The 288,358-nt window shown below is 42.3% G+C and overlaps 6 protein-coding genes and 1 non-coding gene across 8 annotated transcripts; 5 read left to right on the top strand and 2 right to left on the bottom strand.

Annotated features, from left to right (window-relative positions):
• The first annotated feature begins 24,045 nt into the window (after positions 1–24,045).
• Positions 24,046–54,481, top strand: LOC120060850 (nuclear ubiquitous casein and cyclin-dependent kinase substrate 1-like). 2 transcript variants are annotated; one of them, XM_039010266.1, is made up of 8 exons: positions 24,046–24,308; positions 31,527–31,576; positions 31,671–31,767; positions 31,960–32,006; positions 39,572–39,721; positions 39,811–39,957; positions 51,577–51,735; positions 51,894–54,481. In XM_039010266.1, exons 1-8 carry the CDS (start codon positions 24,292–24,294, stop codon positions 52,175–52,177), a joined length of 951 nt encoding a protein of 316 aa, XP_038866194.1. In that variant the 5' UTR covers positions 24,046–24,291; the 3' UTR covers positions 52,178–54,481. The 2 variants fall into 2 exon arrangements, with proteins under 2 accessions (XP_038866194.1, XP_038866199.1); XM_039010271.1 differs by lacking the exon at positions 51,577–51,735.
• A 21,941-nt stretch (positions 54,482–76,422) lies between these two features.
• Positions 76,423–78,984, top strand: slc45a3 (solute carrier family 45 member 3). The gene is made up of 7 exons (XM_038964582.1): positions 76,423–76,564; positions 76,690–76,931; positions 77,055–77,167; positions 77,315–77,799; positions 77,965–78,230; positions 78,463–78,660; positions 78,793–78,984. The coding sequence occupies exons 1-7, from the start codon at positions 76,423–76,425 to the stop codon at positions 78,982–78,984; spliced, it is 1,638 nt and encodes a 545-aa protein (XP_038820510.1).
• A 1,672-nt stretch (positions 78,985–80,656) lies between these two features.
• On the top strand, positions 80,657–90,046 carry LOC120060840 (Krueppel-like factor 15). The gene is made up of 3 exons (XM_039010261.1): positions 80,657–80,807; positions 83,846–84,919; positions 87,161–90,046. The coding sequence occupies exons 2-3, from the start codon at positions 83,901–83,903 to the stop codon at positions 87,327–87,329; spliced, it is 1,188 nt and encodes a 395-aa protein (XP_038866189.1). The 5' UTR covers positions 80,657–80,807; positions 83,846–83,900; the 3' UTR covers positions 87,330–90,046.
• Positions 90,047–103,668: 13,622 nt separating this feature from the next.
• Positions 103,669–123,466, top strand: LOC120025122 (ETS domain-containing protein Elk-4-like). Its single transcript, XM_038969563.1, has 6 exons — positions 103,669–104,124; positions 117,160–117,374; positions 120,487–121,212; positions 121,373–121,621; positions 122,289–122,414; positions 122,640–123,466. Exons 2-6 carry the CDS (start codon positions 117,168–117,170, stop codon positions 122,736–122,738), a joined length of 1,407 nt encoding a protein of 468 aa, XP_038825491.1. The 5' UTR covers positions 103,669–104,124; positions 117,160–117,167; the 3' UTR covers positions 122,739–123,466.
• Positions 123,467–128,776: 5,310 nt separating this feature from the next.
• On the bottom strand, positions 128,777–135,188 carry LOC120020928 (major facilitator superfamily domain-containing protein 4A-like). The gene is given in 10 exon segments (XM_038964572.1): positions 128,777–128,823; positions 128,909–129,029; positions 129,111–129,181; positions 129,258–129,405; positions 129,805–129,978; positions 130,074–130,225; positions 130,460–130,589; positions 130,848–131,102; positions 131,276–131,474; positions 134,799–135,188. Coding segments are annotated over 10 exon segments (1,527 nt in total). The 5' UTR covers positions 135,029–135,188.
• A 3,127-nt stretch (positions 135,189–138,315) lies between these two features.
• Positions 138,316–263,251, bottom strand: LOC120020922 (cyclin-dependent kinase 18-like). Its single transcript, XM_038964562.1, has 18 exons — positions 263,155–263,251; positions 255,011–255,030; positions 252,358–252,465; positions 159,294–159,429; positions 151,326–151,474; positions 149,429–149,587; positions 147,870–147,926; positions 145,094–145,208; positions 144,336–144,430; positions 144,157–144,219; positions 143,936–144,059; positions 143,385–143,505; positions 139,202–139,299; positions 138,983–139,088; positions 138,853–138,895; positions 138,678–138,768; positions 138,473–138,550; positions 138,316–138,350 (listed from the first exon to the last, which is right to left on the bottom strand). Exons 1-18 carry the CDS (start codon positions 263,249–263,251, stop codon positions 138,316–138,318), a joined length of 1,695 nt encoding a protein of 564 aa, XP_038820490.1.
• Positions 193,084–193,160, top strand: trnat-ugu. The gene has a single exon. It is a non-coding gene; the product is annotated as a tRNA-Thr (tRNA).
• Positions 263,252–288,358: the final 25,107 nt, after the last annotated feature.

Below are 288,358 nucleotides of genomic sequence, written 5' to 3'. Positions count from 1 at the left end.
GTAGGCGGGCAACAACCCAGCAGCAGGACCGCTACCTCCGCCTTTGTGCAAGGAGGAGCACTGCCAGAGCCCTGCAAAATGACCTCCAGCACTTCTGAAAACAAAGGAATACTTCGGTTGGAACATTATTGAAGAATTATGTTAAAAACATCCTAAAGATTGATTCAATACTTCGTTTGTCATGTTTTTACGGACTGTAATATAACTTTTTTAACTTTTCGTCCGTACTTTCCGTTGGACCTGCCCACGCGTCGTGAGTTTGGAAAGTGTACTGAACGCTAGAACAACAAGGAGGAATTTGGACATAAATTATGGACATTATCGAACAAAACAAACATTTTTTGTGGAACTGGGATTCGTGGGAGTGCATTCTGATGAAGATCATCAAAGGTAAGTGAATGTTTATAATGTTATTTCTGACTTCTGTTGACTGCATAATATGGCGGATATATTTGTGTCTTGATTGGGCTCTGAGCGCCGACTCAGATTATTGCATGGTTTGCTTTTTCCGTAAAGCTTTTTTGAAATCTGACACAGCGGTTGCATTAAGGAGAAGTGCATCTAAAATTCCATGCATAACAGGTGTATCTTTTAGCAATGTTTATTATGAGTATTCCTGTAAATTGATGTGGCTCTCTGCAAAATCAAAGGATGTTTTGGAACTTCTGAACGTAAGGCTCCAATGTAAACTCAGATTTTTGGATATAAATATGAACTTTACCGAACAAAACATACATGTATTGTGTAACATGAAGTCCTATGAGTGTCATCTGATGAAGATCATAAAAGGTTAGTGATTAATTTTATCTATATTTCTGCTTTTTGTGAATCCTTTCTTTGGCTGGAAAAATGGCTGTGTTATTCTGTGAATAGGCACTCACCTAACATAATTGGTTTGCTTTCATCGTAAAGCCTTTTTGAAATCGGACACTGTGGCTGGATTTACAACAAGTGTATCTTTAAAATGATGTAAAATACATGTATGTTTGAGGAATTTTAATTATGGGATTTCTGTTGTTTTGAATTTGGCGCCCTGCAGTTTCACTGGCTGTTGAAGAGGTAGGGCGCTACCGTCTCACATACCCTAGAGAGGTTAAAACTCTGTCAACTCAGTGGCCCCGCCCATGTGAACAGACATTGGTTGTAAACTATGAAACATGCCCTTCTCTCCCCTACTACATAAGACCCTTTATGAAAATGTAACTTTGTGTTCCCGAGGACGTGAGGACGACGGTCCATACGTTAAAAGGGCTAATATCAAACTACAGAACTAAGCCAACTTCAGCATGAGCTTAAAGTATGGCAACTTGGTATGAACTTTGAACTCTTATTCACTAAAGAAGTGATACCTCCTAGCCGTTGAGTGAGCAGCAGCAGCTGCAAACGTAGGTTATGAAAGGATGGACAAAGTATCTCTTCTATCAAACACATGACGGTACGACAACGTATCCGTTCTACCACAAGACATATTCTTCAAAGGACAAGGGAGATCTCTGTTGGGCAACACGGCCTTCCATCTACGACCAACCTATTGAAGCACCGCTCAGAGTAAATATTTCTTGCATTTTCCTTTTCCAAATGGGCGATTATTTAGAATTCATAAGATTCTGTATTTATGATAGCATAGCTTTACAAGGTCCGATCAGAGACCAAATTCCTTTGTTCCTCATTCTTCCCGCGCTTTCATTCAAAACCCAACCCCCTTTCTTTGTGTAACCAGCCGTCATATCTGTTCCGTCCACTAGGGACGTTTTCTTTTATGACATAACTAGTCATCAATGTATGACCCATCCTGTTTATGTGTAATTCTGTGTGATTGTTTAGGTATTTAGTAAATAAATAATTAAACCAAATGTTGTATTGCTGATTCAACGTGTTAGCCAGAGTTCGTGAAGATAACCAAGAATTCTACGACTTCAGATGAGACTGAATAAGGTGACGATTAAGAATTGACCGCTATTGATGTAAAAGATTACCAGGTCTTTAAGAGTTTATTCGGAAGATAACAGCTCTATAAACATTCTTTCGTGGTGCCATGACTTTCTAGTTAATTACATTTACATGATTAGTTCAATCAGGTAATATTAATTACAGAGAAATTATTTTATAGAATAGCATGTCATATCACTTAATCCGGCATAGCAAAGACATGACACTTAACCATAAAAAGTCGTTGAATACTTATTGACACAAGACATTTCATTTATTAATTTTAAAGAATTATCTAAAAACATAATTCCACTTTGATATTATGCGGTATTTGTGTAGGCCAGTGACACAAAATCTCAATTTAATCCATTTTAAATTCAGGCTGTAACACAACAAAATGTGGGGAAAGTCAAGGGGTGTCGTAAGGGTTGCGGAACTGGTGGCAGTGAAGTCAGATGCAGGAGAGCAGAGATAGGTAATAGCCGGAGCAGTTTAATTACACCGAAGTCGTTTCATCTCCTTGTTCGGGCGGTGTTCGGCGGTCGGCGTCACCGGTCTTCTAGCCATCGTCGATCCACTTTTCATTTTCCATTTGTTTTGTCTTGTTTTCCTACACACCTGGTTTCCATTTCCCTCATTAAGTGTTGTGTATTTAACCCTCTGTTCCCCCCATGTCCATGTGTGGAATTGTTTGTTTGTAAGTGCGTGTACTCTATGTTACTGGTGCGCGTCGGGTTTTGTACCCATGTAGGTTATTTTTCTATTGCCGTGGGTTTTGGAAGTCATGACAGGTGTGAATACTTTCTGAAGGCGATGTACATGGTAGAGTCCTATTTGCCTATAATAGATTGGCAGATAAAATAAGGGTTGCTCCTCCTAGTCCGAGTTGCAGCACACTGAACTAAATGTGATAATTGTATGTCATAGCTAAATTGATGGATGTATTTGGTTATTCAAAGCTTGTTGACAGAACATGGTCTTCATGAAAGTTTCCTGGTTTAGAAGCAGAAGTATCACTTCAACTTTGACACGATGGACTTGTAATTCCTTCTGGTTCCTATGATGTGACTTTTCTGGAGTATAGTGAAGGTATGACAGTTGTTCTGACAGGCCTTATTTTTGTATTGAGCAAATGAGAATTATCTTTTCAATTTCCCCACTACTCATGTTCCTCCCCAATTGAGTAACTGTCAAACCCTCCCCATTCAGTCTATGTGAACTGAGAGAGATCAAAGTCCTGTCTCTGTGCATGCCTGTCTACATACATACACACACACACACATTCTAGGGATGCTGGGACACATAATCACAGTGCAATTGCCTTAGTAAACATGCAGAGCAGCTGCACACGCACGCACGCACGCACGCACGCACGCACGCACGCACGCACGCACGCACGCACGCACGCACGCACGCACACACAGAGAGAGATACTTTACAGACTGATGGTGCCTGTTTGAGTAAAAAAAACAATTAACTGTGGAGACGGCGAGAGCGGAGCCAAGATCTGCTCTGGAATTGTTTCTTTATTTGAAAATTGTGTTAATGCTGGTTTAATATGTGTGTGTGTGGGGGGGGGGGGGGTGAAATAGAAAACGGTATAGAGAATGAAAGAAAGACTAGAGAGGCAGGGAGAGGTAAATGGAAAAACAGAAGGTAAGGAAGACAAATATAAAGAGAGAGAGAGAACAGGGTATAATAGTTCAAAGAGGAGTCCTCGCCCCTTCTGTTTCCCTCGTCGTCTCACCCCCTTTAACCTTGACCTACCTACCTGTCCTGTCTGCTCCTGTGGCAGCTGCTCTCACAGTCATGAAGCACACACACACATACACGCAGACACACACACGTACACACACACATGGACATGAACACACACTGGGATGATGAAATCTGTGGAAGAGGCCATTTGTAATTACACACACTGCAGGACAGTGGAGATGGATTGTGGCTCCACACACACACACACACACACACACACACACACACACACACACACACACACACACACACACACACACACACACACACACACACACACACACACACACACACACACACACATACACACACCTACAGTGTATACAGGACGTGTCTGGGATCCATACTCATCTCCCAGGAGAGAGCAGCTGTGTGGTACATGGTTATCAGTCCGGATGCACTCAACCTATACATATCCATCGATTACTATGGCATACATATCTGTATAGGGATAGAAGACACAGCAGTGTTGTATAGGACACACACTGATTTCTACAGTAATACTGTACTTTATACATTATTTTTGCCCTAGCTCCAGTGTGTTAGTTTGTGTAAGGCTAAATGTGACATCTTTGCTAACTCAGGCTTTGCACAGTGAGAAAGCCACCCTACGATAGCCTGGAGAGAGCTTGGGGCTAACCCTGAACACCAGATTAAGGAACGTTTTTTCTTTCCTCTCTCTGCATCTGTTTTCTTCTATTCCATGTTTTGCTAATACAGGAAAACTAAAACTTCTCCCTCTATCCTCCTTTTTAGTACATATTGAATAATCAGTCCTTGTTCAAGGTACAGCAATCATTCACTACATTGATCCTTTGTTCTAATTTCAAGAGGAATTGGATTGTACTTTCTCTATTGAAACGTGACATTTGGTAGCTACACAATACAACTACACTCCTTCCAATATCCAAAGTGCTCTTACCCTTTCTCTTCATAACAACTTCATCCCTTGCATGATCCTAGAGTATTTAGCATTCTTGCAGCTGTGATTTTATCACTGTTCCAGGTCAGTCAGATATGGGAAATCATCCTTTAGTTCCAGTGGATACATCCAAGGATGACACCCAGTGGCAACAAAGACCACTACACAAACACAACATTTCATTCTCTTTCTCACATTCTACCCAAATACATGCCTGCCTTTGCTCTATTCAATTCAACAGTTGATTCAACAGCATACCACCCTGCATCCCACTGCTAGCTTGCTTCTGAAGCTAAGCAGGGTTGGTCCTGGTCAGTCCCTGGATGGGAGACCAGATGCTGCTGGAAGTGGTGTTGGAGGGCAAGTAGGGGGCACCCGTTGCTCTGGTTAAAAAAATATCCCAGGGCAGTGATTGGGGACATTGCCCCGTGTAGGGGGATGATAAATGGGTGTCCTTACTCTCAGTGGTGTCCTGAATCTCAGTGGTCACTAAAGATCCCATGGCACTTATTGTAAGAGTAGGGGTGTTAACCCTGGTGTCCTGGCTACATTCCCAATCTGGGGAACATCTCAACCATGCCCCCCCCCCCCCCCCCCCCCACTGAGGAACATCTCAACCATGGCCCCCCCCCCCACTGAGGAACATCTCAACCATGGCCCCCCCCCACTGAGGAACATCTCAACCATGGCCCCCCCCACTGAGGAACAACTCAACCATCCCCCCCCCCCCCCCCCCCCCCACTGAGGAACATCTCAACCATGGCCCCCCCCCCCCACTGAGGAACATCTCAACCATGGCCCCCCCCCACTGAGGAACATCTCAACCATGGCCCCCCCACTGAGGAACATCAGACTGCTGTAGCACTGTTTGTTTACTTAACATAATTCATGTTCATCTGAATCCTTCATGTATCAAAGCTATATAGTTGAGGGATCCTCCTCCCTCTCTCCCTATTCTTCCTCAGTGTTCTGTTTTTAACTAAGATCATACGTGTGTGGTTGTTTCATGCCATTCTGTTAAAGTTTCCCAATAAAGAGCAGTTGAAATGGAGTTCAGTGTTTTATCCCAAATCTCTACACTTCCATAAGGACCTGGGTTAGCTTCCCACTGTCATGAATCAGGATCAGTCAGAACGTTCAACAACAGACAGCTTCGTGTGGTTGGTTCTCCTGCTGGGGTTAAAGGAACAGGTTTATAGAAGCTGCAGCTCCTCTTCAGTACACATTTGCTGCTGGGTTTGTATCTGTGTCAGAGAGCCACCATGTCCTCTCTTTCACCCCAAAAACAGACACACTCCCTCTCTTTCCCCCGTCTCTCTCTTTCATTATTTCTCTCCCCTCCACCCCCGCCCCTCTTTGATCCGTGCCTGCAGACACACAGGGAAGATGACAGCTCCTCAACAAGCGTGGAATGAGGGAGAAGAGAGGAGAGGGGGAGAGGTGGAGAGGGGAAAGAGAGATGCTGAGGTGCTCATCATGAGGTGAGACATGGACTCAAACAGCCCTGGAGCTGGGTTAAATGCAACACATCCTGCAAAATACACATACACACCCACGTACACAGACAGACAGACAGACAGGACAAACCATGTCTCTACAAGCTCAGGAACAGATGGAGAGAACTTTTCTCCTAGGCTCCTCGTTCAGATGGTCAGATGTTCCAAACAAACCGTCCAGCAGCCTACAATCCCCCATGTAATCAGGAGAGGGATTAGACCAGCCGTGAGTGTGTCTCTGGGACCATGTTGACTAGCAATTGATCCACGCAGCATATGGGTTAGAGACTGGAGAGGTGTACAAACCAGACACACACTCTACCACACATACCCAAACAAATGCTACCAACACACACTTACTCTAACCATCAGCAACAGAACCATGATCATTTTCTGCTAAATCTCGCCCATCCGTGGATTGGGCATAAGAGGTGTTGGACTATTGCAGACACAGTGGCAGAAAGACAGTGTGACTGGCTGGTGAATGCACTGTACGTGTGTGTGTGTGTGTGTGTGTGTGTGTGTGTGTGTGTGTGTGTGTGTGTGTGTGTGTGTGTGTGTGTGTGTGTGTGTGTGTGTGTGTGTGTGTGTGTGTGTGTGTGTGTGTGTGTGTGTGTGTGTGTGTGTGTGTGTGTGTTTGAGTAAACAGGATAAATGCCTGGGTGTAGCAAGATGTTGGCAGCGACAGGGATTTCTGTGTCAGTCAGCTTTTCAACAACAAGGGTTCATTTACTGGTGAATGTGGCCTATGAACAACCCCCTCCCCCCCCCCCCCCCCCCCCACACACACACACACACACACACACGCAAATGGACATACAAATAAAAGATGCCAGAGCATTATGCATTATGAGTCCAATATGCCGTGTCTCAGCTAACTTAACCTAGCAAAAAAACAGCTCACACTTCCTCATACACCTAGTGAAATACTGATAAAAGCAAGACAAATATGAATTGAAACAATGGCAGTGCACTCAGTTTTATCGACTGTCCCACATCTGAACCCCTGATTCTGCACTTCACACTGTACCATGGGGAGTCTGATCAAATACACTCCAATTCCCTACTGCTCCCTCTCTCTGTACACAAACACGTACACATACACAGTAGCATATGGGGGGTAGGCTTGAATATTAATAGTGGACATATTTGCAATTCATGCCTAAGGACTGTAAGCAAATCTGTTCTCTGAGAGAGTGGGGATTTGTGGGGGAAACACGTGCAGCCCCTAGAGTCAATTCAACCTCTTCACTGAAGGCATTGTGTTAGAATATTCTTATATCAATGAAAACAATAGTACTTAAATTAACAGAATTCATCTTGGCTTAGGTTGCATCCTTGTTTGTAGAAATGCTGTGTTCAGATGTTTGTGTTAGAGTTTAACATCGTAAAAACAGTCAGAATTCACTGGAAACACAGTTTTGCTTGTCAAAATGGACTTCCTTTTCAGCGACGGTGCATGGCAGGCAGGTACAGTCACTTCCAGGTAAACTCACTCTCTTTAAGCCTATAGTTGTTGTTCCTCTGAAACTTTGCAATGAAGCAAAGTGAAGATGGAACATCTATCAAAGCGCAAAACAAAGCAAATAATGGGAACTGAATTTTAATCAACCAATGAGCAAATGAACTCAAAGCAGCAGCGAGTAAACGTTCACCCGGAGTTATCAATCTAGCTTCTAGATAGGCATCCATCAGCCATCAGAGGCAGCTACTTATTGGACAGAAATAAGTTCAGCATCATTACCAAATCTCCCAAAACAGCCAATCAATTACAGGGAGCTCTTATCCAATCAGCTAATGGGATGACAAATGACTCATCAAATCATGGGCAGAGTATTGATCAGTCAGGAGGGAGGATGTGGTCATCAAATGAAGCCCTAAAAGGTGGCCTGTAGAGCTACATGGTGAGCTGGGTTGTGTGTGTGTGTGTGTGTGTGTGTGTGTGTGTGTGTGTGTGTGTGTGTGTGTGTGTGTGTGTGTGTGTGTGTGTGTGTGTGTGTGTGTGTGTGTGTGTGTGTGTGTGTGTGTGTGTGTGTGTGTGTGTGTGTGTGTGTGTGTGTGTGTGCTTGCAGGTGTCAGGCTGGTGTTTCCCATGTCTTAATGAGACATCTGAAGTCATCAGTGGTCTGATTAGGCCACTCCAGTTCCAGCTCACTCACTTATCAAAACCTAGAGAGCCATGACACCTGCCAGATCTGTGTCCACTCGAGACTGTTACGTTTGTGTATGTGCATAATGGACTGTTATGATTAATTCCATCTCAAACGTACCTCAAATTGATTTTGACTAATCAATGACATTTAGTTAGATTCCTTTTAGGATTGCAGTTACGGCACTAACTCATACATCAAGTATTAACGAAGATCACACAGAGATCAAACTACTGCAGTTAAAAAGGGATTTGGCTGGGCAAGGTCAGTAGTTGATTAAATATGCACTGAGCAACAGAGTACTTAAACCACCAAAATGAAACCTTTCATAGATATATTATCATGTTGTTGTTAAGAGGAGGAGGAGGATGAATCTCTGAATAATTGCTTATTTTCAATAGAGAAAAGCATTCAAACTCTTTACTTCATTCTATACAGAATTGGAATAGGCCTCATTCTCGTATGGGGTCTAATTCACACAGTCATTCATTAGAATATAATTTATTTAAATGTTCAACAAAGAAAATCACATGCTATTATTGGTACGAGAATTAGAATGGAAGGGTTAAATGGAGAGCTGGTGACATGACGAGAATAGCAATCCCTGTCATAACACTAGCTAGCGGAGTTCTCTGTGGGACAAATACAAACACACAGAACTCGATCACTCTCTTTCTCTCTCTGGCTCTCCCTCGCTCCCCCTCTCTCTCTCCTAAAGTAGGGTCCACTCCTCCACTGAACCGCCCAGAGCAACTCATTTAGAGGGAGTACAGAGAAAGCAAGGGATAAAAAAAACTTCTCTGCCAGAAGGCATGTGGTAAGTCTTTAAATAGGAAATTCATTCATGGAAATGAATTTAGCCCTGAGTATTTTCTTTCTTTATCTCTCTCTCTTTCTCTCAGTCGTAAGAGCACCAAAAGGACAAACACATAGGTTGTTGACGGACAAGTTGAAGCTCATCAACAGGGAACCCAGAATCCTCTCAGGTCAGCAAACAATTGAATCAGACTTCCCGAATCAAAGTTTGAATTTGGCCATGGGCATTCTCAGATTTGTAGACTTGAGGATAGATCATAGTAGGCTACGGGATGGGAGAACTTGATCAGTCTTGCACTGCCCCTGAGTGGTTTAATAGTGAAGTGAATTCAACTCGAAAAAAATTATATTAACGAACAAGATCAGACAGTTATATGGATGAAGTGTAGTATAATTGTTCAACCACTAAGTGACAGTACAACACAGGGAAAGATGTATTACTGATCCAGCAGCTCTACAGTGACTTTGGCCTGGTTCTATTCCAGTCCTTAGCCACTTTACTTAGCTCTTAGCCCAGGTGTAGGAAATTCCTTGGAAACTGGCTTTCATCCATTCATGTCAGAGATTGCTCTGATTTCCCAGACCTAAATCTGTTACTGATTTTAGGTTCAAGGGAATTGAGAGTATTCTTTTCTTGAAATGGAGTACCTGTTCCTGGCAGCTCAAGAACCCATAGAGGCTGATAAGATATGTAAAATGTCTAGGGGCATCCTGAGTGGCGAAGCGGTCTAAGGCACTGCATCGCAGTGCTTGAGGCGTCACTACAGACCCGGGTTTGATCCCAGGCTGTGTCACAACCGGCTGTGATCGGAAGTCCCGTATGGTGGCACACATTTGGCCCAGCGTCATCCGGGTTAGGGGAGGGTTTGGCCGTGGGGGCTTTACTTGGCTCATCGTGCGCTAGCAACTCCTTGTGGCAGGCCAGGCACCTGCAGGCTGACTCGGTCGTCAGTTGAAAGGTGTTTCCTCTGACACATTGGTGCGGCTGGCTTCCGGTTTAAGCGGGCGGTTGTTACGAAGTGCAGTTTGGAGGGTCATGTTTCAGAGGACGCATGACTCGACTTTCGCCTCCCGAGCCTGTTGGGGAGTTGCAGCGATGAGAGAAGGTCAAAAAAGGGGGTAAAATACAAAACAAACAAAAAATATATCAAATGTCTATGGATGCAAGGCAAGGTATCAGAGAGTATCAATTCCTTTTTTCCATGTACCTGACGTTCACTAAAAAGCTGAAACACTGAAAGATGTCTGCTTTGGCATTTTGCTAAGGTGAGTGTCAAACGGTTTCTTCTAAACCAGGTATTCCCATACTGCAATGCTGTCCGTGGTAAGCCAAATAAAAATGTGTTTTTTTGTTGTTGTTTTTTTACATTCGTTTCTCTTCACATTTTCAAACAGTCCATTTATATTTTCCGACGGGGCTATACATTTGGGTGAGTAGCCTGAGTAGCTGTCACGAATACCACCGAAGGTGGCTCCCCTTCCTGTTCGGGTGGCGCTCGGCGGTCGTTGTCACCGGTCTACTAGCTGCCACCGATCCCTTTTTCCTTTTCGTTTGTTTTTGTCTAATTGTTTTCACCTGTTCCTTGTTGGGGTTTTGGGATGGGTGTTATTTAAGTTCCTTTAGCCCGCTGGTGTTTGTGCGGGCTTGTTGTTATTTTACGTTAGTGGTATTTGTGTTCTTTTGGGTTTTCGCTGTCCGGTATTTTGGTAACTATGGTTTTGGGTTTGTTGCGCTTGTGTTTTGGGCTTCACCCATGTTAGCAACTGGTTACTGTGCGAAAGGACATTAAAGCGTTTTTCCCGTCAACCTTCTGCTCTCTGCGTCTGACTCCACACCCATCACTCTCCAGACGTTACAGTAGCCTTCACTGCCAAAAATAAAATTAAACCATCTAGTGTTCAGCAAAATAACAACACAATGTCAAATACAGGTAGCCTCGTCAAATAATTAACACCCAATCACATTAACCTTTACTCTCTCGCGGGAATTCTACTAACGGTCCGTATGTAGCCAAACATAGCAGCTGCTCATGTTGGTATCTGTACTGATGGCGCAAAAGCCATGACAGGGAGACAGGGAGACATAGTGTAGTGGTAACACACGTGCAAGCTGTTGCTTCCAACGTTACTTGGGCACACTGCAGCATCCACTGAGAGGCTCTTGCTGCCAAGGGAATGCCTGACAGCTTGAAAGATGTTTTGGACACTACAGTGAAACTGGTTAACTTTGTTAAAGCAAGGCCCCTGAACTCTCGTGTATTTTCTGCACTATCCAATGATATCTTTATTAAAAACTTTGTAAGTATCTTCTTATGTAGCATTGACATTAGTGACGTGCTTGAAACCAATAAATAAACCCCTATGTGACAGGGATGATCGGATTTGGTTATTTAGCTATTTTTCATACATTATAGCCATCAGACTAGCTATATCAAAATCAAAAATGGATAACCAAGAAAAGAGATTGAAGTGATGGTGGAGTAAATAGCAGCCAGGAAAAGGTTGCTGTTGGGGAGACCTGATAACTGCAGGGTCACTGCAGAGACCAAAAAGAAAGGATGGGCGAGAGTGGCCTAGTCTGTCTCTGCCGTCGGGGAAGAAGTGGTTCGACATCAAGTCAGCTACTAAGAAGAAGGAGACCATGTGGACCAGCTGGAGGAGAAGGTGTCGTCCATCATAGAGAAGGTGGTAGAGGGACTGTGCGACTGGAAAGTTAGTTAGCTACGTTAGCTAGCTAACGTGTAAAGGCATTATAGCCAACATAGCTAACGATGTTAACGTTAGCTAAGTTAGCCAAGTTCTTCTTTGCAAATTGACAAGATATTGCTAGCTATTTAATACTTCCAGAGTATTGTAATATATTGTTAATTACTAGCTAGCTAGATAATGCGTGTTTAATTTGTATTCTTACTGTATTTAAATATCCGGTAGCCAACTGTCTGTGGCGCAAGAAAACGTTCATGGTTACAAAAGTATCCATTCGTCTCAAGACAAGGGTTTAGCTGTCCAAAAGTTAAGTACATTTCCAAGAAATCCTAAAGCATTATTTTCAATCCCATTTCTTCTTAACTTTTTACTTAGGAAAAACCTTAAGAACATTTCCAATAACTTTATTGAGGAATAGCAACTTTGCTTAATTTTCTTCTTAAATCTATAGCTAAGTAAAAAATGGCAGTTAAGAAGAAATTTCTTCTTAAGAAGGTTTTGTGAATCCGGCCCCTGGTTATCAAGGGGCAAAGTATTGACATGTTTTTTTTAATTGAGAGATGAGCTTAAAGTTTTCTTTACTGACCATGATTTTCACTTGTCTGACCGCTTGCATGATGCCGAGTTTCTCACACGACTGGCCTATCTGGGTGATGTTATTTCTTGCCTGAATGATCTGAATCTAGGATTACAGGGACTCTCCGCAAATATATTCAATGTGCAGGACAAAATTAAGACTATGATTAAGAAGTTGGAGCTTTTCTCTGTCTGCATTGACAAGGACAACACATAGGTCTTTCCATCATTGTATGATATTTAGTGTGCAAATGAACTCAAGCTTACGGACAATGTCAAATGGGATTTAGCGAAGCACCTAACTGAGTTGGGTGCGCAATTAGGCAGGTACTTTTTCGAAATGGATGACACAAACAACTGGATTCGTTATCCCTTTCATGTCCTGGCTCCAATCCACTTATCGATATCTGAACAAGAGAGCCTCACTTCAAAATTGCAATAAGCAGTTCTGTGAAAATGTAATTTAATCAGAAGCCACTGCCAGATTCTTGGATTGGGATGCGCTCAGAGTATCCTGCCTTGGAATATCGCGCTGTTAAGACACTGATGCCCTTTGCAACCACGTACCTACAGTTGAAGTCGGAAGTTTACATAAAAACTTGTTTTTCAACAACTCCACAAATTTCTTGTTAACAAACTATAGTTTCGGCAAGTTGGTTAGGACATCTACTTTGTGCACGACACAAGTAATTTTCCAACAATTGTTTAGAGACAGATTATTTCACTTGTAATTCACTCTATCACAATTCCAGTGGGTCAGAAGTTTACATACACTAAATTGACTGTGCCTTTAAACAGCTTGGAAAATTCCTGGAAATGATGTCATGGCTTTAGAAGCTTCTGATAGGCTAATTGACATCATTTGAGTCAATTGGAGGTGCACCTGTGGATGTATTTCAAGGCCTACCTTCAAACTCAGTGCCTCTTTGCTTGACATCATGGGAAAATCAAACAAAATCAGCCTAGACCTCAGAAAAAAATTGTGGAACTCCACAAGTCTGGTTCATCCTTAGGAGCAATTTCCAAATGCCTGAAGGTACCCCATTAATCTGTACAAACAATAGTACGCAAGTATAAACACCATGGGACCACGCAGCTGTCATACTGCTCAGGAAGGAGACGCGTTCTGTCTCCTAGAGAATCACAAAATTTGGTGTGAAAAGTGCAAATCAATTCCAGAAGAACAGTAAAGGACCTTGTGAAGATGCTGGAGGAAACAGGTACAAAAGTATCTTTATCCACAGTAAAGCGAGTCCTATATCGACATAACCTGAAAGGCCGCTCAGCAGGGAAGAAGCCACTGCTTCAAAACCGCCATAAAAAAAGCCAGACTATGGTTTGAACTGCACATGGGGACAAAGATCATACCTTTTGGAGAAATGTCCTCTGGTCTGATGATACAAAAATAGAACTGTTTGGCCATAATGACCATCGTTATGTTTGGAGGAAAAAGGGGGAGGCTTGCAAGCCGAAGAACACCATCCCAACCGTGAAGCACGGTGGCCGCATCATGTTGTGGGGGTGCTTTGCTGCAGGAGGGACTGGTGCACTTCACAAAATAGATGGCATCATGAGGAAAGAAAATTATGTGGATATATTGAAGCAACATCTCAAGACATCAGTCAGGAAGTTAAAGCTTGGTCGCAAATGGGTCTTCCAAATGGGCAATGACCCCAATCATACTTCCAAAGATGTGGCAAAATGGCTTAAGGACAACAAAGTCAAGGTATTGAATTGGCCATCACAAAGCCCTAACCTCAAACCTATAGAAAATTTGTTAGCAGTTAGGATCATCGCTTTTTCAGTTCTGCCCAGAACTGAAAAAGCGTGTGTGAGCAAGGAGGCCTACAAACCTGACTCAGTTACACCGGCTCTGTCATGAGGACAAAATTTACCCAACTTATTGTGAGAAGCTTGTGGAAGGCTACCCGAAACGTTTGACCCAAGTTAAACAATTTAAAGGCATTGCTACCAAATACTAATTGAGTCTATGTAAACTTCTGACCCACTGGGAATGTGATAAAAGAAATTAAAGCTGAAATAAATAATTCTCTCTCCTATTATTCTGACATTTCACATTCTTAAAATAAAGTGATGATCCTAACTGACCTAAGACAGGACATTTTTATTAGGATTAAATGCCAGGAATTGTGAAAAACTGAGTTTAAATGTATTTGGCTAAGGTGTATGTAAACTTCCGACTTCAACTGTATGTGAGAGTGGATTCTCGGCCCTCACTAGCATGAAAACTAAATACAGGCACAGACTGTGTGTGGAAAATGATTTAAGACTGAGACTCTCCAATACAACCCAACCCAACATTGCAGAGTTATGTGCATCCTTTCAAGCACAGCTTCTCATTAACCTGTGTTGAGTTATTCACCATTTTAGATGAACAAATAAGGTTTCATATGTAAGATGGCTAAATAAAGAGCAAAATTATTGATTAATATTATTTGTGCCCTGGTCCTTTAACAGCTCTTTGTCACTTCCCACAAGCCGGGTTGTGACAAAAACTCACACTCATTCTTATGCTTAATAAATGTATCGTATAGCATGTGTGTGGCAGGCTTACAATGATGGGAAAAAACAACATTTGGGAGTGCGCTGACCCTGGTGCTAGATAGGGTACGCAGCTAGAGGTTGAATGTTTGAAGGGATACAGGAATATAAAAAGTTTGGAAACCCTCTAAACAACCTTGGCTACATTGAACATCGAAACCCATTCCTCCAATCTTTTTTGTCTGTGTTTTTGTGCCGAGAAAACTGCAGGCCTTACAATCGCAAAATATTGAGAAAGAAAGCAGAAGAAGGGGATGTAGAGGGGAGAAACTCTCTCACCTGGTTACCATAGAAACGTGTCTTCTCCTTACTCCAGTATCAGCCCTGAGCACAGACAGCCAGAGCACAGTCTGATCTCACACAGAACACTCGAGAAGACAGACAGCATGCATTTTTAAAGCTGCCTCACCTCATACATTTACAATCCACAGGTCTCATGTACACACCTTCCATACACACCACACAATGCCTCTGACTGTAACACACCTCACAATGTTTGTCATGTATCAGTGAATTCATTTTTTATTCAATACTACACTTAAAATGTCAATGTTGCATTGCTCACCTGTATTGCTCACAATGTTATTTTATACATGTACACAGTATCATGATCATGGATCTCTACGCAGTTATGCTCACTACATAGTTGTAATAACATCTATCAACACTGCAGCAGTTTAGTCCAATTCTCAGCTCTACATGACTTCAAACCAGAACTGAAAACATTTCACATGCACACACGCGCGCACGCCCACACACACATAGCTCTTTGACAACACTTCCCTCTCCAAGCCAGCACTGAACACAGCCTACAATTTGAGCAAAGCCTACTCTTAGTTACCGCACATGTGTGGGGGCAGACTTTAAATTACACCAGCCTAAAAAACAATGTTTTTTGTTAAGATCCTGTATTACTTGTAGTTCTTGTCAAGCTCCAGTGTTATATCTAGCTGTGTGTAATTCATCTCTATTTGACATAATTAATTGTCTATCTCAGATTCATCTGTGACTGGTGCACATAAGTGATTGACACTAGAGGTTAGAGGAATGAAAGGAGAAAGAACAGGGGTCCACTCAGACTGTCTGATAATGGTATGACTTTACAACAGCCTTCTATATTTCCACTGGATCCAGGGGATGTTACTCTATTGGGATGTTTCGTGCTCAACAATTGGGCTTATTCATTTGAGCACACAAACCAAATTCAACAAAATCTGGCAAGGGACAAATCTAACAGAAAAACTGGGTCTGTAGTCAGTGATGTGAAACGTGAATGGTGCAGATAGAAACAGAATGAATAAATCTGACATGATTCCATATTCTATGACAAGTACCCCTATCTGTTCTACATGATACATTTGCAGTACCAGTCAAAAGTTTGGACACACCTACTCATTCAAGGGTTTTTCTTTATTTTCAATATTTTCTACATTGTAGAATGCTATTGAAGACATCAAAACTATGAAATAACACATATGGAATCATGTAGTAACCAATAAAGTGTTAAACAAATCAAAACATATGTTATATTTTATATTCTTCAAAGTAGCCACCCTTTGCCTTGATGACAGCTTTGCACACTCTTGGCATTCTCTCAACCAGCTTCACCTGCAATGCTTTTCCAACAGTCTTGAAGGAGTTCCAACATATGCTTATCCCTTTTAGGCTGATTTTCCTTCCCTCTGCAGTCCAACTCATCCCAAACCATCTCGATTGGGTTGAGGTCGGGTAATTGTGGAGGCCAAGTCATCGTATGTACCACTCCATCACTCTCCTTATTGGTCAAATAGCCCTTACACAGCCTGGAGGTGTGTTGGGTCATTGTCCTGTTGAAAAACAAATGATAGTCCCACAAGATGGGATGGCGTATCACTGCAGAATGCTGTGGTAGCCATGATGGTTAAGTGTGCCTTGAATTCCAAATAAATCACAGACAGTGTCACCAGAAAAGCACCCCCACACCATCCTACGTCCTCCTTCATGCTTCACGCTGGGAACCACACATGCAGAGATAATCCGTTCACCTACTCTGCATCTCACAAAGACACGGCGGTTGGAACCAAAAATCTCAAATTCGGACTCATCAGAACAAAGGACAGATTTCCACTGGTCTAATGTTCATTGCTCGTGTTTCTTGGCCGAAGCAAGTCTCTTCTTAACTCTAGGTCTTCCTTTCCTGTGGCGGTCCTCATGAGAACCAGTTTAATCATAGTGCTTGATTGTTTTTGCGACTGCACTTGAAGAAACTTTCAAAGTTCTTGAAATTTTCCAGATTGACTGACCTTCATGTCTTAAAGTAATGATGGACTGTCATTTATCTTTGCTTATTTGAGTTGTTCTTGCCATAATATGGACTTGGTCTTTTACCAAATTGGGCTATCTTCTGTATACCACCCTTACCTTGTCACAACACAACTGATTGGCTCATTAACGCATTAAGAAGGAAAGAAATTCCACAAATTAACTTTTAACAAGGCACACCTGTTAATTGAAATGCATTCCAGGTGACTACCTCATGAAGCTGGTTGAGAGAAGGCTACTTTGAAGAATCTCAAAGATAAAATATATTTTGATTTGTTTAATACTTTTTTGGTTACTACATGATTCCATATATGTTATTTCATAGTTCTGATGTCTTCACTATCAATATACAATGTAGGAAATAGTAAAAATAAAGAAAAACCCTGGAATGAGTAGGTGTGTCCAAACTTTTGACTGGTACTGTATATCTAAACATAGTGTAACGTTGCATCCTGAACAGGCCACTTGACCCTGAGTTATGGAAAGATCTACTACACAACCCTTTGGATCGTTCGTGATGGACATCAGTTATTTATAATCCCTTTTCCCCTGAAAAAAACTCTGTCCATTCTACTCGTGCAGCCTCCGTGGAGTAGGCCTACTCTTTATTCATATTCTAATCAAATCAAATCAAAGTTTATTTGTCACGTGGGGACGGTGGGGACAAATAGGGCAGGACACAGCAGTTGCCACTGGATGGCCATTGGCAAAGTAGTCCGCTCATCACAGGCCACCCAATCAGCTGTGTACTAGAAACATCTACCGACAACTTTCCCTCTCCTCAGTACGCCAAGTAGATATTCAACTTCCTATGTCACTGAATCAATATGGAGTGAGCTATTTATATTGCAGTCAGTACCTTTTTCCAGAATGATCTTTGCCTTTATCACTTTTCACAAATTTATTTTGTGAAATTGCTTACTTACAGGCTCTAACCAACAGCGCAATTTTTAAGTTAAAAAAAAGGTATTAGGTGAACAATAGATAAGTAAAGAAATAAAAACAACAGTAAAAAAAGACAGTGAAAAATTACAGTAGCGAGGCTCTATACAGTAGCGAGGCTATAACAATAGTGAAGCTATATACAGGCACCGGTTAGTCGGGCTGATTGAGGTAGTATGTACATGTAGGTATGGTTAAAGTGACTATTCATATATGACAAACAGAGAGTAGCAGTAGCGTAAAAGAGGGGTTGGCGGGTGGTGGGTGCCGGGACACAATGCAGATAGTCCGGATAGCCAATCTGCGGGGGCACAGGTTAGTCGGGCTAATTGAGGTAGTATGTAAATTAATGTATAGTTAAAGTGACTATGCATATATGATAAACAGAGAGTAGCAGCAGCGTGAGAGAGGGGTTGGGGGGGGCACACAATGCAAATAGTCCGGGAATCCATTTGATTACTTGTTCAGGAGTCTTCTGGCTTGGGGGTAAAAACTGTTGAGAAGCCTTTTGGTCCTGGACTTGGCGCTCCGGTACAGCTTGCCATGCAGTAGTAAAGAGAACAGTCTACGACTGGGGTGGCTGGGGTCTTTGAAAATGTTTAGGGCCTTCCTCTGACACCGCCTGGTATAGAGGTCCTAGATGGCAGGCGGCTTAGCGCCAGTGATGTCCTGGGCCGCACGCACTACCATCTGTAGTGCCTTGCGGTCGGAGGTCGAGCAGCTTCCGTACCAGGCAGTGATGCAACCAGTCAGGATGCTCTCGATGTTGCAGCTGTAGAACCTTTTGAGGAGCTGAGGACCCATGCCAAATCTTTTTAGTTTCCTGAGGGGGAATAGGCTTTGTCGTGCCCTCTTCACGACTGTCTTGGTGTGTTTGGACCATTCTAGTTTGTTGGTGATGTGGACACCAAGGAACTTGAAGCTCTCAACCTGCTCCACTACAGCCCCGTCGATGAGAATGGGGGCATGCTCGGTTCTCCTTTTCCTGTTGTCCACAATCATCTCCTTAGTCTTGGTTACGTTGAGGGATACATTGTTATTCTGGCACCACTCGGCGAGTTCTCTGACCTCCTCCATGTTGGCTGTCTCGTTGTTGTCGGTGATCAGGCCTACCACTGTTGTGTCCTCTGCAAATTTAATGATGGTGTTGGAGTCGTGCCTGGCTATGCAGTCGTGGGTGAACAGGGAGTACAGGAGGGGACTGAGCACGCACCCCTGAGGGGCTCCAGTGTTGAGGATCAGCATGGCGGATGTGTTGCTACCTACCCTTACTACCTGGGGTGACCCGTCAGGAAGTCCAGGATCCAGTTGCAGAGGGAGGTGTTTCGTCCTAGGATCCTTAGCTGAGTGATGAGCTTTGAGGGTACTATGGTGTTGAACGCTGAGCTGTAGTCAAAGAATAGCATTCTCACATAGGTGTTCCTTTTGTCCAGGTGGGAAACGGCAGTGTGGAGTGCAATAGAGATTGCATCATCTGTGGATCTGTTTGGGTGGTATGCAAATTGGAGTGGGTCTAGGGTTTCTGTGATAATGGTGTTGATGTGAGCCATTACCAGCCTTTAAAAGCACTTCATGGCTACCGACGTGAATGCTACGGGTCTGTAGTCATTTGGGCAGGTTGCCTTAGTGTTCTTGGGCACAGGGACTATGGTGGTCTGCTTGAAACATGTTGGTATTACAGACTCAATCAGGGACATGTTGAAAATGTCAGTGAAGACACCTGCAAGTTGGTCAGCACATGCCCGGAGCACACGTCCTGGTAATCCGTCTAGCCTTGTGAATGTTGACCTGTTTAAAGGTCTTACTCACTTCGGCTATGGAGAGCGTGATCACACAGTCGTCCGGAACAGCCGATGCTCTCATGCATTCCTCAGTGTTGCTTGCCTCGAAGCGAGCATAGAAGTGATTTAGCTCCTCGTCTGGTAGGCTCGTGTCACTGGGCAGCTCGCGGCTGTGCTTCCCTTTGTAGTCTGTAACAGTTTGCATGCCCTGCCACATAAGACGAGCATCGGAGCCGGTGTAGTATGATTCAATCTTAGCCCTGTATTGACGCTTTGCATGTTTGATGGTTCGTTGGAGGGCATAACAGGATTTCTTATAAGCTTCCGGGTTAGAGTCACGCACCTTGAAAGTGGCAGCTCTACCATTTAGCTCAGTGCGAATGTTGCCTGTAATCCGTGGCTTCTGGATGGGGTATGTACCGCTTGTAAGCAGGAATCCGGAGGATAGAATTGTGGTCAGATTTACCAAATGGAGGGCGAGGGAGAGCTTTGCATGCATCTCTGTGTGTGGAGTACAGGTGATCTAGAATTTTTCCCCTCTGGTTGCACATTTAACATGTTGATAGAAATTAGGTAGAACTGATTTAAGTTTCCCTGCATTAAAGTCTTCGGCCACTAGGAGCGCCGCCTCTGGGAGAGCGGTTTCTAATGTTCTCTATTGAAATTAATTACATTATCATTACCATTGCTCTCTTGGGGCGTTGTAGCATAGACTAAATGCAGGTAATAGAGGCCTTGAATAGATGAATGGATTCATGTCCTTGGAGGTCCACAATGGTTCCAGCTTCTCACTTGACTGTGGAGGAAGAAAAGCAACTGTGAAAGAAGTACAACATACATATTCTAATAGGTTAATCAAACAGTCTCAGCACAATCCTCTCATTCATCATAAGACCATCTCTTCAAATTTCAAGGATTTTTGTAAACAAAGAAAAGCATATGACTAAACAGCAGGACATTTTTTAAATAAAGATTGTTCCAGAATAGCACACCCTTCATAGCAGTATTGTCTTGTCATCAATATAGCATGAAGGTATTTAGTGTAAAAATAGCCCATGTTCATCAGCTCAGTATATAGGCCAAGAATGTACTGAGGACCTTATGTGTTATGTTCAGAGGTAAATTGGCTCTGGCAGACCAAACAGACAAATACTTAATTAATCTAAACATAAATCGATTCTCAATTATGATACAGTTCTAGAAACTTAAAGCCCTGTAATTTCATATCACATAAAAATAATTTCATACATATAAAATATAAATTTACTGCACAATTTTTAACCGTTTTAATTGTTTCAGTGTTTTAATTTTAACACAGTTGCAGCCGACAATATTTGTATATATTTTTAAGTTACAACACGTTTCTGGCGTCCTTCTGTTACACACAGGTATTCGGAGAAGCTATAGATACAGTGCCTTCAGAAAGTATTATTACCCCTTGACTTATTTCACATTTTGTTGTGTTACAGCCTGAATTAAAAATGGATTAAATGGATTAATTTTTCTCACCCATCTACACCCAATACCCCATAATGACAAAGTGAAAACATGTTTTTTGACATTTTTGCAAATAAATATCGAAGTAACATAAGTATTCACACTCCTCAGTCAATGCTTTGTAGAAGCACCTTTGGCAACGATTACAGCTGTGAGTCTTTCTGCGTAAGTCTCTAAGAGCTTTGCACACCTGGATTTTACAATAATTGCACATCATTCTTTTTAGAATTCTTCAAGCTCTGGCAAGTTGGTTGTTGATCATTGCTAGACTGTCCTTTTCAAGTCTTGCCATAGCTTTTCAAGCCAATTTAAGTCAAAACTGTAACTAGGCCACTCAGGAACATTCAATGTGGTCTTGGTAAGCATCTCCAGTGTATATTTGGCCTTGTGTTTTAGGTTATTGTTCTGCTGAAGGTGAATTTGTATCCCAGTGTCTGTTGGAAAGCAGACTGAACCAGGTTATCCTCTAGGATTTAGCATGTGCTTAGCTCTATTTCGTTTATTTTTATCCTACAAAATTCCATAGTCCTTGCTGATGACAAGCATATCCATAACAGGATGCAGCCACCACCATGTTTGAAAATATTTAGAGTGGCACTCAGTGATGTGTTGGATTTGCCCCAAACATAATGCTTTGTATTCAGGACATAAAGTTCATTTCGTTGACACATTTTTTGCAGTTTTACTTTAGTGCCTTATTGCAAACAGGATACATGTTTTGGAATATTTTTATTCTGTACAGTCTTCCTTCTTTTCACCACATGAGTGTTGTAAAGTAACTACAATGTTGTTGATCCATCCTCTGTTTTCTCCTATCACAGCCATTAAACTCTGTAACTGTTTTAAAGTCACCATTGGCCTCAAGGTGACATCCCTGAGCGGTTTTCTTCCTCTCTGGCAACTGAGTTAGGAAGGACGCCTGTATCTTTGTAGTGACTGGGCATATTGATACACCATCCAAAGTGTAATTAATAACTTCACCATGCTTAAAGGGATATTCAATGTCTGCATTTTTTTTTTTGTACCCATCTACAACTAGGTGCCCAATGCGAGGCATTGGAAAACCTCCCCTGTCTTTGTGGTTGAATCTGTGTTTGAAATTCACTGCACGACTGAGGGACCTTACAGATAATTGTATGTGTGGGGTACAGAGATGATGTAGTCATTCAAAAATCATGTTAAACACTATTATTGCACACAGAGTGTCCATTCAATGTATTATGTGACTTTTTAAGCACATTTTTACTCCTGAACTTATTTAGGCTTGCCATAACAAAGGGGTTGAATACTTATTGACTCAAGACATTTCAGCTTTTCATTTTTTATTAATTTGTAAACATTTCTAAAAACATAATTCCACTTTGACATTATTGGGTATTGTGTGTAGGCCAGTGACACAAAATGTCAATTTAATGAATTTCAAATTTACACTGTAACACAACAAAATTTAGAAAAAGTCAAGGGGTGTGAATACATTCTGAAGGCACTGTAGCTAATTAAATCAGATGGTCGCATTCGTCTTCCGTACACAAACCTTTATTTATTTATTTATTTTATTTCCCCTTTATTTAACCAGGTAGGCCAGTTGAGAACAAGTTCTCATTTACAACTGCGACCTGGCCGAGATAAAGCAAAACAGTGTGACAAAAACAACAACAGAGAATTACACATAAACAAACGTACAGTCAATAACACAAAAGAAAAGAAACATAGAAAAATCTAGGTACAGTACATGGCCTTGTGGGAACCCTAGCCCTTTAACGATGTGTAGTAGTTCAACATTATTTTGTATTATTATTTCTCGTCGATATGAAAGTTAAGTTGCAAATGTTTCCAAAACTATTCTGCCTAAATGTATTTATGTTTAGACGGGGCTTGTTGGCAGCGTCTATGCATTTGCAGTATATGGTAGATGCTTAGCATTACCGTCTATGAAAGGGCTAATCAGTATATTGACAGGGAGAAACTATAATGTAAAACCTGACACATTTTTCTGTTTAAATATTCTTTGAATTTCACATTAGATTGTTGTATGGACATTATGATATTGGTGGAGATTATGAATGTTCACTTTTTCAGACTGTAGAACAACATTTATACCTGACTCTGTCTTCTGTGCAATTCAGGTTGCAACTTAGATCTATCTACCAGATAGGCCTATTCTGGTGCCTGGGAATGGCTGCATGGTGGTACCTGAGGATACATACAGTGTCAGGACAACAAGCCTCCTTCAGTGGAAAATATATTACAAATTAATATGCATTGCCTACTACAGCCATTCATGTAACTACTATGCTGGCCGGCCGCGCATCTTTCCCAATAAAAAAAGTTACATTGCGGTCATTTCGGACACAAACTCCGGCAACTTAACATCCACACTGAGGGCCTCTTTTTGTTTTCTTAGTAGTGCTGTCTCAACCTATCGTTGAAAGGGGGGAGGGTAAATTGTTTGAACAACTGAGTTTGATGAGCAACTAGAAGATCCAACCAAAAAGGAAATCATCATTCAAACTACCCAATAGAAGCTTTGGAGTGTTGATGCTCTCCTTTCAGCGGCAACGATGGGCGGTCCTCTGTGCCAAGAGCCCGCCCTAGGGCCAATCAGTTAGGTTGCGCACATGCTGCAGTTTCAGTTTGTTTTATTCACCATTTTGAGAAGCTCAAGGTACAATTTAAACTAAAATCGCGTTTTGAAAAGAAATTCGTTCCCGTATATTTCGTTTTACGCAGTAGCTCGGGCGTTGGAACGTTTCGTTGCGCCCATTGGAGTTGCAGAGCGGGACGATTTCATTTTTATTTTCCTGGATTTATTTTCCCCTTTCTTACATTCTTAACCTCTACAGTATTTCTGCAAAATGTCAAGACCAGTGAGGTACGTTTTTCTAATATGTCCTTCGCGGAGGCAGTGTGGCGTGCACGCTGCCTTTACAGGAGACACGTACGTCTCTACCATGTTGTGTTTTTGGCCACAGTTCCGTTTATTTGATGAAACATTTATGTAAATGTATTTTTTTTATACTTGTGCACGCACTTACTAGCATGAATCCTTGCAATGTGGACTGTTCGTTCGCCATGGCGGGGTGAAAATGCCTATATTGCGCGCGCCTTGGCGAGAGTGCGTGCATCTGGTGTGAATCATGTCTACAAAAACCGATCCTACTCGAATATCATTTGGTGCGATACCCTTATGTTTCAGTTATATTTACCTTGGTTTTATGTGTTCCTGGAATGTGGTATGTCATGGTATTTTGTGTGAGAGGGGAGGTAGACCAGACTGGGGAATATGGCTACCCATTCATCCACGGGAGCCTCTGAAACGTTAATAAAAAAACAGGACAGGAGGTGGACATCGCCTCATGGGATGTGATCTTATTAACACGCAGCCTAGCGACGTCTACACTAGTTCCAAGTAGGCTATCCACCATTGAAACGCAATTGTTTTATTCTATGGTCTTATTAGGGAACAATGAAATGTGAAAGGGGCGACGGCAGCCTGTTGGTTTTGAGTGAAAACGCGGTACGAGAAAGGGAGAGCTGAGGAGCTACATTTTCACTGATAGCAGGGGGCGGAGTGGCTTTAGAAGTCACCCCCCCCCCCCCACGCCTAGTTTTTCGCTGCCTGAAAAGACCGAGAGGGTCGCATTTGAGCGAAGAAAATAACCTATTTCGCAAGATAAACACACATGGACGTTGCTTGTTAATAAAATGTAGCGGAAGCTTATCGAGCAACTGTTGCAACAATGTAACCGATATTGCACACGAATATGCAACAAAGTAGCAATGTAGCCTCGATGGTTGCCCCTCCCCTTGTTCCCGTTTTTTTCCCCAGGTAATGCGTGGGTCCTTCTTTTTTAAATGTCTTTCCCCCCCCGTTTGAGCTCATGGCGATTGCTTTTCTAGTGGTGGTCAGGGCTTTGTCTTTCGGGCCTGTATGTCTGAGGTCTTCACGGTGGCGACAGGGCCTTCGCTTGCAAAAGCGTTCATTGCCCTGACCTCCCTTGCTCCCGCTAGCACATTTAACCATATGAGGTACCTTGGTAACCTATAATTACTATTACAGACAATGTTTCCAATCACTTTGGTGTGTGTTAGGTCAGGGGGATGGGAAAATAGAAGGGTGTGTGTGTATTCGAGATCAAGACCACTGTATGTAGGTTATGCACGCCTCATGCCTGTGTGTGTATATTATGGCACAGCTCTGAAGGTGTGTATTACATTGAGCACCTGCCTGTGGTCAGCTGTGTCACCTACAGCACTGGTCTTCTGTAGTGTGTGTTAACCCATTCCACTCATCCACTTTCCCAAATGAGCCCTTGAAACTGGAGAAGTGAGACACAAGCGTCCAGTTTCCTAGAGAAACTATCGTCATCTGTGTGAGGGAACTTTTCAACATCAAAACGCATACGGCTGATGCATGATTGATGGCTGAGTGTATTTGGGGGTGTGGTGGAATAGAGGGAACTGAGGTGGATGGAATCCTGTTGCGCCTTGATTTGGAATAATTGGAAATACATTGTGCTGGCTGCATTTTGATGCATATGTTTTCTACTTACTGGAGATGAGAAGAACCATACTGAGTTGTGCATCTTATATGAACCAGGTGTGGTTCCTAGAGTTATGTTTCTCTAATCTGCATCCATCTTTGCCCTTCTGACTCTACATTACATTGAAGTCATTGAATCTGCCTTTTGATTCCCTGAGAGGAATTTATCAGTGTGAAATGAACGATCTAAAGATCTCTATTTGTGATAAATTGTGCTCAGTATCCAAAAACGTATAATCTAAAAACAACGTTACTAATATAAAAGTTACAAATCAAATTGTATTTGTCACATGCGCTGACTACAACAGGTGTACCGGTACTGAGTTAATATGCAGGGGTACTGGTTAGTTGAGGTAATTTGTACATGTAGGTAGGGTTAGAGTGACTATGCATAGATAGTAAACAGTGAGTAGCAGCAGTGTCAAAACAAAGGTGGGGGGGGGGGTCAATGTAAATAGTCCGGGTGGCCATTTGATTAATTGTTCAGCAGTCTTATGGCTTGGAGGTAGAATCTGTTAAGGAGCCTTTTTGACCGAGACTTGGCGCTCAGGTACCGCTTGCTGTGCGATAACAGTATGACTTGGTTGACTGGAGACGGTGACAATTTTTTGAGGTTTCCTCTGACACCGCCTGGTATAGAGGTCCTGGGTGGGAGGTAGCTTGGACCCAATGAGGTATTGGACCGTACGCACTAACCTCTGTTGGCGCCTTATGGTCTGATGCCGAGCAGTTGCTATACCAGGCGGTGACGCAACCGGTCAGGATGCTGTCGATGGTGCAGCTGTAGAACTTGTTGAGAAACTGGGGACCTGTGACACATCTTTTCAGTCTCCTGAGAGGGAATAGGCGTTGTCGTGCCCTCTTCACAACTGTCTTGGAGTGTTTGGACTATGATAGTTTGTTGGTGATGTGGACACCAAGGAACTTGAAGAGTTCGACCCGCTCCACTACAGCCCTGTTGATGTGAATGGGGGTGTGTTCGGCCCTCCTTTTCCTGTAGTCTACGATCAGCTCCCTTATCTTGCTCGCGTTGAGGGAGAGGTTGTTGTCCTGGTACCACACTGCCAGGTCTCAGACCTCCTCCTGATAGGCTATGTCGTCGGTGATCAGGCCTACCACTATTGTGTCGTCAGCAAACTTAATGATGGTGTTTGAGTCGTGCTTGGCCACAGTCGTGGGTGAACAGGGAGTACGGGAGGGGACTAAGCACACACCCCTGAAGGGCCCCCATGTTGAGGATCAGCATAGCAGATGTTTTGTTGCTTACCCTTACCACCTGGGGGTGCCCCGTCAGGAACTTTAGGATCCAGTTGCAGAGGGAGGTGTTTTGTCCCAGGGTCCTTAGCTTAGTGATGAGCTTTGTGGGCACTATGGTGATGAATGCTGTGCTGTAGTCAATGAAAAGCATTCTCACATATGTGTTCCTTTTGTTCAGGTGGGAAAGGGGAGTGTGGGGTGCAATTGAGATTGCGTCATCTGTGGATCTTTTGGGGCAGTTTCCGAATTGGAGTGGGTCTAGGGTTTCTGGGATAATGTGAACCACGACCATCCGTTCAAAGTACTTAAAAATAAATAAATATTTGGACGAGCAATGTCAGAGCGGCATAGACTAAGATACAGTAGAATAGAATACAGTATATACATATGAGATGAGTAATGCAATATATGTAAACATTATTAAAGTGGCCTGTGGTTTCAAGTCTATGTACAGTTGTGGCCAAATGTTTTGAGAATACACAAATATAAATTTTCACAAAGTCTGCTACCTCAGTTTGTATGATGGCAATTTGCATATACTCCAGAATGTTATGAAGAGTGATCAGATGAATTGCAATTTATTGCAAAGTCCCTCTTTGCCATGCAAATGAACTGAATCCCCCAAAAACATTTCCACTGCATTTCAACCCTGCCACAAAAGGACCAGCTGACATGTCAGTGATTCTCTCGTTAACACAGGTGTGGGTGTTAACGAGGACAAGGCTGGAGATCACTCTGTCATTCTGATTGAGTTCGAATAACAGACTGGAAGCGTCAAAAGGAGGGTGGTACTTGGAATCATTGTTCTTCCTCTGTCAACCGTGGTTACCTGCAAGGAAACACGTGCCGTCATCATTGCTTTGCACAAAAAGGGCTTCACAGGCAAGGATATTTCTGCCAGTAAGATTGCACCTAAATCAACCATTTATCGGATCATCAAGAACTTCAAGGAGAGCGGTTCAATTGTTGTGAAGAAGGCTTCAGGGCGCCCAAGAAAGTCCAGCAAGCGCCAGGACCATCTCCTAAAGTTGATTCAGCTGCGGGATCGGGGCACCACCAGGACAGAGCTTGCTCAGGAATGGCAGCAGGCAGGTGTGAGTGCATCTGCACGCACAGTGAGGCAAAGACTTTTGGAGGATGGCCTGGTGTCAAGAAGGGCAGCAAAGAAGCCACTTCTCTCCAGGAAAAACATCAGGGACAGACTGATATTCTGCAAAAGGTACAGGGATTGGACTGCTGAGGACTGGGGTAAAGTCATTTTCTCTGAATTCCCTTTCCGATTGTTTGGGTCTTCTCCAGACAAGCTTTTTTCCGGGTGCCAAGGTGAGCTCTACCATCAGTCCTGTGTCATGCCAACAGTAAAGCATCCTGAGACCATTCATGTGTGGGGTTGCTTCTCAGCCAAGGGAGTGGGCTCACTCACAATTTTGCCTAAGAACACAGCCATGAATAAAGAATGGTACCAACAGCAACTTCTCCCAACCATCCAGTTTGGTGATGAACAATGCCTTTTCCAGCATAATGGAGCACCTTGCCATAAGGCAAAAGTGATAACTAAGTGGCTCGGGGAACAAAACATCGATATTTTGGGTCCATGGCCAGGAAACTCCCCAGACCTTAATCCCATTGAGAACTTGTGGTCAATCCTCAAGAGGCGGGTGGACAAACAAAAACCCACAAACTCCAAGCATTGATTATGCAAGAATTGTCTGCCATCAGTCAGGATGTGGCCCAGAAGTTAATTGACAGCATGCCAGGGCAGATTGCAGAGTTCTTGAAAAAGAAGGGTCAACACTGCAAATATTGACTCTTTGCGACAACTTCATGTAATTGTCAATAAAAGCCCTTGACACTTATGAAATGCTTGTAATTATACTTCAGTATTCCATAGTAACATCTGACAAAAATATTTTAAGACACTGAAGCAGTAAACTTTGTGGAAATTAATATTTGTGTCATTCTCAAAACGTTTGGCCACGACTGTATGTAGGGCAACAGCCTTTGTGCTAGTGATGGCTATTTGATATTCTGATGGCCTTGAGATAGAAGCTGTTTTTCAGTCTCACGGTCCCAGCTTGATGCACCTGTACTGACCTTGCCTTCTGGATGATAGCGGGGTGAACAGGCAATGGCTCGGGTGGTTGTTCTTTGTGGGCACTGCAAATAACTTTTTTTGGTCTTCCTGTGACATTGGGTGTTGTAGGTGTCCCATATTGCAGGTAGTCTGTCTCTGGTTATGCGTTGGGCAGACCACAACTACCTCTGGAGAGCCCTGTGTTTGTGGGCAGTGCAGTTGCCATACCAGGTGGTGATGCAGCCTGACAGGATGCTCTCAATTGTGCCTATAAGTGTTTGAGGGTTTTAGGTGCCAAGCCAAATGTCTTCAGCCACCTGAGGTTGAGGCGCTGAGTGTTACGGGGCGGTAGTCATTTAGGCAGGTTACCCTTTCTCGTTCTTGGGCACAGGCACTATGGTGGTCTGCTTGAAACGTAGGTGTTACAGACTCGGTCAGGGAGAGGTTTAAAATGACGTTGAAGACACTTGCCAGTTGGTCCACGCAGGCTCTGAGTAAATGTCCTGGTAATCCGCCTGGCCCCGTGTCCTTGTGAATGTTGACCGGTTTAAAGGTCTTGCTCACATCAGCTATGGAGAGTGTGATCACAGTCGTCTGGAACAGCTGGTGCTCTCATGCACGCATCGGTGTTGCTTTCCTCGACTCGAGCATAAAAGGCATTTAGCCCATCTGGTAGACTCGGGTCACTGGGCAGCACGAGGCTGGGTTTCCCTTTGTAGTCCGTAATAGTTTGCAAGCCCTGCCACATTCATTGAGCGCCAGAGCCGGTGTAATCATGGCTTATGGTTAGGATATGTACGTGCGGTCACTGTTGGGATGACATCGTCGATGCACTTATTGATGAAGCCGGTGACTGAGGTGGTATACTCCTTAATGCCATTGAATCAATTTACATCAGCCGATGTCTCAAAGTGCTGTACAGAAACCCAGCCTAAAACCCCAAACAGCAAGCAATGCAGATGTAGAAGCACGGTGACTAGGTAAAATCCCTGAGCATATTCCAGTCTGTGCTAGATAAACAGTCCTGTAGTGTAGCATTCACATCATCTGACCACTTTTGTATTGAGCGAGTCACTGGTACTACCTGCTTTGGTTTTTGCTTGTAAGCGGAAATCAGGAGGATAGGAAACGGTGCATAATTCTATCGAAATGCATTGAAAATTGTACACTCTCTTTAAGAATGGCACGTTTGTGTTATAACATGACAATCATTCATTCTATGCTATGATCATTGATCTCCTGAAGTAGCTGTCCTTTTAACATTCTTTGTGTGCCCCCAAATGTTTGGATATACTGGTGAAGTTACCAGGTTGTTAACTAACTAATGAGGTAATGTCATGACTGAACAAGGTGTTCACGGCCCGCTACATGGTTACCTGGGTGGCAGGTAGCCTTGCGGTTAAGAGGGTTGGCCAAGTAACTGAAAGGTCGCTGGTTCGAATCCCCGAGACGACTAGGTGAAGAAAGTCTGTGCCCTTGAGCAAGGCACTTAACCGTAATTGGTCTTATAAGTCTCTCTGGATAAGAGCGTCTGGTAAATTACAAAAGTAAGAAAAATGGTTTCTGAGTGTAAAATGCAGCCCCCAGCGGCGATGCATCCAGCAAAATGTAGCGCCGATAATATGGTCACAACTTTTGAATGGTTTAGGCTAGAGAACAGCAGTTTTCTCTGTAGTCATTTTTCATGATTAGGAAAAGCAGTACAGCGACGCCTAATCATTACAACAATTATAATCTGGCTGAGAACTGGTGCCTCCAACTTAAAATGACAGTTTGCACAGCAAAATATTTAGGAGCATATGTGACCAAAATGGCTGCACTTAGAGCCCTGTCCTCCAAATAGCTTTCATCCACCCTGTGTGTGTTGAAATCGGTGCAGATGAAGGAGAAGAAGCCACATTAGACTTTTGACTTGTACCTGGGAGGAGCAACTCCAGTCCTCGAGGGCCTGATTGTTGTCACACTTTTGCCCCAGCTAACACAACTGCCTCCAATGACCAACTAATCATGAACTTCAGTTTAAAATGCAATTAGTTTAATCAGCAATGTTTGCTAGGGATGGGGGGTAAAGTGTTAACTGGGTCCCCCTGACAGCATGTAACTGCTAGTGAAGGCTGTCATGATGATTATTTCTGCATGTTTTGTCTTACGACAACAGTCCTCATCCTATTGACTAGAACCAGGATAGGAAATCTCTGTTTGTGTTTACTTCACAGGAACAAGAAGGTGGTGAATTACTCACAATTCCAGGAATCTGATGACGCAGGTGAGAGAGCAAGAGTTTGTGTACGTGTGTGCAACTGCAACCCCTTTCCCCTGTAGATAAGCTGTGTGTGTAACCCCTTTTAATTCCCTTGTAGATGAGGAGTATGGGAAGAACTCAGACAAGCCTAAGAAGCCTCGTGCGGCTCCTCGCGAGGTGAAGCGCAAGCGGTCAAAGAACTCGCAGGAGGACAGGTGAGCCCAGAGAACCGCAGCCAACGGCTGAGTCCTGACTCAAACTTCAGTGAACATCTTCCATAGGCATCATGCATGATTTAGAAATATGAGTTGAGGGCGTTCAACTCAAGATTTGGTGGTTCTATAAAAAACAGACTTGGTGTGTAGAGAGGTGGTGTCTTGTTGCTCAATTGTTGTTTTTTGTTTCAGTGAGGATTCTGATGAAAAACTCTCCAAATCCAAAAATGATTCAGCAGGTAAGCCATTCTGACATTTTCCATTCATCAACTGGTTGATTGACAATATTATGTTTGTCTTAATTTGTGATGAATTATGATAAATCTATGATCCCTTTCAGTAGTGGAGATGTTGTTCAAGCTTGACGTTAGGGAAAATGTCCTGAAGAGGAGGCTATGGTTCAACTTTGGGGTTAGGATTCAACTAGTGATATGGGGGGGAGAGAAATCGATAGTTAAATATACTGCTCCAAAAAATAAAGGGAACACTTAAACAACACAATGTAACTCCAAGTCAATCACACTTCTGTGAAATCAAACTGTCCACTTAGGAAGCAACACTGATTGACAATAAATTTCACATGCTGTTGTGCAAATGGAATAGACAACAGGTGGAAATTATAGGCAATTAGCAAGACACCCCCAATAAAAGAGGGATTCTGCAGGTGGTGACCACACACCACTTCTCAGTTCCTATGCTTCCTGGCTGATGTTTTGGTCACTTTTGAATGCTGGTGGTGCTTTCACTCTAGTGGTAGCATGAGACGGAGTCTACAACCCACACAAGTGGCTCAGGTAGTGCAGCTCATCCAGGATGGCACATCAATGCGAGCTGTGGCAAGAAGGTTTGCTGTGTCTGTCAGCGTAGTGTCCAGAGCATGGAGGCGCTACCAGGAGACAGGCCAGTACATCAGGAGACGTGGAGGAGGCCGTAGGAGGGCAACAACCCAGCAGCAGGACCGCTGCCTTTGTGCAAGGAGTAGCACTGCCAGAGCCCTGCAAAATGACCTCCAGCAGGCCACAAATGTGCATGTGTCTGCTCAAACGGTCAGAAACAGACTCCATGAGGGTGGTATGAGGGCCCGACGTCCACAGGTGGGGGTTGTGCTTACAGCCCAACACCGTGCAGGACGTTTGGCATTTGCCAGAGAACACCAAGATTGGCAAATTCGCCACTGGCGCCCTGTGCTCTTCACAGATGAAAGCAGGTTCACACTGAGCACATGAGCTCATGTGACAGACGTGACAGAGTCTGGAGACGCCGTGGAGAACGTTCTGCTGCCTGCAACATCCTCCAGCATGACCGGTTTGGTGGTGGGTCAGTCATGGTGTGGGGTGGCATTTCTTTGTGGGGCCGCACAGCCCTCCATGTGCTCGCCAGAGGTAGCCTGACTGCCATTAGGTACCGAGATGAGATCCTCAGAGCCCTTGTGAGACCATATGCTGACACATGCACATTTGTGGCCTGCTGGAGGTCATTTTGCAGGGCTCTGGCAGTGCTCCTCCTTGCACAAAGGCGGAGGTAGCGGTCCTGCTGCTGGGTTGTTGCCCTCCTACGGCCTCCTCCACGTCTCCTGATGTACTGGCCTGTCTCCTGGTAGCGCCTCCATGCTCTGGACACTACGCTGACAGACACAGCAAACCTTCTTGCCACAGCTCGCATTGATGTGCCATCCTGGATGAGCTGCACTACCTGAGCCACTTGTGTGGGTTGTAGACTCCGTCTCATGCTACCACTAGAGTGAGAGCACCGCCAGCATTCAAAAGTGACCAAAACATCAGCCAGGAAGCATAGGAACTGAGAAGTGGTGTGTGGTCACCACCTGCAGAATCACTCTTTTATTGGGGGTGTCTTGCTAATTGCCTATAATTTCCACCTTTTGTCTATTCCATTTGCACAACAGCATGTGAAATTTATTGTCAATCAGTGTTGCTTCCTAAGTGGACAGTTTGATTTCACAGAAGTGTGATTGACTTGGAGTTACATTGTGTTGTTTAAGTGTTCCCTTTATTTTTTTGAGCAGTGTATATATATATATCATAGATCTCAGCTTTGTCACATCAATGTGTCACATCACATCAATGTGTGTTTCCAAAGGCAACTTGTTACCAATCCAGATACCCAAGTTCTCATAGTGAGAAACATGCTCCATTTGGAGTGCAAATACGCAGGTTCCCAGTCAACGTTATGGGACCTAGAGAACAGCATAAAGTTGGTTTTATTAGCATTTAACACCAAGTTAAGATCCGTAAGTTATTTGAGTCAATCATGCTGAAGGTCACGAATGTCCCGAAGAGGCACAGGAATAAATAAATAACTTATCTACGTAGAGATGAATGAATTTTTAAAATTTGCTTTTTATTTAACTAGGCAAGTCAGTTAAGAACAAATTCTTATTTTCAATGACGGCCTAGGAACAGTGGGTTAACTGCCTTGTTTAGGGGCAGAATGGCAGATTTGTACCTTGTCAGCTCGGGGATTTGATCTTGCAACCTAGTCCAACAATCTAACCACTAGGCTACCTGCTGCCCCTATGAATGTTACAGGTGTTAACAGTATTTACAATATCATTTATATACAACGTGAACAACAATGGCCCCAAAATTGAACCCTGGGGTACACCATTAAGCACTTCAAGCAATGTGGATTTAACCCCGTCTATCATAATAGCCTGGGTTCTGTCACTAAGAAAATTCTGAAACCACAAACAGGCGTCAGTGCTAAGGCCTAACACAGACAACTTACTCCGTAAGATGGAATGATCAACTGTATCAAAAACCTTTGACAAATCTATAAATAGGGCAGCACAATTCATCTTAGCATCCAAAGAATTGACAATATAATTTACAACAGATGTGGTTACAGTAATAGTACTGTGCCCTGGTCTAAACCCTGATTTAATGTACATTCAAAATACAGTTCACAGATATAAAAATATCTATTTTTTTTTTTAAAGAACGAAGTTTCACATTCACCAAGGATTCAATAATCTTAGCTAGACAAGAAATGTTGTTAACTTCTACTTCATCACAATCCCGGATCCGGGAGCACCCCCATCAGTAAAAAAGCTGACTAGCATAGCGTCACAAGTAAATACTAGCATCTAAATATCATTAAATCACAAGTCCAAGACACCAGATGAAAGATACACATCTTGTGAATCCAGCCATCATTTCTGATTTTTAAAATGTTTTACAGGGAAGACACTATGTATTTCTATTAGCTAACCACGATAGCAAAAGACACAAAAAAAAAATCCCACCATTTTTTTCCTGCATAGGTAGCTATCACAATTTCGACCAAATAAATATATAAATAGTCACTAACCAAGAAACAACTTCATCAGATGACAGTCTGATAACATATTTATTGTATAGCATATGTTTTGTTAGAAAAATGTGCATATTTCAGGTATAAATCATAGTTTTACATTGCAACCACCATCACAACTCTCACCAAAGCAACTAGAATAACTACAGAGACCAACGTGAATTACCTAAATACTCATCATAAAACATTTCTGAAAAATACACAGCGTACAGTAAATGAAAGACAAAGATCTTGTGAATCCAGCCAATATTTCTGATTTTTTAAGTGTTTTACAGCGAAAACACAATATAGCATTATATTAGCTTACTACAATAGCCAACCACACAACAGCATTGATTCAAGCCAACAATAGCGATAACGAATAAACCAGCAAAATATATTAATTTTTTCACTAACCTTCTCAAACTTCTTCAGATGACAGTCCTATAACATCATATTACACAATACATATAGAGTTTGTTCGAAAATGTGCATATTTAGCGGCACAAATCGTGGTTATACAATGAGAATAGTAGCCAAGCTGCCAACAATATGTCGGGAGAAATCTTGGGAGAGGCACCTAATCTAATCAGTAACTAATCCTAAACTTGACAAAAAAATACAGGTTGGACAGCAAATGAAAGATACATTAGTTCTTAATGCAATCCCTGTGTTAGATTTTTAAAATTAACGTTACTACGACATACAGCGTGCGTTAAAGCGAGACCGCACCGAAATTAATGGCGGAATATGAGTTTTACATTTTTCAACAGAACAACGAATTAACATCATAAATAGTTCTTACTTTTTGATGAGCTTTCATCAGAATCTTGGGCAAGTTGTCCTTCAACTTTGGAATTAGCAGTAAACATTAGCCATGTGGCCCAGACGTGCCCAACTCACTAGAACGCAGCACAAAGAAATATCAGAAAATCGCAATATACTGATATAAACTGATATAACTCGGTTTAAAATAACAACATTATGATGTCTTTAACACCTATATCGAATAAAATCAGAGCCGGATATATCTAAGGCCTATAACGGTAGCTTTCCAGAACGCCATCCTGAGGTCTGTCTTGCGTCATGGCGAATGTTGAAAAGACTGCACCCCACGTTCCAAAACCCTTTATATGGCCTCAGATCTTCCTAGCAACACCATTCCAATTCTCACTATTTGCTGACATCTAGGGGAAGGCGTATGCAGTGCATCTCGACCAATAGAAGACATGCAAATTAATAAACTGACCCCAGAACAGCCTGTCTGATTTCAGATTTCTCACTTACTCACAGGAAAATTGCTCCAACTTGAGTTCTGTTTTACTCACAGATATAATTCAAACGGTTTTAGAAACTAGAGAGTGTTTTCTATCCAATAGTAATAATAATATGCATATTGTACGAGCAAGAATTGAGTACGAGGCAGTTTAATTTGGGAACGAAATTTTTACAAAGTGAAAACAGCACCCCCTGTTGAGAAAAGGTTAACATACATCTTGAATAACGTTCCAACCGGAGAATTAGATTGACTTCAGTTGAGCGATGGAACGGAGATGCCTATCACGTGAACGCGCGTGGTCAAAGCATGGTCAGCTCGTGGCAGTGGTGACTAATTCCTGTCTCCTGGCCCCCCTTCACATTAGTCATCAGACAAAGTTCTATTGACTGTTGACATCTAGTGGAAGCCTTAGGAAGTGAAAACTCATCAATATCTCGCTGTAATTTCAATGAGAGCTTGGTTGAAAATCTAGCACCCTCAGAAGAAATCCAAACAGGAAGTGAAACTTCTCCGGTTTTTGCCTTCCATATGAGTTATGTTATACTCACAGACATAATTCAAACAGTTTGAGAAACTTCAGAGTGTTTTCTATCCAATACTAATAATAATATGAAAATATTAGCAAATATGACTGAGGAGCAGGCCGTTTCCTCTGGGCACCTCTGTGCACCTTTCATCCATGCTACTCAATACTGCCCCTGCAGCCATAATAAGTTAAGAGACACAGGAAGGTGACTTTTTGTATAGGTGGCAACACCATCACCGTTGCCCGTTCTATCAGCACGAGTACTCTAAGACGATCAATAGTAACCTCAGAATCCACTTTTTCAGTTAACCTGTCTAGCCCCGGGGTTCCGCTAGCGGAACTCCTCCCACATTCCACTGAAAAGGCAGAGCGCGAAATTCCAAAAATATTTTTGAGAAATATTTAACTTTCACACATTAACAAGTCCAATACAGCTAATGAAAGATAAACATCTTGTGAATCCAGTCAACATGTCCGATTTTTAAAATGTTTTACAGTGAAAACACCACGTATATTTATGTTAGCTCACCACCAAATACAAAAAAGCACAGACATTTTTCACAGCACAGGTAGCATGCACAAAACCAACCAAACTAACCAAGAACCAACCAAACTAACCAAGAAACAACTTCATCAGATGACAGTCTTATAACATGTTACACAATAAATCTATGTTTTGTTCGAAAAATGTGCATATTTGAGCTATAAATCAGTTTTACATTGCAGCTACCATCACAGCTACCGTCACAAATAGCACCGAAGCAGCCAGAGTAATTACAGACACCAACGTGAAGTACCTAAATACTCATCATAAAACATTTCTGAAAAATACATGGTGTACAGCAAATGAAAGACAAGCATCTTGTGAATCCAGCCAATATTTCCGATTTAAAAAAAAAAGTGTTTTACAGCGAAAACACATTATAGCATTATATTAGCTTACCACAATAGCCAGAAACACAAGCCATTTACCAGCAGCAAAAGTTAGCGATCGTAACAAACCAGCAAAAGAGATAATTTTTGACTAACCTTGATAAGCTTCATCAGATGACAGTCCTATAACATCAGGTTATACATACACTTATGTTTTGTTCGAAAATGTGCATATTTAGAGCTGAAATCAGTGGTTATACATTGTGCTAACGTAGCATCTTTTTCCCAGAACGTCCGGATATTTTTCTGCCACTCACCTATTCTGACCAAATAACTATTCATAAACTTTACTAAAAAAGACATGTTGTATAGGAAATGATAGATACACTAGTTCTTAATGCAATCGCCGTGTTAGAATTCTAAAAAGAACTTCATTACGACATGCAGCTTACTTTATGGCGAGAGAGTGCCCAAAATCTGGGTGCAAACTATTAGTAAACATGTTCCGACAGATATATGAAATAACATCATAAATGGGTCCTACTTTTGTTGAGCTTCCATCAGAATGTTGTACAAGGGGTCCTTTGTCGGGAACAATCGTTGTTTGTTTTTAGAATGGCATTTTTCCCTCTCGAATGAGCAAGCAAAACTAGCCAAGTGGCGCTAAGCTCTCCTTCGTCACCAAACGCAAAACGCCTAAACTCCCGAAAAAATTTCAATAATCTAGTAAAACTATATTGAAAAAACATACTTTACGATGATATCTTCACATTTATCAAATAAAATCAAAGCCGGAGATATAAGACGTCTATAACGATTGCTTTTCAGAAGCCAATACTGGTGACCTTTATGCGCTTCCTGAACAAACGAATTCTGGGGTCATGTCATTCCAGGCTGTCTCTTTTGACCATAGAAAGAGATTGAGACCCCATTTCATCTCTCACAGCCTATTGACATCTAGTGGAAGGCGTATGAAGTGCATGTATACTAATAGATATCAAGCACATTTGTAGGCAGGCCCTGGAACAGAGCCTCGATTTGAGATTTTTCACTTTCTGACAGGAAGTTTGCTGCAAAAGGAGTTCTGTTTTACTCACAGATATAATTCAAACGGTTTTAGAAACTTGAGAGTGTTTTCTATCCAATAGTAATAATAATATGCATATTGTACGAGCAAGAATAGAGTACGAGGCCGTTTAAATTGGGCACGATTTTCCCCCAAAGTGTAAATAGCGCCCTCTATCCTCAACAGGTTAACCATGTTTCTGATAAAATACAAATATATGGGTCTGCCTGGGAATCCCAGATCTTGATGTAGTCCATTTTTGGCAAAATGCTGCAAATATTGGATTAATATTTCAGCTAAGTAAACTGACTCATCATTACCACTTACATTACATAGGATGTGCAAATTTACAAGCATCATGCTCTCCCTCCTTGTAAAGACATTTGACTGCATCCAACCACAGCGCACTCAAATTGTACCGGAGGCGGAACAGACGGCAGACTGAGTTTCCCTCTTATCGCTCGCTTTGTGACTGACAGGCGCCTAATGAATAGATCACTAGAAGATGCATATCGTTCATTCTAGCGGGAGAGTGCTCGACAGACTAGTGACTTGAAACTTTTAAAATGGAAAGTAGCCTAATTAATATGAAGTCAAAGTAGAAATTTGTCTGTGACTGGCGGATTTAGCCGGCGCTAATGGAAAACACTATCAAGGACGGAAGGGGACTAGGGCTATGGGAAGGGGCCCAGGCTAGTGGCCAGGAGTTATGTGACTGGGCTACTGGTAATGTTTTTCTGTTTGGTTGCAGATGACTTTGGCAGTGATGAAGACAATGACTTTGGAGAGGAAGATGACGAGGATGGAGGGAGCGACTACGAAGCTAAACAAGGCAAAAAGGGAAAGACAGCCAAGGTGGCAAAGCCCACTAAGAGGACACCCAAGAGAAAACGACCCGCAGGTAAGACTCATACACTGAGGTGTCTGTGTGTAAGCCAGTTATAATATGACTGTGTGTTTATAACCTGGCTACACATTTCTGTGTGTTAGATGACAGTGATGAGGAGGTGAGTCGTAAGGTGCGTACGGTGCGCCAGGCTGCCACCAAGGCTGTGTCTAAACAGAGAGAGATCTTGCTGGGAGACGGAGGCAGTGAGGACGAGGAACGCGAAGACAAGGAGGAGGCCTTCGCAGACCGTAAGTCAACCACTCAAAACAAAACGGGCCTACCCGGACCTAGCCCTTGATCATGACTTTGTTCCATTACATTACAAATAAGTCTTTGAATTGAAGGCATAGGCCTGGGCAATATGGCCAAAATATAATATCACGGTATTAAAAAAATTTAAATAATTGTCTGTATAAAATTTGCTTAGTGCATGACCCTAGGGTGGCAACACATACATTCTGAGTGATTTAAATGGGTCTTTCTTGATTCTGATTGTTTTATACTGTTCAATTCAACTTCAAGAAAAGACAAACTAGCTGTTTGCAGTTGTAAGAAACACAAACGAATAAGGTAATTGTAGTAAGCTAGTGGATTTATATTAAGAAGCAAAGTGAAAATGTCATTGTCATCAACATTGTTATATGTGCTGTAATGACCATGCAGACTGAACGCAAGTGTCTTGGGGTCGAGGAATAACAAATGCGTTCCTTGAGTGACGGGGCGGGGCTAAGTCTGTGTGGGAAGTGGCATTTGGAGAGATGACTCAATTAGCGAAGTAAACTATAAAAGTGGAGGTACACACAGCGTATTCCATGTAACAAACCAAACATTCAAATCCCGCTGTAGAAGGTAAACTAAAAACCCAAACAGGTTTATGCATCATTACCGTTATAATGTAAAATACAGCATACCGCCCAGCACTACGAAGGTGTCTTCTGTATGGGGGGAGTTTTGTTAAGAGCCCCGATGTTCGGTTTGAACATTAACACGCATCGCTTGACACACGGTTTTGGAAGCATAAGGACCTTTATCTTTCATATAGCGTAAATCATAAAAAAGGTTAATGGAGACACCTTTGATAGGGTTAGTGTTCCCACAGGCCATATCTCCATGTTCCAGCGCTTGTTTAATTAAGACAGAGGGACCACCTGTGCTATTTAGCTATCTAGCATGATCCGAATTATGGAACGCCGTTTGGGTCTTTGCATGTCAAAAAGGATACACGTCAAATAACACTATTTGATGTGTCAAATAACATTTTTGACCAATCAGGACCTGAATATGACTGCACGTCACATAATAATTTAACGTGTTCACATTTTTTACGTGGTTATTACACATTGATAACACTCACTCGTATTTCATATGTCACAACGATTCATCGATACGTATGCTATGATGCTGGTAAAGTTGTCTCGCGCGCCTACAGTGCTGGTCATAAAAAAGCTAGCTAGCTGATGGATGCAAACAATGTTCTTCCCCAAAAACATAGCAAAACGGCAATCTGTTTCAGTAGCTATAGTTAGCTAGCTAACTATATAACTTGGTGTCGTCATCTAAAATGACCTTCATTTATAAGATGGTTTTTGATTTGATTAATGGTGGTCGGGACCCATATATGTGAAGCTAGCCACAATAAGGATTAGCCACAATAGTCGACTTTGCGGTTAGCCTACAAAATGAAATTATGCCATTGACAGTGATGCAAATAAACAGTACAATTATGCCATGAGGTTGGAATGTTATATAAAACCAACAAAAGACAATTTGTTAAGTTGTCAGCGCCGACAGATGGCCACCTCGCTTCACGTTCCTAGGAAATTATGCAGTATTTAGTTTTTTTATGTGTTATTTCTTACATTGTTACACCAGGAAATCTTAGGTTTTATTACATACAGTCGGGAGGAACTATTGGATATAAGAGCAACGTCATCTCACCAACATTACGACCAGGAATACGACTTTCCCGAAGCGGATCCTCTGTTTGGTCCATCACCCAGGACAATGGATTGGATCCCAGCCGGCGACCCAAAACAACGGCGCCGCAGAAGGGGCAGACGGAGCGGTCTTCTGGTCATGCTCCGCAGACGGGCACATCGCGCTCCACTCCCTAGCCTACTACTTGCCAATGTCCAGTCTCTTGACAACAAGGTAGACGAAATCCGAGCAAGGGTTGCCTTCCAGAGAGACATTAGAGACTGTAACGTTCTTTGTTTCACGGAAACATGGCTCACTCGAGACACGCTATCGGAAGCGGTACAGCCACCTTGTTTCTTCACGCATCGCGCCAACAGAAACAAGCATCTCTCTGGTGAGAAGAAGGGTGGGGGTGTATGCCTTATGATTAACGAGACGTGGTGTGATCATAACATACAGGAACTAAAGTACTTTTGTTCACCTGACTTAGAATACCTTACAGTCAAATGCCGACCTCATTATCTACCAAGAGAATTCTCTTCGATCATAATCAGTCATATATATTCTCCCTCAAGCAGAATCATCGACGGCCCTGAAAGAACTTAATTTGACTATGTAAACTGGAAACCACATATCCTGAGGCTGCATTTATTGTAGCTGGGGATTTTAACAAGGCTAATCTGAAAACAAGGCTCCCTAAATTTTACCAGCATATCGATTGCGCGACCCGGGCTGGCAAAACCCTGGATCATTGTTATTCTAAATTCTGCGACGCATATAAAGCCCAGCCCCGCCCTCCTTTCGGAAAAGCTGACCACGACTCCATTTTGTTGCTCCCAGCCTATAGACAGAAACTAAAACAGGAAGCACCCATGCTCAGGTCTGTTCATCGCTGGTCCGACCAATCGGATTCCATGCTTCAAGATTGCTTCAATCACGTGGACTGGGATATGTTCCGCATAGCGTCGAACAACAACATTGATGAACACGCTGATTCGGTGAGCGAGTTTTTTAGCAAGTGCATCAGTGATGTTGTACCCACAGCGTCTATTAAAACATTCCCCAACCAGAAACCGTGGATTGATGGCAGCATTCGCGCAAAACTGAAAGCGCGAACCACTGCTTTTAACCTGTCTAGCCCCGGGGTTCCGCTAGCGGAACTCCTCCCACATTCCACTGAAAAGGCAGAGCGCGAAATTCCAAAAATATTTTTGAGAAATATTTAACTTTCACACATTAACAAGTCCAATACAGCTAATGAAAGATAAACATCTTGTGAATCCAGTCAACATGTCCTATTTTTAAAATGTTTTACAGCGAAAACACCACGTATATTTATGTTAGCTCACCACCAAATACAAAAAAGCACAGACATTTTTCACAGCACAGGTAGCATGCACAAAACCAACCAAACTAACCAAGAACCAACCAAACTAACCAAGAAACAACTTCATCAGATGACAGTCTTATAACATGTTACACAATAAATCTATGTTTTGTTCGAAAAATTTGCATATTTGAGGTATAAATCAGTTTTACATTGCAGCTACCATCACAGCTACCATCAAAAATAGCACCGAAGCAGCCAGAGTAATTATAGAGACCAACGTGAAATACCTAAATACTCATCATAAAACATTTCTGAAAAATACATGGTGTACAGCAAATTATAGACAAACATCTTGTGAATCCAGCCAATATTTCCGATTTAAAAAAATAAAAAGTGTTTTACAGCGAAAACACATTATAGCATTATATTAGCTTACTACAATAGCCTACCACACAACCGCATTCATTCATCAAGGCACGTTAGCGATAGCAATAGGCACGTTAGCGATAGCGGATAAACCAGCAAAAGATATTAATTTTTTCACTAACCTTCATAAACTTCATCAGATGACAGTCGTATAACATCATATTACACAATACATATGGTTTGTTCGAAAATGTGCATATTTAGAGCTGAAATCCGTGGTTATACATTCTGAAAACTTAGCATCTTTTTCCCAGAATGTCCGGATATTTTTCTGACACTCACCTATTCTGACCAAATAACTATTCATAAACTTTACTAAAAAATACATGTTGTATAGGAAATGATAGATACACTAGTTCTTAATGCAATCGCCGTGTTAGAATTCTAAAAAGAACTTCATTACGACATGCAGCTTACGTTATTGCGAGAGAGCGCCCAAAATCTGGGCGCAAACTAAAAGTAAACATGTTCGACAGATATATGAAATAACATCATAAATGGGTCCTACTTTTGATGATCTTCCATCAGAATGTTGTACAAGTGGTCCTTTGTCCAGAACAATCATTGTTTGGTTTTAGAATGGCATTTTTCCCTCTCGAATGAGCAAGCAAAACTAGCCAAGTGGCACTAAGCTCTCCTTCGTCACCAAACGCAAAGAACGCAACACGCCTAAACTCCCGAAAAAAATTCAATAATCTAATAAAACTATATTGAAAAAACATACTTTACGATGATATTTTCACATTTATCAAATAAAATCAAAGCCGGAGATTAAAGACGTCTATAACGAATGCTTTTCAGAAGCCAATACTGGTGACCTTTATGCGCTTCCTGAACAAAGGAATTCTGGGGTCATGTCATTCCAAGCTCTATCTTTTGACCATAGAAATACCTAGAAACCCCATTTCACCTCTCACAGCCTATTGACATCTAGTGGAAGGCGTATGAAGTGCATGTATACTAATAGATATCAAGCACATTTGTAGGCAGGCCCTGGAACAGAGCCTCGATTTGAGATTTTTCACTTTCTGACAGGAAGTTTGCTGCAAAATGAGTTCTGTTTTACTCACAGATATAATTCAAACGGTTTTAGAAACTTGAGAGTGTTTTCTATCCAATAGTAATAATAATATGCATATTGTACGAGGCCGTTTAAATTGGGCACGATTTTTCCCCAAAGTGAAAATAGCGCCCTCTATCCTCAACAGGTTAATCAGGGCAAGGTGATCAGAAACATGACCGAAATCAGTGTAGCTATTCCCTCCAAGGCAATCAAACAAGCTAAGCGTCAGTATAGAGACAAAGTGGAGTCGCATTTCAACGGCTCAGACACGAGGGGTATGTGGCAGGGTCTACAGTCAATCACGGACTACAAAACAAAAACCAGCCCCGTCGCGGACCACGATGTCTTGCTCCCAGACAAACTAAACAACTTCTTTGCACGCTTTGAGGACAATACAGTGCCACTGACACGGCCCGCTACCAAAGCTTGCGGGCTCTCCTTCACTGCAGCCAACGTGATGTAAAACATTTAAACGTGTTAACCCTCGCAAGGCTGCAGGCCCAGACGGCATCCCCGGCCACGTCCTCAGAGCATGCGCTGGCTGGTGTGTTTATGGACATATTATGGACATATTCAATCAATCCTTTTCCCAGTCTGCTGTTCCCACATGCTTCAAGAGGGCAACCATTGTTCCTGTTCCCAAGAAAGCAAAGGTAACGGAGCTAAATGACTACCGCCCCGTAGCACTCACTTCCGTCACCATGAAGTGCTTTGAGAGACTAGTCAAGCACCATATCGCCTCCACCCTACCTGACACCCTAGACCCACTCCAATTTGCCTAGACCCACTCCAACTGCACACTGCCCTAACCCATCTGGACAAGAGGAATACCTATGTAAGAATGCTGTTCATCAGCTACAGCTCAGCATTTAACACCATAGTACCCTCCAAACTCGTCATTAAGCTCGAGACCCTGGGTCTTGACCCCACCCTGTGCAACTGGGTCCTGGACTTCCTGACGGGCCTCCCCCAGGTGGAGGGTAGGTAACATCTCCACCCCGCTGATCCTCAACACTGGGGCCCCACAAGGGTGCATTCTCAGCCCTCTCCTGTACTCCCTGTTCACCCATGACTGCGTGGCCATGCACGCCTCCAACTCAACCATCAAATTTACAGACGACACTACAGTGGTAGGCTTGATTACCAACAATGACAAGATGGCCTACAGGGAGGAGGTGAGGGCCCTCGTAGTGTGGTGTCAGGAAAATAACCTCGGACTCAATGTCAACAAAACAAAGGAGATGATCGTGGACTTCAGGAAACAGCAGAGGGAGCAGCCCCCTAGGAAAGACTTCTATTTTAGCCCTTGGCATCGCAGACGCTCGTTGGCGCGCGCGAGCAGTGTGGGTGCAATAATTGAATAACATGGATTTCTACATTTATTTTGCGACGCTCGCGCATGCGACATGTCCGGTCTCGTCAGCATGTGATTGCGGGACTCTGAAACAACTGTGAATTGAGCCACATTTATTGTCAACCAATGTGTATTGAACACTATTCCCGATGAGAAACAATACTGCATGGATGTTTTGGAGTCTGATAACTCTGAGAACGTTGGGGAAAAATCTCTTTGGTATTGAGTGAGCTCATTTCCCATTTCATTGATCCCCAATCCTTAGGTAAAGCTGTACAGTGCAATATGAATGTCCATGCACACAATAGGCTGACTGGGTAGGTCATTTCACACAGTCAGTCCTGCGATAAGAGCTACAACGCTAATATTTGCGTAAACTCTTAAGTTGTGTTCTGTGGGTGTCACCGAGTAGACTGATATTTCATTGCTTCACATTCCAACCTTGTTTAACATGATCTAGTATAAATATGGCATGATTCCACCAATTGTAACCATCACTTTCAAAGAGGTACTTTTATTTTGAAGGCAATCTGCAAATTCCACTATTGTGCCTAATCTTTATTGTGGCTAGCTTCGCAACACATCCCGGTCCGGTTGAGCCTCACTAGCCAGGTGAAGCTAGCTGGCTGCTTATAACGTCAGCTTTGGGCAACCCGGGTTAAGTAGCTGGCTAGCTATTTTGTTTTCATGAACTGAAGTACAATTTCAATAGGCGAACAACAAGTGGCTACCTAGCTAATACTTACATACAAGGATTCCTAAATCATTGTTAAGAATAATGAAAATGACTGCAGTTTCTACTGGTCATTGCTAGCTAGCTACCCCAGAAGTTGCGGGCGATTTAAATCAGTCCTTATTACAAGCGCGGTATTGTAAACACATCGTTCGTGGCCGGTGTGTGTTTGTTTGTACAGCTTTGACAGTGCTACTGATAGTGTTGGCGCTTGCCTTGCACGTGAAAATTCAGCACACACAACATTCTATAATAGAATTGTGTTATTTGACGTAACTTTTTTGACACGCAAAGACCCAAACGGCGTTCCATACCGAATACCTGTGTCTAACAGAAAAATACCGTTGGCTGCAAATGTGATAAGGCTGGTCTTAAGTGTGTATTTTGCATTTGTGAAATTATTTTGATGTGATATGAAATTAAAGGGATTTATGGTTCTAGAACCGTATTGCAATTGAGAATAGATTCGCGTTTAGATGTATTTGTCTGTTTTGCCTGCCAGTGCCCGTCTACCGCTGAAAATAACAAGGTCCTTGAACCTTAAGAAGTATCGGTAACATTAGGCTCCTTAAGAGTACATCTTGGAATTGCCAGGGACTTGCCAGGGTAATTGCCAGGGTATTATCACGATATTATCACATTTTTTTTTCTTTATACACACACACACACACACTACCGTTGAAAAGTTTGGGGTCACTTAGAAATGTCCTTGTTTTTGAAAGAAAAGCACTTTTTCATTTTAGAATAACATCAAATTGATCAGAAATACATTGTAGACATTTAATGTTGTAAATGACTATTGTAGCTGGAAACGGCAGATTTCTTTCAAAAAATGTTTTATGCAATATCTACATAGGCATACAGAGGCCCATTTTATCAGCAACCATCACTCCTGTGTTCCAATGGCACGTTGCGCTAGCTAATCCAAGTTTATCATTTTAAAAGGCTAATTGATCATTAGAAAACCATTTTACAATTTATGTTAGCATAGCTGAAAACTGTTGTCCTTATTAAAGAAGCAAGAAAACTGGCCTTCTTTAGACTAGTTGAGTATCTGGAGCATCAGCGTTTGTGGGTTCGATTACAGGATCATAATGGCCAGAAACAAAGGACTTTCTTCTGAAACTCGTCAGTCTATTCTTGTTCTGAGTAATGAACGCTATTCCATGCGAGAAATTGCCAAGACACTGACGATCTCGTACCACACTGTGTACTACTCCCTTCACAGAACAGTGCAAACTGTCTCTAACCAGAATAGAAGGAGTGGGAGGCCCCGGTGCACAACTGAGCAAGAGGACAGGTACATTAGAGTGTCTAGTTTGAGATACAGACGCCTCAACTGGCAGAAGTCCTCAACTGGCAGCTTCATTAAATAGTACCCCGCAAAACACCAGTCTCAACGTCAACAGTAAAGAGGCGACTCCGGGATGCTGGCGTTCTAGGCAGAGTTCCTCTGTCCAGTATCTGTGTTTTTTGCCCGTCTTAATCTTTTCTTTTTCAAATCAAATTTTGTTGGTCACATACACATGGTTAGCAGATGTTAATGCGAGTGTAGTGAAATGCTTGTGCTTCTAGTTCTGACCGTGCAGTAATATCTAACAAGGAATCTTAACAATTTCACAACAACTACCGTATACACACAAGTATAAAGGAATGAATAAGAATATGTACATATAAATATATGGATGGGCGATGGCCGATTGGCATAGGCAAGATGCAGTAGATGGTATAGAGTACAGTATATACACATGAGATGAGTAATGTAGGGTATGTAAACATTATATAAAGTGGCATTGTTTAAAGTGACTAGTGATACATTTATTACATCCAGTTTTTAATTATTAAAGTGGCTACAGATTTGAGTCAGTATGTTGGCAGCAGCCACTCAATGTTAGTGATGACTGTTTAACAGTCTGATGGCCTTGAGATAGAAGCTTTTTCAGTCTATCGGTCCCAGCTTTGATGCACCTGTACTGACCTCGCCTTCTGGATGATAGCGGGGTGAACAGGCAGTGGCTCGGGTGGTTGTTGTCCTTGATGATCTTTTTGGCCTTCCTGTAACATTGGGTGGTGTAGGTGTCCTGGAGAGCAGATAGTTTGCCCCCGGTGATGCGTTGTGCAGACCTCACTACCCTCTGGAGAGCCTTACGGTTGTGGGCGGAGCAGTTGCCGTACCAGGCGGTGATACAGCCCGACAGGATGCTCTCGGTTGTGCATCTGTAAAAGTTTTAGGTGACAAGCCAAATTTCTTCAACCTCTTGAGGTTAATTTTCCACCTTCTCCTCTACTGTCCTGTTGATGTGGATAGGGGGGTGCTCCCTCTGCTGTTTCCTGAAGTCCACAATCATCTCCTTAGTTTTGTTGACATTGAGTGTGAGGTTATTTTCCTGACACCACACTCCGAGGGCCCTCACCTCCTCCCCGTAGGCTGTCTCGTTGTTGTTGGTAATCAAGCCTACCACTGTAGTGTCGTCTGCAAACTTGATGATTGAGTTGGAGACGTGCATGGCCACGCAGTCATGGGTGAACAGGGAGTACAGGAGAGGGCTGAGAACGCACCCTTGTGAGTCCCCAGTGTTGAGGATCAGCGGGGTGGTGATGTTGTTTCCTACCCCCACCACCTGGGGGTGGCCCGTCAGAATGTCCAGGACCCAGTTGCACAGGGTCGAAACCCAGGGTCTCGAGCTTAATGACGAGTTTGGAGGGTACTATTGGGTTAAATGCTGAGCTGTAATCGATGAACAGCATTCTTACATAGGTATTCCTCTTGTTCAGATGGGTTAGGGCAGTGTAATTGCAATTGCGTTGCCTGTGGACCTATTGGGGCGGTAAGCAAATTGGAGTGGGTCTAGGGTGTCAGGTATGGTGGAGGTGCTATGGTGCTTGACTAGTCTCTCAAAGCACTTCATGGTGACAGAAGTGAGTGCTACGGGGCGGTAGTCATTTAGCTCAGTTACCTTAGCTTTCTTGGGAACAGGAACAATGGTGGCCCTCTTGAAGCATGTGGGAACAGCACACTGGGATAGGAATTGATTGAATATGCCCGTAAACACACCAGCCAGCTGGTCTGCGCATGCTCTGAGGACGCGGCTAGGGATGCCGTCTGGGCCGGCAGCCTTGCAAGGGTTAACACGTTTAAATGTTTTACTTTATTGGCCAGTCTGTGATATGGCTTTTTCTTTGCAACTCTGCCTAGAAGGCCAGCGTCCTGGAGTCGCCACTTCGCTGTTGACGTTGAGACTTGTTTTGCGGGTACTATTTAATGAAGCTGCCAGATGAGGACTTGTGAGGCATCTGTTTCTCAAACTAGACACTCTAATGTACTTTCCTCTTGCTCAGTTGTGCACCGGGGCCTCCCACTCCTATTCTGGTTAGAGACAGTTTGCGCTGTTCTGTGAAGGGAGTAGTACACAGCCTTGTACGAGATCTTCAGTTTCTTGGCAATTTCATGCATGGAATAGCCTTCATTTCTCAGAATAAGAATAGACTGACGAGTTTCAGAAGAAAGTCCTTTGTTTCTGTCCATTTTGAGCCTGTAATCAAACCCACAAATGCTGATGCTACAGATACTCAACTAGTCTAAAGAAGGTCCGTTTTCTTGCTTCTTTAATCAGGATAAGTTTTCAGCTATGCTAACATAATTGCAAAAGTGTTTTCTAATGATATACTTAGATTAGCTAACACAATGTGCCATTGGAACACAGGAGTGATGGTTGCTGGTAATGGGCCTCTGTACGCCTATGTAGATATTCTATTAAAAAAATCTGCTGTTTCCAGCTACATTAGCAATGTCTACACTGTATTTCTGATAAATTTTATATTTTAATGGACAAAAAATGTGCTTTTCAAAAACAATGAAATATCCAAGTGACCCCTAACTTTTGAACGGTAGTGTGTGTGCATATAAACTGCAAACTCGAGCAAAAATAATGTTGCAATATTGTCAAAATCATGCAATCTCCATAGACAAACATTTGCAGTAGAATGGCCCATTCTGAAGAGCTCAGTGACTTTCAACGTTGCACCGTCATAGGATGCCACCTTTCCAACAAGTCAGTTTGTAAAATTTCTGCTCTGCTAGAGCTGCCCCGGTCAACTGTAAGTGCAGTTATTGGGAAGTGGAAACGTCTGGGAGCATCAACTGCTCAGCCGCAAATTGATAGTCCACACAAGCTCACAGAACGGGATTGCCGAGTGCTGTAGCGTGTAAGAACGGTCTGTCCTCGGTTTCAACACTCACTACTGAGTTCCAAAGAACTGTTCGTCGGGAGCTTCAAGAAATGGGTTTCCATGGCCGAGCAGCCGCACGCACACAAGTCTAAGATCACCATGCGCAATGCCAAGCGCCGGCTGGAGTGGTGTAAAGCTCGCCGCAATGGAAACGCATTCTCTGGAGTGATGAATCACGCTTCACCATCTGGCAGTCCGACGGACAAATCTGGGTTTGGCGGATGCCAGGCGAATGCTACCTGGCTGAATGCATAGTGCCAACGGTAAAGTTTGCTGGAGGAGGAATAATGGTCTGCGGCTGTTTTTCATGGTTCATGCCCCTTGGTACCAGTGAAGGGGAATCTTAACGCTATAGTGTTAAATGACATTCTAGATGATTCAGTGCTTTCAACTTTGTGGCAACAGTTTGGGGAAGGCCCTTTCCTGTTTCAGCATGACACTGCCCCCTGTGCACAAAGGAAGGTCCATACAGAAATGGTTTGTCAAGTTCGGTGTGGAAGAACTTGACTAGCCTGCACAGAGCCCTGACTTCAACAGCGAGCCAGGCCTAATCGCCCAACGTCAGTGCCCGACCTCACTAATGCTCTTTTGACTGAATGGAAGCAAGTCCCCGCAGCAATGTTCAAACATCTAGTGCAAAGCCTCCCAGAAGACTGGTGGCTGTTACAGCAGCAAAGGGGGGACCAACTACATATTAATGCCCATGATTCTGGAATGAGATGTTTGACGAGCAGGTGACCACATACTTTTGGCCATGTAGTGTATTTGTCAGGTGAAATTACCAATAATCACCACCTCGTCCTCCTCTCTCTAGCTGATGAGTCGGGCAGTGATGAAGACTTCATGGTTGAGGATGATGATGATAGTGACTATGGCCGCTCCAAGAACAAGAGGAGCAGCAAGAAGGTGATCAAACGGAGCCGGCCAGAAAGGAAGGAAAAGAAATCCCCCAAACCACGACTAAAGGCCACTGGTAGGACCGCTCACCATGAATCAATCACCCATATTCTTCAGAACTGCAAGCATCGGTTGTTAAATGCTTTTTTCAGATAATGTGTAAGTATCTTCCCAGCCTCAACTTCATTGAATGAATGTGTATCCATAACTTTGTGTGTGCCTCTCCTCCCCCAGTGACCCCCAGCCCAATGAAAGGAAAGGGTAAAGGTCGCCCCAGTGCTGCCAAGGCCCCGGAGAAGAGCTCGCCCAAAGAGGAGGAAGAGGAGGAGCCAGAGAGCCCTCTGGAGGAAGAGGAGGAGGAGGAGGTGGTGGTGAAGAAAGACTCCTCCCCCAGTCCCAAGAAAACGAAGGAGGCACCCGGGAAGGAGAAGGAGAAGAAGGAAAAGGAAGATGAGGAGGAGGAGGAAGAGGAAGAGGAGGACGGATCGGAAGAGGATGTGCCCTCTGGGGAAGACTAGACCCACAGAAGTCCCACCTCTCTCTCTCTCTCTCTCCCCCCCCTCCCCTTCCCTCTCTCTTTACCTTCTCAAGTTTTTGTTTCTCTTGGTTTAGAGTTTATTTTGGTTTCATTGGTGGCCTGGCTCAATGGTTTGAACCTCGTGCGGATTTGTTGTTTAGTGTTTGTTGTTTAGTGTCTGGCTTCCCGTAATGACTGACTGACTGAGGACATCGTATCTGTGTGCATAAGAACATGCATACCATATGGCTGTGAGGGATGGAAGGAAAGTACAAGTGAGATTTTACTCCATCTCTCTGAACATGTCCCATTCCTCCATCACTGTCCCCTCTGCTCAGCCACACCTCTACTGGCACACCTCTCTTCTCTTTTTCATCTCCCTCTCCGCAGTGACTGCATTAGTCTTTCCTACACAAGTCTGTGTGAAGCTCAGAAAACGGTTCTTTAGGTTTTGTTAGTTTGCCTTTCTGAGAGCTCCGTGCTAGTGGACATCTGTCCTCAACAGTCGATTGAAGTGTGGAGTCACTCGTTTTCTTTCTGCAGGCTGATGTGTGTGTAAGTGAGCCTTCTATTAAAAAAATATATATATATATATATTCTACCCATCTTCTTTATCTGCTGAGTTCTCCATTCCCCTCCTCCCCATGTAATCTCTGGTCTGACATGACTGGATAGGTGAAAGCTATGTAGTATAACCCTTGCTTGACCTATCCAGTAGTGTTAGATCAGTGATTGGGTTTGCCCTGGGTTTGTTCAGCCTGTCTGGGTTAGGGTTTCCATCTCTATCCTGGTTTCTCAGTGGACTGCTGTTGTCCAATCAAAGCACTGTTTTTTTTTTTTATTCACTGTGCCACAATACCCATTGGTTTAGTTACAGCCCAATGCTGACTGAATCAGAGAAGGCCACACTGGAGACTCGGAGGGAGGATATGTAAGTGTGTTAGATTGTTCTCCCTTAGGTCCTGTGCCCACTCACCCCATAGCGCTGTGCCGACACTGACAAAGCGCTTTTTAAACACTCAAACACAATACGTTTTAAGGAAGGTTTTACGGTTATTTTAAATGTTAACTTTGAATTAATGCTGTTGTATTTCCACCAACTCCGAAGTTAAGCTCTGGCCCTGTGTCAAAGACCTTCACTATAACACATACACAAAGCTTGTTTTGTTATTGAATATGTAACTGTTCAGTCGTGCTTTGAGATCAATTGTTTTGATTTTATTATAAAGCAAATAGGCAGAATAATTGGCATTGGACAAATAACAGTCAGCGCACATCCAACACATTTTTACATGATATTCAATATAACAGTACATTCATAGTACAAGGAACAGAGTTGAAGATCACTTTGGAGTAGTAGTGTGTTATTGTGCTTTAAACAGAGAGATTGCTCTGAGCTGTAAACGGTTAATTATGTCTTGAGAGGGGGGGTTGTGGAAGCAGGTCCTAGATCAGCCCTAAGAGTCTGTTTGCTGTGTGCTGGTACTACCAGTGTGTGGTTGTGATGGAGCACACGCTCAGGGGGTTTGGTGTTTCCTCACCCTAGACCCTCTACCATTGGTTTGTGGTTCTGAGATTTTGGCTGTCTCTGCTGGGCATGACACAAGCATAAACCATACACCCATGCCAACACACACACTACCCTGGCATGGCCAGAGCATCCTTTCATTGTTCAACCCTTTGTGCCAGGCATCCACAAGCCTTTTTTAATTGAATCGAGAGTTGTTTTTTTGAGAGCCCCTAAAATGATTTTTGTTGTTACTTTGTTTCAATTCTCTATTCAGATTTTTTGTAATGTTTGTTTTTTTAAGAAAATAAATAAAATGTATCTTGATTTTAAAAAGAAAAGTCGACCCTATCCATCTGTTTTTCTGCTGGGAGAGCAGACCCAGCAACTCCTTTCTGTTCCACTCTTCTCCTTTTCTCTCATTCTATCGCTCATCTCACGCGCTCTCCCTCCTGCACTCAGCTCATACTTACTCCTTCCCTCTCTCACACACACACGGCTCATTCACCTCAGACAGAGAAGAAGTCAGGATGTTGATGTAGCCAACAGTGATGCCGGCTTATGTTTTGCTCTATACCTCTGCTCTGCTCTACAACCAATAAACACTAGCTGCATTTCCCCTATTCTGCCCTTCACAGATCTGATAGGACTGGATAAGTGACAGCAATAGAGCCCCACAGGGTGCCATAATACCCAGCGGTCAAACGGAAATGGTTCCAATTGTTTTTCCACCATACATTTTAGAAACACTTAAAATAAGGGCTGTGTTTTGTTTAGGCTTACACTGGCGATGTTTTGATAACCATGTAAATATCTCTCAGACAAGGTGACTTATTCATTATATTTGGCTCTATTTACTCTGATTTGAAAATGCTAATTAGCATCAAAGTAGACATTAGCAAGACTACAAATCCCTGCAAGCTCCTGCATGTCATCTCAAGCTGACATCTTTGCTAACAGGTAAATTGTCAATGTAAAACTTCCACAAGACAGTTCACAGAATTGTCCATTTTAAATAAATTTTGCCAATTTATTAGTTAACCCAGAGATTCTTACCTTTTGCCTCGATTCAGGGGTCTTCCAGATCATCATGGCATTTGTAGTTCTTTATGATATCCACATTAGCAGCTAATTAGCATTTAATTTTAGATGGGTAAATACAGGCCAATATATTAAGTCACATTGTCCTAGAGAGATTCACAGCGTTATCAAAACGTCACGCCAGGGTACGCCTACACAAAACACCGTCCTTATTTTATTTGAAGTGTTTCTAAAATCCACTATGGGAAAAATGAATGGTGGATAAACGATTGGAACCATTTCCTTTTTTGACCGCTAGGTATTATGACTCATACTGTGGTACTCTATATGAAGGAATCTAGGTCAAACCACTGCTTATGCCTTCCCGGTTGTTTCAGATCTGCAAATAGGAGTGTACAAGGGCAGAAGTGAAAGAGAAGGCATGAAATGAGTGCAAGAGAATGTTTGTTACTCCTCCCTGGGTTGAAAAATATTTTTGAGCCAAACCTATGGTATTGTAAAGCATTCTTGGTCTGTGGGTTCATTATTGTTTTCGCTGAGAATTAAAGCTACTAGTAATTAAAACAAGTTTGGGCGCTTAAAGATTGACTCGGTTTCTTATTGCCTTATATTCCCTTGGTACTACTAAACTAGAGCTCTTGGTATGGTGTGATGCATGGGGATTGGAGGGATGTTAGGGTGAATACTAAACCTGTAGATCTGAAATTATTCCACCCGGCCTACAGGAGTGCCTAGGGTGTTGGGGCTAGTGGTCGCTTTGGAATTCAGAAAATGAGTGCTCTGCCTCGGATGTTGACCAACTGAAGCCATAGATCTAACAGTATTAGAGGATGACATGGGGGGGGGGGTCTGTCATCAAAGAAAATAATGAAATAGAAGACCAAGCTGACTGAGATCAAAGCTGTTTTTAAACCAAGGGACCACTGTATGTATATATTTTTGGACCTATCCGTCAGACCCAATGATGTTCTGACCAGTACCAAATCGCTCAAGACTGCAGATATGTGCCCTAGAAGATGTTTCTGCAGACCCAAAGCGAACCTTGGTTCTGGTGCACTTTCCCTGGTACCCTCCTGACGGCAGTGGACAAGTGTTGATATGCCCAACTCCAAACTGGCCCCAATAGGTCTAAGCACTTCTGTAGATCAAAGATGGGTATTAGCACATTTTGATGACAAAAATCAAACGTTATTGATTACCAAATTGCCTATTCAAGCCTTGGCTACACATGGGCCTTCGGGTTAGGAGTTGATTTGGATTGGTCATCTTAGTATAGGGCTTGTATCATGTTCCTGAATGACACTGAATGCTTGTACTGTGTGGGGTTTCTGTGTCCAGGCAGTAGGGGCTCCCACACAGGGCTATAGGGTCCATACTTCTGGCTTCTTTTCTGCTAGTTAATCGAATGATTCATGTCACTGGTTGGCCAGAGAACTCTCTTACATGGTAAGAGGTTTGAATCAGGGGAAGGATTGAAACCAGTAGTGCTCTGTACCTCCAGGCCCAGATTTGAATCCCCCTGTTTAACATGAACACGTGACCATGATAAACAATGGATTTACTATTTCTTTCCCATCCTTTCTTCAGTATCCCTGCATTTATATTGCTTTTCATTTGTTTTTTTCTATGTATCTTAAATTGTACTGGCAATGTAAATGTAAGCAAAATTGTGATTCTTACAGGTGATTGCGCCGAGAAGCTTTTGTCAGTGTTGTGGAATGGGAACGCTGAACTGTTGAATATTTTGCATGTTGTGGAAAAGTGAGTAGCGACGATGATGGTAATGATGATGATGAAGGCAATATTGTGGTCTTAAAGTATTAACGACAACAATGATGTTGATGACATTTTGGTTTCCCGGCTTCTAATAAAGGCAACCTACTTTTTATACGGATTTAACTAGTTGTTTTGTGATGTCGAGCTCTGTGTTTCATGTGTGAGTAGGGTTGCACAGCTACCAGTATTTTAACAAAGTTACCAGAACATTTAGTAATTTTGGTAATTAACATGTTATCTATGGCAATCTTGGGTAACTTTGGTAATTTATACTTCAATAACTTTTAAATGTATTCATATATAGTATAAATGTTCTATATCTGTGTCCATATTGTTCATGAGTTTCTAGTGGATAGACCATATGGTTAAAGAGAAAATAGCCTAATTAGTTAAAAGCATTAATCAACAAAGGCATTTTCAATTAACTCTGTTTTGGTGCCAACACATTAACAAAGACATATTGACATAGTAAAATAAATAAAAGTTAGTAAAAAAAAAAGCTGTCATACATTTTATTTTATATGATCTTATTTGATATACAGTTGAAGTCGGAAGTTTACATACACTTAGGTTGGAGTCATTCAAAATCGTTTTTCAACCACTCCACAAATTCTTGTTAACAAACTATAGTTTTGGCGGTTAGGATATCTACTTTGTGCATGACACAAATATTTTTTACAACAATTGTTTACAGACAGATTATTTCACTTATTATTCACTGTATCACAATTCCAGTAGGTCAGAAGTTTACATACACTAAGTTGACTGTGCCTTTAAACAGCTTGGAAAATTCCAGAAAATGATGTCATGGCTTTAGAAGCTTCTGATAGGCTAATTGACATAATTTGAGTCAATTGGAAGTGTACCTGTATTTCAAGGCCTACCTTCAAACTCAGTGCCTCTTTGCTTGACATCATGGGAAAATCAAAAGAAATCTGCCAAGACCTCAGAAAAAAAATTGTAGGCCTCCACAAGTCTGGTTCATCCTTGGGAGCAATTTCCAAACGCCTCCACGTTCATCTGTACAAACAATAGTACGCAAGTATAAACACCATGGGACCACGCAGCCATCATACCGTTCAGGATGGAGACGCGTTCTGTCTCCTAGAGATGAATGTACTTTGGTGCGAAAAGTGCAAATCAATCCCAGAACAACAGCAAAGGACCTTGTGAAGATGCTGGAGGAAACAGGTACAAACGTATCTAAATCCACAGTAAAACAAGTCCTATATCAACATAACCTGAAAGGCCGCTCAGCAAGGAAGAAGCCACGGCTTCAAAACCGCCATAAAAAAGCCAGACTATGGTTTGCAACTGCACATGGGGACAAAGATCATACTTTTTGGAGAAATATCCTCTGGTCTGATGATACAAAAATAGAACTGTTTGGCCATAATGACCATTGTTATGTTTGGAGGAAAAAGGGGGATGCTTGCAAGCCGAAGAACACCATCCGAACTGTGAAGCACGGGGGTGGCAGAATCATGTTGTGGGGGTGCTTTGCTGCAGGAGGGATTGGTGCACTTCACAAAATAGATGGCAGCATGAGAAAGGAAAATCATGTGGATATATTGAAGCAACATCTCAAAACATCAGTCAGGAGGTTAAAGCTTGGTCGCAAATGGGTCTTCCAAATGGACAATGACCCCAAGCATACTTCCAAAGTTGTGGCAAAAGGGTTTAAGGACAACGAAGTTTAAGGTATTGGAGTGGCCATCACAAAGCCCTGACATCAATTCTATAAAAAAATTGCGGGCTGAAAATGCTGAAAAAGCATGTGTGAGCAAGGAGGCCTACAAAACCGGACTCCGATACAACAGCTCTGTCAGGAGGAATGAGACAAAATTCACCCAACTTATTGTGGGAAGCTTGTGGAAGGCTACCCGAAACGTTTGACCCAAGTATAACAATTTAAAGGCAATGCTACCAAATACTAATTGAGTGTATGTAAACATCTGACCCACTGGGAATGTGATGAAAGAAATTAAAGCTGAAATAAATCATGCTCTACTATTATTCTGACATTTCACATTCTTAAAATAAAGTGGTGATCCTAACTGACCTAAGACAGGGAATTTTTACTAGTATTAAATGTCAGGAATTGTGAAAAACTGAGTTTAAATGTATTTGGCTAAGGTGTATGTAAACTTCCGACTTCAACTGTATTTTACATGTGAGAAGGCCAGCCACACAGAGCGCCAGAGATAATTACAGATAACTGAGATAATCTGAAGTAACCAAAAGGGCCACTTGTGATAAATTACATAAAATCCTTGAAAGTTAACAAAATTCTGGTAGTGTACTGGTAAACTTCGAAAGTGACACTCCCTTTAAAACCTTATGTGAGGCTCATTCCAAGATCCTTTTTCTCCAAGGGCCCAATCAATATGTGCACTACTCACTGTTAGCCACACAGTGGCACTGTTTTCATGCAGTCCAGGGCTGTATCACAATAGTCTAGTCTAGTGGCCTCATCTCCTTCGTTTACCTTAGTTACGGGAAAGAATAGGTGAAAACATGATCTTAATCATTACACATAATGCAAAAATCATTAAACAGTAAACACACTAACATCGGATCATCAATAGCCTAGGCCTAGTCATAAAAAGGTATAGGTACTAAAGTCTCAGTCAGTCCACTATAGGTCTACAGAACATTAGTATAATGTTCCCATAGCTCTGCAGTGAGTCTGCTTAAAAAAACGAAGTTTAGTAGTCTAGATAGGTGGACACTTTGTTGAATTATTTGTATTTTTATAATCAATAATTATCCTATCATGGCCCATGATTAACATCGAACGTTTTCCTCATATTGATATAGAACGGGTTATAGCTACCTAATTTTCTTTGTCCAATCCAACAGCAGTAGAGTCAGGCAGTTACATTTTAATCTGGCTCCGCTACTAAACAGGGAAGCATCTCCAAGCTCGCGCACAGGCTCCGCAGAATGAAGCCACTGGTTCCACAACTGAGGTTCAACAGGTACAGTAACTTTAAACGCACCTCTCATTTTGTACAGAAGTGATCGAGAAGAGTTTGATGTGGTAAATTATATATATATAATTTAATTAATATAATTTAATATAATTATATATATATATACACACGGTACTTTAGTCAGCCTAGAACAGTCTATTGCCATTTTACTTGGTTCTGAATTAGTTTTGATGTATTGTTTGCGAGCTTGGTTTAATTAGGCTATGTGCGTTTAATGCATTAGCCTTTTTAAAGTCTTGACATCACGATTTGGCCTACCATTTCCGGAATGAGCTCTTAACTTGTCTGTGAACGAGGAACTACAAACACGTGTTTTAAAACAACTTTGTAAGCACAAAAAGTAGGCTACTTTTCAAAAATCTATGTGAGAATTGTGCTCATTTTACATGTAATCTACAGAAAGTAGGCTTTGACAACACTAATATCAAACATATTAAAGACAGTGCAGTATGAAGATAGGCTAAAACTGCTTCTCCAATAGAAATACCCGAGCACATTTATAGCGATGTTATGGCGACATTGGCTACCCAAACTCATGCGTAGAAACACGTAATCGGATCTAAAATCCCATTTATGCTTGATCCTAAAATGCTTGATATGGAGGGTGTGACGCAATTTCAGGGGATGCGAAGGCATGCAGAGGCCGCATTGAACTGGGTGCCACATTGAAAGTCACCCTGTAAAATACAACTTGAGCAAAAGTCTAAAAGTATTTGATTTTAAATATACTTAAAGTATCAAAAGTAAATGTAATTTCAAAACTATACTTAAGTATCAAAAGTAAAAGTATAAATAATTTCAAATTCCTTATATAAGGCAAACCAGAAGGCACAATTTTCTTGTTTTTTAAATGTACGGATATTCAAGGGGCACACTCCAACACTCAGACATTATTTAAACATGAAGCATTTGTATTTAGTGACTCTGCCAAATCAGAAGCAGTAGGTATGAGCAGGGTTGTTCTCTTGATAAGTGCATGAATTTGACAATTTTTCTATCCTGTTAAGCATTCAAAATGTAATGACTACTTTTGGGTGTCAGGGAATATGTATGGAGTAAAAAGTACATTATTTTCTTGAGGAATGTAGTGAAGTAAAAGTAGTCAAATATAAATAGTAAAGTAAAGATACCCCAAAAAACTAATTAAGTAGTACTTTAAAGTGCTTTTACTTAAGTGCATTACACCACTGGCCTTCAAATCAGAGGCACTCATTTCATATAAAGTTGTTTTTGACAAAAATGAAAATGTGTCACTTTAACAAGGTTATGGTAATAACATGTTCAACTACTTAAGACATTGGTTCGACTCTAGGTTGTGCCTTTAGATTTTGGAAGAATATTTCACTTCTCTCATTTGGCGTGTTTGAGTGGTAATTCGACTGTAGACAGAAGTGGACAAGTAAAGTCAGGGTCGAAGTACATGCACCAACAGCAAATCGGACAACTTCTGTTGTTTCTAGGAAACCCAACTCTAACCAGTTTTCCATCCAACCTTTGTATGCTAGTAAAGTACATGTTGGATAAAACATGTAATGACAGGCCTGATAGAAAGAGAATATTTTTTGGTAAACTTTCCAAATGTCAACAAAACTAAATATGCTAGACAAGGTGGGATCTTTTGTGTCGAAGTATTTTAGAAATATCGGTAGAAACGCTTTTATGCGCAAATACTGATATAGTAACCATTATATCGAAGTAAACTTGGAGTCACGTGATGACATGTATGGTCCTTCCATTATGTCTGGTAGGGAAAGCATGCAGTTTATTAGCCTACAGATCAAGTTCAATCAATCAAGTTTCTTTTATATAGCCATTCGTACATCAGCTAATATCTCGAAGTGCTGTACAGAAACCCAGCCTAAAACCCCAAACAGCAAGCAATGCAGGTGTAGAAGCACGGTGGCTAGGAAAAACTCCCTAGAAAGGCCAAAACCTAGGAAGAAACCTAGAGAGGAACCAGGCTATGAGGGGTGGCCAGTCCTCTTCTGGCTGTGCCGGGTGGAGATGAAATAAATTATGATGAACTTCACAGGGTGGTGAAAATGCAAGGTGATGAGCTTGATGCTGCTTTCCAATAAATATCGAGGGTCTTATTCTGTTGACGTGATCATCGATGCTTGGCTGCTATTTGACAAATAAAAATAATCTCGCTCTTTTGTCCATAATAATCTCATCATGTAGGCTACATACAGTGGGGAGAACAAGTATTTGATACACTGCCGATTTTGCAGGTTTTCCTACTTACAAAGCATGTAGAGGTCTGTAATTTTTATCATAGGTACACTTCAACTGTGAGAGACAAAAATCCAGAAAATCCCATTGTATGATTTTTAAGTAATTAATTAGCATTTTATTGCATGACATAAGTATTTGATCACCTACCAACCAGTAAGAATTCCGTCTCTCACAGACCTGTTAGTTTTTCTTTAAGAAGCCTTCCTGTTCTCCACTCATTACCTGTATTAACTGCACCTGTTTGAACTCGTTACCTGTATAAAAGACACCTGTCCACACACTCAATCAAACAGACTCCAACCTCTCCACAATGGCCAAGACCAGAGAGCTGTGTAAGGACATCAGGGATAAAATTGTAGACCTGCACAAGGCTGGGATGGGCTACAGGACAATAGGCAAGCAGCTTGGTGAGAAGGCAACAACTGTTGGCGCAATTATTAGAAAATTGAAGAAGTTCAAGATGACGGTCAATCACCCTCGGTCTGGGGCTCCATGCAAGATCTCACCTCGTGGGGCATCAATGATCATCAGGAAGGTGAGGGATCAGCCCAGAACTACACGGCAGGACCTGGTCAATGACCTGAAGAGAGCTGGGACCACAGTCTCAAAGAAAACCATTAGTAACACACTACGCCGTCATGGATTAAAATCCTGCAGCGCACGCAAGGTCCCCCTGCTCAAGCCAGCGCATGTCCAGGCCCGTCTGAAGTTTGCCAATGACCATCTGGATGATCCAGAGGAGGAATGGGAGAAGGTCATGTGGTCTGATGAGACAAAAATAGAGCTTTTTGGTCTAAACTCCACTCGCCGTGTTTGGAGGAAGAAGAAGGATGAGTACAACCCCAAGAACACCATCCCAACCGTGAAGCATGGAGGTGGAAACATCATTCTTTGGGGATGCTTTTCTGCAAAGGGGACAGGACGACTGCACCGTATTGAGGGGAGGATGGATGGGGCCATGTATCGCAAGATCTTGGCCAACAACCTCCTTCCCTCAGTAAGAGCATTGAAGATGGGTCGTGGCTGGGTCTTCCAGCATGACAACGACCCGAAACACACAGCCAGGGCAACTAAGGAGTGGCTCCGTAAGAAGCATCTCAAGGTCCTGGAGTGGCCTAGCCCGTCTCCAGACCTGAACCCAATAGAAAATCTTTGGAGGGAGTTGAAAGTCCGTATTGCCCAGCGACAGCCCCGAAACCTGAAGGATCTGGAGAAGGTCTGTATGGAGGAGTGGGCCAAAATCCCTGCTGCAGTGTGTGCAAACCTGGTCAAGAACTACAGGAAACGTATGATCTCTATAATTGCAAACAAATGTTTCTGTACCAAATATTAAGTTTTGCTTTTCTGATGTATCAAATACTTATGTCATGCAATAACATGCAAATTAATTTCTTAAAAATCATACAATGGGATTTTCTGGATTTTTGTTTTAGATTCCGTCTCTCACAGTTGAAGTGTACCTATGATAAAAATTACAGACCTCTACATGCTTTGTAAGTAGGAAAACCTGCAAAATCGGCAGTGTATCAAATACTTGTTCTCCCCACTGTATATATTATTTTGCAGCATATGGGATATGCTCTGTTGTTTGCCATTACTTCATGCCCTTGTACCTTCCTCATTATTGTTTGTGATTGTGCAACATTGAATTGTAACGAATGTGATTAAATTGAGTCCACAAAGATTCTTACTGTATGGTAATTGTTTGCATGTCAGCATCACTGCAGCCTGCAGTGTATTTCTTAAATTCTCAACCTTTATGTTGCTTTTGTCAGTCAGCATGTAAAGAATAGAATTTGATTCAGTCACATGAAGTACAAAACACTCACTGTACAGAAAAGGATTAGACTATACATGCACATAAATTACTGGGTAAACACTATGAAAAAGATTAGACTACATGTACATCAGTTCACATAAATTACTGGGTAAATAATATGAAAAGGATTAGACTACATGTACATCAGTTCACATAAATTACCGGGTAAACAATATGAAAAGGATTAGACTACATGTACATCAGTTCACATAAATTACCGGGTAAACAATATGAAAAGGATTAGACTACATGTACATCAGTTCACATAAATTACTGGGTAAACCATATGAAAAGGATTAGACTACATGTACATCAGTTCACATACTGGGTAAACCATATGAAAAGGATTAGACTACATGTACATCAGTTCACATACTGGGTAAACACTATGAAAAGGAGTAGACTACATGTACATCAGTTCACATACTGGGTAAACAATATGCCAAGCAGATACACTTGGTATTGACCCCATGACTGGTGTCTGAGGTACTTGCTCATTAAGGGTTTCCCGGACACAGATTAAGCCTCTAAAATTGCCAGTGTAGAAATCCCCTACAATAACCCATATATATCCTACAATATGTATTACATTTTATTCACACTTAGACATTCAACCAATTTGAATTTGTTTGGTGACAACAATAATACAGACAAGACAAATTGTAGGCTATAACATGGAACACAACATTACAACATTACAGTAACATCGAGATAAATACATTAGCTATATTGTCGCAAGTAGGATATTTAATTTATTTATGTTAGAAATGTGGATCACATGTAGGCCTATTGTAAGGATGTAAGCATGAAGATGTATTTAAGCTCTAAATAGTTATCCACCCAAAACAGTAAACATGCATTGTTAATAACCAATGATAGGTGGCCACATCAACCATTTATGAGCATGTAGTGCCTTTTGCTTCCAAAAAAGAAGGTTGTCTCCCACAATGCTTTGGTTTCGACTTCAAATCAAATCAAGTTTATTTTATATAGCCCTTCGTACATCAGCTAATATCTCGAAGTGCTGTACAGAAACCCAGCCTAAAACCCCAAACAGCAAGCAATGCAGGTGTAGAAGCACGGTGGCTAGGAAAAACTCCCTAGAAAGGCCAAAACCTAGGAAGAAACCTAGAGAGGAACCAGGCTATGAGGGGTGGCCAGTCCTCTTCTGGCTGTGCCGGGTGGAGATTATAACAGAACTATGCCAAGATGTTCAAAATGTTCATAAGTGACAAGCATGGTCAAATAAAAATCATGAATAATTTTCAGTTGGCTTTTCATAGCCGATCATTAAGAGTTGAAAACAGCAGGTCTGGGACAGGTGGCGGTTCCATAACCGCAGGCAGAACAGTTGAAACTGGAATAGCAGCAAGGCCAGGTGGACTGGGGACAGCAAGGAGTCATCATGCCCGGTAGTCCTGACGTATGGTCCTAGGGCTCAGGTCCTCCGAGAGAGAGAAAGAAAGAGAGAAGGAGAGAATTAGAGAGAGCCAAGATTTTCAAAATGTTCATAAATGACAAGCATGGTCAAATAATAATCAGGAATAAAAGTCAGTTGGCTTTTCATAGCCGATCATTAAGAGTTGAAAGCAGCAGGTCTGGGACAGGTAGGGGTTCCATAACCGCAGGCAGAACAGTTGAAACTGGAACAGCAGCAAGGCCAGGTGGACTGGGGACAGCAAGGAGTCATCATGCCCGGTTTGCCGTGACGTATGGTCCTAGGGCTCAGGTTCTCAGTGAGAGAGAAAGAAAGAGAGAACGAGAGAATTAGAGAGAGCATACTTAAATTCACACAGGACACTGGATAAGACAGGATAAGTACTCCATGTATAACCAACTGACCCTAGCCCCCCGACACATAAACTACTGCAGCATAAATACTGGAGGCTGAGACAGGAGGGGTCAGGAGACACTGTGGCCCCATCCGATGATACCCCCGGACAGGGCCAAACAGGAAGGATATAACCCCACCCACTTTGCCAAAGCACAGCCCCCGCACCACTAGAGGGATATCTTCAACCACCAACTTACAATCCTGAGACAAGGCCGAGTATAGCCCACAAAGATCTCCACCACAGCACAAACCAAGGGGGGGCGCCAACCCAGACAGGAAGATCACGTCAGTAACTCAACCCACTCAAGTGACGCACCCCTCCTAGGGACGGCATGAAAGAGCACCAGTAAGCCAGTGACTCAGCCCCTGTAATAGGGTTAGAGGCAGAGAATCCCAGTGGAGAGAGGGGAACCGGCCAGGCAGAGACAGCAAGGGCGGTTCGTTGCTCCAGAGCCTTTCCGTTCACCTTCACACTCCTGGGCCAGACTACACTCAATCATATGACCTACTGAAGAGATAAGTCTTCAGTAAAGACTTAAAGGTTGAGACCGAGTCTGCGTCTCTCACATGGGTAGGCAGACCGTTCCATAAAAATGGAGATCTATAGGAGAAAGCCCTGCCTCCCGCTGTTTGCTTAGAAATTCTAGGGACAATTAGGAGGCCTGCGTCTTGTGACCGTAGCGTACGTATAGGTATGTACGGCAGGACCAACTCGGAAAGATAGGTAGGAGCAAGCCCATGTAACGCTTTATAGGTTAACAGTAAAACCTTGAAATCAGCCCTTGCCTTAACAGGAAGCCAGTGTAGGGAAGCTAGCACTGGAGTAATATGATAAAATTTCTTGGTTCTAGTCAGGATTCTAGCAGCCGTATTTAGCACTAACTGAAGTTTATTTAGTGCTTTATCCGGGTAGCCGGAAAGTAGAGCATTGCAGTAGTCTAACCTAGAAGTAACAAATGCATGGATTAATTCTTCTGCATCATTTTTGGACAGAAAATTTCTGATTTTTGCAATGTTACGTAGATGGAAAAAAGCTGTCCTTGAAACAGTCTTGATATGTTTCGTCAAAAGAGAGATCAGGGTCAAGAGTAACGCCGAGGTCCTTCACAGTTTTATTTGAGACGACTTTACAACCATCAAGATTAATTGTCAGATTTAACAGAAGATCTCTTTGTTTCTTGGGACCTAGAACAAGCATCTCTGTTTTGTCCGAGTTTAAAAGTAGAAAGTTTTCAGCCATCCACTTCCTTATGTCTGAAACACAGGCTTCTAGCGAGGGCAATTTTGGGGCTTCACCATGTTTCATTGAAATGTACAGCTGTGTGTCATCCGCATAGCAGTGAAAGTTAACATTATGTTTTCGAATAACATCCCCAAGAGGTAAAATATATAGTGAAAACAATAGTGGTCCTAAAACGGAACCTTGAGGAACACCAAAATGTACAGTTGATTTGTCAGAGGACAAACCATTCACAGAGACAAACTGATATCTTTCCGACAGGTAAGATCTAAACCAGGCCAGAACTTGTCCGTGTAGACCAATTTGGGTTTCCAGTCTCAAGTTACAGTTGGTGAGGAGAAACTACAGAAATGTCCAGTTGGCTGCAGTCGAAAGTTCATGACGTTTGATCACATGGTTGTTGTAAAGGTCATGCAGTCAGCATGTAGTCGCAAGTCTGACAATTTTTATACCCATAATGCAACACACTTTGAAAGGTGGTGACCAACGTTGATCAACGTCTTGACAAAAGTGATCCGCTCGAACGTGGAATAGAATGGCATCAAACACATGGTAACCATGTGTTTAATGTATTTGATACCATTCCACCTATTCTGCTCCAGCCATGACCTCGAGCCCTTCCTCCCCAATTAAGGTGCCACCAACCTCCTGTGGTTCTCAGAAGTCTTGCGATGTTGTGCTTCTTGGTTTAGAAACTCTGTGATAATATACTGCAGTCCAGTCCACTATTGTTGGCTGTTAAAATGTTCCATAGTATTGGCAAATATACTGAGATGGGTTAATTTAAACTTACTTGCTCAGACGGGCTGGGCCATCCAGCATCTCTGCTTTCTTCTTCTTCTTCTTCTTCTTGTTCTTCTTCTTCTATGGTATTATGGCGGTCCGCAAACAAGCGTTAGAGGTGCATGCCGCCACCTACTGTATGGGTGGTAAACTATAGAAAAAATATCCATTGTAGGAAAAAAGGGGGAAAAAACGACTTCATGCAAAAATTGACACATAAGAAAAACATCCCACTGCTACAGTAACATTCCAATTCAAGTCACATTCCTACAAAGGCTCAGGGGCCTGTGAGGGCGCAACATCCTTTGACAGGATTTCTTGCAATGCCTCGGCTGTAAACTCACTGAGTCCAAAAAAGGGTTCTGCTGCACTCACAATAATTCAAATTTTCTCAGATTTCTTCTTTGTTTGTGCTGTACCGTTTATGACCATTGCAATAAATGCTACAACGTCCACCTTTTTCACATGTAATATATCAGTCTCAATTACCATTGCGTCTTCAACGCCACTTGCTCCTTCCACTCTTCTCACCGACTCCAGATAGGATACATGCTGGAAATCCCTTAGTCCCCTTCACCCTAACAGGGCAATCTAGGGATTCGGGCGCATGTTCGCCACCACAGTTGCAACATATAACCTCAGCTGGCATACAATTTTCTTTCCGTCAGCATACACTTGATACATGCCCAAATCTTTTGCCTTCATAACACTGGAGGGACTTGTGCACAAAAGCTCTTACAGGGTATCTCATTAAGCCTAGCTTTACATGAGAAGGGAGAGACTCGTCAAAAAACAATAAAATGGACAAAGTGGGTTTACTTACTCCATCCACCATACAGGTCAGTCGACATGCACCAATCACTTCACCTACTTCCTCAGGTATATCATCTGCATTCACTTAATTCGCAACCCCAGAGATAACCCCCTTGACAGGCTCCCTGCTTTGGAAATCCATACACAACATTATATTTAAAAAAAATATTTTTGAGGCGCAAAGCACGCTTCTTCTGGTCCGCGGATAGAATCGGAATACCAGCTGTTGTGACTCTCACCAATGCCACCTCACCCAATGCAGCCATGATACTCCTCGTGACTTCAAACAGATGCCCCAGGTAACATTGATCCAACACCTTCACTCTGACTATAAACAAATCTAGGAATTTCTTAGTTTCCATCACGACTGTAACCCACTCGTTCTCACTCTCATCTTCGCCCAACCCGTCATCAGTTTCAAACAGAACATCCGTTTCCCGCCATCTTCCCTGAGTAAAACTCATCTCTGCTTTACCAAACTCTCTGCTTTATCAATCTGTCTTAATTTAATCCTCCTGGATTCGGGTAGACGTAACATAGTAAATGTAAATCCGGTACATGCCAATATAATGTTACATTTCGTATGGTATGTATTCATTTGAGGATGTCCATCATCAATTTTTTACGAATTATAATCCGTATGATATGTTAAATTGCAATTCGTACAATGTATTAATATTTAAATGTAAATGTATGATATGTTACAAATTCCAATTTTGATAGGTGGCTAATGTTAGCTAGGTTAGGGGTTAGGTTTAAGGTTAGGGTCAGGAGTTAGGTTTAAGGGTTATGGTTATGGTCAGGGGAAGGGTTAGCTAACATGCTAAGTAGTTGCAAAGTAGCTAAAAAGTAGTAAGTAAATGCTAATTAGCTAAAATTTAAAAAGTTGTCCATGATGAGATTCGTTGCTAGAAGTTTGCGTTATACTGCCACCCATCCACCCCGACCATTCACCCTGCTTTCGTTTTTGCCTTATGTAACCTTGTTTCTTATGTAACCATACCAAACATAATGTCATACTAATTTGAGTGTCCCAGATTTAAATTTACTATGTTACGTCTAGCCTATGAGAGGTGCCAGACCTCTGTCCTTTCTAGTATGGCCAGAAAGTCACAACTCAGAAGATGCACTTTAGACTACAATGGGGGTATCTAAATACTTCACTGCCCACTGGGTACAAACTGATTGAATCAACATTGTTTCAATGTCATTTGTCAACGTATTGTGACATGGAATCTATGTGGAAAAAAACATTGGATTTCAAAAAATCATTAACTGTTGTTGAGGGTAATATTTTAACAACAGGATTAGGTCATCATGGTAACCAAATCTTAACATGGACAAACCTTGTATAAAATATGTTTAATTTGTAACTTTTAACGCAGGGGTGGGGAACTCCTCGAGGGCCTGATTGGTGTCACACTTTTTCTCCATCCCTAGCAAACACAGCTGATTAATCAAACTGAATTCTAAACTGAAGATCATGATTAGGTGATTATTGGAGTCAGGTGTGTTAGCTGGGGCTGGGGCAAACCGGTGACACCATCAGGCCCTCGAGGACTGGAATTGCCCACCCCTGGTGTAACGATTTTCAACGTTATATCCACTATCAGCAATAAAACAATAGGCTGGGCAGATCTCCTCCTGGAGAATTGATCCATCTACAGCTACCCTTTGGTCTCCCATCCAAGGTGTTAACCAAGCCCAGCCCAGGTATGATATTTGTCACTGACTATTACCAATGTGCTATAGTGAGACAGATTCTTGAGAGATCTCCACTTAAACTAAATCGATTTACTGTTGCTATCGAAGTCATTCCAAAGGGTAGGTTTAACAGAGTACATTTAATGTGACCATACTTTTATCATTCATATATCATCAATTAAGCTATTTCAGCCTATAGCATTTGCAATGTCATCAACAGCTATTGTTTCAATCTAACCTAGAATTCACCTTAAAATAGACAAAATAGGCCTGGGGTTTTAAGCTCTGGTTGATTTAAAATGTAATGATATTTGTGATTTTGAATTGTTTGGTTGTCAATGCAACCAAATATCAACATTTGAAGGAGGTGTTTCTTTTGCTTCTGTGCCACTAATTAGTCTGGCTTTAATTTTAGTTTGTCTGCAAATGACTCATTGATATGTTGGAGTCACATCTCCATCTCAACCAAAGTTAAAGAAAAAGACTAAATCGAACTTTATTTCAAGTGCATTTAGAGTTTGATTTGTTCTAAGTTAAGATTTTTGGTTGAGATGGAGACGTGAATCCAACATCAATTATTAATTTGTAGACAAACTTGAATTAAAGCCATATAAGTGCACAGATGGACCTATCCAAGTGAACTTTTTGATATTTGGTTGCTTTGACAACACAATTCAATATCACTTTTGAAATACAATAAATACCCTTTTAACATGTCGAAGTTAACAAATTATATGTTGGATTCATGTCTCCAACTCAACCAAAAATGCAGTTAAAGCATGTGATTAAGCCAGTGGCTCAGATGGAACTATCCAAGCAGTAGATGCATCTCCTTTAAATTTGAAGTTACCGTAACTATACATTTCTTCTTATTGTAATGACCCTGGGTTTATAAGCGCGGATATCGACTCTGCCGCTTGAGCATGCTTTTGGGGAACTGTCGATAGCGCGCCGGACTAGAAGGTTGAGGGTTTGAGACATGCTCCTTGCTGTTTCATTACATTATGTAGTCATATAAAGCATACATGTTCAAAATGGCATGCATAGGCCTTGTAAAGATCTTCACGATTGCTGTAATATTTTACCTTTATTTAACTAGGCAAGTCAGTTAAGAACAAATTGTTATTTACAATGACCGCCTACCCTGGCGACGCTGTGCCAATTGTGACTCCCAAACATGGCCGAATGTGATGCAGCCTGGATTCGAACCAAGGACTGTAGTGACGCTGCTTGCACTGCCTTAGACCGCTGTGCCACTCGGGAGCTAAACAGAATCTCAAACAGCATTGGTCACTTGCACTATATACTTTTAATGTAAACTCAACTGCAATCCAGGTCAAAAAAGAATGGCGCACTGCTAGGATACAATACTAGGTTTTTGTAGATCGAAGGTGCTCTCTGATAAAAGGGATATGGATTGCTCACCATTCCTGTAGGGTCTTAGTGGTCTCTTAGCTGTCATCTAGTGGACACATTGTCCTATTGCCCTCTGCTATGTTTGGACTGCTGTGGTCCATGTCTGCTGTGATCTAGTGTACTATAAAATGTATGGCTCTCCGACTCTCTCCATTTGCCCACTCCTATTCAAGGCTAGAACTACTTTGGCTTTTCTAGTATGTTTTAATACTTTTAACCTAACATGCATTTTGATATCATATATCTAACTTTTGAATGTATATGTTAAAATCTCCAGTCACCCAAGTCAGACTGTTCTCTCTGCTACTGCATTGCAAGCGGTACCTGAGTGCCAAGACTAGGTCCAAAAGGCTCCTTAACAGCTTCTACCCCCAAGCCATAAGACTGCTGAACAATTAATCAAATGGACACCTGGACTATTTACATTTACACTGCTGCTACTCATTGTTTATTATCTATGCATAGTCACTTACACCTACCTACATGAACAAATTACATCAACTAACCTGTACCCCCGCACACTGACTCGGTATTGTGTTACTTTTTATTTCATTTTTTACTTTAGTTTATTTAGTTAATATTTTCTTAACTCTATTTATTGAACTGCATTGTTGGTTAAGGGCTTTTAAGTAAACATTTTACGGTAAGGTCTACTCTACACCTGTTGTATTCGGCACTTTGATTTGATAGTATTGTTTACTAGATGTTGTCCAATTAATATTGACTATTCTGTAACTACTCCCTCTTCAAATCAGGGTTGATTGGAAAATGCTTTGTTCCAAAAAATCTTTGTACTCCATGACGAAGGCCAAGCAGCCAAAATGCATCAGAGTTAAAAAATATTTGTTTCATTGAACATGCCATACAAAACCAGAAATTTTTATTAATGAAGAGTGCCTTGGTGCATTCCAGGCCCACTGGTTCTGCTAACAGTGATAACACAATCTATTGTATAAATAAACTATCTGACTTTGAAATTCACTGTGCTTTTAAATGGTTGAAAGCACAGTGATAGACATTTGGGTGACAACTAAACCAAAAATCAGACATTGTTTCTCCGTTTGGTTGTGCTTTTAGATGGTTGAAGCATAATGATAACACATTGGAAATTCAACTGTCTTTTGAACTGACAAATATTATCCACATTGCAATGACGTAGTGTGCCCAGTGAGTGGGGTCTGATTGTTCAGAGATGAAGATCTCAGGGGGCTCTCGCTTTCCTTTTTCTGGAGGATAAACATGTACACATGAAGGATCCTTTGTTGCTACACTGATAGTTCCCGTTAACTGACTTTGTGACCTCAGGCGCCGTTTTCCCTTAATTCAGCACTTTTAATAACTGCCGCGTGAACACTTTGGTGTTCGCCTTCAAAGTGCTTGTTTCAGCATTGAGCACTGTGCTGATTTGCTCTACTACATGACTAATTCCTCTGCTCATGTTAAGCAACACTTGATTCTACTGACTAGAACATTATTCATGCCCATCTGGAATTTCTGTGCCAGTGAAAAGGTAGCTACGGCTCAGAGCTGGGTTTCTTTGGTAACATGATGACCATTCAATGCCCTCTCATTTGGATTTATTGAAGCAGTGTTCGCTCACTGTCCTGGTGGTTTAGGTTACCTACCTGTTGTCACGGATACGCTCCCCTGGCAGGTGTGGGTCTGTTGGAGCAGGAAGTGATTCTCAGCTTTATTGCGGCCTCAGTAAACATCCCATGCTGGGTAGTGACTGACTGATAGCTTCTTTACCTCTGCTGGGATGTCATTAGATCTTTACACTGAGAGTCAGCGAGAGTGTCTCTATTTTTCAGCAGTGGTCACCAACTCGGGTCCTGGAGAGCTACACGATGTGTAGGCTTTTGTTACAGCACTAGTCAACCAATCATTACAACCTTGATTTGTTGAGTCAATTATATTGGGCTGGAACAGAAGTCGCCACACCCTAAAGATCTCCAGAACTAGGGTTAGAAACCATTGTTCTAAGGGGTTTGTCAGGAGTGTGTCCTGAGGAGATGGTTTTCTATAATCAGTTGTGACCATTGTTCTTAGGCCACACCCTTCTGCTGCTATTGGCTAGCAGGGACACTGTTGTGGTGGTTGCCCCGCTGATGCGACTCCTTTCTCCAGGACGTGATGGGAATGCTGATATTCCAGTTCCCAACCTGAGCCTGGCACTCCCGACAGCTCCCATCTCAGCTGACAATAGGTGTTACCTCACGACAGGTGCAACACACATCACAACAGGTGTGTCACCTAGGAATATGGTTTATTCCTAGGTACGCCTAGCATTGCCTGGCTGATGGGAAATGACACACACACACACACACACACACACACACAAGACTGACTTCCTCCTGAGATATGACGGACATGAGAAGTAGACACACACAGCTCTACGAGAGACACAGAGGATTATTTTATGGTTGGACTGTGAGTTTTGAATTTTATTGACATTACAACCTTTCTTTGATGCAAGGAAGAGTGTAATTATTCAAAGTGATGTAGCAGTATATTAGGCCCTATGTAGTATATACTTTCCTGCAGTCAAATGACAAAATCGCCCTCTAGTGGCCTCATGAGTGGAATGTTATTAATATTTTTCATAATTAAACTTATTTTCTTTTATGCCAAAACTCTGGTGTTTCTCTGTCAAATGGTTTTGTTACATTTCAGTCTTCTGTGATGTATAAAAAGTGTAATATTGGGATGCAAACTCAAAATGTAATACATTTCAACTCTGTTTGACATGGTACAGGTGTCTTACTTGTTCTAATTCCATAACCATATGTGTGTACTTTTGATTTAAAGCAGATTTGTGCAATACTATGACGAAACACTGTCCCTGATTTAGCCCACTGCAGTATAACGTTAATGTTCAACATATTTCAAGAAGTGTAGGCTTTAAAATGTTCTTATTCATTGAGGTGACAGAATTAGAAATGTCAAGATGCTTTGTAATAAATAATTGGTGTATTGTGTATATAATAGTGAAATGATCAACAGAGCTCACTGTGAAATCCTCATTTCAAGCTCAGAGCTGCTTTCTGAGAGCTACTGTTCCTGACTTGTCCTCAATCAAACTGTCACTAACATTAAAAAAGTACAAACTAGTCATGTGCAAATTCCTCCTTGTTTGTCAAGTTGCCTCAACTGTGAAGCCAAGTCTTTAGCAGTCAGTTTCTTCCTGATGCAAGTCAGACTCCTTATCTAGGCACTGTACACATGTTTTGATACTAGGTATTAAAGTATTGTGTCAGGGTTTGGCTGTGTGCGCGACTGAAAGCATAGGACACATCAAGTCAGGCTGGGCTGAACTCAACTTGGCGGGTTGGCTGGTATTTTTCCCTTCCAGAGAATCAACCACTACATACACCACGACAGGGTGTATGTACACAGTGACTCAGTTGATTTCCCTCCTGGGCAGGTACATTCCAGCTTACCAGAAGAGTCTTATTGGAGTTCATCACATCTTAGAATCTTAATCAACTGAGTTCCATCCTGTTTTCCCTGCAAGTTACAGGATGAGGCAGCTAACAATAGAACCTTGCCCCCCCCTTCCCCTGTTAAGCTTTAAAGTTCACCTGTCTATAGCCAATTTGATTTCAGTCTTTGAGGTGTTTCCTGACTGATTCTGCATTTGGTTAATGATGTTTGTCCCCCATGAGACACTGTAGATGCAGAAGCCCATTTCACTTCCTCAATCCCCAGAATGAATCAGATAACTCAATCTGTAATAGATTTTTTTCGTTTTTTGCTGAAGATGTAAAATTCCATAACTAAAACATCCAACAGGTGTTTAGTGAGGTATTTCTCAAGTTTAAAAAAAATGTGAAGGTGTCTTATATAAACAAATTCAGAACTGCTGGGCAGGTCTGTCACACTGTCTATGCTGTTGGATAGAGAGCAATCACTGCAGCTCTTCAGCCCATGTTAGTGGGCAAATGGACATTGTCAAATCAAAATCTAACCTTCATTTACCCGTTATGAAGAACAGAGTTTTAGATGAGACTGACTTTATGACCAAAATGATCATATTCACACTAAACTGTTTGACTCATATCGATGCCATATAGACCTTTTTAAAATGGATTCATTGCTTTTTATAGGGAGTCGCTATTTAAGCGTCGTGACCCATCTCTAAAGCCCACCAATGAGTCCCGAGTCCAGACTCAATATTAGGGCAATTCTATATTGAAAGCTTAAGACTAAGGTTCTACTGTATCTGCAAAAATATGATAGAGATAATTGGCTTAAGTTCTGACCCCTCATTGGTTTGAATGGTGTCAGCAATTTTTACCTAGTGTGTTCTTTTGATCCTAATGACATGAATTGGGATATTTACAGTACTATATAGGTAGAGCTTTGTTCTGTTCAATGTTATGTCAACTCAATTTTGACAAATCCAGATAGAACCTAGCTCTCAAATTACTATGGAAGAATTAGGAAGCTTGTGTCCTGTAATGACTCAAGATATTATATAGTATCCTTTATCACAGTGTGCCTCTATTCATGTCGGCCTGTTCTCCCTCACTTCTCTCAGGGCCCATGTTTCCGTGTGTGGATTTCTCTGGCGATTGGCAGACTTGATTAGGCCTCAACAGGCATGACCACAGGACTGGACTCTTTTACCTCCTTTGACCCTGCTGCTCTACCTGCGTGAAATAGATGGAGCAAGAAAGACAACTCTACCTTTTGTACTTCTGGCAGACAGAGGTAATGTGAGCTCAGACAACTGTATACACGGAAGCCGTCCGGTCAGCTATATTGTCTGTTTTCCAGTATCTTGAGTAAAGAGACACTGGAACCTCCTCACAGAAGCATGGGACACAAACACCAGCCAGAACCCTGCCACCTTTTCCTCTGCACCACCCACCCGTTTACATGTGCAGATACCCCAAGGACTTCCCTCTGGAAGAGTAACCCTTAGAACACATGCATAGAGAAGAGCATTCTGTCCTGTCCACAGTCACTATAAACTCCTGTATCACAGGTGTCTCAAACTGTTTGGGAGAGACCAGAGCTCGAGATATAGAGTGGACGTTATAAGTATAGCGGTATAGGCAGAGGAAGCATCTTTGAGTCATGCAGGGCCGTGTGTGTCAGCTATTGCTGGTGAATGCTTTGACCTGTGGTCTGGAGGTGTGTATGGCTGCAGGGACCTTCTACATCCCCCCTCTACTGCTGCAGGCCGGCATAGAGGAACGCTACATGACCATGGTGCTGGGTGAGTCAACACTATGACTGTAGTTCTGGATGAGTGACCTGGGTGTAAACACTATGACCATGGCTGAAATAAGTGATTTGTTCTTGAGCTTGGAAGTAGATCTTCCCTCTCTACCTCTCTCTCAGGAGTCGGGCCGGTTCTGGGTTTGATCTTCGTACCTGTGATCGGTTCGTATAGTGACTCGTGGCGTGGTCGTTTTGGTCGGCGCCGGCCATTCATCTGGCTCCTATGTGTGGGGGTTCTGCTGGGCCTGCAGGTCTTGCCCCAGGCTTCTCACCTAGCTGCCCTGCTCTACCCACAGAGCCCCCGATGGCTGGAGGGGGTACTGCTGGTGGGGGCAGCCTGTCTGCTGGAGTTCTCAGGACAGGTGGAGCAGAATCTCAATATTGTTAAATCAATAACATTGATGTAGATATTTGAGTTCTTTATTCAAGTGCTCCTTGCTGTGTGTTTATGGAGTTTATAGCACCTAAATGACTGTTCTCGACAGGCCTGTTTCACACCGCTGGAAGCGCTGATCTCAGACCAGTTCCCTGGAGAGGAGGAGAGCAGAAGAGCCTTTTCTGTCTACTCACTGATGATCAGCCTGGGAGGATGCCTTGGGTAAGGGACCTCTCTCTCTCAATATCAGCCTCAGGAGCTGCCTGGGGCAGGTTACATCTCTCGCTGAGATGAAGTGGATAGGACAGAGATCAAGTCATAAAAGAGAACCAGAATATACACCTCTGTGATCCCTCTGTCTCATCCTAGGTACCTGCTCCCAGCCCTGGACTGGAGCCATGCCCCCACAGCAGCCTACCTAGGTGGCCAGGAGGCCTTTATCTACGTGTTGATCACCCTCATCTTCCTCACCTGCCTCGTCAGCACAGTCTTCATCTCAGAGGACAGATGGACTGGAGGAGAGAGAACCAGGAAGGGCGTTAGCGTGAGTTCCACCCTGAGCCCTTCCCATTGGAGGAGCCGATACTGTGGACACCCCTTGCTGTCGTGGGCCCAGTGTGTACGGATGGCTGTGGGGTGGTGTGTGTCGCTGTGCGTGTCGGCACTGCCACGTGTGTATGGTGTGTGTATGAGCTTCCCGGCAGTGATACGGCGGCTGTTTGTAGCTGAGCTGTTCAGCTGGATGGCTCTGATGAGCTTCATGCTGTTCTATACAGACTTTATGGGAGTGGGACTGTACCGTGGAGTACCCAACGCTACACCTGGAACACAGGAGAGACTACGATACGACGAAGGTAGGATGGGCAGACATTTACTTGATCCTTTCGATTTACTGCAAAAAGTTGCTGGGAATTTGACTTCTTTTCCACTCCTCCTTACTCTGTGACATTTTTATAAAAGATTTTCAATTCACCCATTTCAATGCAGCAATAGATCTACTCTCCCCTCGTATCTACCAGGTGTACGCATGGCGAGTGTGGGTCTGTTTCTGCAGTGCCTGATCTCAGTGGTCTGCTCCATCCTGATAGAGCGCTGGATGGTGTTGCTAGGCACCCGGGCTGTTTACGTTAGCAGTGTGATCCTGCTAGCGTTAGCTACAGCTGTGATGAGCTTCTCAAAGAGTGTAGTGATGGTCACTGTCATGGCTGCAGCTACTGGATATACCTTCTGTGTGCTGCAGGTCCTGCCCTACACCCTGCTGTGTCTGTATCACTCTGACAAACGGGTAAGACACACACACACACACACACACACACACACACACACACACACACACACACACTACCACTCCAGCCAGCAGGGGTGCTGTGGGTAGAGCAGGGCAGCTAGGTGAGAGGCCTGGGACAAGACCTGCAGAACCCCCACACAGGAGCCAGATGAATGGCCGGCGCCGACCGAAACTTCTGTCAGAACGCGACGTAGACGTTATCACAGTAGATAAACCCTATCTCTCTCAGGTCTTTTTCTCCAGCGCCAGACCTTCTCACCAAGGGGAAAGTGACGACCATACCCACTCAAAGCCGCTCCTTCCCCCCGACAATGCTTCCCCCAATGTGTCTCTGCCCCTGGAGAGAGAGGGAGAGGCCGTACCCCTGCCTCAGAGAGGGATGTGTCTGGACATGGCTATCCTGGACAGTGCCTACCTGCTCTCCCAGGTAAGGACAGCTGCTAGTCTCTCTACAAGTTAGACCGGTTGACCTGTGCGTGCTTGTATGTGTGTCTTTGTGTTGGTTGGGACAATATTTGTCTCAACAATTATGGCTAATGTTCTGTTCTCTCCCCTGCAGGTGCTGCCTGCTCTGTGTCTGGGCTCCATAGTGCAGCAATCCCACAGCGTCAGTGCCTATATGGCCTCCGCTTGCTTCCTCAGCCTCCTGTCCCTGCTCTGCTCCACCGGTGTCGTCTTCACACGCAGCGACCTCCACAGGCTCACAGGGTCAAAGGGCGATACTCCAACGCTGAGGGGGCTAAAGGATTAATCCATTGTGGATTCTAGTTTGTATCTGTGTTCTATTGTAGATTTTTACAAAATTTTGGCAGTCTGTCCTAGAATCCTGTAGCATGAGAAATATGCCGTATGACTCAAAGGGTTGGGGATTGCAGTTCTGACATCAGCACCTCTGAGACAGATGGGTGCTGTGTTGACACAGGTAGAGATTAACACAATCTAAGAGACAGATCATTCTTTCTGCACATACTTTTTTTTATTTTCTTCCAGCCACAGAATCACATTGTGTGCGGTTACTTCTGGGCACATTTCATATAGTTTTGTAGATATATTTTTCTACTGTTGTCTCATTCCGCTATGGCATTTCTTTATCTGGAATTCTAATGAACTTATGAACCTTATAGTTGCTTATGTTGACATTAAAGAACTAGGTAGTCATATGAACAGTGCCAATTGTGTTTTGGATAATACATCAATAGTCTTTGTCACCTATCCCTTAACCCAACATGTAAATCTTCTGTTTTCGATATGCTATGATATCATAATTACTTGAAGAGTGAAGTGGTATGTATTGGGAATGTGGCATTTTATTCCCCAGGGAACTCAGTGCAGGTAAATCAGTTTCTGTTGTAGGCTGCTAACTAAATGCCTTATTTTTAAACCATGTACTTGAATGTCATAGCTTGTCATCAGGTGGGAAATGTTATTCCATGTGTCCTTGGACATGCTTTCGCCTAATGCAAAAAATGTGTTAAATATTTTTTACATAATATATTGGTTTGTTTCACGGTTTAAACTGTTTGTAATTGTATCACGGGAAAGGATTAGTTATTACACAGGGTAATGGCTCATTTGCTCCAGGTGTGCCGTACTACTATGGCTGACCATGTAAAACAACACATTTCACTGCATGTATCCAGTGTTTTAAAAATAATAATTGAAGGTTAAGTTATTACACAGGGTAATAGAAGATTAAGTTGTTACACACTTTAATAGGTTATATGCAAGCATTCTTTCTCCTTGTTTTATTAATAAAATATTTTAAACAAAGCATTTTTCATATGTAATCTAAATGATATGACCTTAACAGTCCTTCTTATTCAATACAAAAGTTGTATTGCTGCACTCTCCCAAACATCAGAATGGAGGTCTCTAGTTTCATGTTCATACATGTGCTCTCCACGGGGCTGAGTGACACCAACATTTGGTTAAGCATGAAGAAGGCTGTCATTGTTAATACGAATTAAGCAATGCATAGGCTACAGTTGAACAAAAGGTCCATTGTACCATACCTGCAGTTCAAAGCTCTACCAACTTGTTCAGTTCATGACTGACAGTTTCTGAATGAGCCACGTTGTATATGACATCATTTTGAAAACACTGGATACACTTGCCACGTTCGCGTACTATTCGGAACTAGTAAACTTGGAAATGTTTAACTTAACTGTTTGAAGGCGATACGTGTATAACGACAAGCAGACCAGTTAGCAAGTCGGAAATGTCAGTTTCCTAGTTCCGATTAGCACTTGAATGCGGCACTCTTTCAAGTAGGCTACTTGGACAGGTACCTACATCAGTGACAGTTCCCAAAATAATGGCAAACCGCGCCCATCGATCGGAAACCAATAGAATCCCTTGTTTTAGGGCGAGCCTCCGTACGCTTAGCAAATCAGAACGGCGGAATTGGATCCGTGCCTCCTAGCGTACAGCAATGCAGTCATGTGATGGCCACAGAAAGAATGCCAACATGGAACTGTGGCAAGGACGGGATCCCTTTCTGCAAAAATAAGACGGTGAAAAACTTCGAGGACGGTGCATTTCGAAAGGTTTTAATATAGTTAATGATTATCGACGGTAAGTTCACCCTCACTAGTGGTATTTGCTGTTTTCGGTTGACCCTACACCCCGAACTTGTGAATTCCTGTCTGGCTGTTGTAGTCAGGTCCCTTTTGCCATGTGCCTCGCCTGCCCATACGCTGAATTTAAAAGCAGTTGTAAATAGTACTGTTTGCGAATGTCGAGGATAGTTAATCGATTGTAGGTCTATTACAGTTTTCACTTTGGTGTAATACGCACTTATTACGGTCCTGCTCCATGTTGTTTTGCGCCCGATACACATATATGCGCGTCATGTGGCCAATGTTCAGGGTTGCCAGGTCTAGCTTAAATGTTGAGCCAGTGATTGCTCAAAACCCACCCACAAGGCCTGAACTAGGCCAACAAATGTTTTTCGCCGCAAGTGAGGAGTTACCACATTTATTCAATAGGTGTCTCCATAATGACAATCTAAATACAGCTGGTAAAATTGCTTTACCTTCTATCTTTATCCCTTTGTTATTGGTTTATCACACCAAATGATTTAATTTTAACAATAAATCGAAAAGCCCAAACAGTTTGCTTTTTGACTTCTTTTAATTAATTAAAGTAAGTTAATGTGTGGCTGCAGTGTGATGTCCTAGTCATCCACCCCTCTGGAGCTAGATGGAAAGGGAAACGGAGAGAAGCCATCCATCAGTCCAGTACATCAACAGAGTTTATTGTACTATTAATCAATCACTGCTATTATAATTTGATGGTAATGGAGTTAATCGGTTACGCTCTGTGCTGCGCTCTCTCCTCTGACTTCAACTTTCTGACCAATGTTAGCTTGCTACATACAGGGCTCAATACTTTTTTCATCACTGTCCCAAAGTCGTTCCAAAGTGCAATTTTAAACCGTCCCAAACTGAAGATGAATCGTCCCAAATTAAATTGGGTCTACTCATTCATAGATTTAAAAGGCTAAAAAGAGTAGACTACTACCGAAATAGATAAATGGGGCTGTCAAAAGAATCCTCTAAAAAAGACATTTGAATAATATATCAATCTATTTAGCATAAATGTGCAAAAATAATTAGGCTACATGGAAATGTAGACTAGGTAGTATGCATATTGGTTACAGGCTCTTGTCCACACCGATACCAAAGCCACATTTTAAAGATACTTTTAATTACTTAAATGTATGCTAAACGCCAGTCATGTTTGACAATTATAATGTAGTATAATTTGCCTAGTTAATGTATTGTAATTTGCCTAGTTAAATAAAAAGAATTGAGCAATAAGGCACGAGGGGGTGTGGAATATGGCCAATATACCACGGCCAAGCGCTGTTCTTATGCACGACGCATCATGGAGTGCCTGGACACAGCCCTTAGCCGTGATATATTGTCCATATACCACAAACCCCCCAGGTGCCTTAATGCTATTATTATAAACTGGTTACCAATGTAATTAGAGCAGTAAAATAAATGTTTTGTCATACCCGTGGTATACGGTCTGATATACCACGGCTGTCAGCCAATCAGCATTCGGCTGGAATCACACAGTTTATAATTAACATTAACATCTAAAGGTTTGATTCTGTTGACATACTCCAAGCACTGTTCGTTCAGATAAAATGGCCACAACAGCAGAGAGAAAGGCCAGTTCCTGTTGCGCACCGCACACATCACCCACTTTGAAATCTGAGTGGAGGCTGTCAGCATTTTGAAAGTATTTAGCCATAACATTTAACATTTTATTCATGAAGCATGTCTTACCTTGTTTCAAAGTACCTTAGCCAAAATCAGACCATATGTTGAGGGAATCATTTTTTTAACAATTCCTTATGCCATTGAAACCAACATTTTCTATTTTTCTATTGATTTTCAAATCAACTTTTTCATTGTCCAGCAGGCAAAGACTCAAACTTAGTCATATTAGCAACCCATGCTAGTTGTTGCATCTTTAGATCTCCCCTCTTTCAAAATTTCTAAAGGATATTTTCATTTCTGTCACATGAAACCGCTCACATGTGTGGTGCGCTTTTTAGAAAGGTGCGTTCCCGCTAATTGCATTTTGGAACATTTGCGTGTAGGTTACTGCTGTGTGCACATTGCTGCACTAATGTGAAGAAATAGTTCAACATTTTAAGCTAAATGTTCTGATCTGTTGCATTAGCCTCATTGCTTAACTTTTTTTTGTTGATGTACAGTAGTTGTATGATTTAGAATCTATCAGCCTAGAACTGTCCTAGAGTCTGTTTAAACCGTCCCAGACATTTTTATTTATCGTCCCGGGACGACGGGGGCCCTTAATTTCGAGCCCTGGCTACATAGTTTACCCAGAGAGAAAGCACATAGTTCGATCCTCTTGCTGAAACTGTTGGATGATTATTTCTCAGTTTTTCTTTAATGATTGGTAGGACTGGGGGTGGTCAGGATACAGCGAACGAGGCAAACAAGAATTATGAGGGAGAAGTAAGTAGCTAGCTAGTGCTAGTTTATTAGTTTGTTCTCACATCGCGTGTCATGACTGCCTTCTGCAGCGCTCTGTCAAAACCAATGACTGTGCTCAACACACACACACACACACACCCCTCCGGTGCTCCCTCCCCACCACTCATTGGCAGTGTTCGAGAACATCAAAACGACTGCAGGTGACTGCCGACTGACTGATAACCTTGCATCATGAATAACAACTCATTATTATTTGTAGATCGGTCAGTCACAATTTACCCATGATATTGTGGTTATGATCCCCTCGAACACGGCCACTGACTTACTCACTCAGCAACAGCCTGCATCACTCCCTGATAATCAGTAGTAGTAGGTCACAGTGAAATGTAATAAAAATAAAAGAATAATGCCATTTTCACCCACGATATGGTTTTCAAAGGAAAACCGCCGACATGGCAACCCTGCTACTGTTTACACTGGGCACATCATTATGCACAATGTATCCATTTAATTATCCACAGTTTTGCTACATTGGTATGAACGACATTAAAAAGCACTAATGTGTTCAATATTATTCTTATTCATGATTCAGCATTTACGTTTTTAACTGCGGTATCCCCAACGTTTTCTATGCAGGTGTAGTGAGAAGCGTGGTTCTCCTGTGTGTCTGGACTGTATCTGGACTGTATCAATGGTGTCGTTAAGCAGCAGAGCGCTGGTCTCTGATAATGACCTCTTTAGGGACAGTGTTAGCCTGGTCTCCCTGGGGCTTGTAGAGGGAGAGGGCAGTGAGGGGGGGAGCGAGGGGGGTAGCTTTACTTCCTGTTACAGCCCCGAGGCCGGGGACATTGGGGCTCGACTCAGCTTCAGCCCTGGAGAGGAGGAGGATGACGAAGAGGAAGGGGGCCTGCTCCGACTCTATCTGACCCCCACAGAGGGTCTGCCTGACTTCAGCCCCCGCCTGCCCTCACCCTTCTCTCCCACCATGGAGGACATCGAGGAGTTCCTCAGGGAGAAGATGGAGAGAGAGGGGGTTCTCTTCTCTAGTGAACCCATAGAGGAGCCAGCTCCCTCCCCTTCCAGCTCCATGGAACAACCCCTCTCCTCCTCAGGGGGACACAGTGAGCCAGGGACCAGCAATGCCGCATCACCCCCCACCCCACAAACCCCCAACACCCCTCACACCCCAAGCCCATCCCCCCTCACCCCCTCAGTGCTCCTGGGAGCACCCCTGGTTTTCCATGTCCAGTCCTTTCCTCTGGCCCAGCCTCACCCCCAGACAGGCTCTCCTCCTGGTGCATCCAGTGGGCTGAGATTGGCCCACCTGGTTCTGGGACTCCACGGAGGGCAGAACGTTACCCTGCTGGCCTCACAGGTGCCCTCCACCTCAGCCACCCTTCTCAACATAGCCAGCACGGATGCTCCAGACCAGAAGTACGTGAAGATTGCCCCTCTACCGATCACTGTGAGGGTTGCCGGGGGGCTTGTTGGGGCAACAGTCATTGGGGGTCACAGTGGAGGGGTTGTGGTCAAAGCTGTGACCCCCCCTAGGGTCAACAGACCCCCTCCTAAAGAGACACTAAGGGTACACAAATGTTCTCACCCGGGCTGTGAGAAGATGTACACCAAGAGCAGCCATCTGAAGGCCCACTTCCGCAGACACACCGGAGAAAAGCCATACACCTGCAGCTGGCCTGACTGTGTCTGGAGGTGGGTTAAATCATAACAATGCTAGTCAACATGCAGAGAAAACACAGGAACCTTGGGTTTGTTAAATGTAGTTTATTACCATATAGGCTAGCCATTAACATGTGATAGGATACTAAAACGGAGGGAGAAGAAAGAAAAGCCTGTAATGACTGGTTTAAAATGAAGTGGGTATGATGATGACAGTGACAAACGGATGCTCTATCACGGTTGTTCTTTTTGTTGGGATATTGAAATACAGTATTTCACTGTAATTATTTTGTAAAGCTGAGCATAAAGAAAATATTGTTCTGTCTCTGCAGAGGTAGGGAGTAGAGCTGGTATGAAATGGTAACAATATAGAAGCTCAGCAAATATTAGATATTACAACACACTCATTGTGGCTAACAGTTACAGTTTCCCAATATGTAACTGCAGTGAGCTCTGTAAGGAAAGGATTGGGCTTAGGGTTATTAAGGTAGTTAGAAGATGTGAAAGGATATGCTTATAATGTTTGTACAGTGCCTTCAGAAGTATCCCAACCCTTTACTTTTTTTCCACATTGTGTTACAGCACGAATTTAAAATGGATAAAATTGAGATTCCTTTTTTTCTGGCCTACACATAATGCCCCATAATATCAAAGTGGAATGATGTTTTTAGAATTTTTTACAAATTAATTAAAAATGAAAAGCTGAAATGTCTTGAGTCAATAAGTATTCAACCCCTTTGTAATGGCAAGCCTAAATAAGCCTAACATTTGCATAATACGTTGGATGGATTCACTCTGTGTGCAATAATAGTGTTTAATATGATTTCTGAATGACTACCTCATCTCTGTACCCCACACATCTGTAAGGTCCCTCAGTCGCGCAGTGAATTTCAAACACAGATTCAGTCACAAAGACCAGGGAGTTTTACCAATGCCTCGCAAAGAAGGGTACATATTGGTAGTGTTTTTAAAAAACTGGCATTCAATATCCCTTTGAGCATGGTGAAGTTATTAATTACACTTTGGATGGTGTATCAATACATCCAGTCACTACAAAGATACAGTCGTCCTTCCTAATTCAGTTGCTGGAGTGGAAGAAAACAGCTCAGGGATTTCACCATGAGGCCAATGGTGACTAAAACAGTTTGAGTTTAATGGCTGTGATAGAAAACTGAGGATGGATTAGCAACGTAGTTACTCCACAACACTAACCTAAATGACAGAGTGAAATTAAGTCAGCCTGTACATAATACAAATATTCCAAAACATTCATCCTGTTTGCAACAAGGCACTAAAGTAATACGGGGAAAAAAGGGGCAAATCAATTAACTTTGTCCTGAATACAAAGTGTTATGTTTGAGATACATCTAACACAACACATCACTGAGTGCCACTCTTCATATTTTTGAAGCATGGTGGTGGCTGCATCATGTTATGGGTATGCTTCTAATCAACAAGGACTGGGTAGTTTTTCAGGATAAAAAATGTACGTAATGGAGGTAAGCACAGGCAAAATCCTAGAGGAAAACCTGCTTCATTCTACTTTCCACCTGACACTGAGAACCTAATTCACCTTTAAGCAAGACAATCACCTAAAACACAAGGCCAAATCTACACTGGAGTTGCTTACCAAGAAGACAGTGAATGTTCCTGAGTGGCCGAGTTACAGTTTTGACTTAAATGTACTTGAAAATCTAAGGCAAGAACTGAAAATAGTTATCTAGCAATGATCAACAACCAATTTGACAGCTTGAAGAATTTTGAAAAGAATAATGGGCAAATGTTACACAATCCTGGTGTGGAAAGCTCGTAGAGACTTACCCAGAAAGATTCATAGCTGTAATCGCTGCCAACGGTGCTTCAACAAATTAGTGACTCAAGGGTATGAATACTTATGCAAATTAGATTTCTGTATTTCATTTTCAATAAATGTGCACACATTTCTACTTTGTCATTATGGGGTATTATGTGTAGATGGGTGAGAATAAAACATATTTAATCCATTTTGAATTCAGGCTGTAACACAACAAAATGTGGAATAAGTCAAGGGGTATGAATACTCTCTGACAGCACTGTATATTGTAAATACTGTTTTACCCACCATTTAGTGTTCCTATTTCCCTCAGAGCTGGGTCTGAGCACTAATTTGGGGGCAATCAAACAGTGGGAATAACAGGCCTCCTGACACACTTAGCTGGAACCAACTGAGCTAAGTGTTTAGCATAGAAACAATTACAATTCAGAGAAATGATTAAAGCACCTCTATCTCTGTAGGTTCTCTCGTTCTGATGAGCTGTCTCGTCACCGGCGCTCCCACTCCGGGGTCAAGCCCTACGAGTGCTCTCTGTGTGAGAAGAAGTTTGCCCGCAGTGACCACCTCTCCAAACACACCAAGGTGCACCGCAGCCCCCGGCCTGGCAGAATCGTCAGAACTACCGTCTGACCCAGCCAGCATCTCAACACAGCAAACCCAGCTCAGCCCAATCGTGATCCTGATGCCACCCTTAACCCCGTTGCAGCATAATTCTGGACGGCAGAATTATTAATACCTGCCTCTAGAATTCAGAGCAGCCTGGTCCCAGCCCAGTCCAACCTCAACCCGACCACAGGCTGACAGACTAATCAGACTCATCCACTCAGCCCTTCTGCGGGAAGGCCCCGTTAGGGAGTCTGAGTCCTCATTAGGACACTGGTGCTACAGGAGCAGACCTGGACCAGAACTTAAGAGTAGGGTTCTGAATCTGATTCAGACCCTGCTGGCCTCTGCCCTCTTTACCCTCTCCTCCCTCCTGCAGCAGAGCAGATGAGGGCTTGTCCTGGTGCTAGACAGTGAACTAACAGGTAACGGCCATCTCAGGGATGTGATTGTTCAGCTTAAAGCGGATTTCAGGCCTTTAGGTTAAATCACATCCCCCTGCCACACACACACCTCGTTACCCTTAGCAGATGACAAGCGTGACAGGCAGCTGCACAAGGTCTAAGTCTCAGAAGATAATGTTGTATATGTCATTAGATTGTGTTTAAAAGACTATACTGTCACACATTCTATTCTACATATTATATTGCTCTGTGAATCTGCTTTAGGAGTTAGACCCTCAAGACAGTTTTAGAGGTAAATGCACTGGCCCAGCTCATTCTAGCCCATAATCTGTGCTATTAGCCCAGTTGAAATTTGAAAGTACTGTGTTGATATGTGAGCTGCCAGATTCTCTCAGAGAACAGGTTTGAGTCTAAATCTCTTACATATCCCCTCCTGCTCCCCATAGTGCCACACCTCTGGCCCAATCACATCCCTCCTTGACCCTAACGGCCAATCCAGTACTGTTATCACCGCTTCCCTGACCTCATGCCTCTTTCCACTCCCTAAAAGACGTCAGGGCTGCAGACTAGTGTCTGCTGGTTTTCACCATGGTGCTTTACTGGTCCATTATGTAATAACTGGTTAGTTAAGAGTCCACTCACACCCACCTGGTTTCCCAGGTTTGCGTCAGATGCTGATTGAAGGCAAGTAACTGAGTGAAAACCAGCAGACACCGCGGCCCACCTGGTCCATGCTCTTAAACCTATAAGCTCTTTTACATTCTTTATGTCTTTGAAATCAATGTTAAACTGACAAAAGAGACTCGGCGAAAGCTGCTTATGTGTATACTGTATGTTTTATACATTGTCTTTTCAATGCAAAGCAATCCGATATGAAGAAGTGCTTAGTCATTTACAGTAGTAAAGGTTAGTATGTTAGGCCAGCAAGCAAAGCTAGTCATTTATAGTGTACAGTACTGTACCTGAAAAGGGCAGCTGATCGTTGTCCAATCTGTATCTGTGAAATATAACATTTACATGTACAGAACATATAGAAGCTCCTATCCAGAGAAACCCTTAGTCAGTACATTAAGCTATCCAGTGGTGTCTGTGCTTGGTGAAACTGTGGAATGTTATTGGGGGGTCATCAGATCAGCCAGACGGGGGTTAATTCTGAGACCCACTCTTCCATTAATGAGTTATCCCATCACACCCCATCAAGATGAGCCCTCTGTTCTCAAGTGCACTTATGTTAGCAGGTCCAGCAGGAGAGGGTTAAGCATGGAGAAAAGTTATAGGTAGCCCAACGGCTAAGGAATTGGACCTGTTGCTGAAAGGTATCTGGTTCAAATCCTGGGGCGGGCACTGGAAAAATAGGTGTGAATTGATCTGGCAACTGAAGGGCTACTGTTCTTGTACTGTTGGGCCCTTAACCCCACAGCATGCTCTTCATCCAGGGGCCCTGCACTGCAGCTTGATCCTGTGCTAGTCTCAAATCAAATGTTATTTGTCACATACACATGGTTAGCAGATGTTAATGCGAGTGTAGCGAAATGCTTGTGCTTCTAGTTCCGATAATACAGTAATAACCAACGAGTAATCTAACCTAACAATTTCACAACAACTACCTTATACACACAAGTCTCAACTGTGTGTGATGTGTGCTGTAAGACATTGACAATAAAGTTGTTTTCTAAATGCTATGCCAAGGACTGGAGGGCTCTGCTACGAGTATGTAAGCTGTATCTCTGGATTTGAGTGTAAAAGGTGCTTTTTCAACAGGCTACTGCACTTAGGAAACCATATAGAGAAAACAACAGACTTTTCAGGGTAGCAGTTTTGGCCCATATTCCTTGAGAGAAACCAGAGTGGGTACATGCGCTTTAAACCCACTTATATTGTACTCAAATTTGCAATCCATCACTCACATTTGCCATCCATCACAGTGATTCAGAACTTATGATGAGCCAAACTGTTTTTTAAACACATTTTCTTGCGTGTTGAATTTGGATGGGTAAACTCAGAAAGGACCACCACATCAGTATCACTGGCAATCATCATCATTAAATGGTATCTTGCCATTACAGAAACAGTTTGTTGTTTTTTAAGATTGTTTGTGTATTTCTTTCTTTGGACATGACTCGTTTGATTAGATCACGACCACATCAACCCACCGAGACAGACGTCTGACCCAGCTGTGTGTCCATGACTGATCTGGTCCCTCTGATTCAGTCCTATTGTAAATATTCCCCTTTCTGCCTTACTTTCAACCTTAGGTCGCTCTCTCCCAGTAACTTTATCTAACTACTGTAATAATTCAGTTCTGCTGAAATACACGTTAAAAAAAAATTGACTACCAGAAATGCTATTTTCTTATGTATGAGAATAAAGGATAAGAAAATGTAAACACGATCCTCGTCATTATTTGAGTCATGGCTTTTTTTTGTGTGTGTATTTCAAGAAACAAAATTATCCATGCTTTCATTGGGAAGTCATTAAGTCCATCTATTCTTTCATTGGAGTGACATTCAAAGATTGTAAAACTATTGCTTTGTCTCTGCACCAAATAACGGTGTTGATTGTGGCACAGTGGGAGGCTGTTCCTACACGTCTCTGCCTCGGAAGAGAATGGCGTAGGCTTCAGTACTCTGAACCCTGGCATATTTCTAACATTGATTCTGCTGTTACAGAGTGAAGAAATGTGGGTTTACAATGCTAGAGAGAGAGAGAAATTCTCCCAGTGTGCTTCAGAAGCCAGCCTGCCTGTAAGACTGGAATGTCTGGCACTGTGTGGAGCTGAGTCGCTCTGGGACTAAAAAAGTGTCTGGAAGAAGATTGGGCTGCATTTCATCCCAAAAAATAGCATCTCCTCCCCTCTGCCCTTGTTCACTTGACTCTCCCGTTCACAAACCTGAGACGACTGGGTAGGTGTAAGCCTCCATCACTCCCCCTAGTTCCCGGTGTGTTGTTCTCACATATCCAGATCTGTGAAAGGAAGTGAACGAGAGCAGAGGGAAGGAGACATCTTTTTGGAATGAAGTGCAGTCCTGAGATCGCTAGAAGAACTGTGAGGCTGCAAATAAGCTCCATCCATACTGCCCAGGCCCAGGGGTTACTGTCGTTCTAGAATAAACATACATCATTCTTGGCCCTATAGCTGTGGATGCATTCCAATGAGAGCCACAGGTGACATCACACTTCATAGGTTAGTGGTTGAGGTTTAGATTGGGGAGGGAGGGTATCCCAACTGATCCTAGATCTGTACCGAAGGGCTACTTCTACTATGTGCAGGTACAAGGCCCATCTCAGTAAAAAAATACATTACAGTCCATCTCCTTAAACCCTCACAGAATTTGAAAAGGTGAATAATTTGTCCACAATTTTTATATACTCCAACAGTGATTAAATGGTTTGACAAATCTTTAACATTTGTTTACTGTGTTTTCTGTCCAGCGCTTGAACCAGTGTGATGTTAGTAGCATACATTTTCTCTTTAATTGAAAACCTCAGTGTACTTTGCAGAACCACATTAAAAAGTACACTAGTCGGAGCACGTGATGCCGCGGAGCTGAGCAGACGTTGACAAACCGAGCTCTTCAAAGTTATTCTATTATTACCTAAATAACAACGTTGAAACAATATTCTAACATCGGCTGATAAATTGTCAAGTACTTACCTTCCCAAAGAGCCATGGACCGCCGAAAGAGAGGCAAGAAGGACGACCAAAACGTTGTTGATTCCCAAGATAACGATAACGCTAGCAAGATTAGCATTAGCCCTCATAACTCAAACGACAGTTCCAGACTGTTGCTCTCGGCCTCTTGCGAGCCTGCCGACATGCTGGCTACTCTCCTCCGGGAAATTCAGGATGGTAACAAAGGTCTTTCTATGAAAATCGATAAGAGAACGGCTGAACTCCATTCTTCCATTGACGACCTGAAATCCTCCATGAATGATCTCCTTTTGAGAACGACTGAGGCAGAGTTGCGCATTAGCACAGTTGAAGACACCATCGCTCGACATGACCAGGTCTTGATACAACTGCAAAAGGACAATGCCTACCTCAAAAACAAGGTAGATCAGATGGAGAACCAGAGCAGACGTAGTAATATCCGTGTGGTGGGATTGAAAGAGGACAGCGAGGGCCGTGACCCGGTCCGTTTCTTCACTCAATGGATCCCGGATGTCCTAGGCACAATCAACTTCACCAAGTCACTGGAAATCGAACGCGCCCACAGAACATCAGCGCCGAAACCCCGGCCAGATGAGCCCCCACGGGCCGTCCTGATCAGGTTCCTCCGTTTCCAAGACAGAGAGAAGGTACTGCAACTCGCAAGAGCCAAAGGGGACATAGCCATTGATGGCAAGAGGGTCAGCCTTTTCCCGGATATGAGCGCGGATCTCGCAAGACGTCGCAAGCAGTTCAGACCTGCCGCCAAAGCACTGAAGGAGAAGAACATCATCGGCTACCTCATCCACCCTGCGCGGATGAAAGTTCAGTACAAAGGCCGAAGCCATCTCTTCAACACGCCGGGAGAAGTGTACACTTTTCTCAAAGAACTGAGCAACGTCTGAGCCAGGACGGTCTCTTTGGGGGATAAGATGCAGTTTGTTTGTTTTCTCTTATCCGGACTGAACCGCTGATATCCTCCGGTCGCTATAATTGATTTGTACATTTTCAACTAACCGTATCTTTCCGGGGTGAGTTCTATTACATTTACAGGAGAGTATATTTTGGTTTAGTACATATCACTGGGCGAAGCAAATAAGTGGGTTTAGGCCCACTGCTTTCCCCCTCATTTATGTTAATCTTTCGAAAAGAGACTCAAGCAGCCCTTACCGTGGGCAGTAAATATTCAGCCATAAATATCTATTCACAACGTTTGTTTTCAATTTAGAGAGCTCGCAGGTTTTAGTTTACGCCAAGGTTTAGCTAGTAAGAGCAAGATGGAAAGCGAGCAGCAACGTATCTCTACAAGTGTATTCATGTTTGATTGTTGGGATTGTGGTTTTAGTCTAACAATCGGGGTGGGTGGGATTCTTTATTTTTTTCCCCTTTTTTCTATGTTTATTGTTTCCTTCCTAAAGAGACACATAGGTCACTTCTGTGTTCAAACCAAAGTTGAAACATTTCCTAACTATCAACATATGATAGATTTCCATTCAGTTACATATTTGAAACCCTACTATGCTTAATCCACTAAAATATGTCACATTCAACGTAAAAGGTCTTAACAGCCCGATTAAAAGGAAGAGAGTCTATACATACCTTAAGAAATTAAAGGCTGACATTGTGTTTTTACAAGAAACACATCTTACAGCCAGTGAACACAAGAAATTGAAGAGGGAATGGGTAGGACAAGTTTTTGCGTCCTCTTTTAACTCCAAAGCAAGAGGAACTGCAATTTTGATAAGTAGACACATCCCCTTCTGCGTCAGCAACACCATCTCTGATCCCTCTGGCAGGTTTGTTTTGGACCCTATTGAATATCTATGCTCCTAACTTCGATGACCATATGTTTATTCAGAATGTCTTCCTTCAGGTCGCTCAAGCACCACCAGGATGGTTACTGGTTGGAGGAGATTTTAATTTTTGTTTAGATACAGTTCTTGATAGGTCCTCTGATAAACCCTCACTTCTTACCAAAGCCAGCAAGCTCACCATGTCATTCATGAAAGATCTCAATTTACTAGACATCTGGAGACAGTTGCACCCACAGGATAGGGACTACTCTTTTTATTCACACCCACACAAGACACACACGCATAGATAACTTTTTAATATCGACACAACTGTTTCATAGAGTGTTAGATGTCGAGTATCTCCCCAGATTGCTTAGTGACCATTCTCCCCTGGTATTATCAATCTCCATTCCTACCAAGGTAAATGGAGCATATAGATGGAGACTAAATTCTACACTCCTAAAGCAACCTGAATTTTGTGCATTCATCAAAGAGCAGATCAATATTTTCACTTTGACAAACAAACCCTCCGCTCCTGACAGTTTCATTCTTTGGGACACATTGAAGGCCTATCTGAGGGGACAGATCATTTCCTACACTAAAGGGCTGAAGAGAAAACACGGTGCGGAACTGAGTGCCCTTGAATCTGAAATCTCAGAGCTAGAGAAAACCTACCAAAGAGGCCCAACTAAAGATCTATACAGGCTTTTGGTAAATAAAAAACTGAAATATAATATTCTGAACACATATCAAGCTGAGAGGGCCATCACTAAATCAAAACAGCGTTATTACGAGCTTGGAGAGAAAGCACACAAAGTATTGGCATGGCAACTGAAAGCAGAGGAAAGTAAGAGGACAATTAATGCTATAGAAACTCTTACTAATGAGATCTTTCGACCCTACTGAAATTAATCATACTTTTAAGAAATACTATGAAGACCTCTACACTTCCCAATCAAGCGATGATCTATCAGAGATCGACTCCTTTCTCTCCTCTCTCAACCTCCCATGCCTGTCAGGGGAAGACAGCGAGCGCCTGAGTGAACACTTCTCAGTTCCTGAATTGTTGGAGGCCATTAAATCCTTACCTTCTAATAAATCTCCTGGGGAGGATGGCTTCCCTCCAGAGTTCTATAAAGAATTTAGGGAGCTGTTGGTCCCCTACCTTATGGAGGTACTTAAAAAAGCCAGGGAAGACAACTGCTTTCCAGAGTCTTTCTCTCAAGCAGTGATTACTGTAATCCACAAGAAAGGGAAAAATCCACTAAAGTGCGCCTCATATAGACCAATCTCTCTCCTTAACACAGATTGTAAACTGGTCACCAAGATGCTATCTAAGAGACTGGAGTCATGTCTTCCCCTGTTGGTCAACCCAGATCAGACTGGCTTCATAATTAATAGATTGTCCTCCAATAATCTCAGAAGGTTCTTTGATATAATTCACCTTGCTAACAAAAACAAAATACCTAGTGTCGCAGTCTCCCTCGACGCTGAAAAGGCCTTTGATAGGGTTGAATGGCCATACCTCTTTCGCGTCTTGGAAAAGTTTGGTTTAGGTACCGGGTTTGTAAATTTGATAAAATCACTCTACAAATCTCCTAAAGCTAGGATTGCTACCAACGGGATTACTTCCTCCTCTTTCCCTCTCTATAGGGGGAACAGACAAGGTTGCCCAATTAGCCCCCACCTCTTTGCCCTCGCCATCGAACTGTTGGCTGAGGCTATTAGAACGTGCCCTGACATACATGGCTTTGAGGTGGGCCCCCATACCCATAAATTATCACTCTTTGCGGACGACCTTATCTTATTTCTAACAAACCCAGAACACTCCCTCTCTCACTTGCAGATCCTACTACAGTGTTATAGTTCTTTCTCTGGATATAAGGTCAATTTAGATAAAAGCGAAATCTTACCGTTGTCTGTCTTTGACCATCATACCATCAAGCACAAGTTTCCTTTTAGATGGTCGCCTATGGGCTTCACATATTTGGGCATAATGGTGGATGGTAACCTGAACAACCTCTATAAACTCAATCTGGCCAATTTGTTGCAAAAGGTGGAGGGTGACCTTTGTAAATGGATGGACTTACCTCTCACTCTACTGGGTAGAATCAATGTAATTAAAATGAATGTCCTGCCCAGATTTCTATATCTGTTTCAATCTCTCCCTATCCCTGTTCCCGCAGCATTCTTTTCCTCTCTCGACAAGATGACCAGACGGTTTATCTGGCACGGCAAAACCCCTAGGGTTGGCCTGGATAAACTGACCCTGGATTACAGTCAAGGGGGCTTAAACCTCCCCAATTTTAGAATATACTACTGGGCAGCACAGTCTAGGTTTCTGGCTCAGAGGTTTGACAAGGGTCCCTCTCCCTCATGGTTGAACATTGAAAAGCTTGAGGTAAATGATGACACTGGGGCAGAATTGTTTTACAAATGGGACAGAAAATCTATAAAAACCATCACAGACAACCCTTTAATCATACATTCTGTCCTGGCATGGTGCAAACTGCATGAGCTGTTCGGACGAGGCGGATTCCTTTCCCCTAAACCCCTTTATGGAACAATAGATTGATTCCTATGTTTTTCCAGAATAGTAACTTTAGACCATGGTCTGATAAGGGGATCACTCTTCTGGAACATTGTTACGAGGAGGGAGTTCTTATGTCTTTTGATCAGCTGAAACAGAAATACCACTTGCCAAACAGGGACTTCTTTAGCTACCTACAACTACGAAACTTTATTAGGGTGTCTCTCAAGGGACAATGGAACCTACCTAAGATGTCACCTATTGAACAACTCTGCCACGCAGACCAACCACTGTTCAAGACCATTTCCCGTGTTTACGATGCTCTTATGTCAGGACTAACACTGCCTGGGCTAGATAAACCCCGACTTAGATGGGAAAAAGATCTGGGTATTGATCTTGATGAGGGTCTATGGAGTGACCTATGCAGGGATGGTGTTACATCCACATTGAACTCCAGATACAGACTGATCCAGTTTAATTTCCTCCATCAGCTCTATATCACCCCATCTAGACTGCACAAGTTCAACCCTGATATCTCCTCCCAATGTTTTAGATGTGGCTCAGATGAAGGAACATTCCTCCATTCCACTTGGCAGTGTTCAAAACTACACGGTTTCTGGCAGGGGGTATGCGATACCATATCCTCAATTCATGGGGTTGCATTCCCTTTAGACCCGGAGGTCTGTCTACTGGGCAACTTCACTAACACCAATCTTAGGCAAAGCCATACTATAAAGCTAACAGAAATATTGCTAGCGATGGCCAAGAAATGTATCGCCTTGAAATGGAAATTGGATTCCCCCCTGCCAGTTGCAATGTGGCTATCAGAAGTTAATAGTTGTATCCCACTGGAGAAAATTACTTACCGCTTGAGGAATAAGTTAAATACATTTTACAGAATTTGGCAACCTTTTATTGACTATATGGAGAATCTCCCCCCACATCACATTGAATGAATCTCTATATTATCCTTATATAATGTTTCACACGTAACGTATAATATGTAGCCTACGGCAGGTGACCATATGATCCAATGTCTCATTATAATTTTTTTTTTTTATTGTATGTCTGTATATATAATTATAATTTGTTTTCTTTTTTCTTTGTTTGTTACGCTCATCTGTTATTGTCACTTTGTCCTATTGTTGTCTAATATCTTTTCACGTTTGTCTTGAATGTTGTTAATTGGAAAATGCAAAAATAAAATATTTAAAAAAAAAAAGTACACTAGTCTACTATGGTCTAAATACTGTAGTATTACTATATTTATACTGTATACTATATACTATATGTAACGGATGTGAAATGGCTAGCTAGTTAGCGGGTACGCGCTAATAGCGTTTCAATCGGTTACGTCACTTGCTCTGAGATTTGAAGTAGGGTTTCCCCTTGCTCTGCAAGGACCGCGGCCTTTGTGGAGCGATGGGTAACGATGCTTCGTGGGCGACCGTTGTTGATGTGTGCAGAGGGTCCCTGGTTCGCGTCGGGGCGAGGGGACGTACTAAAGTTAAAACTGTTACATATAGTATTCACTGTAATGTTTTTGCGGACATGACTGTAGATTACTATATTATCCATCAGGGGTTGTAATTATTTTCCTATCGTTTCATTATGAACAGAATATATATATGTTTTGTTCCGTTCCACTGTTCCACCAGCAAAAGAAAATTCTGAACTGGTGGAAACCAAAATAAATTACAGGTTTATATAGATTGTTTCTGTTCCTATTTAAACCTCTGAAATAGATAGCTTTTTAAACATTTAGTTCAACGTTAAATTAATTCACCAATCAGTGTGGATAGAGCAGCTTGCTATGCAGCGAGTAAGCGATTTAATCTGTATAGTAAAGTCGTTAAGAGTAAATTGCATTTTGCGGTAACAGCATGGTATAATCATAATGAAAGACAAACACACACTGTGCTGCCAGTCACAGTGTAGGGTGTGCAATGCAACTGACATTTTGTGGGTGAGGAGAGAGCAAGAGAGGATGGAGGAAGCTTGCCTTGAAGCGCTGGGCATCTTGTTATGACATGAATTATCTGACTTAGGCTCACAGAATTATACCTACGGAGGAGCGGCTTCTATGGAGGAACTTTGAATATCTTTGAACATTGGACCAGAGCAAACGTTAGTTAGTTAGCTGGCTAGCTAGCTAACAAGCTTGTGTGTGCAAAACAGCAGTAGAATTAAAAACATGTCTTACCTTTTTGTAGTTAATAAATCCAATGTGAAACGTGATAACTATAGTATCTTTAACTAGCATTGAAAAAGTGAATCCATTATTTTAAACATTTCTCCCTAATTTCTGAATCATGCTTGTAAAGTTGTCAGTAGATTATAGCAACCTATGCTTCAGAGGAGTGGGGCAGGTAGCCTACACACAAGCACACCCATTGGCAAAGATTTCCAGCTAGCAGGCAGATGCTGGTTTCTGAGTGACAGAGTCAGGGCTTTGCATAGGAGCTTTGTTAGGATTTTTGTGGCAATGAAAAAAAATGCCCGGAAAGTAAAATAACGTTATTAACCAGTTCCCATGCTTTTATAATAACGGTTCTGTTCCGGAACAGTATAGATAACTTTTGCTTCCGGTTCAGGTTCTATTCCTCAAATAATTTAGTTATTGTATCGTTTTCGGTTCTGTTCCCTGAACCGGTTCCAACCCTTGGTATTCACTGTAGTGTTTTTGCAGACATGACCATAGTATACTGCAGTATTTACTGTTGAGTTTTTGCAAACATGACTAGTATACTACACTGAGTATACAAAACATTACCAGTGTAGTCTGGTAGTTGTGCCATTTTAGCTAACCCTAGTTGGCAGGTGTTACTACAGTTATATCTGCAAAAACACTACAGTAAATACTACAGTATACTACAGTCATGTCTGCAAAAACACTACAGTGAATACTATACACTGAGTGTACAAAACATTAAAAACACCTACTAATATTGCCCCCAGAACAGCCTCAATTCGTCGGGGCATGGACTCTAGAAGGTGTCAAGCGTTTCACAGGGATGCTGGCCCATGTTGACTCCAATGCTTCCCACAGTTGTCAAGTTGGCTGGAAGTCCTTTGGGTGCTGGACCATTCTTGATACACACAGGAAACTGTTGAGCATGAAAAACCCAGCAGTGTTGCAGTTCTTGATACAAACCGGTGCGCCTGGCACCTACTACCATACCCCGTTCAAAGGCACTTACATTTTTTGTCTTGCTCATTCACCCTCTTAATGGCACACATACATACACAGTACATGTCTCAATTGTCTCAACGCTCAAAAATCCTTCTTTAACCTGTCTCCTCCCCTTCATCTACACTTATTTGAAGTGGATTTAACAAGTGACATCAATAAGGGATCATAGCTTTAAACTATGTCATGGAAAGAGCAGGTGTTCTTAATGTTTTGTTCACTCAGTGTACATTTTTTTCTGGGAAAAAAATGTGATAACTAAAATATAGTCATTGCATAAGTATTTAGCCTCTGTTTAGGCAAGCTTAAATTAGTTCAGGAGTAAAATTTGGCTTAACAATTCACAGAATGTGTTGCATGGACTCTGTGTGAAATAATAGGGGTTGACAGGATTTTTTTTATGACTAACTATTTTTTTTATGCTCTACGGGGTCCCTCTACGGGGTCCCTTTATGCTCTGTGCCAGGTCCCTCAGTCAAGTATTGAATTTCAAGCACATATTAAATTACAAAGACCAGGTAGCCTTTTGAAAGCTTCATAAAAGGCCAGTGATTAGTAGATCTGTAACAATATCAAATCAGACATTGAATATCTCTTTAAGCATGGTCAAGTTAATAATTATGCTGTGGGGCCTCCCGAGTGGCGCAGCCGTCTAATGCACTGCAGTGCTAGAGGCGTCACTACAGACCTGGGTTTGATCCCAGGCTGTATCACAACCGTCCGTGATCGGGAGTCCCGTAGAGCGGTGCACAATTGGCCCAGCGTCGTCCGGGTTAGTGGAGGGTTTGGCCGGGGAGTCTTTACTTGTCTCATCGGGCTCTAGTGACTTCTTGTGATTAGCTTACAATTGTCTCTTTCATCTCCTCTCCCCTGTAACTATTCCCCAGGTTGTTGCTGTAAATGAGAATGTGTTTTCAGTCAACTTACCTGGTAAAATAACGGTTAAATAAAAAAAGTAATTGTAGCAGGACAAGGTCAGCCTGTCGTCAGTTGAATGGTGTTTCCTCTGACACATTGGTGCAGGTGTTAAGAAGTGGTGTTAAGAAGTGCGGTTTGGCGGGTCATGTTTTGGTGAAGTGGAAACATCTAGGAGCAACAACAGTCCAGCAGCAAAGTGGTAGGCCACACAAGCTCACAGAAAAGGGACCGCAGAGTGCGGAAGTGCGTAGCGTGTAAAAATTGTCTGTCCTTGGTTGCAACACTCACTACCGAGTTCCAAGTTGTCTCTGGAAGCAATGCCAGCACAAGAACTGTTTGTTGGGAGCTTCATGAAATGGGGTTCCATGACCTAGCAGCCGCACACAAGCCTAAGATCACCACGCGCAATGCCAAGCGTTTGGCTGGAGTGGTGTAAAGCTCGCTGCCATTGGACGCTGCCATTGGACGAATCTGGGTTTGGCGGATGCCAGGAGAATGCTACCTGTCCAAATGCATAGTGCCAACTGTAATGTTTGGTGGAGGAGGAATAATGGTCTGGGGCTGTTTTTCATGATTCAGGCCCCTTAGTTCCAGTGAAGAGAAATCTTAACACTACAGCATACAATGACATTCTAGATGATTCTGTCCTTCCAATTTTGTGGCAACAGTTTGAGGAAGGCCCTTTGCTCAAATGGAAGGCCCTTTGCTCTAGACCACAGGTGTCAAACTCATTCCACGGGGGGCCGAGTGTCTGCGGGTTTTCGCTCCTCCCTTGTACTTGATTGATGAATTAACATCACTAATTAGTTAGGAACTCCCCACACCTGGTTGTCTAGGGCTTTATTGAAAGGAAAAACCAAAAACCTGCAGACACTAGGCCCTCCGTGGAATGAGTTTGACACCCCTGCTCTAGACAATGACCCTGTGCTCAAAGCGAGGTCCATACAGCGATGGTTTGTCGAGATCGGTGTGGAAGAACTTGACTGGAGGCAGTTATAGCAGCAATGGGCAGACCAACTCCAAATTTGTGTCCATGATTTTGGAATGAGACAAGCAGGTGTCCACATACTTTTGGTTATGTAGTGTATGTTATTTTCAGAGGTAGACTGGCTATAGCAGCGAAAACAGCCAAATTCTTAATCTAAATGTGAATTGATTCTCAATGGCGATATGGTTCTACAAACATAAAGCCCTTTACTTTCATATTACTTCAAAATAATTTCAAAAATGCAAAATACACTTACTGTTTTAACAAGCTTTATCACAGTTGCAGCTGACAGTTTCTTTCAGTGACAACACGTTTCTGGTAGCCTTCTTCCGTTACACACAGGTGTTCAGAGTGAAACAGTGTTACTTCCTTTCATCTCCTCGCCCCTACCTGTGCTCGAACCAGGGAACCTCCGCACACATCAACAACTGCCTCCCACGAAGCATCGTTACCTGTCGCTCCACAAAAGCAACTAGTAAGTACTGTAGTATTCTATAGTAAACTAGTATTTTTTTGTTGATCTGGTAAATATCCATGTGTACAGTCATGCAGCAATTCCAATCTGGCATGACTATTCTATTAATAATTCTTCATCTAGTGCCCTTAATACTGTGAACTGCACAGGTAACACACGCTCGCAGACTTAGCTAAACTAACATAACATTACTAAAGTATTACATTACTTACACCGTTTTGGTATAATAACCTACTAGCCTATATTACTGTGTCTCATACAAGTTCCCTTTACATAAATTATGCTTGTTATGAGCTGACCATATACTTTGTTTGGGGCTAGTTCGTGATAATGAAACATATCCACGACATGGAAGTAGCTGAATTTAAGTTCACCACTGCCACTGAAGCATCTGATCAATAGAGGTATGAGTTAGACACTCCAATAGCACACCCCAGATGTCTCCACGGTACAGAAAAAAACGTTTATTTTCCCGGGGCAGCATACAATCTCTGGACAGTAGACACGGAGTACATTGGGTACATTCTTTCCCCATTTGAAAACCTGATGCTCAATAAAATCAATATTTGGTGCCAGGCTGCCACACTATGGTCAGATGGGGTATTTGTTGAGCAGGTTGTCTTGAGTTTAGTTTGACCTCTGACCTTTTAGTACTGCGCTGAACATTGTACTGTCAAAAGCATATGTAAGCATAAATACATTTTACATGTCGGATTCACGTATAATGCAGTGAAAGGAAGGATATCAAACAGAAAAGAGCCTATTATAACCTATTATTTTATAACAGAATATGTGGCGCCTACCTGGATTCGTGTTTCAGGATAACGGGACACCTGAAAGGCAGAAATAAAAAAGCTTATGCTTTGTTCATAACCAAGTGAGAAAGTGGTAATTACCAGTTAAGTTGTAAATACGAGTTGGGTGCATTCACGTTTTGAACTGGGAAATACCATCAAACGGAGGTATTGATGTGTGATTGTTTGGCAATTTTTTTGTCCATAAAAGAATATCCAGAGCTGCTTTCACTTTCTAAATCAAAAGGAATATATTTTGTATCAACAATTTGTATTTTACCCAGTCGTATGCTGGTATTTACGAAATTACACATTTTGTTGTGAATGCATAATTATTAAATAAATGACATAACACAAATTTACAACTAGAAAAAAACATAAAAAACGAATAGCCTTCAGCGCTTATTTGGGCACACCCGGTTGCCACAAGGGAAGTGAGTTTGGATCTGTAGTCTCGTTCGTAGCTTTCTCTGAAGACAACCAGATAGTTAGCTAGATATGGAGATAATCTGAAGAAATCAAATGCATGGAATCATAACTAGCTAGCTAGAAAATGTAACGTTTTTTCTGGAAGAGGTGCGATGACACAAAAGCGTAAGAATGGAGCTAAGTTCAGACCTTGGTTTGCTGAGTACACACTTTTGACTCTTGAGTATGTACTTTTGTCTCCTGAATACAAACCATTTAAACTTACCTTTAGTTCTTCATGCTCTCTTGAGAACCTTGAGGATCTCAAATTGGAGTTGGTCGGCAGTGGTGAGCGCTCTGAGGTTGAGCCAGACCAGGATGAAGTGGGCCTACCTGTGGCGACAGGTGTGGTAGAGACTTCCAATATTTGCCCTGTGAATCCTACCGGAGAAGATTTTGGACCAGTGGAAGTTATTTTTTTTGGAAAGAGTGGATTCCTGCTTTTTGGCCAACGCATGTGTTGCGTCAAGCTGGGTAAAGGACAAACTGGGAATGGTTAAATCTGTGAAAGTTTTAAAAAGTGGAATTGTTTAGATTATTTTGTGCATCCTCGCCCAGAGGAAGCGAGCACTTCACGTCACTTGGCTCGGGGCTCAACTTGTGGCATGCTTTTCTCACTGGAACAGGGTGCCGTTCAACGGGGTGATCAGTAGTGTAGAGGTAGATCAAATGAAGAAGACTATTTCTGGTGTTTGTGACACCTGCAGTTTGGTGAGATGTAAGACCCAGTGGCAATTGCGAGACTGAGAATACCCTGTCTGTCTTGTTGAGCTCGGGGATCAAACTGTGGCATGCTTGCTCACTGGAACAGGGCGCTGTTCAACGGGGTGATCAGTGGGGTAGTGTAGAGGTAGATCAAATGAAAAATAATATTCCTGTTTGTGACATCTGCAGTTTGGTGAGAACCTTGAGGATCTAGGAAATGCTTGTAAGGGTTAGATGGTGCAGGGTTAGATGGAGGTGCAATTCAAAGATTTTCCCATTCCCTTTTTTGAGGGGGACCAAAACGTGCAATCCGCACTCCGACCTGCGAATGCAACAATAAGCAACACAGCATTTGGTCTCCCGGAAATTCACACGAAGAAGAAGAAGAAGCTGTTGCCGCAATATTTCTCACCATGCCTCCCACGCGCGAATGCTTCTCGCGACGAGCATAGCAGAGGCATGACAACAACAGTCAAGTCTTTGCAAACTTGCCTGTTACAATGTAACTTGTGAAATTAGATTATAATGTAACATGTAACGTGTTTTTCGGTCAACAGCGAAAGTGAAGGAAGCATCGTTGAAAACATTTTTGTCGAGACAAATGTAGCTGAAAGTAAAAGTGGTTGGCGCGACGACACTTCAAAACCACGGCGGGGACAGATAACAACCCGCATATGGAACGCAAACAAGGGGAAGTGATCTCAGCATGCGTTTAATTCCCTGTTCTTAAAGATTAGCACACATTTTTCCCTTCCAAAAATGTATATGGCAATTTTATAGTTTTCACTTAAAGGGCGTAACTAGATAGCCATTTGCTACTCAGCTAGCAAGCTCATTTTCTGTCATGTTTTGGGAGTTGTATCGACACTTCTGGGTGGCTCAAATTTTCAACGAGCTCGACTAGCAAGGTAAGCTACTGTAGTTAACCTAGATATCTTGCAGTTTAGAGAAACTAGCTATGTGACAACGTAGGGAAATTAATGATATAAGTAATTGCACTAGCTGCAATCTAGGTAAATGCATAGCTAGCCAAAATATCAGCATTTGGCAAGCTAACAAGTGGTTGATTTCGTGCAACTAGCGTTAACTGTTAGCTACAACATGGCCATTTCACAGAGTCTGTGATTTCAAGCTAGCTAACTGTTAGTTGTTGACATTACTTTTTTCTAACTGCTAACTATGCATCACATTTTTACACCATATCTTAGGGATTTTTGTTATATAATATTATGATATTGTTTGGGTGGCCAAACGACAACTTAACTGCAACATATATTACAAGTGACATCACTGTCTGCTCTGTGGGTCCTAGCTGAGTGCTGTTTCGTCCTCGTTACATAATCAGAAACGCTCTAATCATATCTATAATCTTGTGTCCCTTGGTGGCCTCACTGAGCCAGTCTGTACCGTTTTACACTGTGAGAATGAGACGGATTGTGAGTGGGGGTGTGTCAGGGATAGATGAGTCAGGGCAGATTTACTTTTCATCTAAGCCTCTTACACACACACACACACACACTGTAGGTAGTGTTCATTACACAACCTGATCTGGCCTGCTTGCTTGTATAAAAAAATATATATGCAGAGTGCATCAAATGTATACCTCTTATCAGTTCAGTTCTGATGTAAGAGGCTTTTTTTGGTATTTATGACACATTTTTTACAATTTTATTTAACCAGGTAGGCTAGTTAAGAACAAGTTCTCATTTGCAACTGCGACCTGACCAAGATAAAGCATAGCAATTCGACACATACAACAACACAGAGTTACACATGGAATAATCAAAACATAGTCAATAATACAGTAGGGGAAAAAAGTGTATATATACAGTGTGTGCAAATGAGGTAAGATAAGGGAGTTAAGGCAATAAATAGGCCATGGTGGCGAAGTAATTACAATATAGCAATTTAACACTGGAATGGTAGATGTGCAGAAGATGAATGTGCAAGTAGAGATACTGGGGTGCAAAGGAGCAAGATAAATAAATAAATACAGTATGGGGATGAGGTAGATAGCCCATCTATATGCTTAAAGCTAGTGAGGGAGATATGAGTCTCCAGCTTCAGTGATTTTTGCAGTTTGTTCCACATGCTGACCGAACTGGACGTGCGTGAACGTTGATTTTGTTCACCCACACCAGAAGCAATCATGACACAGGTAGAAATATCAAAACAAACTCAGAACCAATTATATTAATTTGGGGACAGGTCAAAAAGCATTACACATGTATGGCAATTTAGCTAGCTTTCTGTTGCTAGCTAATTTGTCCTGGTATATATTTTTTTTATTTAACCTTTATTTAACTAGCCAAGTCAGTTAAGAACAAATTCTTATTTACAATGACGGCCAAACCCGGACGATGCTGGGCCAATTGTGTGCTGCCATATGGGACTCCCAATCACGGCCAGATGTGATTCAGCCTCGATTCGAACCAGGGACTGAGATGCAGTGCATTAGACCGCTGCGCCACTCTGGAGCCCAATTAAACATTGTGTTGTTATTTTACCTGAAATGCACAATGTCCTTAACTCCGACAATTAATCCACAGATAAAACAGTTAACCGAATTTGTTTCTCGTCATCTCTCCTCCTTCCTTAAGGCGTCTTTTTCTTCTTTGAACTTTATAAGGCGGTTGGCAACCAACTTTACAGCATTACTACAACCTACCGGAGTGTAGACCTAAGTTCATATTTCAATCACCCACGTGGGTATATGCTCCTAAAAACCAATGAGGAGATGGGAGAGGCCGGATATGCAGCGCGTTGAGCGTCACAAATATAACCAATTTCTGTTTTAGGGCCTGGCCACGCAGACGCTCGCGAGGAGTGTGTGGTCAATGATTGAATAACATGTATGTGTACATTTTTATTTTGCAACGTGAGCGGTGTGGTCAGCATGTTAGGCCAATAAACAGTCAAACTATGACTATGCCCATAATGTCCACTCTTATGCCGCCAAGTAGACATGGTTATTGTGATAGTGCTGTTTAGCGTAGTTTGAGCTTTAATGGCATAGCATTTTGCAGGGATACAAACTAGTCATCTTTTGATGAAAGTCACAATTTTTAATCCAAAATAAGTGACCTTCATGATTCGTGTAGATCCGATGAGAAAAGTTTGGGCGCGGGGGGGTATGCGAACGAGTGATGCGCATTTGGAGCAATACTGGCTGTATCCAAGGTTCAGCCAATCGTTCACACAACAGAATGCAGCATGTGACTGAAGAGAGAGACAACCGATTTGCTGGTTACTGCATCAGCGCACGCTCTGGAAAGACAGCAGGAGAGTGGAAAGGAAGTTTGCCAGTTAACTTACAGCAGCGCATCCCTTGAACGATAACAAAGAGGTATGTGAGAAGCCTGACCACAGAGACGGGGTGAGAAGGTGATGAAGCGTACTTCATGAGCTGTAACTGAAAAATAACTGGCAATTTTGGAAAGTTTGAGGTGAGGGAGAAACTGGTGGAACAAGTATTGTTAAGCATCTTGCTAGCTGGATCAAATTATCCGTTAGCTAGCCAGAGAAATGTTGAGCAACATTAGCCAACTTAACTGATCAAATAATTGAGATTATGGTGTGAAAATTAGCTGGCTAATAGTCAGACAACTAACATTAGCTAGCTAACGTTACAACATCAGATGAGCTAATGTTAGTAACCTAACCAATTCACTATTGTATTAACTGGTAACGTTATACGACCCCTTGCCGTTCCTCAAGTTATAACGCATTAGTTGCTTACTGGACCCTGGCAATCTGTGAAATGTTAACTAGCTAACTACTATCTGTGAAAAAATGTTTTCCCACTACAGTATGTGGCTAATATTCAGAATGAGAAAATTTGGTGAAAATTAGGTGTTGCTTCTTAACTTCTCTAGGATAGGGGGCAGCATTTTCACTTTTGGATAAATAGCGTGCCCAATTTCAACTTCCTTCTACTCATCCCCAGAATATAAGATATGCATATTATTAGTAGATTTGGATAGAAAACACTCTGAAGTTTCTAAAACTGTTTGAATCATGTCTGTGAGTATCACAGAACTTATGTAGCAGGCAAAACCCCGAGGACTAACCATTCAGATTTTTTTTTTTTTTGAGGTCACTGTCTGTTCAATGAGTTTTCATTGGGATACTAGATTTCTAATCAACCTGTTTGCAGTTCCTACCGCTTCCACTGGATGTCACCAGTCTTTGGAAATAGGTTGAGGTTATTCCTTTGTGCAATGAAGAAGAACGGCCATCTGGAATCAGTGTAACGTAATGTGTACTGTTTGAGAGTTGCGCAAGACTAGAAAAGTATCGTTAGTTTGTTGTCATCCTGTATTGAAAACAGATAGACCCGTCTGCAATTTGATCGATTATTAACGTTTACAAATACCTTAAGTTGTATTACAAAAGTAGTTTGAAATGTTTTGGCAAAGTTTAGAGGTAATTTTTGAGATATTTTGTAGTGACGTTGCGCAAATTGGAAGCAGTTTTTTTCTGGATCAAACGCGCCAAATAAATGGACATTTTGGACATATATGGACGGAATTAATCGAACAAAAGGACCATTTGTGATGTTTATGGGACATATTGGCGTGCCAACAAAAGAAATTCGTCAAAGGTAAGGCATGATTTATATTTTATTTCTGTGTTTTGTGTTGCGCCTACAGGGTTGAAATATGCTACACTCTCTTTGTTTACTGTTGTGCTATCATCAGATAATAGCATCTTATGCTTTCGTCGAGAAGCCTTTTTGAAATCTGACATGTTGGCTGGATTCACAACGAGTGTAGCTTTAATTTGGTATCTTATATGTGTGATGTAATGAAAGTTTGATTTTATATCATTTTTTTTGAATTTGGCGCTCTACATTTTCCCTGGCTATTTGGCCAAGGTCCCACATATCCCAGAGAGTTTAATAAACAAGTGGAGCTGGGCCTTGCTTAAGCTGGATGCCACTATAGAGGTGAAAGGAACTAATGCTAAACTCAACAAAAAAAGAAACGTCCTCCCACTGCGTTTATTTTCCACAAACTTAACGTGTAAATATTTGTATGAACATAAGATTCAACAACTGAGACATAAACTGAACAAGTTCCACAGACATGTGACTAACAGAAATTGAATAATGTGTCCCTGAACAAAAGGGGGGTCAAAATCAAAAGTAACAGTCAGTATCTGGTGTGGCCACCAACTGCAATAAGTACTGCAATAAGTACTGCAGTGCATCTCCTCCTCATGGACTGCACCAGATTTGCCAGTTCTTGCTGTGAGATGTTACCCCACTCTTCCACCAAGGCACCTGCTAGTTACCAGATATTTCTGGGGGGAATGGCCCTAGCCCTCACCCTCCGATCCAACAGGTCCCAGACGTGCTCAATGGGATTGAGATCCAGGCTCTTCGCTGGCCTTGGCAGAACACTGACATTCCTGTCTTGCAGGAAATCACGCACAGAACGAGCAGTATGGCTGGTGGCATTGTCATGCTGGAGGGTCATGTCAGGATGAGCCTGCAGGAAGGGTACCACATGAGGGAGGAGGATGTCTTTCCTGTAACGCACAGCGTTGAGATTGCCTGCAATGACAAAAAGCTCAGTCTGATGATGCTGTGACACACCGCCCTAGACCATGACGGACCCTCCACCTCCAAATCAATCCCGCTCCAGAGTACAGGCCTCGGTGTAACGCTCATTCCTTCGACGATAAACGCGAATCCGACCATCACCCCTGGTGAGACAAAACCGCGACAAAACCGGGTACGAAGATCGTACTTTTTGGAGAAATGTCCTCTGGTCTGATGAAACAAAAATAGAACTGTTTGGCCATAATGACCATCATTATGTTTGGAGAAAAAAATGGGACGCTTGCAAGCCGAAGAACACCATCCCAACTGTGAAGCACGGGGGTGGCAGCATCATGATGTGGGGGTGCTTTGCTGCAGGAGGGACTGGTGCACATCACAAAATAGATGGCATCATGAGGGAGGAAAATTGTGGATTTATTGAAGCAACATCTCAAAACATTAGTCAGGAAGTTAAAGCTTGGTCGCAAATTGGTCTTACAAATGGACATTGACCCCAAGCATACTTCCAAAGTTGTGGCAAAATGGCTTAAGGACAACAAAGTCAAGGTATTGGAGTGGCCATCACAAAGCCCTGACCTCAATCCTGTAGAACATTTGTGGGCAGAACTGAAAAAGCGCGTGTGAGCAAGGAGGCCTACAAACCTGACTCAGTTACACCAGCGCTGTCAGGAGGAATGGGCCAACATTCACCCAACTTATTGTGGGAAGCTTGTGGAAGGCTACCCAAAATGTTTGACCCAAGTTAACCTTTCTAGCGCAGGCGTTCCGCTAGCGGAACCCCTCGACAACATTCCGCTGAAAAGGCAGCGCGGAAAATTCAAAAATATTTTTTTGAAATATGTAACTTTCACACATTAACAAGTCCAATACAGCAAATGAAAGATACACATCTTGTTAATCTACCCATCATGTCCGCTTTCAAAAAGGCTTTACAGCGAAAGCACAACATATGATTATGTTAGTTCAGAGCCAAGTCAAAAAAACACAGCCATTTTTCCAGCCAAAGATAGGAGTCACAAAAAGCAGAAATATAGATCCAATTAATCACTAACCTTTGATCTTCATCAGATGACACTCATAGGACATCATGTTACACAATACATGCATGTTTTGTTCGATAATGTGCATATTTATATCCAAAAATCTCAGTTTACATTGGCGCGTTACGTGCAGTAATGTTTTGATTCCAAAACATCCAGTGATTTTGCAGATAGCCACAGAAATCCCAGAAATACTCATAATAAACATTGATAAAAGATACAAGTGTTATTCACAGAATTAAAGATAGACTTCTCCTTAATGCAACCGCTGTGTCAGATTTCAAAAAAACTTTACGGAAAAAGCATAATCTGAGTACGGCGCTCAGAGCCCAATCCAGCCAAAGAAATATCCGCCAAGTTGGAGTCAACAGAAGTTAGAAATAACATGATAAATATTCACTTATCTTTGATCTTCATCAGAATGCACTCCCAGGAATCCCAGTTTGACAATAAATGACTGATTTGTTCCATAAAGTCCATCATTTATGTCCAAATAGCCACGAGTTGTTATTGTGTTCAGCCCAGTAATCCATCTTCATGAGCACTAAAACTCAAAGTTCCGTTACAGGTCGTAGAAACATATCAAACGATTGATTCCATACATCTTTAGGATGTTTTTAACATAAATCATCAATAATGTTCCAACCGGAGAATTCCATTGTCTGTAGCAAAGCACTGGAACGAGAGCTAACTCTGTCGGGAGCGCGGGTCACGAGCCTGAGACACTCTGCCAGACCCATCAGCTCCCATTCCCCCCTCCTTTATAGCAGAAGCCTGAAACAAGTTTCTAAAGACGGTTGACATCTAGTGGAAGCCTTAGGAAGTGCAACTTAACCCCATAGACACTGTGTATTCGGTAGGCCAAGCTTTGAAAAACTACAAACTTCAGATTTCCCACTACCTGGTTGGATTTTTCTCAGGTTTTTGCCTGCCATATGAGTTCTGTTATACTCAGACATCATTCAAACAGTTTTAGAAACTTCAGAGTTTTTTTTATCCAATACTACTAATAATATGCATATATTAGCATCTGGGACAGAGTAGCAGGCAGTTTACTCTGGGCACGCATTTCATGCAAAAGTGAAAATGCTGCCCCCTATCCCAAACAGGTAAAACAATTTAAAGGCAATACATTCAATTAGTATTTGGTAGCATGTAAACTTCTGACCCACTGTGAATGTGAAATAAATAATTCTCTCTATTCTGACATTTCACATTCTTAAAATAAAGTGGTGATCCTAACTGACCTAATACAGGGAATTTTTACTGGGATTAAATGTCAGGAATTGTGAAAAACTGAGTTTTTATATGTATTTGGCTAAGGTGTACGTCAACTTCTGACTTCAACTGTACGTACGTACATAATCTCAAATTTAAAATATCTTTTGATTTAACACTTTTTTTGTTACTACAGTATTCCATTTGTGTTATTTCATAGTTTTGAGGTCTTCACTATTTTTCTACAATGTAAAAAAAATAAAGAAAAACCCTTGAATGAGTAGGTGTGCCCAAACTTTTGACTGGTACTGTAAATGTACTAATTTGGGGATTTGATATTATTTCTGATTACTCAGTAATTTGTTGAAGCCCCATTGGCAACAGCCTCTAGTGTTCTTGGGTATGGCGCTACAAGCTTGCAACACCTATATTTGTGGAGTGTCTCCCATTCTTCTCTGCAGATCCTCTAAAGCTCTGTCAGGTTGGATGAGGAGCATTGCTGCACAGCTATTTTCAGGTCTCTCCAGAGATGTTAGATCAGATTCAAGTCCGGGCTCTGGCTGGGCAACTCAAGGACATTCAGAGACTTGTCCCGAAGCCACTTCTGCATTGTCTTGCCTGTGTGCTTAGGGTTGTTGGCCTGTTGGAAGGTGAATCTTCGCCCCAGTCTGAGGTCCTGAGTGTTCTGGAGCAGGTTTTCATCAAGGATCTCTTTGTACTTTGCTTCGTTCATCTTTCCATCGATCCTGACTAGTCTCCTAGTCCCTGCCGCTGAAAAACATTGCCACAGCATGATGCTGCCACCTCCAGACGTGACACTTGGCATTCAGGCCAAATAGTTCAGTCTTGGTTTCATCAGACCTGAGAATCCTGTTCCTCATGGTCTGAGAGTCCTTTGGGTGCCTTTTGGCAAACTTCAAGTGGGCTGTCGTGCATTTTACTGAGGAGTGGCATCTGTCTGGCCACTCTACAATAAAAGCCTGATTGGAGGAGTGGTGTTCTCCCACAGAGGAACTCTGGAGCTGTGTCAGAGTGACCATCAGGTTCTCGGTCATCTCCCTGACCAAGGCCCTTTTCCCCCGAATTGCTCAGTTTGGACGGGCGGCCAGCTTTAGGAAGAGTCTCGGTGGTTCCAAACTGCTTCCATTTAAGAATGATGGAGGCCACTGTGTTCTTGGGGACCTTCAATGCTGCAGACATTTTCTAGTACCCTTCCCCAGATCTGTGCCTCGACACAATCCTGTCTACGGACACTTCCTTCAACCTCAGAGCAAAAACCAAGCCATGACATGTACTATCAACTAGAGGTCGACCTATTCATCGGAATGGCCGATTTCAAGTTTTCATAACAATCGGTAATCTGCATTTTTGGACACCGATCATGGCCGATTACATTGCACTCCACGAGGAGACTGCATGGCAGGCTGACTACCTGTTATGCGAGTGCAGCAGGAGCCAAGGTACGGTGCTAGCTAACATTAAACGTATCTTATAGAAAACAATCAATCTTAACATAATTACTAGTTAACTACACATGGTTGATGATATTACTAGTTTATCTAGCTTGTCCTGCGTTGCATATAATCGATGCGGTGCCTGTTATTTATCATTGAGTCACAGCCTACTTCGCCAAACAAGTGATTTAACAAGCGCATTCGCGAAAAAAAGCACTGTCGTTGCTCCAATGTGTACCTAACCATAAACGCCTTTCTTAAAATCAATACACAAGTATATATTTTTAAACCTGCATATTTAGTTAATATTGCCTGCTAACATGAATTTATTTTAACCTCACTAGGGTAGGGGGCACTATTTTCACCTCCGGATGAAAAGCGTGCCCAAAGTAAACTGCCTGCTACTCAGGCCCAGAAGCTAGGATATGCATATAATTAGTAGATTTGGAAAGGAAACACTCAAGTTTCTAAAACTGTTAAAATAATGTCTGAGTATAACAGAACTGAAATGGCAGGCGAAGACCTGAGAAAAATCCATCCAGGAAGTGGGATTTGTTTATGTTAGTAGTTTTCCATGGACTGCCTATACAGATTCCATTGACTTAGGACTCAAATTGCACTTCCTATGGCATCCACTAGATGTCAACAGTCTTTAGAAATTGTTTCAGGCTTGTATTCTGAAAACTGAGGGAGTAAGACCACTCTGAATGAGTGGACACTGCAGTGTCCCAGAGGTTTTTCATGCGCACGACCGAGAGCGCGCCTTGTTTTCCTTTTTATATTGACGAAGCTTTTGTCCGGTTGAAATATTATTAATTATTATGACTAAAAACAACCTGAGTATTGATTATAAACATCGTTTGACATGTTTCTACGAACTTTACTGATACTTTTCGGATTTTTCGGTTTTTGGATATAGAGGGACTTTATCGAACAAAACAAACATTTATTGAGTAAATGGGAGTCTTGTGAGTGCAACCATATGAAGATCATCAAAGGTAAGTGATTAATTTTATCGCTATTTCTGACTTGTGTAACTCCTCTACTTGGCTGGTAACTGTTTAATGATTTGTCTGCTGGGCTCTGTTCTTAGATAATCGCATGGTATGCTTTTGCCGTAAAGCCTTTTTGAAATCTGACACCGTGGTTGGATTAACAAGAAGTTCATCTTTTAAACCGATGTATAACACTTGTATGTTTTATGAACTTTTATAATGAGTATTTCTGTTTTTGAATTCGGAGCTCTGCAATTTCACTGGATGTTGGCCAGCTGGGATGCTACCGTCCCACACCCCCTAAAGAAGTTAACTAGGGAAATTGTCACTTCTCTTGCAACAGAGTCAGGGTATATGCAGCAGTTTGGGCCGCCTGGCTCGTTGTGAACTGTGTGAAGACCATTTCTTCCTAACAATGACAGCCAACTTCGCCAAACGGGGGATGATTTAACAAAAGCGCAATCGTTGTACGGATGTACTCAACCATAAACATCAATGCCTTTCTTAAAATCAATACACAGAAGTATATATTTTTAAACCTGCATATTTAGCTAAAATAAATCCAGGTTAGCAGGCAATATTAACCAGGTGAAATTGTGTCACTTCTGTTGCGTTCATTGCACGCAGTCAGGGTATATGGAACAGTTTGGGCCGCCTGGCTCGTTGCGAACTAATTTGCCAGAATTTTACGTAATTATGACATAACATTGAAGGTTGTGCAATGTAACAGGAATATTTAGACTTATGGATGCCACCCTTTAGATAAAATACGGAACGGTTTCGTATTTCACTGAAAGATTAAATGTTTTGTTTTCGAAATGATAGTTTCTGGATTTGACCATATTAATGACCTAAGGCTTGTATTTCTGTGTGTTTATTATAATTAAGTCTGATTTGATAGAGCAGTCTGGCTGAGCGGTGGTAGGCAGCAGCAGGCTCGTAAGCATTCATTCAAACAGCACTTTCGTGCGTTTTGCCAGCAGCTCTTCGCAATGCTTCAAGCATTGCGCTGTTTATGACTTCAAGCCTATCAACTCCCGAGATTAGGCTGGCAATACTAAAGTACCTATTAGAACATCCAATAGTCAAAGGTATATGAAATACAAATGATATAGAGAGAAATAGTCCTATAATAACTACAACATAAAACTTAATTCCTGGGAATATTGAAGACTCATGTTAAAAGGAACCACCAGCATTCATATGTTCTCATGTTCTGAGCAAGGAACTTAAACGTTAGCTTTTTTACACGGCAAATATTGTACTTTTACTTTATTCTCCAACACTTTGTTTTTGCATTATTTAAACCAAATTGAACATGTTTCATTATTTGAGACTAAATAGATTTTATTGATGTATTATATTAAGTTAAAATAAGTGTTCATTGTTCATTCAGTATTGTTGTAATTGTCATTATTAAAAATATATATATATAATTGGCCGATTTTATTATTATTTTTTTTAATATATTTTTTTATATATATATATATATATATATATTTTTTAAATCGGTATCGGCTTTTTTTGGTCCTCCAATAATCGGCATCGGCGTTGAAAAATCATAATCCACTATCAACTGTGGGACCTTATATAGACATGTGCCTTTTCAAATCATGTCCAATCAATTCGATTTAACACAGGTGGACTCCAATCAAGTTTTAGAAACATCAAGGGTGAACAATGGAGACAGAATGCACCTAAGTTCAATTTCGAGTCTCATAGGGTCTGAATACTTAATTAAATAAGGTATCAGTTTTTTATTTGATAAATTTGCAAAAATTCTTAACCTTCACTTTCATTAGTGTGTAGATTGAGTTTAAAAAAATTATTTAATCAATTTTAGAATAAGGCTGTAACGTAACAAAATGTGGGAAAAGTTAAGGGGTCTGAATACTTTCCGAATGCACTGTAGCTTACTTTGATGTTAAAAAACCAATCAACCCACTGATTGGCATGTGCATTTCTGTTGCTCATTAGAAAAACCAGATTTCAGTCTTGGAGGTGTTTCCTGACCGATTCTGCAGAAGCACATTTCACTTCCTCAAAATTCCCAGAATGATAACTCAAGAAGTCTAATTTTAACGTTTTTGCAGAATGTTTTGGTTGCGCAATTTTACATCTAAGGTGTTTTGTGCAGTATTTCTGAAGTAAAACCATGTAATGTGTGTTGTCTTATGTAAACAAAGTCATTCTGCTGGGTAGACCTGTCTATGCTATTGGATCGAGCACCATCACCACAACTGCTCACCCCATGTTAGTGAGCAAGTGTACATCGTCACATCAAAACCCAACCTTCATTTACCTGTTGTGACGCACGGATGTTCCAAGCTCCGTTTTAGGCAAGACTGACTTTTTGTAGTCAATTATGACACAAGAATAACTGTTTCTGACTCATATCGATGCCAGATAGGCCGGTTACAAATGTATTCGTTGTTTTTTAAATGTAGTTACTCTTTAAGGCTATTTATGATGTTGTATCATTTCTGTTTAGCATTTATAGGCCCAATCAATCAATTGAAATCAGTTTTGAGCTTTCCTTGTCAATTACCTTTTTATTTGAAAAACGAATGCTGCTCCTGAGTTTGAAAACAACCCTAGTCCCGTCCCTATCCCAGGTGTGGGCTCCACCTTGCCATTTAATGGGCCTCGACTGGAGTAGCATCCCCCTTACTTCCTATATATGACATATTTATACAGCAGAGCTCTCCTCTCAAATTCTGTGTTCGCTCACTGCCAAGTTCACAGCTGAGGACTACAGCACAAAGCTCCCTGCTCCTTTGTTGTCCTCCAAGTGTCTTCTGCACCTCTACAAGTCAGAAATGTTTGGGGGGGAGAGGGGGGTGGGGGCGCGTCAAGTGTTCAAGGTCTTGTAGTGGATGCGAGCTTCGACTGGATGCCAGTGGAGGAGCGGGTTGACATGGGAGAAGGTGGAACACCAGGCGGGCTGCAGTGTTCTGGATAAGTTGCAGGGGTTTAATGGCACAAGCAGGGAGCCCAGCCAACAGCGAGTTGCAGTAGTCTAGTAGGGAGATGAAAAGAGCCTGGAAATGGACCTGCTCTGCTCCTTGTGTGAGGTAGGGTCGAACTCTACGTTGTAGAGCATGAACCTGCAGGAGTGAGTCACTGCATTGATGTTTGCAGACAACGACAGGGTGTTGTCCAGCGTCACGCCAAGGTTCTTTGCACTCTGGGAGGGGGATATCGTGGAGTTGTCAACCGTGATGGAGAGGTCTTGGAGCAAATGAATGAATGTGTACAGCATTTCTCCAAACGTTTTTTAGAAAACAGCTTGTCGTCACAACTGATTGAATAAAAAAAACGCTGTTTTAAGGACGTTTGAGATGAGCCTGACCAAGGCAGTAGGCTGTGCAGAATCACTGATCTTCAAATCACCTTGAATTCCAAACAGTAACTTATTATTAGGTGATTAAAAAATGCTGGAACTTATATTGATGTCTGATGGCATTGGTGCCAATTATAATTTTTTGCTTTCGCGTTGTTGAGTGCAGAAAAAGGCAGGTATGTTAGGCTTGTTGACTGAGGCTGTAGATTCTGAATGGGGGGTCTCTATCAGGCTATGAGCAGTCGCAGTTCAACAGTTTGATAACTGCCTGTTGGTGACTCTGCATGTCTGATCTGTCTTCTACATCCCCTCTCTCTTTCTCTGTAGCGGGGAGCATGGACAGCTCTGTGACCCTGTGGCAGTTCTTGCTCCAGCTCCTATTGGACCCCACCAATGATCAGCTGATCTGCTGGACTAATGAGGAGGGCGAGTTCAAGCTGCTGCAGGCGGAGGAGGTGGCCAAGCTGTGGGGCGCCAGGAAGAACAAACCCAACATGAACTACGACAAGCTTAGCAGAGCCCTGAGATACTACTATGACAAGGTACACACAAACACACACCTCACATTAGCATAGACAAGGGGCCTATCGATGAGGCTAGTTGAGAAAATGAGGCCAGGGTTCATAAAGCCCTATAAATCTGTTTTATTTTTTAGCCTAATTCCGTTTAGTTTCAGATTTGTCCAGGTTTCTGACTTTTCAATCACACTTTTTAAATAGAAAAACAACAAAGTTGGGTGTTCTAAGTCTACAACAATGTTTAAACCACATCAGGAGACCACTAAGACATTTTCATTTTTGGGTGTAGATACTAGAGGTCGACCGATTTAATCAGGGCCGATTTTCAAGTTTTCATAACAATCGGTATTTTTGGACACCGGTTTGGCCGTTTTTTAATTTTTTATATTTATTTATTTTTTATATATTTCTTTACACCTTTATTTAACTAGGCAAGTCAGTTAACACATTCTTATTTTCAATGACAGCCTAGGAACAGTGGGTTAACTGCCTTGTTCAGGGGCAGAATGACAGATTTTTACCTTGTCAGCTCGGGGATTCAATCTTGCAACCTCACGGTTAACTAGTCCAACGCTCTAACCACCTGCCTTTGCACTCCACGAGGAGCCTGCCTGTTACGCGAATGCAGTAAGAAGCCAAGGTAAGTTGCTAGCTAGCATTAAACTTATCTTATAAAAAAACAATCAATCAATCATAATCACTAGTTAACTACACATGGTTGATATTACTAGTTTATCTAGCGTGTCCTGCGTTGCATATAATCGATGCGGTGCGCATTCGCGAAAATGGACTGTCGTTGCTCCAACGTGTACCTAACCATAAACATCAATGCCTTTCTTAAAATCAATACACAAGTATATATTTTTTAAAACTGCATATTTAGTTAATATTGCCTGCTAACATGAATTTCTTTTAACTTGGGAAAATGTGTCACTTCTCTTGCAACAGAGTCAGGGTATATGCAGCAGTTTGGGCCGTCTGGATCGTTGCGAACTGTGTGAATACTATTTCTTCCTAACAAAGACAGCCAACTTCGCCAAACGGGGGATGATATAACAAAAGCGCATTTGCGAGAAAAAAAAGCACAATCGTTGCACGACTGTACCTAACCATAAACATCAATGCCTTTCTTAAAATCAATACACATAAGTATATATTTTTAAACCTGCATATTTAGCTAAAATAAATCCAGGTTAGCAGGCAATATTAACCAGGTGAAATTGTGTCACTTCTCTTGCGTTCATTGCACGCAGAGTCAGGGTATATGCAACAGTTTGGGCCGCCTGGCTCGTTGCGAACTAATTTGCCAGAATTTTACGTAATTATGACATAACATTGAAGGTTGTGCAATGTAACAGTGTAACGTATTTCACTGAAAGAATAAATGTTTTGTTTTCGAAATGATAGTTTCCGGATTCGACCATATTAATGACCTAAGGCTCGTATTTCTGTGTGTTATTATGTTATAATTAAGTCTATGATTTGATAGAGCAGTCTGACTAAGAGATGGTAGGCACCAACAGACTCGTAAGCATTTATTCAAACAGCACTTTTGTGCGTTTTGCCAGCAGCTCTTCGCAATGCTTCAAGCATTGCTCTGTTTATGACTTCAAGCCCATCAACTCCCGAGATTAGGCTGGTGTAATAGATGTGAAATGGCTAGCTAGTTAGCGGGGTGCGTGCTAATAGCTTTTCAAACGTCATTCGCTCTGAGACTTGGAGTAGTTGTTCCCCTTGCTCTGCAAGGGCCGCGGCTTTTGTGGAGCGATGGGTAACGCTGCTTCGAGGGTGGCTGTTGTCGATGTGTTCCTGGTTCGAGCCCAGGTAGGAGCGAGGAGAGGAACGGAAGCTATACTGTTACACTGGAAATACTAAAGTGCCTATAAGAACATCCAATAGTCAAAGGTATATGAAATACAAATTGTATAGAGAGAAATATTCCTATAATAACTACAACCTAAGACTTCTTACCTGGGAATATTGAAGACTCATGTTAAAAGGAACCACCAGCGTTCATATGTTCTCATGTTCTGAGCAAGGAACTTAAACGTTAGCTTTCTTACATGGCACATATTGCACTTTTACTTTCTTCTCCAACACTTTGTTTTTGCATTATTTAAACCAAATTGAACAGGTTGAATTTTTTATGAGGCTAAATTGATTTTATTCATGTATTAAGTTAAAATAAGTAATTCAGTATTGTTGTAATTGTCATTATTACAAATACATTTAAAAAATCGTCCGATTTAATTGGTATCGGCTTTTTTTGGTCCTCCAATAATCGGTATCGGTGTTGAAAAATCATAATCGATCGACCTCTAGTAGACACCCTTTAATTCAAGTACACACCAGCAAGAGACTTGTTTGGTTGGCAGTGTTTCTGTAGCGCATGCATGTTTGCTAAATAAATCACAACTGGATTGATTCAAATAATAATTCTGCTATGTAGGCATAGGTTACTTTGTAGTAACATTTGTAACATTTAATAGAGAAGGTTTTTGGGAAAGCCTTTCCATCTACCAGAAGACAGTTATTATTAGCATCATCGCTAACAGCTACACAGTGGTAGACAAACACAGACGGGCATTCCCGCGTTGCCTCTTCAGGAAGTTATAAGTTCAATACATTTAGTTGATTTCCTTGTAAGTTCAATACATTTTTTGAATATTGTTCAATTTTAGTTTCTGGATTCCGTGATTCCGTCCGCGTTCTCAGCATTGCAGATTTTATAGGGCCCTAGGTTTAGTTTAGTGCTAGGCTGGGTAGAGCTGTGGGCAAGGAATTCTTTGTGGTTAAGCACTCCTGTGACATGTCACCACCCAGTCCTTCAGAGTACTGCTCGGTTGCTGTGTATCTTGCCCACTCTCTCTGTGGTTTGGCCTAAAGACAGCCTGCATCTGTCAGTGGGTGGGGTGGTGAGTTGTGTTTAGCTGAAGACCGAGAACGACAGGTCTGATTGGATGTTTGTTTGGCACAGACAGGAAGGATGGAACATTCCCACGCAGAAGTTACTCTGTGGGTTGTTTTTGTAAGAGAGGGAGAAAAGACAGGCAAAGGGAGGAGAGTGTCTGTCTTTCGTTCAGCTGTCTACTTTTTCTCCACAATGTAACATCCCTCTCCTTGTTTTCTCCTGTAGAACATCATTAAGAAGGTGAACGGGCAGAAGTTTGTGTACCGCTTTGTCTCGTACCCAGACATTCTGAAAGGGGATGCCTCTGTTCGGCCCGATGGGGAGGGGGGTGGCCTGCCCCTCTCAGAGAGGGGGGACAACACATCCAGAGATGATGAGGGTGGGGACAGGAGTGAAGGTGTGACAGCGACACGAGGGTCCAGTACTAAGCCGTCCAACCGTAATGACTACATCCACTCTGGCCTGTACACCTCATTCACCCTCACCTCGCTGCAAAATGGACGGCAGCTCTTCAAGTCTATCAAGATGGAGAACCCCGGAGACAAGATGGCCGACAGGAAGTCCAATAACCGGGCCCAAGACCCACCCTCTCAGCCAATGCCATCGCCGTCAGTCATCAAGTTTGGGACCACCCCTCCCAAGAGAAGCCCTCCACCACCTCAGGTTACTATAGAAACATCCAATCCGCCATTGTACCCTCTCCAAGTCCCACCTCCCATAGATGATGTAGTGAGGACACACTCCACCCTCCTGCCTCAGGCTGTGTACGCGTTTGAGCAAGCCAAGACCTTGGAATCCTCGAATCTTCGAATTCTGCATAGTTTCAGTTTATCAGAGTTGCCCTCTCGGAGTCCCTCCCCCAGCATGGTGCCGGACTCCACCCAGGAGCTGGTGATTGACAGTGATATCGAGTCCATCTCCTCCCAACCGACAGAGACGCAGATACAGGCGGTAAGGATAATGTGCACACACACACACCTTCTGCGACATGGAGTCCATCTTCGTCCAATCCACTGAGATGCAGATTACTCAACACGAAGAGGGATTTAGCATTCATGTTTTTGCTTTCTGTGATTCAACTGACTGTGTGCTTCCTCCTTCTCTCTGTCAGGTGCAGAGTTTTGGCCATGTGTCAAGTGGTGAGGTATGTGGAGGAAACGGGGACAAGGGAGGGAATAGGGAGATGAGTTTGTCTCCGGTGTGTGTGAGTGGCCATATCACTGGGGGCAAGGCCCGCAAGCCTCCTAAAGTCCTGGAGCTTTCCACTCCTACACTGGTGGTCACTGCCTCTGACCTCTCACCTATGAACCTCTACAGCCCCTCACTACCCACCGCCTCTCTCACACCAGCACTGCTACAGGTGAGACACACACACACATGCATTTTTACACCATTTTTACACTCCACACTCACAGTATTGTTGAAGATGTATTCTTGATTAGGAGAAGATACATTTACGATTAGGGATGAGGTGACATGTAAACAAACTTCATTGATAGCTTTTCCCCAGCAGATGGCAGCAGTGTTGTAGTTTTATTGAACACCCCTCTGTCTGAACTGAGTTCCCACGACAACAACTGTTGTCATTCCTTTGGCCTGTCAATGGGATGTTGACCGTTTGACCACATGTTCCTGTTGTGATCATAATATTAGATTATATCAGCAGGACCTGACAATGGTCTCATTATTCTCTCAGATTTTCCCTCTGTGGGTTAACATCTATGCTACTGCGGTCATGAGACGGCTCCGTTGGAGCCAGACCCTGGCCAGCTTCATCTGGGTTGGCTTTGCCTTGGGCTGCTGGTAAACAATCAAAACCTCCATTATGGATACAAAAGAGAATGTTGTTTTCAATTCAAATACTAGCACTTACAGCTCTAAATCCAGCATTGAGAATATTTTTGTGCCAATTGGTGATCATTTTGAGATATTCCCAAATGGTCATGTGAGTATGTTTCAATTTATTTTTATTTTTTTCCTTACATGGTTTCTGTCTTTCTCCTAACTACTAGTGTGTGTGTTTACAGACGCCCACTCTGTTGCTGACCCCCAGTCCCCTGCTGTCTAACATCCACTTCTGGAGCACGCTCAGTCCGGTGGCTCCCCTCAGCCCTGCCACCCGCCGCCAGCAGGGAGCACACACCCTGTTCCAGGTCAGAACACCCCCCCCCCCCCTCTCTCTCTCATCGTAATCCTCTCTCATCCCTCTCTGCACTTCAGTGTCTTTCTCTCATCCCACTTTCTGTCCTCGTTGGTTCCTGCTCGAGCCTGTTCTGTCTCTGTGTATCTGCTCTATACTGTATCTTCTGTTTTTGACCCAAATTCTGCTCTATTTGACCCATTGAAGTTGTTTTGTGTTCTCTTGTGTTTTCTTCCAGTTCCCCTCGGTGCTCACCCCTCATTTCCATATCCCCACACACAGCCTGGATGGGACCAACACCCCCGGACCCCTCACTCCAGACTCCCATAAGACATAAGGGACCTTACCCTTGGAACCTGTGGAGCCCCCAGACACTGAGGCCCTACTTCTGCTCTACCCGCACACTCCCAAACAGACACAGGAGACATGGGGGTTGATGATTTGGATAAATGAGGACCATCCACTGCCAGGGGGGACTGAGACGGTTAGAGGTGTCCAACACACACACACATCTATGATTCCTTGAACACTTCCTGTTCTTTTAACTTGCCATCTTCAGGTCTCCATTGACACCTCTCCTAAAGAAGACTTTTTAGGAATTGCCATGGTAACGGGTGCTGCAAAGACTAGTGATTTGATGCTGACCAGTCAGAAATGTGCATCACTTGACCTGAACAGCCACTTATGTCTCCACTCTGAGACCAAAGGGATTACAGACCTTTTTCTTTCTATCTGAACCTTCATAGTTTCCTTCTAGTCTTTTTGCGGAACTTCACACTTTCACAACAAACTGTTTGATGGTGTGTTGTCAATTCCCAACTCAGTTTTTAGATGTTTTTTAATGGATCATTTTCCTGTTTGTTATGTTTTTAACGTGTTTTAACCAGCTAACCTTAATGTTTCTCCTCACCGGCTCTCTTAGATGGAAAACACTTGCCAACACCAACTCTACTTTTACCTTAACTGTCAATCCCCTCATCTACATGCCAGTATATACAGTTGAAGTCAGAAGTTTACATACATTTGAACTAAGTTTCACCATTTCTGACATTTAATCCTAGTAAAAGTAAAACACTCAATTAGTAATTTTGGCCCATTCCTCCTGACAGAGCTGATGTAACTGAGTCAGGTTTGTAGGCCTCGTTGCTCGTACACGCTTTTTCAGTTCTGCCCACAATTTTTCTATAGGATTGAGGTCAGGGCTTTGATGGCCACTCCAATACCTTGAATACCTTGACATGTTGCTTCAATTTATCCACATAATTTTCCTACCTCATGATGCCATCTATTTTGTGATGTGTACCAGTCCCTCCTGCAGTAAAGCACCCCCACAACATGATGCTGCCACCCCCGTGCTTCACGGTTGGGATGGTGTTCTTCGGCTTGCAAGCTTCCCCCTTTTTCCTCTAAATATAACGATGGTCATTATGGCCAAACAGTTCTATTTTTGTTTCATCAGACCAGAGTACATTTCTCCAAAAAGTACGATCTTTGTTCCCATGTGCAGTTGCAAACCGTTGTCTGGCTTTTTTATGGTGGTTTTGGAGCAGTGGCTTCTTCCTTGCTGAGCGGCCTTTCAGGTTATGTCGATATAGGACTCGTTTTACTGTGGATATAGATACTTTTGTACCTGTTTCCTCCAGCATTTTCACAAAGTCCTTTGCTGCTGTTCTTGGATTGATTTGCACTTTTCGCACCAAATTACGTTCATCTCTAGCAGACAGAACGCATCTCCTTCCTGAGCGGTATGACTGCTGCGTGGTCCCATGGTGTTTATACTTGTTCATCTGTACAAACAATAGTACATGTGGTACCTACAGGCGTTTGGAAATTGCTCCCAAGGATGAACCAGACTTGTGGAGGTCTACAACTTCTTTTCTGAGGTCTTGGCTGATTTCTTTTGATTTTCCCAAGATGTCAAGCAAATAGTCACTGAGTTTGAAGGTAGGCCTTGAAATACATCCACAGGTACACCTCCAATTGACTCAAATGATGTCAATTAGCCTATCAGAAGCTTCTAAAGCCATGACATCATTTTCTGGAATTTTCCAAGCTGTGTCAAGGCACAGTCAACGCACAGTCAACTTAGTGTATGTAAACTTCTGACCCACTGGAATTGTGATACAGTGAAATAATCTGTAACAATTGCTGGAAAAATTACTTGTCATGCACAAAGTAGATGTCCTAACCGACTTGCCAAAACTATAGTTTGTTAATAGGAAGTTTGTGGAGTGGTTGAAAAACGAGTTAATGACTCCAACCTATATGTAAACTTCCGACTTCAACTGTGTGAGGTCTGCCAGTATATTTGAAGCAGTGTGAGGCCTGCCAGTATATGTGAAGCAGTGTGAGGTCGTGACTCTGCTCTCTGCGGTGTGTAATGGTCTTTTGCCATAACAAAATGTGTTATTTAATGAAGTCCTTACTGTAATTCTCTCACTTAGACCAGTATACAGGCAGCCATATCAGAACAGAACCAAACCAACTCAGTCTCTACCAGAGAAAAACATGCATATTTATGGGACTTATGCATGTGTGATGCTTGGAAGATATTGAATTTATGTATGCAAAAAGGCCCTATGCCTGTAGGTCAATTTATGAGAAGCCATAACCCTTACTGTAACCCCAACCTAAAACCTTGCCTTAACCACATTCCTAACCTATAAACAACCCTGCCGCCTCAGATAGTAGGACAGATTAATATCACCTCCTTTGCCAAATAACTACTAACCTTGTGGAGATTGAGCAAATAAGGATCCTCGCCATAAACTAACCCTAAGGCTGTGCATTTCTGTTGTGAAGCTATAAGGAAAACATGAAATGTGTGAAGGGAAATCACATCTGGACTCTGATAGAATTGAATTGTTGGATGGCAGAGGAGTTTGTCACTAACCTGTAATGTTGCTCCATAAGAATCAGCCATGTTAACGTGGTGCCTTAAACCCCTAAAGCCAAACCTGAGGAGTGTGGGAACAGCCCTCCCCTGTCCACTCTCTACCCTCCTCCCCACTGCCCTGGTCTCCCTGGGCGCAAACCTCAACTTCAACAGAGCACTACAACAGTATTTGGTTTATAAAGAAATTTGATGAAGTACTAGAATACATAGTGTAAGTATTCTAGATTTCTACCAGTCCATTACTTGTCTAATGTCTGCTCTCCTATGTACAGTATGTTTCTTCTCCCAGTGAACTAACAGGTCGGGGTAAAACAGCCATTCCCATGACATGGCCAGTGAATAGCCTGGTTGGTGTCGGTCTGTTTCTGCTTTGCCAACACTTTGGGAAGGGCAATGATGTGGCATGGTTGAAGGCATAACCAGTCTGGTACCCAGGCTACAGTGAGACAACCCACACAGGGCGTTCACAAAGATGACGAAGCCTGTCAAAATATGGTTTGTTACTTATTCTTATGATGTAATGTGACTTAACACATTTTCTTTGTATGATTCATGTTTTAGAACAGGTTTGTATAGTTATTTTGATTTTAATGACAGTTGCCTTAAAGATGGATTCCGCAGTTGGGGGAATCCGCACCCCTGGCCACACCACCACTGTTATTATTGTTCTGGCCGAGCTGAGAGAAAAAACGCAGTACATAGTAGTCTTCTATCGTGCGTACAATGATGTCCGAGGGGGGGGGGGAACTGTTTGCAGTAACTTCTTTATTCTAATATCGCAAACGGACGTGGCTGTTTCACAATTAAGGATTCCAGCTTTAAGTATGGAATATAGTCACCCACATTTGCAAGTCCTGTGAATCAGGAAAATGAATGAGGTTTTAATGTACCAGAATCCTGTTTAGAGTGATTCTGCTAAGCTCGATTTTGCACAACTAAGACATTTTCAGTACACAATCAAAGCTCCCTTTCCCTCTTTGTATCTGACAAGTAAATAAGACAATCAAATAACAAAAGTGTGTATGTACTTCAGCTGAATTCCATTTACCCCCCCGACTGAATTGTAATATGGCCAGATGCTAGGCTCAATGCTGTTCTGTAGTCTGTTTTTAACGCTGATGTTTTGTTTGATTTCTTTACTTGTTTTCTTTACTCAGTGTTGGGAAGTGATGATGACATTGACTATTTGCAAATCAAAGCCTTAGAGGGAAACTTAAATCCGTCTTAAGTATTTTGATATTGTTAAAGGCCCAGTGCAGTCAGACTTGATTTTCATGTGTTTTTATTTATCCATCCAACCATACAGAGGTTGGAATAATAATGAAATTATGAAAATGATAATGCCCTTTCAGTTTAAGAGCTGTTTGAAAAGACTGCCTGAAATTTCAGCCTGTTTTGGTATTTCAGCCTGTTCGGTAAATTAGTTAATAGACCAATAAGAAACAATTCCAAACTTCTGCCAATAACTCCTTTTCAGTTTCCCCCTCCCCACTCAGTCCACTCCCTGACAGTCCTAGCAAAATGATTGCTTGAGATATTGCTCTTTGATAAGAAGCTATTTTTGTTGCTTTTTGACAAATTTTATTCCACAAATCAGTAAGGTAATTGTTGCCCATAAAATATTTGATGTTGAGAAACTGATGCATTGGACTTTAATATTGTTTTTAATATTGTGTGTGTGTCAACATTGGCACTTAGAACAAAGGGTACCTGTAGTATTGGATTTGTCCTTTGTTTTAAATGACTTTTTTTCCTGTGTTTGAAAAATCTATTAACCCTAATTTATAGCTGTAAATGAATTCTGTACATTTCTTTTTCCAAATCAACAGTACAACTATGCACAAAATACTTTAATATTGCAAATCTAAAGATTACATTTAAAATGTTTATATTCTAAGGAAGTGCGTCTTTAAAGGGGCAATCAGCAGTTGCTACATCCATTTGACTTATGAATATGTACCTATTGATTCTTGAAGAATATAACTTAATGGTTCATGAGCTTAGTTCAACTATCCTGGCCAACAGAACCCAGAATAAGCTTGTTTTACTCGTGTTTGGAAAAAAAGTAAATGTAAACCAACTCTATATAGCCTCAAAACATGGTTAAAACTATAGTTTTGATATAGTCCTCGCATCCATCTGAATTTGAGTGCTTACATTTCTCCAGCCCCATCCTTCAGCTTTTTACTGAAACAAGGGCGAGTCACCGCTTTATCATTGCTTCATGCTGATTGCTTCATTAAAAATCCTAATGCCTCTTAAAGTGGCAGAGTCCCTTCAGTTAAGCCCTATTACAAATGTGTATTTTCTAAAGAGTTAGATTTGTTAACTTGATACAGTAGTCGGAGTTCTATAATATGACCATAGTTTTGATAAAGACAACCTCTGAATAGGCAGCCATATTGTAGATGAAGGTAGGTGTGAACATTCTGATTCAGGTTTCATTCATTAGACCCTATTCAACCCAGCATTACACCTAGTGCATATTTCTGTAAAAAAAAAAAAGTATTTTACATTAACAATAGTTTTTATTTTAATCACAATTCAATTATAAAACCAGTACTTTTGCAGTTGAAATGACAAACTGTTTGCTTCTACCGTTCTGTTCTTGTTTTGTTCACTTCTGTAAATTATTTGTTCAATGCTTTTCAAATGTTTACAAGCTACTTGTCTTGGAGTGGCACGTTTGTGTTTGAGGTGAAATAGGAAACGTTTAACAGAAGACTATTAAAAAAAAAACCTTGCTCTAGTCACCCTGTTTGTCTGTTCCTTAGCCTCTGAAGACTAGATCTGGAAGTATGTCCCCACAAGACTTGTTTTCCTAATCCAGTGAGTTTTACTAGGTAACTAACCACCACACCTTGCTCACATAGCAACACCATCTGTCCTCATGTGACCACTCCACTGTAGTCACACGGGTCACTGTCTACATGAAAGCTCTATGAGACATTGAGCAGTTAAGGATCCAGCAGGATACCAGCTGCCGTTGAGTTTAAATAAACAGCATGCCAATGGAGGAAGCTTTGGTCTCCACCTGTTCATGGCTTTACACTGTGTCATGGGTCAGAGTGCATTTAAAAAGACACATGAACAAGCCAAGTTAACATCTACTCCCCCAACTCCTGGTTTATGAATGCTACAGTCATGGTCAGACAGGTAGTACATAAAACATTTCCCAGTTCAAAAAAAAAACATACAATACTGTCTCCATTCAAATACTGTTTAGAATGATAAATTGGAAGATGTATTTTGGTATATAAGGCCAGCTGAATCAATCAGTTTGATCTGGGGGGGGGGGGTACTGGGTAGGATGGGATAGTCTTTGGGTTTAACTTGATTGTCTGGGTGTTGAGAGCTGGACGAAAGGAGCAGGGGACTGATTGACTCCTCCAGCCATTTTAAACATTTGGGTCATTTCTGTTTTCCTTCACTTTTAAACAGTCCTCTCTTTCCATTGATTCATCCTCACGGCCTCTCCATTACTCACTTGAAGGCTTCTCTGTCATGGCGATTTCCTTACTAGTGGCTGTGGAGGGAAATAAATACGATTTGAGATTTAGTTGACTAAAATGGTTTCCTCACAACCTGTTGGTGTATGTGTGAGTGTGTACCTGCTTGGGAGCTCCTGTGTAGATGCTGGATGTAGAGTAGGCCCAGGAATACTGTGAATCCGATGCAGGATGATATCATACCAACCAACATGAAACTATAACTGCCTTTACTGTGGATCAACTGAAGAGAGAAAGACGCATTACACCTAGACAACACAGGCTAGCCTATTCACAGAGCAGTAACCCCCCCTGAATTCCTTACCTGTCCCGTGAGAAGCTGCAGCACCATCTCTCCTGTACCAGCACTGGTCACCAGGACAGTAGTGGCACACCCTAAGATAGGGAGAGGACACTTTACCCTTTAACATTTAAATACAAGCATTCTTACTGTGTGTGTGTGTGCACATACCTTTATAGTTGACCATGTCTTCTGTGAGGGCCACCATGCAGGGGAACACACTGCTGATGAAGAGGCCTAACACACATGTCCCCATGAAGAGGAACACAGGGCTGGAGTACAGGATCAACAGCAGACACTGCACTGCCATCATCCCTGCCTGAAACACAGCGAGAGGGAGAGAGCCAGAGAGTCATATCATGTCCATGCCTTTTTCACTAAATGATGTTGTAAGGACATCAGCATATCTACCACCTGTAATCTATACGCTTGTTAAGCATCTATATGCTTGTTATGCAGTTTGCATGACACAAAATAACATTGATGCAGATATGTATGACTTTGAATTCAAATTGCGTTTCGTGCTCTTCACGTGTGCATGGATGCATTGTGTGTGTGTATATACTGTGTGTGTGCAATAAAGCCATCCACCGGACGGTTTTAAAAACACATCAAATATTTAATCATCTCTCAAATAACATCTGTTTTAAAAGCAGTTTCACTTCAATACGCACACACTACTAATACAGTATGCAAAAACACGAGTGTGTGTCCGTACCAGGCTGACCGAGATTAGTCGTTGTTGTGTGTATCTGTATGACAGATATATAGACGCCAGTCTGCCCGCGGTGACGGACGCCCAGAACACACTGGTCAGACAGCCTGCTGTCTTGTGAGGCAGAGAGAGGGGAGGAGACACTGCGTAGGTGTAAATGAATCCTGTGTAAGAACCCTGTGTAAGAGAACAAATCTATATGTTAGAAGGCTGATGGTGATAGTTAGCACTAACAGTCGTGTGTGTTGGGGGGGGGCAAGGTTCAGTCTCACTATTATGCCGTCAGTGATGAAGAGCACGGCTCCGCCCAGAATGTAGAGGAGGAAATAGGAGGCAGGGCGATCCTTCACATCAGCATAGTTACAGCAGCCAAACAAACCCCCGTGACCTGGATGGACAGCACAGGATGGTTTAGTTTAGGGGTCTTCAACCCTAGACCTGTAGAGCTACAGGTTGTGCAGGCTTTTATTCCAGCGCAGCACTAGCCATGTTTTAGTTGGGGCTGTATGGGATTCTACCCTGGCAGCCATTGTATATATTTGAGGGGGGGGTCTTTCCTTGGGTTGTGTGAATGTGTGGGGGGGTTTAACACTGGATCTGTGGAGGTGTGAGGGAGTATTGTGGGACTTACCCTGAGTTGGGTAAGGGGTGGTCTTACCCTGGATATTGTGGTCCTGTTGGTTCTTCTGTGAGTTTTTCTCCTTGTCCAGTAGACGTGGGCTGTGGTCCGAGCAGGGGAACAGCCTCTCACGGTACATCAAGACATACACTGCTACTGGTACAGGCAGCTAGAGAGAGAACACGCACGCAGTTGTAAAAAATAAAACATGTCTCTCTCTGACTCCCTCGTACGGTCTATGCAAAAGAGCCATTTCCCTCAGTGGTTGAGGAAGCCTGCCCTGCAGAACAATCTCCCTTTTGTTTTGCTATTCAAATGTACCAGTCGCTACTGCTAACCTGCAGCTACAGTATCAACCTACAGCTACAACACCAACCTACAGCTACATCACCACAATCCAACTGCTAAAAAGTGTTCATACACTTACATTGATAAGAGCCATGATCCAGAATGCGTAGGACACATTGGTGGTGATGATGCCCTCTGTGTGGAGGTGGTAGTGGTGGGATACGTTGTGCAGAGGGGTTGTCCCCTTACCTGCCAGGGAACTGCGGAGGTGATGGAGGTCAGTGGAGGAGTTGGCTGTCATGTTCCCCCCCAGAACACAACTCCCCTCTGACAGGAATGGGTCTGCTACCAGGGGACTGACCAACGCTCCCAGCCCTATGAAGAAATGCAGGACCTGGGTAGAAGACAGGGAGGAATGGGAGAGAAAGAAAGGAAAATGGAGGGGGGTATGGTGGGAGAAGGAGAGAAAATGACCACCTGTTCTTTGAATCATCTTTGCATAATTTGTGATCAAAATACCCCTGACCCCCATTAATTTCTCCTCCTTTACTCCTGCCTCTCCCTGACCTGTAGGAAAATGGCTGAGTCTTTCTGGTAGAGCTTCACCAGCTGCAGGTTGGCGATGGTGTCAATCACCCCCATTGCCGTGCCAGATATCGCCATGGCAACAGCCAGCATCAGCACATGGTGGCAAAGTGGGATGATGGCAAACACCACGGAGATGACAAGACTGGAGACGAAGAGAGCTGAGAGGGAGCAGCGGAGCCTGGAAAGCGGTGGGAGGGAGAGAGAGGATATTAGAGCACTCTTTTGGGTAATAGTGGCTTTTGGGAAAGAGAACTGTTTTCATTTAACTACAATTTATAGCTCCCTCTGTTTGATTTAATTGAGCACCCTTACTGACCCTCTCTCTCCACTTCCAGTCTCATCTGGTCTGCCATCCAGGAAGCGACGGGACCCAGCCCTCTTTTGCTCCCTCTCTGGCCTTAGCCCGGGGCTAGAGGCAACTCCATGGAGGGGTAGATGAGGGGCTGTTTTTCCAGCTCTGCTTACATGGGCAGTATTGTAGCTGGAATGTCACCTTGACCCAATACCTAGGTAAGAGCTATTTATTTACCTGGTTTATCACAGTTTATCAGACCCCCTGAGGCACCTAGTGTACAGCGGAGACGCCTTATCTACACTGCCGCCTTGCCAACTTTCCACTAACTCTCTGTGTAGTGGCCTCAGTAGTAATGTTCTGTTCAACAAGCTGCAATTAAAAACAGAATGTAAAAATCATTTTTTCCCCTAGGTCTCTCCCTCCCCCACGTCTCTCGCGCTCTTCTCACCCTCTCTGTTATCTCTTCAGCTCTGATGCAGGTGTATGTGTATTTAAACACCAGTCATGTGGCAGTAGCTCAGGAAACGTATCGGAGCAGAACTATTGGACTGGAGATCTGTGAAGGTCACAAGGACAGACACATTTGGTTCAAACAAACGTAATTAGTATAGCAACAATATTTCCAGTTGTCAGAGGGAAATCATTTGTTATATTCTGGGGTGGTGAGAGCAAAATACGAAACTTTCCAATTCATGAGCATCACTGAGATTCACACTCAGCCAGGCTCAAGGCATGGGCATCTCGGCCCTCACAGCGAACGTCCATTTGGAGAGCGTAAACTGGGGAGTTTGAGTCGTTCAGAGTTTCCTCTTGATTGCTAGCAATAGCATAAATGCTTTGTTTAACAGTTATCTGACAAAGGTATTGATGTGAGTTTGTGTCTCCCCACACATTTTTTTCACCATTTCAATTTTGGCCTCCGGCCGGTAATTATATAAGTGCAATAGTGTGTGGTTTCATAGCGTAGCGAGCCTAGCCATTCACTGTGCGAATTATTCAAGTGTAATGGTCAAGTGCTGCATTTACCCATGATCTAAGGGTGCTCTCTGGTTGACTTTAACGTTAAGGTTAACCACAGTACAATGATTGAGATACAACAAAATATATAATATCGTCTTTGTATTTTTTTCTGGATTTATATCAGGCAACGCCACATGGGGTCGCGACCCCTAGTTTGGGAACCGCTGCTTTAACCTTTTTTAAACGGACTATCATATTTGTGGATTAAATCAGACTATTAATACACTACATGTCGATCCAGAGCATCCTAAACATGCTCAATGTCTGGTGAGTGACTTCTTGGTAGCAAGTAAGGATCCTATGGTAGTAGAGAAGATCATGAGTGATCTGGATGAAAACAAAGACGGCGAAGTGGACTTTCAGGAGTTTGTCATCTTGGTTGCTGCGCTGACCGTGGCCTGTAACAAGTTCTTTGTAGAGAGCCTGAATGAATGAGTTCGGAAACAGTCTGTGACCTTGGCTTTCTACTCATTATTCCTGGTTAAAAAAACAAACATGTATGCTTTCATTTGATTGAAATAACTAACATCGAAGAACTGGGACATTTTCAGCTTCCAGGAATTGTGTACAGATCCTTTCGACATGGGGCCGTGCATTATCATGTTGAAACATGAGGTGATGGCGGATTAATGGAATGACAATGGGCCTCAGGATCTCATCACGGTATCTCTGTGCATTCAAATTGCCATCAGTAAAATGCTATTGTGTTCCTTGTCCATAGCTTATGCCTTCCTGCCCATACCATAATCCCACCGCCAGCATGGGGCACTCTGTTCACAAGGTTGACATCAGCAAACCACTCGTCCACACAATGCCATACATGCTGTCTGCCATCTGGCCGGTACAGTTGAAACCGGGATTCATCCGTGAAGAGCACACTTTTCCAGCAAGCCAGTGGCCATCGAAAGTGAGCATTTGCCCACTGAAGTAGATTGCGACGTCGAACTGCAATCAGGTTAAGACCCTGGTGAGGATGGCGAGCATGCAGATGAGCTTCCGCGACGGCTTCTGACCATTTGTGCAGACATTCTTCAGTTGTGCAAAGACACAGTTTCATCAGCTGTTTGGGTGGCTGGTATCAGACGATCTAGCAAGGTGCTCACTAACAGGAATGTAAATAAATCTGTCCACAAAATGAGAGAAATCAGCTTTTTGTGCATATGGACATTTTTGGGGTCCTTTATTTCTGTTCATGAAAACAACACTTTACATGTTGTTTAAATTTTGTATCATTGTATAATGAGCATTCTAGTAATATCACAAGTTAATTGACACGTGAAAACTCAAGAAAATAGCAACTCTACAGAGCGCAATGACTACAATAAATGGCTAAATTACTTCGACACAAAGGGTCTGTTATAGCGCTGCCCATGCTGTCACAGAAGCTATAATGGCACAGATACAAAGATCAGCCCTCTATCTATCTCTATGGCCTGTTACAAGCATATCTGCCCTCATTGGCTAGAATGGCCCCACCTGATCTCGCCTCCTCCCATCTTTGAGGACTCATTTCCATTGTTAGAGTGGTCACTGTCTTATCAATATTATAGGACCAGGGGTATTCAACTCTTACCCTACGAGGTCCAGAGCCTGCTGGTTTTCTGTTCTACCTGATAATTAATTGCACCCACCTGGTGTCCCAAGTCTAAATCAGTTAATGATTAGAGAGGAACAATGGGGGGGAAAGCAGTGGAACTGGCTTCGAGGTCCAGAGCTGAGTTTGAGGCTAGTAGACCATCTTTGTCATAGAGCAGTTCTGGCGGTAAATGTCAGATCCAATGGGCCATCTTTAGCCTGCATAAATTATTATTTGGCTAATAATGGGGGCCTCAACATAAAAGGGCCGGTGTGTAATAGATGCTGGGCAGTTTCTGGTCCCAGTCTGTACCTGCATAAACCTAGCTGACAACTCAACTCCATAGTGAACAAGGTTTCTGATGAACTCCAAAGAAGTTGAGCAGAGACCAGGCTTTGTGGAATTCAGCTCCGACTACATCGATTTGCCCAAGGTCAATACTTCCAAAAATGTTCATTATGAAACGAAGGACCGAGTTTGGGAAACCCTGGGCTAGCCTAACCTTAACCTAATTCCCCCGAACCTATGTAAATTATCCATACCTGCTACGAGAAGTAAATTCTGACATTAACTGTATACCATCTAGTCAAAACCAGACAGCTTTCACTCACGTCTTCTTGAAGAGTCCTCCAAGGGCGCTCCCCAGCATGAGGAAGAGCTGTTGGGCGAAGAAGACCCAGGTGATCTCCTGCAGAGTGGACTGAGTCTGACACCTCAGGTCCAGGATGGTCGGCCCCAGGAACGCGATACACAGCCCGAAACTGAAGAAAACGCTCCAGTAAGTCAGTGTGTGCTGCCAGTGACCCTTGAACAGAGCCCAGACACGATTATCTACTAACATCTCGTTGTTGCTAGTGGGTTGCGTGATGAACGCTGGAGCAGGTTATGGCTTCATTGGGAGGAAGGTTTTAAGGGGTCTTTACGCGCGCCGACAACACAACCCTTGACGTTTTTTGAAGTGGACTGGCAAAGTTGGGATGCCTGCATATGGCTAGCATATATGGTTGAGAGAGTTGATAAACTTTTATTTGCCTTCCAGTCACGTCACGCTGATAGACTTGTCGAACTAGCAGTGCCCTCCCCTGGAAACGGATGTCCATCAGTTAACTGTGCCGCAGTGTAGGAGACTAGGGCATCTTCCACGGCGATGTGAAGTGTCATGATTACACGTTATTTTCCGTGTAATGCATTTGTATGGATGACTACATTTTCTGGATCTCTATTAAATATATCTGTAGACCTGTCTATTTGGTCTCTGTTGTGAATCTAGCGCCACCTGTTGGTCCTCATGATCTCAATAGGTAGATTAGTCAATATCATACAAAGGATCATGAGTGACAAAATAAGGATGATTAGATAGCCAAAGTGGTATTAAAGACAGATTGGGAATTGTGGCAAGGCCTATTGAACACTTAAAATGTTCTCTTTCTGTTTCTTTTCAATCATAATGGAAGACACTCAGACTGTATTGTATACTGTATTAGTATTGAATGAGAGCTAGTCAATGTTCTACAGAGTGATATAATGTATTCATTTATTTGTTATTTGATCACTTTTGGCTTCTTGGCAGTCACAATACATTCAGTTTCTGGTTTCAATGATAGCGCAGTAAACAAATCACACAAAATATTGAATATCACATTTCATACAAAATCTAAATATACTTGTGTCTTTTATAAAACATTTAGACATCATCTACAGTCATTTAATAGAGTCCTCTTGTTTCATCTGGCATAAAATTCACTGAGAAAGAACATGAAAACATCTGTTAAAATACATATTTATTTTCATTACAGTACTTAAAATATATTAATTTACCACAGCAAAACACATACAATAATACTTCTGCCTCATGGGTTGCTAAAATAGAGAGGGGAAGTTTTAAAGTGTAACACACATATCGCCATCTCTCCCAGTGGATCCCAATGATTTTACATGGATTCACTCTCGCCTTCTTTCCTTCATGACCACTGACGGTGTCCACCATATTGCTTTTACCTCTTCAATTCTTTCAGTTTGGGGGTGAGAAAGCAAAGGACACATGGAAAGGTAGCTCCAGAAGAGTATTGGCTTCTTCTCCAGTGTGGGGTAAAGAGAACTGCATCTCGTTAGTCTAAAGTGGCTTCTTTTCCTTGTCTCCTTTACTTCATCAGATGTGAAAGTGCTGGGCAGAGCTTTTAGCAGATTCACGATAGGCATGAACAGAAGGAAAGGAGGAATGGAAAGGGAGAAGTGGAAATGACGAAAAGAGAAGAGGTCAGTGAAACATGCAGAGTGATTGGTTGGCTTGGATGTCTGCATGGGGCTGAGGGGAGGGTACTGAGTAGGAGAATGGGAGAGAGTTCCTGGTCAGTCCCCAGAATTAGCAGTGGGAATCCAGTGTATTACTAACATGACCGTAGAATGCTAATATTCATGGGTTGCACGTTTCGTCACTATTATTTTGAACATTCATTTTATGGCTGATGCCCGACTGCGCATCAGAGAATGGACATTAACCTTCTTATGACGGTATAAAAGATCAGCCATTTTGACAAGGGAGTTGATAAGCCAGTTCTGTGATAAGATAGTGTAAAACAATGAATTTGAAGATTATCTGCACAGTATGTTTATCAAACTAGCCAACCATTTTAAGTGGAATGATTCCAATATTTTGTCAAATTAACTGCCAACATTCCATACAAACAATGCTGTCAATCAACAGCCATACCCTGACAAGTTGCAAATTTAACAAGTACTGATTTTGTATCATATAACACTCATAGCTTTTGAAGGAATCAATCATTTAGACATTTATGGTTTGTTTATATAATATATATTCATTCTATAGGCTATTTATAGAGAATTGGTCAAGACAAATCCCTATAAAAGGTATAATTATATGACAATGTTTTACACAATTTCTGATATACTATGTCTTACTTTTCTTGCATAAGTAAAATCAAGGTTATGCCTCTACTGCCATTCATTCCAATTAGACTGTTTTGGATTTCTCTCTGACCAAAATAGCTGCCATTATCATCCCATTCTGCAACTTTGGAGGTTTGTGACATAGCTCCTTTAGTAATTTAATAGGATCTGTATGGAGTGAGGGACCTAAGCTCCAAACCTTTTGAGGTGCAGTACAAGCTCATTCTCAGAAACCCTGTCTGTATCCATTCTATGTTGTGCGTGAGGGGATCAGATATGTGTTTGTTCATTTAACTTTAACCTTTATTTAACCAGGAAAGACCTTTGAGGTTGACCAGAGGGGTATCCTACGACGCAAGCTAGATCTATCTACTCAGTGTTTTCTGAAGCTAGACAGCTTCAGTTAGCTTCCAATTCCAGCTCGGGCTTCAACTGTACTACAGCGGTGGATATTGCTCGTCCGCCTGCCGCTAACCCTAGCAGGGTTGTAACTGTGCATGCATGTGACTAGTCGAACCCCGAACTCTTCATTGAGACAATGTTGAAACATCAATTCATGGGCAAGTCAGTACCACATTTTCATTTGTGCCAAAATCTAAATTCAGCAGGATATTATTTGAAATCGACGTTCAGAAGTGACGTTTTGATTTCTTTGGTGTGGTTATCAATGCATGAGCACATTTTCTCCCCACTCCAATAAAATACTTTTATAAAGTCATACAAAAATTTGACTGTGTGATGTTTCAAATGCATTTGTCATTAATAAAATGTGATAGGTATTTTAACATTAGGATTTTTTACACGCAAAAACATTTGACTAATATAATATTTCATCAGTTGTCTTCCTCAAATGAAGTAATCTTTATGAGAGAGAGGGAATCTGATTTCATTGGTCCTTAACTCGTGGCTCAGACACTTAAATGTATTTTAGTTAGACTGGCCCAGAGCAGGTTAGATCTGAAGGGTTAGTTGACATAAAAATGTACCTGGCTAAAAGGTGAGCCACTTTCATGGTACCAGTTATCCCAAGTTGAACTCAGAGGTGACATCGCTAACTCCTCAAACTACATTCGTAGTATAGGGCTCTGGATATGACCTCGATGTTTATGTTTGTGTTTGTATGGGGGATTGGGGTGTGTTTGTCTTCAAATCCAATTCCTCCTTGAGGCTTTCTTAGAATAGACTCTCCCTGTCTGCACCCCTCTGACTGGTCATCCTTTAGAATATGCTCTGTCTTCTGTTCTTTCCCCGACCTGGGTTTGGTAAAGAGAACACGGGTATGACATGACTGAACATGGTTTATTTCCAGTAGTCGTTTCGTATTGTTGTGATGGTTTATGGAAGTAATATGTGTTGCACTGTGTTGAGAATGTACCTGGAGGCTGGAACACTGAGCTCCGGTGGCCTGGGTCTTTCTGCAGTTGAATCTCTCTGAGGGAAAACACTGAGGAGGCTAAGGTGGGGGGTGAGGAATATTGGTCAATGGTGTTTTCTGCACATAATGCACAAAACAAATTGCCACTTAATACATCATCCTCAGCACATGACTGAAGTCAAATACATCTGTGTGTGTGTCTTACTGTCTGCGAGGCTGTGGATGTTCTCTCCCAAGCTGAGGAAGTAGGGGTGTCTTAGAGATGCTTCAGCCGAGACTCTGGTCCTAGTGTCATACTGAAATAAAACAGAGATAAACCAGAAGAGCGGTTTGGTATACAAGACTAGTGGTTACAGGTTGGTGTAGGGGTGGTTTCTTACCAGGAGTAGAGCAGTAAGCATGTCAATCCCCTCACTATCCAGCCTGGAGAAGAAACACAGTACTTGTTTAGTTGTGATTTGTGTTACATGAGCAAGTGGTTGGTAAGTGGTCTTATTGTGGTTGTGTAACCTGGGCACGTGGTTGATGAGTGGTTGAGGTCTGTACTGGGAGAACATGTAGGATCTGAACTCATCATTATTGGAGATACCTGGCCAGCTGTCCTCGGTTGGTGTACCTGAGGGAGATGGGAGAGGGTCATTCTTCATATTCTATGTCTGTATGTATTTGAATCCTCACTACTTACCCCAGCAAGATGGCTCCCTGTGGTGTAAATTAAAGAATAATTACCAATGAGTCTGAAGACCAAGTGCAGCTCCTCCTTCACTGTGGAGCCGGGGAACATGGGACGACCCGTCGCCATCTCAAATAGAATACATCCCACGCCCCTTTAACACACAGAAAGCACAGACACACTTGATTTAAATGGAAAGTGAAGGGGCACGTTCGACATTGCAGCCGACTTTAAAGTTGAGTCAAGACTGACTGATCTACAAATCACCTTGCGTCATAAATAAATACTCAGTATTATTTGTAGATCAGTCAGTCACCATTTACCCATGATGCATCAGGGATTTCCTGCTCTCAAACACAGCCAAATTGATCTTTGGAGACTAATGCCTGAAGGGAGGTGGTAATGGTGGTAGTGTCTTGAAAAATTAAAGGAGAGCCGCACACTCTAGGACAGGGGTGTCAAACTCATTCCACGGAGGGCCTAGTGTCTGCAGGTTTTTGTTTTTTCCTTTCAATAAAGCCCTAGACAACCAGGTGTGGGGAGTTCCTAACTAATTAGTGATGTTAATTCATCAGTCAAGTATAAGGGAGGAGCGAAAACCCGCAGACACTCGGCCCCCCGTGGAATGAGTTTGACACCTGTGCTCTAGGAGCTCAGATGCAATAATGTAATAACCTAATAACCAAAGTTTCAACAGACGAGCTGTCTTCATCAGGGTATAATGACAAACACTGCAGGGTGACTAGTTTATATATAGTGTCAAAGGACACACGGGTGTCTGTAATCATGGCTGGGTGTGGCCTGATATCATTGGTTAATCTTCAGATATAAAAATAACATACCAAAAACATGAATGAATAGCAAACGATCAAAGATACAATTCGGCCACATGGGACTACAAACATTTACAATAGCAAATCACAACAATGTCTTCAGATCAATGTCTACGTTGAGTCCGACGGGAGCGAGGGTCTTTAAATTAAAGATCCAGGCAGCCTCTCGTTTAAACAAATTGTCGAACACTTTGAATAGCGGGTAGTTAGAATGCTTCTTTTTGCGAGACTGTCCTTGAAAAAGATCATGTCTCAGTTTGTTTTGAATTTTCTCAATGTCAGTATTAATCTGACCATTTTTGTACCCCTCTCCTTGAATTTTCTTTGTCTCAGCCATATTTGTTTTTTGCAAATTTATTTTGATTCGACAGAATTGGCTGTAGAGCAAACTGTTTTTCAAGGGAAGCGGGTGACAACTATCAGCCCTCAACAAACTGTTACGATCAAGATTTCCTGTAAAGATCAGTGTATAGAACATTATCCTCACACAAGATCAGAAGATCAAGGAAACTGTTTTGACGTGTGTCAGATTGCATAGTAAATCTCAGGTGCTCAGAACAAGAGTTAAGAAAAGCATGGAATGCCTTGAGCTGTTTTGCATCACCCCTCCATAGAACAAAAATATCATCAATATACCGTTGCCAAATAATGATGTTAGGAAAGAAAAATATTTTTGAGAGGATTAAAAATTCTGTTTCTCCATGTAACCCACATACAAATTAGCATAGTTAGGAGCCATGGGGGATCCCATAGCAGTACCCTTCGTCTGAATAAAGAAATAATTTAGAAACATGAAATAGTTATGTGTGAGTACTATTTCAGCCAATTTTATAAAGCATGCACTGGAAGGTGTCACGTTGCAGAAGAAAATGTTCCATAGCTTCAATACCGCCCTCGTGTGGAATATTAATGTATAATGACTCAACATCAAAAGTAACTAACAAGGTATTCTCAGGGAGAGGATCAAGAGATTCATTAATAGAGATCATACTGCTGGTGTCCTTTACAAAGGAGGGGAGCTGTTCTGCGAGTGGTCTAATAAAAAAGTCAACAAAAGTAGATAGAGGGGCCGTTACTGCATCAATGCCCGCTACAATAGGGCGCCCTGGAGGTTTTGTAACATTCTTGTGTAATTTCGGCAAAGTATAAAAAGTAGCAATTTGAAGTGTTGAATAGCCAAAAAGTTGTGTTCTTTTTTGGTTATCTGACCAGAACTTAAATACCCATCTAGGACAGTAAAGATCGTGTTCTGAAATTGGGCAGTAGGGTCACTTCTGAGTTTCTTGTAAAAGGTGTTGTCAAGCAGTTGTCTGACACTCATATACATAAACAGTCCTATCCATGAGTACAACCAGCCCACCCTTATCAGCAGGGGGGTAAGGACTGACGTATTGGATTGTATATCAAGCAAATCTTGTTTTTCATCCTTAGGTAAATTATGGAAAGATATGTACTCCTGTTTGTTCTTAAGGAGATGAACAACATCTTTTTCAACGAGTCTGCAATATGTCTCAATAGAGTGATTGCGATTGGATGGAGGTACAAAATAACTTCTTCTAAAAGGAGTCGGAGTACTTGCAGGTGAGCAACCTACTTGTTCAGTAGAAACATCACGTTTAGGGGAGCTAAAGTATTCCCTTAACGGATGTTTCTTAAAAAAACTTGAACATGTCTACCTTAACATCAAAATCGTTGCACTGAGTTGTAGGCACAAAGGATAACCCTTCATAAAGCAAGGAGACATGTGCAGAGCTCAATATCTTGCTTGATAAATTGAAGACACTCAGTCCCGTGGGTTCTGGGACCGTGTGAACGGTCCCCTCTGCCTCTGGTAGTGTCTCCATGGAAATGCAGCATGCACACACACAGTCTTGTTTTGCTAACCTTGTGGGGACACACAATTGACTCCCGTTCAAAACCCTATTTTCCCTAACCTTAACCCTCAACCTAACTCCTAAATATAACCTTTAACCCCTAACACTAATTCTAAACCTAAACCCCTTTAGAAATAGCCTTTTTCCTTGTAGGGACTTGCAAAATGTCCCATTGGTCAATTTTTTTGGTTTGTTTACTATTCTTGTGGGGACTTCTGGTCCCCATAAGTATTGTTAAAAATGTCCACACACACTAATCTGCCCCACCCCTGCATGCCCACACATACACACACACACACACACACACACACACACACACACACACACACACACACACACACACAGCAAGAGGTTCGTCGGTAGAACAGAGACACAGACACACATCAAAGACTGTGTGTAGGGATCACGAGCAGGCCTGTGTAAGAGGCAGGGTGTCATAGAGTACACTGCTTTCCTTTGTTTATCACTGAGGGTGTCTGCGCCGATGGAGACCCATCCACTGATGAAAGGAATGTTTTGCAAATGAGTTTATGAAAGGTTCTGTATTGTTGTGTTGCTGGATAATAGCCTTTGGAGATTCAAGGTTAATGAATGTGATGCAGAAATTATCACCATGGTGATTGCTCACATCAGGAGTGGTGGCTTACATGTGAGTTAAGTAAAGGAACAGCTTAGCTATGTTGCTGTGATGATTCATAGTGTGGTAAACATATCTAATCAAAACATGTTCTCCCTCATTTAGGTTTTCACTCTGGTAGTGTTAATGAAGGTTAAAACTTCTTTAGGATCGGTGGGTCCCCTGCTGGAGGGTTGCGCTAACGTAGGCTAATGCAATTAGCATGAGGTTGTAAGTAACAAGAACATTTCCCAGGATATAGTCATATCTGATATGGGCAGTAAACTTAAATTCTTGTTAATCTAACTGCACTGTCCAATTTACAGTAGCTATTACAGTGAAAGAATACCATGCTATTGTTTGAGACTGCACAGTTTTGAACATGAAAAGTTATTAATAAACAAATGAGGCACATTTGGGCAGTCTTGATACAACATTTTGAACAGAAATACAATGGTTCATTGGATCAGTCTAAAACTTTGCACATACACTGCTGCCATATAGTGGCCAAAATCTAAATTGCACCTGGGCTGGAATAATACATTATGGCCTTTCTCTTGCATTTCAAAGATGATGGTAGAAAAAAAATGTTTTTTTTCTCTTTGTATTATCTTTTACCAGATCTAATGTGTTATATTCTCCTACATTCCTTTCACATTTCCACAAACTGCAAAGTGTTTCCTTTTAAATGGTACCAATAAAATGTATATCCTTGCTTCAGGGCCTGAGTTACAGGCAGTTAGATTTGGGTATGTCATTTTAGTCAAATTGGGGAAAAAGAAGCCGATCCTTAAGAGGTTTTAATCAATGTGACACTGAGTAGGTTTGTTGAAATGCCTCTGTCTCTGTGAGTCACAATGGAGGTGGGTGCGCGCGTGCTTGCATATGCGTGTGTATACATGTGGAATGTACTCACCACATGTCGATGGGTGTAGAGTACTCTGTGGTACCCAGCAGTACTTCAGGGGGGCGGTACCATAGAGTCACCACCTCGTTGGAGTAGGTTTTAGTTGGCACAGACTTGGCCCTGGCCAGACCTGACCAATCAAACAAACAGTCATGAGCTGGATCTCAGATAGAAGACCAGATCAATAGATAAAATGCTCCCTATCTACATGCAGGATGCGTGTTGAAAAGGTTAGGGATAATATTATGGCTGGGACAATACCAATTTCGCAATATTTTGTTTGTATGCCGTGAATGAAAACGGGAAGCAGACCAAACTCTTTGGTTCTTTTAAAAACCGTCTGTAGGTAAATTAATGTGTGCTATAGCTTGGAAAATAAATAAATTACTCTGGATGACAACATACTGATATTTGTTTCTAACATTAGGGCAGTTTTCCTAAAGAAGTTTCATTTACACGATACTAAAGAGTAACGTGATGGTATCGTCCCAGCCCTAGATAATATAGAGGGAGATTGTTACTAGGTTACCAATGTCAGTGTATCTGTGTGTGTGTCATACCGAAGTCTGCTAGTTTGAGCTCTCCCTTGTCGTTGATGAGCAGGTTCTGAGGTTTGAGGTCTCTGTGAAGGATCTTCCTCTTATGGCAGTAGGACAGACCACGTAACAACTGGAACATAAAGATCTACAGAGAGAGAGAGAGAAGGAGAGGGGGCAGAGAGAGAGAAGCCATAATGTCTCTGTCTGATGATGATTAACAGTGTTCAGTAGGCTGGACTAACCTTGACATTGTTCATGCACATGAGGTTTCCACAGTTGTCCAGGTACTGTTTCAGATCACTGTCCTGAGAGACACACAGGCACACATTTTCAGAACTTTAACTTGTAAGTAAAACAAGCCGATATAACACTGGTTATTATACTGATCATGAAGTATTTGAAAGATGTGTGTACTACTCACCAGGTACTCAAAGACTAGAGTGAGGGAGCGTTCTGTGTGTATGATGTCATGCAGCGTGACAATGTTGGCATGTTTTAGGTTCTTCAGTAGAGACACTGCAGAGACGCACAGAGAAAATGGTTGGATGCTGCTCTGGCTGCATGGAGGTGTGAGGACATGCTAATGACATTTTAGCGCCACTGGGTGGTAGTGTTTCTTCTCCTGAGTTCTTCTGAAAAGCTACTGTAGTAAATCTGAGGCAAAAACCCTGTTGGTACAGTATGTGTTTTGTGAGAAGAGGTTAGGAGAGGTTTGATGGTTGTATTAGTCTCTCTAGACGGACGGGATGCCTCCCACAATGTACCAATGTTCCAGCATACACGTCTGTACTTAGACCGCCGTCAGTTTGGAAGAGAGGAAAGGGTGGAGTTGGAAGCCAGAAAATCAGCCTAGATGGAGCTCGCCGAGGATATTTTCAATGAGTGTATTCTGCAAGCGAGTCGTTTGCTTGCGCTATGACGTTAGTGTTACAAGCTTACAACCACTGACTGGCTGTGGCTAAAACTAACCTAGCTATCTTCGTCCGTATTGTGTGTCCGCCTCTGTCATGTTTCCGAGGGGTTTATTTTTAAGCACCGCATACCCACTCGTGATTTGTTGGGAGAGTTGTCTGTGTGAAGAGCGTCCTCCAAATCCAACGTAATTCCCAGACCTAGCGCTGTAGCTCTAGGCCTGGCATTTCCAAAACTATGGTTGTATAGGGTGCTGTGTGTTTTTACCTTCCCTGATAGCTGTACAGGGCGCTCCCTCCTCGTGCTCTAACCTAATCTCTTTCAGCGCCACCAGGTTTTCCGTCAGTTTGCTCCGCCCCTTAAAAACCGTGGCGTATGTGCCCTACACAGGAACAGGAAGTAATTGAAACGGGAAATAGGAAACGGGAATAATTAGTTAATCACAGTCATTTTTTTACATATATAATGGTTGTCACTTTATGGCCATGCCAAATGTCTAACCCTGACTACTGAGCCTAACCCTAACCTATAACCTTATCCCTAACCCTACCCCATAACCTTAACCCTAACCCTACCTTATAACCTTATCCCTACCCCTTAGCCTTATATCTAACTCTAACCTTATCAAATCAAATTGTATTAGTCACATGCGCCGAATACAACAGGTGTAGACCTTACAGTGAAATGCTTACTTACGAGCCCCTAACCGACAGTGAAGTAAAAAAAAATACGGATAAGAATAAGAGATAAAAGTAACAAGTAATTAAAGAGGAGCAGTAAAAAATAACAATATATACAGGGGGGGTACCGGTACAGAGTCAATGTGCGGCGGCACTGGTTAGTTGAGGTAGTATGTACATGTAGGTAGAGTTAATTAAAGTGACTATGCATAGATGACAACAGAGAGTGGCAGTGGTGTGGGGGGCAGGCAATGTGTCTGGGTAGCCATTTGACTAGCTGTTCAGCAGTCTTATGGCTTGGGGGTAGAAGCTATCCCTATCCCTAACACTAACCTTATCCCTAACACGAACCCTACCCAATAACCTTACCCCTAACACGAACCCTACCCAATAACCTTATCCCTAACACGAACCCTACCCAATAACCTTATCCCTAACACGAACCCTACCCAATAACCTTATCCCTAACACGAACCCTACCCAATAACCTTATCCCTAACACGAACCCTACCCAATAACCTTATCCCTAACACGAACCCTACCCAATAACCTTATCCCTAACACGAACCCTACCCCATAACCTTACCCCTAACACGAACCCTACCCCATAACCTTACCCCAATACTAACCATACCCCATAACCTTATCCCTAACTTATAAAGAAGTTTTGTTTGGCTACCAGGTAGCTTTGTCATTGCTGCCTCTTTTTTGTCCCATGGCAGGATGTAATGTATTTTAAACATGACCACCTTGTTATGTAGATGAGCAGTCATGGTTGACCAGACACTAGTTCTGTTAGGACATGTGTTTACAGTAAACTACCCCCCCCCCCCCCACTCTGGTTTGAGGTGACATAGACTGCATGCCATTCCAGAACACTGCTCCCACCCTGCTGTCTTCCATGTTCACCCCTTCACAGATCTGGCAGGACTGCATAGGTGTAAGCAATATGAAGGAAACTAAATACAGGGATTGCTTACACCTATCCAGCTATTGTGAAAGGGAGTGAATGAGGACAGATGGAAGGGGACAACTTTCTGTAATGAGATGCAGCCCAGTTGTTGACCCTAATGACTGAGCATGACTAGGACAGATGTAGCCTATTTAGTCTGACTGCTCCTCTGCACTAACAGTAACTCAGCGTTCATGAGTACAGTCTGAGACAACAGATAAGTAGCCACTGTGTGAGAGTACATACACCAGTTCTATAAATCAATCTAATATTGCGATGTAGAACTAGGTATGCAGTAGGGGAGACCGGGGTTGGTTGTTACACGTTTTACTCCCGTGTAGTTCTCAGCACCAGTATATCTTACAAGACGCTTTTCAACATTATAGAAAGAAAGTCCTTGGGTTGAAATGGGGACCATTTTTGTCCTCATCTTATTCCAACATGGAGTTATAAGCAATCAAACACACTCTGTCCACATGTGACAACCAGTATGTAGTTGGTTGTCACAGTGTTTGCTAGTAGCTTATTCCTTTTGGAACAGGAAATGAAGCACTATAGCCAAGCCTTTCTTTGATCAAACAATATTTCAAACAAAATTCTACATTTTATACCTTGAGAACAACATATGACATTTTGAGTAAGTTTGTGTGGGTGTGTCAGAGAAAAATGTGTGAGGCAATTAACCGATGGCACAGATTCCTCTGCCCAACGGATGTATACATGATGAATCGGGAAGATGCAGTTTAGACATCGTTTGCTAATTGGCAAGACGTCTCAGATGTATTTAGAATATCTACATTCTAAATTCTACATTGTTTATATGTCGGCCAGGCATCAACATTCTTTTCTGATGTCTCGGCGACGTCTTTCCAATGTGTAAACGCTCTCCACACTACATATTCCCAAGACATTTTGATATGTCGGCCAAAGGTGTTCGTGTTTACTGGTAAGGGAGGTCTTTATAGCAACAGCACAAAAGAACTTGGGATTTATTGTATACTGGCAGTGGCAATGTCCCCAATTAATATATGGTTCTATTGGAGTTGATAGGGACAACCAACCCCATGTTCCATGTGACAATCCCACCCCAATGCTAATTACCACATGTTTTGACCTAGCAACTTAGAAATAGGTTTGGAATGTAGTCTTTCTGCTTTTCAACACATAATTTCATAATTCTAACATTTATAGAAAGCTTTATTTTACTTTCATTTATGAAATACACAAATTCCCCTCATCTCAGGGGTTAAATAGAAGGTGAAAATCCACACACTGAACAACCACACTGGGAATACCCACACACCTTTTAGTTTCAACGATTCTAATTTCTCTGTATCCTGCACCTATTAAATCAGCTGGATGTGTGCCTTAAACTGCAGCTGAAAGCGCGTAACCATAGCGACTTTCTTACCTCTCCCAGTTTTCCCAGTTTCACGTACGTCTCCAGCTTTCCAAAGCCAATGTCAGACTGTATGGAAAAATACACAAGTTAGCATAAAGTTATGCAACATCCAATTCCCCCTTTGTGAGAAAATAATTGCCCCCTTACGCTCAATAGCTCTGACTGCAACCAAATGCTTCCTGTAGTTGTTGATCAGTCTCTCACATCGCTGTGGAGGAATGTTTGCCCACTCTTGCATGCAGAACTGCTGTAGATCAGCAACATTTGAGTTTAAGCATGAACTGCTCATTTCAAGTCCTGCCACAACATCTCAATTGGGATTAGGTCTGGACTTTGACCGATGGCCTGACATTCTCCTGTAGAATTCGCTGATACAGAGCAGAATTCATGGTTCCTTCTATTAAGGAAAGTCGTCCAGGTCCTGAGGCAGCAAAGCATCCCCAAACTATCACACTACCACCACCATGCTTGAATGTTGGTATGAGGGTCTTACTGTAGAATTCAGTGTTTGGTTCTCGCCAGGCATAATGGGACCCATGTAGTCCAAAAAGTTGACTCAAGTTTGCCAAAAAGCACCTGGATGATCATCAAGACTCTGACAATGTTTTCAAGACGATGTTTTATGGACAGATGATTCAAAAGTATAACTTTTTGGTTGACATGGGTCCCATTATGCCTGGTGAAAACCAAACACTGCATTCCACAGTAAGAACCTCATACCAACAGTCAAGCATGGTGGTCGTATGATGGTTTGGGGATGCTTTGCTGCCTCAGGACTAAGACGATCCAAAAGACACAATCAAGTCTACATGAAAATGGCTAAAAAGCAACACATTTTAAGTTTTGGAATGGCCTAGTCAAAATCCAGGCCTAATCCCAATTGATATGTTGTGGGAGGACTTGAAATGAGCAGTTCATGATTTGAAAACCCACAAATGTCACTAGTTAAAGCAGTCCTGCATGGAAGAGTGGGCCAAAATCCCTCCACAGCGTCGTGAGACACTGATCAACAACTACAGGAAGTATCTGGTTGGAGTCATTGCAGCTAAAGGTGGCACAACCAGTTATTGAGTGTAAGGGGGCAATTACTTTTTCACACTGGGGAATTGGGTGTTGCATAACTTTGTTTATCAATTAAATGAAATAAGTATGTCATTGTTGTGTTATTTGTTCACTCAGGTTCATTTAATCTAATATTAGGTTTGGGTTGAAGATCTGATAACATTCAGTATAAAAAAAAAGAAGCAAAATCTGAGAAATTTAGAAAGGGGCAAATACTTTTTCATGGCACTGTATGTAAGGTTATGACCATATGGTTTAGGGATCATGGTATTGGGTACATGGGGTAGTCTACTGACCAGTAAAGCCTGCAGGGACATGCGGCTGAGGGGTTTGATTTAGGGTATTAGGGTATGTGTGTATTAGGGTACTGTAGTATGGGTGTAAGGGGGTACAGGGTACTGAACAGTGATGACTGTCACGACATGTGTCTGAGAGCAAAATTCACTTGGTGGTACAGTAACCGAAAAAGGTTGGGAACAACTGTATTAGGGTATAGCGGTACTAACCAGTGAAGCCCGTCGGGACATACGGCTGAGGGGTTTGCAGGGAGGAGAGTTCTCATTCTCCATTTCTCTCTGCATCTGCAGCTTTTTGAGGATCTCTGGAGGCAGGCGGATGTCCATGGGCAGAGACATACGCTTACTCACATCCTGCAGAGAATCAATCAGTCATCGATATGCAACACTCACACAATCAATCATTATTTGTGCAAATACACACATCATAAATGGGCAATATTCTCTCATGATCAATGACACATTGCACCAGAACAGGTTTATTATTATTGTTATTATTATTATTTATTGCTCCATCCACCACCCCACCCTCTTCGGAGGACTTTGTTTTACAAAAAAAAACTGCCATTTTGTTGCATACAAATTACTCACAACTTTCACATACATGGTACTTCTATACACAGTATTACATGACACAAAATATATTTTGATTTACACATTAAATGGTATATGGTATTTTCGGTCCTAACTACTACAGAGCATGTGCTGTTAATCTCACCCCGCTGTTAATCCATAATCTGCCTATCTCCGTAGCCCACCCCGCCTATCTCCGTAGCCCACCCCGCCTATCTCCGTAGCCCACCCCGCCTATCTCCGTAGCCCCCCCCGCCTTTCTCCGTAGCCCACCCCGCCTATCTCCGTAGCCCACCCCGCCTATCTCCGTAGCCCACCCCGCCTATCTCCGTAGCCCACCCCGCCTATCTCCGTAGCCCACCCCGCCTATCTCCGTAGCCCAACCCGCCTATCTCCGTAGCCCACCCCGCCTATCTCCGTAGCCCACCCCGCCTATCTCCGTAGCCCAACCCGCCTATCTCCGTAGCCCACCCCGCCTATCTCCGTAGCCCAACCCGCCTATCTCCGTAGCCCACCCCGCCTATCTCCGTAGCCCACCCTTTCTCAATTTCCATGTGCAATATATTTTTCAACTTTGCTTCTGAACTCTGAACCTTTCTGATCTCATAGTATCCGAAGAGTATTGCAAACAGTATTATTATGTAATGCTAATTGATTGACTGACTTTCCAAATGGCCAACAGTGCTATTTGTAGGGTTAGTTTTAGGTTAATGTTGTGATGGGTTTTTACAGTGTAGAGGTAAGGAGTGATTGTGTCTACTTAAAGCTAGGGATGATTAGACGATCATTATTTTGAGAAAGTAATCTTCTGTTTGTGTTTCTATTCTGTCTGTGGTTCTGAATGCAGACCTGTCTTAATGTAGGACCAGACGAATCAATCCTCTGTTCTGTTAATCTGTTCTTCCACTATGACACAGTTTCTCCTGTGAGTGACTATCTATCTCACACTTCCCCCCTGCACCACACTTCTGGAACTGTCTGAAATAAGGTGTTTGTGTGTATGTGAATTTCCCCAGGGTGTGTGTGTGTGCATGCACAAACACGTGTTTGTGACTGTCGCTCTTTGCAGTTATTTTTGTTGAAAAGTAAGATGGCTGAATATCTGAACTAAAGATGTCTGGCCCGGTGGGTTATGTGGAAAAGAAAGAACATTCAGACGATGGCTTGTAATTCCCTGTGGGCTGTGTAGCAGCTGCTGCTGCTCTGAGGCTGAGAGGAAGTTATGGCCACTCAGTTTTGAGAGGGAGGAGAGGAACCCAGTCAGTAGCTCTTATGATATCATAAAGGTGTAATAACTGGTTTTGTAAAGGTGTTATGATTGTCTTATGTATACCCCCTTCAAGTAAAGTTTTATCTACATTTGTACAGGAGGCTATATTTGCTTTAGTGTCCCTCTCAGTATAGCAGTTCCTCTTGGATTGAAACCACTTTGCTGTTGTGAGTTAGACTATACTAATTGGCATGTCAATGTGAACTTTATCATTTCTAAACTTTCCTATTTCTCCTTCTCCCTAACTCTCCCTCCCTGTCTCACCACCATAGAGAAGTGTCGGTGTGGTGCTTTGCTGCGGTACTGGAGATAGGAGGGGGACTGTGCTCCGGGCGTGGCAGGCTCAGGGCTCACTGGACTGGGACTGGCCTCAGGGTTCAGCGACGGCAGGGTCAGGCTGTCTGGAGTCAGTGCTGCAGGTCAGACAGAGAGAACGCACACTTTAGAGTTATGGAAAACATTTAACACACAGATGATGAGAAATACTCCATATTGTAGCCTTAAACACACACGTACAGGCTTGCTTGAACAACCTCTCTTCTTCAGTGTTGTACACAGCAGATTGAGTGGACAATTACAGTTTACGAAGAAAAAAAATACAGCACTCATTCAGACACTACACAAGGCTGCATCAGCTACAGTGTGGAAATATGTGTGAGTGTTTACAGTCCTCTGAACAGCTTGTGTTTCAGCCTTGGTTTGATCCTGTGTGTGAATGGGTTGTTGGTCTAACTGCTGTTGGATGTGTTTGGAGTGGATATGTCTGTTCCATCGCATCGACTGACACCTCTGTGTATGTGGATACGTGTGTGCCTATGTGTGGATACTTATTGGATGTGTGTGCGTGTGTGCACATGCGTATGTGTGTTCAGCCCGCTGCCTCTCGGGGTGTTTGATGTAGACTGTGGTGAGCTCTTTAACTCCGTGTTTCCATGGGGACACTGATTGTTAACAAAAGCGTGTGAGCATGTGGCTAAACGGAGGGAGATATCCTCTCTCTCTCAGAAGGCAAAGACATCAACTCAATGACTATTCAATGTTGATTCAACGTAATGTGATAACAGCAAATCAAATCAATTTGTCACATGCACTGAATACAACAGGTGTAGACCTTACAGTGAAATGCTTACTTACAAGCCCTTAACCAACAATGCAGTTAAGAAAATAAGTTAAAAATTACATAATCAAAGAGCAGCAGTAAAATAACAGTAGCCAGGCTATATACAGGGGGTACCGGTACAGAGTCCGTGTGCAGGGGCACAGGTTAGTTGAGGATTGTTTCAACCAGTGTGAGCCCAGTGAGCTCTCGCTCTCTGTCTGTATCCCTCTCTGTCTACTTATTCTCTCTGACAGATACAGTATCACAGCCTTTTATTAGTGGAAATGAAAAAGCCCTGGCTACTCCTACACACAGAGACCATTTTTGGGTGTACATCCATACAGGTGATGATGGAGATTTAGATGTTAGATTTGAGTTGAGCTAAAAGTTAGGAGGCAAGTAGCTCTCAGTGTTTAGAAAAATAAGGTGACAAAAACAGATGGGACAAAAGAGCGATAGAGAGATCAACGAAGGAGAGAGAGGGGGAATTGGATGGAAGGAAGTGGCAATAGATGAATGGTTCTAAGTTTGATTAATATTCCTGCTGTGAGTGGGCACAGAGAGAGAGAGAATGAAAGGGAGCCTGTTTGGCTCATCATTTAAATATCACAGTTACAGCAACCCTTTGATCTGTCTGCTCTTAATTGGGGCCAGGTCAGGTGAGACATGCACACACACAATGTTCTAGTCCTATCCTGTCTGAGATGGGAGATATTTATCTGATGAAGTGAATTATGTAGTAAAGGACAGACTGCAGGCTCTCACATGGCAAGTTAGGAAACACAATCATTGGAGAAGTGGACAAAGACATGAAGGGCTCTATTTCTTGCTGGCGTTAAGGCGGCTCTAGTGTCAAACGTATGTTAGTTTGCAATTTCGTCATGTAAAAACGGGTGCACTGGCATTTTCCAGCCATAATGCCATGTTTGGCAATTTACCTGTCTTATATCAGCTCGCTGGCGCTCAGATGGGAGGGGTGGAAATATTTGAGATGTGTCCTGTAAAAACATGATCCAAAGTGCTAATTTCAGGGTGTGCTGATGGGGATATTTAAGCCCAACCAAAAGCTGGTGTTAGCGGTAACACAGTTTGTTATGGCATGCATTTTGACAGCGGAAACGCAGCCTATCCGACACACTGCCCATATGCACATGGAACAAGCGTAGCCCAATGTGCTTTTGATGCCTGTATGTTTACATTAATCTAATTTTTTCCCCATTTCGTTTGATTAAAAACCAAGGATAGCCTGCCCTCTTCTCCATTAAGGCTTTTTTGGCCTGCCCAATGCAATCGCGAAGTAGGCAAGACTGCCGATAAAGGGTTTGCCTCCTGAAACCTTTTGGAAAAAAATCTTAATCATTAATTAAAATATTATTAATTTAAAATATCAAGTTTGAGAGGAGTAAAACTGTGAGCTGAAATTCACTTTTTATCTATGCATTGTATGGAGGCCCACATTATTTTAGTCATGTAGGTCCCGTTTTGGACATGATTAAAAACCCCTCCATGATGTAGGCTATGTGTCCATGCCCATCATGAAACGAGAGATGAGTACCTCTGAATACCGGTGAACCTCGTATTTAGAAGTTATCTGTAACCTGTAAAACTGTAACCTGTAAAAAAATTGCTTGTTTTCCGTTTCAAACAGCAATGCATGTCTTTTTATCCTGTCGATTTTATGAAATCATTACATTTTACATTTATTTTCTTGTTTTTCAGTTTAATTTTATTACAACCAATCTTATTAATCTTATTGGGGCGGGAGGTAGCCTAGTGGTTAGAGCGTTGGACTAGGAACTGAAAGGGTGCTAGATTGAATCCCTGAGCTGACAAGGTAAAAGTCTGTTGTTCTTCCCCTGAACAAGACAGTTAGCCCACTGTTCCTAGGCCGTCATTGTAAATAAGAATTTGTTCTTAACTGACTTACCTAGTTAAATATATATATATATTTTAAATAGTATGATTCACCTTCATGGTTTATGGTTACAACGTCGGATGCGTTGTACACATTCACACATTCTGGAGTGTGAATGTGTAGGAGTATCTTCATAAAACTGGAAGCTGGTTGAGAGAATGCCAAGAGTGTGCAAAGCTGTCATCAAGGCAAAGGGTGGCTACTTTGAAGAATCTCAAATATATTTTGATTTAACACTTTTTTGGTTTGGTTACTACATGATTCCATATGTGTTATTTCATAGTTTTGATGTATTCACTATTATTCTACAATGTAGAAAATAGTAAAAACAAAGAAAAACCCTGGAATGACTAGGTGTGTCCAAACTTTTGACTGGTACTGTATTTTTCCAGCTACTGTGAAAAGTTTGGATGTGTGTAAAAACCTCCATAGTCTGCCTTGTTTTATTATTAATATTATATAATTATGGTCCCTGTAAATGTGCAATAGCTTTTTTTAAACAAGTTGTTTTTCTGTTCAGAATTTGATTAGAATTATTAGTTATCTTTTTATGCCTTATCAATAATGAATGTATCTTGCTTATTGACAATGTTTGGCATGTCCATGCTCAGCCATAATGCAATTTATAATAGGCCTAGCCCCTATATCCGTGTGAATGCCATCAAAGCCATGGAATTACTTGGAACAATGTGGACTGCAAATGGGTTCAAGTTAACATATTTAGCAAAGATATGTCTACATTTTGTTATTTAGTTTCTGTAAACCATTTGACAAACAATAACAGACTAACATTGGAGTTGGAATTGATTCCAAGGCAATACATAAAAGACAGTAAATACACAACTTGAACCAACCACATATTTCGCCATGGAGCACGTTCTGATTGGCCAGTGAGGGGCCAAGCCTAGACACACCCACAACTTGTTTATTCATCAAAACCCAGCCCTTTTGCGCCAACGCCAGCAAGTGCGCTAATAAATGTAATAGTGAAAATAGCTACAAATATTTCTGACTGAGCTTAGATTTACCACTGCATTAGGTTTGTTAAAATGGAGCCCTAAGATTTTGCGTTAGGTTTGTTAAATTGGAGCCCTTAGATTTACCACTGCGTTAGGTTTGTTAAATTGGAGCCCATAGATTTACCACTGCGTTAGGTTTGTTAAATTGGAGCCCATAGATTTACCACTGCGTTAGGTTTGTTAAATTGGAGCCCTAAGATTTACCACTGCGTTAGGTTTGTTAAAATGGAGCCCATAGATTTACCACTGCGTTAGGTTTGTTAAATTGGAGCCCTAAGATTTACCACTGCGTTAGGTTTGTTAAAATGGAGCCCTAAGATTTACCACTGCGTTAGGTTTGTTAAATTGGAGCCCATAGATTTACCACTGCGTTAGGTTTGTTAAAATGGAGCCCATAGATTTACCACTGCGTTAGGTTTGTTAAAATGGAGCCCATAGATTTACCACTGCGTTAGGTTTGTTAAATTGGAGCCCATAGATTTACCACTGCGTTAGGTTTGTTAAAATGGAGCCCATAGATTTACCACTGCGTTAGGTTTGTTCAAATGGAGCCCTTAGATTTACCACTGCGTTAGGTTTGTTAAATTGGAGCCCATAGATTTACCACTGCGTTAGGTTTGTTAAAATGGAGCCCTTAGATTTACCACTGCGTTAGGTTTGTTAAATTGGAGCCCATAGATTTACCACTGCGTTAGGTTTGTTCAAATGGAGCCCTTAGATTTACCACTGCGTTAGGTTTGTTAAAATGGAGCCCATAGATTTACCACTGCGTTAGGTTTGTTAAAATGGAGCCCATAGATTTACCACTGCGTTAGGTTTGTTAAATTGGAGCCCATAGATTTACCACTGCATTAGGTTTGTTAAAATGGAGCCCATAGATTTACCACTGCATTAGGTTTGTTCAAAATGGAGCCCATAGATTTACCACTGCATTAGGTATGTTAAAATGTAGCCCATAGATTTACCACTGCGTTAGGTTTGTTAAAATGGAGCCCATAGATTTACCACTGCATTAGGTTTGTTAAAATGGAGCCCATAGATTTACCACCGCGTTAGGTTTGTTAAAATGGAGCCCTTAGATTTACCACTGCGTTAGGTTTGTTAAATTGGAGCCCATAGATTTACCACTGCGTTAGGTTTGTTAAATTGGAGCCCATAGATTTACCACTGCGTTAGGTTTGTTAAAATGGAGCACATAGATTTACCACTGCGTTAGGTTTGTTAAAATGGAGCCCATAGATTTACCACTGCGTTAGGTTTGTTCAAAATGGAGCACATAGATTTACCACTGCGTTAGGTTTGTTAAAATGGAGCACATAGATTTACCACTGCGTTAGGTTTGTTCAAAATGGAGCACATAGATTTACCACTGCGTTAGGTTTGTTAAAATGGAGCACATAGATTTACCACTGCGTTAGGTTTGTTAAAATGGAGCACATAGATTTACCACTGCGTTAGGTTTGTTCAAATAGAGCACATAGATTTACCACTGCGTTAGGTTTGTTAAAATGGAGCCCGAACTGTCTGCTGACTTTAGGTTCCTCACTACATGTGATTTCTAATTAAACTTATGGTTGTAGGCTACTAATATGTTTCTACAGAGTTGTAGGCTACTAATATGTTTCTACAGAGTTGTAGGCTACTAATATGTTTCTACAGAGTTGTAGGCTACTAATATGTTTCTACAGAGTTGTAGGCTACTAATATGTTTCTACAGAGTTGTAGGCTACTAATATGTTTCTACAGAGTTGTAGGCTACTAATATGTTTCTACAGAGTTGTAGGCTACTAATATGTTTCTACAGAGTTGTAGGCTACTAATATGTTTCTACAGAGTTGTAGGCTACTAATATGTTTCTACAGAGTTGTAGGCTACTAATATGTTTCTACAGAGTTGTAGGCTACTAATATGTTTCTACAGAGTTGTAGGCTACTAATATGTTTCTACAGAGTTGTAGGCTACTAATATGTTTCTACAGAGTTGTAGGCTACTAATATGTTTCTACATCCATTCTTCTCTGGCTGGCTCTGTTAAAAGTTAGTATGACAGTGATTGATGTAATGATCTGAACTGATTTGATTAGATTTATCTTTCTATCAGTACACTTGTTAGAATATCAAAAAATGATGATTTAATTGACAAGCTGCACTGGATATTAACTAGGTATTAGATTGACTTAAAGATTAGAGTGGCAGTGGCAGGCAGGTGGCCTCCCTGGTACACACACACACACACACACACACACACACACACACACACACACACACACACACACACACACACACACACACACACACACACACAGACACACAGACACACAGACACACAGAGAGCTAGGAGCTAGCCCTGCAGTAGTGGAGTGGTAATTGTGTTAGGCTTGTGTGTGAATCCTAACTGATTTGGAATGTCTCATTAGGTTAGCTGTAACACTGTAGATGTGCGGTGTGTGTGCGTGTCTGCGATTGTTAGCCTGTGGGATGAGATACGGAATTAATCAGCCTAATTCAGGTGTGACTGACTTTTTTTTGTCATTTTAAGTTTGATGTAGCTGCTTACCAGCTGAGATGGGCGAATGAAGGCGATATTATGTTGATAAAACTTCCCTAACGAACCAAGATGGTAATTCTGATCTGCGAGCTGATTGTGTTATTCTCTTTTTTTGCAATAAATGTGACCACTGTAAATGGTATATGGTATTTCAGTGTCAGGGAATTTAATTGAACTATATTTTAATGTGAAAAAAACATTATTTAAAGGTCTGTTTCTGATGTATCCCAACCTCATTAGGAGTTGAAAGGAATATCCAGAGAATGTGGTTAATTCTTGTAAAAATGTGAGCCAAGTCTGTCTCCAAACATGGACAGACATTTGGACAGCATTGCCCTGATTCAAATCAAGGATTACTTTATGACATTTTTGTTCAGTTATTGTCTGAAATAGGCTGTGATGGAAGAAGGGGTTGTGAAGGGCAGAATGTTTGGATTGACAGAGAGCCTATTAACACTTCTATCACTCTCACTCACTCACTCACTCACTCACTCACTCACTCACTCACTCACTCACTCACTCACTCACTCACTCACTCACTCACTCACTCACTCACTCACTCACTCACTCACTCACTCACTCACTCAGACCTTGAGTTCTCTCTGCATCAGGGGGTACAGGACTCTCTGGGGTTAGATCACAGACACAGCTGCTTCCCCCAGACAGCTGACAACGGCTGGCATCACACAACGCTACATTCCCATCCATCCAGACCTCTATTCTGAATCCCAGTGTGCTCCATGTTGTTCTTGTTTAAAACTGTTCTGTAATCTTTCATGTACATGTATTTTATGTGGAAGCCAGGAATAGTAGCTGCTGCATATGCACCAGCTAATGGGGATCCTAATAAACTAAACTTCTGTACAAGGTTAGCTGCCTCAATCGTGAGAGAAGTAACTGAGGTCAAGCGTGCATGAGAAATGGTGAACAGCATGAGAAATGGTGAACACCAAGAACACACTGTTTAAAAGGTTTTGAATTTCTTCTCAATTTGCTTTATTGGCATGACGTAAACATTTACATATTGCCAAAGCTGACTTTGGAGATGTACAATATTGATATAATTAAAATAATAATCAATATTGTGAATATTGTTTTCTATCACTGCTGCAGGGCAGACTGGTGCTAGATTAGAGGATGGGTGTTACTCTGACCCAGTAGACCACAGTGAGGGAGATTTGCTTGTATAAATGTGTCTTGAACCCTGCTAATCAGCCTCAGCTCCTGGCACCCCCTATTACTCTCACACCTCTCTTTCTCCTTCACCTCTCCACTCAGAGCTTGTATAAATGTGTGTCTTAATAACCTCTTCTAACCCCCAGCCTTCCCTCAGCCCAGCCGGAAATCAGTGCTGTTAATCAGGCTGTGGAGACTAAGCGGGGCTGGTACAGAGATGACTGGGCTGGTGGTTTGATTACAAATGGATCCAAGAATAGCCTGATCCATGAATAAAGGAATGCATGGAGGGAGTAATGTAAGATCTGGGATCAGGACGTTGAGCTTCCTGTGTCTAAATATAGTCCCAATACGCTGTGAAAGGGACTGGTCATTCCTTAGCAACGCTCATAGCAGCAAGACCCACTGGAGACGAGGACAGAGGAGAGGATTGCTGTGTGTCATTGGGCATTGTTGGGTAGAGTTAAAGGTCTTACCCTGAGTGTGTTGGATGTTGAGCTGGTTGATTTGCTCGGTGAACTCGTTCTCCTCTATGGTTTCGGTGCGAGGGACGGACAGTGAGAAACGTCGCTTAAAGTTCTTCATCTTGTTAATGTCGCAGAGGAGCAGTACCTGATGAAGAGAGCGCGAGACAGTCAGACAAGGCATACGTGTATGTAAATGACTGGGTATTGAACCCTATTTTTCTGTATTTAGCCCACTGAGGTAAAGCCAAAGCATTAGCCCAGGGAGCTACCACAAGTTTTCAGAGTAACTCAAACAACACCCTGTCCTTTACTCTCTTACAGTAGAAGCGTCCAACTCTACAGGCTACAACCACATTTATATAATTTCAACCACCACTAACCATAACCCCTTGGGTGAAAGAGAATATGTAACTTGTTGTTATTACTCCTGATATCTCCAGGAGTGGTTAGTATAATTTTTGTCTTAATCTGTTGTCTAGTACTGTCTTTTTGTTAGCTAGGGCCATCTACTTTAAAGGGAAACTTCACCACTAGACACTAGTTGGGGTGTTTTTTTTCAGTCTACTTACATGAGGGTGTTTGACATAATTATGCACTATAGCTGTATTTTTGTGCCGTGAGAGTTCAATGAATGGTGTCATGTTTTGTAGCAATCATTGTGGCCTTTGTGTTTCAACAATTGCACGATCACGCAAGCAGCGAGTAGGTAAGGTTGTCCTTGTTCAATACAGCCATTGGTTCCTATCTGCCAGGACGTTGCAGGATGTCTAGGTTGACTCATTTCCCCTGGCTTTGTAATTACTAAAGCCTGATGGGTGCCATACTTTCTTGTTCCCGCTCTCGAAGGCAGGCTTTTCAAAACAGGAGCAGTACTAGTTTACAGTTTCACCGGGGCTATGTTACCGCGCACTGTCTATCCAAGATGGCTAAATAATTAGCTACAATGGCTGCTTCTGATGATTCCTCTTTCCAAGAAGAGCTGGGTGACCAAACATTTATGTTATTTTACATAGGAGCATACAGCCTTATTTAGTTGAGCCGGAATACACTGAAGAGGAGTTGAGACAGTGAGAATAATTGCTGGACCAGGACTCAGAATGGTAAATGACAAACGAGTAAGTTGTTTTGCTGTCGGTAGTTAGCTAGCAATATAAGCTTTTTTTACACAAGGCAGTGTTGTTCAATACAATTTGGTGATCAATTCGGCCATAACAGGGCTTGCTAGTACCACAGCTGGCCAAATTTAGCTAGCTAGCTGTGTTTACTATACCTAAAATGTACTGTAGTCTAATATTATCGCTAGCTAGCTAGCTAGCTAACTAGCCTCAGTGCCTCACATTAGGAGCAAAACTGTATAAATGTTTTGATGATGATGGCAGAGGGTAAAATAATGACTTTGGCTTGAGGACTCAAATTATTCTTGGAGTAACCACACCTGTGTGTAGTAGCTAGCTAGCTAACGTGTCTGTGAGATGTCTCATGCTACACCATGTTGCTACAGTAGGAATACAGACAGTAACGTTACACAACGATTGCTCATGAATGTGTAATAGCGTTTGTCTTTCTCACAGACGATACCGCTTGGATACAAAGAGGTTGATGACTCGAGATGTGAAAGGTCCCATAACAACGATCTCCCCTTGTATCAAAGTGACTCAGAACACCTCACTGCACCACCCAAATACACCATTTGCAAGTATTCCCTTTATTGAACTAGTATTTATTAAAGCGTTAGTATAGTTTTCTTCTTCTGTATATGTCATACATTGCCATAACTGTTCCTGCATACTGCTGTGTGAACTCACCTCGGTCTGCAGAGCTAATAAATGCTTTCTTGAATACAAGCCATGTCTACGTATGCTATAGTAACTAGGTTTCCATCTAATTTGCGACAGACCTTCATGCGATTAATCTAAAATATACATAAATAAAATATGCAAATTTTCCCACCAGATGTTTCCATCAAATTGACTTGTTGCTGATAAAAGTCTGTGCATGATGACGTAGTGCACAAAAAAAGTTTGCGATTTTAAATTCCCATTAAGTTAAGTGCTTTTCCATCGGTATTGGCACGTGCACTCTAAAAAAAAAAAAGCTTGCGGATACAGTGCAGGTATAGCCTACATGATGAGATTATTATTGACAAAAGAGCGATATTGTTTTCATTTTTCAAATGGCAGCCAAGCATCGATCATGTCACCAGAATAAGACCCTCAATATTTATTGGAAAGGAGCATCAAGCTAATCACCTTGCACTTTCACCACCCTGTGAAGTTCATAATAACTTACTTCATATGGAAAGTCCAATAAACTGCATGCTTTCCCGAGTCGTAGTGGAAGGACCACACCATATCTTCACGTGATTAAGTTTACTTCGATATGATGGTTATTTACGCTGATAAAAAATATAAACGCAACATGCAACAATTTCAGTTGTTATAGTTCATATAATGAAATCAGTCACTTGAAATAGTCATTAGGCACTAATCTATGGATTTCACATGATTGAGAATACAGATATGCATCTGTTAGTCACAGATATCTTTAAAAAAAGGTAGGTGTGGATCAGAAAACAGTCAGTATCTGGTGTGACCACCATTTACCTCATGCAATCTCCTTCGCATAGAGTTTGATCAGGCTGTTGATTGTGGCCTGTGAAATGTTGTCCCACTCCTTTTCAATGGCTGTGTGAAGTTGCTGGATATTGGGGGATACTGGAACAGGCTGTTGTACACGTCGATCCAGAGCATCCCAAACATACACTAAGGGTGACATGTCTGGTGAGTATGCAGGCCATTGCAGAACTGGGACATTTTCAGATTCCAGGAATTGTGTAGAGATCCTTGCGACATGGGGCCGGGGTGAAACATGAGGTGATGGCGGCGGAAGAAAGGCACGACAATGGGCCTCAGGATCTCGTCATGATATCTCTGTGCATTTTTAAATTGGCATCAATAAAATGCAATTATGTTCATTGTCCTAGCGTATGCCTGCCCATACCATAACCCCACCGCCAATATGGGGCAGGTGAAGATGGATGTGGAGGTCCTGGGCTGGCGTGGTTACACGTGGTCTGCGGTTGTGAGGCCTGTTGGGCATACTGCCAAATTTGATAAAGCAGAGGTGGCTTTTGGTAGAGAAATTAACATTCAATGCTCTGGCAACAGCTCTGGTGGACATTCCTGCAGTCAGCATGACAATTGCACACTCCATCAAAACTTGAGACGTGGCATTGTTGTGTTAGAAAACTGCACATTTTAGAGTGGCCTTTTATCACCAGCACAAGGTGCATCTGTGCAATGATCATGCAGTTTAATCAGCTTCTTGATATGCCACACCTGTCAGGTGGATGGATTATCTTGGCAAAGGAGAAATGCTCACTAACAGGGATGTAAACACATTTGTGCACAAACTTTGAGAGAAGCTTTATATGGAACATTTCTGTGATCTTTTATTTCAGCTCATGAAACATGGGACCAACACTTGACATGTGTTTTATATACTGAATGAAAAACTATAAATGCAACATGAAAACATTTTTTTATTTTATTTTTTTTTTTACATGTCAATAAATCATGCATACTAACCTTCACACACAATACCCACCCCCAACAGACATCAGTCAGTCACCCACCCACCCACACCATCCCCTCCTTACCAATACCTCCCTTTCTCCAATTTAGACTTCAAGCCTTCCATGAACAAGCAACTAAGCCTCCATAATACAGAAAACTACTGTAGAAGTTGTAGCCTACTTGTAAACACACCAACTATGACAAGCCACGGACCATGTTTATGCCTAGCTCCAGCAGATGTATTTGCTCATCATGGAGGAGTCAGGGAAAGATTTAGTCGATTTTAGAATGTGACTTACACTAGTTCCTGGTGCTGAGCTTGATGTTGATGCAGATGGGATCGGACACTAAATATAAAACAGTTGCGTTAACCTCTGTGGTTGTTGGTTAGCTAGCTAGCTAAAGGTTAGCTAGCGTAACCTAATGAAGCTAATGTCAGCCTGCAAAGTTACAAATCACATTGGCAGATATAAGCTGGCTCATTACATTGATATGCTTTGGAATGTCTTGCCAGTATATTCTGAAAACTAGCTAGCTCTTTTCTGCTGCGCTGATGTTGGCTGATCGGATGCCTTCCTCTTTGAACCTCCACGGGGCAGTCCTCCACATCCTGAAATCACTGAATTGTGTGTGTTGTGATTTGCTTACAACAAGGAAATGTAGGTGGCCTGTTTCTTCTGGCGAGATGCAGAAACGCTCATATTTGCATGTAGTGAGGAAATTCCACATTTTTATAACACATATGTTAACATTAAAACCTTCTTAGGGCTAGGGTCCTTTTTTCATAATTTCCGCCTGACTGATGTGCCCAAAGTAAACTGCCTGTTACTCAGGCCCAGAAGACAGGATATATAATTGGTACCATTGGAGAGAAAACATGTTGAAGTTTGTAGAAATGTTAAAATAATGTATGAGACTATAACACAATTGATATGGTAGGAGAAAAACCAACCCACATTTTTATTTTGAGATCCTATGCTCTTACAATGGAAAGCTATGGGTCCTATGCAATTCCAGCTCCAAGATTGCAATTCGTATAGCTTCCACTAGATGTCAACAGTCTTTGTTCAAGGTTTCAGGCTTGTTTCTTCCCAAACGAGGAAGAATTTTGAGTTTTGGTACTGGGAGTCAGTTGGAAATCAGTCTTTGACTTGTTTTAACAAAGTTTAGCTGTAGCTTTTTGGATTCCTTTGTCTGCATGTTGAAAGAGTGGATTACTCAAATCGATGGCGCCAACTAAACAGACTTTTTGAGATATTAAGAAGGATTTTATTTAACAAAACGACCATGCATGTTGTAGCTGGGAACCTTTGGATTGCAAATAAGAGGAAGATTTTCAAAAAGTAAGTGATTATTTAATCGCTATTTGTGATTTTATGAAGCCTGTGCAGGTTGAAAAATATGTTGATGTGGGGCGCTGTCCTCAATCGAATGGTATGCTTTCGCTGTAAAGCCTATTGTAAATTGGACAATGCAGTTAAATTAACAAGAATTTAAGCTTTTAACCGATATAAGATACTGGTATGTTCATAAATGTTTAATATCCATCATTTTTAGGATTATTTATTTGAATTGCGCGCCCTCCAATTTCATCGGATATCGACAGGTGTCCCGCTAGCGGGACGCCTAGCCTTGAGTGGACATACAGTTTAAGTCGGAAGTTTACATACACCTTAGCCAAATACATTTAAACTCAGTTTTTCACAATTCCTGACATTTAATCCTAGTAAGAATTCCCAGTCTTCCCTCTCAGCCCAGTCCAAGCTCTTCTCTGTCCTGGCACCCAAATGGTGTAACCATCTGTAACCCTACCTCTTCCAAGAGCATCTTAATTAATCCCCCCCAAATGCCTTTTGTGAACTAACACTTGCACTTAACTTTTTCCCCCCCCATACTAGCTCTTACTTTGCTGAAAGCTCCTTTATTAAGGGAAAATGCGGTTGGCCCATCTAGCTATCTTAAGATGAATGCACTAACTGTAAATCTCTCTGGATAAGAGCATCTGCTAAATGACTAAATTGTATAACTGAGGGATGGTATCATCCTGCCAGCCCATTGCACAGGCGGACCTCTGCTGAGCCAATGTTCCCTTACCTAATGTGCACTGAATGCCCTTCCACGCCAAACAGAACAGCCAGTGATTGGGTTGTGGTCTTTGGTTGAGGTCAGGAACAGAGAGACAAAGAGGCAGTCTCTGTGTGTGGTGTTCCCTAGCTGTTGTTGATGCTAATCTCAGATCACTGATGGATTGAATAATGAGGCAGAAAAACAGCAGGATAGCATTTAATCAATACAGTCACCTCTCGTTCACAACCCAGACACTGCTGTGTCAATACCTTATATAACCAACCCCCCCCCCCCCCCCCCCCCCACACACACACACTCATTACATCTCTCTCTCTCTCTCTCTCGTCATCTCTCTAATCGTTCTCTCTCTCTCATCATTCTCATCTTTCTCTGAGCAGCAGTGAAGGCTAGTTTCTATGGTCTCCTACTCTCTATTAGTCTCCTGTGTGTGTGTGTGTCACACTATCAAAGAGCATCTGGTCGTATTGGGGTGCTCAGTCCAGCCGTTCATTCCCTCTGATCATTCCTGGACACAGACGGACTTAATGGTGCTACCCTGGTATCTCTGACTCATCTCTCACCGCTTTCTCTCATCTCTGTCCCTTTCTCTGTTCCTTTCTCTGTCTTTCCTTCTCTGGCTCATCCACACCTGAACTAGCCTGCAATAGGCTGAAATGTGTTTCTGAGTGGTAGGAAAAGCCATTACCACCCAGTGTGTCAGCAGTCTAATCTGATGAGTGTGATTTTACAATGACTTCCTATGAACCTGGCAGACCTTCTGTCTACTCCAACATAATAACATTAGCTCTGGTCACCAGAGAGGAGACAACAGTCACACACAGACAGATATTTCCTTGGAAAAAGAGAGGATGAGAAAATTGAAATAGATGTCCAATGTCCCATGTCAAGTATACATCACAATCCTGAATACCACCTCAGCCATATTGGGTTTCCATTGACATGGTTCGTCCATTCTAGGAATTCTGCAACGTGAGAGAGGAGTTTAGAAAGAGATGGAAAGCACATGTAGCAGGAATGTGATGAGGGGGGTGTGAGAAGAATGGAAAAGATGGATCGCTGGTGTTAATTTTTATAAATGAAATTCAGGAAGAATAATGAATGCGTGTGTGTCTTTGTACTGTACTACGGACAGACTGTTTTTCTGCAGTGTGTGTCTTTGTACTGTACTACGGACAGACTGTTTTTCTGCAGTGTGTGTCTTTGTACTGTACTACGGACAGACTGTTTTTCTGCAGTGTGTGTCTTTGTACTGTACTACGGACAGACTGTTTTTCTGCAGTGTGTGTCTTTGTACTGTACTACGGACAGACTGTTTTTCTGCAGTGTGTGTCTTTGTACTGTACTACGGACAGACTGTTTTTCTGCAGTGTGTGTCTTTGTACTGTACTACGGACAGACTGTTTTTCTGCAGTGTGTGTCTTTGTACTGTACTACGGACAGACTGTTTTTCTGCAGTGTGTGTCTTTGTACTGTACTACGGACAGACTGTTTTTCTGCAGTGTGTGTCTTTGTACTGTACTACGGACAGACTGTTTTTCTGCAGTGTGTGTCTTTGTACTGTACTACGGACAGACTGTTTTTCTGCAGTGTGTGTCTTTGTACTGTACTACGGACAGACTGTTTTTCTGCAGTGTGTGTCTTTGTACTGTACTACGGACAGACTGTTTTTCTGCAGTGTGTGTCTTTGTACTGTACTACGGACAGACTGTTTTTCTGCAGTGTGTGTCTTTGTACTGTACTACGGACAGACTGTTTTTCTGCAGTGTGTGTCTTTGTACTGTACTACGGACAGACTGTTTTTCTGCAGTGTGTGTCTTTGTACTGTACTACGGACAGACTGTTTTTCTGCAGTGTGTGTCTTTGTACTGTACTACGGACAGACTGTTTTTCTGCAGTGTGTGTCTTTGTACTGTACTACGGACAGACTGTTTTTCTGCAGTGTGTGTCTTTGTACTGTACTACGGACAGACTGTTTTTCTGCAGTGTGTGTGTGCCTAGCTGCACAGTAGTGAGGATCACGCTGGGCCTTTGGTCATATTACCTCTCGCCCCAACAGTTCACACGCACTGAAAGACTGGTCATTCAAGTGCTGCCTATGTAACTGCCGATAGCCACACACACACACACACACACACACACACACACACACACACACACACACACACACACACACACACACACACACAGAGCCTAGTGGTTAGAGCGTTTTGCCAGTAACCGAAAGGTTGCTGGATCGAATCCCCGAGCTGACAAGTTAAAAATCTGTCGTTCAATGCCTGAGCAAGGCAGTTAACCCAGTGTTCCCCGGGCGACGTGGATGTTGATTTAAGGCAGCCCCCTGCACCTCTCTGATTCAGAGGGGTTGGGTTAAATGCGGAAGACACATTTCCCTTTATTTTCATGAAATCTCAGGACTTTTTGGAGAGTAAAAATGTTTGACCATTAAAAATCATATTTTCCTTAACCTAACTCTAACCTTAACCCCCCCAAAAAACTGAACTTAACCTTAACCCCAAAACCAAACGTTAAGCTTAAAATAGCATTTGAACAAATTCAGGACATGAAAAAAGTTGACTTTTCAGAAATGTTCTTGTTTTACTACCTTGTCAGGACATTATGGTGAATTGTTAGGACACTGGGGTCCTGAAAAGGTAGGAAAACAAGTACACACACACACTCTGTCTCTACACACATGTGCAACATGCACAACTCACTCCTACAGAGAATGTCCCCAGAGGACGGCAGACAGAAGGCACACACAGGAACATTGAACATCTGTCCCCTATGTACCAGAGTACAGATCACATACGCACCAATGTGCAAGCTCACACAGACACATGCCGCCTCTGAGCAGTCCTGTGCAAAGTTGGTTATGTCCAGGTGCAAGAGAAAAAAAGACGGGCTACTCTCAGAACATAAAGCAATGATTATGCACAAAGAAAACCGAGAGAATTGGAAGCACTGATTTGCTTTAATGAAATGTTCTAATTCTAAAGGGCTGTTGTAATTGTGTGTGACTGTAGATAATAAGTACAATGGTGAAGAGCTGTGTTGTTTCTCCTCTGGTCATGTTCCATGGGGACTGTTGTCATGTGTCCAACATCACAGTCTCACGTGTCTCATGCACTCTAGAGACGCACCATGCATGGTGGGAGTTTTCCCCTGCTCTCTCCCTCCACATCCATCCCTCTCTCCTAAACCGTGGTGAGACAATAATAAAGATGACCTTTTGTATTTTTCTCGCCAGCGGCAGTGATGCTTCGTAATAAAACAAATGCTCCTTTCTTTGGTCTCTCTCTTGTCCTCCCTCGCTGTCTCTCCCCCTCTGGTATGTTGTGTGTGTCTAGTGTATGTGCATCTGTCTCTCTTGCTCTCGCTTTCTGAATAGAAGGCCTACTGTAAACCATGTGCCTGAGTGAAAAACAAATATCTCACTGCTGGGTCAACATCAGCGTGCAACTTTGTGTTCCAGGCCTGAACATACAGCTTTATGTAATAGGTCATTTATGTTATACTTCTTATCATGTTTGGTCAATTGCTTTTTGGTTATAGTCATATTGTGCTTGTAATTACAAGGGCTTTGTGTGCACTCAATGTTTGCAAGTTTAAATATTGTAAAAGTGTATATTGTAAATGTGTGTGAACATGTCTGTTTGTGAGCCTGCAAAAATATGTATGCATGCGTGTGTGTATGCAGGTGCATGTGATGTGATTGCATCTGGAACATCCGATGTCGACCTTGGCTGTGTTGACCGCAGAGGGTATTACTGCAGAGTGTCATTCACTATGCTCAGGAGGCTGGGAAAACTCCTGCTCCTAGTGAAGACGAAACAAACCCTTTACATGGACAAAGAGACAACCACTGCGATTGGACAATAAAACTAACAGGGCTGAGCTCGCTGTATGCAGGGTTTCAGGCCTTTGCATCTGTAATTAAAAATATACTCATACAGTCAATCAATCATTTTGGATTTAAAAGGCCTATGTAACCTAGCCAGCCGAAGTTTGAATATAAACCAAATTTGATCACGTTCACATTTTCCAGAACACAAATAAATGGGCCTATTTGAAGCTATAAATACATAGCTTAGGCTATACAAATATGTTACGTTTGCCCTGGTCAGGTCCAGATGGTTTCTCTAGACTACCTGCAGCTGTGGTTAACATTAGGCTACAGTTGATCAGACTAATTGTGCACAATGACAAATCATGAGTCATTGTATAAATGTTTGTGGCAGGTATGAGCTTCCATATAAAATGTTTGTGGCAGGTATGAGCATCCATATAAAATGTTTCTGGCAGGTATGAGCTTCCATATAAAATGTTTGTGGCAGGTATGAGCTTCCATATAAAACAGCTTGTGGCAGTGAATTCACTTATACTCACAATTTGCTTTTACCACGTAATGATTTGCATGATGTTGATAAAAATGAAGCTTGGTTTGTTGTAATGTTGTATGGTAGGCTTACTGTACTTTGATATTTGTATGAGTGGATTAATAGTCTAGTCTATTGTTACTTGATGAAGACTGCTGTTAGCAACTCTAATTTTGTCTTGAAGCTGAAAGGTAATGAGAAACCTACATATGAGGAAATAAACCCTTTAATTGTCTGCACATGCTAGTAAATTCTTGCATTATTCAAGAGTGTAGTATGGTTTGGTTGCATTATTCAATAGTGGGAATAGGGCCTTAGATTCAACATCTGTCAATCAGTCTGTCCCACCACACACAGGAGAGAGCAGATAAGAACATGTTAGGGATGTCATCATGAGTAGTATGGCTCTGAAGGCTCTCTAGAAATGTCTCTGCTGATGATTTGTCTTTTAAAATACTTAATCACTCCCTGAAGAAGACGTTATGTGCACGTGTGTCCGTGTTATGTTCAGCAGTGTGCTTGAATTCCAACTAGGGGAGAGTGGGATAAGTTGAGCCAAACGGTCATTTGAGCCACCCTTTGTTTCTAGGAAATCATACACACAATTATTAATGTGACCAACGATTTAGGAAGAGGTCATCATTTCATGGAGTCTGAAAGAAGAAACCACATAGAAAAAGTGGTAATCAAGTTATTTCCAAAAATTACTTTCACAAGTCAAAGGAATTTATTGCGTTATAGGTTTCATGATGCTTGTGTCTCAATCAAAGTAGATCAGTTGGTCTCTATAAGCTACAATATGAGGTCCTAAACCTAGCATGAAAGTGCATCATTGTAGCTGTGTCGGCTAATATATTCAATGTTTGCCTTGGGGTAAGTTGAGCCATGAACTCAAGTTAGACTTTGTTTGTAAAGTGCATTTGTATTGTTACAGAGCAGCCATCATCATGCCCCGTGTTACAAACTGTACATTTAACGTAAAATAAGCAGGGGTCTAGCCCCCCTTGAGGTTCTTGGGAGAGAAGCCATCATCTTGCCCCGTGTTACAAACTGTACATTTAATGTAAAACAAGCAGGGGTCTAGCCCCCCTTGAGGTTCTTCAGAGAGCAGCCATCATCATGCCCCGTGTTACAAACTGTACATTTAATGTAAAACAAGCAGGGGTCTAGCCCCCCTTGAGGTTCTTGGGAGAGCAGCCAAGGAAGTGAGAGAAAGGAAGAAGTCCATTCGAGCAGCAGGAAGGGATGAAAAAATGGACTGAATGACACTGACCAGGTACATTGACAAAAAATAAAATATCTGAACGTAGGCATACATTTAAGATATACCACACCCCCATTCCATGAATTAAACTTTGACCTACCAGCACCATCACCCACTTACCCCAAGGTGGCTCAACTTGTCCTGTCCCTATGCTCAACTTACCCCATATCCGGCGTATGTTGTGCCAAGAGGACAATTTTTTGGACAGCATGAATTCTGATTACTTCCAGGGATAGACAACATTTTGAAATATATGTAGATATCTTTGTTAGAAATAATACTATATTTCCCTTGGTGTAGTGATGCTGAATGTATAAAATGGCTCAACATTCCCCACTCTCCCCTACAGCAATCACTGTAAGTTAGTTTCTTCTGAGGTCTGATTCCGTATCCATCATGTACAGCATAATATCAGTTTTCTTAGTTTTCCTAAACAGCACAAAACGGGGTACTACACATCAGCAAGTCCCCCCTTACAATACAAATCACTATTACACTGAACAAAAATACAATCGCAACATGTAAAGTGTTGGTCCCATGTTTCATGAGCTGAAATAAAAGATCCCAGAAATGTCCCATACACACCAAAAGCTTATTTCTCTAAAGTGCACAAATTTGTTCACATCCCTATTAGTGAGCATTTCTCCTTTGCCAAGTTAATCCATCCACCTCCGGTATGGCATATCAAGAAGCTGATTAAACAACAGGATCATTATACAGGTGCAGCTAGTGCTGGGGACAATAAAAGGCCACTCTAAAATGTGCAGTTTTGTCACACATAACAAGTAACATAACATATTGTGTCCCAAAGTTTTATACACTTTAGCATGTCATACATTTTAGGATTCCATTGATAATTTGGTGTCTCTAAATAAAGTGTCATTGGTGTTACTCAATTTAAATTATATTACGAGCAAAAGGATTAATCATATCACTTTAGTAAATGGTTTTGAAAGGGTAAATGGCCTTAGATTTGAGAATACTGAATGTGGCATCAATTTTAGAAAATCCTCAATTATCTAAAATGTGTCATTAGTGTTACCATCATTGGTGTTATTACTCCTACTGGTGGCATAATGTTATCATAATGTTAAAAAAAATCAAGAATGACCCAAATATAACAATGGCTGGCAGTGGGAATGCCTAAAGTGAGCTGAACAATTCTTTCAAGTATTCATGATGTCACAGACTGGCCATCTAAACACAACTGATTGTCAATGATGATGTCACCGGCCTGACCATTTGAATGTGATCAGTTGCAGTGAAGTAATCATGTCTTGGACAGCTGAGTGGTGATGTATTGGCTCTGCTGATGGTTTTATCTGGCCCCTATGTCAGAGTACTCACAAATTGCCTATTACGATCTGTCCCCCAGCTCTCTCACAATCAATAACCTAACACTGTGTGTGTGTGTGTGTGTGTGTGCGTGCGCGCGCGTGCGTGTGTGTGTGGCCAGAGAAGGTTAGCGCTGACTGCTGGCCTTTCGCCCATACGTCTGTGCCTCAGACCAGAAAATCAACATTACTCATATCATGGTTGAGGAGTGACCGCCACTACAGGTTTCAGCGCTAAAGCTAAAAGACAGTTTATGCTTGATTAGAAAATGTGGTCTGAGGCTCCGTATGGAGGGTGTGATGCAATTGCAGAGCCTCCAGAGGCATGCATAGGCCAAATTGTCAAAGAAATTAACTTTGTCCTGAATACAAAAGTGTTATGTTTGAGGCATGTTTAGGGGCAAACACAACACATGACTGAGTACCACCTCATATTTTTAAGCATGGTGGTGGCTGCATCATGTTATGAGTAAGCTTGTCATTGGCAAGTACTAGGGAGTTTTATAGGATAAAAATACATGGAATAGAGCTAAGCACAGGCAAAATCCTAGAGGAAAACCTGGTTCAATCTGCTTTCCAACAGACATTAGGAGACAAATTCACCTTTCAGCAGGACATTAACCCAAAACACAAGGCCAAATATACACTGAAATTGCTTACCAAGACAACATTGAATGTTCATGAGTGGCCTAGTTACAGTTTTGACTTAAATCAGCTGGAAAATCTATAGGAAGACTTAAAAATGGCTGTCTAGCCATGATCAACAACTAACTTGACAGAGCTTGAAGCATTTTTTAAAATAATAATGTGCAAATGTAGTACAATTCAGGTGTGCAAAGCTCTTAGAGACTTACCCAGAAAGACTAAACAGCTGTAATCGCTGCCAAAGGTGATTCTAACATGTATTGACTCAGGGGTATAAATACTCATATACGACAGCATGTTCCAGTTCCAGCCAATCCCCAGCAACTTCGCACAGCCATTGAAGAGGAGTGACAACATTCCACAGGCTTTCAATCAACAGCCTGATCAACTCTATGCGAAGGAGTGTCATGCTGCATGAGGCAAATGGCAGTCAAACCAAATACTGACTGGTTTTCTGATCCACACCCCTACCTTTTGTTTTTAAAGGTATCTGTGACCAACAGATGCATATCTGTATTCCCAGTCACGTGAAATCCATAGATTAGGGCCTAATGAATTTATTTACTGATTTCCATATATGAACTGTAATTCAGTAAAATCTTTGAAATTGTTGCATATTGCATTTATATTTTTGTTCAGTATATATTAGATATTTCTGTATTTCATTTTCAATAAATATGCAAACATTTCTAAAAACATGTTTTCACTGTCATTATGGGGTACTGTTTATAGATTGGTGAAAAAACAACAATTTAATACATTTTGAATTCAGGCAGTGAAACAGCAGAATGTGGCATAAGTCAAGGGGTATGAATACCTTCTGAAGGCACTGTATGTCGAATGTGATAGTCTGCCTATAACCAACCTGAGTAGGCCTATAGATGCATTCCTATTCTATTCAGGCTTTATTATTTGGCTGGCTCAACAACTAAATGTTTGTTGAATTTGGAAAAATCCACCTGCACTCGGCCTCACCCCACCTACTCAGCCAATCAGGAGCCCATACTTCGTTACCGCCATGGCATACTGTATACTTTTGACTAAACAGTACGTGATAAATAGTGTGCGACGATGAGTAAATAGTATGCCGTATAAGTATGTAGTATCGGTATTCAGACACAATTACATTTACATTTTAGTCATTTAGCAGACACTCTTATCCAGAGCGACTTACAGTAGAGTGCATACATTTTATATACTGAGACAAGGATATCCCTACCGGCCAAACCCTCCCTAACCCGGACGACGCTATGCCAATTGTGCGTCGCCCCACAGACCTCCCGGTTGCGGCCGGCTGCGACAGAGCCTGGGCGCGAACCCAGCCCAGCCTGGGCGCGAACCCAGAGACTCTGGTGGCGCAGCTAGCACTGCGATGCAGTGCCCTAGACCACTGCGCCACCCAGGAGACACAATCAGTGTCTTTAATGAGCTCTTACCCAGCTAGAGTTAGCTTCTGGAGAACCAAGCTGGCAATTATCTAAAATCACCTCATCAGACTGCCTCAGAACAGCCAGCCAGATTAGAATACAGTCTACCAGACCAGCAGGCTGAGGTCTCAACAGTTCACTTCACCACTCAGAGGGGAAAAAAACAGAAAGAGACAATTAGCACAAAGATCCTTATTTTCAAAAAGTGTGATTGTGCAAGAGTGCCAGAGATGAAGAAGTCACTGCAATGATCATTGTGGAAAATTTGTTGCCTCAGATAAGTTTCTGTATGTAGCTTTCTGGAATAAATGACTGATTGTTCTGGAATAAAGTTGACCCCATGTCTGCAGACTGCAAGGATTGTGTGAATTACATGGCTGTTGTTATGAGCAGCACACCTGATCTGCTGTCTCTGTCGGGGCCTCTGAGGAGCACGTGATGTGCTGCAGCTGGGGGTGGGGGGGGGGGGGGGTAAGGTCCTAGAGGTTAGGGGCTATTGTGTGTCTTTCATGAAAGCTCATATGTGCTTACTGTTCCTGTTGAGCTGCGTTAGTGTCTCTGTTGTATTTAAACAGTGTGCAGGTATTTACCTTCCTCCTCTAAGCTCAGTCACACCCCCAGGAGAGTGAGGGAGAGATCACTGGATTTAGCATGGTGTGTGATCACAGTTCCACTGAGTTGGTTGATAATGTCAGACTGACCTTGGCTTAGACACCTGGGCCCGGTTTCCCGATAGCGATGGAACTTAGTGTTTTAACACTGCATCTTTCCTACAACAGGCAAAAATGTAACATTAGTTTCCCAAAACACCACCCAGAGAGAACGTTCGCGAAGTGTGTCTTTGAGGCATGTGTCGATACTGATAGGATCAAAAGAAAGGCTTTCTCCATTGAAAGCTTACCTTAACTTTAGAATCATTCCACAATACTGATGACAGATCATCTCCTGGAAAGATATCATCTATGGCTGCAAATATTGAGGCTGGTTATTCTAATGCTTACCCTATAATGATGCACTAAATCAAGATTTGGCACATCATTATGCACATGTTGTTACACATCATGAAATATATTGAGACAAATTACAGACAGTAGCCTACTAGTAGCAAAATTTAACTCAACTGATTGAACATTAAATGTATTTAAATCAGCGGCAGCCCACCAATTAGGGTGTTAAGGGTGGCGCCCCACCATTATGTTTTAAATGCTCATAAAAGTGTGGTAAATGTGTACATTTTCCCGTTGAAAAAAGATATAGTTCAAAACAAGCTGTTCAGTTACCTACTTCTCTGCCCCTTAGTGTCTGCTAGCAGCAGCAGCTCTGCCTCCGTGGGGGCATAGGCCGTACAATCATTGCTTGGATTGTTTTGCCAGCTATTTGATATGAGGGGGAATTGCCATAATACAATCTCAGGATTTCATAGCATAAATTATAACAGCACAAAGTAAATGGACTGACCAGGGGCTCTCAAATGTGCATCTGTTGAGTCAGAACTTCTGGGTGTGCTCTAGTCTCCCTCCCAATGAGTCGCTCATACCAGACGGCTTACTTCTGCATATGCGAGACTAGATCTGCTTTATCAGGTACAGATGGCGCTAAAGCAAAAAGCAAAAAGCAAATTGTAATTAACTTGTAAATAAATAATCATAACAGTCATGGGAGCCTGAGACCTGATAAACTGGACTACTACATCCAACAAGAGTCGAAGGACAGAGGGATGCACTAGCTAAAACCTTTTCATCGTGGAACTGGTAGGACAAAAATGCTTGGCCAATTGTATTGTTTCCCCCCATGTTGTTCATCGGGTTCTACTGTAGGTGACAGGGCGACATGTTGTGTGGACTAAAACGACATAAAACCGGGTGTATCACAAAGCATGATCAAATGATTTAGCTGGCTACAGTCATTTTTTAAAGCATTTCGAAATAGTTTGGTCGTTTTTTTGGTCCAATTAACCAGTTATCTACCTTTGGTAGCTTGCTAGGTAGTTGGCTCCCATGCCAATTTCAAGTCTTTCTAAACTAATATATGACTAACTTGGAAATATGAAATTATTATTTAATTAAAGTGAACAGGCTAACGCATCATGCTTTGTGACATTATGTTAGCTAGCTATCCCCAGGTACGTAATGTGTTTTCACTTATTGCATCTGCATGCTTGCATTCTCCCTGGTGCACCTGTTCTTTCATGATGTGAGTTGGCTGCTCGTTATCAATAGTATAGTGAAATCTGTTCAAAACAGTGGCAGCATGTGCAGTAGTGGTCATTCGTTTTTTGACATGCAAAAGTGAAATAGGTGTATTTATGCTGTTGTTGAAATGCACAGATCGCTTTATATACATCTTTTCAAAGAAACTACCATTAGTTCAAAAACTTGGCTTCATATTTCTGTCATGCTGCAACCACTCACGCCCCAGGTATTCAGCCAATCAGTGGCCGCCGCTGATTTCAATATGATTGAAATAGGCCTAGCCTATAGCACACTGTATTTACATTACAATGCAGTCATCTCCATTTTAATTTGAAGCATATTTTTATACGTTGCAGTTATTTATTTTATCAATTTCAAAGACATTTGCAACTTTTGTATTTGTAGTCAACTTTGTTCTGAAGTTATCGCTGGTTACAGGGAGGCGGATAAACGATGTTCAGCAGAGATCTTCAGTGTATAAAGTGACGCAGGAGGGCAAAAAACCATCTAACGATGCACTTAGCTGTTCTACGAATGGCCTGAGGCAGGCGTTAGATTACGAGTGTTAATAACGATGGTTTTGGGAAACAGATCAGAGTCTCTCTCTCTCTCTTTCTCTTTCTATTTCTCTCTCTCTTTCTCTCTCCTCTTTCTCTCTCTTTCTCTCTCTCTCTCCCACACACCAAGGGAATGACTTTCCAGCCTGGACATCTTGTAGTGGGAGAGGTGAGAAGTTTGACTGAAACACACACACAATGATACCAGCTTGGTGTGTGGCTTAGCATGTGTGTATAAATCTGGGCTTGATTGTATTCCCAGTGAGTGTATTTATATCCGTGGTATTTTTTTGATGAATCCAGGCCCATTGTTTCTCTATGCCATGGCTCTTGCTTCATATTAACATGATTAAAAACGGGTTTGGTGGTGTTAGATGAGTCAGAGCCAACAATAAGACGTGAGTTATGTAAATAGTGTAATGTGCCCCATACAACCCAACATGACACAAATCAACTGCCTGCTTGTAATCAGGGTCAGTGCAGGTGAGACACACACACACACACACACACACACACACACACACACACACACACACACACACACACACACACACACACACACACACACACACACACACACACACACACACGCAGCCAATGAACACTGGGAAATCTCCATTCCTGGCACAGAGCAGCCAATCATGGCAGCATGCACACGTCACACACACTCTACAGCAGGGGTGTCAAACATACCCATTCAATCCGGCCATTCAATCCGGCCCATTCAATCCGGCCAGCGAGGTGGTTTGAGTGGCGCATCATACACACAGTTAGTATGTACTGTATGTATATATACTGAACAAAAATATAAACGCAACATGTAATGCGTTGGTCCCATGTTTCATGAGATGAAGTTAAAGATCCCAGAAAGTTTTCAAACAAACAAAAAGTTTATTTCTCTCAAATGTTATGCACAAATGTGACTCATTTCAGCAAACTAGGCATATGTTGCAAGTCACGACCTTCACAGGAGAGGCGTTTGAACATGTCTTTTTTATCAAAATGCGTTTTTTGGCAGAAATGCCTTCTTAAACATTTGAACTTTCATGTGCCTTAATAACAAACCTGTATGCCATCTGTAAATATGAATGAAGTTGTTAAATTACACGCCTAGTTGGTTTAGCCACAGAAAAAGACAAGAACCTTTCCGCTAGCCATGACTGGCTGAGATAATGAATGGGCTGGATACGGCGAGAGATGAGTTTCAGATTGGTCTGCCGTATAGCATCTTCTGTCTATGTAATCAGATGCTCGTTATGAGTAGATAATCCTTTCAACTGCAGTTTTTTCTAAATATATAACGTTAGCCATGGAGAAGGGCAAATGTGTTGCTACTGCTCTCAATAACATTGCTGCCCTGAATTTATCAGGCTAGTCAATAGCGCTACATGTCTAGGCGCTACATGTCTACGCGCTTATCAGGCGCTTCCCGCTATCAGTGGGAAAAAGTTGTGATGTACTACTTTCAGGAGGACGACCGAACCATGCAGGCTCTCTCTGAATCTGAAAATGAATCAGACGATGTGAATCCGAGTGACATGACACAACGGGCCAAGCAAGCTGTACAAACAAAACGGAAACGACACAAGACGTCTTATTTAATGAAAGGGGTTGCAGTCTGCCGTGAAGCGTTCATCCATGTATACAGGTAAGAGTCTAGCTACAGTTTCAGATATTATACATTTCTAAATTTGTCAGAAAGTTGTTTTCATTGCAAGTTAAAGCTTACTGTTAGCTAGCTAGCTGCCGTTAGGTTGCTGGCTCGCTAGCTAACATTACGTGTATGATCTGTGGAGTAATATTATCTCAGAAAGCCATTTGCATTGCTAGTTATATCCTAATGTTAGCTAGCTAACTAGCTGCCATTGAACCTATTTTGTTAACTTTAGCTAGCTATGACAATCGGTTTGTATTGCTAGTACTCTATGGATTGGGATTTTGGTTAATTGTTTAGCTAGCTAGCTAGCTACATGTCTAAAACAAAAGACTCCACTTTGCCAGATGATCCCATGGCCCATCAAGTTAGCCAGGTGTGTCTGACGGTGATTACGGCTATCTATTGTATAATAATGCAAAAATATTTGTATCTGGAATTTGTCTTTCAGCATCAGTAGAACACGCCTGACTCTCCTCCACCATCTGCTCTCCTCTCGACTCTTTTTCCTGTAGTCCACAATCATCTCCTTTGTCTTGATCACGTTGAGGGAGAGGTTGTTGTCCTGGCACCACATGGCCAGGTCTCTGACCTCCTCCCTATAGGCTGTTTTGTTGTTGTCGGTGATCAGGCCTACCACTGTTGTGTCATCGGCAAATGTAATGATAGTGTTGGAGTCGTGCCTAGCCGTGCAGTCATGAGTGAACAGGGAGTACAGGAGGGGGCTGAGCACGCACCCCTGAGGGGCCCCTGTGTTCAATCAATCAATCAAGTTTATTTTATATAGCCCTTCGTACATCAGCTAATATCTCGAAGTGCTGTACAGAAACCCAGCCTAAAACCCCAAACAGCAAGCAATGCAGGTGTAGAAGCACGTGTTGAGGATCAGCGTGGCAGATGTGTTGTTACCTACCCTTACCACCTGGGGGCGGCCCTTCAGGAAGTCCAGGATCCAGTTTCAGAGGGAGGTGTTTAGTCCCAGGGTCCTTAGCTTATTGATGAGCTTTGAGGGCACTATGGTGTTGAACACTGAGCTGTAGTCAATGAATAGTATTCTCACATTGGTGTTCCTTCTGTCCAGGTGGGCAATAGTGTGGAGTGCAGTGTGGAGTGCAATAGAGACTGCATCATCTGTGGATCTGTTGGGGCGGTATGCAAATTGCAGTGTGTCTAGGGTTTCTGGGATGATGGTGTTGATGTGAGTCATGACCAGCCTTTCAAAACACTTCATGGCTACAGACGTGAGTGCTTTTAGGCAGGTTACCGGGCAGGTTACCTGGCAGGTTACCTCATTTAGGCAGGGTACCTTAGTGTTCTAGTGCACAGGCACTATGGTGGTCTGCTTAAAACATGTTGGTATTACAGACTCGGACAGGGAGAGGTTGAAAATGTCAGTGAAGACACTTGCTAGTTGGTCAGCGCATGCTCGCAGTACACGTCCTGGTAATCCGTCTGGCCCTGCGGCCTTGTGAATGTTGGCCTGTCTGAAGGTCTTACTCAGATCTGCTGCGGAGAGCGTGATCACGCAGTCTTCTGGTACAGCTGGTGCTCTCATGCATGTTTCAGTGTTATTTGCCTCGAAGCGAGCATAGAAGTAGTTTAGCTCATCTAGTAGGCTCGTGTCGCTGGGCAGCTCTCGGCTGTGCTTCCCTTTGTAGTCTGTAATGGTTTGCAGGCCCTACCACATCCGACGAGCGTCAGAGCCGGTGTAGTATGATTTGATCTTCGTCCTGTATTGATGTTTTGCCTGTTTGATGGTTCGTCGGAGGGCATAGCGGGATTTCTTATAAGCTTCCGGGTTAGAGTCCCACTCTTTGAAAGCGGCAGCTCTAGCCTTTAGCTCAGTGCGGATGCTGCCTGTATCCATGGTTTCTGGTTGGGGTATGTACGTACAGTCACTGTGGGGATGACGTCATCAATGCACTTATTGATGAAGCCAATGACAGATGTGGTGTACTCCTCAATGTCATTGGAGGAATCCCGGAACATATTCCAGTCTGTTCAAAACAGTCCTGTAGCTTAGCATCTGCTTCATCTGACCACTTTTTTATTGATCTAGTCACTGGTGCTTCCTGCCATTCACATGGCCTCATGTGAATCCTTAAAGAGATGAGTGGGGCTCAGGCTTAAGCAGGTGTGAACTTTCAAATCAGAATTACTTTCCCATTGTTCCTCAACTGCAGTGTATGATATACCATTTTCTAGCGCTTAGTCTCTACTTTTATCCAATGTAAAAAACACCATTTCAAATTTTGCTACAAAAGACCTACCGTAATTTCCGGACTATAAGCCGCTACTTTTTTCCCACGCTATGAACCTCGCGGTTTATACAATGACGCGGCTAATTTATGATTATTATTTTTTTTTTTTCACAAGATTCACACCGCCAAAAAACTGAGCACCGTCACATAATGTGACGTAAATCGAGCGCGCTCAAACTTCCCATCATTCTGATTACGGTAGTCATTTTGTCACCCTCATCATGGCAAAGACACGGAGAAATGCATATGATGCAGCTTTCAAGTTGAAGGCGATCGATCTGGCTGTTGGAAAAGGAAATAGAGCTGCTGCACGGGAGCTTGGCCTTAACTTCTTTGGGCTGCAGGGGCAGTATTGAGTAGCTTGGATAAAAGGTGCCCATTTCAAACGGCCTCGTACTCAATTCTTGCTCGTACAATATGCATATTATTATTACTATTGGATAGAAAACACTCTCAAGTTTCTAAAACCGTTTGAATTATATCTGTGAGTAAAACAGAACTCATTTTGCAGCAAACTTCCTGTCAGAAAGTGAAAAATCTTAAATCGAGGCTCTGTTCCAGGGCCTGCCTATAAATGTGCTTGATATCTATTAGTATACATGCACTTCATACGCCTTCCACTAGATGTCAATAGGCTGTGAGAGGTGAAATGGGGTTTCTAGGTATTTCTATGGTCAAAAGATAGAGCTTGGAATGACATGACCCCAGAATTCCTTTGTTCAGGAAGCGCATAAAGGTCACCAGTATTGGCTTCTGAAAAGCATTCGTTATAGACGTCTTATATCTCCGGCTTTGATTTTATTTGATAAATGTGATAATATCATCGTAAAGTATGTTTTTTCAATATAGTTTTATTAGATTATTGAAATTTTTTCGTGAGTTTAGGCGTGTTGCGTTCTTTGCGTTTGGTGACAAAGGAGAGCTTAGCGCCACTTGGCTAGTTTTGCTTGCTCATTCGAGAGGGAAAAATGCCATTCTAAAACCAAACAACGATTGTTCTGGATAAAGGACCCCTTGTACAACATTCTGATGGAAGATCATCAAAAGTAGGACCCATTTATGATGTTATTTCATATATCTGTCGAACATGTTTACTATTAGTTTGCGCCCAGATTTTGGGCGATCTCTCGCTATAACGTAAGCTGCATGTCGTACTGAAGTTATGTTTAGAATTCTAACACGGCGATTGCATTAAGAACTAGTGTATCTATCATTTCCTATACAACATGTATTTTTTAGTAAAGTTTATGAATAGTTATTTGGTCAGAATAGGTGAGTGTCAGAAACATATACGGAGATTCTGGAAAATAATTGCTACATGGTCACATTGTATAACCACGGATTTCAGCTCTAAATATGCACATTTTCGAACAAACCATATATGTATTGTGTAATATGATGTTATAGGACTGTCATCTGATGAAGTTTATGAAGGTTAGTGAAAAAATGTATATCTTTTGCTGGTTTATTCGCCATCGCTAACGTTGAATTGAATGAATGGCGTTGTGTGGTAGGCTATTGTAGTAAGCTAATATAATGCTATATTGTGTTTTCGCTGTAAAACACTTAAAGAATCGGAAATATTGGCTGGATTCACAAGATGTTTGTCTTTCATTTGCTGTACACCATGTATTTTTCATAAATGTTTTATGATGAGTATTTATGTATTTCAATTTGGTCTCTGTAATTGTTCTAGCTGCTTCGGTGCTATTTCCGATTGTAGCTGCAATGTAAAACTATGATTTATACCTCAAATATGCACATTTTTCGAACAAAACATAGATTTATTCTATAACATGTTATACGACTGTCATCTGATGAAGTTGTTTCTTGGTTAGTTTGGTTGGTTCTTGGTTAGTTTGGTTGGTTTTGTGCATGCTACCTGTGCTGTGAAAAATGTCTGTGCTTTTTTGTATTTGGTGGTGAGCTAACATAAATATACGTGGTGTTTTCGCTGTAAAACGTTTAAAAAATCGGACATGTTGGCTGGATTCACAAGATGTTTATCTTTCATTTGCTGTATTGGACTTGTTAATGTGTGAAAGTTAAATATTTCTAAAAAATATATTTTGAATTTCGCGCCCTGCACTTGGACGGGCTGTTGTCATAAGTGTACCGACACCGGCCTGCAGCCATAACAGGTTAATGAGTCGATGATAAGACGTTGGAAACAGCAGCGTGAGGAGCTGACTCAGTGCAAAAAGACAACAAAAGCTTTCAGAGAAGAAAAGCAGATGGCCCGAACTAGAAAATGAGCTTGAAGACTGGGACACAGAGAGCAGACGGACGAGGTGTTCCAACTATCCGACTGAAAGCCAAAACAATCGCCACCGCAATGAAGTTTGACTTTCTTGGTAGGCTACTGTTTACTGCTATTTTTTTTATTTTTGATACAAGCCGTGTTTCGTTAAAGCCTATTTATTTTTGTTACAAGCTGTGTTTCGTTTAAAAGCCTATTTATTTTTGTTACAAGCCGTGTTTCGTTTAAAGGCTGTGTAAAGTTCATTTGTTTCAATGTACCGTTAGGCACTTGCGGCTTATAGACGTGTGCGGTTTATTTATGTACAAAATACATATTTTAAAAAAATTCTGTGGGTACGGCTTATATTCAGGTTTGCTTAATAGTCCAGCAATTACGGTAATCGAGGCGGTCCGTCACAAATGTGTTTACATCCCTGTTAGTGAACATTTCTCCATTGCCAAGATAATCCATCCACCTGACCGGTGTGGCATATCAAGAAGCTGATTAAACAGCATGATCATTACACAGGTGCACCGTGTGCTGGGGACAATAAAAGGCCACTCCAAAATGTGCAGTTTTTTGTCACACAACACAATGCCACAGATGTCTCATGTTTTGAAAGAGTGTACAATTGGAAATGCTGACTGCAGGTATGTCCACCAGTGCTATTGCCATATAATTTAATGTTAATTTCTCTACCAAATGTCGTTTTAGAGAATTTGTCAGTACGTCCATCCATCCTCACAACCGCAGACCACAGGTAACCACGCCAGCCTAGGACCTCCACATCCGGCTTCTTCACCTGTGGGATCATCTGAAACCAGCCACTTGGACACCTGATGAAACTGAGGAGTATTTCTCTCTGTAATAAAGCCCTTTTATGGGGCCCACCCAGTGGGTAGGCCTATGTCCTCCCAGGCCCACCCATGGCTGTGCCTCTGCTCAGTCATGTGAAATTCATATATTAGGGCCTACTGAATTTATTTCAATTGACTGATTTCCTTATATGAACTGTAACTCAGTAAAATCTTTGAAAGTGTCGCGCTTATATTTTTGTACAGTATATATATATATTTATTAGTACCAGTCATAAGTTTGGACACACCTACTCATTCCAGGGTTTTTCTTTATTTTTACTGTTTCCTACAATGTAGAATAATAGTGAAGACATCAAACTATGAAATAACAAATATGAAATGATGTAGTAACCAAAAAAGTTAAACAAATCAAAATATATTTTATATTTGAGATTCTTCAAAGTAGCCACCCTTTGCTTTGATGACAGCTTTGCACACTCTTGGCATTCTCTCAACCAGTTTCATGAGGAATGCTTTTCCAACAGTCTTGAAGGAGTTCCCACAAATGCTGAGCCCTTGTTGGCTGCTTTTCCTTCCCTCTGCGGTCCAACTCATCCCAACCATCTCAATTGGGTTGAGGTCAGGTATTTGTGGAGGCCAGGTCATCTGATGCAGCACTCCATCACTCTCCTTCTTGGTCAAATAGCCCTTAGACAGCCTGGAGGAGTGTTTTGGGTCATTGTCCTGTTGAAAAACAAATGATAGTCCCACAAGCGCAAACCAGATGGGATGGCGTATCGCTGCAGAATGCTGTGGTAGCCATGCTGGTTAAGTGTGTCTTGAATTCTAAATAAATCACCTACAGTGTCAGCAGCAAAGCACCCCCACACCATCACACCTCCTCCTCCATGCTTCACAGTGGGAACTACACATGCAGAGATCATCCGTGCATCTACTCTGCGTCTAACAAAGACACGGCGGTTGGAACCAAAAATCTCAAATGTGGACTCATCAGACCAAAGGACAGATTTCCACCGGTCTATTGTCCGTTGCTCATTTTTCTTGGCCCAAGCAAGTCTCTTCTTCTTATTGGTGTCCTTTAGTAGTGGTTTCATCAGAAATTTCTTCAGCAGTCTCCTCTGAACAGTCAATGTTGAGATGTGTCTGTTACTTGAACTCTGTGAATAATTTATCTGGGCTGCAATCTGAGGTGCAGTTAATTCTAATGAACTTATCCTCTGCAGCAGAGGTAACTCTGAGTCTTCCTTTCCTGTGGTGGTCCTCATGAGAGCCAGTTTCATCATAGCGCTTGATGGTTTTTGCAACTGCAATGAAGAAACCTTGAAAGTTCTTGAAATTGTATATCACCCCTACCTTGTCACAACACAACTGATTGGCACAAACATATTAAGAAGGAAGGAAATTACACAAATTAACTTTTAACAAGGCACACCTGTTGAAATGCATTCCAGGTGACCACCTCATGAAGCTGGTTGAGAGAATGGCAAGAGTGTGCAAAGCTGTCATTAAGGCTAATGGTGGCTACCTTGAAGAATCTAAAATCTAAGATATATTTTGTAGTAACACTTGGTTACTACATGATTCCATATGTGTTATTTCATAGTTTTGATGTCTTCACTATTCTTCTACAATGTAGAAATTAGTAAAAATAATGAAAAACCCTTCAGTAGGTGTGTCCAAACTTCTGACTGGTACTTTACTGTGTAAGTGAACACAATACCTTTGATCCCCTAAAATGAAGGGACTATGTACAAAAAGTGCTATAATTTCGAAACAGTTCTCCCGATATTGCTGAAAATACCCTCAAATTAAAGCTGACAGTCTGCACTTTAACTTCATAGTCAATGTTTCGTTCCAAAGTGCTCAAGTACAGAGCCAAAAAGAAAATGTGTCACTGTCCCAAAACTTTTTGAACTCACTGTATACACACACACACACACACACACACACACACACACACACACACACACACACACACACACACACACACACACACACACACACACACACACACACACACACACACACACACACACACACACATCATTTCTCACAATACCATTTCTGACAATAAAATACTGCGGGAGTCAAACACAGAGTGACTAGGATTAACTGAAACACACAAAGTTCCAAATATGTAAAAACAGAGCATGGTCCATAGCACAGTAGAGAAGATGCCCTTAGAACTGTCCCAGGGTCAGTCTAAACCTGATGTCTCCTTTTTGGTTCTGATCAATCATAGTCAGGATGACAGGTCCCAGACCAGCAAAATCACAGAGAGAGGGGGGGGGATAAATAGAAAGACAAAGTAAGGAGACAGAAATAGATACAAAGAGAGCGAGAGAGAGATATACAGAGAAAGATATAGAGTGAGGGAGGGATAAAGACAGAGAAAGATATAGAGTGAGGGAGGGATAAAGACAGAGAAAGATATAGAGTGAGGGAGGGATAAAGACAGAGAAAGATATAGAGTGAGGGAGGGATAAAGACAGAGAAAGATATAGAGTGAGGGAGGGATAAAGACAGAGAAAGATATAGAGTGAGGGAGGGATAAAGACAGAGAAAGATATAGAGTGAGGGAGGGATAAAGACAGAGAAAGATATAGAGTGAGGGAGGGATAAAGACAGAGAGCAGCAACAGTTGTACTTACAGGAGTGAAGAGGTCGTCCGCGAAAGGAAACAGAAGCCTCTCTCCTTCTGTTCACGGTGTCCAAAGACTTCCCAGGTGTGTCTGTGTGTCTTAATGTTATTCTGACGGAGCAGGCAGAAGACGCAGACCAGAGCGAGAAACAGAGAGAGAATGGTAGAGAGAGACAACAACTCCAGTCTTCCCCTCTGACAGCGCACGACTCAACCCCTCCGTCCTCCTGCATGCAATCACTCCGCTGCCTGAAAAAAGAAAAAAGAAAAAGAAAACCTGAGGAGAAAATCCCCAGAGGAAAAGAGAGAGCTATATGGAGGGTTTTATAATCAGCCTCTCTATCCGTCCCCCTCCCTCTTTCTCCCCCTCCCTCATTGTTATAGCAACAGCCAATCACAGCTCAGCATAGCACAAGCCTTTCTCAGCCAGCCCTGCAGTGTTGACATGATTCTTACTTTAATCAACTAATGCAATATGCCTTGTGTGTGTGTGTGTGTGTGTGTGTGTGTGTGTGTGTGTGTGTGTGTGTGTGTGTGTGTGTGTGTGTGTGTGTGTGTGTGTGTGTGTGTGTGTGTGTGTGTGTGTGTGTGTGTGTGTGACAGGAGAGAGAACTATTTGAACATGGTGACAGTTGACTGGTGATGTTTGAACTGGGGATAGTTTTAATGACATAGCATATAGAAGAGCCATTTCAAATCAAACTTTATTTATCACGTGCTGAATACCCAGAAGTGTTGACCTTACCATGAAATGCTTACTTACAATCCCTTAACCAACAGTGCAGTTCAAGAAGAGTTAAGAAAATATTTACCAAATAAACTAAAGTAAAAAATGTAATAAAAAAATAATAAAAACACATTAACATAACAATAACGAGGTTATATACAGGGGGTACCGGTACCGAGTCAGTGTGCGGGGGTACAGGTTAGTTGAGGTAATTTGTACATGTAGGTAGGGGTGAAGTGACTATGCATAGATAATAAACAGCGAGTAGCAGCAGTGTACAAAACAAATGGGGGGGGGGGGTCAATGTAATAGTCCGGTGGCCATTTTATTAACTGTTCAGCAGTCTTATGGCTTGGGGGTAGAAGCTGTTAAGGAGCCTTTTGGTCCTAGACTTGGCGCTCCAGTACCGCTTGCCGTGCGGTAGCAGAGAAAACAGTCTATGTCTTGGGTGACTGGAGTCTGACAATTTTATGGGCTTTCCTCTGACACCGCCTATTATATAGGTCCTGGATGGCAGGAAGCTTGGCCCCAGTGATGTACTGGGCCGTACGCACTACCCTGTTTAGCGCCTTACGGTCAGATGCCGAGCAGTTGTCATGCCAGGCAGTGATGCAATTGGTAAGGATGCTCTCAATGGTGCAGTTGTAGAACTTTTTGAGGATCTGGGGACCCATACTAAATCTTTTCAGTCTCCTGAGGGCGAAAAGGTTTTGTCTTGCCTTCTTCACAACTGTCTTGCTGTGTTTGGACCATGATAGTTCGCTGGTGATGTGGACACCAAGGAACTTGAAACTCTCGATCTGCTCCACTACAGCCCATTTCAGCAGTGTGTGTGTGACTGTGTGTGAGTCAGCATCTATGAGTGTTGAGTGGTGAACTCAGTGACATGTGAATGTAGCAGGGGTAGTTCCCTGAGCAATCCTCACCTTATGAGTAACCTTCCCTGACACCTGAATACCCAGGTTAACCCTTAAAACCTAACATCTAGGCTTCAGCTCAGCTGGCTAATGTGAATGGTCATACATGAGAGCTGAAGCCAGATGGCTTCTTTCACAGTTAGTTAGGACAGTAAGGCTGTATTGTGGTCATGACTTACAAGGCCACTGAAAGGAGACATACAATCATTCACTATGTCTGTAGAACCGTGAGTGGTCACCAAACCTGACCTTGAACGATGAGCTAGGAAAAATACAATTCTAAATGTTATCTGTAGAGCTCATATTGCTTTAACGTAGAAGTGAACATTCCTCAGACAGACATGAACTACTCTCCCAGCATCTGATTCAGGCTTGTCTGCATTCCATTGGCATGGTGATGCCCATATGGCCACAGATGTTTGATGCCAACACAGAACTACTCTTCTGTGCTTGCCTCTGTCTATATTTGCCTGGTACTGTGTATTGGACAACCAACCAACAACATTTAATAGACATACAGACATGAAAGTATTGAATAACTTGGGGACGTGTTGAACCTCTCAATGGAGGTGTACCGGTGTGAACAGTGGTCTTTGCGGTGCATAAGCTTGTTTTGTAACTGATGGCAATGGTGCTGAGGGTTCAGATGTCAGGATCAGAGTGCCGGGCCGGAATGAGGCCAGGAAACAGGAAGTAGGGTGACAAAGGCCCGCTGATGATTGGATGCTTATAGGATTAATTGTATTATTGGCTTGCAGTGGAATTAACACAAATCCCTCCAAATGTAACTAGCAACAGTCCCCATAGGCAAGACTGTCTGGAAGGAAGGGAGAGAGAGAGAGGGGGAAAGAAGGACAGAAGTGATGTTTTCTTCCTCTCTCCTGTCTACCTACAGTAAGTAAGTATGTCAGTGGCTATTTTTGTTATGTTTTCATGTTGTACATAACTGATCTGCATCGGTGCATTGTTACGTCGCCTCTGCTGGTGAATTATCAACACAACCATCTCTCAACTATCTCCCCTTCCACCTCACCCTCCATAGCTACCTCACCTTCCTCAACAACCTAATCTAATTTTACCCTCCACAGCCACCTTAGCTCCCAACACCTTCTCTGTTCACTCAGGGTCTATCTGACCCTCTCTGGGGGAGGTGTCCTTTTCAACAACTTTCCACCACTGGTAGTGGGTCACAAAGAGAGAATCTGCAATGACAACCTATACCTCATATAGTGCATTATTTCCCCCGAGGAATAAGGTGTCATTTGACTTGAGACACAGACAAATTAAATGCACAGGTATGATCTTGCATTAAATATGATGTGTGCACAGCCTAGGAAACCCAAGTCATGTCATGGTCTCAGTTTCCTGATATTGATGGAACTGACGCAAATAATAATGTACCTTATAGAAAATCACAGCAATCCATCTCCATCTTGTTTGCTAAGGTCGTCGTTAGCAGAAAGGTTATGCTCATGAAATAATTATTAGGGCCGGAAGGGCGGCTCTTAAAGCAGCTCTCTATCCCAGAATAGTCCATTATATTCTCTATTTAGAATCACCATTGTTAGTTCATATAAATAACATAATAGAATTAGGATCAATGATGTGGTCTTATACTGTATTTACAACAGCAAAATCCTTTGAAACACAAATTAACACATTAATGAAATGTAGTCTCTCTCTCTCTCACACACACACACACACACACACACACACACACACACACACACACACACACACACACACACACACACACACACACACACACACACACACACACACACACACACACACACACACACACACACACAGAGTGCTGGATGAGGAGATGAACATAACAGAAAATGTAAATCTATTCCAGCATGGAACAACTGCCAGGAGCTCAGCCTGGAACATTCTTCAGACTGATTCGATTGGCCGTGTCCTTCATTACAGAGTGTACACACACACACAGAAACATACACAAACACACAGAGTGCTGGGTTAGGAAAAGAACTTAACAGTAAATGTAAATCTATTCCAGGGAGCTGCTGGCACCAAAGTGGTGGTTTACTATTTAATAAACAAACAGAGATGGGCCTCCCGGGTGGCGCAGAGGTCTAAGGCACTGCATCGCAGTGCTAGCTGTGCCACCAGAGATTCCTGGTTTTAGCCCAGGCTCTGTCGCAGCCGGCAGCGACCGGGAGATCCATGGTGCGACGCACAATTGGCCCAGCGTAGTCCGGGTTAGGGAGGGTTTTGCCGGCAGGGATATCCTTGTCTCATCGCGCACTAGCGACTCCTGTGGCGGGCCGGGCGCAGTGCATGCTGACCAGGTCGCCAGGTGTATGGTGTTTCCTCCGACACATTGGTGCGGCTGGCTTCCGGGTTGGATGTGCGTTGTGTCAAGAAGCAGTGCGGCTAGGTTGGGTTGTGTTTCGGAGGACGCATGGCTCTCGACCTTCGCCTCTCCCAAGTCCGTACGGGAGTTTCAGCGACGAGACAACACTGTAACTACTACCAATTGGATACCACGAAATTGGGGAGAAAAAGGGGTACATTTTTTAAATAGAAATTTAAAAAATATATATAAATAAACAGAGAGCAGGACATGGAGCTGAGTCTCTCTCTGCTCAGGTATTTTAATGGTCCAATGTATGCAGAGGAGAGGGGACAATCTGTGTGTGTTTGTGTCCTCATATTTTGGCGACAGAAATGAGTATAATCAATATACTGTGTGTGCCCAATGCAGGAGCTGAATCCAACACTTTGAACCAACCAAGTCAACTGGACCAGTTGGATAGCCTGTAAAGAGCCAATGTCCAGTAGGATTTCTGATGGATACAGTTTCAAGACCAGAATGGGTTGTTGCACACACGTTCCTTTGGAGATCACACACACATGTTCTCACACAAATCCATGCACAACCATGCACAACCATGCACAACCATGCACAACCATGCACACATGAATGCAAACTAACCTGTAATATTGTGGTTTGCACATGGATTACTCAGAGGACTTTGAGTTCTGAGTGTGGGAGGAGAGTCTCACCATCAACTGACTATATTTCAACATATACAGTAGAGTTAACTGTCTCCTGCCACACACACACACACACACACACACACACACACACACACACACACACACACACACACACACACACACACACACACACACACACACACACACACACACACACACACACACACACTTTTGGTAAGCAGGGGCAGATGACTAGCATCACATGAATCTCAGAGGCAGAGGAAGGAACCCTCCAGCCTAGACCAATTACAGATGTAGGATCTTCATTTCAGCCAGTTTGCTACAGCAGGAAAATAATCCTGCACCAAAAGGAAATGTGAATTATAATTCATGTACATTTTTATAGGGGTTTCTCACTGTCTGTTTAAAATATTGTCTATTTACACAATAGTGTAACTCTCTGACAGCCACATACTGGAGAACCACACTGTAGACTATTATTTTATTGTCCATTTGGTGATGGTGACACCAAAGACTGGAGGGAAGATCGCAGAGAGGCAATTATTCCTGTGCGTGTGCGTGCGTGTGTGCGTGTGTGGATGCATTTAACTATATTTGTTGGGACCAGAGGTTCTCACAAGAATAGTAAACAAACAAAAACTAGGAACATTTTGTTAGTCCCTACAAGGTCAAATGCTATTTCTAGGGGTTTAGCGTTAAGGTTTGAATTAGGTTTATGGTTATGGAAGGATTAGGAGCTAGGGTTAGTTTTAGGGTTTGGAGCTAGGGTTAGTTTTAGGGTTAGGAGCTAGGGTTTGGTTTAGGGTTCAGTTTAGGGGTTAGGGAAAATAGGATTTTGAATGGGACTGAATTGTGTTAGTTATACAAGTGTGTGTGTGTGTGTGTGTGTGTGTGTGTGTGTGTGTGTGTGTGTGTGTGTGTGTGTGTGTGTGTGTGTGTGTGTGTGTGTGTGTGTGTGTGTGTGTGTGTGTGTGTGTGTGTCATTCAGTCTGCCCCATTCATACAAATTCAATTCTCAGTGATAAAATGGCTCTTTTAATTATGCTATCCAGAGAGAGAGGCTTTAGAAGACAAAGATGAAAGGGGGAAAATGAGAGAGAATGGACCCTTCCTCAGACAGAGAGAGAGCAACAAGCTCTCACAGTCTCACTGCAGAATCCGACGTTTGTCCATAAACGTCAGATTTCAAAGGTTAAGTTCAGGCATTCATTCCGAATGGTTATGTTAAAGGTTAAGGTTTGGGATAGGATAAAAACAAAAATAACTCCACCGTTAAGTTTAGGCATTAATCCAGAATGGTTTGTAATTGTGTTAGCCACCTAGCTAACGTTAGCCACAACAAATTGGAATTCGTAACATATCATACAAATTTTTATTTGGAACATAGCATACTAAATGGATGATGGACATCCACAAATGAATACATACCATACGAAACGTAACATATCATACCAACTGGAGTGTCTCGGATGTATGTTTACTCTGTTACGTCTACCCCTGAGTCCAGGTAGGTTGAATTGGGTAACTGAGTGGAGGCATGGAGGTATTTGGACATGTGGCCAGTAAAGATCTGATCTATAGATACCCCTCAAACTCTGCATCTCTTCTCAACTCCCTCACTTTAACATGGCTTCAGTGTGTACCTACAAGAGCCTCTACAATGGATTAAATGTTAACCTGTTCTATGGTTCCTTATTGACAAGCTCTATTACATAACGTATCATCATACACAAATATTATATAATGCATTGGATAGGTTTAAGTTAAAATCATGTAAATCATTGTTTGGTAGGTTTTCAGGTGTAGGTAAACATCTCTCTCTCTCTGTCTGCTGTGGTGAGGCTCAGGTTGCCAAAACAGGTGACTGTTCTTTCCTCTGCCTGCTAAATGTACTCCCAGAGAGGTGACATTAATTTGGAGAACTGACAATTTGATATGCTGGAGACTCGGGTTATTACCATTAATTATCATAACTGACTATATAAGACGTGTTCTCTCTGGGTTTCTGGTTATGTTTGGACCGGGGCTGTCCCTGCCAGCTGCGACAGAGAGGCAGAGAGCTGGGGGGGGGGGGGGGGGGGGGTAGGTAATGTGGTCCCGTGTGGCTCAGTTGGTAGAGCATGGCGCTTGTAACGCCAGGGTTGTGGGTTCAATTCCCACGGGGGGACCAGGGTTCAATTCCCACGGGGGGACCAGGATGACTTAAATGTAAATGTAAATAATCCGTTGATCAGTATTGCAATAAATTATGTAATCTTCTTACCGCATTCCACAATAATTTTTTGCCAAATTAGCCAAAAATAATTACAAAGGGGGGACTTAGAAGGGGGACCTCATACTGTGTACTTCCCCAACACACCAGAAGGTAGCAATGTTTACCCATTTAACCTTCTTACAGCCTGAGAAAAGTCTATTTCAGTTTGAAGCTCTGCTCAATAATCTACTTCAAATCAAATTTTATTTGTCACATACACATGGTTAGCAGATGTTAATGTGAGTGTAGCGAAATGCTTGTGCTTCTACTTCCGACAATGCAGTAATAACCAACGAGTAATCTAACATAACAATTTCACAACAACTACCTTATACACACAAGTGTAAAGGGATGAAGAATATGTACATAAAGATACATGAATGAGTGATGGTACAGAACGGCATAGGCAAGATGCAGTAGATGGTATAGAGTACAGTATATACATATACATATGAGATGAGTAATGTAGGGTATGTAAACATTATATTAAGTGGCATTGTTTAAAGTGGCTAGTGATACATGTATTACATATAGATGGTAAGATGCAGTAGATGGTATAGAGTACAGTATATACATATGAGATGAGTAATGTAGGGGATGTAAACATATAAAAGTGGAATTGTTTAAAGTGGCTAGTGATACATGTATTACATATAGATGGCAAGATGCAGTAGATGGTATAGAGTACAGTATATACATATGAGATGAGTAATGTAGGGTATGTAAACATTATATTAAGTGGCATTGTTTAAAGTGGCTAGTGATATATTTTTACATCAATTTTCCCAATATTAAAGTGGCTGGAGTTGAGTCCGTATGTTGGCAGCAGCCACTCAATGTTAGTGGTGGCTGTTTAAGTCTCTCGGTCCCTGCTTTGATGCACCTGTACTGACCTCGTCTTCTGGATGATAGCGGGGTAAACAGGCAGTGGCTCTGGTGGTTGTTGTCCTTGATGATCTTTATGGCCTTCCTGTGACATCGGGTGGTGTAGGTGTCCTGGAGGGCAGGTAGTTTGCCCCCGGTGATGCGTTGTGCAGACCTCACTACCCTCTGGAGAGCCTTACGGTTGTGGGCGGAGCATTTGCCGTACCAGGCGGTGATACAGCCCGACAGGATGCTCTCGATTGTGCATCTGTAAAAGTTTGTGAGTGCTTTTGGTGACAAGCCGAATTTCTTCAGCCTCCTGAGGTTGAAGAGGTGCTGCTGCGCCTTCTTCACAACGCTGTCTGTGTGGGTGGACCAATTCGGTTTGTCCGTGATGTGTAAGCTGAGGAACTTAAAACGTACTACCCTCTCCACTACTGTCCCATCGATGTGGATAGGGGGGTGCTCCCTCTGCTGTTTCCTGAAGTCCACGATCATCTCCTTTGTTTTGTTGACGTTGAGGGTGAGGTTATTTTCCTGACACTCCGGGGGCCCTCACCTCCTCCCTGTAGGCCGTACTTTACAAAGCACTACTGACCCGTTAAGGTTAATATCCTAAAATTTCAGAGACATTCTAAAATGGTCAATCTGGTCATTTTATCTTTGTGTTTAGCTATAGATAAAGAGAGCAGAAGACATAATAAAACATTTTTTCTCCAGTTAATGGTTTTGCTGTGTCTGTGCCACTAGATGTCAGACCAGAGGCATGTCTCTCTCGGACCAGTACTGAAGAGACCACTCAGGATAGGAACTATTTTGCCTATTCCTTCCTATTCTGAAACTACAAAATAAATGGGATTTTAGCAAAGTCATTGTTGTTAAAAAATAATCTAGACATGACCAAAATACATTTGTTCCACAGGTTTGTGCATTAACTAGTCTATGTTTAATATTATGGTGATATAATACCATTCCCTTTCAGATGTGTGTGTGTGTGTGTGTGTGTGTGTGTGTGTGTGTGTGTGTGTGTGTGTGTGTGTGTGTGTGTGTGTGTGTGTGTGTGTGTGTGTGTGTGTGTGTCATTCAGTCTGCCCCATTCATACAAATTCAATTCTCAGTGATAAAATAGCTTTTTGAATTATGCAATCCAGATGCGCTATAGAAGACAGAGAGGAAGAGGAGAGAGAATGGACCGTTCCTCAACCAGAGATATGGTTAAAGAGCAATGTAGAGAGAGAGAGGGTGAGGCAGAGAGATTTTGAAGGTTAAGTTTAAGCATTAATTCCGAATGTTAAAGGTAAGGGTCAAGGAGCTCGTGGAGCTTGCTGCTTACTCTCATCCATCATCGGCCCATCCACAATATTCAGAGAGGAGCAGGTAGATACATGACCCATTCTAGCACAAAATGGCTGCCGTGCATCACTCAGGTTAGGTACTTGGAAAACCATGTGAAAAGCACTATTTAAATGTTATGTAATCCATCATTATTATATGGAGAAAGGTACATGAATACCCCAAAAGATGTAAGAAAATACTTTGATTCAAATTATTACCTTTTGTGCTTGTTCTTTCCCCTCCTTTCTGGCTGAAAGCCTAACATCCCCCAGTCATACATATGTTATTTCCCACCTCTGAGGGCTAACAGTGTTAGCCCTAACAAGCGGTGTTATGCGTGCTATAGCGTGTTCTGTTCAGCATGGCTGTATAGAACATGTAACCCTGTTGTTTTAAACAACTCATGAGCGTGGCGTGTTGCATATGTAAGTGACACATTGTCTTTTATCAAGACAACTCTCTCCTTCTAGCCTCAATGGGCTTAGGCCTCCCTCATCTCCGCCATTCCCCTTCCTCCCCCTCTCCGCTCTGCCTCTCCCTTCCTCCCACCTCTCTTCTTCTCTTTTTTCTACTCTACCAACAAGACCGCTTGCCACAAGCCCAGCAGGTAAGACTGACTTTACAGAGAGGGAGTGAAGGAGGGAGGGAGGGAGGGAGGGAGGGAGGGAGGGAGGGAGGGAGGGAGGGAGGGGAGGGAGGGAGGGGAGGGAGGGGCAACAAATAGAACACACATGAAGCCTCAAATGTTCAGTTGACATACTAACAAGAATATAGCTCAAAAGTGTGAAAAAGACTCAAATTCAGAAAATAATCAGTAGATCAGCATTGCAAAGTATGTGATCTTCTTACCGCACCTCACAATTAGATTTTGCCAAATGAGCCAAATGTAATTACAGAAGGGGGACTTAGAAGAGGGACTTCATACTGTGTACTTCCCCAACACACCAGAAGGTGACAATGTTTACCCATTTAACCTTCTTACAGCCGGAGGAAAGTCTATTTCAGTTTGGAGCTCAACTCAAGAATCTTATTTACCAAGCACAAGCTTTTACTGACCAGTAAAGATTTTTTTCTTAAGATTTCAGAGACATCCTAAAATTGTCAATCTGGTCATTTTATCTTTGTGTTTAGCTATAGATAAAAAGAGAGGAAGACAGAATAACACTTTCCCCCCCCAGTTAGTGGTTTTGCCGTGTTTGTATCACTAGACTAAAGGCATGTCTCTCTCAGAGTAGTACAGAAGACACCACTCAGGACAAGAACTCCAGCAAAGTCATTGTGATAAAAATAGATACATTTTGTTTCACAGTTTTTTCTATTGACTAGTCTATGTCTATCAGGTGTGCGTTCTTATTTCAAGTTATATGTCATAGGCATAGGTACAGTATCTTTTCATGAGAGACTCCTCTCATTTGACTGGTTAAACCTATATCTTGTGGCATGTTGTGGGACTATTTATGTCAACTCTGTCAGGCACCAGAAAAGTTATTTAATTTGTACAATTATTGTCCTAAAAGTATTTAAAGGCATTGATTGTTTAATTATAACATTAGATTATTGAAATATGCAATAAAAATCTCCAAACTTATTTTAATTTTATTTTAGCACTATTAAAGGCTCCAGGGCTAAATGTGTTAGCATTTTGTCATGTTTTTTAGATTTAGAACATAAAACAACATTTATAAAGCAAACATTATCCCTTAGGTCAGCACAGCAAATAGTTCCATTGTTTAACCTGTTTGGGCTGCAGGGGCAGTATTGAGTAGCCGGATAAAAGGTGCCCATTTCAAACGGCCTCGTACTCAATTCTTGCTCGTACAATATGCATATTATTATTACTATTGGATAGAAAACACTCTCTAGTTTCTAAAACCGTTTGAATTATATCTGTGAGTAAAACAGAACTCATTTTGCAGCAAACTTCCTGACAGGAAGTGGAAAATCTGAAATCGATGCTCTCTTCTAGGGGCTGCCTAGAAAGGTCCTTGATATTTATTAGAATACATGCACTTCATACGTCTTCCACTAAATGTCGACAGGCAGTGAGAGAAGAAATTGAGTGTATAACTTGATCTGGGCTCGAATAAATGCTCTTTGTATGACGTGTCACCAGTTTTCTGTTTTCTGGAGAGCGCGCGAAGGGACCTGGTTTTGCCTTCTGTACAGCTGTCGTTATAGACGACTAATATCTCCGGCTTTGATTTTATTTGATACATGTGACAATATCATCGTAAAGTATGTTTTTTCAATATAGGTTTATTAGATTATTGAAATTTTTTCGGGACGTTAGGCGTGTTGCGTTGTCTGCGTTTGTTCACGAAGGAGAGCTTAGCGCCACTTTGCTAGCTTTCCGTGCTAATTGACTGGAGAAGAGGACATTCTAAAACCAAACAACGATTGTTCCCGACAAAGGACCCCTTGTACAACATTCTGATGAAAGATCATCAAAAGTAGGACCCATTTTATGATGTTATTTCATATATCTGTCGAACATGTTGTACTAGTAGGTTGCGGCCAGGTTTTGGGCACTCTCTCGCCATAACGTAAACTGCATATATGCTGTATTGGACTTGTTAATGCATTGGTCCAATGCTGTATTGGACTTACATTTAAGTCATTTAGCAGACGCTCTTATCCAGAGCGACTTACAAATTGGACTTGTTAATGTGTGAAAGTTAAATATTTCTAAAAAATATATTTTGAATTTCGCGCCCTGCACTTGAAGTGGCTGTTGTCATATTGTGCCCGGCTTCGGGCTTGCAGCCATAAGAAGTTTTAAGCATATGTTGCTGATTACCATTCTGATGTTGCCTGAGAATTTGTTGCCTGATTACCATTCTATGGAGGTTAGGCATCAGTGAGGGAGTTGACAATCCAATGACAAGAGTTGACAACACATACTCAAAACAGACTTGTTTTTGCCTCTAAAAACAAAAGTTCAATACAAACATGAGTAAAATATGGAAAATTATTATTAAAAACAACCATTCTATCAGATCTTTCAGCACTCTGATGGAGTTGATGTTTTACAGAGTTGGCAAAAACTTTAACGCTTCTTAGTCGTAGTCTATGATCTACACTCCAAGTTAGCTCTAGTTATCCTGAGGTCACCCTCACCGGTTCCGTCACTCTCCTAATCTCCTTCTAGGCTTGCCCTAGACCGTAATCACAGCCAACCACCCACAGTTACTATCGGCCACATTATCATCCTACCCGACTTCTAAAGGAATATGAAGGAATAATAACCTGCATGATTTCTGCCACATTCAACATAAAAAACTCCACCCACAGGTCAATTAGGCGTTGGAAAGATCTAAGGGCAGGTCTGTTTGTGACAGCCCGTTCACAGACTCTCCTTCACAACCAGACAACTACCCATTCCACTACTGAAGTATCCCCAGCATCCTTCAGCCTGAGATAATGTTCCAATTAGTCAATGGGCACACATGTCCTGTCACCTCAATAAACAAGGGTAACTGATATGCAGACGATTTTATTGAAAATGTATTGAAAATGAAATACAGAAATATCTAATTTACATATGTTCACACCCCTGAGTCAAGACTTTGTAGAAGCACCTTAGGCAGCAGTTATAGCTTTGAGTCTTTCTTGGGAAGTCTCTAAGAGCTTTTCACAAATGGATTGTGCAACATTTGCCCATTTATTAATTTCTAAATTCTTCAAGCTCTGTCAAATCGGTTGTTGATTATATAGACAACCATTTTCAAGTCTTGTCATAGATTTTCAAGTCAAAACTGTAACCAGGCCACTCAGGAACATTCAATGTTGTCTTGGTAAGCAACTCCAGTGTTGATTTGGCATTGTGTTTTTGGTTATTGTTCTGCTGAAAGGTGAATTAATCTTCCAGTGTCTGGTGTCAACTGAACCAGGTTTTCCTCAAGGATTTTCTCCAGTGCTTAGTTCCATTCTGTTTCGTTTTTATCCTGAACAACTCCTCAGTCCTTAACGATTACAAGCATACCCATAACATGATGCAGCCACCACTATGCTTGAAAATATGGAGAGTGGTACTCAGAAATGTATTGTATTGGATTTGCCCCAAACATAACATTTTGTATTCATGACAAAAGGTGAATTGCTTTGCCACATTTTTTGCAATATTACTTTAGTGCCTGGTTGCAAACAGAATATTTTTATTCTCTACAGGCTTCCTTCTTTTCACTCTGTCAATTAGGTTAGTATTGTGGAATAACTACAATGTTATTGATCCATCCTCAGTTTTCTCCTCAGCCATTAAACTATGTAACTGTTTTAAAGTCACCATGGGCCTCATGGTGAAATCCCTGAGCCTGTATATTTGTAGTTTTTGGTGTATTGATACACCATCCAAAGTGTAATTAAAAACTTCACCATGCCCAAAGGGGTATTCAATGTCTGCTTTTTTTTTTTACCCATCTACAAATATGTGGCCTTCTTTGCGAAACATTGGAAAACCTCCCTGGTCTTTGTGGTTGACCACGACTCCATTTTGTTGCTTCCAGCCTACAAACAGAAACTAAAACAGCAAGCTCCCGCGCTCAGGTCTGTTCAACGCTGGTCCGACCAATCTGATTCCACGCTTCAAGACTGCTTCGATCACGTGGATTGGGATATGTTCCGCATTGCGTCCAACAACAACATTGACGAATACGCTGATTCGGTGAGCGAGTTCATTAGCAAGTGCATTGACGATGTCGTACCCACAGCTACGATTAAAACATTCCCAAACCAGAAACCGTGGATTGATGGCAGCATTCGCGTGAAACTGAAAGCGCGAACCACTGCTTTTAACCAGGGCAAGGTGTCACGATCGTGTGGAGGAGAGACGGACCAAAACGCAGCATGTGGAAAATAAGCCATCTTCCTTTTATTATAGAAGAAGGCAAAACGAAACAAAACACTTACAAACTAACAAAACAAATAAACGACCGAGAAGCTAATAAACGTAGTGCACACACACAGGCTACAAACGTTCAGACATAGACAATTCCCCACAACAAACTAAAGCCTATGGCTACCCTAAATATGGCTCCCAATCAGAGACAACAGAAACCAGCTGTCTCTAATTGGGAACCCATTCAGGCAACCATAGACTTTCCTAGACAACTATACTAAACATAAACCCAACTACTCTAAATAAACCCCCTAAACCTTACAATCACCCTGGACACTACAAAACCCACATAAATACCCATGTCACACCCTGACCTAACTAAAATAATAAAGAAAACAAAGAATACTAAGGCCAGGGCGTGACACAAGGTGACCGGAAACATGACCGAATACAAACAGTGTAGCTATTCCCTCCGCAAGGCAATCAAACAAGCTAAGTCCCAGTATAGAGACAAAGTAGAGTCGCAATTCAACAGCTCAGACACAAGAGGTATGTGGCAGGGTCTACAGTCAATCACGGATTACAAAAAGAAAACCAGCCCCGTCGCGGACCAGGATGTCTTGCTCCCAGACAGACTAAATAACTTTTTTGCTCGCTTTGAGGACAATACAGTGCCACTGACACGGCCCGCTACCAAAACCTGCGGGCTCTCCTTCACTGCAGCCGAGGTGAGTAAAACATTTAAACGTGTTAACCCTCGCAAGGCTGCAGGCCCAGACGGCATTCCCAGCCGCGTCCTCAGAGCATGCGCAGACCAGCTGGCTGGTGTGTTTAAGGACATATTCAATCAATCCTTATCCCAGTCTGCTGTTCCCACATGCTTCAAGAGGGCCACCATTGTTCCTGTTCCCAAGAAAGCGAAGGTAACTGAGCTAAACGACTACCGCCCCGTAGCACTCACTTCCGTCATCATGAAGTGCTTTGAGAGACTAGTCAAGGACCATATCACCTCCACCCTACCTGACACCCTAGACCCACTCCAATTTGCTTACCTACCCAATAGGTCCACAGACGACGCAATCGCAACCACACTGCACACTGCCCTAACCCATCTGGACAAGAGGAATACCTATGTGAGAATGCTGTTCATCGACTACAGCTCAGCATTTAACACCATAGTACCCTCCAAACTCGTCATCAAGCTCGAGACCCTGGGTCTCGACCCCGCCCTGTGCAACTGGGTCCTGGACTTCCTGACGGGCCGCCCCCAGGTGGTGAGGGTAGGTAACAACATCTCCACCCCGCTGATCCTCAACACTGGGGCCCCACAAGGGTGCGTTCTGAGCCCTCTCCTGTACTCCCTGTTCACCCACGACTGCGTGGCCATGCACGCCTCTAACTCAATCATCAAGTTTGTGGACGACACTACAGTGGTAGGCTTGATTACCAACAACGACGAGACGGCCTACAGGGAGGAGGTGAGGGCCCTCGGAGTGTGGTGTCAGGAAAATAACCTCACACTCAACGTCAACAAAACTAAGGAGATGATTGTGGACTTCAGGAAACAGCAGAGGGAGCACCCCCCTATCCACATCGACGGGACAGTAGTGGAGAAGGTGGAAAGTTTTAAGTTCCTCGGTGTACACATCACGGACAAACTGAATTGGTCCACCCACACAGACAGCGTTGTGAAGAAGGCGCAGAAGCGCCTCTTCAACCTCAGGAGGCTGAAGAAATTCGGCTTGTCACCAAAAGCACTCACAAACTTCTACAGATGCACAATCGAGAGCATCCTGTCGGGCTGTATCACCGCCTGGTACGGCAACTGCTCCGCCCACAACCGTAAGGCTCTCCAGAGGGTAGTGAGGTCTGCACAACGCATCACCGGGGGCAAACTACCTGCCCTCCAGGACACCTACACCACCCGATGTCACAGGAAGGCCAAAAAGATCATCAAGGACAACAACCACCCGAGCCACTGCCTGTTCACCCCGCTATCATCCAGAAGGCGAGGTCAGTACAGGTGCATCAAAGCAGGGACCGAGAGACTGAAAAACAGCTTCTATCTCAAGGCCATCAGACTGTTAAACAGCCACCACTAACATTTAGTGGCCGCTGCCAACATACTGACTCAACTCCAGCCACTTTAATAATGGGAATTGATGGAAATTATGTAAAAATGTATCACTAGCCACTTTAAACAATGCCACTTAATATAATGTTTACATACCCTACATTACTCATCTCATATGTATATGTATATACTGTACTCTATATCATCTACTGCATCTTGCCATCTTTATGTAATACATGTATCACTAGCCACTTTAAACTATGCCACTTTATGTTTACATACCCTACATTACTCATCTCATATGTATAGACTGTACACTATACCATCTACTGCATCTTGCCTATGCCGTTCTGTACCATCACTCATTCATGTATCTTTATGTACATATTCTTCATCCCTTTACACTTGTGTGTATAAGGTAGTAGTTGTGGAATTGTTAGGTTAGATTACTTGTTGGTTATTACTGCATTGTCGGAACTAGAAGCACAAGCATTTCGCTACACTCGCATTAACATCTGCTAACCATGTGTATGTGACAAATAAAATTTGATTTGATTTGATTTGAATCTGTGTTTGAAATTAACTAATTGACTGAGGGACCTTACAGATAATTGTATGTGTGGGGTACAGAGATGAAGTAGTCATTCAAAAATCATGTTAAACACTATTATTGCACACAGAGTGAGTCCATGCAACTTAATATGTGACTTGTTAAGCAACTTTTTACTCCTGAACTTATTTAGGCTTGCCATAACAAAGTCCTTGAATACTTATCAGCAATTTCCTTTTAAATTAATTTGTAAACATTTATTTTTTTGACATTATGTGGTATTGTGTGTAGAACAGTGACAAAAAAATCTAAATTTAATCCAGTTTAAATTCAGACTGTAATAAAATGTGGAAAAGGTCAAGAGGTGTGAATACTTTCTGAAGTCACTGTAGATAGATCATTGGCTGACAGAGGATGGGGGAATTCCCCCAATCTCAGTAATGATCGAGACAAAACTGTTTTTTGTAGAACAGTGACAGAGTATGGAGTTGCTTAAACATCATACTGTTACCATGGTTACTCCATGAATATCAGTCTGAAAGAAGTCTCTGTAAAAAAGACGAAATAGTCTCTACAAGGCAGAATGTTAAATAAAATTATATTTATTGTCACGATCGTCTTCGGGTGAAAGAGAGGACCAAGGCGCAGCGTGATATAAATACATTCTTCTCTTTATTATTAGAAGAAGACAAACGAAACGAACACTATACAAACTAAAACAACAAACCGACGACCGTGAAGCTATACAAAACAAATAAGTGCAGACACTGGCAACTTACACATAGACAATCACCCACAACCTACCTAATGACTATGGCTGCCTAAATATGGCTCCCAATCAGAGACAACAATAGACAGCTGTCTCTAATTGAGAACCAATCTAGGCAACCATAGACTTACATAAACACCTACACTGAACACAACCCCATGAACTCTACAAAAACCCCCTAGACAATACAAACACCCTAAACGAGACAAACACACACAAACATCCCCCATGTCACACCCTGACCTAACTAAAATAAAAAAGAAAACAAAGATAACTAAGGCCAGGGCGTGACATTTATACTTACTTTGCCGGTTGAACATGCTGTTGGTCCTTTTGACGGTAGGAGGTGGAGATAGGGTATCCACAGGAAAGTGTTGTTTACCCGACTGTTTGTGGCGCCGGTAAGTTCTGTCACTTACATTTTCAATCTGTTGACGCATTGCACGTGATGCACAATGTGTAAACAATAATCAAATGTAACCGAATGTAGTCGACTGAAGCACATTTTCTGGCAATCAGCTGGAAGTGTTTGCCGTTCAGTTAGGCTCAGCCATATTATGCAAGTGTTTGTCACGTTTGATTTGCAACAGTATTGAAAAAGAAAACGTAAATACAAACGCTATACAGACCAGCATACTTAAGGTCGAGTTGATTACACTAATCTGTGGATATTTTGTCTCACATTTCTACCTGCAAAAGGACCAACCAAACAGACAATTGGTCAAGTATAATTTTATTCAGCATTCTGGCCTGTAGAGTTCGTGAGAAAATTAGTCCTAAAGTATCTTAACATTTGTAAATGAGATTACTTGATTTATGAAACTATTCTTATAGTTTATTTTGTGAGATTTCTGTATGTAATTTCCGTCTCTCCTTTTGTCATCAGAACTGAAGATTGCGCTGCTGGGGACGAGACAAGTTGGGAAGAGTTAGTCAGGAAACACCATCCTCGGCAGAGAGGCTTTTAACACAGGTGCAACCTTTAACTCAGGGGCAACGCTTATGTGTGTGAAGAGAAAGGGAAGAGTAGCAGGGAGGCAGGTCACTGTGAAAATAGACATTGTGTGCAGTGTGTCTCGGTGTACTCCAGGACTTCATACTTTCCTTCTATTCATTGATGTGAACTTAGAGAACTTCTATGAGAAATTCTGAAGAGTAGCAGAGGAGCACTTGGAGCTTCTCAGTGAGAGAGTCTGGAGTCACACAATAGGGCTGTTCACTAAATGAGACAAGCTGACCTCCATTGAACAGTACGTTGAGAGTAAAGGGGAGGCTCTTCAGTGGCTCTAAAAGAAAAGTGGGAAAAGGTGTCAGGTCTTCAACAATCAGAAAAGCGGTAATGGCACTCAAGTCACAAAGCTGCCCAAGAAGATAAAGAAGATGGTGGAAAGAAACAGTGGCCAACATTATGAAATCGACAGAACGATTTTACAGGAAGTTGAAGAGAAAAAGGAAGAAGAAAACAAAAGATCAAATGAGTGGTGGAAGAGGCTGCAAACCAGATCAGGTGGTGAGACGTTTGTCAAAAATATTTTTTATTTTATTGAATCAGATATTTATCTGACTGATACTGGTTTACAAGTTATAGACTGTTTTCTCTGCTACCGCACGGCAAGCAGTAGCGGAGCGCCAAGTTTAGGACCAAAAGGCTCCTCAACAGCTTCTACCCCTAAGCCATAAGACTGCTGAACAATTAATAAAATCGCCACCGGACAATTTGACTCCGTACCGGTGCCCCCTGTATATAGCCTCGTTATTGTTATTCTTATTGTCTTACTTTTTATTATTACTTTTTATTTTAGTCTACTTGGTAAATATTTTGGTAAGCATTTCACGGTAAAGTCAACACTTGTTGTATTCGGCGCATGTGACAAATAAAGTTTGATTTGATTTGAAGTTCAACAATCTAAAACAAATGTTCTTTTTGGTCTACTCCCTCCCTTGTTCAGGTGATATTGCTCATCTCTCAGAGCTGAGTATTGTGGTTCTAGGCTCCAGGTATGGTAGGAAGAGTGCTGTAGGAAACAGCATCCTGTGAAGCATTCAATTTCACAACTCAATACTGTAGAGAACTGCCCAGTTTGTTAAGGGACAAGGGAATGTGTTAGGGGGCAGGTCACTGTGGTGATACACCAGGCTAGTGGCGATACAGCCCTATAGAAAACACCATCGAGCTGGTTCAAAATGAGATTGTGTCACTGTGTCCTCCGGGACCCCATGCACTCCTCTTTGTCATAGATACAGATACTTCATTTAAAGAGGTAAGTAGAAGACCAGTGTAACGGATGTGAAATGACTAGCTAGTTAGCGGGTACGCGCTAATAGCGTTTCAATCGGTTACGTCACTTGGATGCTCTCGATGGTGTAGCTGTAGAACTTTTGGAGGATCTAGGGACCCATGCAAAATCTGTTAAGGAGCCTTTTGGACCTAGACTTGACGCTCCGGTACCGCTTACTGTGCGGTAGCAGAGAGAACAGTCTATGACTTGGGTTACTAGAGTCTGTGCCAATTTTTTGGCCTTCCTCTGACAAGCCTGGTATAGAGGTCCTGGATTTCAGGAAGCTTGGCCCAGTGATGCACTGGGCCGTACGCACTACCCTCTGTAGTGCTCTCGATGGTGCAGCTGTAGAACTTTTTGAGCATCTGGGGACCCATGCCAAACCTTTTCAGTCTCCTGAGGGGGAAAAGGTGTTGTTGTGCCCTCTTCACAAATGTTTTGGTGTGTTTGACCCATGATAGTTTGTTGGTGATGTGGACACCAAGGAACTTGAAACTCTCAACCTGCTCCACTACAGCCCCGTCGATCTTAATGGGGGCCTGTTCGGCCCGCCTTTTCCTGTCGTCCACGATCAGCTCTTTTGTCTTGCTCACATTGAGGGAGAGGTTGTTGTCCTGGCACGGCACTGACAGTTCTCTGGCCTCCTCCCTATAAGCCGTCTCATCGTTGTCGGTGATCAGGCCTACCACTGTTGTGTCGTCAGCAAACTTAATGATGGTGTTGGAGTCGTGTTTGGCAACGCAGTCGTGGGTGAACAGGGAGTACAGGAGGGGACTAAGCACACACCTCTGAGGGGCCCCAGTGTTGAGGATTCAAATGACCCTTACCACCTGGGGCTGGCCCGTCAGGAAGTCCAGGATCCAGTTGCAGAGGGAGGTGTTTAGTCCCAGGGTCCTTAGATTAGTGATGAGCTTTGTAGGCACTATGGTGTTGAACGCTGACCTGTAGTCAATGAACAGCATTCTCACATAGGTGTTCCTTTTGCCCAGGTGGGAAAGGGCAGTGTGGAGTGCGATTGAGATTGCGTCATCTGTGGATCTGTTGGGGCGGTATGCGAATTGGAGTGAGTCTAGCCCTTGTGTAGTCTTAACACCCTTGTCCTAAGGTTAAAAAATAACCCGCCTTCACTAAAACCCAAAAATAAAGCAGCTTAATTGGATTTTAAATCCCAAATCTATTTTGCATGAAGAAACAACCTGTCATTCATCACAAACTTTGTAAATATTTGAGTTATCCCTCTTCACAATGCAGAAAGACTGCATTTAATCAGTGGACACCACTCTTTTTACTACAATACACCTGTCATAATTGTTTGCTTTACTAAAGTAGTGGTTTATTATTATTATTATTACTAAAGGTACTGCATCGGTGTAAACACATTTTTTTAGTAAGAGATATCACTTGTATAGCCTAAGAAAGTAGCAGAAATGTGCAGAAAGTAGTTTTGAATGCATTTTATTGAAGGGAAACAATAACAGTCTTGAACATTTTTGGCAACATAGTGATATATTCTTAAATACTGTACAATGAGGAATTCAACTACAAAATACTAGTCTTCTCCCATTTTTTAAACCATTGCCCCCACCCCCAAGGTTTATAAACAACAACAATAAATAAGAATAAAATAAGATAATAGATACAAAACAAAAACATGAAGAACATAAATCAATCAACTTTAATTAGCACATGTAGGACAGTATGCAAGTGTGTGTGCATGAACTTTGCAGATGTATTTCTTACATGTGCAGCATATAGTATTTGTTTTACAGTCCTTCTTTGTCGGCAGAATTGGCATCTCCTACTCTTGCCTGCCCCAGCTGCAGCCTCTGGTGAATCAGGACAAGATTCAGCCCCCTGAACAGCTTTCACAAGCGCTGCAGAGGCTGCTGTGCGGGGGAGGCGCTCCCTTCTTTGAATGTGTGGGATTACAAGTGCCTTTCCCAGCTGCTCCAGGAATACCCTCCTCTTGTTCTGCATATCAGGCATCCAGGTAGGGTTGATCTTGTTCCATATCACGAAGGCATTGTATGAGGACACATCAATAATGATGTTATGGAAGATGACCAGGGGCCAGCGGGCAGTCATCCTCCTGCAGCTGTAAGTTCCAATCACCTTGTACAGGTTGTTCATGCCTCCTTTGTTGTGGTTGTAATCCAGGATGATGGCTGGCTTCCTGCCCTCACGATCACTGATCTCAGCCGTTTTGTGCAGTGCTTAGGAGGACCACATTCTTGTTCCTTTTTGGGAGGTAAGAAACTAGAGTGGTGGTGGGGGTGAAGGCAAACTTTGATCAGAAGGCCTCTCTCCCCCTTGTTGCAGGAGGGAGCTCAGGCTTGTTCTTTCTAACTGTGCCAACTATGGTGATCTTCCTCTTCAGGAGCTGCTGGCTGACTTCAATCAGTAGCACACATAATCTAAATTTTTCATTGTGTGTGTGTGTGTGTCTTTGGTTTTTGTGGTGTGTAAATGATTTTATAACTGCCAGGTCAAAAATGACCCTAAGACAATCTTTGTACCCTGGTGGTGTACAGCTTTCATTGAAATATGAACAAAGGTGATGTTTCACTTTTTCTATTGTTGGGGTCACTCTAGGAAAAGTCAACAAATTTCAAGTTGAATAAATATCATTTAGGGGGTTTTCTCTGCTGTTTAACATAGTGGCGGGTCATTTTTTACTCTTAAGACAACACAAGGGCTAGGGTATCCAGAAGGATGCTGTTGATGTGAGCCATGACCAGCCTTTCAAAGAACTTCATGGCTACTGACGTGAGTGCTACGGGGCGGTAATCATTTAGGCAGGTTACCTTCACTTCCTTGGGCACAGGGAATATGGTGGTCTGCTTGAAACATGTAGGTATTACAGACTCGGTCAGGGAGAGGTTGAAAATGTCAGTGAAGACACTTGCCAGTTCGTCCTCGCATGCTTTGAGTACATGCCCTGGTAATCTGTCTGTCCCCGTGGCTTTGTGAATTTTGACCTGTTTAAAGGTCTTGCTCACATCGGCTACCAAGAGGGTTATCACACAGTCATCCAGAACAGCTGGTGCTCTCGTGCATGCTTCAGTGTTGGTTGCCTCGAAGTGAGCATAAAAGGCATTTAGCTCATCTGGTAGGCTCGCGTCACTGGGCAGCTTGCGTCTGAGTTTCCCTTTGTAGTCCGTAATAGTTTTCAAGCCCTACCACATCTGATAAGCGTCGGAGCTGGTGTAGTAGAATTCTATCTTAATCCTGTATTGACACTTTGCTTGTTTGATGGTTCATCTGAGGGCACAGCGGGATTTATAATAAGCGTCCAGATTAGTGTCCCGCTCCTTAAAAGCGTCAGCTCTAGCCTTTAGTTTGATGCGGATGTTGCCTGTAATCCATGGCTTCTGGTTGGGATAAGTACGTATGGTCACTGTGGGGACGACGTCGTCGATGCACTTACTGAAGAAGCCGATGATTGAGGTGGTATACTCCTCAATGCCGTTGGATGAATCCCGGAACATATTCCAGTCTGTGCTAGCAAAACAGTCCTGTAGCGTAGCTTCCGTGTCATCCGACCACTTCTGTATTGAGCGAGACACTGGTACTTCCTGCTTTAGTTTTTGCTTGTAAGCAGGAATCAGGAGGATAGAATGGTCAGATTTGCCAAATGGAGAATTTTTTCTTCTGGTTGCACATGTGACATGCTGGTAAAAATTTGGTTAAACTGATTTAAGTTTGCATGCATTAAAGTCCCCGGCCACTAGGAGTGCTGCTTCTGGATGAGCATTTTCTTGTTTTCTTATGGTCTTATGGAGTTGGTTGAGTGCGGTCTTAGTGCCAGCATCAGTCTGTGGTGGTAAATACACGGCTACGAATAATATAGATGAGAACTCTCTTGGTAGGTAGTGTGGTCTACAGCTTATCATATGGTACTCTACCTCAGGCGAGCAATACCTCGAGACTTCTTTAATATTAGACATTGCGCACCAGCTGTTATTGACAAAAAGACAAACACCCCCACCCCTAATCTTACCAGACGTAGCTTCTTCTCTGTCCTGCTGCATGGAAAATCCCACCAGCTCTATATTATCCGTGTCGTCGTTCAGCCACGACTCGGTGGACCATAAGATATTACAGTTTTTAATGTCCTGTTGGTAGGATAATCGTAGGTCATCAATTTTATTTTCCAATGATTGTATGCTAGCCAGTTGAACGGATGGCAGTGGGAGTTTACTTCTGAGAATTTACTACGGATTCTCAGAAGGCAGCCCGACCTGCACCCCCGTTTGCTTCGTCTTTTCTTCACGCAAATGACGGGGATTTGGGCCTGTTACCGGGAAAGCAATATATCCTTCTCGTCAGACTCCTTAAAAAAAAAAGCTTCTTCCAGTTCGTGGTGAGTAATCGCTGTTCTGATGTCCAGAAGTTATTTTCGGTCATAAGAGACGGTAGCAGGAACATTATGTACAAAATAAGTAAAATAATAAGTTACAAAAAACACAAAAAACTAACAAAATAGCACAGTTGGTTAGGAGCATGTAACCCGTCAGCCATCCTCTTCGGCGCCGAGTCACACCACAGTGCTGTTCACTTTTTGTAAGTGGCTGGGAGACAAAACTATTTAGCAGTACATTGAGAGTGAAGGGAGGCCCTCCAGGGGCTTGTTGAGAAATGTAGGTGCAGGTATCTTGCCTTATATATGTATTAATGGTGTGGTCAGGTCTGGTTTATATGGACCAACGTTAGAGACAAATCCATGCAGGTGTAGGAAAAACAAACGGGAGGAGATCTGTTGTGCACTTATCAGGAGTCGCCTGCATATCTTTCTTCATGAACATAGAGAAATTAGGTAAATGTAGCCAGATAAAGAAGAAGGTATAAGACGTGTTTAGAAAACTAGAAGAGAAGATAGAAAAAGAAAGGGGGAACAGAGTAAGAGTGGAAGGGGAAACAGAGCAGGAACATGGGGTGATACATTCCTCTATGCCCACATTGTGTGTGTGTACTGTATGTGCTGGTGTTTGCAATGGGCTTGCCCACCCAAGCCCCTCACCCAGGCTATGACATGGAGAAACTGGGAAAGAAGTGATGATATTTAGTGAGGAGGAGCAAATGAACCTGTTGATGCACTGTGTTTGTGTTTACTGTGTCTTCGGAAAGTATTCAGACCCCTTGACCTTTTCCACATTTTGTTACATTACAGCCTTGTTCTAAAATGGATTGAAAAATAAATCATGCTCAGAAATCTACACACAATAACCCATAATGACAAAGCAAAAACAGTTTATTTTATTTTAGCAAATGTATAAAAATGTTTAAATAGAAATAACTTATTTACAGTATTCAGACCCTTTACTATTAGACTCAAAATTGAGCTCAGGTGCATCCTGTTTCCATTGATCATCCTTGAGGTGTTTCTACAACATGATTGGAGTCCACCTGTGGTAAATTCCATTGATTGGACATGACTTGGAGAGGCACACACCTGTATATATAATGTACCACAGTTGACAGTGCATGTCAGAGCAAAAACAAAGCCATGAGGTCAAAGGAATTGTCCTTAGAGCTCCGAGTCACGATTGTGTCGAGACACAGATCTGGGGAAGGTTACTAAAAAATGTCTGCAGCATTGAAGGTCCCCAAGAACACATTGGCCTCCATCATTCTTAAATGGAAGAAGATTAGAACCACCAAGGCTCTTCCTAGAGCTGGCTGCCCGGCCAAACTGAGCAATCGGGGGAGAAAGGCCTTGGTCGGGGAGATGACCAAGAACCCGATGGTCACTCTGACAGAGCTCAAGAGTTCCTCTGTAGAGATGGGAGAAACTTCCAGAATGACATCCATCTCTACAGCACTCCACCAATCAGGCCTTTATGGTAGAGTGGCCAGACGGAAGCCACTCCTCAGTAAAAGGCACATGACAGCCCGCTTGGAGTTTGCCAAACGGCACCTAATGATTCTCAGACCATGAGAAACAAGATTCTCTGGTTTGATGAAACCAAGATTGAACTCTTTGGCCTGAATGCCAAGTGTCACGTCTGGAGGAAACCTGGCACCATCCCTACAATGAAGCATGTTGGTGGCAGCATCATGCTGTGGGGATGTTTTTCAGCTGCAGGGACTGGGAGACTAGTCAGGATCGAGGCAAAGATGAACGGAGCAAAGTACAGAGAGATCCTTGATGAAAACCTGCTGAACAACACCGCTGGCCACAAGCCCAGCAGATAAGACTGACTTTACAGAGAGAGAGGGACGGAGATTAAGGGAGGGAAGGAGTGAGAGGCGAGCACAAATAGAACACACAATACGCTTAAAAACAAGTAGATATACTAATAAGAATATAGCTCAAAAGTGTAAAAAATACTCAAATTCTGAAAATAATAAGCTTATCAGCATTGCAATAAATGATGGTTGCTGCTTACTGTACTACATAATTATTTAGGAAATTATCCAAATGTACTAACACAGAGTCTCGGTGTTAGTAGTTCAGCAGGGAGACTTCACATGCTGTACCAGAAGGTGGTAATGTTCATCATTAACACCCTACAGCCAAGGAAAGCCTATTTCAGTTTGGAGCTAAATAATCTTGTTTTACAAAGGAAAAGCTCAATTGACCAGTTAAGATTTCAGAGACATCCTAAAATTGTCAGTCAGGACTTTTTTCTTTGTATTTAGCTATAGACAAAGAAAGAGGTAGATAGAGTAACATTTTCTTTTTTTCCAGTTAGTGGTTTTGCTGTGTTTGTAACCCTAGATGTCAGATCAGAGGCATCTTCTCTGTCAGAGAAGTACTGAAGAGACAACTCAGGATAGGAACTCCTTTGCCACACGACATCATTCGTATTCTGAAACTCCAAAAGAAAGGGGGTTTCAGCAAAGTCAAAAGAAAAGTCAAAACCCATGTTGTTGATTAATTTGTTTAAATTGATTATAGAAGTCAATGGACAGTATTATTAATATATATACACTGAACAAAAATATAAAATGCAAGATGAATAAGGTCAAAGATTTTACTGCGCTACAGTTCATATAAGGGAATCAGTCAATTGAAATAAATTGAAATAAATTCATTAGGCCTTAATCTATGGATTTCACAGATATGCATCTGTTGGTCACATATACTTTAAAAAAAGGTAGGGGCATGGATCCGAAAACCAGTCAGTACCAGTCACCATTTGCCTCATGCAGTGCGACACATCTCCTTCGCATAGAGTTGATCAGGCTGTTGATTGTAGCATGTGGAATGTTGTCCCACTCCTCTTCAATGGCTGTGAAAAGTTTCTGGATATTGGTGGGAACTGGAACAGTTTGATGTCGTACACATCAAACCAGAGCATCCCAAACATGCTCAATGGGTGACATGTCTGGAGAGTATGTGCGCCATGGAAAAACTGGGACATTTTCCGCTTCCAGGAATTGTGTACAGATCCTTGCGACATGGGGCCGTGCGTTATCATGCCGAAACATGAGATGATGGTGGTGGATGAATGGCACGACAAGATCTCGTCACAGTATCTCTGTGCATTCAAATTGCCATCGATAAAATGCAATTTTGTTCGTTATCTGTAGCTTATGCCTGCCCATACCATGACCCCACCACCACCATGGGGCACTCTGTTCACAACGTTGACATCAGCGAACCGCTCGCCCCCACACAACACTATACACGTGCTCTACGGTTTTGAGGCCGGTTGGACGTACTGCAAAGTTATCTAAAACAACGTTGGAGGCGGCTTATGGTAGAGAAATTAACATTACATCCTCTGGCAACAGCTCTGGTGGACATTCCTGCAGTCAGCATGCCAATTGCACACCCCCTCAAAACTTGAGACATCTTTGACAAAATTGCACATTTTAGAGAGGCCTTGTATTGTCTCCAGCATGAGGTGCACCTCTGTAATGATCATGCTGTTTAATCAGCTTCTTGATATGCCACACCTGAATGGTGGATGGATTATTTTAGCAAAGGACAAATGCTCACTAACAGGGATGTAAACACATTTTTGCACAACATTTGAGAGAAATAAGCTTTTTGTGCATATGTGTATTTCAATTGACTGATTTCCTTACATGAACTGTAACTCAGTAAAATCGTTGAAATTGTTGCATGTTGTTCAGTATATTTATATAATTTGAGTTTATGGTTATAGGGACTGTGTACCATAGCTTTTCTGGAACATGCACCTTGAGCTGAGGATGGAAACATAATTGTTCATGGTGTAACTGAATCTGTAAAATAAATGGTTGATGCTTGCTATATTGTTGCTTTATTCCGATGCTCCACTCCCTGATTTTAGAACTTGTCCTGTGTTTTAGTTATCTCTGACGATGTTACCGTAAGGTGCCCACCAGAGAGCAATTTCGACGTAATTCATCGTAATTCCTGTCCTACAGGGGAAATAAAGCTATGGCTGGTTCTGGATTTGTCACAGCTTACCATTTAGGGAAAACTTCACAATTTATTGTTATCTCCAAAGTTCTGGTATTTTCTATAAATTGCAGCCAGTTAACTTATTTCGGCTGAGATCCCGTTAACGGGATCGACTTGACAATTGCCAGTGAAAGTGAAGGGCGCCAAATTCAAACAACAGAAATCTCATAATTAAAATTCCTCAAACATACAAGTATTTTACACCATTTTAAAGATAAACTTGTTGTTAATCCCACCACAGTGTCCGATTTCAAGCAGATGATCTTCAGCAGATGACACTCATTGGACTTCATGTTTCATAATACATGTATGTTTTGTTCGATAAAGTTCATATTTATATCCAAAAATCTTAGTTTACATTGGCGCGTTATGTTCAGTAAATGTTTTGCCTCCAAAACATCCGGTGATTTTGCAGAGAGCCACATCAATTTACAGAAATACTCATAATAAACATTGATAAAAGATACAAGTGTTACACATGGAACTTTAGATAAACCTCTCCTTAATGCAACCGCTGTGTCAGATTTCAAAAAAACTTTACGGAAAAAGCACACAATGCAATAATCTGAGCACAGCGCTCAGAGCCCAAACAAGCCATAAAGATATCCGCCATATTGTGCAGTCAACAGAAGTCAGAAATAGCATTATAAATATTCACTTACCTTTGATGATCTTCATCAGAATGCACTCCCAGGAAACCCAGTTCCACAATAAATGTTTGATTTGGTCGATAAAGTCCATAATTTATGTCCAATTACCTCCTTTTTGTTTGCGCGTTCAGTACACCAAACTCACGAAAGTCCATGCGAAAGTTCAGACGAAAAATCATATTACAGTTCGTAGAAACATGTCAAACGAAGTATAGAATCAATCTTTAGGAAGTTTTTAACATAAATCTTCAATAATGTTCCAACCGGAGAATTCCTGTCTGTAGAAATGCGATGGAACGCAGGTCTAACTCTCACGTGAACGCGCATGGTCAGCTCATGGCACTCTGCCAGACCCATGACTCAAAGAGACTCAAAGAGCCCCTATTACCCCCTACTTCACAGTAGAAGCATCAAACAAGGTTCTAAAGACTGTTGACATCTAGTGGAAGCCGTAGGAAGTGCAATATGACCAATATCCCACTGTGTATTCGATAGGCGATGAGTTGAAAACCTACAAACCTCAGATTTCCCACTTCCTGGTTGGATTTTTTCTCAGGTTTTTGCCTGCCATATGAGTTCTGTTATACACAGACATCATTCAAACAGTTTTAGAAACTTCAGAGTGTTTTCTATCCAAATCTACTAATAATATGCATATATTAGCAACTGGGCCTGAGTAGCAGGCAGTTTACTCTGGGCACCCCTGGGCACCTTTCATCCAAGCTACTCAATACTGCCCCTGCAGCCATAAGAAGTTAAACAAATGTGGTTTCTAATTACAATTGAGATGTACAAACTATGGCATAAGGGGACAACAAGCGGATAAGAGGCAATGCGTAATTTTTAATAATTGACAGCTTCATTGACAGCATGCCCAATAATGTTTATCATTTTAAACTAGGAAACAAGCCTCTTAATCCCAGTTTTGGACCACACAGCCACTGTCACTGATTCCTTCCAAACCACTCATTGTTGAATTTGCGATTTTCAACTTGTTGTGGAATGTTTATGTCCAATGGCCAATGTGCACCGATCCGTTTTATCTATAATTTCTCTTCATTATTTCTGTTCATATGACAAGGATTAAAAAGAATTTGCCAGTAGATTGTCGACTTGATTCATGATGATGACTGATAGCTAAGATTTTGAAAATATGATGTTGTCACGTGGGACTAGGTGGGTGAAGGAATCAGACACAGACAGTTCCACTGGGGAAAAGTGCTCTTTACTTCGGCACACAAAATGATAAGCCCAACAATACAGGGCGCGGACAACAACGTGACAACCCAGAAAACACAGGGTGCCAAGTTTAAGAAAATAAATCCACCTCTACCTAAAACGCACACACGTAACATAAAGACAATCCCGCACAAAACAAGGGCGGGTCCACCTACTAAAAATAGGGAAGCTCATTAAACCAAACAACAGAAACACAGGTGAAACTAATAAGACAAAACAAACAGATAAACGAAAAAGGGATCGGTGGCGGCTAGTAGGACGGTGACGACGACCGCCGAGCACCGCCCGAACAGGCAGGGGAGCCAACTTCGGCGGAAGTCGTGACAGATGTTGACATGATCAGTCCAATCAAAGCTACTGTACATATAACGTGATTTGACGTCATTTTATCTGTGGCCAATGACCTTGAGCCTTCTTGCATGGGCACTTGTGTAACTCAAATTTTTTAGGTCTAACCTTAGACGTGGTGGTGACGTAGTGTCTCCATGAGTGACAGAACACTGAGCCAATCACGGCGCAACGCTCCGTATTTTCTGCTGGCTTGCCCCACCACAGAAAGCACAGAGCTAGGCTGAAACACCTGCAATTTGGACCTGCCTTACTCAAGAAAACAACAAAGAGACCATGTTTGTATACGGCTTTATTAATACATTGATTTCAAACTGATATGTGACACGTATTAATGCCAAAATAACATGCAAAACAGGCAAGCCCTGTGGGGCTCAAAACAGGTTGGGCCCTGAATGGCGGGTCGCCACTGACAATACCTCATAATAACAAAGCGAAAACAGGTTTTTAGAAACGTTTTCAAATGTATTAAAAACAAAAAACTGAAATACCTTATCTACATATGTATTCAGACCCTTTGCTATGATACTCAAAATTGAGCTCAGGTGCATCCTGTTTCCATTGATCATCTCTGGAGGGACCTGAAAATAGCTGGGCAGCGATGCTCCCCATCCAACCTGACAGAGCTTGAATGGATCTGCAGAGAACAATGGGAGAAACTCCCTGAATACAGGTGTGCCAAGCTTGTAGCGTCATACCCAAGAAGCTCGAGGCTGTAATCGCTGCCAAAGGTGCATCAATAAAGTACTGAGCAAAGGGTCTGAATGCTTATGTAAATGTGATATTTCTGTTTTTCTTAAATCTAAAAGCCTGTTTTTGCTTTGTTGTTATGTGGTATTGTGTGTAGATTGATGAGGAAGAAACAAGGTTCATAACTTGCTAGTAACCGGTGACATTCATATTCTGATTATCTCTGAAACTCACTTAGATAATACCTTTGATGCAGTGGTAGCAATACGTGGTTAAATACCAATGGGGGCGGTGTTGCAGTCTATATTCAGAGAAACATTCCTGTAAAGCTTAGAGAGGATCTCATGTTAAATACTGTTGAAGTAATATGGCTACAGGTTCACCTGCCTCTCTTAAAGCCCATTCTTGTAGGAAGTTGCTATAGACCACCAAGTGCTAACAGTCAGTATCTGGATAATACGTGTGAAATACTTGACAATGTACACTACTGTTCAAACGTTTGGGGTCACTGCCAAATGTCCTTGTTTTTGAAAGAAAAGCAAATTTTTTGTCCATTAAAATAACTTAAAATTGATCAGAAATACAGTGTAGACATTGTTAATGACTTGTAGCTGGAAACAGCAGATTTTTTATGGAATATCTACATAGCCCACCACAGGAGTCGCTGGAGCGCGATGAGACAAGGATATCCCTACCGGCCAAACCCTCCCTAACCCGGACGACGCTAGGCCAATTGTGCGTCGCCCCACGGACCTCCTGGTAGCAGCCGGCTGCGACAGAGCCTGGGCGCGAACCCAGAGACTCTGGTGGCACAGCTAGCGCTGCGATGCAGTGCCCTAGACCACTGCGCCACCCAGGAGGCCCTTGGGGTATGTCATTTTAGGCGAAAATTGAAAAAAAAGTTCAGATTTAAGAAAAATCAATAATTATCTCTGATTCTAGAGTATGAGATTATCAGTCCCCTAATGTACACCTTAAAAGCTATGTCTACCTCTGTCTACATTTGTAATGGGAAAGCTTTTTATATTTTTGTTTACATCTTTCATTTCGGGTCTTGAAGATGCGGTCTGTTCATTCCCCATATTCTGTCACTAACTGTATTTTCTGTTGGTGTAATTAAGCATGATACAGGAGAATGATCCTGTATCACTATTTCATGGATTTTAGAACCCAGTATATTGTTGAGTGCATTTCTGGAAATAAAATGTAGTCAATTCTTGAACAGTTTTTCTTTCTTTGAGAGAAGAAGTAGTTGTATTTTGTAGTTGGGAATAATAATCTCCAGGTGTCCTGTAAAATATTTGTAGAGATTAAATCTTTCAGCCTCTATGGAGGTTCCTTGAATTTTTGTTTTTTATTGCTATGTCTGTCTAACTTGCTGAACGCTTGATTTAGGACACCTGCTAAAATAATAGTTCCTGTCTGGGATTGATCTAATATACAGTAGCTTGAATTCTATCTAAGAAGGCCAGGTTTGTCCCTGGGGGTTTATACAATTAAATCAATTTATATTTTTGCCCATGTAAGGTACAATTCTAAATGACAAAACACCCTTCTTGATCTGTATGCTAGAATATAATGGAAAAGGGTGTATTTTTATTTTATCAGGATGCCTACTCCTCAGCTGTTACTACAATAGGTGGCAGCATTGGCCTCTCCAACCCAGCTTCTCCTCCAACCCAGCTTCTCTTTAAATATTCATTTTTTCATTTTTTTAAGTGTTGCTCTTGCAGAATTGTTTTTCTAAATGTTCAAGAACCTTAGGATTTCTTTTGCCATCATGAAGCCCATGCACATTCCATGTAATAAATTGGATTTTTTTTGGCCTTAACTTTGATTCTATACAAGTAAACCTTGTCTGTTCCATCTGTCATTGAAGAACCAGATAGATTTTTTAAACTCCCAATCACGTCCGGATGTGATGTGATACAGCCGCGGGTGCTTTTTCATTATAGAATAGACACTTGTGATTTTTAGCTGCACCAATCAAAACAGCAGAGCATGTAGTGAAGCAAAACTTTAGGTGCCAAAAGCATTCATCTTGGGCTAACAGGGGAGCGGGGTTGCAAAATGCAATCATATCAAGCAAATAAACCATTTATAAAATTCAAAAGGCACTCGCACATCTGAGCAATCTTTTTGCAGGTGCATGGCAACAGTTGAACAAGATGAAGGAAAAAGGAAACCGCACACTGCTCTTGATAGTATCACTGATATAATAAGCTTATGTATCGGCCTCACGGCCTTCTTCAGAGCTTTTGTGAATTTTTTTAAATTAGCACTCTTATGTAGACCTAGCCCCACCCACATCCGTTCCATGCATGGAAAGGGTTTGGAGGCAAAGGAAAAACAAACAAGTGCTGCCAAATATAACAATATGCATTTCACAAACACTACAAAAGTGTATAAATAAGACGCATTAAACACATCCATAAAACCACAATGAGGACATAGCAAGTTTTCATTAATCATTGGGTACATCGTACGAAAAACATCAGAGTAATCTTAAATAGGCACATAATTCATGTTCAAATTCACAACATAACATACATAGGCATTTCATCATTAAGTCCTTTAGGAAATAATGTCTGGAGGGTGAAAATCCAAAAACATTCTCTTTTGCTCAGAGTATTATTTATATCACCTTCCCTGTCTGATATCTTGACTTTCTCTATGCCACAAAATCTGAAGGTAGAAATGTCATGCTTTAGGTGATTAAAATGTACTGCGACTGGATAATCCCTGTCGTTTCGCCTGATTGAACTTTTATGTTCACTAATTCTCTGTTTGAGAGAAGAGGTTTTACCTACATAGCACAGCCCACATGAACATTTAATAATGTAAATAACATGGGTGGTGGAACACGTAATGATGTCATTTATTTGGAACCGTTTTCCTGTGTGTGGGTGGCAGAAATAATGACACTTCATCATATTGTTGCACTGTGCGCATCCTCTGCATTTATAGCTACCATTTGGTAGAGGGCGTAAAAGAGCCTGGCTGATTTTCTTTTGTGGCTGGCAGTTGGCATGAACCAATTTATCGCGTAAATTGCGACCTCTCCTATACACAATAAGTGGTGGATTTTTAAATTCAGCCGGCAAAGCTGGGTCCGATGATAAAATATGCCAGTGTTTCTTGATCACACCTCCCACTTTTCGCGAGTTCAAAGTATATGTGGTTGTGAACATTACGGAGTGTTCTTTAGCTTTAGCGGGTCTGTTTTGTAACAGTTCATCTCGTGTTTTTCCCAATGCCAAATTAAGAGCTTCATGGTAGCTGGTAAAAAGACCTCACTGACGCTCAAGTCTCAGTCTTATCTAAGGGCCTCTCTTTTGTACCTACATGTACAGATAAACCATTCGATACGAAAGTAGATCTGTTTAAATTCTTTCCCAAGATTAAACTTAAGCATGTGTTTTCACAAAACATTGTTTCGGGCCTAGAAACACATCAAAGAACTGGTACCCATTTTAAGCCCAAAAGCAAATTCTGTCCTATGGTTAACAACTCCTCAATTAATACCTATTGTAGGTTAGTCGAACAAGAAGCCATGTCAATATATACGAGACAAACAAACCACATTCAGAAAATTCTCACTAGAACAGAAGAACAGGCACTTAATGAATTAATGAAAGATTCATCTTTGGTTATAAAACCTGCAGACAAGGGGGGTGCTGTGGTTGTTTTAGACTATGAAAAATATAAAGAAGAAATTCAGAGACAACTCAGCAATGAACTTTTCTATAGAAAACTGAGTGTTGATCCCACACAGGTGTTCCAAAGGGATATATACTCTAATCTGGAGCAAGCCCTATTAAACAACCTTATCTCAAAACCTGAATATGAATATCTTTGCTGCAAATGTGCCATACGTCCATGCCTGTACATTTTACCGAAATTACACAAACCTAAAACACAATAAGGCAATTATCCAGGCAGACCAGTGGTTGCAGGAATAGGCTCAATGCTAGAGCCATTGTCGAACTTTGTAGACTCTTTTATTAAAACTCATGTGCAAGCATTGCCGTCATATGTAAAAGACTATAGACTTCATAAACAGGATCTCACCAATAACGGGTTTAAAAGAAGACTGTATTCTGGTCACATTAGATGTCGAGAGTCTATATACCAGCATTCCCCATGTGGGGGGGCTGGCAGCACTAGCACACTATTTGGGAGACAGAGATACTAATGAATATCCACCAACAAACTTCATTCTAGAGCTGGCTGAATATGTTTTGACGTACAACTATTTAAGGTTTGATGATGAATTCTACCTCCAATTGAATGGAACATCGATGGGCTCCACATTCGCTCCGATCTATGCTAACCTTTATGTGGTTCTTTTTGAAGAACATTTTGTTAATAATGAAAACGAAAATCCATGTTTGAAGTCCTGAAGTGGTATCGATATATTGATTTTTTTGCATATGGGAAGGAACTGAACAAGAGCTGTCAGATTTTATGGCACTACTCAATGACATTGACACCAATCTCAAATTCACTATTGAACGTGACACTCAACGTGTTCATTACCTCAATATGTGGATTGAGAAATCAAATGGAACCCTGTTTCAACTCTGTATAGAAAAGAAACGGACAGAAATACTATATTACAGGGGGACAGCTTCCACCCTGAGCCATTAAAAAGAGGACTTCCAAGAAGCCAATTTTTCAGACTGCGCCGTATATGCTAAAGAACACTCCGTAATGTTCATAACCACATATACTTTGAATTCGCGAAAAGTGGGAGGTGTGATCAAGAAACACTGGCATATTTTATCATCGGACCCAGTTTTGCCGGCTGAATTTAAAAATCCACCACTTATTGTGTATAGGAGAGGTCGCAATTTACGCGATAAATTGGTTCATGCCAACTGCCAGCCACAAAAGAAAATCAGCCAGGCTCTTTTACGCCCTCTACCAAATGGTAGCTATAAATGCAAAGGATGCGCACAGTGCAACAATATGATGAAGTGTCATTATTTCTGCCACCCACACACAGGGAAACGGTTCCAAATAAATGACATCATTACGTGTTCCACCACCCATGTTATTTACATTATTAAATGTTCATGTCAATGTCCATGTCCATGTCTCAAACAGAGAATTAGTGAACATAAAAGTTCAATCAGGCGAAAAGACAGGGATTATCCAGTCGCAGTACATTTTAATGACCTAAAGCATGACATTTCTACCTTTAGATGTTGTGGCATAGAGAAAGTTAAGATATCAGACAGGGGAGGTGATATAAATAATACTCTGAGCAAAAGAGAATGTTTTTGGATTTTCACCCTCCAGACATTATTTCCTAAAGGACTTAACTTCTTATGGCTGCAGGGGCAGTATTGAGTAGCTTGGATGAAAGGTGCACAGAGGTGCCCAGAGTAAACTGCCTGCTCCTCAGTCCCAGTTGCTAATATATGCATATTATTATTAGTATTGGAAAGAAAACACTTTGAAGTTTCTAAAACTGTTTGAATGATGTCTGTGAGTATAACAGAACTCATATGGCAGGCAAAAACCTGAGAAAAAATCTAAACAGGAAGTGGGAATTCTGAGGTTGGTCGATTTTCAACCAAGCTCCTATTGAATACACAGTGGGATATGGATGAGTTTGCACTTCCTACGGCTTCCACTAGATGTCAACAGTCTGTAGAACCTTGTCTGATGCCTCTACTGTGAAGTGGGGCCAAAGGAGACAGGAATTAGTCAGGTCTATCATGACCTGACCATGCTCTGACCATGCGCGTTCACATGAGAGGGAGCTCTGTTCCATCGCACATCTGAAGTCAATGTAATTCTCCGGTTGGAACGTTACTGAAGATTTATGTTAAAAACATTCTAAAGATTGATTCAATACATCGTTTGACATGTTTCTACTGACTGTTACGGAACTTTTTGACATTTCGTCTGCTTTTAGTGAATGCGCTTCCTGACTTTGGATTTGTTTACCAAACACGCTAACAAAAATAGCTATTTGGAAATAAATGATGGACATTACCGAACAAAACGAACATTTCTTGTGGGAGTCCTGGGAGTGCATACCGACGAAGATCAGCAAAGGTAAGTGAAGATTTATAATGTTTTTTATGAGTTTTGTTGACTGCACAATTTGGCGGGTAACTGTATGGCTTCCTTTTGTGGCTGAACGCTGTTCTCAGATTATTGAATATTGTGCTTTTGCCGTAAAGCTTTTTGAAATCTGACACAGCGGTTGCATTAAGAACAAGTGTATCTTTAATTCTATGTAAAACATGTATCTTTCATCAAAGTTTATGATGAGTATTTATGTTATTTGACGTGGCTCTCTGCAATTTCTCCGGATATTTTGGAGGCATTTCTGAACATGGCGCCAATGTAAACTGAGGTTTTTGGATATAAATATGAACTTTATCGAACAAAACATATATGTATTGTGTAACATGAAGTCCTATGAGTGTCATCTGATGAAGATCATCAAAGGTTAGCGATTTAATTTTATCTCTATTTCTGCTTTTTGTGACACCTCTTTTGGCTGGAAAAATGGCTGTGTTTTTTGTGATTTTGCGGTGACCTAACATAATCGTTTGTGGTGCTTTCTCTGTAAAGCCTATTTGAAATCGGACACTTTGGTGGGATTAACAACAAGATTACCTTTAAAATGGTATGAGATACATGTATGTTTGAGGAACTTTAACTATGAGATTTCTGTTGTTTGAATTTGGCGCCCTGCACTTTCACTGGCTATTGTCATATCATCCCGTTAACGGGATTGCAGCCATAAGAAGTTTTAATGATGAAATGCCTATGTATGTTATGTTGTGAATTTGAACATGAATTATGTGCCTATTTAAGATACTCTGATGTTTTTCGTACGATGTACCCAATGATTAATGAAAACTTGCTATGTCCTCATTGTGGTTTTATGGATGTGTTTAATGCGTCTTATTTATACACTTTTGTAGTGTTTGTGAAATGCATATTGTTATATTTGGCAGCACTTGTTTGTTTTTCCTTTGCCTCCAACCCCTTTCCATGCATGGAACGGATGTGGGTGGGGCTAGGTCTACATAAGAGTGCTAATTTAAAAAAATTCACTAAAGCTCTGACGAAGGCTTTGAGGCCGATACGTAAGCTTATTAAATATCAGTGATACTATCAAGAGCAGTGTGCGGTTTCCTTTTTAATAAATAAACCATTTATAAAATGGTGAGATATATTTTTTTATACAGACTAGCTAAAATATAAGTGAAATTATAATTTTGGGTTAAAAATGTGGAGGTACAAAGACATAAGTTTGCCCCCTCTATTTTAATTTGTTCCATGGCTCAGGCCAGTGGATGTTGAAAGGCTGTTGGCTCAGCTCAGTCACGAATTGGTCAGTGCTATCCGGGATCCTTGGGACATCCCTACCCCATTGAAGTTGAAATGTAAAATGGGTAGTATTATTATTATTTATTTGATTTAACCTTTATTTAACTAGGCAAGTCAGTTATGAACAAATTCTTATTTATAATGACTCTGCAAGGTGGCAAAAGCGTTCCACAGGGATGCTGGCCGATGTTGACGCCAGTGCTTCCCACAGTTATTTCAAGATGGTTGGATGTCCTTTGAATGGTGGACCATTCTTGATACAAACAAGAAACTGTTGAGTGTGAAAAACTCAGCAGCATTGCAGTTCTTGACACACATTGTTGCGCTTGGCACCTACTACCATACCCCATTCAAAGGCACTTACATTTTTTGTCTTGCCCATTCACCCTCTGAATGGCACACATACACAATCCATGTCTCAATTGTCTTAATGCTTACAAATCCTTCTTTAACCTGTCTCCTCCTCTTTGTCTACACTGATGGAAGTGAATTTGACAAATGACATCAATAAGGGATCATAGCTTTCACCTGGTCAGTCTGTCATGGAAAGAGCAGGTGTTCCTAATGTTTCGTACACTCAGTGTATACTTTCAATGTCTCAAAGTTGGTATCTCGGAGTCCCGGTAGCCTGTGTGTAAATCTATTTTAAGATCTAAAATCTGTTGAATGAATGAGGAGAAATGTTTGTGTGCATTTTTGTTTGTCCTGTTCTGTGTTGGTTTGCTGACTACATTATTAGCCCAAATTCTTGTTGGTTTAGTTTGCGAGCTAATTCAGAAAAACTTGCCATCAATTTAAAGATGAACTAAAAACAGAATTTGTTCACTATGAACATTATCTTAAAGCAAAAACAATTTAATATAGACATTATTGTGGACAATATTTCAAATAATAATTAATCTAAAGAGCTTTTATGAATTGATAAAGTTTCACATGGTTGCTAAGCCATTTGTCACGCACTTCCTTCTAGAGAGTTAGGGTGAGACAAAAAACTGCTCTGTAATAAGCATTCAAAGTCTAACGCTCAGCCTCGCCGCCCTGTTTGATGTACAGTACAACCACGAAACTTGGAATATCAGTGTTTATCATCATAAGGAACACATTTTCCTCCAGGACCCATTAGGTCCGCCACATTAGATTTTCTGCCATGTTGTATTTAAAAATAATCTTCTTCATGAACCACAAGTCTGATTCACTGGAGATATGGCCAGTACAGTGTTTATTACTGTAGTCCCTATGCGGTTTGCAAAATAATAATTGCTACGTAAAACATTCCCATTGTAAAAGCCCCTTCTGTCCTATCTTTGGTTAGTTATCATCATCATCTTTGCACATAAAGTGTTTTGAATTGTTCCATGTACAGGAGGGATTTCTCTTTCAGCCTGATCATAAGCCAACACCTACTGTAGCCAGCACCTAGTTTAATTGCTGTTAAAAGCTCCAGATTTATTATTCTGCTTGTGAAGAGCCAATAACTCAAGCCCTTACTGGTCAGGCGTCTTTTGTATTCGTCTTGTAGTGTTCCGTGTATATATCTTTATATATATATATTTATATCTTTTTTCTTCGCATATATTTTTGTTCAATATTTTTCTTAACCCCAACTTCAACATACTCTCTTGCAACCCGCCTCACCCAATGTGGTATGGATCTGCTATTTTCTTTACTTTAGAACCGGAACCCCCAAGCCAGTAGTCAGCTAGCCACTGTTAGCAGTCATCAGCTAACCTTTAGCCCGGACAACTCCTGCCAGTCTGCACAGCGTGATTCAACCCAGAGCTTATCAGACTCCTTTTTCTCCATACCACCGGATTCCTACCGCAAGCTCTGAACCTCTTCACCTGGATCATCACAGCTAGCTAGCTGCTATCCGATTGGCTACTCCTGGCTAACGTCTCTGTCCCGAAGCAAGCACCAATTAGCCTGGAGCTAGCCTATGCTAAGCCCATCTCACGGCTAGCTGAAGAGGTCCATCAGCCACTCTTTGGGCTACAATACCTATTTTGCCAATTGGCCTGGACGCCTTTTATTGCCGATACGGAGCCCCGCCGATCCATCACGACTGGACTACTGACGTAATCCGCCCGAGGGTTTTTTTCAACAGGCTCCTTCGACGTCCCCTGAATGCCCATCTGCTAGCCTGCTAGCCGCGGCCCTCTAGCTGTCTAGAGCATAGAGGACTGTTAGCTGAAGTGGTCTATCAGTCAATTTCTTGGGCTACTGTACCTATTTTGCCAATTGGCCTGGACCCTTTTACTACACGGACCCCTGCTGATCCAACCACACGAAGGGGGCTACAATAGTCTTTTTCCGTCGCAACGTCCCTCTTAAGGCCCTTCTGCTAGCCTGCTAATTGTCTGCTAATTGCCTGCTAATTGTCTGAATTGCCGTGTCTCCAGCCCGTCCAGCTACTCATTGGACCCTATGATCACTCAGCTATGCATGACTCTCCCTAATGTCAATATTCCTTGTCCATTGCTGTTTTGGTTAGTGATTATTGTCGTATTACACTGTAGAGCCTCCAGCCCTGCTAAATATGCCTCAGCTAACCCTCTTGTCCCACCTCCCACACATGCGGTGACCTCACCTGGTTTAATTGATGTCTCTAGAGACAATACCTCTCTCATCGTCACTCAATGCCTAGGTTTACCACAACTGTATTCACATCCTACCATACCTTTGTCTGAACATTATGCATTGAATCTATTCTACCGCGCCCAGAAACCTGCTCCTTTTACTCTCTGTTCTGAACGTACTAGACGACCAGTTCTTGTAGCCCTTAGCCGTAGCCTTATCCTACTCCTCCTCTGCTCCTCTGGTGATGTAGAGGTTAATCCAGGCCGAGCAGTGCCAAGCTCCACTCCCATTCTCCAGGCGCTTTCATTTGTTGACTTGGTTTCATGCATGTTAACATTAGAAGCCTCCTCCCTAAGTTTGTTTTATTCACTGCTTTACTCTGCCATCCCGGATGTCCTAGCCGTGTCTGAATCCTGGCTTAGGAAGGCCACCAAAAACCTTGAAATTGCCATCCCTAACTATAACAATAATCTAGAAAGATAGAACTGCCAAAGGGGGCGGAGTTGCAATCTACTGCAGAGATAGCCTGCAGAGTTCTGTCTTACTATCCAGGTAGGTGCCCAAACAATTTGAGCTTCTACTTTTAAAAATCCACCTTTCCAGAAACAAGTCTCTCACCATTGCCGCTTGCTATAGACCACCTTCTGCCCCCAGCTGTGCCCTGGACACCATATGTGAATTTATTGCCCCCCATCTATCTTCAGAGCTGGTGCTGTTAGGTGACCTAAACTGGGACATGCTTAAAACCTCTAACGAGTCACAAACCCGGATCCGGGATCCCCCCCATCAAAAAAGCTGACTGGCATAGCCTAGCCTAAAGCCACAGGGATATCATATAATAAAATGTTCATGAAATCACAAGTCCAAGACACCAAATGAAAGATACACATCTTGTGAATCCAGCCATCATTTCTGATTTTTAAAATGTTTTACAGGGAAGACACAATATGTATTTCTATTAGCTAACCACCATAGCAAAAGACACAACTTTTTTTCCCACCATTTTTTTCCTGCATAGGTAGCTATCACAAATTCGACCAAATAAAGATATAAATAGCCACTAACCAAGAAACAACTTCATCAGATGACAGTCTGATAACATATTTATTGTATAGCATATGTTTTGTTCGAAAAATGTGCATATTTCAGGTATAAATCATAGTTTTACATTGCAGCCACCATCACAACTCTCACCAAAGCAACTAGAATAACTACAGAGAGCAACGTGAATTACCTAAATACTCATCATAAAACATTTATGAAAAATACACAGCGTACAGCAAATGAAAGACAAAGATCTTGTGAATCCAGCCAATATTTCAGATTCTTTAAGTGTTTTACAGCGAAAACACAATTTAGCATTATATTAGCTTACTACAATAGCCAACCACACAGCAGCATTGATTCATGCACGTTAGCGATAGCGAATAAACCAGCAAAAGATATTACATTTTTTCACTAACCTTCTCAAAACTTCATCAGATGACAGTCCTATAACATCATATTACACAATACATATATTGTTTGTTCGAAAATGTGCATATTTAGCGGCACAAATCGTGGTTATACAATGAGAATAGTAGCCAAGCTGCAAAGAAAATGTCGGGAGAAATCTTGGGAGAGGCACCTAATCTAATCAATAACTAATCATAAACTTGACTAAAAAATACAGGTTGGACAGCAAATGAAAGATACATTAGTTCTTAATGCAACCGCTGTGTTAGATTTTTAAAATTAACGTTACTACGACATACAGCGTGCGTTAAAGCGAGACCGCACCGAAATTAATGGCGGAATAGTAGTTTTACATTTTTCAACAGAACAACGAATTAACATCATAAATAGTTCTTACTTTTTGATGAGCTTCCATCAGAATCTTGGGCAAGTTGTCCTTTGTCCAGAATAATTGTTGCTCCGGCTGTAGAATGTAGTCTTCAGCTTAGGAATTAGCAGCAAACATTAGCTATGTGGCCCAGACGTGTCCAACTCTTCATTACGCAGCACAAAGAAAATTCCGAAAATCGCAATATACTGATATAAAATGATATAACTCGGTTTAAAATAACTACATTATGACGTTTTTAACACCTATATCGAATAAAATCAGAGCCGGATATATCTAAGGCCTATAACGAGAGCTTTCCAGATGCCATCCTGAGGTCTGTCTCGCGTCATGGCGAACGTTGAAAAGAGTGCACCCCACGTTCCAAGACCCTTTATATGGCCTCAGATCTGCCTAGCAACTCCATTCCAATTCTCACTGCTTGCTGACATCTAGGGGAAGGCGTATGCAGTGCATGTCGAACAATAGAATACATGCAAATTAATAAACTGACCCTGGAACAGAGTGCCTGATTTCAGATTTCTCACTTCCTGACAGGAAGTTTGCTCCAACTTGAGTTCTGTTTTACTCACAGATATAATTCAAACGGTTTTAGAATCTAGAGAGTGTTTTCTATCCAATAGTAATAATAATATGCATATTGTACGAGCAAGAATTGAGTATGAGGCAGTTTAATTTGGGAACGAATTTTTACAAAGTGAAAACAGCGCCCCCATATTGACAAGAAGTTTTAACACCCCGGCCATCCTACAATCTAAGCTTGATGCCCTCAATCTCACACAAATTATCAATGAACCTACCAGGTACAACCCCAAATCCGTAAACACAGGCACCCTCATAGATATCATCCTAACCAACCTGCCCTCCAAATACACCTCTGCTGTCTTCAACCAGGATCTCAGCGATCACTGCCTCATTGCTTGCGTCCGTAATGGGTCTGCGGTCAAACGACCACCCCTCATCACTGTCAAACGCTCCCTAAAACACTTCAGTGAGCAGGCCTTTCTAATCGACCTGTATCCTGGAAGGATTTTGACCTCATTCCGTCAGTATAAGATGCCTGGTTATTCTTTAAAAGTGCTTTCCTCACAATCTTAAATCAGCCCCATTCAAAAAATGTAGAACCAGAAACAGATATAGCCTGTTGTTCACTCCAGACCTGACTGCCCTTGACCAGCACAAAAACATCCTGTGGCGTACGGCATTAGCATCAAATAGCCCCCGCGATATGCAACTTTTCAGGGAAGTTAGGAACCAATATACACAGGCAGTTAGGAAAGCAAAGACTAGCTTTTTCAAACCGAAATTTGCATCCTGCAGCACAAACTCCAAAAAGTTCTGGGACACTGTAAAGTCCATAGAGAATAAGAGCACCTCCTCCCAGCTGCCCACTGCACTGAGGCTAGGAAACACTGTCACCACCGATAAATCCACAATAATTGAGAATTTAAATAAGCATTTTTCTACGGCTGGCAATGCTTTCCACCTGGCCACCCCTACCCTGGTCAACAGCCCTGCACCCCACACAGCAACTTGCCCAAGCCTCCCCCATTTCTCCTTCACCCAAATCCAGATAGCTGATGTTCTGAAAGAGCGGCAAAATCTGGAACCTTACAAATCAGCAGGGCTAGACAATCTGGACCCCCTCTTTCTAAAATTATCAGCCGAAATTGTTGCAACCCCTATTACTAGCCTGTTCAACCTCTCTTTCGTATCGTCTGAGATCCCCAAAGATTGGAAAGCTGCCGCGGTCATCCCCTTCTTCAAAGGGGGAGACACTCTAGACCCAAACTGCTATAGACCTATACCTATCCTACCCTGCCTTTCTAAGGTATTCGAAAGCCAGGTTAACAAACAGATCACCGACCATTTAGAATCCCACCGTACCTTCTCCGCTATGCAATCTTGTTTCCGAGCTGGTCATGGGTGCACCTCAGCCACGCTCAAGGTCCTAAACGATATCATAACCGCCATCAATAGGAGACAACACTCTGCAGCTGTATTCATCGACCTGGCCAAGGCTTTCGACTCTGTCAATCACCACATTTTTATCGGCAGACTCAACAGCCTTGGTTTCTCAAATGACTGCCTCGCCTGGTTTACCAACTACTTCTCAGACAGAGTTCAGTGTGTCAAATCGGGGGGACTGTTGTTGGGACCTCTGGCAGTCTCTATGGGGGTGCCAGAGGGTTTAATTCTCGGGCCGACTCTTATCTCTGTATACATCAATGATGTCGCTCTTGCTGCTGGTGATTCTCTAATCCACCTCTACACAGACGACACCATTCTGTATACTTCTGGCCCTTCTTTGGACACTGTGTTAACCAGCCCCCAGACGAGCTTCAATACCATACAACTCTCCTTCCGTGGCCTCCAACTGCTCTTAAATGCAAGTAAAACTAAATGCATGCTCTTAAACTGATCGCTGCCCGCACCTGCCCGCCCAGCATCACTACTCTGGATGGTTCTGACTTAGAATATGTGGACAACAGCAAATACCTAGGTGTCTGGTTAGACTATAAACTCTCCTTCCAGACTCACATTAAGCATCTCCAATCCAAAATTAAATCCTAAATCCTATTCCTATTTTGCAACAAAGCATCCTTCACTCATGCTGCCAAACATACCCTTGTAAAACTGACTATCCTGCCTGATTTTTGACTTCGGCGATGTCATTTACAAAATAGCCTCCAACACTCTACTCAGCAAATTGGATGCAGTCTATCACAGTGCCATCCGTTTTGTCACCAAAGCCCCATATACTACCCACCACTGCGACCTGTATGCTCTCGTTGGCTGGCCCTCGGTTCATATTCGTCGCCAAACCCACTGGCTCCAGGTCATCTATAAGTCTCTGCTAGGTAAAGCCCCGCCTTATCTCAGCTCACTGGTCACCATAGCAGCACCCACCCATAGCACGCGCTCCAGCAGGTATATTTCACTGGTCACCCCCAAAGCCAATTCCTCCTTTGGCTACCTTTCCTTCCAGTTCTCTGCTGCCGATGACTGGATCGAATTGCAAAAATCACTGAAGCTGGAGACCCATATCTCCCTCACTAACTTTAAGCTCCAGCTGTCAGAGCAGCTCACAGATCACTGCACCTGTACATAGCCCATCTGTAAATAGCCTGTCCAACTACCTCATCCCCATACTGTTATTTATGTTTTTGCTCATTTGCACCCCAGTATCTCTACTTGCACATTCATCTTCTGCACATCTATCACTCCAGTGTTAAATTGCTAAATTGTAATTATTTCACCCTATGGCCTATTTATTGCCTTACCTCCCTTATCTTACCTCATTTGCACACACTGTATATAGACTTTTTTTCTCTTTTGTGTTATTGACTGTATGTTTGTTTATTCCATGTGTAACTCTGTGTTGTTGTTTGTGTCGCACTGCTTTGCTTTATCTCTGCTTTGCTTTATCAGCCAGGTCGCAGTTGGAAATTAGAATTTGTTCTCAACTAGCCTACCTGGTTAATAAATAAAGGTGAAAAAAATTAAAAATAAAATAAAACTACATGGTGAGGCTTTTGCAAATGTCTTTCTCGTTGCTCATCATGCTAAAATTGTCTGTCTGTCGGTCTTTATGCCAATCATGGACCCACCTCACCTTGTTCTATGAATTTGAAACTGGTAATGGAGTTTTGATGGCTTGCTTTGTGTGTGTCTTTGTCTATGTGTCTATCAGCAGCAAGAAAATCATGATTATAAAGGTTTTCCTGTGAAAAGATCTTAACACTAATGACCTTCATCTGACTAGCTACCTGTATGTCTGCCTGTCTATGCCTAGAAACCTGCATTGCGGCATGTGGCTACATTGAGTGTTATTGCTTATGCTCATTAATAACATTTGGAAAATTGCGTTAACAAACACGAAAACAGAGGGTGCATGTCTATCATTATATGTTTTTATGGTAATATCTCAAAATGTACTTTAAAGAGCAACTACCACTAAAAAGCAACTTCTCTTTTTGAAAACGGCCTATATGGCATCGATATGAGTGAGAAATATTTATGCTAGTGTCAAAAATGTACTACAAAGTGCCAAAAAGGATAATTTGGGTAATAAAGTCAGTCTCATCCAAAACGGAGATTGGCGAGATGAAAGGAATGAAGGGAACCATAACTGTTTTCCTTGGGTTGCTGGGTTTATTTCAATCCTGCCCACAGCTGGCAGGACCCAAGTAATCATCAATTCAGAGCGCAGCTGCACTCGGCCTGATCGTAATGCCCAGGGTCAATTTGGTTTGACATTTGATATCCCTATGGGGCTAGTTAGGGATCATCAGTAAATTACACAATGTACATGGGACAATATTTTTAAATGTCAATAGCTCCAAATTACAATGACTTAAAAACCTCAAACCAACTATAAATTGTAGAAATTCATATACAAATATTGAAAGCATTTAATGAGACAACTAAAAGATGTGCAACATGAAAATATTGTCCCATTTACATTGTGTAATTTATTGACTTCAAGACACAATACCTGGTTAGACTGTTTCAGGTCACGTAGAAGGTTGAGTGACTGTAACTGTGTACTGTTTTGTCAGAGTGAATGTACAAACTCTTGCCATGTGCAAACACACACAAGGGACACACACATTAACCCCCCTCCAAGACTGGCTGAAAGATCAGGATGTTCAGCCCCCCCCCCCTCCTTAAATTTGAAACAACAACTTAAATAGCAATGAGTTATAACAAAAACCTACTGAAGCTATTTAAATCATTGCCCATTCCTGATTTTGATTTCAGTTTGTTTTTAAGAAGCTGTTTTTCTAACAACTACTGCATTCAGTCTCACAAAAATTGAAATTTGATGAAACTTTGCCCAGTGCCACAAGAGACGGATAGATGCAGCTGATTTGAACTTGCCTATTTGTCAGGGGTTAGGTGGATTACATGCCCCTTTGAAAATGAAATGCTTAAATGTTAAATAGGAATGTGAAAATGATGAATCCATTTATATTTTCATATCATGCCACAATGAAATTGCAAAGATAAAATTAAAATAGAAAATTCCCACTGGGCACAGATGTCAATTCAACATCTATTACGCGTTGGTTCAACGTCTTGATTCAATCATTGTGTGCCCAGTGGGTGGTTAATTGAAGGTCAACAGAAATTCAGAAAATTCTACATGAAAATGTTTTATTTAAAAAAAATGACATTTAACCTTTATTTAACTAGGCAAGTCAGTTAAGAACAAATTCTTATTTACATTGACGACCTATCCCGGCCAAACCCAAACGATACTGGGCCAATTGTGCGCCGCCCTATGGGACTCCCAGTCACGACCGGATGTGATACAGCCTGGATGGCAAGAGGCAAACAGAAAATGGCAAATGGAATACGCAAATACTAGCCAATTTAGTATTAAAAAAATGTAATTTTAATTTTCAAAGTGTATTTAAATTGCTTATTGGAGGCATGAACCAGAAAAGTAACACAACACTCCCATGCAATAGTACATCCTAGTCATGTTGGGCTCTCTGTGTATTACTTTTAGACTAGTGTAACCAACGGGGTGTGAACCCAGGTCTCCTACACACCAGAAAAGCATTGGCCGGCCTACTACCCCATAACACCACCACAATGTTTGAGTGAGGTTGATATGGTAGAAAATGTGTTTTAATACTGAACAAATCTCATTTAGAATGCCACTTTGCAGAGGTTTAGGGACAGTTGGAAATGTCCCTTGACCATACCTGACACCACTTACTAAAACATTTGTTGTTAGGACTATCAATCCCATTTTTCTGATATTGTTCACATGTTGTGGAAGCCATCTGATGTGTTTCCAGCTCTAGTCATCAATAATTCACTTATAGTTTGTCAATAAAAGATGACTTTCAAAAAAATGGTTATTTTGTGTGTGCTTGATCTTGTGTATTCTGAACTATGTAACTCCTACCTATCTTCTGATCATTTCCTCATAATCTCTCAGATGTCTTCTTTCCAAATATACCAAATATTTGCATGTCAGAATCATGTAATTACACATGAACAGCAGTTACTTTTGTGTATGTCTATTTAGGCGGAAATCTACATTTTGCCATGGTCCCTTAACACGTGTGGGCACTGAACCACCTTTGTTACATTAGCAGTTCAGTGACCACGCAGCAGGCACACTTTAAAAGAGAACAACAATCCGAGCACAACATACAGTCTCCTTGCCTGAAGAGTTGCATTGGCTACAGGCTTTGGCTTAGCGGGCTAATGTGCTCTTCTGACGTGCAAAATACCCTTTTTTCAAATCCTGTCAGTCATTTTGTGCCGTGGCTCAGATGGGTACCTGTGAGGAGGAGGAGGAGGTCAAAGGATGGGGAATTGTAACTGAGGTAGTTTAGTAACCAGTAATGCATAATGAGTAGGCTTAACCTTCCCTGAAACCTGAAGAGTTGCATTGGGTAAATGCCAATGCTTCAGCTTAGTGGGGTATCCAGGGCACATTCAAGTGTCCTTTCAACCTCTCCAAAGTGTCAGAATTTGGTAATTGCACTGTTTTTGCACACTGGATGTGCCTAAAAGTTATTGTCCATGTAAAAACGAAATTTCTACAACACCAACCTCTCTCAAACATTGTGGGACATACAGGGGATATGGATGCCTATAGCAAGTAAGCAGGCAACATCATATTTTTGATGCGCAAAGATATAGTCACTTGTTGGACATTCGATGTTGGCTTTAAGTCATACATCATCAGATAACATTTTCCCTACCAACCTAAGGATTCATTTGATACCTCCCATGTAGCTATAGCTCAAACACAGACCAAAGGTGAGGAGGAGGTGAGGGCCCTCGGAGTGTGGTGTCAGGAAAGTAACCTCACACTCAACGTCAACAAAACAAAGGAGATGCTCGTGGACTTAGGAAACAGCAGAGGGACCACCCCCCTATCCCCATCAACAGGACAGTAGTGGAGAAGGTGGAAAGTTTTAAGTTCCTCGGAGTACACATCACGGACAAACTGAAATTGTCAGTTAGGATCACCACTTTATGTGGAATGTGAAATGTCAGAATAATAGTTGAGAGAATTATTTATTTCAGCTTTTATTTCTTTCATCACATTCCCAGTGGGTATGTCTGAATGACATTAATGAAGCTTATGGTTTGAGTAGAATATAACTTTGTGCCAAGAATGCAAGTCGTATATACATGTAGTTACCATTACCATTCATGAGATCCCCACATTGTAGCCTGTACATTTACAATTATACACTTCAACAGTGTTTACCAATCTCGGTTCTGGGACATCAATGATTACACATTGTAACTAATAGACTAGAAACAGGATTTCACTAGTTAAAGACTGATTTGTAATTAATATATACAGAAATATATATTTTTTAAACAGTACACTCCACTTCCTATGCATCATGTAAATACTCTAAAACCAGTTCATCTCAATATCTAATGCCCTTCATCTGCATTGATCTGATAAACACAGGATAGGTGTAGTATTTCATTAAATGAGGGACTTAATTTCAACCAGTAGAGAATGTGAAACGCTTTATTGAAAGAAGTTCATTATCCAAGTATTATAAATACATGCATTATAAATATGCTTGTAATATTTTAAATACAAGTTCAATCTGTACTTCAATGCACATCTGTTGTGGATGATAAAAACAGGGGAAGAAAGAGGAAGCGAGAGGTGTAAAAGACAAAGGGAAAGAGGTATGAACATAGGAGCAGGGAAGGCAGCACATGATTAATGAATCACAGTGGAACCCAAATATTCTCTCAGTTCATCACAATTACACAAGTGTCTTTAGTTGGCCCGAAGGTTATCTTAAGAGCGGGTGAGGTGGTGATGATGGGACTGGGGGTTGGCATCCTCCCACTCATCAAAACATATCTGCAGACGAGAGACAGATGGAGAGAGCGAGAGCATGTTTAAGCCTTGTATTTTTATTTTTTATTCTAACATTGTTAGTCATCATAATCCTCAGGAGGTGACATGCACAACTGACCTGGGATCATTAACTCTGGGACTACTGCATTTTTATCTGTATTTCAATGCAAAGCATCTCTTTAATAATACTTCCTGTTGACCCGACCAAGTGACCTCTCACCTCTGATCATGCTGTGCCCTCTATGTAGCCAGTTCAGATGCGGGAGGGGTTCACCGACACAGCTGATATAACCTAGAGGATTTAGGGAGAAGAGGAGAGAGGGTAGAAGTGAGAGAGACTGTTATTGAGAAAAGAAGGTAGTTAAAGACACACTGTTCAACAGGAATCTGTGTGTGTGGCCTCATCTGGTGTCCACACCACACTAAGTGGCTGCAGAGTACTTTATGCTGAAAAACATGAACGGACAGACGAGGACAAACAATATAGCGTAGTTATAGAAATAATGAAGTGTCTTACTATTCTCCATGGTTGGCCCTCTTGCCGATTCTTTAAAGGTGGAAGGAGCCAGAGTTATACACCTGAGCCTGCACAACACAATCCATCAATTAGATTGATATATGAGTGTGTAGGTGTGGGTTATAGGGTGTCTAATTGTTCTATATTTTTTCAATATGGGTGATTTAAAATAGCCTGTTTTGTTTATGTGCAGACGTCACACCCTTACCTAAACAGCACCCTCACCTGAGAAGTAGGAATCAAAGGGAGAGAAACTGGGAATTGAATAAATGCAGTTGACATAGCTAAGTAAATGGAAGAATACTCTTTGCAATGTGAATGGCTCTAAAAAGAGACTTTGGTTGTGCATATTGTAGTCTATGGTGTTGCCAGGGAACAGCACCCTCTTCGAAGAAGTAGGAGGTGAAGAGCTCCCGCACACGGATTGCCTATCTTGCTGCGTGGTTGGACCCCATCCTTGAAACATCCTTCCGAATACTGCCCCCTAGCCTGAAGAAGTTAATAGACATTGTTACGTTCCCCAGTTTCTGGTTTGTATTTGAGTGTGTGTGTTTCAGGAGATAGATTCCTGAAAACTCCCCAAGCAGCTGATTGGTCGACCCCAGGCTAATTGATGATTGGAGCTGACCCCGCCCCCTCGTCAAGAAGCAGCTGACTCTAATCACCATTGCCACCAGAAGATATAAAAGCCAGTGTTCTGTTCAGAAAAAGGAAGATGATGAGAAAGATTAGAGAGAGAGAGATTTTTTTTGCTGGAGAATTAGATTGTGATATAGTGTTGGTTGTTGAGAGAGATTTTTTTTTGCTGGAGAATTAGATTGTGATATAGTGTTGGTTGTTTAACAGAAAGTGTGGTATGTAATGTGTTGTTGTTGGTAGCAGCTTTGATATGCTCTGTGTTTGTTGCTTTGTCAAAGCTTCTTTAGTGGCCTGAGTTAGTTTACTCAGTTTTGTTGTAAAGTGTTTGTGAAATTGTTAATAATTATTCTGTTTCATTTGTTCCCAGGGGGGAAGGGGAAGGCACTTAGGGAGTGCTTAGGCAAGAGGCCCGAGGGCATACATATACCCGTAGTATATTCACTGTCTAGGCACACTAGGTAAGACCTGGGCGGACCACCCCCTGTATTTTGGTTAGGGCACCAGGTGGTGCTAAGTTAGGTAAGTTAAGTGGGTAGGCAGGTTAGATAGGAGAGGGGGAGCTTGGATATTTACTTTCTTTCCTTTGGTTCCGTCCAGCCCCTTTTCCCCATATTACCGTGTAGGAAATAAATCCTAGAAACGGTAAATTCTGCCTTTGTCGTCCTTTCTCGCACCTACGGTCCATACCTCTTTCGCTTCATGGAGAGTTGAGTTGCAGCAGGGAGTTGCGTTCCCTCTTTTTAGAGGCGTGCGTAACAGACATGGCTGGGCCCACCTTAATGGGTGGAGGAAGGGTGGCTGAACATTTGGGGGTGAGGTCGGAAAGGATTGTCGGACATTGCTGGGAAAGCAGACTTCTCCTCTGGCACACGGCGGTGAGCTACAGATCCCCTTGTGTCCATCCTCATGAAGTTATGCAGGACACAAGTAGTCTTCACACACATGAATTCCTCCAGGAGGCAGTCCCAGATGGCCCTGGTCACCCAAACTTGCAGTGCCCTACAAGTTAACTGTAGGCAATCGTTTTGAAGGAATCTCCAGTTACAAGGTATCTGTAGGAATATGGAGGACAATGTAATTATTAGACTTTTACATCACCAGGTCATTGTGGATTACTAAAGTATAATATCCCTGATAAGAAATCATGATAACATTGGATTGATAGATGCATGGGCACACATATGTTCATGTGTAGATGTGACAATAACAGGATCATATCAAGGATAGCATCACAAATTAATACATACTGTAAATACCACTTGAAACTTGATATGCTGAATTCTTGACGCACAATCGAACATGTTGCCATATGCTGCCAGCACGCCCACAAGCGAGTCGCAATGGGCGGCCTAAGCGGCACACGGCAATTTACCGCTATCTAGTGTACATTCACCGTTATGTCCCCCCACCTTGAAAACCAAATTTGCACCCCTGGACGGATGCATTTAAAATTCCAATAGCGTTGGATGGAGGACTTATTTTTGCAAATGTATGTTTCAATTCCCGAGCCGACTAGTGTAAAAATCTGTCAGTGTGCCCTTGAGCAAGGCACTTAACTGTAATTTCTCCTGTAAATCGCTCTGGATAAGAGCATCGACTAAAATGTAAAAACGTAAATGCATTTTTAGGTGTCTTTTCAGAAGTTATAAATGTTAACTCATTTGATAATGGTCTGTGAATTTAGAATTGAATTTAAGCAATTTTTTGCCATTAATAAATATTGGTAACGTATTAATAAATGTTAATAGGTCTGCTACTTTAAAATAATGTATCCTTTTGAGCAGTTTTAAATGATGATAATGTATTTATAAGTGTTCATATGTCTGCCACTTTAAAATAAGGTATTCTATCAGCAGTTATACATGTTGGTTAAGCATTTATAGATGATGTGAGCACTTATTGGAGTGTATACAGTATCTTCCATAGGAAACCTAGTACAATCATAAAAGTACAGATAATAGAATAGACATTTCCAATGAAGTTGCACTTTTAAAGTTTTGCACTTAACACACAGAAACAGCACATTGTCCACGTAATTCATCTAATAGGCCTAATAGTACTGTAGAGCTCTTCTTACTTGCACACAATATAGCTGGGTCACCCCGTTCTGTCCTTAGGGGTCCACCACCCTGTAGCGCCCCAACCCAACACACCCCACTCAGCTTTAGGATCTTAGTGAAACATTCATTATTGGTTGCGGGTGTGTTAGGCCAAGGCCAGAGTGACAACCCACAGGACAGCAGACCCCCAGGGCGCTAGCAATTGCCTGAATAGATATCTCCTCTGACGTGGGCATGTTTTCAGTACTCACTAATCGTACTGTATTTCATATAAGTCATCCAGACCTTATGAAAGTTGCCCAGTATACCCTTAATCTTGTAATAGATCAAATATAGTGATACATAACTTGACATTTCTGCCATCCATTGTGACATAACCAACCTTCTAATTAATGGCAATGCATTTCTTAGACGCTATAAAATGCTTGGTTACACATTTTCCAGTATCAACATTTCCAAGCAAACAAAAACAGTGAGAAGGGAGAATCTGTAGACATGCTAATATAAAGCAACATACTTTTTGCCGGAATTCAGCCAACCTTCTTCACAAGGCCATAACATAAAAATATGTCCCCTTTTGTGTTTTACACCTCCAGCAGAGAAATTACATTTCTGAGTGCATGTTATTCAGTTTCACTGGCATATAGAACGTTCTATGGATGGTCTTAAACTACAGTAATTGATGTCTGAGATGATATGAACATGACTGGACATTCAAACATATCTGTATCCATTCATCATCATCAATAGCTTCTATCTGGAAAAGCCTCCATCAACCCTTGATACAGTTTGGAAATCAACTTGAGGTTTATCAGACTGCCTTAAAATAGTTTACATCTGTGAAGCCTCTGGCTTGTCCAGTGTTTGCTGCACAGAGAGAATAAAGTGTTTTATCTGCAAAAATTCGCCTCAGCTCCGTCACAGACTGGCTGCCTGAACCTGCTGAGACCCCTGTCCCATCTGATCCGCCTAAGATGAGGCATGACAAAGAATGACCTTGGTGTACATTTATACACTATATTATCCAAGAATAGAATCAATGGTTCAATAATTGAATTGACCAGTATTCCCAGATCCTAGACTGTAGCTCATTGATATTGTTAATATCACCTGAGCTCCGTAGACTGGTCTTCCCTGGCTTTCTAACCCTGCTGGGACACCTGTCACCATCTGATCCTGCTATGAAATGATGAGCATAGTGTTGTGTACCGCATAGTGTTCACTGAACAATGACAGTGAAGCCTGTCAAGCTGTTTATTACTGTGTCAGTGTGAAAAGTAGGGAATTGGCTAGGATAATGGGCAGATCGATAACATTACATTGCTATACTGACTATAATAAAAACTCACATTGCACTGAAAAAACATCAGAATGTCGGTCTTCAAACATTTGGCTGCTGGTTTCATCAGAAATTGTATTTGCATTCCATAATTTTTCATTTCTATTGGGATCTGGAATTTTGAATGTAGTATTTTTGAATTTGCAATGCACGAATTGAAATAGTTGCAAAGTAGCTAAAAAGTTGTAAATAGTTGAAAAGTTGCTAAAAAGCTTTTGTTTTTGCATGAAGTGACCATGTGTCTTATGTAACCATACCAAATGTAACATGTCATACTAATTTGAGTTTCCCGGATTTATGTTTAATATGTTACCTTTAGTCTATGAGACCAGGCTGGTCAACTAAAGAATAGCCAGTTGCTGCTCTGCTTGCTTTACAACTTGGAGAAAAAGCACGACACTTACACACTGTCAGCAGCTGCTTCTGTTTAACTCTCTCGTGCTAGTCCAGCCAGCCTTTCAGAAGCTAGACAGGTGCAGGGGTGCAACCCCCCCCCCCCCCCCCCACACACACACAGACTTTCTGAAATTGCATTGTTGTCCCCCCCAGTTTTATCATTGCAGTTTTGTCATTGCACTGCACAGTTTTGTCATTGCACTGATAAAATTGGGGGGGGGGGGGGATGCAATTTCATAATGTGTGGGGAGGAGGGGGGGTGTACCACCCTGCCCCAGTGAAAGTTGCACCCCTGCACCCGTCTAGATTTCGTTTCGGTAACTCTTAGCAGGCTGAATAGAGTGAAGAGACGTAATGTAGGTCCATTATCATTACTACACACTTTGGATTTGGTTTTAGTCATTACATTTCAACTCAGTTTTTCACAATTCCTGACATTTAATCCGAGTAAAAAATTCCCTGTCTTAGGTCAGTTAGGATCACCATTTTATTTTAAGAATGTGAAATGTCAGAATAATAGGAGAGAGAATGATTTATTTCAACTTTTATTTCTTTCATCACATTCCCAGTGGGTCAGAAGTTTATATACACTCAATTAGTATTTGGTAGCATTGCCTTTAAATTGTTTAACTTGGGTCAAACGTTTCGGGTAGCCTTCCACTAGCTTCCCACAACAAGTTGGGTGAATTTTGTCCCATTCCTCCTGACAGAGCTGGTGTAACTGAGTCAGGTTTGTAGGCCTCCTTGCTCACACATGCTTTTTCAGTTCTGCCCACAAATCTTCTATGGGATTGAGGTCAGGGCTTTGTACTAGCCACTCCAAGACCTCGACTTTGTTGTCCTTAAGCCATTTTGTGACACAGCCTGGAATCAAACCTGTAGTGACTCCTCTAGCAGTAAGATTCCGTGCCTTAGATGGCTGCGCCACTTGGGAGCATAGACACTCTACACTACTCTACTAGGTAATACTATCATCATCAATACGTGTCACATATCAGTTTGCCAAAAAAAGACTATTGAGTTAATAAAGCAGCATACAAACTTGGTCTCTTTTTTTCTTTCTTCACTAAGGCAGTTCCAAAATGCAGGTGTTTCAGCCTAGCTCAGTGCTTTCTATGGTGGTGGGGCAGCCAGTGGAAAATACGAAACATAGGGGTTGGTAATGTTCTCTAGTTGCGCTGTGATTGGCTCAGTGTTCTGTCACTAATGGGGACACTACATCACCACAAAATCTAAAGGTAGAGCTTGAAATTCAAGCCTGCCATAGAGTTACATTAGAAGTGCCCATCCAAGAAGGCTCAAGGTCATTGGCCACAGATAAAATTACATATCTTAATTTGCTTTGATTGGACTGATCATGCCAACATCATACTTTCAAAATCTTAGCTAGCAAGCTAGCAGTCATCATCATGAATCAAGTTGACAATCTACTGGAAAATCCTTTTCAATCCTTGTCATATGAAGAGAAATAATGAAGAGATATTTTAGATAAAACGTATCGGTGCTAATCGGCCATTACACAACAAGTTGGAAATCGCAAATTCAACAATGAGTGGTTTGTAAGGAATCAGTGGCTAACTGCAAGCATTGCAAAGCAATCATTAGCCTGCTAATCAGTGGAGTGGGTGTGTGTTCCCAAGTCTGGGTTTAAGGGTCTCTTTTCCAAGCTTAACAGGATAAACATTCAACGTTGGCCATGCTGTCAATCCAGCATGACTTCTGCCGCGCTCAAAACAACTGGAAACTCGTAACTGGGAAATCTGACTTCAGTGAGTTCAAGACAATTGGGAACTCTGAAAAAAATTTGCCTCGACTGGGAAAATACATTTCAAACTGTCATCCAACTCGAACTGTCGGCAACTCAGGCCTCTTTCTAGAGCTCTGACCTGAAGATCACTGACGTCATCATGATTCAACCTTGTTTTTTTTCTTCAGAGTTCCCAGTTGTCTTCAAAGCATCATAAATTCAGAGACTTTGATGACAAAGTTTGATGTCAAAATTTGTCTACGAAGGACCACCGCAGCAAATATCTTCTGTCTGGCCTTGGCACACTTCTCTTACTAGTTCTAGGTAGCTAGCTACCGCCATCCTGATACTTCAGGATGCAGTGTCACATGACATCAGTTTCAACACAAATTTGTGGGCACGTTCCAGGTTGTCTTTATTTGAGGCGCATTGAAGCAGATGGTTAGATCAACAGAAAGTCTGTAGAATTCCTCAGAAACCAACAAGCTGCGTACCATACCAAATAATATGGCTTTAGATCAGTATGCTACTGTAGCTGTTCCATTAGACTTCCAGCTAATGCTAGTTAGCAATGATTCACAAAACTATCTTCAACTTCCTTCAAACTGCACTCAGAGACATAAAAATGGTATCCATGAGTTCCTCAGACTTTGGGTAAGTACAAAATGGCCTTAATCGCCCAAATCTCGCACTATCCCTTTAATTACCAGGATAAATAATTGCTCCAATGCATCATCAGGGTTTCAAATGTGGGGCAAGACATATCATGGGAGTTTACAATTGGTCTGAAAACCAAACATTTATGTTCCTGGGACTGATCAACAATGCATGCATCTTCACACCCGAAAGTGAGAATAACTATTGTTCAATTCTGCAACTATTGAAAAAGTTCTGCAACTAAAAAAAAGTTGCATAATGATACATAAGGGTTCATGTTATAAGCATTAGCAAGTTCATTATAAGTGCAATTTTCACCATCTTTGGTTACATTACCCAGGCCTTTGCTTTTGCTCATATTTAAAAAAAGATATATATATATATATATTATTATTATTATTATCCATCAATGCTGACTTTTTTTTGCAGTTGCAAGTTCTGGCACACATTCCAGCAGCATAGCACCCTGCGTCCCACTGCTGTTTGTCTCTGAAGCTAAAGTCTCTGAAGCTGAAGCAGGGTCGGTCTCTGGATGGGAGATCAATTGTTGCTGGAAGTGGTGTTGGAGAGCCAGTACAGAGCACCCTTCCCTCTCAGCAAAATACCACACTAAGGTGTTTTTTTTGTTGCATTGCAATTAAATGCAACATATTTTATTAACCATACATAAACGATTAGTTAAAATTGAATTTCAGGTGCATTTGAACGGTTTTATCAAATAAGTGACATTTTCACATAAATACATTATTCAGCATGCGTACTTCGGTTTTTGACTACGTCTCTGACGGTCACACAGTCTTGAAAACCCGACCCTAGGCAACAGTGACTTTTGGCAACTTCAATAAAGAAGATAACAAATTCTATGTTAGGTGTTCTTCTGAGAAATCGCGAGGTAGACATGCCACAACGTCTTGAATCAAAACCACCGTTTGCAGGCAAAACCTTGGCAGTGGTTTTAGTGAAGGTAGTTGTTGCACACTAGCCACTTGCGAAAATAACCTCCCTGATCTCCATCTTGCTAGCTACTGTTATGTATTTTATTCAAGAGGATAAGGTAGTGATGTAAGCAATGACATAGTTCCTCTATATCAAAAGAGTCTGCCATTGAAACCAGACCCTAGTCAATGTTGCCTAGGGTCGAGTTTTCAAGACTAACTGTAACAAGTATTTTGTATTTATTATGGATCCCCATTAGTTCCTGCCAAGGCAGCAGCTACTCTTCCTGTGGTCCAGCAAAATTAAGGCAGTTATACTATTTTAAAAACATTACAAAACATTCACAACAGATTTCACAACACATTAAGTGTGTGCACTCAGGCCCCTACTCTACTACTACTACTACATATCTACAACACAAAATCCATGTGTACGTGTGTGTATAGTGTCATGTTCCAATCATATCCATTGCATTATGGGATTGAACCCATAATATAAGCAGCATGTGTCAGTATTCCTATCTAGTGCGAGACCAGCTAAAGCATGTCAAGACAGCCTCTCGCACTTTACAAACAACCCCTCTCAATTTTATAGAGTGAGCTCTCGATGCAAGGACTGACATCCAGAGATCCACCTGATAGTTTTAAACATATTTTGAAGCCATACATTGTTCGTTCACATTTTTGTTGTTTTCATGAATCAATAGACGCTTACCTTTTATTGCGCTACATCCGTGCAGGTGAGTGTGTGCCAGAGCCAGACAGACAGAATCACAATGGACTCAAATAGCGATTACTTCTATAAGAACATGCCATTGCCTTCTGTCTGAATCTTCCTCGCACTTGCAGGCGTTATGGTAAGTAATGGAATTGCTTATTGCATCTTTTGACTTTCAAACTTCTCTGACACTAGCATGTGTTGGCGTTATCCAGCGTGACAATGGGTAAGTGCCTAATGGGTAAACATCAAGAATTGAAATGACCCAGATCCCAGAGTCTACTTTAATAAAAGCTAAGTTGATTTTGATTTGGAGTCGATCAATCCATTTACTAGGCCTGACACAAGACAGCTAATCCATGTCCTTTTCTTTTTGACTCTCCTTCCCTCTCCATTTTAGATCGTCCTCTTCTCCGTCACATAAGGATTGTGCTGCTGGGGTGCAGGTTCAGTGGAAAGAATGCAGTAAGGAACACCATCCTGGCCAGATTAAAATGGAAATATTTATTTCCCGTAGAGAGCTACTCTGTCTGTGAAGATACAAGGGAAGGTAAAAGGGTGGAAGGTCACAGTGGATAACACGCCAGGCTGGTGGAATTCCTGTCCTGAAGAAAAAACTCCTGTGCTGGTTAAAAAGCAGATAAAAGCGAGTGCATCTTTGTGTCCTCCAGGACCCCATGCTATCCTCCTGGTCATGAAGGCATTCCACTCATTTACAGAGGAATGTAGAAGAGCAGTGGAGGATCACCTTGAGCTTCTCAGTGATAACGTCTGGAGTCACACTATAGTGCTGTTCATCAATGGAGAATGTCTGGGAAAGGCAGGCATCGAGGAGTACTTATGAGTGAAGGGGAGGCCCTCCAGTGACTGGTTGAGAAATGTGGAAACAGGTATCACGTCTTCAACTTTCAACGGGTCCCAGAGCTTCTGTGGAAAATAGACAACGTGGTGGCAGACAAAGATGGGAAACATTTTCTAGGGTAGAGAAGTTGTAAAGAAGACAGAAAAGATGAGGAAGAGAATGGAAAAGGTGAAGGAAGAGAGAAAAATCCTCAGGTCATTGAAAGGCCTCGATTTAGTCTCAAATTAAAATCAATGCAATGTGGTAGGCATAAAAAATAACAGAAACGTTTATCTAGGGGAGTGTTTGTGTATCGACCAATCTCAATAACGAGAGGGGCCACTCCACATCTAAAATGTGCAAATAAGCGTCAATATTGATTAGATAAAACTGTACGTACATATGATTCTGTCCCAAAAGTGCTTTAACCTGTTGGGGATGAGGGCGCTGTTTAGGCTATTTATGCTAATTGGGTACTTTTTTTAAACGGCTTCCCACAAAATCCTTGATCGTACAATATGCATATTATTATTATTATTGGATAGAAAACAGTCTATAGTTTCTATAGGAGTTGAAATTTTGTCTCTAAGTGGAACAGAGCCCATTCTACAGCAATTTCCCTGACATGGATTCAGATTTCAGAAATGTTGGCCACTGTTCTGAAGTCAGTTAAAAGGGCACTGATTTTGCTATGACTATACGGACACTTCTTACGTCTTCCCCTGGATGCCTTTACGTGATGACGATTCCAATGGGGTCGATTGCGCGTTCACAGGCCCTACAAATGAAAAAACCCTGAAGCTAGTCATTCTTTTGGAGCTGCGTCATGCGCCTAGAGGACACCGGCCCGCACCTTTTCCAAGCATTAGTGAAGGGGGTAATATTACTCGGGTCATGTTTCTACTCGTTATGGGAGTTAAAAACATCATAAGGTAGTTAATTTAAAGCGTTTTATAGCAATTTATATCCGTTTAGTGCGATTTTGGGACATTTATTTTTGCAACGATGTGAATAGTTGGGCACGCTTTTCAGTTCATCCCGAACGCCGTTGGCATTTCCACATGGCAAGAGGACAGCTTTCCACCAAAAGACGATTTCTCCCAAGAAAGGATCCTTTGCCCAAGATACTGATGGAAGAACAGCTCAAGGTAGGACATTTTTATTATGATAAATCGTGTTTCTGTCGAAACATTTTAGTGGCTTAGGACGCCATGTTTTTTGACGTAGCTTCGCTTGGCGCAAACTGTATTGAAAAGTAAGGATAAATTAAAAAATGTAATAACGCAATTGTATTAAGAATTAAATTGTCTATCAATCCCTGTCCACCCTATATTTTTTAGTCACGTTTATGAGTATTTATGTATAAGAGTAGATCACTGTCTAAGTGGCGCAAGGAAATTTTCTGACCAGCTGAGCTAAATTTCACATTGTATAACCATGATTTTGGTGGCTAAATATAAACATTTGCGATCAAACTGTATATGCATGTTGTAATGTGATGTTACAGGAGTGTCATCGGAAGAATTCTGAGAAGGTTAGTGAAAAAATTAATATCTTTTGGCGATGTTGACTTTTATCGCTCACTTTGGCTAGAATCAATGCTGGGCTGCTATGTGGTATGTGCTATGCTAATATAACGATTTATTGTGTTTTCGCTGTAAGACACTTAGAAAATCTGAAATATTGTCTGTATTCACAGGATCTGTGTCTTTCGATTCGTGTATGCTGTGTATTTTTACGAAATGTTTGATGATTAGTAAGTAGGTAAACACGTTGCTCTAAGTAGTTTTTCTATTCCATTTGTGACGGTGGGTGCAATTGTAACCTATGCCATCTACCTGAAATATGCACTTTTTTCTAACAAAACCTATCCCATACCATAAATATGTTATCAGACTGTCATCTAATGAGTTTTTTTGTTGGTTAGGGGCTATAAATATCTTAGTTTAGCCGAATTGGTGATGGCTACTGGTGTTGGTGGACAAATAAAAGATGGTGGATTATGCTAATGTGTTTTTAGGTAATAGATGTACATCTTTACATATTGTGTCTTCCCTGTAAAACATTTTAAAAATCGGACATGTTGACTGGATTCACAAGATCTGTGTCTTTCATTAGCTGTATTGGACTTTAATGTGTGAAAGTTAAATATTTTAAAAAAATATTTTTTTTGAATTTCGCGGCACTGGTTTTTCAGTGGGGGGGGGGGGGGAGTGCCGCTAGCGGCACACTCATCCTAGAAAGGTTAAAAAAGCAGTATGTGTGTAGTTTGTTACTTTCGTGTTTGTTTATCAGTTGCCACTGAAGTTCTTCACTTATTGAAAGTGCTGATTCGAAAACATTTGGGTCATTTCTTGAAAACACTGTCAGTGAGGTGAGTGATATAAATGGAGCAAAAATAAAAGACTGACATGGTATCTTTTTGTTGTTGTTGCAATTGCAACATCACTAGCCCATAAAAATACGAGCTTACATAAATGTTCATTTGGCATGCCGCATAATCTCTGTCAATTATAAAAAATACATAGCCATTGGTTATGCCAAAAGAGTTTTCCAGCCCATATCGTTTTGGCATAAATGTATCAACTCCAAGATAAAATCTGCAGGCACGGTTAAAAACAGAATTAACACAATAATACATTCTGTGCTCCCATACTGCTGCAGCATAAGTAATGATACGTAGCACCAATGAATCAAACAGTTTAGTAAAACATTGAGAATGTAGGCCACCCATGGCTTTACACTTTGCAATTACGGCACCAAGGGCAAAATTTGCAAAGTTAGATAGGTACTTACCCCTCCTGTTGTGTTCGTTTCATGTTAATTAATTCTGTGTTCCCGGTCCAAAATGAGCGCCCCATTATAGCTGATTATAAATCCATAATAATACATATATTATCACCTAATATTGTGTTAGATCTTTTTATCAACTTAAGTTCTTGTGAACATTAAACATTTTCAACTTCTATTTGCTAGTTATGGCCTGTAGGCCTCATTGACCTGAACTCATACAACTTGTTTTTGACTATAACAAATACACAGATGAAACATATTGTGCTATTTATCACAGACTACTTTGTGTCAAAGTTTAACAAGGACATTTGTTTTGAAACCATTTCAAATGTTTAAATAGTGGCAGGATTTTATGTCATTAACCCGGGATATGGTGTATCGCGTTGGCCCTGGGGTCATCCTGATAACATTTTCAGCTGACAGCCGACCTCTCCTCTCAGGTGGGGATGAAGACCAGGGCAAGTTCCCATTCTTTGACCAGAATGTAACAACAACCTCAGCAGGACCCTCTTCCTCATCACTGGATTGTTCCCAGTCAGTTGTCTCTTGGTCTGGATCATATTCTGTGTTGTCTTCAACTTCTGGCACTTCCTCTAATGCATCTCCACTGTCAGTGTCCTTGCCTCTCCTCCTCACCACTGTCATGATCAAAGATATGATCAAGAGCCTCACATACAGTATATCGTTTGGTCATTGTTTTGCCACAGAATGAATTGTGAGCAAGGCCTCAAAAAAGCTTTATACATCAGAGCTGTGAGAAAAGTTCTATATATTATTGAAACAATGTTGCGATTGTTTGTGAGAATGCCAACAGGTGTGATTCTCGTGGTGGAAATATTCTATTGGGGAAAGGTTCTGTGGGGGTTGCCATGGAAGCCAAGAAGAGGTGTGAGGTGTGTGTGTGTGTGTGTGTGTGTGTGTGTGTGTGTGTGTGTGTGTGTGTGTGTGTGTGTGTCTGCTCAAACACACATGCATGTGGGGGTCTGGGAGAGGAAGTGTGTCCATCTGATGAATGGGCATGTGCCTGAACTCAATTTTATACACTAATTGTACTGTAGTCTCACCAAAAGGCTCCTCAACAGCTTCTACCCCCAAGCCATAAGACTGCTGAACAATTCATAAAATCGCCACCGGACAATTTACATTGACCCCCACCCTCAACTAGCCTGAACCCTCGCACACTGACTCGGTACCAGTGCCCCCTGCATATTGTTATTCTTATTGTGTTACTTTTTATTATAACTTTTTATTTTAGTCTACTTGGTAAATTTTGTCTTCTTGAACTGCACTGTTGGTTAAGGGCTTGTAAGGAAGCATTTCACGGTAAAGTCTACACTTGTTGTATTCAGCACATGTGACAAATAACATTTGATTTGATTTGACCTATTCATTTCTAATGACCGGTCATTTTTGACTGGGAACACCAGAGGTATACAAAAGTTAAATTAAACACCCAAAATGTAATGCAAATTATCAAAATGCATTTTGTGTGTTCAGATGCCCTGTGTGGACTAAGTCATGGAACCTTATGACAATCAGATTAAATGAACTACATTTTTCAGAGAGAAAACGTGTAAATCGGTCCAATTTGACCAGAACACAGCAGGAGGGTTGAGACACAATATAAAAATAAAATAATTAAAAAATACATCTAATGTGGCAGGACCACAGGTGAACATACAATGTGTTCTAGGCACTGAGAAATTCCTTGTGTACTACCTTAGTTATGTTGTAACGATCGTCCTGGAAAGAAGGGGACCAAAACGCAGCAGGGTAAGTGTTCATTGTAATTTAATAAAATAACCTGAACACTGAAACAACAAAGAGAGTGAACGAAATGAAACAGTTCTGTCTGGTGCAACAACACAACACAGAAAACAACTACCCACAAAACACAGGTGGGCAAGAGCTACCTAAGTATGGTTCTCAATCAGAGACAACGATAGACAGCTGCCTCTGATTGAGAACCACACCCGGCCAACCAACAAAGAAATACAAAACATAGAACACAGAACATAGAATGCCCACCCCAACTCACGCCCTGACCAAACCAAAATAGAGACATAAAAAGGATCTCTAAGGTCAGGGCGTGAAATATGTCTACATGGATATTCAAAACAATATTTATATATACCAATATAAAACAATATAGAAACTTTGTTGTATTTTTGGTGTATGTAATGTTTAAAAGTATTACAGTGCACTGCGCTATAATGTGCCTTGAAATGAATCCCGAACCTAAATGGTGGAAGCCCTCAATGCCTCTGTCCATGCTAAAGCAGACTTTGTGGCAAATACAGTATCATCTTTATATGATAATATATTAAATATACCATTATGTTGTTCTCTCTTTATGTGATTCCCCTCAACTCTTAGAGTTCAGGATTGTGCTACTGTTGTACAGAGAAGCTGGGAAGACTTCAGCAGGAGACACCATCTTTGGCACAAGGTGTGATCCATTCCCACCATTGACTGTTCAGTGTGTAAAGAGACATAGAAGAGTGGCGGGGAGACAGGTCACTGTGGTCGACACACCAGCCTGGTGGAGGGAATTTCTGAAGAAAGCTCCTGTGCAAGAGTTGGATAAACAGGAAATAGTGTGCACTGTGTCACTGTGTTCCCAGGAACCCATGCTTTCCTCCTGGTCCTGAAGATGGACTATACGTTCACTGAGGAAGAAAGAATGGCAGTAGAGGAGCACATGTAACTTCTCGGCAAGACAGTTTGGAGTGAACAACAGTATAGTGCTGTTCACTAATGGAGAGTGGTTGGGAGATGCAACCATTGAGCAGTACATTGAGTGTGAAGGGGAGGCCCTTCAGTGGCTTGTTGAAAAGTGTGAGAACAGTTATCATGTCTTCAAAAACCTTGGCAGGGATGATGGAACTCATGTTCTGGAGCTGCTGGAGAAGATAGAAGACATGGTGGCAGGAAACAGCGGAAATCCGTTTTACACTTAAAATGGTATACTTGGAAGTATGATCATTGAGTAGAGCATCATTGCCTAGTTTCTGCATGTATTACAAATTAAGATTATATTGGAAAATGATTTATATTGAAAACACCTGTGACGTGATCTATGAACGAACAATGTTAAATTGTACTGATTTATGTTGTAATTTGTGGGAGAACTATGCAGTCAAAGGCAAAGCGCAATAACTACGTAATTGTTTTACGGTGAAATCTAACTTCATAGTATTTTTCTGTCCAGACAGACAGCAATTTCTGATACTGCATGGTATATTCTGATAAACTGGCTTGTTCTTGTGTCAGGAAAATTAATACCACATCAATCAGATATTATACCACAGCATTGTTGAATACTTGTTTCTGATTGGCTAGAAGGGCATTCTAGAATGGACATTAAAACCAGATAATGGGACAGTTGAAAAAGATATCGGGACACCTTGCAATCATGATGCATTATACGCCTACACATGCAGACTGTACTTGCTACAAGTTACAGAAAGCTAAACCAACAACCACACAAACTGACATTGCATACATTGTAAACGCAAGTCCAACAAGGAATTTATGTAACTAGCTAGCTAGCAAGCATTGATTTGTTTTTGCAGAAACATATTTTTTGGAGCATCTGATGACCTAATGTGGAGAGTGGTGAACATGGTTTGCTAGCAATAAACGATATATTTAGCTTCTAGCCTGGTGTTTGATATGCAATAGGATCTCCTCGTAATTAACAGTGAGTGTTGACAAGTGTCCTGACGAGAAGGCAAACTTTTCTAGCTATGCCATGCAAAATCGGGCATTATCAGCTCATTGTTATGGATGTATCCAAATGAATGTCAATAGAAAACAGGGGTTGTGCTGGGTTGCGCCCATATATATAACGTTATAACTAATCGAATGAGCGACTGGGTCGTGTCTATAGCAACCAAAAGATGAGAAAGTATGAATTTGCTTATATAAATGAAAATGTCAACTAAATGATTTTATTTCTACCGGTAAATATGTGCTTAGTATTGTTTTCTTTGGCAATTGTGGTATAAGTGGGATAAACATCTTAAACAAACGTAATGCAATAAACTTTGCTGATATTCTGGCTGCAGTGGTTGTGACTCTGTAGCCATAGCTAGTTGGCTAACTAGCAGCAAGTAAGGGATAAGACGTTGCCATGTACATAAAGAACGACTGGGTCGCATCCGTAATTATCAAACTATTATCGAACTCTAGTAACCAAAAGATGAGGAAGTTTGAATTCGCTTATAAAAATGAAAATATCGACTTAAAAAATAACATTTTGACCGGTAAATGTGTGCTTTCAAATTGTTTACTTTGGCAACTGTGGTATAAGCAGGATAAACACCTCCGTTGGAAAAATGTACTACGCAAATGGACTTGGCTCCGTCTCGTCCCGCTGTGTCATCTACTATTTCAAAGTTAATGTACAAAATGTTGGCGTTTATCCCATACATAAACCTGATCATTACAACAGATCTAAGATTTTAGACCAAATTCGTAGTTATTGTATTTTGGCTTTGTAGGGCAGTATGGACATATCCCTTGACAAAAAGTATCTGTTCCAGACAGTACTCTCACAGGCACAGCCCAAGGCTGGATATACTTCCATGGTACAAGCTAGAGAAAAGGAGAAGAGCTCTGAGACACACCTTCACACCCCTCTCTCCTCCTCCCCAGACTCCCGTCTAAAACAAGGTCATCAAAAACTCATTACCCTCCACAGCCTGCCCATGATACCTACCAGCCAAGTGGAGCTATTCCTCATTTTATATCACTCTTTATGGAACAGTATGATGACACAAGCAGAGGGAATCAGCACTAGTGACTTATCACTCAACACTTTTTATGTGTAATTGATTGGTTGATTGATGTTGATGATAAAATTGCATATACAGGGATCACCTTTCAATTATTTTGTTAAAATATTAACAGAAGTGAATTTATGTTAATGTCATAGCCTGGTTATGTTATTGTAAATAAATACTGAGTTCATGGTTGTGCAACTCCAGTCCTCAGGGCTCTGACTGGTTTCACACTTTCCCCCCAGCCCTATAGCTAACACACCTGATGAAAGTTATTGCATTCTAAACTGAAGACTATGATTAGTTGATTATTGGAGTCAGCTGAGGCTGGCGCAAAAGTGTGACACCAGTCAGGCCCGGAGGACTGTAGTTGGCCTTCCCTGGTTTATATCATGCATTTATTGGGCTTGTGTTCATATCACCACAGTTAACTGTGGGACAGCACAGTGTACCTCCCAGACAGAACTGCATGATACTGTTTATTTCTACAGTACAATGCAATCAGACTTATATTGAACTCCTGTATTCAGTGGAAAACTGAAATGTCATTACCTATTAGATTTTATGGTCATGTATTTATGGAGTAGTCATGTCTGGTTTGTACGGTGGCCTGTAAGGACGAGATGGCAGTGTGTGATAATAGTAATACAACTCTAATCTGAACTGTCTGTGCTGTCTGGATATCTGAAAGAGGAGAAAGAGAGCAACACAATAAGAGATTGTGTGTACTGTTTTGTGAATATGTATACTTTATCTTGTATTTGGTGACTACTCTTTTTCATATGATTGTTATTGCTATTGTTTACTGTAATGATATTGTTTGTTGTTGTTGTTAATGGCATAATTTGTTTGGCGACGTACTATAAGTTCCCTTACTTTTTATACCAATAAAGTTTTTTTAACAGATTTGAATTGAACTGAATGCAGTTGAATTGAATTGATTAGAATGGACAGAGGGAGAGATAAGGACAGACTGTTCCATGCTCATTCCTATTCCGTTATACAGGAACAACGATAAAGAGACAAATCCATACAGGTGCAGGAAGAATGCTAACGGGGAGGAGGTGTGTGCGAGTGAGATAGAGATGGAGACGTGCCGAGCAATCGGTTGCAGGCGTTGGAACCAAAATGATTCATTTTTTTTCTTGTTCCGTTCCACAGTTCCGACGATGCGAAATAAAGTTATGAACCGGTTCGAACCCCAAAAAAGTACTGGTTTATATCGTTCCTTTCTGTTCCTTTTAAAACCTCTGATCGACATTAAATTACTTCACCAATCCATACGGATAGAGCAGCTTGCTATGGAGCAGGCAAGCTATAGTTGTTTTAATCTAGGCATAATATTGAGTTATTTTCCGGTTTTCTGTTTCCAACCCCTGATCTGTTATGCATTTATCAGTGGTGGCCTGCCTTTCTGTCTTCATGAACATAGAGAAATTAGGTAAATGTAGCCAGATAAAGAAGAAGGTATAAGACGTGTTTAGAAAACTAGAAGAGAAGATAGAAAAAGAAAGGGGGAACAGAGTAAGAGTGGAAGGGGAAACAGAGCAGGAACATGGGGTGATACATTCCTCTATGCCCATATTGTGTGTGTGTACTGTATGTGCTGGTGTTTGCAATGGGCTTGCCCACCCAAGCCCCTCACCCAGGCTATGACACAGACAAACTGGGCAGAATGTGATGACATTTTGTGTGGAGCACAAAAACTATATTTGAGTTTAACCATAACATTTGTTGTAATAATTGTTCTATCTTTTCTGGAGGATAAAACTGAAATTGTAACCAGCTTTGAATGGCTTGTTTAAGAAGGCGATACTTTAAACAAAATTTCATTTTCAATTTGTCGGAAATGAGAAGTTGTAATCTGTATAAAGGCAAAAAGGCAATTTTTGAACAAAGGATGAGCCTTTCTTAATAATCTACTGGAGAACCATTTGGGGTTTAAGTATAACTTATGCAGCTTTTAGTGAGAGGTTTAAAGCTTTAATATTTAATAATTTTAGCTTCCCAAACTGATAGTCATTATATAAATAGGCAGGTTTAAATTTTGTCTGGCTTAGCATTCCAAATAAAATTATATATTTTTTGCTCATATGATTTAAAAACTAGTGATCTGGAGTAGGCAGTGCCATTAGTAAGGAAGTAAACTGTGATAGGACCAACGAGTTAATCAATGTGATTTTCCATAAATAGGAAAGTATTTACCTCCTCATGTTTGCAGAATTATATCTATTTTTGCTAACTTTCTATTGAAATGAATTGTGGTAAGATCCTTTATATTTTTTGAGATGTGAATACCAAGTATGTCTTCTTCAACATCCGTCCATTATATTGGTAAACTACAAGGTAGTGTAAACACAGTATTTTTAAACAAGCCAATATGTAATATTGTGCACTTGTCATAATTAGGTTTTAATCCAGAGAGGCTAGAAAAGTGATAAAGATCTTCAATGAGACTGTGCAGGGATCCAGATTGCAGATTTAAGAAAAAACTAGCCATCGGCATACATTGACACTTTAGTTTTTATCCCATGGATTTCTAACCCCTTGATGTTCTTGTTGGATCTAATTTTAATAGCTAGCATTTCAATGGCCATAATAAATAGATATGGAGACAACGGACAGCCTTGTTTTTTCCTCTTTAAAGCTCAATACTTTCTGAGAAATAACCATTATTTACTATTTTACATCTGGGGTTGCTGTACATAACTTTAACCCAGTGTATAAGAGATTCACCAAAATTAAAGTAATCAAGGCATTTATATATAAATTCTAGTTGTACTTTATCAAACGCCTTTTCAAAATCTGCTATGAAGACCAGGCCTGGTATCTTCAATGTTTCATAATGTTCAATTATGAAACATTGTGTGTGTGTTATACTAACTGCGTGGAACCTGGATGGTGTAACTCAAAGTGCTTGCCTACTCTGAAATGTTTCTGTGTGGCGTGGGTACAATTGAGCTCTCTTGTGTGTCATCCCTGAATTAGATGCTTTTCCTGGCTGCAAAACCATTCACTTGTGCCAATTACACCCTAGACAGCACCATTCATGTGTAGCATGAAACAGACTAGTGAGGACAGGAGGGAATGGGCTATACACTCTTAGAAAAAAGTGTTCCAAAAGGGTTCTTGGGCTGTCACCATAGGAGAACCCTGTTTGGTTCCAGGTTGAACCATTTTGGGCTCAATGTAGAACCCTCAGTGGAAACGGTTCTACTTGGAACCCAAAAGGGTTCTACCTGGAACCAAAAAGGTTCTACTTGGAACCAAAAAGGGTTCTTCAAAGGGTTCTCCTATGGGGACAGCCAAAGAACCCTTTTAGTTTCTAGATAGCACCTTTTTTTCCTAAGAGTGTAGGAGGAGAGGAAAGCGGAGAGATGAGACTAAGGAAGACAGTAGAAGAGAGGGGGAAGGATGAGAGTTGATAAGAGGGTGAGAAGAGGAGTAGAGGAGAGGAGCAGAAGAAGAGAGGTGACTCATGCATCTTAATTAGCCACTAACCAGCAGCGTGTCAGTGTTAGCGAGGAGAGGAGAGGCTGTCACAATGTATTAGCACCAGTGTTGGAATAAGTTATTTGAAATCTATTACATATTACTTGTTACATATCGCAAAGTAACACTTTACTTAACACTATTACTTTGCATGGAAAGTAATGTGTTATACTACTTTGAGTTACTTTCATGAAAAAAATCTCAAACCCTCACTGTTTGTTTGAATGTCGGAGGGAACGTACTCTACAAAAGGTTAATTAACAGTAACCTTTTGTAGAGGCTGGAAAGAGAGAAGGAGAGTATGTGCATATGCTTATGTTATCCACATGCTTTGTTTGCCATATGGTTGTGTTTGCCATATGGTTGTGTTTGCCATATGCTTATGTTTTCCACATGCTTTGTTTGCCATATGGTTTTGTTTGCCATATGGTTTTGTTTACCATATGGTTTTGTTTACCATATGGTTGTGTTTGCCATATGGTTGTGTTTGCCATATGGTTCTGTTTGCCATATGGCTGTGTTTGACATATGGTTTTGTTTGCCGTATGGTTTTGTTTACCATATGGTTGTGTTTGCCATATGGTTTTGTTTGCCATATGGTTTTGTTTGCCATATGGTTTTGTTTGCCATGTGGTTTTGTTTGCCATATGGTTGTGTTTGCCATATGGTCGTGTTTGCCATATGGTCGTGTTTGCCATATGGTCGTGTTTGCCATATGGTTTTGTTTGCCATATGGTTGTGTTTGTTATATGGTTGTGTTTGCCATATGGTTGTGTTTGCCATATGTTAGTGTTTGCCATATGGTTTTGTTTGCCATATGGTGTTGTTTGCCATATGGTTGTGTTTGCCATATGGTTGTGTTTGCCATATGGTGTTGTTTGCCGTATGGTTTTGTTTGCCATATGGTTGTGTTTGCCATATGGTTGTGTTTGCCATGTGGTTTTGTTTGCCATATGGTTTTGTTTGCCATATGGTTTTGTTTGCCATATGGTTGCGTTTGCCATATGGTTGTGTTTGACATATGGTTTTGTTTGCCATATGGTTTTGTTTGCCATATGGTTGTGTTTGCCATATGGTTGTGTTTGCCATATGGTTTTGTTTGCCATATGGTTTTGTTAGCCATATGGTTGTGTTTGCCATATGGTTGTGTTTGCCGTATGGTTTTGTTTGCCGTATGGTTGTGTTTGCCATATGGTTGTGTTTGCCATATGGTCGTGTTTAACATATGGTCGTGTTTGCCATATGGTTTTGTTTGCCATATGGTTTTGTTTGTCATATGGTTGTGTTTGCCATATGGTTGTGTTTGCCATATGGTTTTGTTTGCCATATGGTTTTGTTTGCCATATGGTTGTGTTTGCCATATGGTTTTGTCTGCCATGTGGTTTTGTTTGCCATATGGTTGTGTTTGCCATATGGTTGTGTTTGCCATATGGTTGTGTTTGCCATATGGTTGTGTTTGCCATATGGTTGTGTTTGACATATGGTTTTGTTTGCCATATGGTTTTGTTTGCCATATGGTTGTGTTTGCCATATGGTTGTGTTTGCCATATGGTTGTGTTTGCCATATGGTCGTGTTTGCCATATGGTTGTGTTTGCCATATGGTTGTGTTTGCCATATGGTTGTGTTTGCCATATGGTTGTGTTTGCCATATGGTTGTGTTTGCCGTATCGTTTTGTTTGCCGTATGGTTTTGTTTGCCATATGGTTGTGTTTGCCATATGGTTGTGTTTGCCATATGGTTGTGTTTGCCATATGGTTGTGTTTGCCATATGGTTGTGTTTGCCATATGGTTGTGTTTGCCGTATCGTTTTGTTTGCCGTATGGTTTTGTTTGCCATATGGTTGTGTTTGCCATATGGTTGTGTTTGCCATATGGTTTTGTTTGTCATATGGTTGTGTTTGCCATATGGTTGTGTTTGCCATATGGTTTTGTTTGCCATATGGTTTTGTTTGCCATATGGTTGTGTTTGCCATATGGTTGTGTTTGCTATATGGTTTTGTTTGCCATATGGTTGTGTTTGCCATATGGTTTTGTTTGCCATATGGTTTTGTTTGCCATATGGTTGTGTTTGCCATATGGTTGTGTTTGCCATGTGGTTTTGTTTGGCATATGGTTGTGTTTGCCATATGGTTGCAAGAGAAATATCCACTCTAACTACCTGTTAACTGTCCACTGAGAGAGAGAGAGAGAGAGAGAGAGAGAGAGAGAGAGAGAGAGAGAGAGAGAGAGAGAGAGAGAGAGAGAGAGAGAGAGAGAGAGAGAGAGAGAGAGAGAGAGAGAGAGAGAGAGAGAGAGAGAGAGAGAGAGAGAGAGAGAGAGAGAGAGAGAGAAAGTCTTTCTGCTTTGTGTTCCCTGGTCGCCAACAGTGTATGTTTGTGTGTATGAGTGAGTATATGGGGGTACAATCTTATTTTGTATCTGTGTCTGTGTGTGCTCTACCTCAGTTCCCAATTAAGGGAACCTATATTCTCCAGTGCCATTACTGCCCAACACATCTATCCAATGTTTGTCATCCAAATGGATGTTTGTGTCTCTCCGGTGTTAACCAGTCCAGTCACACCTGATGCACTGGATATTAGACATACTGACGTTTGGTTTAGCTTGTCTCCACGGTAACAACCTGGCTGTTTTCCTTGAGTTGGCGGTCAGTGGCATTTGGGGATGATGTTAATGCCACAGGGACAACATGACCTTAACAGCCCTCGGAGGGGAGGGGGGTGGGGGGAATTGGAGGGAAGCTGGGGGAGGGCGGTCCCTGTGTGATATAGACTGACCCATCACCTCACCTTAGCATCAGCCTGACACACACACACCAAGGGAACACACACCCAAAGGCATAGCTGCGGGAAGTAGTTTAGGGGTGGGGCTGCTGCAGAAAAAAATGCACGTTGTCTATATTGGTTTGCTAATACAGGACTAGTAGGCTAGGTGCACTACTTTTGTGAAAAATATTTTAGCAACGTATTTGAGTTTTTACCAGCATTTGAATCTTGACTTTCATAATTACAGTTGAAGTCAGAAGTTTACATACACCTTAGCCAAATACATTTAAACTAAGTTTTTCACAATTCCTGACATTTAATCCTAGTAAAAATTCCCTGTCTTAGGTCAGTTAGGATCACCACTATTTTAAGAATGTGAAATGTCAGAATAATAGTAGAGAGAATGATTTATTTCAGCTTTAATTTCTTTCATCACATTCCCAGTGGGTCAGAAGTTTACATACACTTAATTAGTATTTGTTAGCATTGCCTTTAAATTGTTTAACTTGGGTCAAACGTTTCGGGTAGCCTTCCACAAGCTTCCCACAATAAGTTGGGTGAATTTTGTCCCATTCCTCCTGACAGAGCTGGTGTAACTGAGTCAGGATTGTAGGCCTCCTTGCTCGCACATGCTTTTACAGTTCTGCCCACAAATTATCTATAGGATTTAGGTCAGGGCTTTGTGATGGCCACTCCAATACCTTGACTTTGTTGTCCTTAAGCCATTTTGCCACAACTTTGGAAGTATGCTTGGGGTCATTGTCCATTTGGAAGACCCATGTGTGACCAAGCTTTAACTTCCTGACTGATGTCTTGAGATGTTGCCTCAATATATCCACATACTTTTCCTTTTTCATGATGCCATCTATTTCGTGAAGTGCACCAGTCCCTCCTGCAGCAAAGCACCCCCACAACATGATGCTGCCACCCCTGTGCTTCACGGTTGGGATGGTGTTCTTCGGCTTGCAAGCCTCCGCCTTTTTCCTCCAAACATAACGATGGTCATTATGGCCAAACAGTTCTATTTTTGTTTCATCAGACCAGAGGATATTTCCCCAAAAAGTACGTTCTTTGTCCCCATATGCAGTTGTAAACCGTAGTCGGGCTTTTTTATGGCGGGTTTGGAGCAGTGGCTTCTTCCTTGCTGAGCGGCCTTTCAGGTTATGTCAATATAGGACTCGTTTTACTGTGGATATAGATACTTTTGTACCTGTTTCCTCCAGCATCCTCACAAGGTCCTTTGCTGTTGTTCTGGGATTTATTTGCACTTTTCGCACCAAAGTACGTTCATCTCTAGGAGACATAACGTGTTTCCTTCCTGAGTGGTATGATGGCTGCATGGTCCCATGGTGTTTATACTTGCGTACTATTGTTTGTACAGATGAACGTGGCACCTTCAGGCATTTGGAAATTGCTCCCAAGGATGAACCAGACTTGTGGAGGTCTACAATTTTTTTTCTGAGGTCTTGGTTGACTTCCCCATTACGTCAAGCAAAGAGGCACTGAGTTTGAAGGTAGGCCTTGAAATACATCCACAGGTACACCTCCAACTGACTCAAATTATGTCAATTAGCCTATCAGAAGCTTCTAAAGCCATGACATCATTTTATGGACTTTTCCAAGCTGTTTTAAGGCACAGTCAACTTGGTGTATGTAAACTTCTGACACACTGGAATTGTGATACAGTGATTTATAAGTTAAATAATTTGTCTGTAAACAATTGTTGAAAATATTAGTTGTGTCATGCACAAAGTAGATTTCCTAACCGTCTTGCCAAAACTATAGTTTGTTAACAAGAAATTTGTGGAGTGGTTGAAAAACGAGTTTTAATGACTCCACCCTAATTGTATGTAAACTTCCGACTTCAACTGTAGATGACCAGCCTATGTACAATACAGTAGTGTATATTTACATTACGTGGTTTGTAAGGATGGTAAATTAATACTGCACACAAGTGGTTGTTTTCCATGTTATTTGATCAAGAAAAATAATTAATTTGATGTGGATGTTTTGTGTCTTTGCCCATAACGTTGCACCTTTTGATGTAAATGTTTTAGGACAGGGTTTTCTTCTTTCTGGATTCTATTAGAATGACAATCACAGAGAAAGGGACAGGGCAACAACAACAACCTACAATTACAACTATGGAATCCTGAAAGATACTGTTCTTAATTATATAACTACCTTTCTTGCCAATGCAGAGATGCTGACATTTCTTTAGGCCTGCGTTACAGACGTCTATAACGGTCCGCCAATACTAGTAAAGGTCCATTATTATATTATATTTGATTTATTTATATTTTTCAGCACCCCTACTTCCCGCGGCTATGCCCAAAGGGAACACACATGCACACAAACACAAACACCAAGGAAAAACACGTATACAAGAAACAAAAGACATACTGCACATAGAGCCTCATCTAACCAAGCCTCGTAAGCCTATCTGGGAAGATTCAACACGAGCTTGGAATACAGCACCATCGCCTACTCTCTATACCTTCTCCTTTCCTTTCCTCCCATCCCTTCCCCACTCTCTTTCTCTATGCTTTCTTACCTTCCTCATTCACCCCTCCTCCTTTCCGCTCACCCCTCTCCTTCCCCGCTCCCTTTCTCTGTCCCTTCTTACCTGTCTTCCTATCCCCTGTCTCCATGACTGATGAGCTGAGATGTAGCCCCCTCAACCTCTGCTCCCCCCTCAACCCCCGCTTCCCCCTCAACCTCCGCTCCCCCCTCAACCTCCGCTCCCCCCTCAACCTCCGCTTCCCCCCTCAACCTCCGCTTCCCCCTCAACCTCCGCTTCCCCCTCAACCTCCGCTTCCCCCTAAACCTCCGCTCCCCCCTCAACCTCCACTCCCCGCTCAACCTCCGCTCCCCCCTCAACCTCCACTCCCCCCTCAACCTCCGCTCCCCGCTCAATCTGCGCTTCCCCCCTCAACCTCCGCTTCAACCTCCGCTCCCCCCTCAACCTCCGCTCCCCCCTCAACCTCCGCTTCCCCCTCAACCTCCGCTTCCCCCCTAAACCTCCGCTCCCCCCTCAACCTCTGCTCCCCCCTCAACCTCCACTCCCCGCTCAACCTCCGCTCCCCGCTCAACCTCCACTCCCCCCTCAACCTCCGCTCCCCGCTCAATCTGCGCTTCCCCCTCAACCTCCGCTCCCCCCTCAACCTCCGCTTCAACCTCCGCTCCCCGCTCAATCTGCGCTTCCCCCTCAACCTCCGCTTCCCCCTCAACCTCCGCTTTAACCTCCGCTTCAACCTCCGCTCCCCGCTCAATCTCCGCTTCCCCCCTCAACCTCCGCTCCCCCCTCAAACTCCGCTTCCCCCTCAACCTCCGCTTCCCCCTCAACCTCCGCTCCCCCCTCAAACGCCGCTTCCCCCTCAACCTCCGCTTCCCCCCTCCCTCCCTGATTTCCTCTCTGCTCGCTGTAACACTTGTAGAAATGATCTGACGATCCAATCTGAGGTTATTACCCTGCTAGACGCATCACCACACACACATTAACACACATACATTAACACACAGCCCCAGCATGTTCCCACATACCACCCTATTACAGGACCCAAATGAAAATTGCATTTTTATTTTCTCCTGCCGCTTGTAGAAGTATAGGATATATTCTAGGAATGTGCATCTCTTTACAAGCATGATTTGATAAGCACCTACCCTCTTCAAAAAAGTTCCAAAAGGGTTCTTCAGCTGTCGGCAAAGGAGAACCCTTTTTGGTTCCAGGTAAAGCACTTTTTGGTTCCAGGTAGAACCTTCTGTGCAAAGGGTTCTACATGGAACCCAACATGGTTCTACTTGGAACCAAAAGTGTTCTACCTGGAACCTACAATGGTTCTTCAAAGGGTTCTCATATGGGAACAGCCGAAGAACCCTTTTAGGTTCCAGATAGCAGATAGCACTTTTTTCTAAGAGTGTAGATACATGGGCTCCGATACGATACAGGAATGATACTTTTAGTTTGAAATGATCCGGTGCGATTTGATTTGATTAGTGGAACGAATCGATGTGATTCAGTTCGATTCAATACAATACGATGAACTAACAATTGTTGCATGAACACTTAATTTTCCATTCTAAATGAATATCTGACAGTGATGGAGCTCAGGAGCTGAGCTGGATCTGTCTGAGCTGACTTCTCTGAGCTGAGTGGCCCTGTGTGTGTGCTTAGGTGTGTAGGTGTGTGTATTGTAGGTGTGTGTGTGTGTTGTTGGCGCGAGCAGCTGCGTGTGTGCCTTAAAATGCTTTATATTGTGCCACTGCTTGCTTCTCCAATCCTTTTCACTCCCCCTTTCTCAACTTCCCTCCTCCTTTCTCAACTTCCCTCCTCCTCCCCCTCCTCTCCCCTCCTCCTACCCTCTCCTCCCCACTGCCAAGGTCGTTGCCCTCCCTCCTGGTTTTAGCATTCCCCTCGTATCCCCCATAATCCTTAGTGTTTGAGCAGCCGATACAAACACATTCTATTCAGCCCCCGCCAGGGGTACTCTAATACCCAACAGTGTGTGTATGTGTGTGCGTGCGTGCGGGTGTGCGTGCGTGTGTGCGTTTGTGTGTGTGTGTACACGTGTGTACACGTGTGTAAGTGTACGTGTGTGTGTATGTGCGTCTGTTTGTTTGTGTGTGTGTGTACAGGCCTTTGTGTCTAAGAACCCTCAGAGTGTTTAGTATTCTCTACGACATGCGTCCTTGCGTCCCTGTTCTCCTCTCTGCTCTTTGGGAGGAGAATACCAACACTTGACAGAGGAAAAGAGGAGAGGAGAGGGGAAGGAGGAGAAGAGGAGAGTAATAGAGAATAGAAAATGTAAAAATGTAATTCGTTCCACTTTTCCAGAGGGACTGTTATTTTCCCTGCTGTCCAATTAGCCCCCGTTCATCCACAGTGTTTAACAGTTGCCCAGTTCTCCAGATCTCCAGATCCCAAGGTCTCCAGATCACCAGGTCTCCAGGTCTCCAGATCCCCAGGTCTCCAGGTCTTCAGATCCCCAGGTCTCCAGATCCCCAGGTCTTCAGGTCTCCAGATCCCCAGGTCTCCAAATCTTCAGATCCCCAGGTCTCCAGATCTCCAGGTCTCCAGATCCCCAGGTCTCCAGATCCCCAGGTCTCCAGGTCTCCAGATCCCCAGGTCTCCAGATCCCCAGGTCTCCAGGTCTCCAGATCCCCAGGTCTCCAAATCTTCAGATCCCCAGGTCTCCAGATCTCCAGGTCTCCAGATCTCCAGGTCTCCAGATCCCCAGGTCTCCAGATCCCCAGGTCTCCAGGTCTCCAGATCCCCAGGTCTCCAAATCTTCAGATCCCCAGGTCTCCAGATCTCCATGTCTCCAGGTCTCCAGATCCCCAGGTCTCCATGTCTCCAGATCCCCAGGTCTCCAAATCTTCAGATCCCCAGGTCTCCAGGTCTCCAGATCTCCAGGTCTCCAGGTCTCCAGATCTCCATGTCTCCAGATCCCCAGGTCTCCAAATCTTCAGATCCCCAGGTCTCCAGGTCTCCAGATCCCCAGGTCTCCATGTCTCCAGATCCCCAGGTCTCCAAATCCCCAGGTCTCCAGGTCTCCAGATCCCCAGGTCTCCAGATCCCCAGGTCTCCAGGTCTCCAGATCCCCAGGTCTCCAAATCTTCAGATCCCCAGGTCTCCAGATCTCCATGTCTCCAGGTCTCCAGATCCCCAGGTCTCCATGTCTCCAGATCCCCAGGTCTCCAAATCTTCAGATCCCCAGGTCTCAAGGTCTCCAGATCCCCAGGTCTCCATGTCTCCAGATCCCCATGTCTCCAGATCTTCAGATCCCCAGGTCTCCAGGTCTCCAGATCCCCAGGTCTCCAGATCCCCAGGTCTCCAGATCCCCAGGTCTCCAGATCCCCAGGTCTCCAGATCTCCATGTCTCCAGATCCCCAGGTCTCCAAATCTTCAGATCCCCAGGTCTCCAGGTCTCCAGATCCCCAGGTCTCCATGTCTCCAGATCCCCAGGTCTCCAGATCTCCATGTCTCCAGATCCCCAGGTCTCCAAATCTTCAGATCCCCAGGTCTCCAGATCCCCAGGTCTCCAGGTCTCCAGATCCCCCTCTCTAGCCTGAACTGTCTGACACACTAAATAGCTATTGGGCTGTTTGGTTCGGTAAGACTGTGTCATTTGGTTAACCTGTTTGGGCTGCAGGGGCAGTATTGAGTAGCCGGATAAAAGGTGCCCATTTCAAACGGCCTCGTACTCAATTCTTGCTCGTACAATATGCATATTATTATTACTATTGGATAGAAAACACTCTCTAGTTTCTAAACCCGTTTGAATTATATCTGTGAGTAAAACAGAACTCATTTTGCAGCAAACTTCCTGACAGGAAGTGGAAAATCTGAAATCGATGCTCTGTTCTAGGGCCTGCCTATAAATGTCCTTGATATTTATTAGAATACATGCACTTCATACGTCTTCCACTAGATGTCGACAGGCAGTGAGAGAAGAAATGGAGTGTATAACTTGATCTGGGGTCGAATAAAAGCTCTCGGCATGACGTGTCACCAGTTTCCTGTTTTCTGGAGAGCGCGTGAAGGGACCTGGTTTTGCCTTCTGATAAGCTGTCGTTATAGACGACTAATATCTCCGGCTTTGATTTTATTTGATACATGTGACAATATCATCGTAAAGTATGTTTTTTCAATATAGTTTTATTAGATTATTGAAATTTTTTCGGGACGTTAGGCGTGTTGCGTTGTGTGCCTTTGTTCAGGAAGGAGAGCTTCGCGCCACTTTGCTAGCTTTCCGTGCTAATTGACTGGAGAAGAGGACATTCTAAATCCAAACAACGATTGTTCCCGACAAAGGACCCCTTGTACAACATTCTGATGAAAGATCATCAAAAGTAGGACCCATTTTATGATGCTATTTCATATATCTGTCGAACATGTGAAATAGTCGTTTGCGCCCAGATTTTGGGTACTCTCTCGCTATACCTAAGCTGGATGTCGTAATGAAGTTATTTTTAGAATTCTAACACGGCGATTGCATTAAGAACTAGTGTATCTATCATTTCCTATACAACATGTATTTTTTAGTAACGTTTATGTATAGTTATTTGGTCAGAATAGTTGAGTGCCATAAAAATATCCGCACATTCTGGGAAAAAGATGCTACGTTAGCACAATGTATAACCACTGATTTCAGCTCTAAATATGCACATTTTCGAACAAAACATAAGTGTATGTATAACCTGATGTTATAGGACTGTCATCTGATGAAGCTTATCAAGGTTAGTCAAAAATTATATATCTTTTGCTGGTTTATTCGCTATCGCTAACGTGCCTATTGCTATCGCTAACGTGCCTTGATGAATGAATGCGGTAGTGTGGTAGGCTATTGTAGTAAGCTAATATAATGCTATATTGTGTTTTCGCTGTAAAACACTTAAAAAATCGGAAATATTGGCTGGATTCACAAGATGTTTGTCTTTAATTTGCTATACACCATCGATTTTTCAGAAATGTTTTATGATAAGTATTTAGGTATTTGACGTTGGTGTCTGTAATTACTCTGGCTGCTTCGGTCCTATTTGTGACGGTAGCTGTGATGGTAGCTGCAATGTAAAACTGATTTATACCTCAAATATGCACATTTTTCGAACAAAACATAGATTTATTGTATAACATGTTATAAGACTGTCATCTGATGAAGTTGTTTCTTGGTTAGTTTGGTTGGTTCTTGGTTAGTTAGGTTGGCTTTGTGCATGCTACCTGTGCTGTGAAAAATGTCTGTCCTTTTTTGTATTTGGTGGTGAGCTAACATAAATATATGTGGTGTTTTCGCTGTAAAACATTTTAAAAATCGGACATGTTGGCTGGATTCACAAGATGTTTATCTTTCATATGCTGTATTGGACTTAATGTGTGAAAGTTAAATATTTCAAAAAAATATATTTTGAATTTCGCGCCCTGCACTTGAAGTGGCTGTTGTCATATTGTGCCCGGCTTCGGGCTTGCAGCCCAAAGAAGTTAACTTCTTTGGGTTAATGGACTGAGGCAGGGCTTAGTTGTAATCGATGTGGATACGGGATAAGGTTCGTAGACTAGATATGGGGTTGGGTTTATAGGGAATTGATATGGGAATTAGTTCTCAGAACTAATGGTATGGGATATGGGTATGGTTTGGTGAATATTGAATATAATATAGAGTATTGCAGAGTGAGAATAGGAATTTGTATTTAAAGTACATTCATCTCAGGCATCTCGTTTTGCCTCTATGTGTATGTGCGTGTGTGTGAGTGTCACGCCCTGGCCTTAGTTATCTTTGTTTTCTTTATTATTTTAGTTAGGTCAGGGTGTGACATGGGGGATGTATGTGTTTTGTATTGTCTAGGGGTTTTGTATGTTTATGGGGCAGTGTCTAGTCTAGGTGTATGTATGTCTATGGTTGCCTAGATTGGTTCTCAATTAGAGACAGCTGTCTATCGTTGTCTCTGATTGGGAACCATATTTAGGCAGCCATATTCATTAGGTAGTTTGTGGGTGATTGTCTATGTGTAGTGTTTGTGTCAGCACTATTTGTTTATAGCGTCACGTTCGTTCGTTTGTTGTTTTGTTAGTTTGTCAAGTGTTCTTCGTTTCGTTTCATTAAACGTAGAATGTATTGTTATCACGCTGCGCCTTGGTCCTCCTCTCTTCCACCATACAACGATCGTGACAGAATCACCCACCTACAAAGGACCAAGCAGCGTGGTAAAAGGCAGCGATCGCAGGACTCATGGACTTGGGAGGAAATTCTGGACGACGGAGGACCCTGGGCACAATCTGGAGAATATCGCCGCCCTCGTGAAGAGCTGGAGGCAGCTAAAGCCGAGAGGCGGTGGTATGAGGAGGCAGCACGGAAGCGCGGCTGGAAGTCAGAGAGGCAGCCCCAAAAAATTCTTGGGGGGGGGGGGGGGGGGGGGCTCTCGGGGAGTGTGGCAAAGTCAGGTAGGAAACCTGCGCCAACTCCCCGTGCTTACTCGCCCGTCTGTCCGCACCAAGCCTCCTGTGCGTCTCCAGAGCCCTGTACGCCCTGTTGCTGCTCCCCGCACTAGCCTTGAGGTGCGTGTCCTTAGCCCGGTACCACCAGTTCCGGCACCACGCACCAGGCCTACTGTGCGCCTCGGCAGGCCAGGGTCTGCCGTCTGCCCAGCGCCGTCTGCGCTGCCCGTCTGCCCAGCGCCGTCTGAGCTGTCCGTCTGCCCAGCGCCGCCTGCGCTGCCCGTCTGCCCAGCGCCGTCTGAGCCGCCCATCTGTCCGGAGCCGTCAGAGCCGCCCGTCTGTCCTGAGCCGTCAAAGCCGCCCGTCTGTCTTGAGCCGCTAGAGCCGTCCGTCAGTCAGGAGCCGCTAGAGCCGTCCGTCAGTCAGGAGCCGCCAGAGCCGCCCGTCAGTCAGGAGCCGCCAGAGCCGCCCGTCAGTCAGGAGCCGCCAGAGCCGCCCGCCAGTCAGGAGCTGCCAGAGCCGCCCGCCAGTCAGGAGCTGCCAGAGCCGCCCGCCAGTCAGGAGCCGCCCCTCCGCCCGGAGCCGCCCCTCCGTCCGGAGCCGCCCCTCCGTCCGGAGCCGCCCCTCAGTCCGGAGCTGCCCCTCAGTCCGGAGCTGCCCCTCCGTCCAGTGGCGCCCTCTAGGATGGTCTTCAGTCCGGGACTCGCTGTAAGGGTCCTCGCTCCAGAGGCGCCACCAAAGCGGGTATTGACTATGGTGGAGTGGGGTCCACGTCCCGCAACCGAGCCGCCGCCGTAAGAAGGCCCACCCGGACCCTCCCCTTCTATGTCAGGTTTTGCGGCCGGAGTCCGCACCTTTGGGGGGGGGGTACTGTCACGCCCTGGCCTTAGTTATCTTTGTTTTCTTTATTATTTTAGTTAGGTCAGGGTGTGACATGGGGGATGTATGTGTTTTGTATTGCCCAGGGGTTTTGTATGTTTATGGGGCAGTGTCTAGTCTAGGTGTATGTATGTATGTCTATGGTTGCCTAGATTGGTTCTCAATTAGAGACAGCTGTCTATCGTTCTCTCTGATTGGGAACCATATTTAGGCAGCCATATTCATTAGGTAGTTCGTGAGTGATTGTCTATGTGTAGTGTTTGTGTCAGCACTATTTGTTTATAGCGTCACGTTCGTTCGTTTGTTGTTTTGTTAGTTTGTCAAGTGTTCTTCGTTTCATTAAACGTAGAATGTATTGTTATCACGCTGCGCCTTGGTCCTCCTCTCTTCCACCATTCAACGATCGTGACAGTGAGTGCGAGCGCGTGAGTGTGTGTGTGTGCTGTGTGTGCTTTGTGTGGCTGTGCCGCAGGCTACCCTAGTGTGAAATCGTGTGTCGGTTCCTCCATTCCGCTTCATTTAGCCACGCATCACCCATCTCTCATTCCTGACAAGTTTCTTAACTGCTCCAAAACGCAAGCGCCTCGGGGTAGGGTGGCGTGGCATGTGTGGTACTCCAAGTGGGACACTAATAAAGCTAGTCGCTGCCATGGCAACAGGGTGGAGGCTAACTTATCCTCTGTGTCTGGGGGTCCAACACCGCTCGGCTATGACACACACACACACACACACACACACACACTCCTTAGGCGTGACGAATGGCTTCGATGGACATGGCTGTGTTGAGTCGAGCCCTCAGCCTCAGAGGGGCCAGACAAAGCCCTGTGAGACACACACATACACACACACACACACACACACACACACACACACACACACACACACACACACACACACACACACACACACACACACACACACACACACACACACACACACACACACACACACACACACACACACACACACACACATACATACACAAACACAAAAACACACACACACACAAAGACCGTGAAAAAGGCTGTGGCTCTCAAAGAAAGAAAGGGAAGCTCACTGACCTTTCCCTTATTGAAGAAACGACACACACTCACTCATACTGTACTGTATAACCGTGTCCACATCCTACTGTCCAACACACACGTAGCTAGACAGTTGGGGGGGATAGTGACAGTGTAACAGGAACATTCTCTGTTTGATAGATTCATTGCATTTCAGAGATCAGAGGAAAGATACACACATACATGCACCCACACACACAATCCTTCAAACCCCCCCCCCAAAATTCTTTCCCAGGACACCCTCACTTCTGTCAGTCATAGCAGTGGAAAAGGGCACTGGCTTCTCAGCAGCCAATCACCATGATCTTTAATAAAAGTATTACCCTTGAGCTTCCCGAGGTGTGGGGGAGGGATGGGGACGCCTGGGCTCTACCTGACATTTAAGAAAAGCAGTTTTCACACAAACACAAACACAGAGTTTTTCATAACCACAGAGATGATGACAAACATCATGAAATAAAGAATGGTTATTATTATCAAGAACAACTACAGTTTCTTTGTGTTTCATAGGTAATGTAATTATATCAGTGAGTAAAGAAACCTATGAGATTGAAGTTATAATAGACTGTGAAACCTGGAGACAATATGAATTGAATCAGAAAGTTAGTGATGTAAGGTGAGCCAACACCAAACCTACAGGTATTGGGTTCTCCTGAGACAAATGAGATTATGAATATTTAGGGGAAAATAATGTTTTTCTTTCCCATCTGCCATTCAGCTCAGTACCTAGCTATCCCCATGAGTGCAGCTTAGAACGACACACACGCACACGCACACGCACACGCACACGCACACGCACACGCACACGCACACGCACACGCACACGCACACGCACACGCACACGCACACGCACACGCACACGCACACGCACACGCACACGCACACACACACACAGAACAATACAAACTGGTATAGAAGGACAGTCTATTCACTGACAGAATCAGACAGAGGACACCTGCTAGTCTGATACACCCCCCTCCTCTTACTCCCTCCACCGTTCTTTCACTCTCTCTCCCTTTTCTCTCCCTATCCTTCTCTTCTCCCTCCTTCAGTACTTTCCTCTCCCTCCCGCTTTCCTTCCCCCTCCCTCCTTCACAATCTCTCTCTTTCTCACCTCCCTCTATTAAAATTCTACTCCTTGCTCAGCCCCGTCTCTGAGAGTAGGTTAGCCAAGCGTGTCACAGTGAGAACCAGTGAATGTTAATGAACTGTGTGTGTGTGTCAGGGAAGGAGGGAGTATTCTGTGAATATGAGACATTTCTGTTCTTTGAGGGCAGAGCGAGCGGAGAGAGGAAGAGTGGAGAGAGGGAGTAGAGCGGAGAGAGGGAGGAGAGCAGAGAGAGGGAGAACGGAGAGAGGGGGAGAGCGGTGCGAGGGAGGAGAGCGGAGAGAGGGAGGAGAGCGGAGAGAGGGAGGAGAGCGGAGAGAGGGAGGAGAACGGAGAGAGGGAGGAGAGCAGCGAAAGGGAGGAGAGCGGAGAGCGGAGAGCGGGAGGAGAGCGGAGAGTGGGAGGAGAGTGGAGAGAGAGAGTACAGCGGGGAGCGGGTGGAGCGGAGAGAGGGAGGAGAGTGGAGAGAGGGCGGAGAGCGGGAGGAGAGCGGAGAGTGGGAGGAGAGTGGAGAGAGAGAGTACAGCGGAGAGCGGGTGGAGCTGAGAGAGGGAGGAGAATGGAGAGCAGGAGGAGAGCGGAGAGCGGAGAGAGGGAGGAGAGCGGGAGGAGAGCGGAGAGTGGGAGGAGAGTGGAGAGAGAGTACAGCGGAGAGCGGGTGGAGCTGAGAGAGGGAGGAGAGCGGAGAGCGGGAGGAGAGCGGAGAGCGGGAGGAGAGCGGAGAGAGGGAGGAGAGCGGAGAGAGGGAGGAGAGCGGAGAGCGGAAGGAGAGTGGAGAGAGGGAGGAGAGCGGAGAGAGGGAGGAGAGCGGAGAGCGGGAGGAGAGCGGAGAGCGGGAGGAGAGTGGAGAGAGGGAGGAGAGCGGAGAGCGGGAGGAGAGCGGAGAGAAAAGGAACGAGGCAGTCGGCTGATTCACCACCACCCCATCCATCCATCCCTCCTTTCTCTTTATTGTCTTCTGCTTCAGTGATGGGGTGGTGGAGGTGTGTGGGAAAGGACTCCCCCCTCCACACACACACACACACACACACACACACACACACACACACACACACACACACACACACACACACACACACACACACACACACACACACACACACACACACACACACACACACACAGACTGCTGCTCTTCATCCCTTCCACCTGCCTCCATCCCTCCTCTTTCTCTCATTGTCATCACTACCTCCACCTGTATCTTATTACCTCTCACTCCATCCCTCCATCCATCCATCCTTCTTTTTTTCTCTCCAGCCCCCACGCCCTTCTAACCCACACACTCTGTGTCACCACCGTGGTGAAGAAAATGATCAGCCAACAAGCTGGAAGAGGTAGAGGAGAGGAAAAAGAGTGGAGAAAGAGAGGAAGAGTGAGCTCTGTCCACTCAAGACACTCCAGACGTTCCAGTTTCCTCGATGGATTATCCAGAGCCCCACGGACGGAGGGAGGAGTGGAGGAGAAAAGAAAAAGACGAATAGAGCAGAGAGAACAGAGAAGAAAGGAATTGCACTCCGGACAGCCAGTCCGCGTGACGGGTATATATAAAAAACTCAAATCATTTCCTAACAACTTCTGCTTCTAAATGTCCCTTTGGCATTTTTCATTTCGGTTTATCTCTCTCCCTCTCTTTCTCTATCTCTTTTCCCTCCTTCCCTCTCTCCTGTCTCCAGCCCTGCAGGCTGTGTTTGGGACTCTGGCTAATTGTGGAGTATTCTCAGGACTCCAGCAGAGGAACGAGAGAGACCCGCTCTATCTTTCTTTTCATTCTAATTAATTCCCCTCTGTGCAGACACTCAAAGAGATTTTCTCTCCTTCCTTCGCTCTCTCCCTCCTTCTCTCCATCCGGCGACTTGAGAGCAGAATAATTGGGAGTGGAGATTGGCTTTTCTGTGCCTCTGCCAGAGGAGTGAGATCTCCCAATCCTTCACACACCTGGTTGTGTGCGAGTGTGTGCGTGGATGAGTGTGTGTGGAATCTCTGACTTATCCCTAGGGGCTTTGGGAGGGGGTGTACCACACTAGTGTGAACTGGACGTGCATGACAGAAACATGAGAAAAGGACAGAGGGAGTGAGAGAAAAACATAGTACAGAGCACTAATCGGGTAGAAGTATTTCCCTGAGGAGGGGTGTGAGGGGAGAAAAGAAGGAAAGTACTGCTTTCACTTGAAGCCCAACCAGTGATGTGGATGGACAGAGTGAGCAAATAAACGACAAGACAGAAGAGGAGAGAAGAGACGAGGAGAAAAGACATCGGCCCTTTCACAACATCAGCAAGTCACCCAGACTGAGAAGAATGCACAAGACAGAAGTGAATTGACGAACCAACAAATTGTCATACTGTCAGTCCCCTCAACCTCTTAGTTTTCTGGTCTGTCTCTCTCTTAGGGCAAAGTGCCAAATACACACACACACACACACACACACACACACACACACACACACACACACACACACACACACACACACACACACACACACACACACACACACACACACACACACACACACACACAAAAGAACAGAATGAGAGAAACCTGGCTTCGTCTGGGACCCTTTTTCAGGATTTGTTGTTTTTAGCACCCATTTATTGTTTCCCTCTCTGCCCTCTTCACTCTCCTCAATCTCTCCTCTCCTCCATCTCTCTCCTACTCCATCTCTCCTCTACTCCATCTCTCCTCAATCTCTCCTCTACTCCATCTCTCCTCTCCTCCATCTCTCCTCAATCTCTCCATCTCTCCTCAATCTCTCCTCTCCTCAATCTCTCCTCTCCTCCATCTCTCCTCTCCTCCATCTCTCCTCTCCTCAATCTCTCCTCTCCTCCATCTCTCCTCCATCTCTCCATCTCTCCTCCATCTCTCCATCTCTCCTCCATCTCTCCTCTCCTCCATCTCTCCTCTCCTCCATCTCTCCTCTCCTCCATCTCTCCATCTCCTCCATCTCTCCATCTCCTCCATCTCTCCATCTCTCCTCTCCTCCATCTCTCCATCTCCTCCATCTCTCCATCTCTCCTCTCCTCCATCTCTCCTCCATCTCTCCTCCATCTCTCCACATAGGCTCTAAGAACACCATATATCTTCTACACAGACCCTTCTCTCTCTCTCTCTCTCTCTCTCTCTCTATCACTCTTTCCAACCCCCCTCCTCACACCTCCCTTCTTCTTCTCTCTTTGCCTGCTGCTCCCTCACTTGCCCGGTCTCATTGTCTTCACACACAGTCGGAGTGTTTTAGTGTGAGTGTGTGTACGGCGTAACCAACCCATTCTGCAGTGGAGCCGCGGAGCACAGGGGGAGCCTGAGGTGAGTACTCACCGATTCTTACCCATACCAAATCCTCCTCTGTTTGGTGTCACCTGAGGGCTGTGTTTGTGTGTCTGGCTGTTTTTTTCTGTGTGTCTGAGTGCTTGCGTGTGTTTTTGTGTGTCCGTGTGTAGTATCAGTAAGAGGAGTGTGTCAAGGGGGTTAATTGTGGCACGTTTCTGTAATCCCCATGGAATGGTATGTGGAGTACGAGATATGACTGTGGTAGACTGGATGTTCAGATATCTCAAAGATCAGCCGGTTCCCAAGTGTGTGTGCCAATGTGTGTACGTGCCAATGTGTGTGTGTGTTTGTGTGTTTATGGAGCCCCAGGGTGAGACTGGCTTGGACTATAATGCTCTGGTTATGAATTACTGACCATGGCTTCAGCCTCACTCCCTGCTATTTCACATTAAGCATGTAGACACACACATCGCATTCCATGGCAGATTTAAGTATTTCCCGGGGGTGAACAGAAATAGATCTAATTCTAAATCAGGACTGAGCAGAGGGCTAGTGCTCAAACTACCCCCATAACACTTGCAGTCCTGCAACATACACACACACACACACACACACACACACACACACACACACACACACACACACACACACACACACACACACACACACACACACACACACACACACACACACACACACATACAGACAAACACATTGCAGCTCAGCTGCTGCTGCACAATATCATATTTGATTGTTCATTTTGTGCTTGAATCATTCAGACAGAATGTGCTTTACAAGTTTACATTTGGTGTTTGAGATATCCTAGTGTTTTCAGGAGCTCAGTGGGAGCCTGCTCCTGTAGTCCATCTGAGATTAGGATGAGATCTGAAATCAAAACTAGGATTCAGATGAGGATTAGAACAGGGATTTACCATCTGACTCTGGTTCGGTTTTACAACCAGAGATAAACCATCTGGGGGGGAGTAAATGTAGAGAAAGAGGGGGAGAGATTAGGAGAAGCAGTGAAGGCCAGATCCAAACAAACACCTGTTTGTTACAACTAAATGGGATAACGACAAAGGAGTGTAGTGAAAAAGGAGACAGGAGGAGAAGAACAGGAAGAAGTGAAGTGGTAAAAGCAAGAAAAGGCTGAAAAGGATGAAAGAGAAAAAGGAAAGAAAACAGAGGAGGAAGGCTGCAACCCAGTCTCCAAATAATACACCAACCTCTGGCGTAGCAGCAGTAACAGAATTACACCATGGCTTGACGTTTAATTACACCATGGCTTGACGTTTAATTACACCATGGCTTGACGTTTAATTGCGCCATGGCTTGACGTTTAATTACACCATGGCTTGACATTTAATTACACCATGGCTTGACGTTTAATTACACCATGGCTTGACGTTTAATTGCGCCATGGCTTGACGTTTAATTACACCATGGCTTGACATTTAATTACACCATGGCTTGACGTTTAATTACACCATGGCTTGACGTTTAATTACACCATGGCTTGACGTTTAATTGCGCCATGGCTTGACGTTTAATTACACCATGGCTTGACATTTAATTACACCATGGCTTGACATTTAATTACACCATGGCTTGACGTTTAATTACACCATGGCTTGATGTTTAATTACACCATGGCTTGACGTTTAATTGCGCCATGGCTTGACGTTTAATTACACCATGGCTTGACATTTAATTACACCATGGCTTGACGTTTAATTACACCATGGCTTGACGTTTAATTGCGCCATGGCTTGACGTTTGATTACACCATGGATTGACGTTTAATTACACCATGGCTTGACATTTAATTGCGCCATGGCTTGACGTTTAATTACACCATGGATTGACGTTTAATTACACCATGGCTTGACGTTTAATTGCGCCATGGCTTGACGTTTAATTGCGCCATGGCTTGACGTTTAATTACACCATGGCTTGACATTTAATTACACCATGGCTTGACGTTTAATTACACCATGGCTTGACGTTTAATTGCGCCATGGCTTGACGTTTAATTACACCATGGCTTGACATTTAATTACACCATGGCTTGACATTTAATTACACCATGGCTTGACGTTTAATTACACCATGGCTTGATGTTTAATTACACCATGGCTTGACGTTTAATTGCGCCATGGCTTGACGTTTAATTACACCATGGCTTGACATTTAATTACACCATGGCTTGACGTTTAATTACACCATGGCTTGACGTTTAATTGCGCCATGGCTTGACGTTTGATTACACCATGGATTGACGTTTAATTACACCATGGATTGACGTTTAATTACACCATGGCTTGACGTTTAATTGCGCCATGGCTTGACGTTTAATTGCGCCATGGCTTGACGTTTAATTACACCATGGCTTGACATTTAATTACACCATGGCTTGACGTTTAATTACACCATGGCTTGACGTTTAATTGCGCCATGGCTTGACGTTTAATTACACCATGGCTTGACATTTAATTACACCATGGCTTGACATTTAATTACACCATGGCTTGACGTTTAATTACACCATGGCTTGATGTTTAATTACACCATGGCTTGACGTTTAATTGCGCCATGGCTTGACGTTTAATTACACCATGGCTTGACATTTAATTACACCATGGCTTGACGTTTAATTACACCATGGCTTGACGTTTAATTGCGCCATGGCTTGACGTTTGATTACACCATGGATTGACGTTTAATTACACCATGGCTTGACATTTAATTGCGCCATGGCTTGACGTTTGATTACACCATGGATTGACGTTTAATTACACCATGGCTTGACATTTAATTGCGCCATGGCTTGACGTTTAATTGCGCCATGGCTTGACGTTTAATTACGCCATGGCTCAAAGTTTAATTACGCCATGGCTCACCGTTTAATTACGCCATGTGGTGCCATATCTTAGGTGTTAGTTAAACTCCACAAAAGTGAAACTTAAACTTAAGTTCAGGCATTCATTCCTACTGGTTAATTGAAGGGTTAAGGTTTGGGAAAGGCTTAAAACAAAAACAAAAAAACAAGTGCCTAGCATTGGGATTGAACATGTGACCCTCAGACCCAGAGGCTGCGGCTTAAACTCCCATCCAGTGAATCCTCCACTGTAAGCACCAGTCAGGGTTCTTTAGGCCGTGCGTGAGTGAAGTCAAGCCAAAACTCATCCGTTCACATGCTCTTCCCTTCTTTCTGTCTTTCACCGCAGCCAGGGAGTGAGCAGAGAGGGAGAGAACGGGAACCAGAGGAAAACCCATTAATTCACACAATTTCTCTCTATCACTGCAGCCAGGTAAAGAGAGGGAGGAAGGGGGAGAGACATATCTGGCAGTGTACTGACCGTCTGGGTTTAGTTATTCTCTCTATCTGATCAGTATTGATTATTGCATCATCTTACACGCATAGACACACAGACACATCAAGATCCATTTCGAAATCCGACGTTTGTCCAGGTACCCGGGACGTCGGGAGATGCCTTCATAATTGGCCACTAGGGGCAACGGTGAGCACTATTACCATCAAGTAGGCTTGGGTTTTGCTTGGGTGTTGTGGTCGTGGTGGTGTGAGTTTGAGCTCTGAGGGTAGCGTGTATAATCCCAGTAATAGGCACTTTTTTTTTCTTTTCCAAATCTTAACCCTTAACTTAACCATTTGGAATTGATGCCTAAACTTGATCGTGAGGTTGTTTTTAACCCTACCTAAACCTTACATTTTTACTTAACCATGCAGAATTAATGCCTAAACCAGCCGCGAAGAGCAACCCAGGGTATCCAAAACACCTCGAAAACCTTAAAAACTTCCAAATTTGATATTTAGAGAAACGTGGACAAACGTCAGAATCTAAAATCAAATTGTTCAAACGGTGAGAAATTGAGAAATTGTTGCAGACAGACACACACACACACAAACACACACACACACACACAGTATTCATTTCAGCTCTGTCGATCGTCTCCCCTCCTTCCCTCCCCTCCTCCTTCTCCTCCATCTATCCTCAGGTGAGAGACTGCGTAATGTGTTGCAATGGCGGTGTTGTCACGGATAAAGCTGGTATAGCAGGATGAAATACACACACACACACACACACACACACACACACACACACACACACACACACACACACACACACACACACACACACACACACACACACACACACACACACACACACACACACACACACACACACACATACACTGGGATGAGATTTGAGGTAGCTCCTAGCCCCTCTGCAGGTGCAGCATCAAGATTAATGAGCCGTCATCAGCCAATCAGGTCAGCCGAATTCCAAAAAGCTGCATGGGCCAGTGTAGGTCAGGGCTGTGTGTGTGTGTGTGTGTGTGTGTGTGTGTGTGTGTGTGTGTGTGTGTGTGTGTGTGTGTGTGTGTGTGTGTGTGTGTGTGTGTGTGTGTGTGTGTGTGCATGTGTGTGTGTTTGTGGTAGTAGGTGTGTGATTGCGTGGACAAGGTTGCTGTGAGAGATTGAGAGGGAGGATGCCCTGATTAGCAGTGAACTTTTTAAAGTCTCTCCTCCTCCTCACTCTGCAAGTGTGTTCCCTCTCCCTCCCTAGCTATTTCATCATCTCGCTCAACTTTTTTCTCTCTCTATCCATCTCTATCCCTCTCCCCTCAAGTCCTCATTTGGGGTGCAGAGCAGGTCAGTTCCAGCAGCAGAAGGGTGTGTTAGATGAATTAAACATCAGGTCAGGTAAAGGCCATTTGGAAGACGAAGAGGAATGTTCTATCCGGGCGGTGGAGTCTAATGATCTGAACAGTGTGGTTGGTGGCGTGCATGTGTAAGAGGTCAGGAGCTACCCGTCCACATCCTTTGTTCACTAATCCTTTCTCTAGCCAGCATTTCTATCCCTCTTTCTTCTCGTTATGTCCATCTCCTCTCCTCTCTTCTCTCGTTCTGCATGGCCCATTGCCACTTCTACTTTGTGAGAGCTATCTGGGGCAGGCTGCCCTCTCTCTCCCTCGGTCTAGCTCCCTGGTCTCCTTTTCTCTCTTGTCTTGCCTGCTTGAAGAGATCTATGCTGAGCTGACATCAATTCCTCATTCAATAGTCATTTTCTTTTCCCAGACTCCTCCCTCCCTGTCTTCCCCTGCCTTCCTCACTCACGTCCCTTTCTGAGATTACTGTGACCTTTCTCTCTTTCCCTCTCTTCCCAGACTCAGGTAATCCCTCCAGCCCCATACTTAGCTCGGACACTGGTTCTCTCTCTTTCTGCTCTTTTTACACATTCCTCTCTTCGTTCTGGCCCTTTCCTCTGCGGCTGGTGTTTGGGAGTTGAGCTGAGTGACGGAGACTCTGAGAAAGGGTTGATTTATAGCCTCCCAGTCATCCCTGCTTTCAGCATCATATGCACTATCCTACCAGCTATAGATTGTATTGTACATGGTTAGACAGGGTGAGACAGCTTATAGCTGCTCTAAGGCCCCTTGTAAATACTCTTTGATAGCTTAATCCTCTGTAATTGAGGGTAGAACAGCTCCTGTTCTCTGTGTTTCTTTCCTTTACCCACAAGAGGGAAGAGTTGAGCCAGTCTATGGTGTATGTAGGGTGCAGTTAAATTGTCACTGAATGTAGGAGGGTGCATGTGTGTGTGTGTGTTTGAGTGTGCGTGTGTGTGTCTAGTAGAGAGAGAAAGCCCCTGTGTGTATATTTGAATAGGGTCTTTGTTAGCAGGGCTGAGAGACAGTGAGCCGTGAGAGAGAGACTCGGACACACCGCAATTCCTGACAACCCCCCCCCCCCCCCTCGCCCAAGCAACCCTGGGCCCCCAATCCACACATACACTCTCATCCTGAAATACCTCATCCTGAAATACCTCATCCTGAAATACCTCATCCTGAAATACTTCATCCTGAAATACCTCATCCTGAAATACTTCATCCTGAAATACTTCATCCTGAAATACCTCATCCTGAAATACCTCATCCTGAAATACCTCATCCTGAAATACTTCTTCCTGAAATACCTCATCCTGAAATACCTCATCCTGAAATACTTCATCCTGAAATACCTCATCCTGAAATACCTCATCCTGAAATACCTCATCCTGAAATACTTCATCCTGAAATACCTCATCCTGAAATACCTCATCCTGAAATACCTCATCCTGAAATACTTCATCCTGAAATACCTCATCCTGAAATACCTCATCCTGAAATACTTCATCCTGAAATACCTCATCCTGAAATACTTCATCCTGAAAGCCTGTCCTATAATACGCTTCCCCCTCTCTCTATACCCTACTCTATACCGCCTCTCTACGTCGCTACTTCTTTAGCTCTTCCTCTCTTCTCCTCTATATTCCTCTCTAGATCTGTACCTCCCCCCTCCATCTCTGCCTCCCTCTCTCTCTTTCTGTCTTTGTGTTTGAACAACTGAAACTGTTTCCTTGTTCCTGGCCCTCTGCTTTATCTGACCAGGAGGAGGGGAGGAGGGGGGCTGTTGACTTACCTGGGGCTAATACACAGGGAGCACTGTGTGTGAGAAGAGAGGGGGTGGGAGAAAAAGGAAAGAGATTGAGGGAGGGAGGGAGGGAGGGAGGGAGGGAGGGAGGGAGGGAGGGAGGGCAAAACAGGTGCATACACATGGATGGGTTCAGGCTAGCAGATCCATTGATGTTTTATTGAGTAGTCTTAACAAAATGAACATAGGTTCATGGAGGAATGGGAATGCAAACTCTCAGACAGTCATAATACTTCCTTTACCATCTCCTGTAGAAAAACATGGAGAATAAGGGTGAGTACAGCATGAGATATGGAGAGGTAGAGGAGAGGGTGTGGTCTGTTACGTTAGTATTGTCAGTTGCATTGACTGATTGGCTTATGGAATGTGGGGCTTTGAGTGTGAATCCGATGGTAGATTTAGTGTGCAGAAGACATCATGCTATGGGTGAATTATAATTTTTGCTAAATCTGTGGTGTCTTGTAATGCTTTGAGTGGCTGAGGTAGGGAGCGAGTAGGGAAAGCAGTGAAATACATACGTCTCACTCCTCTGCTCCCCCTAGCCTCTTCCTACCTATATATCCTCGTTCCATCTCCTATTCTCTCTCCGAACCTACCCTCTATCTCCCTCTCCTTTCCTCTCCCTTCTCCCTCTTCTCTGTGCTTCTGTCTTTGACATTCTGTTGTGGTTTATTCATTGAGTAGTGAGTTATTCCAAAATGCTTATTGTTCTGATATAGTTTTATCATATAGTAGAGTTAGGAGTTATACCAAGATACTTATTATTCTGATGTAGTTTTATCATAGAGTTAGGAGTTATACCAAGATACTTATTGTTCTGATATAGTTTTATCATATAGTAGAGTTAGGAGTTATACCAAGATACTTATTGTTTTGTTGTAGTTTTATCATAGAGTTAGGAGTTATACCAAGATACTTATTGTTCTTATGTAGTTTTATCATATAGTAGAGTTAGAAGTTATACCAAGATACTTATTGTTCTGATGTAGTTTTATCATAGAGTAGAGTTAGGAGTTATACCAAGATACTTATTGTTTTGTTGTAGTTTTATCATAGAGTTAGGAGTTATACCAAGATACTTATTGTTCTGATATAGTTTTATCATATATTAGAGTTAGAAGTTATACCAAGATACTTATTGCTCTGATGTAGTTTTATCATATAGTAGAGTTAGGAGTTATACCAAGATACTTATTGTTCTGATATAGTTTTATCATATAGTAGAGTTAGAAGTTATACCAAGATACTTATTGTTCTGATGTAGTTTTATCATAGAGTAGAGTTAGAAGTTATACCAAGATACTTATTGTTCTGATGTAGTTTTATCATATATTAGAGTTAGGAGTTATACCAAGATACTTATTATTCTGTTGTAGTTTTATCATAGAGTAGAGTTAGGAGTTATACCAAGATACTTATTGTTCTGATGTAGTTTTATCATATAGTAGAGTTAGGAGTTATACCAAGATACTTATTATTCTGTTGTAGTTTTATCATAGAGTAGAGTTAGGAGTTATACCAAGATACTTATTGTTCTGATATAGTTTTATCATATAGTAGAGTTAGGAGTTATACCAAGATACTTATTGTTCTTATGTAGTTTTATCATAGAGTTAGGAGTTATACCAAGATACTTATTATTCTGATGTAGTTTTACCGTAGAGTTAGAAGTTATACCAAGATACTTATTGTTCTGATGTAGTTTTATCATATAGTAGAGTTAGGAGTTATACCAAGATACTTATTGTTTTGTTGTAGTTTTATCATAGAGTTAGGATTTATACCAAGATACTTATTGTTCTGATATAGTTTTATCATATAGTAGAGTTAGGAGTTATACCAAGATACTTATTGTTCTTATGTAGTTTTATCATATAGTAGAGTTAGGAGTTATACCAAGATACTTATTGTTCTGATGTAGTTTTATCATAGAGTAGAGTTAGGAGTTATACCAAGATACTTATTGTTCTGATGTAGTTTTATCATAGAGTTAGGAGTTATACCAAGATACTTATTATTCTGATGTAGTTTTATCATAGAGTAGAGTTAGGAGTTATACCAAGATACTTATTGTTCTGATGTAGTTTTATCATAGAGTAGAGTTAGGAGTTATACCAAGATACTTATTATTCTGATGTAGTTTTATCATATAGTAGAGTTAGGAGTTATACCAAGATACTTATTGTTCTGATGTAGTTTTATCATAGAGTTAGAAGTTATACCAAGATACTTATTATTCTGATGTAGTTTTATCATAGAGTTAGAAGTTATACCAAGATACTTATTATTCTGATGTAGTTTTATCATAGAGTTAGGAGTTATACCAAGATACTTATTGTTCTGATGTAGTTTTATCATAGAGTAGAGTTAGAAGTTATACCAAGATACTTATTGTTCTGATGTAGTTTTATCATAGAGTTAGGAGTTATACCAAGATACTTATTATTCTGATGTAGTTTTATCATAGAGTAGAGTTAGGAGTTATACCAAGATACTTATTGTTCTGATGTAGTTTTATCATAGAGTTAGAAGTTATACCAAGATACTTATTATTCTGATGTAGTTTTATCATAGAGTTAGAAGTTATACCAAGATACTTATTATTCTGATGTAGTTTTATCATACAGTTAGGAGTTATACCAAGATACTTATTGTTCTGATGTAGTTTTATCATAGAGTAGAGTTAGGAGTTATACCAAGATACTTATTGTTCTGATGTAGTTTTATCATATAGTAGAGTTAGAAGTTATACCAAGATACTTATTGTTTTGTTGTAGTTTTATCATATAGTAGAGTTAGAAGTTATACCAAGATACTTATTGTTTTGTTGTAGTTTTATCATAGAGTAGAGTTAGAAGTTATACCAAGATACTTATTGTTTTGTTGTAGTTTTATCATATAGTAGAGTTAGAAGTTATACCAAGATACTTATTGTTTTGTTGTAGTTTTATCATAGAGTAGAGTTAGAAGTTATACCAAGATACTTATTGTTCTGATGTAGTTTTATCATATAGTAGAGTTAGAAGTTATACCAAGATACTTATTATTCTGTTGTAGTTTTATCATAGAGTAGAGTTAGAAGTTATACCAAGATACTTATTGTTCTGATGTAGTTTTACCGTAGATTTAGGAGTTATACCAAGATACTTATTGTTCTGTTCAGAGGATTGTCTTAACTCATGTCATTAGAAGAAGAATGGCTATTTCGTCTCTTTTCATCTAGAATTGATGACGGCACAACCCATACTGTTTATGACGCAGCCAATAGAACTTATTTTATTCATAACTAATGGTAGATCACAGTTGGATGTCATTGGCTTAGGGGAACACAGGGACAGCATTGTCTCTTTGCAAGGAGGATGGGCTTCAACAAGGGAAAGTTCCGATGCGCGTGAGTGTGAGTACGTGCGCGTTTGTGCGTGGAGCGGGTTTGAGTTAGCAAGAGACTGAAGTCATCTCTGAGTTTTCTAAAGTGATGAAACTGGTCGGAATGTGTCTGGAAGACAGGACATCACATTTGATCCTAATGTGTCACTGGAGTTATTTGTGACTCTGGGGGATGACTCATAATACTCTACAACCTCTCCCCTTTGCTAACCTCACCATCTTGTCAGCCCCTCACTTCAATTCCCTCTCCTCTTTTCTTCTCCCCCCTCCCTTCACCTGCTTCTTCTTTCTCCGGGGGCGAAGATCGTTAGGTGTCTTATCTAAAGGCCTTTACATCACTCACAGCTCTGTTATCGCTGCAGCCAGGGCGCCTCTCGCTTCTCTGAACTGAGGAAGGGAGGGATGGAGGGATGGATGGAGAGATAGAGGGATGAAAGAAAGTGGGGCGGAGAGGTTCGACCTGTCTGGACAGCCTCCTTTCCCTGTTTGTTTTGGTGTACATGGAAGCGGGCATTGACGCAGGCTGGACCAATGTAATCAATCCAATCCAGAACGGGGTCCGGAAATAGTGACTAATAACCGCACACACACGCAGAAACAGACACACACACTTATCACTGCTGTCATGTGTGTGGAGTGGACTCAGGCAACAGAGTCTGGTTTATATCTGTGTGCGTGTGTTTACTGTAAATAAATGTAGAATAAGCTAATACGCTTTCTGTATTCCATCAAACTTGCCTGGCTGTTGACCATAGGGATCAGCTTTAGGATTATGTCACTCAAAGCCACGACCTTGGCTTACCAGCACTCTCTCTCACACACAGAGAAATGGTATGCGTAATTCAAACTTGTTCCCACCACAAACACATTCTTTGATTATAGCTCTCTCTTCCTCTCTCAGTCCCTCTGTCTCTCTACCTCTCCTTTAACTATCTGTTTCTGTCTCAACTTCTTTTCCTCTATCATTCTCAACTTCCATCATCCCTCTTCTCTCTGTCTCTCTCTCTCTTAACCCCTTTCAGTTTTAGGTAATGATATTTCAGGTCTTCCTTCATTCCTTCTCTCTGTCCCTCCTCTCTCCCCTCTACCTCCCCTCTACTCCCTCTATCCCTCTCTTTGTCCCTCCTCTCTCTCCAATACCTCTATCCCTCTCTTTGTCCCTCCTCTCTCCCCTCTACCCCTCTCTCCATCCTTCCGCTCTCCCCTCTACTCCCTCTATCCATCCCTCCTCTCTCCCCTCTACTCCCTCTATCCCTCCCTCTATCCCTCTCTTTGTCCCTCCTCTCTCCCCTCTACTCCCTCTATCCCTCTCTTTGTCCCTCCTCTCTCCCCTCTACTCCATCTATCCCTCTATTTGTCCCTCCTCTCTCCCCTCTACTCCATCTATCCCTCTCTTTGTCCCTCCTCTCTCCCCTCTACTCCATCTATCCCTCTCTTTGTCCCTCCTCTCTCCCCTCTACTCCATCTATCCCTCTCTTTGTCCCTCCTCTCTCCCCTCTACTCCATCTATCCCTCTCTTTGTCCCTCCTCTCTCCCCTCTACTCCATCTATCCCTTTCTTTGTCCCTCCTCTCTCCCCTCTACTCCATCTATCCCTTTCTTTGTCCCTCCTCTCTCCCCTCTACTCCATCTATCCCTCTCTTTGTCCCTCCTCTCTCCCCTCTACTCCATCTATCCCTCTCTTTGTCCCTCCTCTCTCCCCTCTACTCCATCTATCCCTCTCTTTGTCCCTCCTCTCTCCCCTCTACTCCATCTATCCCTCTCTTTGTCCCTCCTCTCTCCCCTCTACTCCATCTATCCCTTTCTTTGTCCCTCCTCTCTCCCCTCTACTCCATCTATCCCTCTCTTTGTCCCTCCTCTCTCCCCTCTACTCCATCTATCCCTCTCTTTGTCCCTCCTCTCTCCCCTCTACTCCATCTATCCCTCTCTTTGTCCCTCCTCTCTCCCCTCTACTCCATCTATCCCTCTCTTTGTCCCTCCTCTCTCCCCTCTACTCCATCTATCCCATATAACCCTGAAACTCTAGGAGCTCTTAAACTACAAAACAGCTCCTTGTTCTGTGGGATCAACCTTCAGAATGAATAAAATAGTGTGTGTGCATATGTGTGTGTGGTATTACCTCTCCTAGGCCTCTGATTGTTGACTTGTCCATATTCAACCAGTTAATAATGTGGAGGCTGTTTTGACTCTCTCATCTTCTGCCTCGCCTGCAACATAGCACCAATAATGACCTCCTCGAAACAAGATGGAAGGAGAAGGCGATGACTCACAGTGAGAAGATGAGAGGATAGAGTGCAGGAGAGGACATGGGGACACTCTGAGTTGCTATTCATTTCATAAGAAGGAATTCCCCTTGACCACGCCGACAAATTGGGAAAACAAACATTTGTTCCCATCCATTATAAAAAAAGCCAACTTCGTTCTCGATTTTTTGTTATTTAGAAATAACAAAGCATGCCGAAAGGCTGCTGTGTTGTTCAATGTACATGTAACCAGGTCAAAAATCCCCACCTACGGTCCGCAATGTTCCAACATAGGGAAATAAAGCCTGAGAGAAGTGCCCTGTGGCTTCAGGCTATTCGGGTGGAAGAGTGGGAAATTGTGGGGACCCGGTGTCCAAGTAGACTATGTGT

This window comes from Salvelinus namaycush, chromosome 2 (genome assembly GCF_016432855.1).
Source record: "Salvelinus namaycush isolate Seneca chromosome 2, SaNama_1.0, whole genome shotgun sequence".
Lineage (NCBI taxonomy): Eukaryota > Metazoa > Chordata > Actinopteri > Salmoniformes > Salmonidae > Salvelinus > Salvelinus namaycush.
Note: the sequence above shows the minus strand (reverse complement) of the source record. Positions and strands in the feature narration are given on the sequence as shown.

Bases quoted from the DNA above. Each gene is read 5' to 3' on its own strand.
- LOC120060850 (XM_039010266.1), top strand. The intron at 39,722-39,810 runs GTAAGACTCATA...TCTGTGTGTTAG, and splicing joins CAAGAGAAAACGACCCGCAG to ATGACAGTGATGAGGAGGTG. The intron at 51,736-51,893 runs GTAGGACCGCTC...CTCCTCCCCCAG, and splicing joins ACCACGACTAAAGGCCACTG to TGACCCCCAGCCCAATGAAA.
- slc45a3 (XM_038964582.1), top strand. From the start codon at position 76,423: ATGCAGGGCCGTGTGTGTCAGCTATTGCTGGTGAATGCTTTGACCTGT. The intron at 78,231-78,462 runs GTAAGACACACA...TATCTCTCTCAG, and splicing joins TGTATCACTCTGACAAACGG to GTCTTTTTCTCCAGCGCCAG. The intron at 78,661-78,792 runs GTAAGGACAGCT...TCTCCCCTGCAG, and splicing joins GTGCCTACCTGCTCTCCCAG to GTGCTGCCTGCTCTGTGTCT.
- LOC120060840 (XM_039010261.1), top strand. From the start codon at position 83,901: ATGGTGTCGTTAAGCAGCAGAGCGCTGGTCTCTGATAATGACCTCTTT. The intron at 84,920-87,160 runs GTGGGTTAAATC...CTATCTCTGTAG, and splicing joins TGGCCTGACTGTGTCTGGAG to GTTCTCTCGTTCTGATGAGC.
- LOC120025122 (XM_038969563.1), top strand. From the start codon at position 117,168: ATGGACAGCTCTGTGACCCTGTGGCAGTTCTTGCTCCAGCTCCTATTG. The intron at 121,213-121,372 runs GTAAGGATAATG...TCTCTCTGTCAG, and splicing joins CAGAGACGCAGATACAGGCG to GTGCAGAGTTTTGGCCATGT. The intron at 121,622-122,288 runs GTGAGACACACA...GTGTGTTTACAG, and splicing joins TCACACCAGCACTGCTACAG to ACGCCCACTCTGTTGCTGAC.
- LOC120020922 (XM_038964562.1), bottom strand. From the start codon at position 263,251: ATGGAGACAGGGGATAGGAAGACAGGTAAGAAGGGACAGAGAAAGGGA. The intron at 149,588-151,325 runs GTGAGACAGGGA...TATCGATGACTG, and splicing joins ACCGACACTTCTCTATGGTG to ATTGATTCTCTGCAGGATGT. The intron at 143,506-143,935 runs GTATGACACACA...TTGATTGGTCAG, and splicing joins GCTCAAACTAGCAGACTTCG to GTCTGGCCAGGGCCAAGTCT.